Source organism: Tursiops truncatus, chromosome 1 (assembly GCF_011762595.2).
Source record: "Tursiops truncatus isolate mTurTru1 chromosome 1, mTurTru1.mat.Y, whole genome shotgun sequence".
NCBI lineage: Eukaryota > Metazoa > Chordata > Mammalia > Artiodactyla > Delphinidae > Tursiops > Tursiops truncatus.
The window spans coordinates 68,381,010-68,625,171 of NC_047034.1; the positions used below are offsets into that span (position 1 = coordinate 68,381,010).

The window sequence follows — 244,162 nt, forward strand, 5'->3', positions numbered from 1 at the left end:
CCATGGAGCCTGGTCTCCTCAGGAGACATGTTTTTTGGTTTTGTAATTTCTTTTTTGGGGGGGAGGGGGAGGTAGGGGTAGCATGGAAGGCGGAAGACAAGCTGGTGCTGAAGATTCCTCCCCAGGAGGAGAGCGGAGGACAGAAAACCCTACATCCTGTACCCTTCTCTTGCCCACCCCATCCACTGATTTTGCCTAACTCTCTGCTTCCCTGTTCAGCGCTCTCACTGGTTCTCAGCCACTTCCTCGCTTCCAGAAGCTGCCAGCAGGATGAGGGAGCTTAGCGCTCTGTCCACTGGGAGACCTGTTGGCCGAGGGAGGCATGGAGTGGGCCCAGGCGATGGTGGCAGCTGTGCTCAACTCCCGCCAGCACAGTGCACAGCTTCTCCAGCTCAAACTGGGAGGGGTGTGGTGGAGGGGAAGCAGCGGGGTATAGTTCCACACCCCAGAATCCCAAACATGCCCCCTGAGGGAACTTGGAGAGAAACCTCGAGAAAAATCACCTCCTCTCAGCAGGATTTGAAAAGGTAGTCTAATCAGGAAACTAAGAGGAGTGCTTGGGACTCTGAAAATGGCCAGTTCTTTTCCACCTCTGCTGTCTTCAGGCACGTTGCAGACAGGCCCTTGGCCAGCAGCTAGCGGAGAAGGCTGGCTTCAGGCGCCACTCCCACCGGTTCGCGTCCCCCCTCAGTTGACTCAGCCCCTACCCATCATCTAGCAGTTCTGCTATCCTCCAGAATCCTGCCTCTGTGAAGACCCAGGGAATGAGAGTATCTCCAAAGAGCAGAGATTCCCTTTCTAGAAGGGTCCAAAACTACCCGTTTTGGTCTACAAAACGCCCACTGACAGCACAAACCACTTAGCGTGCCACCCAAGGGCCTTTGTGACCTGGCCCCAGCCTGCCTGCGGATCCTCACGGCTCGGGAACACTGAACAACCTACCATTCTCAAGCGTGAGCCACGCCTTTTCTTGGCTCGATGCTTCCACACCTGGTGAGCTCTAAATCACCACCCAAGTGCCTCCTCCTCTCTGCAGCCTTTCTAAATGCCACCCCCACTGCCCTGAACCCCTCCATGTGCTACCAAAGCACTCTGGAGAGGCTGCAATTTCTCCATTTACTACACCTAGTTGTGAGTGTATGTTTCTCCCTTTAGCCCAAATGTGAGCTACTCAAGGGTCAAGGCTGCTGTATCCCCTTCATCTCTGGACCCCAGCCCGGGCCTCAGGTAAGGAGAGAAATGTCTGTCGAATACAAAGTGGGAAGAAACCGTGCTAACGTTGCTCTTGTAGAGGGAAACCGGGATTCCAGGGCTCCGCAAGGAACCCTTCTGCCAGAACTTCCACTGTTGTTGACAGAGCCTTACTACTCGGGCTCTCTGGGGACTCAGAAGAGAGCATGTGAGGTTACGATTCCACGACTCCAATCTGGGATCACTGAACAAGGGGGCTCAGGAAGAGTAACAGGTAATGGTACAGGACATGTGGGAGAGTCTGTTTTAATGAGACTCGTTATTTATATATTTGTATACATGTACACGTACACACACAAAAAGAAAAAAGAAAACAAAAATAGATATTACAGCTTAATAAAAATTACAACTGAGCACTGTGGGCTGGAGGTGGGATACCCACCCAGCAGCACACCCACCCTGACGTGCCATCTAAGGGCCTTGAGACGGGACAGCAGGAGGGAGACAGGAGGCTCAGCCCACAGATGGCTCCTGTCCTCCTCAGGGCTTCCTTGCACTTTGTTCCTGGCATTCACCCCTTCATGTCCTTCCTGGTCAGGAAGGGGGCGAGGGGCGGGGAGCAGAAGGAGGTATAAGGTGGGACGGAAAAAGAAGAGGGATCCTGAAGAAGGGAAAGTTAGGGTAGGTAGCTAGGAGTCAAAACAGGAGCAAGAAGCTTCTATTTGTCATCCCAGGATTTGGCAGGGGTGAGGAAGAAGACACAGGGAAGGGGAGATGGGAAGGGGAAGATGGGGGCGGCAGGTAACTCGTTTCTCTCTCACTGTCTCTTTTGGGCAGTTCCACTTTATGTTAATGTCAGTCCGAGCCAGGCCCAGAGAGGTTCCAGTGACAAACTAGTGGTTTATGTCCCAGTGGGATAGATGATCTAGGAAGTGAACTGCAGAGCTGGCAGGAAAAGCTGGGGTCCTCTTCAGTAAGACACAGATCCTGGTTCCCGGGGAGCAATGAAAAGGACATCGGCTTTGGCATTGATGCAGTAGGTGACGACAAGAGAGAAGACGAGGACGCCGAAGCCCACCATCAGGGTGATAAACTGCAGGAGGGGGTGGGCAGGGAAGGAGAAAGGTGCTCTCAGAACTCAGTGTAGTTGTGGGTAACTGCTCGGGGCTGGGAGCCAGGGCACTGGAATTCCAGAGCTGGCTCCAAGCACCAAGTACTGAGCAATCATAGGCAACGTCTCCCCATTTGAAAAGAGGAGTAAAGTACCTCTGTCCTTGCTTCTGCCTTTTTCACTTAGATTTTAAGCACCCAGAAGGTAGGGCCCACGACTTTGATTCTCTTGTGGCCAATTACGTGACTGACTCACTTGTGACAGGTGCTCAGTAAGTTATTAGATTGACTCGTCCTAGCGATGGCTCGTGGACATACCGGATGGGAGTGGAGCTGCGGAAGGGCTACATAGGGTCCACAGGGGAAGGCATATCTCTTTGGGTCTCCATGGGAACATATGTCCAGAATGAACACATACGTAAACTATCAGTGAAGACAAGCTTCCTAATGGCGCATGCTGGCTGACCAGGGACAGATTTGCAGCAGGTTTTTGTGGCAAATCTGGGGCAAATGGGAGATGGAAGGGGGTAAGAGACAAGAGGCAATATAAAGAGGTCAAATAGACCTCTGCCACCTCCCCCACGCCCCACCCTCCCCAACCCGTGTCTCACCTCCAGCTCTTTGCTGGCTATCAGAAATATCCGGGCGCGGATGTCTTTCCAGCGGCTCTCAGTCCATGTAGAGTATTCAGTAGAGCCCCACTGCTTCAATTCAAAGGCAGGGGACAAGGCCCTGGCGAGTCGTGCCGTGGAACGCACACACCGGGGACGCCGGTCTGTCTCATTGGAATTCAGAGGGCCCTGAACCCAAGCGTACTCGTACAGCTGCACAGAAGACAGGCCACAGCAAACGGGCTGACAGGATCCTCTCCCTCTCACTCCCTTTACCCTCTAGATGGTCCGTTTTTACCCAGGTTACTGCCTCTTCAATACTCAAGTTCAAAGGGCTACAACCCTCCACCTCTCCTTCCCAATCTCTTGGGTCCAATTGGGCCTAGGAGATCCACCAACTTTCCCAAGGGAAGGGGACCCTTGGGGCGCCTCCAATGTCCACTACCACTCACATCCTTGTTTTCAGTGGGGACTTTACTCGGATCCTGGCACTGCTCTCGGGTAAGGTCGATCACCTTGCCAGTCAAATTTGCCAAGGCATACTGTACAACGTAAGTGGTGTTGGTGGGGCTGGAGACGGCGATGTAATGCTGAAGAGGCCCGTCACCTGACCAGATACCACAAGGGAAGGGAGGATTTGGTGGGTGGAAGGTGGGGTGCAGATGGGCAGGGATAGGAAGAGCCCAGGGACAGGCAGGAGCCAGAGAAGAGAAAGTTAAGAGAAAACGATCCAACAGATATCAGGAGGAAGAAAGGAAAACAGGGGGTAAAGAAAATAGGAAAAAGGAGAAAGGAAAGATTAAATCAAAATGATGACTTTTTCTCTATCCCTTCCCTTCGTTAAGGGTCCCATCACACACCAGGTGCTTACCCAAGTAGGACCTGAGGTCCGGCCTGAGGATAGACTGGAACCACGAGTTGTTGGCTCTAACCAGGAACCCATAGAGCAGGCGGGTAACCTAGGATTGAGACAGGGAGAAGAGAGACCCCTGTGACTTGGAGCCCAAGGAAAGAACTATTAGTGGAGATCCAGTCATGGGGTAGGAACCAGACTGGCCAGACACTGGGGTTGGGGAGACGGTGGCTGGTCACAGGATGCAGATGAGGCTCACCCGAGAGCTCTCTGGGGCATCAGTGATCCTCACCTGCACATCCAGGGCCGCTGAATGCCAAGGTTTGGGAAACTAGGCAAGGGACCAGGATAAAGGATGGGGTAGCCTGCTGTGTAAACAGACGGAAAGGAGCCAGGGCCCACTTGCTCTTACCGTTTGGGGATCGGCCTGAATGGTGTCGCTGAAGTTGGTTCCTCCTGCGAGCTGGTACAGTGCACGTCCCAGCACCGTGGCCACACCTGCCAGAGCCTGTAGTAGGTGAGGAGGTGGCTGAATGGCCCAGGTTCTCTGACCTCCAACACGAACATGCTAGCCGTCTGCACTGTGTTCCCCACGCTCCCACCCAGCCCGGGTGGGTGCTACCTTGGCAGTATCTGTCACAAAGTTCAGGTCCTCTTCAGGGCTCTGTCCTTCAGGGTAGGTCACATTAATGTTCTCAGCAGTGTCGTAAATGCTCTGGTAATAGCTGCCAGGAAAGCCAGCATGAGCCTTGGCTGCACTCAGCCAGGGCCCTGCCCTTTCCTCCCTCAACTGTCCCTTCTGCAGGAACTTGGGATCTCAGTTTTCCTCATACAGGGAGGAGGGAAGAGAGAAAATCAGGATTCCACATTGAAAAGGCGTAGAGAATGGCGAAGTAGGAGTGAGCATGGGAGTGCTTAAATACAAAGACTCGCCTGACCGACAAGATAGAAAAGGTAAATAAGATCACAATGCAGGAACCGTTCCTTCCTGGGAGATCTTTAAACGTAAGAGACACTTCTGTGTCATTTGGGTCGGAGATACAGGAGGGTGGCTAAGACGACTCTCAGAGAACCCTGCCATACGTTATCAGAGCAATCATATGATTGTTTCAATGTACATTCATACTGAAGGTGGCTGGGAGTAGAGGGGGACGAGCAGGTCTGTCCACAAATATGTAATACTACACTGGGTCAAGCCACCCTGATGCTCCTTGGGAAGCCCCAAGACAGATCTTAGAAGAGAAGCTAAGAGGAGAGCGCTCCCAGCCTCTACCATCACTGAATGCCTGCCCCCCACAGAATCAGGTCAGCCTCACGGCCAAGTCCAACATATGTTCAAATGATGAATCACCCCTCACCACAAAGTGATACAGAAGACAGGTTTGGAGAAGAGAGCTGACCCTATGTATCAGAACCGTCACCGCCCTAAATAAATGAGAAGGTGCTACTGGGTGGGGGCTGGAGAACCAGAGCTTATGCATTTTTACTCAGAAACTCACTTGGCCTGTTTTGAGAAGGGAAGGAAGGCTGGGGGCTTAGCAATCCAGCCTGAGTCAAGTCCCCTGCTACCCTAGGCCTCAAGTTAGGGGCAGTTTAGAGGTGCCTAGGACCAGGAGAGGGGTGATTACCAGGGCCTCATCCTTTATTGCTGGAGCCCCCTCAGCTGTAGGGACATTTTTACACCGACACTGAACCACGCGCACTTACCACATGGCAAGAACATGTTACATTTCACAGAGTATGAGTACTGTCTGCGGCACCCTTGGGCGGGCCATAGGCACCCTTGGGCGGGTCATAGAGAGCAGGGACAGCTCTCTGTGCTCCAGCCAAAGAACCTCCAACATCATTCCGCCGTGCGTTTGCGATGATGCCCTCTGCTGGCAGCCCTGGGGAACTCAGGCCCCTGGAGAGCTTTGGAGAGGTGGAACCACAAATGAGGAGGATTGTGCTAGGAAAGGGCTCAGGGTGAGGACTGTTTTCTAAGATGAAATGTCAAGTCAAACGCGGGGACCAGGTTAGATGTGAAAAAGACACTGAGCAAAGAACACAGATTGACCTGAGATTTTGGTGAGGGTCGTGTGGGGACAGGGGCGAGCAGTGATCTCTCTTGACACAGAGACATTTCTCTCTATGGACCTCTGGCTGCAGAACAGATTCTCTTTGGGAACAAAGAGGATGCAGGCTAGGTGACTCTTACTGGTTTTGGAAGACAGCAGAGTGGTCAGCAAGAACAACGCCAGAGATGTTTTGAGCTCGAAGAAATCGCTGCAGAGAAGATGGTGGGAGAGGCTGGGACCGATTCAGCCTCCTGAGGACTACAGTAGGGACGCCAGCACCACTCTTCTCCAGGGTGGTCAGGAGCTCCTCCACCTGGGGGATGAGGGGCATTAGCTGATGGGATGCACTGGGGAGAGGAAGCAGGAAGGGTCTCTCTTAGACCTGAAACACTCTCTACTTCAAGTCCCCAATCTGTTGAGCAGCCTTAAATTCTCCTAGATCTAAATCCTTCAAGCCTTTTGGGATCAAGGCTCTCTGAATTTTCCTGCAGCTCCCACCATCCTGTTTAACTTACGGCACAGAGAAGTAAGAGGCCTGTGGGTTCTTTTTTTTCATATTTACAGGTAAACCCCACTGTCCTCAGGACACTGTCTTATTCTCAGCTGATGTTTTACTTATTATTTGCTGTGTAGAACTGGAGGAGCAAAAACTAATACAAAACAATGCTGAATGCCACACCAGTAGTCCACTCTGTAAGGGCTGTAAGAAGCCAGAGCAGGGATGACACTGAAGCTGGCATGGCAGGAAGAGGACCTCAGGGAAAAAAACAGACCTATTTTGAGGGAGAGAGGGTCTTGAACAAGGAGTGAGGAAAGTGGAAGACAGTTTGGGTAGGGAGTCTTACACAGCCAGGATGAGGAAGGGCAGCCAGGACAGCTGGGTCCCTGCGGCAGCAGGAGAGAAAGGAGCCACTCACATCCTGTCCTTAATGGGCAGTGATAGTTCACTAGGCACCGAATGATCAGAGGACCATCCATCCCAGGGAACCAGTGACAGAAGCTGAACTCATGGTTTTTCCCGGGGAGCTGTAGCAGCCGGGTGTTCACCCTTTGGCCAACACCCAACCTAAGGTCCTGTTTCACAGGCCCTGGAGGCTGGTGCGGATAGGGCCAGGGCGAGAGGGTGCCCATATTCTGAGCTGTTGAAAGGGGAAGTGAGGGGAAGAGATGCTCAGATTACCTGGTTCTGTACAGTTTCATTTTTCTGAGACATGGGGTCTGTGTGCATCCAAAGCTCTAGTGAATTTCTTAAGGCCACCTGAGGGGAAGATGAAGAAGCAACATTTATAATTAGTCTCCCATTCTGGCCCATATCGGGGAGAAAAGAGTGGGATCAGAAGTCAAGGGAAGAGGTGGTGGCACCTGCAGTGGGTACAAGAGAACAGCAGAGGTGAAGCTTTAGGAGGTAGGAAGGAAGGGGTGGAGGATACATGCTGCACACCTGTCCCAGCTCCACGAATGAGTCAATGTTCTCTAACTGCACAGGAAACTTGCCATTTTTCATATCGTAGACCATTCTTGAGCTGCCAATGTAGTCAAAAGTTTCCTGAGGGATGGAGATGGGTGGGAAAGGGAACAGAGACTCCAAAGTGTTAGGGCAGTCTCAGTGCCTTGGGGCCAGATCATCAAAGCTGTAGCTACAAAGGTTACTGTCTGTGTCATCTCAACTGCTGTCCAGCTTAGTCATGTGACTCTGCCCTCCTCCCTAGCCCAGCTCCCAGCTGTGGCTATGCCTCACATGTATGTGTCACAGGACTTCTCGAGCCCAGACGTGGGGAGAGCAGCCTAAGTGGAGGCCCAAGGCAAACATCAGCTGCTAACCGTCTGCTTTTTGCTTCTCCCCCACCTCGGCCGACTGAGCCACGGCTGCTGTTCCTTTACCCTAGGGCCAGTCTGTGGTGGCAGTGGGGAGAGGCAGGAGCCTCAGGGCTCCTGGGTGGAGGTGGCAGGGAAAGGGTCCAGAGAATGTAAAAGAATGTTTCAAATAGACCGTATCCGTGGGGGAGTGAGGGAGTTGGCAGTATACCAATTCCAGGTCAGGGTGCAAAGGCTTCCTACAGTGGGGGAATCTGAAAGGGAGACACACATAGACACATCTAGAAGCTCTCTGGTGAATAACCATTAAGTCAAGTGCTGAGATCTTCCCCAAACAATGGCCACTCCCATCTTTACCACCCGCTCCTTCCCAGCCATCCCACCCCAGCCAAAGAGCCCTCACCCCTTGGAAGAAGACAAACATGACATTGCGGGGCAGGGTGGTCACATCGGGCGCCTTCTGCAGAGCTTCAGCTGCAGCCAGCTGAGTGACGAAGGAGGCAACAGCACTTTCAGCCCCTGGGGCCACATTCCAGAAAAAGGAACGACTGTCCAGCTGGGCATGGCAGACAAGGCAGGGGAGGTACACTTTGAAAATGGAAATTCGGGGCACTGCCCCAATCCCCCTCTCCTGTTCTGGCCAAGAAAATATTCATGTCCTGCGGCAATGGCTAGAACCCCAGAGTCCCACAGCCCAGATCCCTCTCTGTCTGAGGCTCCCCACTGTAGCAACTCAGACACCTCATATGCCCAGAACAGGCCTGCCTGCCCTTTCTGTGCCAGCCCCGCTCACCCTGATCAGGGGCCAACACTCACCCGGGTGGCAGCCACCACAACCTTGTCATCAGGCTCCAACGTCTCAGAGGTATTTACAGGCTTAAGCATGCTCCATACGTTGTAGTCGGACAGGGGGTCACAGACGATTTCTGAGCAGGACACAGACAGTGAGAGATCAACAGGTAAGGGAGAAGGTAGCTACAGAGAAGGCCCAGAAGACCTCTCTGTAAGTCATTTTCTGTCTCCACTCTTCCACGTTGGTTTCTTTGCCACCGTCCACTTCTGGGACAAGCTGCCTCGATTGTGTAGAACTGTTTCCACTTCTCCCACCCAGTGCTCCCTACCTCTGCCCACTCTATCTCGATAGTGGTCTCACCCACATTCCCTGGCCTGACCCCTCCTCCCCACCCCAGGGCACCCAGCTCGCCTCGGACCTGTCCTACCTGGGTTGATGCTGAAGGAGCTCTGGATGAAGCTGCGTCGCATGCAGGTGACGGTACTGATGACGGCGTGCATGTGTGAAAAGAGCTGCATGGCGCACAGTGGGAAGGCCGGTGCTGAGCCGTTCTGACTCAGGTTGTGATCGCGGTAGCACTACAAGGGGAGATGAACCCTGATGAGGCAGCTAGCTGTGGAGTCCATCCCATAACTCCCAGAAGGAGGAGGGCCCAGCTCCATTCCCACATCTGTCCCTGAGCTAAGTTGTCCTGGTACAACCACAGGAGCTATGAGGTCAAAGAGAAAAACTCACCAAGAGGTGCCAAGGGGCACAGAGTCAATGACTTAGTTGGGGCAGATGAAATTACCCTATACCAACAGCCTGCCCCAATTCGGAGCTTCAGCCACTGTTCCTAATGTGATTTGCTGTAAAGAGCACCAAATTGAGAGATGAAAAATGAAATTCAAGATGTTTGCACATCAACTCACCATGTAACTTTGGACAAATTTCTTAACTGCTCTATGTATCAAAATCAGAGAACATTAGATTAGAATTAGAGAACATTAGAGCTAAAAAGAATTTCAGAAATTACTGAATTGAATCTCTCAATTTCTAGTCCAATGCTCTTTCTTACCACACTAAGGGTTCTTAACCAGGACTCTATACCTTATCTCATATTAAGTATTCTTTATGTTTTCTTCCAGTCTAAATGTTATATTTAATGCTATTAATTTCAGGCAGGAGAGAAGACAGGGGAATGTGAGAAAAATAAACCTCTTGGCTCTTCCTGGAGCAACTGTTTTTCAGAGGGTGTACTAGCAGAATAAGACTCTCTCTAAACAGGAGAAGAGCCTAAAAAATCATTCTCTTTCTAAGTGGAATTGCTAGGAGCTGGCAGAGTCATTACCTGCTTAATGACATTGGTTTCATTTTCATCTTCAAGAAGGAAGATGGGGAAACTGAAGTCTTCATAAGCCAAGCCATCGCCCAGGGGGTTCCATGCTATCTCTCTGCAGTGAGCAAACTCTGGCCCATAGGAGTTGGAGTAAACACCTGAAAGGGAGGACAGGGGATAGGATGTTGGGACACCAAGGACTCAGGGACCAGGTAAGGAAGGTGGGCTAGGATATCATAGGATTGGGACTAAGAGTTCTGAAGGAGGCGGTGACTCAAAGCAAGTATCAACCTATCACCACGTACAGTAAAACAGACACTGGTATCAGGGAGCCCTAAGCTGGGCAGTCAGGGATCTGAGCATGTGACAAAAAGGGAGGATGGAAGGTAAGCAGAAGAAAGGTGAGCAAGAGAGAGAAGGGATGAGTGGTAAAGACAAAGAAACGAATCTTCTGTTTGAGTCAGTTGCTCACACTATACACAGACAGACGCACACCTCTTCCCAAGCCCTCCAAGATGTGAGAATGAAGCAACAATGAGCTTTGGGTGACAGCAGGCTCCCCTGATCCCTTGGGGCTCTTACCAAACCCATCATTGGGACACTGCACACTAGGAGAGAAGCCTGAGGCAGGACTGGGCTTGGCTAAAGACACTGCAAGACCAGCAATTCGGCTGGTTCTCCCCTTCAGCTTCTCCATCAGATTCCTGGAATAGGGTGACAATGCCATGAACAAAGGCAGGAAGGTTATCAGGCAGCCCGACACCCTGCCCCCTAGGATGGAAACAAATGGGGAGTTAGGGGAATCAACACTGTCGACTCATTTCTTGTCTTTTAGGTCTCTTAGCTTCTGAGTGAGAACCATGACCTGATCTGAACTCAGGGCTTAATCTCACCTACGCTGTCTCTGTGCACCCCTTCTTCCTCCCTGGGGTCCGTATTCAACTAGAGCTCTACTTACAAGGTCACCGAGACGATTCCTTTTAATGGCCCATCTTTTCTTCAGAGGATCACTCCACCCCCTGCCCTGATCGGACCAGGGCAGCCAAGGGAAGTTTTCACTCACAAGTGTGAGGACTGTTCACTGACACTTCCGCTCTCTGGATGCATTTCCTCAGCAGGAACACAGAGTTCTTACCTGGTAAAGAGCGTGCCCTCCAGCAGGACCACATAAGGGGGGTTAGGGCCATCGGTCAACACCCACTGTAGGTCTTCTTCCTTCTGTACTACGTGGATAACCCCTGTGTCCCCACTAACGGAAGCTGCCAGAACAGAATGGGACAAATTAAAGCACCCACAGCTGACCATTCTGACTTTGCTTCACTGACTCTGCAGATCATTTATGCCCCCCACAAAATGTCACAAGACATTGCGTAATGCAGCCAACTCTGGACTGTAACTGAAAGGCTGAATTGCCCTGGCTCCATTTGAAGGCTACTAGGAGGGAATGGAGGACAAAAGAGGCCCGAAGTCTACTGATTAGAGGCCTTGTTTGTTAAATGTCAGAAAGGCTCGACGATCTTCATTTTCTTGCCCTCTTCCCTCAACCTCATTTAGCCACATATACAAGATTCTGTAACAGCAGACACCAAAGTCTTTACACATGCATTTTCTCCATGAAATGGCAGGATCTAGATCTCAAGCTTAGAGTTCTAGCACTGAATCTTCCTTTGTGAAAACATATGTGTAGATTTCCTTGACCTCATAGCCTCCTTGGATCTCCATTCCTTTGCCCTATTTGGAAATGACTTTACTTGCTTTTGGCCAGTTTTGGGAAAGGTTAATCAAGAAGTTCAAGGAGTTCTGTAGAATAGTTTCCCAAACGATGGGCCTTGAATAGATTAGGTGTGCTGATATCGAGTCCTCTCATTGCTGGGGACCGAGGGTTTCCAAAAACCCTACACTGGTCACCCCAGGCCAGGAGCAGACTCATCCATTACCCCAGGATGCTCCACAAATATCATTTTCTTTTATTTTAAACATTTGTTTATTTATTTGGTTGCACCTGGTCTCAGTTGTGGCAGGCAGGCTTGTTAGTTGCGGCATGCACGTGGGATCTAGTTCCCTGACCAGGAATCGAAACTGGGCCCCCTACATTGGGAGCTCAGAGTCTTAACCACTGCACCGCCAGGGAAGTCCCAAATAACATTTTCTGTATGTTTCATGACAAAGACTGGAAGGCACTGCTCTAGAGGATGGACAATCCAGTCCAGAATGACTTGAGTTCTATGTAGCAATACCCTCAAGTCCCTAGTGATCCATGTAGACATCCTAGGGTCTCCCCACAAGTTTTCTCCCCACTCAAAACTGGATGTGTTACTCATAAATTGTTTTAGAGCAGTACTTCTCAACCCTGGCCACATATCAGAATCACTTTGGAGTTTTAAAAAATAGAGATGCTTGTGCTTTACCTCAGATCTACTCAATTTAAATCTCTAAAGGTGAGACCCAAGCATGTGTAATTTCAAAACACATCACATGGTCCTTTAGTAGGCATGAGAATTATGGCTCTAAACCAAGACACTGGAATACTTGTAACTTGCAAGAGACAAAAACCACAGATACTTTTCAGACTGCCAACTACGAAGAATTTTTCTCCCATGGGATCTGGTAAAACCTAGATATAGAAGCAGGTCCCCAACATTCAACTAAGTCATATATAGCAAATACTTCAGAAGTTCATGTTGATAGTGATAAAACATAGAGGAAAATCAGAATCTGGAATAACTCTGGTAAAGATTTAGCTACCAAATGGCAGTTCTAAGTAAAACAGCAGACAACAGTGCGTGCCACAGCATTTAAAACACAAGAAAAGGAAAAGCTCATCTGGCAGATAAAAAATATGTAACTTCAGCTCCAAGGAGGACAGGAAGAAGACAAGCTATAACACAGGCCTGAAAAAACCTGGATTGGACACTGGGTTCCCACTGGTGACTGTGTAGTCTTAAATAACTTATTTACTTTCTCTGGTCCTTCAATGAGGAGGAGATTTTCCACCCCTATTCATCTCATACTGTAGGAAAAGAGTAAAAAAGGAAAGAAAGGAAGGAAAGTAAAGAAAGCTACAGGTAGCCCCTTATGAACACTTTTAAAAGGGTCCAACAGAAATAGAGCATCAGAATCAGAAAATCAAATCTAGGTCTTTCTCTCCAAATTTAAGCGGGTGTAGCTTGCTCAGGATGGACAGATATGAAGTAAGACTGAGAAATAAGTATGTTGAAAAGGAACCAAGATCTTAATGAGGAAGTGTCCAGAGTCCAGCCCCACTGTGTTGGCACCAGGCTTTATCTCTAGAGGCTACTGCTTTGCTTCCCACAGGGCTGCTCTAAGAACATGCAGCAGAATGACTCATTCCCAAAGGGGATATCTTAGAGCTCAGCTTCAGGAGGATGTGGGCCTAGCCTTTTGCACTAGACTGGGGTTCCAGCAAGACCAGCAGTCTGATCTCAGCCCACACTGGACCTGGCTCCCTTCTACTCACAAATCTAGTTTAAGAACAAAGTCCAGGGACCTCCCTGGTGGTCCAGTGGTGAAGAATCCGCCTTCCAATGCAGGGGACGCGGGGTCGATACCTGCTCAGGGAACTAAGATCCCACATGCCGCGGGGCAACTAAGCCCATGCGCCACAACTACTGAGCTCACACACCTCAACAAGAGAGCCCACGTGCCTCAAACTACCGAGCCCACGTGCTCTGGAGCCCACATGCCTTGGAGGCTGCACGCCACAACTAGAGAAGAAAAAACCCGCAGGCCACAACTAGAGAGAAGCCTGTGCACCACAACAAAGACCTGACATGGCCAAAAAAATAAATAAAATACATAAATAAAATAAATAAATATTAAAAAACAAAACAAAACAAGGTCCAACAAAAATTTAATTTGGGGGCTTCCCTGGTGGTGCAGTGGTTGAGAGTCCACCTGCTGATGCAGTGGACACGGGCTCGTGCCCCGGTCCGGGAAGATCCCACATGCCGCGAAGTGGCTGGGCCTGTGAGCCATGGCCGCTGAGCCCGCACGTCCGGAGCCTGTGCTCCGCAACGGGAGAGGCCACAACAGTGAGAGGCCCGCGTACCGCAAAAAAAAAAAAAATTAATTTGGGACTGTTTGGAACCAGTTAACCTACTCCCAGTATTTCCTGTAGTAAGGATATGGACAATTAATGTAGAGTATAGCTAGGGGAAGGATGGCTAGAAAACTAGTAATTGCCACCTTGAGCAAGTCCTTCACTTCCCACTGTCTACTTTTCTCCAACCAAACTGGAAGGTTTCAGACAATCACACAGTCCTGCTGAGACCACACTCAGCATCATCAATAAACACCTATTAAAGGCAGTCTGACTTTCAGTTTTGTGCACTTATATTCTAACCATTTTTACAGGAGTAAATAAATTCGGAGGTAACCAATTTGATGACGAAGAAGTCAAGATCTGACTCTAAGTTTCCTGCATCCCTGCAAAACTACATTCTGACAAAGCTGCTATCCACAGAACAAAATCTGAAGATAAGGTTAAGCAGCAAAGGAACTAGGGATTCAGCCTTCAGATTACAACTTTTTTCCCTCTCATAGTTTTATAACCGTACCACATTGACAGGGTAGCCTGTCTTGGAACACATTTACAAAACATAAAGACAAATCTAAATCCTTTACTATTTCCTTTTGTAACTATTTGGTTTCTCGATGCCTTCTTCTTCAAAGAGTTCACTGCCTTAAGGAAGCCCATTTTGGTTCCAAAAAGAGCATTCAGAGTGCAGGTGATGAGTGGACTTCACAGAATAAGAGGCTTTTACTCCTTACAAAAGACTATAACTTTCTATCTAACCAACTGGGTGGTTAAGAGTCCTGGTTTAGAACTTAGACCACTGGGGCTCAAAGCCAAGCTTCATCACTTAATAGCAGAATGATCTTGGAAAAGTTATTCAACTTCACTAAGACTCAGTTTCATCATTTGTAAAATGGGGGTAATAACAGGACCTACTTATGGGGTTGCTGTGATGGTTAAATGAGATGTACATGTAAGAACTTTGTATGTAGCATTTCCTAAATGTTTGCTCTTATTAACTATCTCACCTGGTTTGACAAATGGTTCTCTATCACCTACTACCCACACCGCCTAATTTGTGTGCTACGACTCCCAAGCAGGACTTGGATTATTATACCTAGGGCACAGACTGAAATATCAATGGCCACGAACACAAATCCCAACCTCAACTCACACTGGCAGCCAATCTGATGAGTAGCGTTGAGCAGACGGACACAAGGAGCTGTTTTATTTAAGGGGATGTAGATCTTCTTCTCCACTGAGTTTCCTTCACACAAACCTGATCAGAAGATAAAAAGTATAAGAAGAAATTGAGAGACAATGGTACTAGCCTTCATCATGTCACAAGTTTGTTGTATGGCTTGAGTATATCATACTTTCTAAAATGGGACTAATGTCTATTCTTCTCACCTCCTGGGCACATTATTGGAACAAATAAATGCACCCAGCTATGTACCACAAAGAGTTACTACAAATCATAAAGCAACTGACATTGAAGCTAAAAGACAAAAAACTTGATTTGTCAAAGGAAAGGTATTTAACCTCAGGTGTACCTGCTTCTGGTTGCATGGACAACCACACTTCTGCTTTTCTCTTCTGTATGTACATGACTAATTAGTTAATAAATGGGTGCCAGTCTAAGAATATAGATCACAACAGCAAAAAAATCTTCTTGAGACGTTTTTCCAGGGGTCTGAATGGAACTGGGAGAGAAAACTTATGCCAAACACACTGTCAGTTAATCTAACATCAGTAAGTCATTTCTGTGTGCCCACAGTGTGAGGCAGCTAGTTTCTCCTTTGGGGATTTTTAAAACAAACAATCTCAATTTGGGGGAAGATATCGTCGTGGTTATAAATAGGCATGTTTGTATTTTAGGGCTTGACCAACTAGAAAGCCATATACCAGAAAATAAATGGGTGTAAGCAAACACCTGTGCACATTATAAATGGCTAAAGTTTCTTGAGTCATTATTTCACGGCATAGACAGTAAAGAGAACTAATATCTTACCTTAGTTTCACTTTATTGATGGGACAAACTGAGGTGAAGGACAGGGACGCGGGTTTACAGTGGAATAACAGAGAAAGAAATAAGGCATTTACCTTCCTAAGCGCCGCAATGCACCCACAGAACCAAGCGCGTTTATCTTAAAAGTCTAAACGCACTGGGAAGAAAGCTGAACGCTAACTAACACCTGTCCTTTCTGATTGTGCGTGGGGTGGCTGGGGCCGTGGGGGAAACGAGATACCCGGACGAAGTAAGAGAAAGTGAGGCTGGAAGTCCAGGAAGAGGCCTGGAGGAGGAAATTGGTCTACACGACGTGCCGCGGGGGAGAAGGGACTTTCAGGTCCAGGCAAAGGGGGAACTTCTGTCGTGGGAACGAAAGAGAAAGAGGATTTACAGGGTGGGGGGACGGAGGGGCGGCGGGGACCAGAAGGGAGACGGCAGCGCTCGGGCCGGCCAGATCCGGAGGATTCTTCTTACAAAGTGGAGCTCACGGGCGGGGTAGGTCTCACCTGCCAGTAGGACGCAGAAAGACACAAGGCGAAGGAGACTCCGACTTCCCAGGTCGGCCACATAGCCGCCGCCATCTGTGGCCATCTTGCGTCTCGGTTGAGCGGAAGCCTTGGTTCCCTCCTTGTCCGGCAGTGGCCTCTCTAGGCCAACAATGGCGCCGTCTCTGTGGCCCGGAGCTCCTGGGGCCGGAAGTTCGTGTCTGGGGAACTTCCGGGAGTCGCGGCTGGGGGACGCTGACGTGGAGGCAACCAAAGGACAGCAGGGAGTGTCAGGGCTCGGATTAACAGGTCGAAGCCGGAGATCTGAAGGATGCTAACCAAATTCGAGACCAAGAGTGCGCGGGTCAAAGGTAATGGAGATTAAAAGGGGAGAACGGAGGCTGGATGTCAGGGGCGGGCGCTGTCACCGGGGAAGAGAGAGAAGGTAGACTTAACGGGCTGAATTGGGCCCACCGTGCGAACCAGAGGAAGATGGGACCGAGGGAGGTTAGGCCTGGCGGGCGGTTCACCTGCAGTCCTGTCTTCTTTGGCGTGCCCTCGGGATTTGATTTTCCTGTAGTGGTTAACGAACCGCAGGAGGTTCCTTAGCTTCGCTTCTCTTCCCCTCCTCTCCTGGGGCCTGTGCCGCGACTTTTATTCTGCTCCCAAGGCCCTGTGACCTGTTGGTTTTTTGATGATTGTGTTGTAGAGAGTGGCCCTGGGGATCGAGTCTCGACCTCTGCTATTCGTGTCCAACTCTAGGTTTTTCAGAGACGAGCACTGGCTACCTCTCTTAAGGAGGCCTTGGGCTGCACCGTATCAACATCCAGTGCCTCCATTGGGCTCTGTTGCCTACCTGGAAACAGGACATTGTTAAGTCTCAGTTTGCACAGGTTGCCGGATAAAATAGAGGATGCCTAATTGGATTTGAATTTCAGATAAAAAGCGAATAACTTTTTAGTATTGTTCACTTTTTATCTGAAATTCAAATTTAACTTTTTATCTGAAATTCAAATTTAATTTAAATTTAAATTCAAATTTAACTTTAAATTTAATTTTATTTCCTGAATATGACAACTCTAAAACTTGTGCATCAGTGGATGGAGGTGGAGGACAAACAACTGAAATTGCAATAGTAGTCTCTTAGAATGTTAGAATGAGAAAGGCAGAGACTTGGGGAAAAGATTTGTATCTTGAATATTTAGTAATATAAAATAAAAAATTTTTTAAATGTAGCATAGTAAAGTGGTTAGAAATTTGCTGTTTGGAGTCAGGTGGGCTTGCTTTGGAATCCTGAAACATTCGGTAACGAACTGCACGACCTTGGGCAACTTAACATTTCTAAATCTATTTCCTCATCTGTAATATGTGAATAATTAACATTCTTTTATAAAGAGAATTGAAATGAGAAACTATATGAAAGGTGACTGGCGTAGACTCAATAGCTCAGAAACAGGATGCCATTATTAATGTAAGAATAGATTCTGAGCAAATTCTAAGTCTCTTGGGAATCTTGGTTATGAAGAAGAGTACCATTAAGAATTCCTGGATGGTTGAAATGGGTCTTTATAATCCTCGAGTTTCTCTTCTGCTCCTAATTTCTTATCGGGCAGTAGGGAAGGAAAGTCGGGGTGGGGGGGAGGATATCAAAATATTTGAGAGTAAATATCCATTAATGAGTGTTCCTGTATATAACGGGGGGGGGGGAATGAACAACCTAATGGAAAGTTTAGAAGAATAAATTAAAATGTTCAATAAATAAATGAAAATACTCTTTATCTCACTAATAATGAAAGAAGTGGTCTTAGATTAGTAAAGCAAGCAAAACAACAAATAGGTGATAACATCCCATGTTGACCAATGTGTGCAAAATGGGTACCTTCAGAAACTTGGTGAGACTGTATGTTGATACAGTCTTTTTGCAATCAGATAGTATCTACCAAAATGTTAAATACACATACCCTATTCCTGAACAATCTCATTTCCAGTCTTTAGCCTAAATCAGTAATAATGCAAATAGGCTAGATTATGTGTGGAAGCATCTTCATTAGGTCCTATTTTCTGGTAGATAAAAGTTAGGAGAAAAAACTTAAATGCCCATGAGTAGAATAATTTTAAAATGTGGTGCATTTATACCTTGCAGTTATTAAAAAGAATGAGTCTACATTTATATGTACTTAAATGTAGTGAGATCCATTGTATATAGTTAAGTGAGGAAAGAAGTTTGCAGAACATTATAATGGTATCTCCATTTTCATAAAATGATATGGATTGCATTAAAAACCTGAAAGACTACAGTCCAAACTGTTAGCAGTTGTTACTTCTGTGGACTTCCATTTCCAGTCATGATGGAGTAAGAGAGACCAGGTTTATCTTCCCACCTTAAATACCTGCATAACTGAACAAAATGTGTGAAACAAAGGTTTTCAGACATTGGACAACAGGCAGTGCGAGAGTGATTCTTGAGAGAAGGGAAATAAACAAGATGAGTCCTATGATTGTTTTAGCTTACTACCTGGAGAGAGTTTCCAGGCTGCAGTACAGGGAGGGGGGAAGAGCCCCGTGGTCTCACTGAGGAGACAGAGTTTAGAGTTCAGGGAAGTCAAGACAGCTAGAAGTTGCTGGGCAAAATACTAGAGAAGAGGGAGCTGCACAGAGAACCGTAGAGTTCTGCAGGGGATCCTGTCAGGACTTTGAGTACTAATCTGCACATGCATGTGAAGAAATGACCCAAAGCCTGGGAAAGAACCACTAGAGAGGAGAAGGCAGAACAATCCCATATTGAGCTCACATACTGGCCAATACAGACCTCCTGATACTACAGGGCATGATATAGAGATTTCAAATGGGTATTGCTTTAATAGTGGTGCCAAATTAGACCTAAGCTAAAGGCTGCTATGGACCCATCCTAACAAAACTTAAAAAGCAAGCCTCAGAAGGACCAACTAATTCCAAGTAACTGCATCCTAAACCAAAGCCCAACGGTATCTAAAGAAATATAACAAAAAATCCAGCATGTTAATACCATAAAATTCACAATGTGTGGCATCCAGTCAATGAATGTATGAACCCAGGGTCAACCTAGCTGTCCTGTTTTCTTATCAGAGTTGGCAGGAGGTGACATCGTGGGGCTTATTTAGCTCATTGGATCATTGTCTGTTTTTTTTCCCCCAGGACTCAGTTTTCACCCCAAAAGACCCTGGATCCTGACCAGTTTACACAATGGGGTCATTCAGTTATGGGACTATCGGATGTGTACCCTCATTGACAAGTTTGATGAACATGATGGTAAGATAACAGTTTCTAGGAGGAAGCTAAAAGAGATATAAATACTTATTGTCTTCTGGAGTAGTTTCAACTTTCTTTAGGATTATAGAGCATGGGAGGGATAGAACTGGAAAATTCTGAATAAGAATCACCTTAGAGACTAGGAAGCATAACTCTCTTTAACGTGTGTTGCCTGCCTTCTTCCCCAGGTCCAGTACGAGGCATTGACTTCCATAAGCAGCAGCCACTGTTTGTCTCTGGAGGAGATGACTATAAGATTAAGGTATAGAGGGTCTGTCATGACTGGGAGTAAAAGACAGGCAATGTGAAGTTTGGGAATTATGGAAGGGACTAAAAACCCAGACATCTCATTCATACAGAGCTCAGGCTTTTGACATTATCCAGAGCACTTATCCAGCAGACATTTATTGAATGCTTACTGTGTAGCAGGCACTGTTTTATATTTTTGGAATTCAAAAATAAATAAGAAATGGTTTCTGCTCTGAAGAGCTTTTGTTCTAATGGAGGAGTTAAATATATAGCCAAATAATAGCGTGTACAGTTTAGTGAGTAATACAATAGAGAGATAACCAAAGTGAAATAGGGAAGGACAATGTCGGTACAAAGACAAAAAGATATGACATAGCTGGATACATTGAGAAACTATAATTAGTTTTGTGTGGATAAAATCTGGACAAAAGGTGAGAGAAGGAGCAGAAGATGAGAAGGGCCAGATTATGGAGTATCTCTTTGTAGTGCTCAGAAGTTTAGATGTTATCATACAAAAAACAATGAGTCATTAAAGGCGTTTAAGTAGAGGAGTGACATCAGATTCACATTTTTTTGAAAAGGTTACTTGAGTGGCAGTATAGAGAAAAGAGGCAGATACCAGTTAGGAGACTCTTACAAAAGTCCATGTGGGAAATGAACAGAGCATGAGCTTAGGCAGTAACATTAAAAATGGAGAGGAGATGGGGGACTTCCCTGGTGGCACAGTGGTTAAAACTCCACGTTCCCGATGCAGGGGGCCTGGGTTCCATCTCTGGTCAGGGAAGTAGATCCCACATGCATGCCACAACTAAGGAGCCCGTGTGCTACAACTAAGGAGCTGGTTAGCCACAACTAAGGAGCCTGTGAGCTGCAACTAAGGAGCCCGTGAGCTGTAACTAAGAAGCCTGCCGGTCGCAACTAAGGAGCCCACGTGCCGCAACTAAGACATGACACAACCAAATAAATAAATAAATAGGACTTCCCTGGTGGTGCAGTGGTTAAGAATCCGCCTGCCAATGCAGGGGACACAGGTTCGAGCCCTGGTCTGGGAAGATCCCACATGCCGCGGAGCAGCTAAACTCGTGTGCCACAACTACTGAGCCTGCGCTCTAGAGCCCACGAGCCACAATTACTGAGCCCGCGTGCCTAGAGCCTGTGCTCCACAACAAGAGAAGCCACTGCAATGAGAAGCCCATGCACCGCAACGAAGAGTAGCCCCCGCTCACCACAACTAGAGGAAGCCCGCACGCAGCAGTGAAGACCCAACGCAGCCATAAAGAAATAAATGAATAAACAAACAAATAAATGGGAGAGGAGATGGTTGCATCTAACTGAACCAGAAAAATTTACTTCATGAAAAAAATAGTCTTCATAAGCTACCTCAGGGAGTTATAAATTATACAGAAGAACTTAGGTGACAGGCATGAAAAGTGACAGCTGCCTGTAGAGAAAAGAGGCATTAGAATTATAGGAAGGACAATTCTTTCTGGTTTCTAGGTTTTAGGCACTGATCCCGGGGGCAGTTAGTGGAAGCTCAAATCACCTGGTAGGCCTCAAAAGCTCCTAAGGGTATCACTTCCTTGTAATATTTCTAGTAGAGTGATGACCATTAAGTATTAATAATGGTTAACTTGGGTTCCTTATGATCTGTTTAAGAGAAAGACTGAGTGACATTGAAGAAAAAATTGTTTTTCCCCAAATCATTAAATTTTTGAAAAGGAGTTATCTTTCATTTGTACAAAATATCCAGATCAGTAGAGCAAATCAGTAGAGACAGAAAGTTGATTAATGGTTGTCTGGAGTTTGGTGGGGGGTTGGGAGAAAATGAGGACTACTAATGGGTATAGTTTTCTTTTGGGGGTGATGAAATGTTCTAAAATTTATTGTGCTGATGGTTGAACAACTATGAATGTATTAAAAAAAACACTGAATTCTATACTTTAAATGGGTGAATTAGATGGGATTTGAGTTATATCTTAGAGCTGTTATTAAATGAAGAAATTAGCTAGCTGTTGGGTGTGTACTGCTATTATGCTGTGGTTTAAATTTATGTTTCTCTAATGAAAGTGGGATTGTCTCGAAAAGTTATGTTTATGGACCATAATATTGTTTGCTATACTCAGATAAATGTAATATTAGTGTAATCTTGATTTACAAAGAGAAAGACAGGAATTACAAATGGCCAAGGTCTAAAAACCCTATAGGTCTTTCAGAATTCACAGTGCTGGAATTTGATAGAGGACTATAAAGGAGTCAAGACAGTTTGAAGCTAGAAATATGAAAGTTTAAAATACTGAACTCTATAAGAGGAAAAAAAGCTAGTTACAGGGCTTCCCTGGTGGCGCAGTGGTTGAGAGTCTGCCTGCCAATGCAGGGGACACAGGTTTGTGCCCCGGTCCAGGAAGATCCCACATGCCGCGGAGCGGCTGGGCCCGTGAGCCATGGCCGCTGAGCCTGCGCGTCCGGAGCCTGTGCTCCGCAACGGGAGAGGCCACAACAGTGAGAGGCCCACATACCGCAAAAAAAAAAAAAAAAAAGCTAGTTACAGAATAGTATTTATGGTATGATCTAATTTTTGTGTGAAACTCAAACTCCACTGTGTACATGTATATTTATTTATAGATGACTCAACAGATGAAGGTGAAGGTACTGGAATATTTTCACTTTTCATGTTATTTACCTTTTCTCATTTCTGCTGCACATACCTTTTGAGCATGTACTAAGTGTTAGCTGCTATGTTAGGTGCTAGGGGTATAGTGTTGAGCATGATGGACAAGGACTCCACCTTTAGGGAGCTTACATTCTTTTTTGGACAATCAGACGTAAGGGTTATTCAAATTTGTTACAGGAAATGGGATTACCTTTTGTGATTTATGAAAGAAAATTTAACAGTTTTTAAGTAAAAATAGGAAAGAATAGTAACAAGCTGGCCTAGATAGATTATAAACAAGCGTTAAATGTTATAGAAGGAAAAAAAGGCATCTGACCTCTTATTTTTACATTTTTGGGAGTTTTTCTGGATGGGAAGTGTGAGCTGTTGTACACTTATGGTCCTGGTTTCAGCGTCTTCCTCAATTGTGTCCATTGATGCCTGATACTTTGGTAGTTGGCTTAATTTCTTATCTGAATATGATGTTTTTCTGCTTAGCTCAGCCTAACTGAGCAATGCAGTATTTTCCATAGTGATGAGTTAAAATATGTTTGCATGATAGATGAGTACAGACCATGAATATATGGGCATCATTTGCCATCAAGTTAGGAGTCTAACAAAAGATGATGCTATATATTATATCATTGTTTCCTTTGCAGTCATATCCATCCTACTTTGTCTTATCCTGAGCTAAGGTGATAGGTAAGCACTAAGTAAGGGATCTGTATTCAAGCGAAGAACACAATAATGCAGTAGAAAGAAGAATTTCAAGTTGAGCCTTAGATAAGCATCTTGTCTTACGTTATCAAATACAGATGGTTTCTTACCAGAAAAAAAGAAAAACCTTTCCATAATTTTATCTTTAGGTTTCCCTAGCCTTGCCCTTTTTCCCTCCCCACATTTTGTTTAGCTGACTTATATTTTCATTCATGGTCTTTTCCCCTCAAACCTTAAACAAGATTCCCTATCAAGATTCTTACCTATTTAAAAATGACAAAATATAAATCCAAACTTGTTTATTGAGAAACCTGGGCCTTATAGAGGTGCAAGACCTTATGTCCTATTCCTTAGTTGAATTTTTCTCTTCGCAGGTTTGGAATTACAAGCTTCGGCGCTGTCTCTTCACATTGCTTGGGCACTTAGACTACATCCGCACTACGTTTTTTCATCATGTAAGTAGCCATTGTGGCTCTTGTTTTAGAGCATTCTTCAGTTTCCCTGTAGGAATCTTCTACTTGCTCCTCAAGCATCCATGCTTTGATAACAGAATTATGTTATTTGTTCTTCTAGGATCTGTGAGGTGTTGACCTTTCTGCTTTGTTTCCTTCTTCAAGAGGAAGCACTCAGGGTTATATTTGAATTTAATTTAATTGGATTCAGTGGGCTTTATGAGGAAGGCATTGATTCTATGTAGGGAAAAGCAGAGATTTGATTTTAGGTTTGCTGAGCTAGCACACAAAAGTTTGCAGGCTAATCACATGTAGGGTATTATTAAATAGTGTGTCTAGAGGAAGGTCAAGGTAAGATGCCATTTTGATGAGTTAACAAATGTTTTGAAACATTAACAATCCTGCGCTTTTATCCTAGGATTTTAGGGTCTGGTAGAGGCTATTCCTTTAGCCAAGCTTACTACCTTTCTTGATCTGTTAGGTATCACAGTAGACAGATACTGAGTTACAGATTAGAGACTCCCAACCTTTTAATCTAGTCCCAACCTGACTGGATTTCTCTATAATTATATGCTATTAGAATTCTACTATTCCTTGACTCTGAGTAAACTAAGTCTCTTGAATTAAGTAAGAAAGAATATAATGAAATAAGCAATAAATTCCTGGCTAATAATACTTTATTTCCTTTTTTAAAATTAAAAAAATTTTAGGATAGAATAGGAGACGATGAATGCTAAAATTATAGCTGAAACATTTGAGAATGAGGGCCATTCAATAAGATAATTTACTCAGAAGGAACTAATCGTCATTGCCATTCAGGGCTTGCTGAAGGCTCTTGCCTAGAACAAGTTGCCATTCAGCTGGAAAGTTATGAAAAGCTTATTTCCTTTTATTTTTTCAGTGTAATAAGTATATGTGTACCTTGTGCTTATTAAGTTCGTTGCTGAACACTGGAGATACAACTGTGACTAAGAAATACTTCCTTTTCTTAAAAAGCTTGAAGACTCTAAAAGGGCTGAATTGTTTTTACACGTTACTTTCTGCTTTGTTTACTGAGACTTGGGAATTTTTTGAGACTGGATGGTCTGACAGGGAGAAGTCAGACTTTAAAGCAGTATTCCAGGGGCTTCCCTGGTGGTGCAGTGGTTAAGAATCTGCCTGCCAATACAGGGGATACGGGTTTGAGCCCTGGTCCGGGAAGATCCCACATGCCGTGGAGCAACTAAAGCCCATGTGCCACAACTACTGAGCCTGTGCTCTAGAGCCCGAGAGCCACAGCTACTGAAGCCTGCGTGCCTGGAGTCCATGCCCCGCAACAAGAGAAGCCACCATAATGAGAAGCCCGCGCACCACAAGGAAGACCCAACACAGCCAAAAATTTTTTAAAATAATAATAAATAAATAAATTTATTAAAAAACAAACAATATTATAATCTTAGGGTTAAAGAGAAGAAATCCTTTCACAAGATCTTAATTTACAAGATTATTTATAAATATAAATCATATATACATATGCACATATGTAAAAGTAAATGTAAATATGTTTTACACTATTTGCCTCTGAGAACCTATTATGTCTGGCTTCCACTCTTAAACCTTATAGCTGAAAGTGCCGAAGCTGGGAAAAGCTGGTAGAATGGTAAGGAGGAATAGATAACTAGCCTGATAAGTCAAAATCGCTTAGAAACTAGCTGAGACGTTAGGCAACGGAATATTTCCTCCAAAGAGATAAATGGGTTACAGCAGCCTGGAAGAACACATTTGTTTCATGTTCAAACCCTTTGTCTGGAATATTTTTCAGGAATATCCTTGGATTCTGAGTGCTTCAGATGATCAGACCATCCGAGTGTGGAACTGGCAATCTAGGACCTGTGTCTGGTAAAGCAGGAGACAGCTCAAAAAACTTTCATTTCCTAGTATTTTCATAATCAGCTTCTCTTCAGAATAATCATCTCCCTTCACTAATGGGTTATGTCCGCTGATTAATTACTGATTATATTTGTAAGACACTCTTGTGTATAAAATGATAAATACAGAAGCAATCTCATTAGTAATATATGAACCTGGATTTACTGGTCATTTCTTACCAGGCAAAGGAGGTCATATAGCTAGGCTTTTAGAACAAAATTTTTGGCTGGTTTTCAGTTCTGTTCCCGTGAAACCTGAGTCAAGATCTAGACTTCTGTCCTGCTTTGTATTTGGGTGTAGAGCTTTCCTTAAGTATGTAAGGACCATTTAAAGTTATGGCCTTTAAGAGGGATACCCCACTAAAATCTAACATAGCTTCCAGTATGAATTACTAAGATTTCATTTATTTTAGTATTTTAATGCATCTTTAATCTGAGAGGAAAGCTGTACAGTCTCAGTTCTCCTGAAGTTAGTAATATGTAGATACTAAAACATTACAGGCAAGAAGAGAGCCACTCTTGGAACAGCTGACCTTGCTTATTATTATTAGTTCAGAATTGTTAGGATGACTTGCCTTTGCCTTCAAAAAAGTATAATTGGACCTGCATCTGCTCAATATGGAACATGGTATTTAGCATGTAGGAATCTGTAGATTCCTGCCTCTAATTTGGTATTGTCTTTCTTTTTTCCTCTTGCAGTGTGTTAACGGGGCACAATCATTATGTAATGTGTGCTCAGTTCCACCCCTCAGAAGACCTGGTTGTATCAGCCAGCCTGGACCAGACTGTGCGCGTTTGGGATATTTCTGGTGAGCTGCCCAAGTTCAGGGGACAACCTAGTGGTGTCTGGCGCAAAACTGCAATTGCTTAAAATAGTGAGGGTAGTTGGCTTAGAACAGGAAAACTTAGAATATTCTGTTCTCATGTAATAGTGTCTTTGATTTTGAGGGTATTAAATCTGCTTTGACGGTTCTTCGTGTTAGAGGTATTCTAAGAAAAGTGGCTGCTCTAGAAAATCCATTTTACGTTGAAGAAAATTTCACCTTTTAGTTCAGTTTTAGGGAGTATTTGATTAAGAATCGAGCTTTCCACTAAAATAAAAAAAATCTTTGACAAAAATAAATTTTGGGAGTAGATTAGTGCAGGGAAGCAGGGCTCTTGGATCCTGTGGCTTCATTTAGAAATAGGAAAATCCTTCTATTATATATCTTCTAGTGTAAGGAGCATGAGGGTTGGACAAGGGATTTTCACGTCCAGAAAACCTTTTAACTGGCAGACTTCTAGGATGAAAAATAACTTGTAGATTTTGGAGTGTTGTCATAATCCCTCCTTTCACAGTTTGTATACAGTGTCTTGATTTTGAGATAAGGATTTAAATTTTTAGTGCTTTATAGAGGAGAACTGAGAATTTAAATGCAGAGGAAGGACTGTACCTATGAGATTGACATGCTGGAAAAATGGAAGTGCTTTGTTGAGAAATGGAATAGGGAAATGAAATTCTAAACGCTATGGTTCTCTGCCCAGTTAAATTTACTTATCACTTCCTGAATTGTTTCTAGTTGTTTGTTGCCTTAGAAATTCTTAGAGATTGGGTTCTCTGAAAGGTCCATGACTAGACCACAGAACACTGTTTTCATTCTGTAAAAGGAAGGACTCCTCATAGGTCCTTGCCTGGTTCTTTGTGGTAATAAAGAAAGTTGATAACTTTTCCCAACTCCCTTGTGGCATGATGGGCTGGGGCAGTATAATACTTGCTGTTTTAACAAGCAAGATAGACAATTTGGATTCCTGGGTGTAGCATTTGAAATGTTATAATAGTAGGTGTTTAAGATTCATGTAGTATAGAGACAAGCCAAGGGGAAGATGAGGACAGTTGGAAGTAGAACCTCTGCATCATGCTGTGTTTGCAGTTTCAAAGGTTCAGAATTAGAAGGGAGTGGTATAAACAAGACTGTCTTGGAGATAGGGCAGTTGTCCTCTCTTCTGCTAGGGCTTTTGCCATTGCAGTTTTTCGTCAGACTGGCTAGGCTTTTTGAAGTACACCCAGATGTGACCAGCCATGCCAGCAGAAGGTGTTAGGTACAGGCACTGTGAGCCTGTGTCCTCTCCTCACTGCTAGTACCAGGGAGCTTACTCTTCACTCCCGCAGTAACCTAGCTATGGCTTTCCATGGTTTTTCACTGTGCACGCATTCAAAGCACCCTCTCTGTCTCAGGATATGGGAGCCTGATGGGGTTGGATCCCGGGTCATGCTGTTCCAGCTGATCAGGGGCAATTACTTAGAATAGCCTTTCCCAACTGGGGATCTGTGGGAGAATTATGTGCTACTCAAACACTTTGAGTGACTGTTTTCTCAGTTCTTCTAAGAATGGTATACAGGTAATGCCATTCTAGATCATAGAGAAGTTCATTTGTTACATGCATAGACTGGTGGTTTGGCCACTGGGGCTTAATTCTTTCATAGTGCATCGGGTTGGAGGGGCCTTATACTGCTCCACTCTTAAGAGTACTGTTTATGCCACCTGATTCTGGCAGAGCAGGTTCCCTGTGGCCTAGCTAAAGCAATTTGGGGCACTTAGGTGAATGGATTCTCTTTGGTCATCATGAAATGCCCAAGGCAAGAAATCCTTTTCTTCACTTTTGTAGGAAAACATATTTGCATCAGAATCAAAGGCCCTAAAATCAGAGAAGAGAGGGAGAGGGTCTGACCCCATTGGGTTTATGCTTGCTCTTGAATGTGTGAAGTGCATGGATTACTATATAATAACATTACAATTGCTATACCTAGCATATGTGATACTGAAATTTTATGCTAATGTTACTAATGTTAATTCTCTCTTTACCATTCTAAGTGTTTTTCTGTATTCACAACTCTCTTGATTTCCAGTAACCCTTTAACCAGAGTGGAAGGAGATGCTTTGGTATTTAACCAAGTGGAAGGAGCTTTTGGTTAGACTTACGCATTCTTTCCTTTTCTGGAAGTCAGCATACTCTTTTTAGCAGAGTTATTTTGCCTGGGTTCAAATAAATCTGAACACAGGAAGAGAAATTAGCAGTCAGCTCTGTTAGGAACCAGAGTTAATATTTCCAGTGTTTCCAGGAGGGAAAAAGTTAGTTCTGAGTCAGAGAACAAAAACCCTCAAATTTAGAGGACTGGTGAAAATTCTAATCTTTCTGAGTGACTCTCTTTGAAGGGGGACACTCTCTGAACTAAGTAAATAATAAGAAAACAGAGGTCTTAAAGGAAAACCTGTCTTCTTGATACCCCTCCCATTAGGATTAACCCACAGGGCTTAGCTTAACTTGATCTTTTGTATTAGCCTGGCAAAAAATATTTGCTTAAAAGGGAATATATTTACAACCTAGATTTAAAAGATAGGTTACTTTTTTAGCTTGAGCTTCCAGGTAAACTGACAGTGAAATTATTTTAATGTGCTTATACTTTTGCATGTCAAGCCCATATAATTCAGCCTTAATCTTTGAAATGACTACTAAAAAAGTATTAATTTGCTGCCAAATCCTGTCCTCATCCCTCTCTTTTTACTACTTCCCCTGGTTCCGACTGGGAAGTGTGCGTCAAACTGGTCCATTCTGAGTGTGTCCTCCCCTCCCTCTGGATCTGAGTAGCTGCTGTAGAAATTTTCCATCTGTCGTTCAGTCCTAGTGAGTAGCTTGTCGAAGGCTCAAATATTTCTTCTCTAAGTATCTTCACTGCCTGTCACTATTCATCTCTCTGTTTTTGCTCTTCCCCTTTTCCTGGATCATTACAAGCAAGTGCAACAAAGGCTTCCATTCTGTCATACAGCTTTCCATTTAATGTGTTTGTTGAAGCTTATTGGAGGTGAAGTTCCTCGCAGCTGTCTGTCTTTGTATCTTCCTTTGAATCTGTTTCCTGCACCAGACTCATTAAAAAGTTGACAGATCCCATTAAAGGGATAAATGAAATAAGTGAAAGGAGACATCCCTATGATGATGTATTTTTGAAACCTTAGGAGAATGAATTTTTTTTAAAGCATTGGTTTTATTTCTTTCTACCTGTTGGCTAAATGCTTATCATGGACAGAGTACAAGATAATTAAAACTGTCATGTCCTTTTAGGCACTTGCTTCTCTAATGCTGATGTTTAGGTGCCATTGTACTAGAAGAGATACATTGTAATTTTAAAACAATGGAGATAAATACAATCATTGAACTTAAGTTTTTGTATTTTCTTACAGGTGCCAAAATTTAGGCTTAAAACTATGTAGGTTTTATTTTAAGTGATAGCTTTTATTTCCCCCCATTACAGATATTTGTTCTTTTTACTTTATAAGTGCCAGGTAGTTTCATCTTCCTCTCCCCCCACCCCCAAATACTCCAAAAGATAGGATTTTAGTCCCAATCCTATTTTCTCTCTGTAAGCTGGTATAATTATCCCTGCTTGCCTACCTCGAAGCGTCATTACCCAGATCAGCTTTGAAAACACAAAGTGCTTTTCACCTGTAAGGTAGTAGTGTTACTGTAATTTTGGTTCTGACTATAGCACAAAATATCAAATTTTAAAGACAGGTTGTGGTTGAGCCATAAATGTGGGCCCTATACAAATAAGACTCTCCTTATCTTGGTGTCTTTTTTGTTTTGTTTCGTCTGGTTTCTTCCTATCCTTCTATCTATCTATTTATTTTTGGCTGCGTTGGGTCTTTGTTGCTGTGTGTGGGCTTTCTCTAGTTGCAGCAAGTGGGAGCTACTCTTCGTTGCAGTGCACGGGCTTCTCATTGCAGTGGCTTCTCATTGCAGGGCACGGGCTCTAGGCGCACGGGCTTCAGTAGTTGTGGCACACGGGCTCAGTAGTTGTGGCACATGGGCTTAGTTGCTCCGCAGCATGTGGGATCCTCCTGGACCAGGGATCAAACCTGTGTCCCCTGCATTGGCAGGCGGATTCTTTTTTTTACTTTTAATTTTCTTTTAACATCTTTATGGAGTATAATTACTTTACAATGTTGTGTTAGTTTCTACTGTATAACAAAGTGAATCTGTTATATGTATACATATAGGCAGACGGATTCTTAACTACTACGCCACCAGGGAAGTCCTTATCTGTTGTTTTTGAATTATGGGCTGATTTCTCCCTTTAGTCTCCAAAAGTTTTAATAGCAAGATACATATATTCAGATCTATAACCAGTCTTTTGAGCAAGTGTTTAAAGGGATATGACAGTTTTAATAATTTTTGTCCCACGCTCAAGAGTCAAGAAGAAGATATGAGTACACTTTTTGCACAATTTGTAGTTTTACAATATCATCCACCAAATAAGCTGTTTTATATTTGATAGTTTTAGTTTCCTTAACTCCTTTGGAACTTCCTCATGAGTTGCCTAGAAGCTTCTAGTTTGAGAGAGCTGCGTCCTCCCCAAATGACTTTTCTTTTAAAATTTTTTGAGATGATAGAAGAAAAGTTGCTATAGATTTCATGAAGTTGAAAGTAGAAATTGAATGTTTACCATTTGAGACCAAATTTCAAGAATATTGAAGAATGGAAATGGGTGTTATCTCAAGTAGACAGCTCTTGAGATGAGGTTTGTTGAAGAAATTAGCTATGTCAGAAGTTTGGATTGTCCTCCTCTGGGAAGAAGTCCTAGTAATGGGTCTGTTAAGGGAGGAGAAGAGAAGATAGTGAATGTACTTCACTATTTTGAACAGGTTTTTTTTTGTTTGTTTTTTGTTTGTTTGTTTTGGCTGCACCGCACGGCACGTAGGATCTTAGTTCCCCAATCAGGGATTGAACCCGTGCCCCCTGCAGTGGGAATGTGGAGTCTTAACCACTGGACCTCCAGGGAAGTCCCTCGAACGGTTTTAGAAAGAGATAGAGAGAAGCTCCTGCATCTTTCTTTAGTCTCTCTAAATTTCTTTTTCCCTTCTTTTTCCTTAATGTTAGTCTATCACTGTACCTTTCTGCATTTCTGTCACTGTGCTCTTTTTGGTAACATTATGTTTACATTTTTCATCCCACTCCTTACCCCTTCAAAGGTCTAAGGAAAAAAAACTTGTCTCCTGGTGCAGTGGAGTCGGATGTGAGAGGAATAACTGGGGTTGATCTGTTTGGAACTACGGATGCAGTGGTGAAGCATGTACTGGAGGTACTTATCTCTCAGGGAAACAGTGACAATATGCCGTTCATTTATTCATTCCTTCAACAAAGACTTATGCAGGGTTTACTGAGTGCCAGGCACTATTTGAGGCACTGAAAATAGAATAGTGGGTGAGCCAACAGAGAAATGAAGCTTATGTGCTACCTGAGGGAGAGTCATGTTACCTTATAAACATGAAAGCTGGCATGAGCTCCATCACCATCCCAAAGCAGAGCCCATTGTCAAGCCTCTTGAAGGGGAAGGGGAGGATAGTTCATCAAAGTTATTGAGAACCAACCATGTGTAAATAACTTGCATGCATGGTGGGAAAATAGAAAAGCATAAGGGAAACAAACTAGATTTTAAAAAATAATCCTTACAGCTATCTACTGGTAGAGATATTATTAACCTCATTTTGCAGATGAAAAAATTGAGATTTACGGAAATTAAGTGGTTTACCAAAGTCTACACAAGTCTACTAAGTTGAAGAACTAGGCTTTGAACTTGGATCTATCTGACTCCAAACCAAGCTGCTTTTCACCGCAGAATGGTACCTCTCAAAAATACTGCTAATTCGAAACTACCTTATCTGTGATTCTGTTATGATACAGAGTATAAACTTACAAATAGGGTAAAAGATATCTTAAAATCAGCAGTTCTTAAACTTTTTGGTCTGAGGACCTTTTTATACACTTAAAAGTTATTTAGGACCCCGGAGAGTTTTTGTTTATGTGCATATCTCAATTTTTATCATATTTGAAATTAAAACCAAGAACTCTTAAAACATGGACTATATAAGGATAAAGTCTTTTAGCCACCAAAGCAGTGACATCATCACATGTCATGTAACCTCTGGAAAACTCTGCAGTCATGAGAGAATAAGAGTGAAAGGGGCAAATAATGTTTTGGTGTTATTACGAAAATCGTTTTAGACCCTGCAGATTTCCTGAAAGGTTCTTGGAACTCATCTAAGAGTTTCTTGAGCACACTTTGAGAATTTCTTCATTAAGTTATAAAATTGGCTTTATTCTTGAGATGCTAATAACTAGTTGGAGAAATAAAATATAAGTAGACAAGTAACAAAACAAGGTAGCATATCCCAAATGCAAATGAAGCTGAATTTGGGAGTAGAAGGATTTGGGAATTCCCATGAGAATTTGGGAATAATATTAGATAGATTGATATAGTAATTCTCATGGTCAGATCTTAGAGCAGCAGTCCCTTGAGTCTTTTCACATGAAGAGTAAAAATCAGAGACATCGTTTATAACCACTAGCATGGTCCATTGGTTTGCTTTGAGTAACAGATATAAAGAAGAACGACTTTTTTAGTTTAGAAGAACCACCTTTTTTGTACAGGGTCATGATCGTGGAGTTAACTGGGCTGCCTTCCACCCCACTATGCCCCTCATTGTATCTGGGGCAGATGACCGTCAAGTGAAGATCTGGCGCATGAACGGTGAGTGAACCAGTGACAGTATCACCATACCTAAAATATTGGCTGCTGGCCAGCAAGGTGAAGTAGCCAGGTTTTCCAGACTTAGTGACCCATTTTCCTACCTTAGGTTGTTAAGCTAATCCTGGGAGCATGACAATTGCCTTATTCCCTTTTTTTCCTTTGATGGCATCCTGATTTTGAGGAGTGTGAACATAATTAAAAATAAGAATTCATTTATTCAACAAATATTTATTGAGTACCTACTTTGTACTAACCATTGTTCAGGGTTCTGAAGATAACAGTGATGACTGAACCAGATAACATTCCTGCCCCATGAAGAGTCCATTTATTCTATAGTGGCAGCTAGTGACAGAGCAGGGTAAGGAGATAAAGAATGACAGAGAAGAGGTGTTATAATTGATAAGAGGGTGAGAATGAAATAACAAAGAAATATGTAAAGATTCAGAGTCTTAAATGAAGAAAATTGCCCTATTAGAAAGGAGTTGGTAACTTAACATTTTGTAGTAATACCTAGCATTTGGTTAGAGGATGTCATAATTTGAAATCCCAAACTTAAAGTAGTAGGGAGTTGTAGTGACCTAATTCTTCTTTGTCCTTCAGAATCAAAGGCATGGGAAGTTGATACCTGCCGGGGCCATTACAACAATGTATCTTGTGCTGTCTTCCACCCTCGCCAAGAGTTGATCCTCAGCAATTCTGAAGACAAGAGTATCAGAGTCTGGGACATGTCTAAGCGGTAAGGGGGTTACAATGGTGTGTGACCAAACCCAGGGGAAAGCTCCTTTCTCTCTCTTACTCTCTCTTTTTAAAAATTAGATTAGAATACTTTTTGTTTCTCATCATCCTCAGCATGTAGAAAAATCAAATAACATATTATGAAAACGTGAAGGGACCTAGTGTTAGCCAACATTTACAAATCTTCCATGAAATAGAAATTTCTGTGTATGTTCTTTTTCTCCTCTAAATTTAAGCAGGTTCTTCTGTAGCTACAGAAATAAGAAATATTAAATGAAAACAGTACAGTAGAAAATTATGATGAGTGGGGCGAGTTGTAATATCAAAATAGTAGAGTCAGTTTGAAGTCCTCTTTTGTTTTTTGTTTTTTGTTTTTTTCTTTGGTCATGCTGCACGTGGCATGTGGGATCTTAATTCCCAGACCAGGAATCAAACCCAAATCCCCTGCACTGGAAGTTTGGAATCTTAACCACTGGACCACCAGGGAAGTCCCTGAAGTCCTCTTTCTGTTCCTTGGTAGAATTTATCATGACTGTCTTTATTTAGAATATGCAGTTCACTGTCCTTGATTTAGCTTTTTAATCAGTGTGCTGGCCTACCACTTAATACTCTTGTATGTGATAGGCTGAAGTTTCCTTGGAAATTAATATTTTTCTTTGTGTACCTTTTACTTTCCTAGGACTGGGGTTCAGACCTTCCGCAGGGACCATGATCGTTTCTGGGTCCTAGCTGCCCACCCTAACCTTAACCTCTTTGCAGCAGGTAAAGGCCATTTCTTCTTTTTTCCTTTGGTTCAAAGTTTATAAGACTTGAGAGTGATTCTCCATTAGCTTTGTCTCCAGCAAGTACATAGTAGGATGACAAGGAAAAATAGAAGTCTCAGAGCCACCTAGTTGAAGCTTTTCTCCTTTTTAACTCCCTTACCTTCTTGGTATAGTGTTCTTTATCCACCAAAATTCATTTAATAATAAAGCCCATTCTCTCCCTTTTTTTTTTTTCTTTTGGCCATGCCGCATGGCTTGTGGGATCTTAGTTCCCCAGCCAGGGATTGAACCTGGGCCCTTGGCGGTGAGAGCACTGAGTCCTAACCACTGGACCTCCAGGGAATTCACCTAAAGCCCATTCTCTTTGATTAGTTCCTAGGAGACTTAGAGGCTAATACTGGACACTTGAGGTTCCTAGACTGAGGAGCTAGAAGCTGAGTTTTATTCATTCGTTTAGCAAATACATACTGAGTATCAGCCCTAGTCTGGGTGCTGGTATTCTAGCAGTGCATAAAACAATGTCTCTTACTTTATAGAACTTAATTTTGAGTTATAATTAACTTAAAATATTTTATTAGTTTCACAACATAGTGATTTGATTTTTTTTTCTTAATTTTATTTTTTTGTCTTTGGCTGTGTTGGGTCTTCGTTGCTGCACACAGGCTTTCTCTAGTTGCGACAAGTGGGGGCTGCTCTTCATCATGGTGCGTGGGCTTCTCATTGCAGTGGCATCTCTTGTCGCGGAGCACAGGCTGTAGGCGCATGGACTTCAATAGTTGTGGCTAACGGACTCTAGAGTACGGGCTCAGTAGTTGGGGCTCACGGGCTTAGTTGCTCCACGATATGTGGGATCTTCCCGGACCAGGGCTCGAACCCGTGTCCCCTGCATTGGCAGGCAGATTCTTAACACTGTGCCACCAGGAAAGCCTGATTTGATATTTTTATACATAATGATCACTACAATAAGACCAGGCCACAACGGTGAGAGGCCCGCGTACCACCAAAAAAAAAAAAAAAGTCTGTTTCTATTTTGTTTTGTTTGTACATTTGTTTTTGTGTTTTTTTGGCGGTACACGGGCCTCTCACCGTTGTGGCCTCTCCCGTTGCGGAGCACAGGCTCCGGACGACGCGCAGGCTCAGCGGCCATGGCTCATGGGCCCAGCCGCTCTGCGGCATGTAGGATCTTCCCGGACCGGGGCACGAACCCATGTTCCCTGCATCAGCAGGCGGACTCTCAACCACTGCGCCACCAGGGAAGCCCTGTACATTTGTTTTTCAAATTCCACATATAAGTGAAATCATACAGTAATTATTTTTCTCTGACTTATTTTGCTTAGCATAATACCCTCCATGTCCATCCATGCTGTTGCAAATGCAAGATTTCATTCTTTTTTATGGCTGAGTAATATTTCATTGTATATGTATACCACATCTTCTCTATCCATTCATCTATTGATGGACACTTAGGTTACTTCCATATCTTGGCTGTTGTAAGTAGTGCTTCAAAGAACATTGGGGTACATATATCTTTTTTTTTTTTTTTTTGTGGTACGCGGGCCTCTCACTGTTGTGGCCTCTCCCGTTGTAGAGCACAGGCTCCCGACGCGCAGGCTCAGCGGCCATGGCTCACGGCCCTAGCTGCACCGTGGCATGTGGGATCTTCCCAGACCGGGGCACGAACCCGTGTCCCCTGCATCGGCAGGCGGACTCTCAACCACTGCGCCACCAGGGAAGCCCCATATATCTTTTTGAATTAGTGTTTTTGTTTTCTTTTGATAAATACCCAGGAGTGGAATTGCTGGATCATATATGGTAGTTCTATTTTTAATTTTTTTGAAGAACCTCCATATTGTTTTCCATAGTGGCTACAACAATTTAAATTCCCACTAACGGTGCACAAGGGTTCCCTTTTCTCCAAAGCCATGTCAACACTTGTTTCTTGTCTTTTTTTTTGTGGTACGTGGGCCTCTCACTGTTGTGGCCTCTCCCGTTGCAGAGCGCAGGCTCAGCAGCCATGGCTCAGGGGCCCAGCCGCTCCGCGGCATGTGGGATCTTCCCGGACCAGGGCACGAACCCGTGTCCCCTGCATCGGCAGGCGGACTCTCAACCACTGCGCCACCAGGGAAGCCCTGTTTCTTGTCTTTTTGATAATAGCCATTCTGTTAGATGTGAGGTGGTATCTCATGGTTTTGATTTGCATTACTCTGATGATTAGTGATGAGAACCTTTTCATGTGCCTGTTGGCTATCTATATGTCTTCTTTGAAAAAATATCTATTCAGGTATTCTGCTTATTTTTAAATTGGCTTATTTGATTTTTGATATTGAGTTGTATGAGTTCTTTATGATTGTTTTTTTTTTTTTTTGGCCACACCACACTGCATGTGGGATCTTAGTTCTCTGACCAGGGATCGAACCTGGGCCCCCTGCAGTGGAAGTGTGGAGTCTTAACCACTGGACTGCCAGAGAAGTCCCAGTTGTATGAGTTCTTCACATTTTGGATATCAACCCCTTATCAGATATATTGTTTGCAAATATCTTCTCTCATTCAGTAGGTTGCCTTTTTGTTTTGTTGGTGGTTTCCTTTGCTGTACAAAAGCTTTTTAGCTTGATGTAGTCCCATGTGTTTATTTTCGTTTCCCTTGCCTGAGGAGACATATCCAAAAAAATGCTGCTAAGACTGATGTCAAAGAGGTTACTGCCTACACTTTCTTCTAGGAGTTTTATGGTTTTAGGTCTTACATTTAAGTCTTTAATCCATTTTGCATTTATTTTTGTACATGGTTTAAGAAAGTGGTTCAGTTTGATTCTTTTATATGTAGCTATCCAGTTTTCCCAGCACCATTTATTGAAGAGACTGCCTTTTCCCTATTGTATATTTTTGCCTCTTTTGTCATAGATTAATTGACCATGTGAGCATGAATTTATTTCTGGGCTCTCCATTCTGTTCCATTGATCTATGTGTCTGTTTTCGTGCCAGTATCATACTGTTTTGATTACTATAGATTTCTAATATAGTTTCCAGTCTGAGAGCATGATACCTCCAGTTTTGTTCTTCTTTCTAAAGAATGCCATGGTGATTTGGCAACTTTTGTGGTTCCATACAAATCTTAGGAGTATTTGTCTCGTTCTATGAAAAATACCATTGGTATTTTGATAGGGATTGCACTGAATCTGTAGGTTGCTTTGAGTAATATGGACATTTTAACAATATTGATTCTTCCAATCCATGAGCATGGTATATCTTTCCATTTATTTGTGTCATCTTCAATTTCTTTCATCAGTGTCTTATAGTTTTCAGAATACAGGTCTTTTACCTTCCTTGGTTAAATTTATTCCTAGATTTTTTATTCTTTTTTGATGCAATTGTAAATGGGATTTTTTTCTTCATTTCTCTTTCTGATATTCCAATAGATTTCTGTATATTAATTTTGTTTCCTCCAATTTTACTGAATTAATTTATTAGTTCTAATAGTTTTTTTGTGGAATCTTTTGGGCTTTCTATATAGTATTGTCATCTGCAAATAGTGACAGTTTTATTTCTTCCTTTGCAATTTAGATACCTTTTCATTTTCTTGCCTAATTACTGTGGCTAGGACTTCCAATACTATGTTGAATAGAAGTGACGAGAGTGGGTATCATTTTCTTTTTCCTGATCCTAGTGGAAAAACTTTCAGCTTTTCACCATTGAGTATGATGTTAGCTGTGTGTTTGTCACGCAGGGCCTTTATTATGTTGAGGTATTTTCCCTCTATACCCACTTTGCTGAGAGTTTTTATCATAAATGGATGTTAAATTTTGTCAAATGCTTTTTCTACATCTATCGACATGATCATATGATTTTTACCCTTCATTTTGTTAATGTGGTGTATCACATTGATTTATGGATGTTAAACCATCCTTGCATCCCTGGAATGAATTGTGCTTGACCGTGGTGTATTATCCTTTTAATGTATCATTGTACTTGGTTTGCTAATATTTTGTTAAGGATTTTTGCATCTATGCTTATCAGGGATATTGGCCTATAATTTTTGGTTTCTTATGATCTTTGCCTGGTTTTGGTATCAAGGTAGTGCTGTCCTCATTAAATGAGTTTGGAAGTGTTTTTTCCTCTTCAATTTTTGGAATAATTCAAAAAGGATAGATATTAACCCTTCTTTAAATGTTGATAGAATTTACCTTTGAAGCCATCTGGACCTGGAGTTTTGTTCTTTGGGAGTTTGCTGATTACTGATTCAGTTTTGTTAGTAATTGCTCTATTCAGGTTTTCTGTTTCTACATGACTCAGTCTTGGAAGATTGTATGTTTCTAGGAATTTATCCATTTAGGTTGTCTAATTTGTTGGCATATCATTGTTTGTAGTATTCTCTTACAATCAGTCCTTTGTATATCTGTGCTGTCAGTTGTAATTTCTCCTCTTTCATTTCTGATTTTATTAGAGCTCTCTTTTTTTTTTTAATGAGTCTGGCTAAAAGTTTGTAGATTTTATCTTTCAAAGAACCAACTCTTAGTTTCATTGTATTTTCTATTGTTTTTTTAGTCTCTATTTCATTTATTTCTGCTCTAATCTTTATCATTTCTTCCTTATACTCACTGAGCTTTGCTTGTTCTTCATTTTTTCTTTTTTTTTTTTAATGCGGTACACGGGCCTCTCACTGTTGTGGCCTCTCCCGTTGTGGAGCACAGGCTCCGGACGCGCAGGCTCAGCGGCCATGGCTCACGGGCCCAGCTGCTCCACGGCATGTGGGATCTTCCCGGACCGGGGCACGAACCCGTGTCCCCTGCATCGGCAGGCGGACTCTCAACCACTGCACCACCAGGGAAGCCCTGTTTTTTTTTTACATCTACTTTTAGATTGCTTGAGATTTTTCTTGTTTCTTGGGGTAGGGCTGTATCACTATGAACTTCCTCTTAGAACTGCTTTTGCTATGTCCCATAGATGTTGAACACTTGTGTTTCCATTTTCATTTGTCTTCAGGTATTTTTGATTTCCTCTTTGATTTCTTTGTTGACTCATTTGTTGTTTAGTAGCATGTTGTTTAGTCTCCACATGTTTGTGTTTTTTCTAGTTTTCTTGTAGTTGATTTCTAGTTTCATACTGTTTTGGTGAAAAAAGCACTTGAAATTATTTCAGTCTTAAATTTATCAAGCCATGTTTTGTAGCCTAGCATAAGATCTGTCCTGGAGTATGTTCAATATGCACTTGAAAATAATGTATTTTGCCGCTTTTGGATGGACTGTTCTCTCTCTATTAATTCTATCTGGTCTAATGTGTCGTTTAAGGCCAGTGTTTCCTTGTTGATATGATCTGTCCATTGATGTAAGTAGGGTGTAATGTCCCCTAGTATTATTGTGTTATTGTCAATTTTTCCCTTTATTTCTATTAATATTTGCTTTATATATTTAGGTACTCCTATGTTGGGTGTATAAATGTTTGCAAATGTTATATTCTCTTGTTGGATTGACCCCTTTATCATTATGTAATGCCCTTCTTTGCCTTTTGATATGATCTTTGTTTTAAAGTTTATTTTGTCTGATATGAGTAATGTCCTAGCTTTCTTTTCTTTCACATTTGCATGAAATATCTTTTTCCATCCCTTCACTTTCAGTCTATGTGTATCTTTAGATCTGACTTGAGTCTCTTGTAGGCAGCATATAGATAGGTCTTATTTTTTTTATCCATTCAGCCACTGTAAGTCTTTTGGTTGGTGCATTTAGTCCATTTACCTTTAAAGTAATTTTTGATAGGTATGTGCTTTTTGACATTTTGTTAATTTTTTTCTGGTTGTTTTTGTAGTTATTCTCTGTTCCTGTCTTGTTCTCTTGGTTTCTTCCCTTGTGGTTTGATGGATTCCTTTAGTGTTACATTTGGATTTGTTTCTCTTTATTTGTTGTCTATCCATTGTAAGTTTTTGTTTGTGGTTCCCATGAATTTCATAAATATTGAACTGTGTATATATATTTGTCTATTTTAAGCTGATAGTCACTTAAGTTCAAAGGCATTGTAAAAGCACTACATTTTTACATGTACCCCATTTTATGTATTTTATTTCATAGTTTATATCTCTATTTTGTGTATACCTTAACTATTTTTTGTAATTATAGTTGATTATACTGCACTTGACCCTTTAACAACATGGAAGTTAGGGACACTGACCCTCTGTGCAGTCTAAAATGTGCATATAAGTTTACAGTTGACTCTCTGTACCTGTGGTTCCATATCTGCAGATTCAACCAGCAGTGGACTGTGTAGTATTATTGTACATATTTAGTGAAAGAGAACTGTAAGTGGACCAGTGCAGTTAAGATCCATGTTGTTTAAGGGTCAACTGTTCTCTGGTCTTTTAACTTTCATACTAGCTTTTTAAGTGGCTGATCCACTGCCTTTACTATGTATTTGCTTTTATCAGTGAGATTTTTCCTTTGATGTATTTTCTTTTTTTTTTTATCTTTTAAAATTTTTTTTTAATTTATTTTTTGCTGTGTTGAGTCTTCATTGCTGCACATGGGCTTTGTCTAGTTGCGGTGAGTGGGGGCTACTCTTCGTTGCGGTACATGGGCTGCTCATTTCGGTGGCTTCTCGTTGTGAAGCATGGGCTCTAGGTGTGCGGGCTTCAGTAGTTGTGGCACATGGGCTCAGTGATTGTGGCTCGCTGGCTCTAGAGCGTGGGCTCAGTAGTTGTGGCACACGGGCTTAGTTGCTCTGCAGCATGTGGGATCTTCCTGGACCAGGGCTTGAACCCGTGTCCCCTGCATTGGCAGGCGGATTCTTAACCACTGCACTACCAGGGAAGTCCCTCATATATTTTCTTATTTCTAGTTGTTGCCTTTTCTTTTCTGCTTAAAGGGGACCTTGACATTTCATGTAAGGCTGGTTTAGTAGTGAACTCTTTTAGTTTATGCTTGTCGGAGAGACTCTTTCTCCTTCAATTCTGAATGATAACCTTGCTGGATAGATGCTAAGTGGTAAGTCTTTTCCTCTCAGCATTTTAATGTATCCTGCCATTCCTTTCTGACCTGTAAAGTTTCTGCTGAAAAATCAGCTGAGAGTCTTATGGGGTTTTCCTTGTATGTGATTAGTTGTTTTTCTCTTGCTGCCTTTAACACATTATTGACCAGAGATGTATTAATACATCTTTCGTTACCTGAATGTTATTGACTGGAGACGTATCAATACGTTTTTAGAGAGTGATACAATTAACATCACCATGCAAAGTTGTTAGAGCTTAAAATTGATCAAGCGTTCATTATACAACTTGTCGATACCATTTGCATTTTGCTCCATTAGGTTTTTGTTCCAACCTTGTGTATATTATAAACACAAGTTTGTTACCATAAAATTTTCAAAAATGATGCATCGCAAGATTTTGAGTGAAGAAGAATTTTTCGGTGAATTTTACGCAGATACTTTCTCTGATTGTCCAAGTGACATATATACTAGTGTCTCAGAAGATGATGGTTCTTCAGAATATAGTTCTGATTCAGACAATGTGAATGTTAGACCAACAAAAAGACAAAAAAACTTAGTGATTGATTCTGATATGGAAAGTGAAAATGAAACTCATGGTGCTGGAGAATGCTCCCTTGCTTCTGCAGAAGAGTGGATTGCAGACAACATTTCATAAAAATTAGAAGACTTTACAGGTGTGTCAGGTGTAACTATTGAATGTAATAATTTGCAAAGTGTTAGTGAAATAACAGAATTAATTTTTGGTAACAACTTTTTTGAGTTGGTTGCTTCTCAAACAAACTGATATCACCAACAGAATGAAAAAGCATATAAAAAGTATGATAAGGCTTTAAAATGGACTGATGTAACCAATAGTGACATGAAGAAGTTTCTTGGATTAATAATTTTTTAAGAGGTATGAAGCTTCCTTTATTTATTTTTTGAATTTTATTTTATTTTATTTTTTTATACAGCTGGTTCTTATTAGTTATATATTTTATACATATTAGTGTATATATGTCAATCCCAATCTCCCAATTCATCCCACCACCGCTCCATCCAGCCACTTTCCCCCATTGGTGTCCATACGTTTGTTCTCTACATCTGTGTCTCTATTTCTGCCTTGCAAACCGGTTCATCTGTACTATTTTTCTAGATTCCACATATATGCGTTCATGTATGATATTTTTCTCCTTCTGACCTATTTCACTCTGTATGACAGTCTCTAGGTCCATCCACGTCTCTACAAATGACCCAATTTCATTCCTTTTTATGGCTGAGTAATATTCCATTGTGTATATGTACCACATCTTCTTTATCCACTCGTCTGTCAATGGGCGTTTAGGTTGCTTCCATGGATTAATAATTTTGATGGGACAAACAAGAAAGTCATACTGGAAAGAATATTGGCCGACTGATCCCTTACTTGAAACACCTATCTTGCCAAAGATTATGACGAGAAGAAGGTTCGAAAAAATAATGATGTTTCTTCACTTTAACAATAACTCAGAAACTCCACTTCCTGCAGACAGAGGTTCAAAAGTTAAACCTCTTTTGGATTATTTTCTACAAAAATTTCCATCGATCTGTATACCCAAACAAGAGCTATCGCTTGATGAGGCAGTGATAAAGTGGAGAGGACGACTCAGATTCAAAACCTATAATCCCAGAAAACTTACAAAATAAGTTTGGTCAGGATGGTTAACAAAAGTGAAACTGGGTATATATGCAACCTTGAGATTTACATGGGTGAAGGATAGAAACTACAAGAAACAATCTTATAACAGCCTTATCTTGGTTCGTGGCACCGTATTTACCAAGACAATTGTTACAACAGTGTGTCCACATCTGAAATATTGTTGAAAAATAAAATCAGAGTTTGTGGGACTATAAGAGAGAATCATGGTCTACCAAACCAATTAAGAGAAACGTAAAAATCTACAGAGGGAAGAAATGACATTCTTATGGACGGGAAAAGTGATTTTTCTTATATGGAAAGACAAAAGGCTAGTCTGCATGGTGACAACTATTCATTATGCCTCCATAGCATCTACAGGAAAAGAAGACAGGAGGACTGACCATCAGATGACTAAGCCCACTTGTATATTAGAGTATAATAAATCTATGAAAGGAGTTGATTGATCCAGTCAATACCTGGCAAACTGCAATATCCTCTGGAAAACTTGAAAATGGTTTAAGAAAGTGGGTTGCTATTTCAGTATTGCAGTTTATTCAATGCGTTTAAAATTTATTGTAGCCTTAATGCACAGAATAAAATGACTTACAAGCAATTTTTGTTAGCAGTAGCTAGAGAATGGGTAATTGACCATTCTGGTGAATATAGTGGTAGTCCCGCACCTGGTCCTTCTTGTGGTGTTTCTAAAAGAGCCCTCCACAAAGATCCACCTTGTCAACTATCAGGTAAAATAAAAGAACATATTCTAGAGGAAATAATACCCACATGACTAAAAAAAAATGCTGCGGGGCTTCCCTGGTGGCACAGTGGTTAAGAATCTGCCTGCCAGTGCAGGGGATACAGATTCAAGCCCTGGTCTGGGAAGATCCCACATGCCGCAGAGCAGCTAAGCCCATGCACCACAACTACTGAGCCTGCGCTCTAGAGCCCTCAAGTCACAACTACTGAACCTGCGTGCCATAACTACTGAAGCCCAAGCACCTAGAGCCTGTACTCTGCAACGAGAAGCCACCTCAATGAGAAGCCTGCACACTGCAACAAAGAGTAGCCCCCACTTGCCGCATCTAGAGAAAGCCCGTGTGCAGCAATGAAGACCCAATGCAGCCAAAAATAAATAAAATTTAAAAAAACAATGCCGCCAGAAAATGTAGAGTCTGCTCTTCCAGGGGAAAGCACAGTGAAACAGGATATATTTGTAATAGATGTTCTGTTCCCCTGCACAGAGGTGCCTGCTGTACTGCCTATCACACTCTAATGAAATATTAGAATGCTTTAGTAAGACATGTACAAAGTTTCAAAAAAATACATTAAGTGCAAAAACAGTTGTTGATAATTATACTCAAACGTGGATGTTTCAGTATTCACTTACGTAACAAATCGCTGGCCACAGGCACCAGTTTCTGCAAAAATCCCCCGGCCAATAATGGGTTAAGATTCTCTCCTTATCTTTAACTCTTGCCATTTTAATTATAATATGTCACGGTGAGGATCTCTTTGGGTTCATCTTATTTGGGAATCTCTGTGCTTCTTGGACCTGGATATCTACTTCCTTCCTCAGGTTAGGAAACTTTTCAGCCATTATTTATTCAAATACGGTTTCTGTCCCTTTCTCTCTTCTCCTTTGGGAATCCTATAATGTGAAAGTTAGTATGCTTGATGTTGTCCCAGAAGTCCCTTAACTCTCCTCATTTAAAAAAAAAATTCTTTCTTTTTGCTGTTACAATTGGGTGATTTCCACTGTTCTGTCTTACAGATTGCTCATCTGTTCTTCCATATAATCTAATCTGCTGTTGATTCCCTCTAGCATATTTTTTCTGTTTTTGTATTCTTCACTTTTGATTGGTTCTTTCTTACATTTTCTAAGTCTTTGTTGAAGTTGTCACTGAATTCTTCCATTCTTCAACCAAGTTTGGTTAGCATCCTTATGACTGTTTCTTTGAACTCTTTATCAGATAAATTACTTATCTCTGTTTCATTAGGGTTTTTTTCTGGGGCTTTATTTTGTTGTTTCTTTTGGAACATATTCCTCTGTCTCCCTTTTGTTTGACTTTTTGTTTCTATGAATTTAAGCAAAACAGCTACCTCTCCTGGTCTTTTAAGGAGTGGCCCTAACGGGTGAAAGCATTCCTGTGTAGATTGTTTGCACCTGGCAGCTTTGGCAGGCTTGCTGGGGCTGGAGTGCATCTGGGCAGGCATAGTCCCTGGGGAGTGTGGTCTCTTGGTGGAGTGCCTGGAGCTGGAGTGGGCGTGGGGCAGTCCCTGGAAAGCACTACACCTGAGGCCATGGAACTTTTATTTGTAGTGAAGGGAGGTAGACCCATAAAACAATAAATATATAAAACAATGTATGGTGAAAACTGCTTTAAAAGAAAGTTAAGCAAAAGTAAGTGGGATAGAGAGGGAAGAGTGTAGGGACTGCTGCTTTATATTGGGTGTTCAGGAAAGTGAAGGAGAATGATAAATACATTGACAGTGGGAACAGCAAATGCAAAGACCGTGATATGAGAAATGTTTAACATGTTTGAGGAACATCAGAGTGGCCAGCTGGAGCACAGTAAGGGGCTAAGTAATAGGAGGTAAGACCAAGCCAGATTGGGCATTGCCTTGTAGGCCATTAGAATTTAAGACTTTATTCTGAAAGAATGGAAAGCCATTGGAAGGTGTTGGGTAGGGAAGTGACATGATCTGATTTATGTGTGGAGTGTATACTAGGAGGACAAAGACTGAAAGTTTTTCTGAGTGATTGATAATGTTAGTAGGGAAAAGCAAAACATTTTTAAAAAACAGAACCAGAAAGGCTTTTTAAACTAGCATCCATTTGTTCAGCACTTACTTTTTATGTTTGTTATTTGATAGTGACTGGGGAAGGATGGAAATTATTGTAATTTCTCTTTTCAGGGAACTCAGTGTATACTGGGGATGATATACCTAAACAATTACAGTGCAGAATGGTACGTGCTGTGACGGAGGTTTGTACAAAGCAGTTAGGAGAACATAGAGGAGGTTTTGTCTAATGTGGCAGTATGATAGAGTGAGTATTGGTAAATGATTTACAGGTGTTTACTTGAATAAAGATTCCAAGAATTGTGAGAATTTAGGCAAATAAAGAATGCATTTAGGTGTCTTAACTTTGTTTTTAGCATACATATACAGTAGTCATCTTTGTGTATCTCCTGTTTCCAGTTTTCTTTCTTGCCTACAGCTAATTCTTCCTCCCTTTTCCCTGTGGCCCAGGCCATGATGGTGGCATGATTGTATTTAAACTGGAACGGGAACGGCCAGCCTATGCTGTTCATGGCAATATGCTTCATTATGTCAAGGACCGATTCTTACGTCAGTTGGATTTCAACAGCTCCAAAGATGTAGCTGTGATGCAGTTGCGGAGGTAAATCAGACTTGTTTCTTCCCTCCAAAGTGTCTCATCTGTTACCATGAAACAATACTCACAAACTGGAGTCTGTTCTTTTAACAACGTTTTGGATCTCATCTCCTGTCACAGATAGAATCCCCAGGAGCGTGGTGGTGGCCATGAGGCCAATGGGGGCTTCCCTGCTGACAATGCTAGAGACCCTGTGGAAAGGAAATCATATTGCCAAGCTTGCCAGGTGTCTTGAAAACCAGGGAAAGTTTCCTGGTTGAGAGTAGCCCAACTTGGTGACAGGCCTCTTTGCCTTTATTTAGCATTTTTTTTCTATACCTCTCCCTTTGCTTTTCAGCAAAATGCATGCAACTCTAAACCAGAATATATGTCTCTGGAAACTCTTAACTCTGAAGATATGATAATATCTAGGGTGCCTGGCAAAAGGAACTATCCTCTTGGAAAGCCAGATGTATCAGCATGCTGAAACATTCATGGTGGCAGGCTTTGGCATAAGGGTTTGATAACCACCCTCCAGCGTTACTACAATAAAAGAATCGGTTTGTGTTATCACTCCAAGGGACAGGAGAAACTAGCCAGAGACAAATCACATCATGTTACTCTGTGGTATCCACTGCAATTATGTGTAGGAATTTGTACCCAAGAAGAATCAATCCCACTCACTACAGTGAGTGCTAGCCATACCTTCTGTTGAATAAGTAGACTTGTACTAGGTGTGCTTTTTTAAAACTCTATGCTCAAAGCTGAAATAGGGGAGTCCCTAAGCCTTAAAGGAAGGAAGAAATAGATGCAACATTCATTTATTTTTATTTCTGATTATAAAAATGATAAGTATATCTGTAAAGATGAGGTAAGTAGGAGGTGTAGGAGTAATTCCTTTTTTCCTATTGTTATTATATCTTTTTACTAATTTCTCTGTTTTTTGTATATATATATCTCTAGTGGTTCCAAGTTTCCAGTGTTCAACATGTCGTACAATCCAGCAGAAAATGCAGTCCTACTGTGTACAGTGAGTAAACCTCCTAGGATCTCCTCATTTCCCATAGGTCTCTTTCTCATGCCCTTAGAGGATCTCTAATGGCTTCTTTGAAACCATTTAATGGTCATTTTGAGAGAGCTGAAACAGTAAACAGAGGCTCAAACCAGGTAGGCTTCAGCTGTCATAAACATGTTAAGGGTTTGTGTACTTACATCTTTCATATGGCTAACAACTTCTAAACTTAATGGAGCGTTGGGATGAATCACCCAAATCACTGAAAGTAATTTGAAAGAATGTTTGGGACTATATCCTATTCAAAGGAGATGCTTATCTTGATTCCCTCCATTTGGGTGAAAATAGTAGAGCTGATTTTGAGAAGAGTTCCTTTCAGTGGTGTTACCTTTGGGGGTCATCAAGTAGCCCTCCACATTTCTTGCCATACAATTAAAAAAAAAAAAAAGAAAGAAATGGCATTCTAATTTTAGTGCCTTCATTGCCAAGTCAGAAGAATGAAAACCTGTCTTTCCCGATATGACGTCTAGTGTCTGATCCCAGTTCTTCTTCAATATCTAACAGCCCCATATTTTCCTCCTGGCACTTTTCTTTAATGTTTTTTCTTTGATGTCTTTTTTTTTACCTTCAAACAGACTTTTAAGTTGATGAATAAACTCAGGTGGGGCACTGGAATATTGGGGTCTTAGTCTGTTAATTTGTGGAATAGAGAGCAGTCCTTGCTTTCATTCAAAAGATATCTACATCTTTGGAAGATAAAAGAAAAATAAGGTGACATGAATGCTGAATTCTTTGGCAACGAGCCCTATAATTTTTAGCTGTAGAAACGTTCAAATGCCTTCTGAGTGAAAGGTGTGAAAAGTATAGTTTCAGGTTGCTGTCTGTATAATGGTGCTGTTTTCTATGTCAGAGTAAACTGGTATCTTGGGTGCTCTCTTACTAACAATTCCTCCCTTTCCTCTACAGAGAGCCAGTAATTTAGAGAATAGTACCTATGACTTGTACACCATCCCCAAGGATGCCGACTCCCAGAATCCTGATGGTAGGCATTCTCTTTGTATACCCGACTCTGCTCCTAGCTTTCCTCACCCATATCATCACTCCTCTTCAAGTTTTTCACATTCTGTCCCCAGGCCATGGCCACATCACTCATGTCTGTTGGCAGGTGCTGCTGACAGTTGCATCAGAGGCAACTGTGGTGTGAAATATTCATGTTCCTTCTCCATTTTATTACTCCAGCTAGATATATATATTTTATAATTTGGTTATTAGAAACTCTCCATTTTCTCTTTCAGCACAGCATGTTATCCTAGTTTATTGTCAGCTGATGTGACTTTCACCCTGGTAGTTTCATTTATTTAAAAACATGGTTCCAATCTTGCAGTGTCTCATCCTGGGACTAGGGATTTATGCTCTCCCATCCATATCCAGATCCGATTTGCTTCCTTTTGCATGTCAGAAAGATGAGGCTGTTAACAGCCTCTCACCGCACCAGGGATCCCGGATCCAGCTGAGACCCCTGCCTACCTCTTCCATCACCACCATCCCTTTTTAGTCCTTTCTGCTAGAACTTGCTGACAAAACATTCTCAGAATAGATTTGAGTCTCACTTATGCTCCTTTTAGTGTACTCCCTCCAGTTGGTTTGTAGGTCAGAGGTTTGTTCCTCAGGTCCCCACTTTTAGTACCATACTTTCATGATATTTTAGACCGAATCAACAGATTCTGAGAAATATTTTGCTAGCTCTGTCCTATTGTGGGTGCCACTGTGTCATTGCTGCTAATATCATCACTCTCCTATAAGTGTGGTCATGGTGGAAAGAGAGAAAACCTGTATGTCTTTGATATCCATAAATCAAAGTCTCCCCTATAAATTAATCAGTCAAGCCATTTCTGACCAATTTTTTTTGTTTGGTCCTGCTTACCCATCCCCTTCTTTTCCCCATCTGTTTACAATTAATAGAGTCTAAAATATTTTTGTTTTGTCTTATAACCACTTTTATTTTATCTTCTCCATTTTTTTGAGGGAGATAATAATTATTAAAGGAATAAAGGTACAGCACAGAGGAAGAGAAAGAGGAAAGGCTTGAATAGTGTGGTTCTTCGGCCCCTGGAAAATGGGAGTGTTGGTTATGATAATAATTAATTTTGTAAATTGCCTGACACCCCTGGTTGTCAAGGGGTGGCCTGGCAAGGCTGGCCAGCACGTATTGTCCAGTTTCCTGCTGATACTAATAGATAAAATAGTATTTCCACGCATCCTTCTGTGTATCTCCTTTGAAGTTTCCCAGAGTGTGGAGTACCCATTCGGAATTCTAATCATCCAGTGAAATGTTTGGGAACTGAGAAACATGTTGTAACTTTGTTGAGTGAATGATTGACATTTATGGAGCATCAGCTTGGTGCTAAATACTGCCCAGCATAGAGCTGCCTGGATTTAGTTAGGAGCACTCTGCCCCATCCTACTCTACTAGGAGGTCTGCATTTGCATGTTAAAAGCAGCAGAGCAGCTGCGTCCTGGAGAGGGGGCTCTGTCTCTACTCCAGCTTGTTGAGATAGGAGGTCCAAGACACTCACAGGCTGCTTGCTTTGTGCCGCAGCTTGGCCAGCGAGGCCCTGCTCGTTAGCTTGATGGAATGTGCTGTCTCCCAAGATGGGGGTGGTCCTTCTGCCAGTATATGGTGTTGGCTGAAATGCAGTCACTTGGCCTAGAGAAAAGAGGCTTGGCAGGGGTGGAGGTTGGAGTTTGGAGGGAACTGGTGGGGAAAAGTCACTGACAATAGCCTCAGGTTATGGCTGAATAAGTTAGGAAGCAGCTGAACTGGCAAAGCCAACATGGCAGCCAGCAAGACTGGCAGCTTCATGGCACCTGACTCTGTCACCTGGCAGTAGCTTACTACATGTTCCTGCCCTTTGGTTTTGCTCTTCTCAGCTCCTGAAGGGAAACGGTCCTCAGGCCTGACAGCTGTTTGGGTTGCTCGCAATCGGTTTGCTGTCCTAGATCGGATGCATTCGGTGAGTTAAGACTAAAAAGGGAAATTAATTTGGAGAGTGTGGTGGCAGTGGCCTGTGTATTGCAGAATAAAGAGCATTTTTTTTTCCCTTACTCTGCCCTGGGCAGCTGTGGTCCTCGTGTATTGGCTGCTTTCTCCTTAACTCTACCCCAAACCCCTTGGGAAAAAAAAGGCCTTAAAATTGATTTGATTGGGTGGATTATCACTGTGGCTCTGGGCTTAAGAACCAAGCTAAAGTCACTCTTGATGACACAGGAGCCAAAAAACATCAAATTTGAAATAGGTGAGCTGGGAAGTCCCTGACGGTCCAGTGGTTAGGACTTGGCACTTTCACTGCTGGGGCCCGGGTTCGATCCCTGGTCTGGGACCTAAGATCCTGCAAGCCACGTGGCAAGTCCCCACCCCCTCAACACCAAAAAAATGAAATAGGTGAGCTAGATAAGAAGTAGATCCTCTTATCCTACTACCTCTGATGGTACTTAAAATGTAATGGGTCCTAAAAAAGTTAAGCAAAGCTGTCTCAAGAAAATATTTAACAAAAATTTAAGCCTCAGAAGTGCTGTATTCTGTCCCTGGTTGGTTGAGGAATTTAGATTTTAGTTGGACTTCTCAGGATATTTCAATTGAAAAAAAAAAAAGCTATTAAGACCCTTGGAGAGGATCTTAGTTGGAGTGGTCTACGTAGAGTGGTGATTGAACTGGACAGACAGAAAAAAAAATACTTTGTTTATTGAAGCTAAGGAATAATTGCTGAGGGACATTGTCAGCTGGCATCATCTTACATGTATTTCTCTTAACCCCACCTTATGTACTCATTTCAGCTTCTGATCAAGAATCTGAAGAATGAGATCACCAAAAAGGTACAGGTGCCCAACTGTGATGAGATTTTTTACGCTGGCACAGGCAACCTCCTGCTTCGAGACGCAGAATCCATCACGCTCTTTGACGTACAGCAGAAGCGGTAACATGTCAGATGCCCCTAAGCAGACAGGCATATTGTGGGGGAGAGTGGAAATCTTTAGTGGGAGCTTTTCTTCCCCCAAGTGAGTTTGACCTGGGCTTAGCCACTTCTTGTGCTGTAACTCCAAGACTCTTGCTAACCACTTTTTTTCCTCTGTGATCACTCTCCATCCTGTACATACACACTAGCATTACAACAAGGGTCTTATTTGTTTTCAGAGCATTTATCTGAACAAAGAATGCTCTTGCGACTTAGAATCATAGGGACACAGAAATGAATAACATAGTTCCTGTACTTAAAGGAGCTTACAGTCCATTGGTGAAAACAGACATACACAAGTCCCTAATAATACATGGGAATGAGGGGCAGGGAGTTGAGGAAGAGGGAAGTATACAATGTGAGCCAAATGTGTAAGTCACTGAACTGTAATACAGAAAATGTTTATTTGGTATTATTTTAAGAAATTTCGGTTTACATTAATTTGGAGATGAAAAGGAGTTTAGGTCATAACCTGGAATAAGGGAATCAGGTTCACTCATATTTGCCCTTCTCTCTCTATCCCAGGACTCTGGCATCTGTGAAGATTTCCAAGGTGAAATATGTTATCTGGTCAGCAGACATGTCCCATGTAGCACTACTGGCCAAACATGGTAAGTCTTCATTATGTCCACCCTGATTTAGAGACCAGTCCCTCCCTCCCCATCCCTGCCAGTCTACTTCACTCACCCTGTCCAGCAGAGCACTCATGTCCTTTGCCTCTTACAGCCATTGTGATCTGTAACCGCAAACTGGAGGCTCTATGTAACATTCATGAGAACATTCGTGTCAAGAGTGGGGCCTGGGATGAGAGTGGGGTATTTATCTATACCACAAGCAACCACATCAAATATGCTGTCACCACTGGGTAAGTTGATTATCTGAGATACAGAATGGGAGAAAGTGGCTTCTTAAAATCACTGTCGTGTCTCAGGAGACATACTGAAGTCCTCCTTGAACTGTCTTCATGGAAAAGCTTTGTCTGGCGTATATGTGCTAGGAGCATCAAAACATTCTTTTTTCAACTCTTTTAAAATTATGAAATATGACACAAATATAGAAAATTACATAGGTTATAAATATATGAAATAGCAAATAGTTACATAATGAACATCTGTGTAACTGCTACCCAAGTCAAGAAATAGAACATTTCTGGCACCCCAGAAGCCCTTTGCCATGTGGTCCCTATTGATCACATCCCTCTCTCTTCCTCAAAGATAACATTCTGACTTTTATGATAATTTCTTTCTTGCTTTTCTTTGCAATTTTACCACCCAGTGTGTGTCTTAAAATAATGGTTTAATTTTGCCTGGTTTTGAACTTCATGTAAATTAAATCATGCTGAATGTATTATTTCATATTTTGCTTATTTTGCTCAATATATTGTTTGTAAGATTCATCCATGTTGTAGCTCTAGATTATTTGTTTCTGCTGTTGTATAGTATTCTATTATATAAATATGCTACAGTTTATCAGTTCTATTCTAGAGGGATAGTTGGGTGATTTCTAGGTTTTGTCTATTATAAATGATGTTCTTTTAAACATTCTTCCATGAATTCTGGTTCATATGCACATACATTTCTCTCTAGGGCAGAATTGCTAGGTCATAGAGCGTGCTTATCTTCACATTTGCTAGGTAATGTGAGAGTGGTTTTACCAATTTGCATGCCAACCAGTGTTGTATAAAAGTTTCTTTGCTTGTCACGCTAGCCAGCACTTGGCCTTTGTCAGACTCATTTTTGTCTGGTGGATGTGCAATGTATCTTGTAATTTTACTTTGCTATTCTCTGATTCCCCAGGAGATTGGACAACTTTTTATTTAGCCATCCATCAGGATTTCCTCTTCTATGAATTCTGTTCAAGTCTTTTATCCTTTATTTAAATGAGTTATCCTTGTTCTTTTGTTATAGGAGTTCTTTATATATTTGAATATCAGTCCTTTATCAGGGCTATGTGTTGCAAATATTAATATCTCCTCCCATTCTATAGTATGTCTTTTGATTCTCTTTTGATATCCGTTAATGAACAGAAGTTCTTAGTTTAATGTAGTTGAGTTTATGAATCTTATTCTTTATGGATATCAGGTTTTGTGTCCTATTTAAGAAATCTTTGTTGACTCCAAGATAATAAAGGCATTCTTTTATATTTTCTTATGAAAACTTTATAGTTTTACCTTTTATATCTAGGTCTATAATCTACCTGAAGTTGATTTTTTTGTATGGTGTGAGGTGTCGTGAGCTCAGCTTTACTTTTTCCATAAGGACACTCAGTTTTGTACCAACATCATGTATCGAAAAAACCAGCCTTTCCCCATAGTTCTGCAGAGCCATCTTTGTGATATATGAATCACGTTTAAAAAAATGTAAGGATCTGTTTTTTGTTTTTGTTTTTTTATTTTTGGCTGCATTGGGTCTTTGTTGCTGCACGTGGGCTTTCTCTAGTTGCGGCGAGCGGGGGCTACTCTTCGTTGCAGTGCGCGGGCTTCTCATTGCAGTGGCTTCTCTTGTTGCGGAGCACAGGCTCTAGGCACGCGGGCTTCAGTTGTTGTGGCACGTGGGCTCTAGAGTGCAGGCTCAGTAGTTGTGGCACATGGGCTTAGTTGCTCTGCAGCATGTGGGATCTTCCTGGACCAGGGATTGAACCCGTGTCCCCTGCATTGGCAGGCGGATTCTTAAATACTGTGCCACCAGTGAAGTCCCAAGAATCTGTTTTTTGTGGTCTGTCTCTGATTGAATTCTACACTGTCTTAAGTATTATAGTCTTGTAAGTCTTTACAACTGGTAAAGCAGTTCCACAAATCTTACCCACTTTGTTTTACTTTTTTTTAAGTTATTAGGCTATTTTCAAATTAGTTTTGCCTTGAAAAGGCATATTTTCAAGTAATTTTTTGTCTTGAAAAAGTATAAATTTTAGATTAGCTTGTGAAATTCCATGCCAAAAACAAAAAAAGACAAACGAGAGTTCCTGGGCCCTGGTCGAGGAACTAAGATCATTTTTTTTTTTTTAAAAAGTTGATTTTTCTCTCTCTCTTTTGTTTTTAATTAATTAATTTATTTTTGGCTGCGTTGGGTCTTCGTTGCTGCATGCAGGCTTTCTCTAATTGCAGTGAGGGGGGCACTACTCTTCGTTGCAGTGCATGGGCTTCTCATTGCAGTGGCTTCTCTTGTTGAGGAACATGGGCTCTAGGCGCACGGGCTTCACTAGTTGTGGCACACAGGCTCAGTAGTTGTGGCGCACGGGCTTAGTTGCTCCATGGCACGTGGGATCTTCCCAGACCAGGGTCGAACCTGTGTCCCCTTCATTGGCAGGGGGATTCTTAACCACTGCGCCACGAGCGAAGCCCCGGGAGCTAAGATCTTGCAAGCCTCACGGCATGGCAAAAAAACCCCAAAAAAACAGAAAGCAAAAAACCCTATTGTGATTTCAGTTGGAATTGTGAATCTGTATGTGATTTGGGGATTTTGGGTGTAATTGTTATCTTTACAATATTAAGTTTCCTAATTTGTGAACATGATATAGTAGTTCTTCATTTATTTAGGGCTTCTGAAACATCTTTAAATAAAGCTTTATAATTTTATCCATAGAGATTTTGCATTTTCTTTGGTTAGATTTATTCTTAGGCACTTGATAGTTTTTAATGCTATTTATAAATGTATAGTATCCATTTAAAAATTCAATTTTATAATTTTTCCTGATATTTAGAAATACAACTAAGTTGTTTTGGGGGTTTTTTGTTTTGTTTTGTTTTGTTTTGTTTTTTGCGGTACACAGGCCTCTCACTGCTGTGGCCTCTCCCGTTGCGGAGCACAGGCTCTGGACACGCAGGCTCAGCGGCCATGGCCCACGGGCCTAGCCGCTCCGCAGCATGTGGGATCCTCCCGAACCGGGGCATGAACCCGTGTCTCCTGCATTGGCAGGCGGACTCTCAACCACTGCGCCACCAGGGAAGCCCCATAACTAAGTTTTAAATTAATTTTATCTCAGAGACCTTGCTAGACTCTTATTAATTCTATTAATTTATTTATATTTTCTTTTCAAATACTCATAGCATCTGTAGGTAATGACACTTTTGTTTCTTCTTTCCAGCACTTCTTCTTTTTTTTTTTAGCGCTTATTCTTTTATGTATTTTTCTTGTCTTACAGCACTGACCAAGATCTCCAGCACAGTGCTGAATAAACACGGTGATAGCAAACTTTCTTGTCTTGTTCCCAATTTACAGTGTCACTTTTCAGTGTATTGGCATTATGTAAGCTTGCTGTAGATTTTTTTATAGATACTTTTTATCTACTGAGGAATTTCTTCGCTATATCTCAAATGAATATTGAATTTTTTTAAACCCCTTTTCTGCATATATTGAGGTAGTCATGCAGTTTTTCTCCTTTTGTTGATTAATGTAGTGAATTAAATTGATTTTTTTTTAAATGTTAGACCAACATTGTATTCCTTATACAAATCTGACTTGGTCATGATGTTTTACCCTCTTCAAATATTGCTTGTTTCAGTCTGCTAATATTTTGTTTAGGATTTTGCATCTTTGTATATATATGTGTGTGAGATTGCCCTGTGATTTCCCTTTTCCTTTCTGTCCTTGTCAGGCTTTGGTATTGAGGTAGTGCTAATTTCATAAAATAAGCAAAATAATATACTTTATTCATCTGTTCTCTCATTGAGTTTGTATAAGATTGGAATTAATTCTTCCTTGAATGGTAGGTAGAATTTGCCAGTGTAGTCATTCAGGCCTGGTACTTATAGGAGGATTTAAAAATATGATTCAATTAATTTTATGTAATAATTACAGGACTGTAGGAGTTTTCTGTTTCTTTTTAGTCAATTTTGGTAAATTTTACTCTTCTGGGAATTTGATCATTTAAAAACATTTATGCATATCCTCATTCTGCAAGATCTATAGTGATATCCCTTTTTGCATCCCTATTATTGCCATTTCATCCTCTTTTTCTTTTTTTTTTAAAGAAACTTATTTATTTTGTTTATTTATTTTTCGCTGTGTTGGATCTTCGTTGCTGCACGCAGGCTTTCTCTAGTTGCAGCAAGTGGGGACTACTCTTTGTTGCAGTGCATGGGCTTCTCATTGCAGTAGCTTCTCTTGTTGCAGAACACGGGCTCTAGGCACACGGGCTTCAGTAGTCGCAGTGTGTGGGCTCAGTAGTTGTGGCTCGCGGGCTCTAGAGCGCAGGCTCAGTAGTCGTGGTACACGGGCTTAGTTGCTCCGCAGCATGTGGGATCTTCCTGGACCAGGGCTCAAACCCGTGTCCCCTGCATTGGCAGGCGGATTCTTAACCACTCTACCACCAGGGAAGTTCCCATCCTTTTTTTCTTAATTAGCTTCATGAGAGGTTTATCAGTTTTACCCAGCTTTTGCCTTTATTGAACTTCTCTATTGTACTTTTGTTTTCTATTTCTTAATTTGTACTATTGACTTTATTTTTTGCTTCTAAGTACACTCTTTGTTTTAACTTTAGAAAGAACCATAAGGGCTTCCCTGGTGGCGCAGTGGTTGAGAGTCTGCCTGCCAATGCAGGGGACACGGGTTTGTGCACTGGTCTGGGAAGATCCCATGTGCCGCAGAGCAGCTGGGCCCGTGAGCCATGGCCGCCGAGCCTGCGCGTCCAGAGCCTGTGCTCCACAACAGGAGAGGCCACAACAGTGAGAGGCCCACGTACCACAAAAAAAAAAAAAAAAAAAGAACCATACAGTTTTTGAGTTGGATGCTTACTAATTTTTAGTCTTTCTCCTAATATTAAGCATGTAGACCTCATTAATTTTCAGTCTTTCTTCTAATATAGTATATGCACTTAACACTATAAATTGTCCATCAAGTATTGTGTTAGCTATAGCCACAAGTTTTAATCTGTAAACTTTTAATTTTTATTCAGTTTAAAATATTATGTGCTGGGCTTCCCTGGTGGCACAGTGGATGGGAGTCCGCGGGTTCGTGCCCCGGTCCGGGGGGATCCCATGTGCCGCGGAGTGGCTGGGCCCGTGAGCCATGGCCACTGGGCCTGCGCCTCTGGAGCCTGTGCTCTGCAGTGGGAGGGAACACAGCAGTGAGAGGCCCGTGTACCGCAAAAAAATATATATATATTATGTGCTTTGCATCATTTCTTTGTACATCAGAAGTCTTCACATCTACCTCTCTTCCACTTTCACTTATAACTTATAAGGAAGGATTTAACTGTTTATAGTGGCCTAGTGATTATATATCAGAACTTAAGATTTAACTTTTAGGTCTGGTTCTGATACCTGTGTCTGTTAGATCCTAGAGTACTAGCTTATAAAGAGAAATCATACCATCTGCCCCATCTTTTCCCACTTCATACAAGAGAATAAAATAAATTAATTTGGTTCTGCTCTTTTTTGAATCACTTCCTATCTATACTATTGTTTAAATGGCACTTGACAAAAGGGTAATGAGAAGATAAAAGGCTGGGTCCTAGGCTTGTTTTATTTCTTTACAGGCTGGATTTACTCTTACACTGACTTAAAGCTGTGCTCTCTAACTCTTATTCTTAGGGACTATGGGATCATCCGAACTCTGGATTTACCTATCTATGTTACACGGGTGAAGGGCAACAATGTATATTGCCTAGACAGAGAGTGTCGTCCTCGGGTGCTCACCATTGATCCAACTGAGTTCAAGTTCAAGCTGGCCCTGATCAACAGAAAATATGATGAGGTATGAAATGAGGAAGCATATTAGGAGTATTGAGAAGGGCAGCACTCCTTTTTTCCTATAAGTGATCTCTATTTCCTGCCCTAACCCTCCCCAAATGTCTAGGTACTACACATGGTAAGGAACGCCAAACTTGTAGGCCAGTCTATCATTGCGTATCTCCAGAAGAAGGGATATCCTGAAGTGGCACTGCATTTCGTCAAAGATGAGAAAACTCGCTTTAGTCTTGCACTGGAGTGTGGAAACATTGAGGTGAGAGAAGTATGGTTATAAGCCCCATATTGTTGTAGAGGAGGTGAGAGGGTTAGGGTGGCATTGGGAAGACATTATTCTGGGCTTGCTTCTTCAGCCAATATAATGGAATTAAGAATTTTTTTAGTTGTTAGATTGAGCTATCTTCCTGTTGCTGTTTGCCCATCTTTGCTTCTGCCCCAGCATTTCTATTGTTGTTGTCGCTCTGAGTTAGTCTGAATTCAGTAACTTTTAGAACAGAACCAAGATAGCATAGAATTTGGAAAATTTCATTATTTCCTTGACATTTGACTTGCTAACTGGCGGCTTAGATGAAGGAGTACTTATTAAATGTTGAGGCCTAGAGTCTATAGGCATTATTTTTAAATGGGGAGAAGCCTAAGGAAAATTGACTTTCTTACTTCTAAACTTCCTTCTTATTTCTTCTGAGGAGCCCCTGTGGATCTTCAAACCTGGCAAATGGGAAATATGATAGCTAAGCAAGAATTGGCCTTATGGAATCAGCAACTGCTAGAAGATGATTTTGTTGTAAAAGTAAATTTCTGAGGAGGAGGATAATGTGATGTGATTCTTCTATCCATGGATCCTAAGGGATCTTATTTGTTGATTGAATTTTCAGTACTATTAGATTGAAAACAAAGCTAGGAGGATTGAAAGTGTAAAGAGTTCCTTGGGAGATTTACTTAGAGACAGACGTTTTGACTGTAGTCCCTGGTTTTGAGTCACAATAACCTCCAACCTGTTAACTCTAACTCTGGGGATTCTTTAGATTGCTCTGGAAGCAGCCAAAGCACTGGATGACAAGAATTGCTGGGAAAAGCTGGGAGAAGTGGCCTTACTACAGGGGAACCACCAGATTGTGGAAATGTGTTATCAGCGCACCAAAAACTTTGACAAACTTTCCTTCTTGTACCTTATCACTGGCAATCTAGAGAAACTTCGCAAGATGATGAAAATTGGTGAGACCCCAGAAACTAAGGATGGGAAAAGGGGTCCTTGGGGGAAGGAAGAAGGCAAATAGAGGCAAGAGAGAACTTGAGAGAGAAGACCTAACTTGGTGTCTCTTATTGACTTGGTGCAGCTGAGATCCGAAAGGACATGAGTGGCCATTATCAGAATGCCCTCTACCTGGGAGACGTGTCAGAGCGGGTACGGATCCTGAAGAACTGTGGGCAAAGTAAGTATCCAGGACTCACTTCCTTTGGGGCCTTAGGAAGTATTTTCTCTTTATGGTGAGTTATTCATATGTAGTAGTGAGGGATTTCCCTTCATTGCACATTTTTTCAAGACTGCATGCTCCTACCATGCTCAGAGACTTTCTTCAAAGCCAAATGGAGGGACAGCCAGAAAATATAGTTTGGCTAGGCACTCTTAGGAAAATAGTTAATATCTTGGGGGAAATGGGTTTTAAAAGGTCCTGGAGCAGATACCGTAGTAAATGTGGTTGGTTGAATGCCATTAGAGTTTTATCGTTTTACTTCAAATCTGGAGGTTTCGCCCATTTATTTATTCATTTTATATTTAAGGGGTATTTTTTGAGAACCCACTGTATACCAAGCATTATACTAGCACTTGAGATACCTTAGGGAATAAGACAGGTGAAAGATGTGGTGTGGACCAAGGTGCTAGCTGTGAATGGGTGAGCAATGGTCAGATTCGGCATATATTTTAAAGGTAGAACCAACGTGATTTGTCGAAGGGGACTGGTTGGGGGGATGTGAGAGAGAGCAGACTGGGATGAGTCCAAGGTTCTTGTTAACACTGATGATAGATCTTAAGGATAAGCAACTGTTTTAGTTATTTATTGCTATATAAAAAATTACCCAAAACTTAGTAGTTTAAAACAACAAATGTTGATTATCTCAGTTTGCAGCATGACTTAGCTGGGTGCCTCTGGCTCAGTGTCTCTCATGAGGCTGCAGTCAAGGTGTTGGCCAAGGCTGCAGACATTTCAAGGCTCAAGTAGGGGAGGATCCACTCCCACATTCGCTCTGTGGCTGTGGGCAGTCCTCAGGTCCTCACTGGCTATTGGCTGGGAGACCTCAGTTTTCTGCTCTGTAGTCTTTTCCATAGGGCAGTTCACAGTATGGCAGTTGGTTTCCCTTAGAGCAAATGAGGGCACCCAAGATGGAAGCCATAGTCTTTGTATCCTAATCTCAGAAGTGACATCCCATCATTTCTCCCACATACTGTTCATTAGAAGCGAGTCAATAGATCCAGCCCACACTGAAGGGAAGGACTTACGCAGGGACTTGACCAGGAGGCAGACATCAGGACACCAGTATTCACTTGGAAATGTACCTATACCACAAAGTCTGTTTTCTTAACAGAGTCACTGGCCTATCTCACAGCTGCTACCCATGGTTTAGATGAAGAAGCTGAGAGCCTGAAGGAGACATTTGACCCAGAGAAGGAGGCAGTGAGTCTTTATTTACATAAGTATCTCTGATTACAGGATTAACTCTGAGATCTTGGGACTATTTAAACCTACGAATGTTACTCCCCACCTGGTTACCAGGAGAGGCAGAGAAACAAATGAGATCAAAGGAGGCTCCATAACCTTCCCTAGATGGTTCCTGAGAGCTGTTTGCTTTTAACCTTCTATCTTTCAGATCCCAGACATTGACCCTAATGCCAAGCTGCTTCAGCCACCTGCACCTATCATGCCATTGGATACCAATTGGCCCTTATTGACTGTATCTAAAGGGTTCTTTGAAGGCTCCATTGCCAGCAAGGGTAAGTGCCCACTTCTTCCATAGCATTTTTGTTGTGTGCTTGTTTTCTGAAAAGCTGTCCTAGAGAGTACCATTAACTATTCTATCCTTTTCCTCTCTCCTTTTTTCTGTGTGATGCCTCATGCAACACTGAGATGCCAATTAAAGTTAAAGTCTTTTAAAAACTAAATAAAAGCATTATGGCATCATTAAAATTTGGAAGATAGGAGGGAAAAAGAGAGATGTTTCTTAGTCCATGGCTCTAACAACCACTGTTAACATTTTGGTGTATTTTCTTAGATTTTACCATATATGTAGTCATACTCTCCGTTCTGTGTTTTATCATTCATGACATACAATCTTAAGGTATAACTCAGCTACCTCAATTCTGTCACGTGGGTATACCCACTACCACTCCCACCCTTACACTCCTGTTTTCTCGGCTATGTCTACTAGTTTGTTTCTCCCAGCTGAGAGCCTAACTAGACCCTTGGGCATTTCGTGCCCAGTCCTGCTCTTTCTTCCATATCCTCTCATCTAGCCTTTGTCCTCATGCCCTGTACACACCGTAGTGGTGGTAACTTAGCAAAGATCTCAGCAAGAAATGCCAAGAGTTGGCACCAAAGGCTGGTTAGTAAGAAATTGTTTGAGGCAGTTTTTGGTAGCAGGAAGGCCAGTTGTTTTCATCTCTCTTCTATTCCCTCTCTCTGTGAAACCTATGCTAACCAGGTTAGCATAATATAGATATCACAAAAATAAACAAAAACAGTAAGTGGACACAACATTGGCACCTGCTTCTGTAAGGATGCAACAGTTTGCCTGCAGAGGAGGCCATATCTTAGACTTAGCTGGCTGTAACCAGCTCCTCCTTTCTGTTCCTTCCCTCTGTAGGGAAGGGAGGAGCACTGGCTGCTGACATTGACATTGACACCGTTGGTACTGAGGGCTGGGGAGAGGATGCGGAGCTGCAGCTGGACGAAGGTATGCATGTTCTTCTAGGAGTGTTCTGGGCAGATGGGCTCCCTGGAGTGGGACTGGGTTGTGGGGCAGTTCTGCGGGGTGCTGGACCATAGGACCAACAAGGATCCCAGTGTTTTTCTTTCCTTTGGCTAAAATTGTGTCACTTTGAGAATCTATGTTGAGCCTGGATTTTCCTTACAGATGGGTTTGTGGAGGCTACAGAAGGTTTGGGGGATGATGCTCTTGGCAAGGGACAGGAAGAAGGAGGTGGCTGGGACGTGGAAGAAGATCTGGAGCTTCCTCCTGAGCTGGTATGTGGAATTTTCACCCTTGTAAGGTTCTCTCCATTTCTCCCTGTGGAGGCCGGTGGCCTTATCACCCCCCCAACACCTGTCCTGAGGTCCCTGAACGGGAGGGGGTCTGGATCCTCCTAGTCTGATGCTTAACTCCCATTTGAAAGAAAGAATAATAAGATTAACTAGGGTAGTGCCAGTGTCATCTTATGAAAAGGCAGCAAGCTTTTTTGCCTGATTGGCGCTTTTGGTGTATCGTTTTGTTACTCGGAAAGCTTCTCCTATTTTGAGAGTCATCTTCCACAACCACCACCCCTCTTCCCCAACAGAGGCTGGGAATAAGGTAGAGTTGTGTTTAGATTTATCAAGGCAAATTGCTTGAATGGCTTAAAAAATGACTCACTCTTTATTTTTCCCCTAGGATATACCCCCTGGTGTAGCTGGTGGGGCTGAGGATGGGTTCTTTGTGCCCCCCACTAAGGGAACCAGCCCAACTCAGGTAAGCAGGGAAACAGTCCTGTAGGGATAAGTGTTTCTGAGCTGGCTATACTTGATTAATGTGTAAAGAATATCGACACTCTTCTATTACAGATATAGAGTAGGACTGTTGGGAAGAGAAAGACCAAAATTTCACTTATCTTGGGTTTTCTGTTTCTTGTTAGATCTGGTGCAATAACTCTCAGCTTCCAGTTGATCACATCCTGGCAGGCTCTTTTGAAACAGCCATGCGGGTAAGTCTTAAAGCTACCTTGGCTTTTGTTGAGTGTGCCTTGCCTACGGTCCCAGGGGGATGATTGATTCATCTTAACCAAATGGAAATTATTATACCCACAAGGGCAGAGGTGTATATTTAACGTGGAAGTCTTTGGTCTTGCCTAAGGAAACTTGCCTCATAAGGCCTTCCTCTTACGTGCTTTCAGTCTGGCTTAGTAATCTCGTAAGGTGGATTCTTCCAGCCATCTTCCACCCATTTATAGCGTGCTTTCTGGCTCACATCAGTGAAGTGAGCACCCCTTAATGAACAGGTGTAGTTTTTGAACACTAAGCCATCTGCTATCGTAGCAGTAACAAAAACAACCACAACTGCAACAGCCACTAACATTCAATGTTGACTGTGTGCCAGGCATTATCATAAATGCTTTATGGGTATTATTAAATGAGGTAGATCCTATAATTAAATATAATTTACTGATGAGGAAACAAGTACAGAGAAGTTAAGTACCTTGCCCACTGTCAACTAGTTTTTAAGTAGCAGAGCCCAAATCTTATGTTTCTTTCCTCTTGTATTCCAGCTCCTTCATGACCAAGTAGGGGTAACCCAGTTTGGCCCCTACAAGCAACTGTTCCTGCAGACCTATGCCCGAGGCCGTACCACCTATCAGGCTCTGCCCTGCCTGCCCTCCATGTATGGCTACCCTAATCGCAATTGGTAAGGTCCCTTGCTGCTGGCTTCTCTCTGTTCCAACTTAGGGTAGATATTTCAGATGGTAACCTCAGAGACAGAATTGTCCCAGAGCAGAGGTTTCCTAGTAGGAAAAGATCTTTGGCTTGGCACTCTGTCAGGTTTGGTTTACACCTGCTGCATCCATTTCCCTAGTTTCTTTCTCAGTAGGGTGTTGTGATCATGTTGCCAGAAGAAGAGGTTAAGTCCTAGTGGGCCCCTGATCATCCTGTCTTCTTTCCCTTTCAGGAAGGATGCAGGGCTGAAGAATGGTGTACCAGCTGTGGGTCTGAAGCTTAATGACCTCATCCAACGGTTGCAACTGTGCTACCAGCTCACCACAGTGGGCAAGTTTGAGGAGGCTGTGGAAAAATTCCGTTCCATTTTACTCAGTGTGCCACTTCTTGTTGTGGACAATAAACAGGAGACTGCAGAGGTAAGAGCAGTCATAGTGTCATAGTTATACTTGTCATAGTGCTGGGCACCCCCACCTTCTTGCCTCTGTACCATGACCTTCTTTTGCCCCCTCTCCAGGCTCAGCAGCTCATCACCATTTGCCGTGAGTACATTGTGGGTTTGTCCATGGAGATAGAAAGGAAGAAGCTGCCCAAAGAGTCTCTAGAACAGCAGAAGCGCATCTGTGAGGTAAGACCTCTGGGCCTCTAAGCAGTACAGAGGCGTCTTCCCTTTTACCCACTATTAGGTCTGAATTCTTTAGGTCACAATATGGGGAGTAAGAGAAATTTGGGCCCATTTCTGTGAGGAAAGGATATATTTCTCCACCTGTCTTCCTCATCTCATCAGTCCTCCATAACTAGGAGGCAGAAGATTTCTCTGCTTTATAGCCAGTCCTGTTTTTATTTGGTTGTTTTGCTGTGTTTCTAATGCATATGTGACCCCTTATAAATGACCTATCCCAGCTTTAGCATCAGCATGGCATGTGTTCCTCCTTCTGTCCACCAGATGGCAGCCTATTTCACCCACTCAAACCTGCAGCCAGTGCACATGATCCTGGTGCTGCGTACAGCCCTCAACCTCTTCTTCAAGCTCAAGAACTTTAAGACTGCTGCCACCTTTGCTCGGCGCCTGTTGGAACTCGGGCCCAAGCCAGAGGTGGCTCAACAGGTATATGGGAACTCCTTTAGTGAGCGTAGGGGAACTAGATCTGCTCTTACGTGGAGGGAGTCGAAGACCAAGGTCCTTGTCTCTGAAACAAAGTGCTGTATAACAGCATTCAACAAAAAGAGCCAACAAAATACCATCCTCTACTTACTGGCATGGGGACCTCCTTTTGTTCCTGGAAACTGAACTAATATCTTACTCAGACATGGCACCACTGTGAGAGTGTGACCTGCAATATGGAACAGGTCCTCTGTACCTGAAAATCAACCCAGTCCTGTCCTTAAGTTCTAGATTTCCCCTCACCACCACCACTAGCCTCCATATACATGTCCCATTACTTGTGTTTTCCAAAAGTTTTCTATTTGTGCAGTGAAAGCCAGTTTTAACCCTTTCAGGGCTAACCCTGAGAATTCTCAGACTTAGTGGAGGAGTATGGGTCTAGATCCATGGAACCACTTTGGGATAGAGAAGGAGAAAGCCTGATACAACAGGAATGGCAACTGTTACCCCTTCACATATGACCTATACAGAGGACGTGTTCTGTATTCATTCAGTACAATTGCATCTACATCAAAGAAACTACTAAACTATGGTGATGAGATCATTTGAGTTGTGGTGTGCAGCTTTCAGTCCTTGTAAATAAAATATTCCTTCACTCTTTTAGACCCGCAAAATCCTGTCTGCCTGTGAGAAGAACCCCACAGATGCCTACCAGCTCAATTATGACATGCACAACCCTTTTGACATCTGTGCTGCATCTTATCGGCCCATCTACCGTGGAAAGCCAGTGGAGAAATGTCCACTCAGTGGGGCCTGCTATTCGCCTGAGTTCAAGGGTCAGATCTGCAGGGTCACTACAGTAAGTACTGTCCTTGAGAAATACATCTAGAATTCTGTCTTGAGGGAAGGACCAACTAGCATGTTGGTCCTTTTTGTCTCCTGTATTTCCCCCTCACACCTTGAGGCAGTGACACTGGAGGAGGGTAGAACTTCCCACTGCTCCTTCCAGTCAGTAACAATAACAAACCACTCTACTGTGCTCATTGAGGTGTGGAGGGAGTAGGCTTTCTAGGCTTCTCACCTTCACAAATCCCTAACTTTCTTCTATTTCTTCTTCCATAGGTGACAGAGATTGGCAAAGATGTGATTGGTTTAAGGATCAGCCCTCTGCAGTTTCGCTAAGGCCTGCTTCATGTGTGTAGGGTTAAGCACCGTGTTTTCCCGCAGACAGTTAGTCTTTATATCCTTCTAACTCCTTCTTCCTCAACTACCCTTCATATTATTGATGTTTAGCTCTCTCTACCCTAAAACCTAATGTCCTTTTCTCTTCTTCTATGGCTAATCAAAATGTCTAAACCTGACCTTTTTTTTTTTTTGCCTCTGAGGACCTCTCATCTCAAGGTAACTACAGTTGTGGTCACGATTGGCCTTGCCTTCCCAGCTTAGATCTTTCAAAGAACATTTGTGATGAACATTTGTGAAATAAATTCCTGCTATATTTATTCCTTCCCTCCCCACCACCTTTGTGTACTTTTTGTTAGAAAGGAATGAGATGTAATAAATAAGATAGCATCTTTTACTCAGTCATAACAAGCTGTCAGCCATCCCCGTTTTCCTTGGGCATTTAAACTCCGAGGCAGATATCCTCTGTGTGGCCAGAAACTTAAAATCTGAGAAGAAACTATTTGATTTTCCAGAAATGGACATCACTTTTTGTTGACTTGTTCTTTACAAAGATTGTTCTTGTATTTTGTTTCTCACACTAAATAAATAAATTTCTACAAGAGTTTTGTGGCTTGCCATTTGTTTCCTGGATACTGTCATATTCCTACTTACTCCATGTAGCTGCCCCATCAAAGCAGATACCTTTCCTTCAATAATTATTTTTAATTACAAAGGTAATAAATACCTATATGTTTTTTAAAGTACATATTTTTCATAGGATATAGTGAATTGCTGTGAGAATGGTAGAAAGCAAGTAGTTCCCCTATTCCATTATTGACTGCAACCTTCCATCTATTGCTAATTATAGAGTGTATACATTGAGCACCTGCCATGTACTTGGTACTGTTCTAGATGTTTTATGTGATATATATGTGATTAATTAGTAATACATTGTATATAGTACAGCAATTACAATGGCAATACAGAATTTTGCTTGTCATGTACTAAGATTAATTCCATAGAGTGATGTACTGTGCCTTTGATTAAAATATATACTTTTTTTCATTTTAAATTCATGTTTTCAATAAACAATACATTCATATAGTTCAGAAATCAGTAAATGTAAAAAGCTATTCTGTAACATCTTCCTCCCACCTTTTTCGTCAGCCACCTAGTTCCTATCGCCTTCCCCAAAACAGGTAACTGCCATTGTTAACTTCCTTATATCCTGCCAGAGATTTTTTGATGTATAAACAAGCAGTTATGAATATGTTCTTCCCTATCCCCCTGTTATACCTAAATGGAAGCATACTAATGATTTTAAGTTGCCTTGTTATTCATGGATATGTGAGTTATTTCCATTCTTTGGATATTATATACAGTGCTGCAATGAGCAACTTGAACATACATTGGACGGATGTGGAAAGTGAATCTGAGGATAAACTATAAGTGTAATTCCTGCTGTCAAAGAGGGCAGGGCTTTGTATCTTTTTAGCTTTAAAAGATACTTTCTTAAACAGAATCCCCAAATTAAGCCTGCCCTCTCAAAAATTTGCACGCTATTTTCATAACACTTTCTCAAGTTATAAACATTATTTCTGTAACCATAGGCAAGTTGATGAAAAATTTGGCAAAATGGCAAAAATTTTCTGTAAATTTAAAATAAATTATAAAATTAATTTTGCATACCAACATAAACATTCTGAACTGAGGGATATGAAAAAAGTGGACAGTCATCATGAAGCTTATGTAATTGGGGAAACAAAATGGATACATGTGAAATAATTAAATACCAGGAAAGAATTTGAAGTTGGTTAATAAACAGTGGACAGCCATTAAGTCCTTACTTGAGAGAGTGATATAAAGAAAATGTTGTAAAATACTGTTTTGCAACAGTGTTCACTATACGTGAAAGGTGGGAGGTGAGTAAATACTGAGATGAGGTGTTAGGCTTATCAATAGTAAAGCAAGTTTAAGAAATAGTGCAAAGGAAGAATCGTGCTTATTTTCAACTCCATCTTAATTCTTTTATTTACCATCTGATGTTTTCCTTATTAACATACTGATATTACCATATTAATGTAAAGCCAATATAAATACCTGTAATGTGTGCTTGATACAGTCATATTAGAGATTACACATGTAAGCAGTTTGGAGTTGAATGAGAAAGTTAACCTGGAATAGATGTTACAGATGTTTGGGAGAAAGAGATTAATCAGGGAAGGACCTTAGAGTCCCAAATGTAATGTTACATATTTGTAATATGAGTCCTAGAGTGGTGAAGGGTTTTGAACAAAGCAATTTAAGAGTTGGGACTGGAATTTAGGTCTTCTGACTCCAGAGTGTTTTCTCCCAAATCACAGTACTTGTGCCTGGAAGAACACAGTAGGTTTTGCACAGGTATTTTAAAAGTCTGTGCCCTGTATGTCAAGGAAAGAGTAAGTACCTAAACTGGTGCTTGACACAAGTACTCAAGTGTGTGTTTTGGAAGCTAAGGATGAAAGTCATGACATAACTTTTTTCATTTAGTGTGATTTCTCCCTTTTAAACTTTATGGTACTTTATCCTTACTTCTTACAAGACACTTAACCTTGTGCCATACTTACTGTGTGTATGTCTAATCCTACCTCCAGCCTAATCCCCAGTCAACTACCTTACAGCAAGGGCTGGTCCTGATTTCTCTCTCTGCCCTCCACTGTGCCCAGCATAGGATATTAAACAACAGCAGATGCCTTCCAAGGGCTGAGATAGGTTTGTCAGGCAGTTGATGCATTCTCACAGATCTGAATAGCACAATTCCAGAGGAGGGAAGGGATGTCTGGAGTTGTCTATCTGAGTGTCCTCCAACTACACTCGACTGAGTTCTGCGAAGAGAAAAGGAGATAGGTCAGGGAAGGCAGGTCTATTACCACTACATTCCAATTGCCTCCTTGCTTAGTCCAAGGTCCAAGAGTCGCTTTTTCTGCCTGATTTAATTAACCAACATTGAGTTCTAAGTTATTGGCACTGTGACAGTTTTAATGAGGTGCAGGGAAATCAGAGATATCCACTAGATTCTGCAGAGAAACATGCCTCATCAGGGCCTGGGAAAGCAAAGAGCAGCCAATGAGTGCCCAAGTTTTAGTCCCTAGCCTAGGAGCTGGGGATGCAGCAGTGAACACGACAGATGAAAATCCTTGCTATCATGGTGCTTAAATTCCAAGGGGCTTGAGAGGAGATAACGATAAATAAATAAAATATATAGTATGTCAGATAGTGGTAAGTGTTGAGAAAAATAAAGAGGAAAAGTGGATAGGAAGTGTATATGTGTGTGTGGGAGGGGTTGCAATTGTACTTAGTGAGGCCAAATAAGGCATTTCAGAGAAGATGACGTTTGAGTAAAATACAGAGGGAAGTGAGAGGAAACTAGCATGTTGGGTATGCCGTTAACTATCGTTATTGATTACACATGCACAGCTTCTGGTTGTTCGTAGGCAGTTTGTCCCAATTTGGCCTACCCACAGTTCAGGAAGAAATAATAAGCCAGGTAATGCGGGCAGTTGAAAGAAAGGAGGCCAAGCCAGTAAGAAACCTGGCAGAAGGTAACAGTAAATTCCCCTCTGTTGGTTCTACGTCCCTAGAGAAAGAGTGGAAGAAAAAAAAAAAAAAAAGAACCGAAGCTTCCTGTCCCTTTAAAAATGGCGGCCCGGCACGGGCCAACAATGCCATTGGCTGCACGAGGCAGAGGGGGAGGGCGCGGGGGGTGGGGTGCAGAGTTCTGCCTCCTACGGCACGGCGGAGGTGGCAAGATGGCCGCGGCCGAGGAGGATGGTGGTGTTGGGGCTGAAGCCGACCGGGAATTGGAAGAGCTTCTGGAAAGTAAGAACCCGTAATGGGAAAGGCCTGAAGGGGGCGGGTGTAAGGATCCCTTCAGGGGGTTAGGTGAACCTGAGGTATTTGGGGCGGAGCAGGAGAGGTTCTCCAAAGGTTGGTCGGCGGCGGAGAGTCTGCGACCCCCGAGATAATCTCTGGGTCACCCTCTCCTTCGCGGCGGGAGCTGAGGAGCTCGCTTTGGGTCCCTGAGCGGCCCAGACTGTTGATTTCCTTGCTGGAGGGGAAACTAACCCAGAGGACGATGTTTCACGATCCCACTCCAAACTCCCCTTACTTTTTAGATTAGTAAGTTCTTAAAGTCTGACTTTCTCCCCGCCGGCAGCAGCCTTCGGTCCTCGGTGGGCCGCGAACCGGACATCCACGGATCGCTTCCATTAACTCTTAGCGAGCCCGAAGTGCGTCCTTCTGTGCACTGTCCTGTTCTCCTTAACACAGAAGACACGCCTTTCCTTCTCCCAGTCCTTTCACCTTTCTCTCACCAGGCCCCTTTCCAGTTCTTTCATCATGTCAGAGCTCAAACACACTCCCTTCCCATTATTTTGAAAAACAGGGTGAGACGGCCTCTGGGGAAGACAATTCACCCTCTTAAAAGAGGGTGGCTGTACTTTTCCTCCTTAGCCCTGTTTCTTGCCCAGAGTGGGGCCGCTGCCCTCCCCTTACACTTAGAGTCTGGCAAGCAGAATGGTGGTGAGGACAGAGGCTTTTCGGGGAAGAGGTGAATATTTTTTTGTTTCTTGCTCAGTCACAGAGTGGGCAGGCGGAAAGATGAACAGAAATTGTGATAAGTGCTAAGTGACTGTGTGAGTCTGCAGAGAGGAGGCCAGAGGGAGCTCTAAGAGCTTTGGGGAGGGAGAGTGAAACTGGAAGATAAGGGAGTTCAGTGCCCTCCCATGGAGTGTAATATGGAGTCCCTCAGTTCATTACTAGTACCAGGACCCATGGGGAGCTAGGTGAAACATCTTGTGGCTTCAGCTTTCTTGCCAAAGATTATTCCCTTTAGGGCTCCAGAATGAGTTCAGGGGGTTAAGGACATCTGTGTTCTCTGCTCCCCTTGGATATCTGTATGGGATTTCTAGGAGTCATTAAAGAATGGCAAGGAAGGCACTGTATAGATGGAGATGTCTCTGCAGAAGTTTTAACTCTCTTCTCCCAGCTCTGAGAGAGATGCTTGTTCCACCTTAAGAGATTTCTTCCCCTTTGATGACAATAAATTAGGTAATGGGGTGGGAAGTGGGAGGCTTATTGAGGGGTGGGTCAGGAAAGGGAGACTCAAAAAAAGGAGAAAATTTAGGAAAGTTGACAGTTTGAAAGATTGTCCTCTTAATGCTTTGCCCAGAAACTCCCCAGCCTTGCATCCTCATCCATCCCCGAATACACGCCGTGTTTCTTGTTTCTGAAGGTGCTCTTGATGATTTTGATAAGGCCAAACCCTCTCCAGCACCCCCTCCTACCGCCACAGCCCCTGATGCTTCGGGGTCCCAGAAGAGATCGCCGGGAGACACTGCCAAAGTATACGTTCCACCCACTTAAGGGATGGGGGGGCGGGCAGTGGGCATGCAGCTCTGAGCAGAGGTTGGGCAGGCCCCTGTAGGCCAGAGGGGAGGTGGGGGAGGTGCCTTGGCCTCACATTGCTGAGTGCTCTTGCAGGCCTCAGTCCTTGTGAAACAGGGACTTCAGATTGAGTAGAGGGATCTCAAGGAAGTTCTTTAAGAAAAGAGCAGATTTAAATGGTTGGATTGGGAGTGACACTCCATACCATTCCCTCAGTGGCCAGATACCTTTTTGCTGCTCTTAGTAAGAGAGGTAGTCAGAATGTCCAGTGGAGGTGGGTAGGAGGGAAGCACTGCATTTCCCAGAGCCACTGCCTGTGACTTTTGTCAGAGGCCATGTGCAGCGGAGTGCCAAGTAAGAGATGCACTTAGGCCACGTTCTCCCCTGCAGGATGCCCTCTTCGCCTCCCAAGAGAAGTTTTTCCAGGAACTGTTTGACAGCGAGCTGGCTTCCCAAGCCACTGCAGAGTTCGAGAAAGCAATGAAGGAGTTGGCTGAGGAAGAGCCCCACCTGGTAGAGCAGTTCCAAAAGCTCTCAGAGGCTGCTGGGAGAGTAGGTGAGGAGGGGACCCCAGACAACTGAAAATGTCTGAGCAAACCTCCTAGGTCATTGTTGCTTGAGGACACCAAACTTTGTAAAGTTGACAGCAATTATGATACCACTGCCATGGGATGGGGGAGGAGATGGGAGGAGGCATGAGACCCTGTTTAATGAAAAGCATGAGATAAGTTGGAAAGTAACAGAAAAGATTATTAAAAAGTGACCATTTTAAAGGTCACAGTGTTAATGTGGGTGTCATTGTGGAGAACAAACTGACACACAGTTCATGTAGTTTTATGAAAATAACTATGAAGATAACCATAGAGTATTCAAAGATGTGGAGTGCTAGTGATTCACTAATAAATGCTCCATATCCAAGCTGGTAACCAGGTCAGTCCAGGCAAGCAAACAGTTAAAATCCTAAATGAACTTGGCTCTTTTCATCTCTCCTAGGCAGTGATGCGACTTCCCAACAAGAATTCACTTCTTGCCTAAAGGAGACATTAAGTGGACTAGCCAAGAATGCCACTGACCTTCAGGTGAGGGGGAAGAGATAGGGAACCACAGGGGGCCCACTCCTAGACACTTCACCAGCAGAGTCTCAAAAGGCAGACTCTTGGGTATCATCTCAAGTTTGTCCCTGCCTGACTACTTTGCTACAGGCAAGTTTAAATAGTTCTTTCCCACCTGAAAGGTTGGTGAGCATCCCAAGAAGGTAGTATACTTGCTCACCTCCCTCCTGTCCTTTCTAGAACTCTGGCATGTCAGAAGAGGAGCTGACCAAGGCCATGGAAGGGCTGGGCATGGATGAAGGAGATGGGGAAGGGACCATCCTCCCCATCATGCAGAGTATCATGCAGAACCTCCTGTCCAAGGATGTGCTGTACCCGTCACTGAAGGAGATCACAGAAAAGGTTTGTGAACTTCTAATTATGCTTTTCCTCTTTGTTCCCCATTGTATCAGCTCCTGTGAGCTGCTTTGTCTATTTAGAGCCTGCAGAGATAGAGTAACTCAAGTGTACAGGTTCATCTATTTTTTTCTCCTTTATTTATTTGGAGAGGGAGAGTTAGGGAGGAGTTGCATCTCCAAGAGAATAAAGCTACCATAAAGTTGCATCTCCAAGAGAATAAAGCTGCCATACTAATAAATATTCTGACTAATAAATATGTTTAAGGTAGAAGGGGAAATCCTTCAGCTCTAGTTTTCTGTAAATTGGTCTAAGTCTCTGTTGTCGTCTGATAAACCTTTCTTGCATTTCCAACTTCATTAATTTCTCCAATAAGGTTTCACTGAGGATTTACTGGCTTTATGCTGTTAACAATTTTTAAGAGTAGTTTAAATGATGGTCTCTGCCATCACAGAGCTTATAGTGTCACTGAAGAGATTTTTAAAGGTTGTTAAAACAAACAAAAAAGAAGGGATATGTGACAGAGATCATATGTGGCCCTTAAAGCCTCAAATATTTACTATCTGGCTCTTCACAGAAATGTTTACTGTCCTCTGGTGACCGTAAATGCTAGCACAGCCAGGTGATCTGATTGAAGTGAGTGCTACTTCTCATGCTGAACTCGCTGATTTAGCTTTTCCTTCTCCTATGTTCCCGTCCCCTTCATGTTTTACTCTTCCTCATATTTTATTGCCCTTACTTATTCATTGTTCACTTCCTCCCCACCCATTCTCTCTTTGCTTAGTATCCAGAATGGTTGCAGACTCACCGAGAATCTCTACCTCCAGAGCAGTTTGAAAAATATCAGGAACAACACAGTGTCATGGGCAAAATATGTGAGCAGTTTGAGGCAGAAACCCCCACAGATAGTGAGGCCACTCAAAAGGCTCGTTTTGAGGTGGTGCTGGATCTCATGCAGCAGGTAAGGCCTCCTCTTGCCGTCTGCCCGCTGCTGCTATCTGCTTGCGTGTTCAGTGGAGGAGGCGTCCTGGAAGGAGGCCTCCCTGCCCAGCCAAGGTGGAGGAGGGAGCACAGGAGAGGCCACATAGCATGGTCTTATCTCTTGTTCCTCTTTCCTTATTTTCCAGCTACAGGATTTGGGCCATCCTCCAAAAGAGCTTGCTGGGGAGATGGTGAGTATACCTTCTCATATACTTTAATCTTAGCCCCGGTTTCCAGTATTTTGTAACCTTTAATGATTTCACCTAAGGTGATAATTGTGGCTGCTGGGGATGGACCTTCAAAAGCTCTAACTTTCTGAAATAGGAGGAGTTATCTGAGTCCCTTCATCTCTTCTCCAGCCTCCTGGCCTCAACTTTGACCTGGATGCCCTCAATCTCTCGGGCCCACCAGGTGCCAATGGCGAACAGTGTCTGATCATGTGAAACACAACATGCTTTCTTCCCTGATTCCCAGCCGTGGGGGAACGTCTGGAGTCAGCAGAACCACTGGGAGCTGAGGCAGGAGTGTCGTCTACAGGAGTGGTCTGCCCACTGCCATCTGTCATCCCACCCAAGATTGTGCCATACCAGTGTCTTTCTAGGAATAAGGCCTGTTCTGCAGATCATTTCTGTGAACCCTTTCCATTGTGGTTTCTGCTGCTAGCAAAGGCCCAGCTACCTACCAGGTGAAGGAAGGTGTCCCTTTTGGGGCATGCACCTTCTTTCCTCTCGCAAAATAATGTTATACAGGGCCACACTGAGTTACTTTTGTACCCAGGGTCTTCGTGCCTTGTGTCTACTCCCTGTCTTGGACCTGGGGAGCAGGGACAGAGTCCTAGGACTCTATATTTCTATAGTTCTCTTGGGCAGCACCTGTGGGAATGAATGGGGAGAAACTTAGCCTAGGCTGGGGGTTTAGGTCTGTCACCACACCCTCTTGCCTTCAGACTGTCCTGAATTCTCTGAAGGGAAAGTAAGTGGGGGGGGGCTTTTGCATCTAAAAATGCTACTCTTTCACAGTAGGTTGAAAGAGAAGCCCTGGGATTCTCCTCTCTCCAGGTACAGAGTCCTCAATTGCCTGTTCCAGCCTGAGAACTCAAGTAGCTGCCCTGTTCTTTCTATAATGCTATGTGATCTGGGTGAACTCAGCCCTTGACCTTCCTTTATCCCCTGCCTCTCCTCTCATCTCTCTATTTTAAATACCTCTTTATTCCAACCCTTCTCTGAGCCCAAACTGTGACAAAGAAGGGCCCATCCTGTTTCCCCTCATCTAGTCCATCCACCACCCTCACTGGCCCCCCTATCTCCCTGGCAAATGTATATAATTATAGTGTCAGGTCTAGGAAATGAATTACTGTTCTTCCCCAGATACATTTTGGCTTATTTGAGACATCTGATTCCTTTGAATCCTGTTCATTGATTCAGGGAGGTAGCTTGGGAAAGGCGGGGTGGGATGCAGCCTGGGTCCTTTTTCCTGACTAATAAATATTCTGAGTGAGGGATTGAGCCTGTTTTTCATCCAAGTCTTTTCCTAATCTTCCTCAGCTTCTCTAAGCTGCCGTGTGAGGAATGTTAGCATAACATTGCATTACTGGGTTCTACCACCACTTCCCTTCCCCAGCTCAGTCTGCACCTCAGTTGGCAAAGGAGACTGAATGGCCATCTTTCCTCATTTTCTCTGAATATTTCAATTTGGGAAGCCCTTCGATTGGTATTGTATTTTAACATTTCACAGTATTATTATTAATGTTAGTAATATATTGTTAACATGTTTACTAAATTATTTTTCTTTGAGCTGACCTTGCTTTTCTCTGTGGGAACCAGTGAATCTGTAGACCTTGGCTGCCACATATTGGTGGATACTCTGGTCAGACCAGCTGGCTGTCCTGGTTCAGCACTGAGAAAATAACTTCCAGAGCAAATTTGTACTTACCATTTGTGGCACTTTGAGCTCCTGACATGTCACTTTCCCTTGGATTAAGACTTTTCACCCCTTAATATCCCACACATTCTGTGGTATTGGCGAGGAAGGAAATGTTCTTAAGGCCTGAGGTTGTTTGGGAAGATCCAGCTACTGTACCTTAAAGTACAGAAGAGCCCGGGTCTGAATCTGAGACTCCTCTCCTCTGCAAGAGATGGGAAAGTGCAGGCAGAGTTGTGATGATGGTCACAGGACGTGAATGGCCAAAATTCTCTCCTTATAACTAGCAAAAACTGGATGAGGAAAGAGAAAAAGGAGGGAAGAACGAAAGGGCCTTGCACCTTGAGCTATGTGCCAGTTTTCCTTTACACATTCTCACTTCTGCTGGCCTGGCCAGGGCTTACGCCAGGAACCTAAACAGATGCCACCTTAATTTTGTTCCCAGGCCATTCATTTTCATTTTGATTTTGATTGAACATGAACAAATTGACCTCAGGTTACTCTCTGTTCCAAAAATACTATTTGAATTATTCTAGGACTTGTGGAAAGATGGAGCGGTCCTTCTCAAACTGTGATAAAGGACCAGGTTTTTTGTTTTATAAGTATCCTGTCCTTTGTCCACCAATATGTGTTCCATATGTGCAGTTCACACTGTGGGCTACCCACCACACAAGTTTGACAACACCAAACTGACAGACCTCTTCCGCAGGATAAGGCCACTGATGATGCATTTGGATATTATAGCAGTCAAAATGCTAGGGACTTCCCTGGCAATCCAGTGTTTAGGACTCCGAGCTTCCACTGCAGGGGTCATGGATGGGTTCGATCCCTGGTTGGGGAACTAAGATCCCGCATGCCCCATGACGCGGCCAAATAAATAAATAAATAAAAATAAAAAACGAAATGCTAAAAGGTTTCTGAACACATTTAATTTCTAACTCATTCTTGTCGCAGACTGGTGAAAAACTGTTCACAGACCAGTACAAATTTCCAACCACCGGAGTAGCACTGCTCTAGGGCCCTCCTCAGTCTCTCCACAGTTGCATCAGCCGAAGGGATACATTTCTATACTTGTTCCATGTGAGGGTTGCTTCTACTGAACCTTTTCTTCAGCAAGAATGTGTCGCTATAAGGACGTTTCTAGTATTTTTCTAGCCTTCCTTTGCTGCTTAAAATAACCATCACAAAGCTTAGGTTTAAGCTGTAAAGTGTTTATGCTGCTCTCAAACTTTAAAGGAAGTGCCCCTTTGTTCCAAAATTCTGTACATTAGAAAACAAATTTGTAATTGTTTGGATGGTTTAATTAAGAATCAAGTTAGTACTGTGATAATCATGTTCCTATGATTCTGGAACATCCTGGCAGGGGCCCCATGAGGTGCTTATAATGTGCTGTTGAGATGGCTTTTTGGGAGCTTGGGAGAAACGACGGCCCACAGTAAATGAAGTAGAGATGACAGACCATATGAAAAATGATCAAAAGGCTTAGAGGAAGTGTGCATGCAAGAATGAATGTATATTTCACTGGAAAACCCACCTGCTGACTATGTTTCTCAGGAAGGCCTCAGGAAAATTTTGTATAAAAGAAAGGCACTAATGAAGGGGTCACCAGCATGTTTGAGAAGTTAAGAAGTGGTTGTCTCTGTGGGTGGAGGCTGATGGAAGAGGATATTTAAGAACTGGTTTCCTTGGTAGTGGTGGGGCTAATAGGATCCTAGCATTTGGCCCTGACAGCAGAGGCCAAATGGCAACACTTAACTCTCAGAAGCAGGGTGGGTGAATTTCCATAAGGGCAGCACGGTCAAGGTGGAGGTGGCTAATGGAACGTGGGTGGTCTTAGGGACCATATAGATGGACAGTCAAGTAAGGTATTGATTTACATATAATTAAGAGTGACCAAGAATGGTTGAACAGAAGGCTGAGGTCAGTAACTTCAATGAAAAGTCACAATTCCTTGCCTAGTTTATAGGCCTGAGACAGTTGTCGGACTCAATCTATCAATTGAATGCACAATTTACTTAGTTAATCATACACTAGGGAAAGAAGACTACCCAAAATTTTTGAGTTGGAAAACCAGGGATACGGGGTCTGCGTTACACTGATACCAGGGACCCAGAGCACCATCACAGTACCTCCCATTCCTGCATTCCCCCCGCCCCACCTCACCCCAATTACAGTAGGAAAATATAGGGTCAGATAATAAATGGAGTGCTTGCCTAGGTCTGTCTCACAGTGGGTCCCAAAATCCACTTTATGGTCATTTTTCCAGTTTCCCTAGATAATCAGAATGGACATATTTGGTAGTTGGCAGAGACCCCAAGTAGAAGTCCCTGAAACTGCACCCGCACCTCTGCCAAAATAGTAAATAAAAAGTAATATTGCATTCTGGGGGAAATGGCAGCAATTCGTTACACTCTTAAAAACTTAAAAGGGTGCAGGGATGTTGGTCCCCATCATATCCTCATTTAGTTTCACCATTCTGGTCCTTGCAAACATTGGGTGGGATGTAATGGACTACAATGGACTGCTGTAAACTTAAGCAGTTAGTAGTCCTGATTGTAGTACTGTGATGGATGTATTGTCTTTTTTTCTTTCTTTTTTTTTTTGCATTGTAACTTCATAATATGATTTTGTACATTTATTCTGAGAAATAGAATAGAAAAGCAGCCACTGTCAAGCAGGAGCTGTTCTGGCCCTTACAAGTAGGTCTTGATATTTTTCTGTTGAATACAACCAATTTTACATCAGACAAGCTTCATCTCTGGCCTGTGTAGTTAACGAGACACTTCACCTGCAAACACATGTTGAGTCCACACTCAGTCTGAGAAAACATCAGCTCTCTTTCCTGGTGTCAGGACTTAAGGAAGCTCAAGTTCTTGATGTCTCATCACAGAAAGAATTCAGTGAGAGACAAAGTGATAGGTAAAAAGTGGATATATTTAGAGAAACACACTTCACAGACAGGAGTGTGGGCCATCTCAGAAGGCAAGAGGCCAGATGTATTTTCTTTACTGGAGAGTGACGCAGCCTCTGATACATTATGTGGCTATTAATATGTACCATCTGGCCTTTTTTACAGAAAGTTTCCTGATCTAGTGAATATATTCTTTCAATACTAATAAGGAAGAATCAGAAGCAGTTGGAATCGCAAGTGATGGCCAACAGTATATGTTCACCGTTCTTTTTTTAAAAATATTTTATTTATTTATTTGGTTGTGCTAGGTCTTAGTTGTGGCAGGCGGGCTCCTTAGTTGTGGCTTGCCAGCTCCTTAGTTGCGGCATGCATGCGGGATCTAGTTCCCCGACCAGGGATCAAACCCGGGCCCCCTGCATTGGGAGCTCGGAGTCTTAACCACTGTGCCACCAGGGAAGTCCCTATGTTCATGGTTTTGATCTAGAGCTATGTTAATTTTTCTCTCTTTCACAGTATAGTCCAAAAGGACCTGGATATTCTGTAGAATATCACATTTGTTTGCTTTATTAAGCTTATGCTACTCAGGTATTAAGGATATGCTAATCAGATCTGAGGAACAAGCAGTGTCAAGTATTCTGGATTCCTTGGTGAGACACATACACTCCAGAGGGTGAGAGAGAAATTCTTCAAAAGATGCAGGGCCCTGCCATGTTGGTTAGGTTTTTAGGTGTCCAGTGATCTGGAGCATTCTGGGACATCCTCTCTAGTAAAGGTAAGTTATTGTATCTTGTGTCTTTTACCATAAGAAAGTAGCAAAATACCTTGGTAGCATATTCCAGTTTTGGAGGCAGCATATTTTTGAACTTGGGAATGCAAGAAAGGCCTCTACAGCAGGTCCAGCCTATGATGCAAGCAGTCCTGCTGCTTGGGCCATAAGACCCAGAAAATTCCATGGTACTAGAGGTATCTGTGGTAGGAAAATATGTGTGTGGATTCTCTGGCAATCCACAGTAGGAGAGTTCCAGCACAGACCTCTTGGGTTCTGGAGTAAGGTGATGCTTCCTGCAGTAGAGAAAGTTTTAGAGAAACTTTCTTTAAGATGCTTTAGAGAAACTTTCTTTAAGATGCTTTAGAGAAGATGCTTTAGAGAAAGCATCTCCTGGCATACTGTTAGGTCCTGATAGAGATTCAGTGCCTAACCACGAAATATCAAGTGACTATGTGACCAGTTGCCCATATAAACAGCCTGTTATTGTCAGATGTTTCAAATCATAAGATTGGGTGGATACAATAGCAATACATATTAAAATGGAAATTGTACAGTTTGGAAGAAGCCCAAGCAAATTTGGCACAAGTAAGTTAAATTGAACAAAGGGCCCCGGGCCTCCATATTACCTGCGTCTGTTGCACTAATACCTTTCTCTTAGCTCATGCCTATGGCAACATAAGAATTCCTTCAACCATTTGACAGAGGAGGAAAAAATCCAGGTCTGGTTTGTGGATGCTTTGTCTTGATCATGTTAGGGCAAGCCAAGTATGGACTACTGCTTCTCAACCGCCTCTTCCTGAGTGGTCCTGAAAGACAATGATGAGGGGAAATTCTCTCAATGAGTAGGGCTTTAGGCAATTTACTTGACCATCCGCTTTGGAGAGAGTAGTGGCTGGAGGCAAGTATATACATGAACTCACAGTCAGTGGGCTGGTTGGTCAGAGGCCCAGAAGGAGCAAGATAGGAAAATGGGGTCTGGTGAAGAGCATTTGGGTGGATTTATGAGAGGGGGACTTACGAAAGTATTCACCAGAAGGGTGCTAAATTATAACTATGGATAGGATAATTTAGTTAGGAAACTTTCAGCTATCCCAGTTCTTGCACAGTGTGTTTATAAATAGAATCACCACGGTGGCAGAGGTGGAGGCTGTTTTTTGGCCTATTAACATGGACTCTTCTCTTAGCCGAGGCTGACTTAGCTCTGCTATTTCTAAATGTCCATCTTGTCAGTATCAAAGAACAATGCTGATCCCCTTGTTAAGTACCACTACTCAAGGAGAACAGCCTGCCATTTGGTGGCAAGTTGGTTACATCAAACCTTTTCCATTCTGGAAAAGACAACAGTGTATTCTGATCAGGACTGATATATATTTTGCTTTGCTTATAAGTGCCTGAGCCAGTACTACCATCCAAGGACTCAGAGATGTTTGATTTACCAGCACTGGGTCCTACATAATAATGCCTTGGAACAAGGTACCCACTTAATGGCAAAGCAGGTACAGCAACAGGCACATGACAGTGGGATCCACTGTTCCTACCAAATACTTTATCACCCAGAAGCCTCTGACCTGGTACAGTAGTGAGATGGCCTTTTGAAGGTGCATTTGTGGTGCCAGCAGGGATGGAGTGCTGTCCTTCACAATACAGTATAAACCTATATGACCATAATAGGGTGCTTTATCCCCAAGAGGTAGAATTCATGGGCTCTGCAACGAAGGGGTGGAAATAGGAGTGACCCTATTCAACATCACTTCCAGTGATCCACTTGAGGAATTTGTACTTCCTAGGAGTCCCTGCAACTTTAAATTCTGTGGGTCTGGAGGTCCTGTTTCTCAGAGTGGGGATGCTTCTACCAGGCACCGCATAAGAATCTCAATAAACTTAAAGGTATGGCTGTCATCTGGTCACTCTGGGCTCCTAATGTCAGCAAACTATCAGGCAAAGAAAGAAGTTGCCATACTGTCTGGGATAATTAACTCTGTTATGAGGAGGTAGGATTGCTGCTACATTATGAATGCAAGGAGGAAAGTGTTTGATGCACATGTGATCCCTGGGTTGTCTTTTGGTCCTACTATACTCAGTTTTAACTGCGAATAAGTAAACAATTATGGCCTGATAGGGCATGATCTCCAGGGGCTCAGAACCCTCAGGGATGAAGGTCTGGATCAGCCCATTAGGTAAGCCATCTAGACTAACAGAAGTTGTAGTCAAGAGGGAGATGAATCCGGAATGGGTGGCATAGAAGGAAGATGGTGAATATCATTTGCAGTTTCTGGACCAACTGCAGCAACTCGTCTTGTGTTTCCAGAAATTGTGACTAACTTGATTGCTGGAGAAACTGCGTAGAGAGAGTGAACTTAATGTACAAAGCAAATGGATCTGAGCGGTGCTAGAGGTGAACTGTAGTAGACATTGTTGGTACCCTGTCCAGATCCCCTTTACCAGGAAGTGAGTGTCAGCTGCTAATAGCTCACTGCTGCGTTTTCTTTAGAATCACCCTCTGCCAACAGGACCAACTTCTGGAAACTCCTGGAAGGTTGTGCCTTCCCAGGGATAACACCACAGCCAATGGAATGATGTCAGTTTCTGCAAAGAAGTCAGATGGGATTCTGATAGGGATTGCATTATCAGTGATGATATGTAATCAGTAATTGTGTTATCAGCAAATGATACTGGGGTACAGAATTCCTTCTTGCTTTCCTCAAGGTGGGACAAATGTGCCATTTATGTGCAAAGAGTTCCCAGTGGAGGCTAAACTTATCTGCTGAACCCATATCTTTGCCTAACTTGCCCCCTCTCCTATCTTGCTTCACTCACTTTATTCCAGCTTTTACTTGAGAGCACTCCCTCAATAGACCACTTCAGACCACAGAATTCCTTTCTTGGACTCTGCTTCTAGGGAATCCAGCCTAAGACAGGAGAATAGTGGCGGCAACTAAGAGATTTGAGTTTGACAGAAGGTAGAGCAAAGAGCAAAGGTGAGTTCAATTTAGGAATGTTAAGGTGCCATTGGCTGGAACAGAAGGGAATATCCTCAGCCTGATAAAGTGCAACTACAAAAGATCTACAGCTAACAGCATACTTAAAGATCAGGAACAATACAAGGATATCAGCTCTTCTAGTGAACATTATGCCAGAGGTTTTGGCCAGGACAATTAGGCAAGAAAAAGAAATAAAAGACATGGCGATTGGAAAGGGAAAAAAAAATGAAACTGTATTTGCAGATGTCATGATATAGGAAATCCTAAGGAAGCCACTAAAAAGCTATTAGAACTAATGAGTTCAGCGAGGTTGCAGGACTTAAGTTCAATATACAGAAATTAATTATATTCCTATGCATTTGCAGTGAACAATCCAAAAGTGAGATTAAGAAAACGTCCATTCACAAAAGCATCAAAAAGAGTACTTGGGGGAGGGGACTTCCCTGGTGATCCAGTGGGTAAGACTCCACGCTCCCAATGCAGGGGGCCCTGGTTCAATCCCTGGTCAGGGAACTAGATCCCATACGCGTGCTGCAACGAAACGTTCGCATGCTGTAACAAAGAGTTCACGTGCCACAACTAATAATCCCGCATGCCACAAGGAAGATCCCACGTGCCGCAACTAAGACCCGGCGCAGCCAAAATAAACTAATTTATTAATTTTTTTAAAAAAATGGAATACTTGGGAGAGGGGGAGAATAGGAATACATTTAACAAAAGAAGTGCAAAACTATACTGTTAAAACTACAAAACATTGTTGGAAGAAGGAAGATGTAAATAAATGGAAAAACACCCCATGTTCATGGAGCACAAGACTTGCCATTGTTAAAATGTCCATACAGGTCTTCCTCGACTTATAATGGGATTACATCCTGATAAACCCATCATAAATTGAAAATATCTTAAGCCAATACATTTAATACGCTTAACCTACCAAACATTATAGCTTAGCCTAGTCTACTTTAAACATGCTAAGAATACTTACATTAGCCTGCAGTTGGGCAAAACCAGCTAACACAAAGCCTGTTTTATAATAAGGTGCTGAATATCTCATGTAACTTATTGAATACTGTACTGACAGTGAAAAAGAATGGTTGCAAGTGTATTGGTTGTTTACCCTCGTGATCGCCTGGCTGACTGGGAGCTGTGGTCCACTGCTGCTGCCCTGCGTCATGAGAGAGGATCATACTGCTAACCCAGGAAAAGATCAAAAGTCAAAATACAGTTTTTACTGAATGTTTAACACTTACACACCACCATAAAGTAAAAAAATTGTAAGTCAAACCATTGTCAGTTGGGGACTGTCTGTACTCCCTATCTCCATACTCAATGCAACCCTTATCAGAACCCCAGCTGAATTCTTTGTGGAAATTGACTAGCTAATCCTAAAATTCATATGGAATCACAGTGGACTCAGGATAAGAAAATAATCCTGAAAAAAGCAATGGTAATCAAAACAATGTGGTGATGGCACATAGCTAGAATAGACATAGATACCAGTGGAGTATAATTCAGAGTCCAGAAATAAACCCATACATCTATGGTCAACTGAGTTTTCACAAAGGTGCCAAAACCATCCAATGAGGAAAGAATATTCTTTTCAACAATTGTGCTGGGACAGCTAGGTAACCACATGGAAAAGAATGAGTTCAATCCTTCACACCACAGGCAAAAATTAACTCAAAATAATTTAAACACCTAAAAGTAATAACTAAAACCATAAAGATCTTAGAATAACACATAGGGATAAAGCCTTCATAATTCTGGATTTGGCTAAGAATTATTAGGACACCAAAAGCATGAGCAACAAAAGAAAAAAATAAATAAATTGGACCTCATCGAAATTAAAAAGTTTGTGCTTCAAAGGACACCATCAAAAAATTGCAAAGACAACCACAGAATGGGACAAAATATTTGCAAATCATGTAACTGATAAAGGATTTGTATCTAGAATATGTACTCTTATAACTCCATAATAAAAAGACAAATAACCCAATTTAAAAATGAGTAAAGGATTTGAATAGACATTTCTCCAAAGAAGACAAAAACGTCCAATAAACACATGAAAAGATGCTTGACATTGATAGTCATCAGGAAAGTGCAAATCAAAACCACAGTGAGATACCGCTTCACACCCATTAGGATGTCTAGAGTCAAAAACTTAAAAAACATTGGCAAAGATGGGGAGAAACTGGAACCTTTATACACTGCTGGTGTGAATGTAAAATGGTAAAACTGCTTTGAAAAGCAGTCTGTCAGTTCCTCAAGTGATTAAACATAGAGTTAACCATATGACCCAGCAATTTCATTCCTAAGTATATACCCAGGAGAAATGAAATGAAACTTATGTCCACACAGAAACTTATACATAAACGTTTACAGCAGCATTTTTCATAATAGCCGAAAGGCAGAAACAACCCTAAGGTCCATCAACAGACAAACGGATGAACACATACAATGGAATAATATTTGGCTCTGAAAAAGAATGAAGTACTGATACATGCTGCAAAATGGATGAACTTCGAAAGCATGCTAAGTGAAATAAGCCCATCACAAAAGGCCACATACTATATGATTCCATTCATATGAAAGTCCAGAATAAGGAGATCCATAGAGACAAAGTAGATTACTAGTTTCTTAGGGCTGGTGGGGGATGGGAAAATGGGGGGGGGGGGGTGATACCTAAAGGGGACTGGGTTTCTTTTTGAGGAGATGAAAATGATTGAAAATTGACTGTGGTGATGGTTGCACATATCTGTGAATGTACCAAAAGCCATTCAATTGTACACTTTAAATGGATGAATTGTATGGTATGTGAATTTCATCTCAACAAAGCTGTTTTTTATTTATTTTATTTTATTTTTTTCGGCTGCGTTGGGTCTTCGTTGCTGCGCACTGGCTTTCTCTAGTTGTGGTGAGTGGGGGCTACTCTTCCTTGCGGTGCACGTTTCTCATTGCATATTGCGGTGGCTTCTCTTGTTGCAGAGTACAGGCTCTAGGCGTGCGGGCTTCAGTAGTTGTGGCACGCAGGCTCAGTAGTTGTGGCTCACGGGCTCTAGAGCGCAGGCTCGGTAGTTGTGGCGCATGGGCTTAGTTGCTCCGCAGCATGTGGGATCTTCCTGGGCCAGGGATCAAACCCGTGTCCCCTGCACAGGCTCCGGACGCGCAGGCTCAGCGGCCATGGCTCACGGGCCCAGCCGCTCCACGGCATGTGGGATCTTCCCCGACCGGGGCACGAACCCGTGTCCCCTGGATCGGCAGGTGGACTCTCAACCACTGCGCCACCAGGGAAGCCCGGCAGGCGGATTCTTAACCACTGCGCCACCAGGGGAGTCCCCCAAAGCTGTTTTTTTAAAAGTGCCATTGGCTATCAGGTATGCCAGTCTAAAGCTTGAAGGAGAATCCTGATTTGGAAATAAAGGCGTAGGAGTCATCATTATGTGGATAGTAGTTTGGACTGTAAGAATGGATAAGATCACTTTGGAAAAAAATGTAGAATGAAGAGGAAGAGAATCTCATGAAATAAATGGTCAGAGAGATATACATAGAAGTATGGAATGTAGTGTCACAGAAATCAGTGGGATTGAATATCTAGAAGGGGTAATGATTATCACAACCTCAAACGCAATAGGAAAGCCCAAAATAAGAAAAAGAAGAGTTGGTAATAGCAATTGATTTAATGGTAATAGCAATGGTGCCTATCAAAGCAGTGAGCGCAGAAAGCACACCACAGAGGGGGAGTCTTTTATCTCCATAGCTCCACTTTAGTCCCTCTTGTCAAGGTCTTAAATAATCTCCATGTTTCCAAATCCAGTGGTCGATTTTCAGTCATCTTAGCCTCAAATTCTCAAACAGGAATGACAGTTTATAGTGCCCTTCTTGAAACATTTAAAAATTTTGTTTTCTAAGATCCCTTGTTCTCTTGGTTTTTAAATTCTATTTCCTTGCTGCTCCTTTTAAATAAATTTTGCTGGGTTTTCTGTCTGACCCCTACTAGTTGGAGTGCCTCAGGATTAGAGGGCTTAGTCTCTAGACTGCTTCTCTTTTCTTCCACATTAACTAAGTGAATGTTCCCCATCTAGTGCTTATCTATGCCATTTATACCTTAATAGCTCCCCAATTTATACCACCAATTGTCTCTTTTCCTATGAGCTTCAGATTCATATTTCAATTGTTTACTCAGTAGCTCCATTTGGAAATCTAATAGGCATCTCCAGTTTAACCAGTTTAAGATAGAACTGGACATTTTCCCAAAAAAACTCTCCTTCTGAACCCCCACCCCCACCCTGAGCTCTATGTCAGTAAATGGCATTACTATTTGTCCTGTTGCTTAAGTCAAAAAACCTGAGATACCTCGACTCTTTCTCTTGTACCCCATATTCAATCTATTAGCAAATCACCTCTGCCACCTTCAAAGTACATCCTGAATCCAACCACTTCCTACCACTTCAACTGCAGCAGTAGTCTTGCAGGTCTTCTGCAATAGCTTCCTAACTGGTCTTTCAGCTTCTATTTTGCCTCCCTGCCGGTAGTTCTCAAAGAATCAACCAGAATGAATCTCTTCATTTATAAATCAGATCATGTCACTCTTACTCAAAACCCTCCATGGCTTTCTAGTACTCTTAGGATAAAATCCAAAGTCCCCTTCTCGGCCTATAACTCCGTAAGTGATCTGGCTCCCATTGTGTTTCTCCAAACTAATTTCCTACCTGCTCTTTTGCCACATTAGCTTTCTTGCTGTTCTTTGAATACACCATACACTCAAGCTTCAAGTCTTTTTACCTTACTGTTTCCTCTACCTGGAAGATTCTTTCCCTAGTGTGTATGACTTATTCTCTCACTTCAAATCTCCATTTAAATGTCACCTCAGCAGAGGGGCCTTCCCTGAACCCCGTATATAAAAGAGCACACCTACTCAGGTTACCCACTTTTACCCTGCTTTATTTTCCTTTACAGTACTCTTCGTAATTTAATATTGTCTGTGTGCCCCTCTCCTCCCCCTACACTCCCAACCCTTGTGCAAATAAATAAGTTCCATGAATGCAGGAATCTTGGTTTGTTTTGTTCACTGCTGCAGCCTGAGTACCTAGAAGAGGGCCTTACACGTAGCAGGAGTCCAATAGTTGTTGATGGAGTAAATGAAAGAATGAATAGAATGGTAGGGCAATAGATAGTTTGTGTCCTAGCCCTCCTAGGTGCTGGGGTTAAAAAGATGAAAAAAGACATAGCCCCTGCCCTTATAGAGCTTATATTCTAATAGTATTGTCAGATTACAAATATATTATAGGTTAAGTGTTATAGGTAAAAAATGGTATGAAAAAATGCAGAGTGAGAGAACAGAGGAAGATGGTAGTGTACAATTTTAGTTGGAATAGTTAAGAGCTGTGTCTCTGAGGAAGTAGCATTTGGGTAGATATCTGATTAAGTGGACAGAACAAGTCTAGTAAAGATATGGTAGATGAACATTTTAAGAAGAGGGAACAAGTGCAAAAGCCCTGGGGCTGTCCATGCTTTGGTTGGAGTGACAACAAGAAGGCCAAAAGGGCTAGAGCAGAGCTAGGTAGTATGGGAGAAAATGAAATCAGAGAAATAGGTGCCACATCATGTAGGGCCTTCCTTGGAGGCCCTTTTGATCATTTTGATTTTTACTGTGTGATGGGAAGCTTTTGGAGGTTTTGAGCGGGCAATAATATGACCTGGCTTACATTTTAAAAGGTCACTCTGGCTGCCTTTATTTAACTAGCAGGGCAATAATGGAAGTACACAAACCAGCTAGGTGTCTATTGCAATAGTCTAGGTAATATATAATGACTTATAATAGGATGGTAGCGGTAGAAGAGGTGACAAGGAGCCTTTCACCCTGGCCTACTGGTTAGAAACCCCCTGGCCTGGCAGCTGGGAGTAACCGTTTCAGGGGCCTTCTGCACTCTTCCTTCAGGTGTCAGAACGGGGCAGAGTGTACATACCCCGTCCAATTCTTGGACAACTTCAACACACTACCCCCCTTCAGAGGAAAGAACCTCCTGAACAGCTTAGCTACACCTCAGGCTTCTGAATCCCTTATTAAAAAATGGGAAAAGGGGCTTCTCTGGTGGCGCAGTGGTCGAGAACCTCCCTGCCAATGCAGGGAACTCGGGTTCGGGCCCCGGTCCGGGAAGATCCCACATGCCGCTGGGCCCGTGAGCCATGGCCGCTGAGCCTGCGCGTCCGGAGACTGTGCTCCGCAACGGGAGAGGCCACAACAGTGAGGCCCGCGTACCGCAAAAAAAAAAAAAAAAAAAAAAAAAGGAAAACGGAGGTCTCGGGGGTAAATGGTTCTCGTGGGTATAGAAACCACTTAACAAGGTCAACCCCAAAGGAAATGGGGTTTTCAGAAGAAATCTTTTGGAGAGAACTGCTTGTTCTCAGTATAAAAAAACAGGGCAAAAATGGAGGTCGCCCAGGAGGTTGCCTGCCAGCCTGTTAGAAATGAAGCTGATTTCCACCACAATTCCGGGAGACGTCTAATTCGTATTTCTTTTCAGCATCAAAGTCAGCCGCCCGAAACACTGCAAAAACAACTTCTTTGCCTCCTCAGTATTGCGCACGCGCCCCTCGCTCCGTTTTCCCTTGGTCTTAAGCCCCGCCCCCTGTGCGTCCTTCGAGGAGGGTTGGGAGCGGAGAGCTCGCGCGACCGCTCTTCCCCCAGTCTTCTCCAGCACATCGTCGCAAACGGGGCCGGAAAGCGTGGCGGCGCAGGCGCAAGCGCAGAGAGCGGAGGCGGTGGTGGTGGCGGCCGCTGGCCAGTGTAAGATGGCGGCGGCGGTGGTGGCGGCAGTGGACGGGGCGGCTGGGCGTGGAAGAGTCGGAGCAGCCTCTGGCAGAAGGATGACCCAAGACAGGAAGCAGGCTGCTGAGCCTCGCCGGCTCCCGTGCTTGTAACTGCCCCAGCCGGACACCCCCCCCTTGACCTACCCGGTCCGTGTCTCGTTCCGGCTTGGCCTGCCCCCCTCTCCCCTGGCCCACTCTTCTTCAAGATAGGTTTGACTCCTTTCCCAAGCTCCCAGGGCTCAGGGCTTCTTCCCCTGACCTGAGTCACCGCCGGGAGGATTGGCTGCCTTTCCCTCAGGTCAGCCCCAGGGTTGACCTCAGGAGCCTGCCCCGCAATCTACAGGGACGTCTTGCCTCGTCGGGTGACCCATTTGTGTGCGCTTTTCTCCCCTTTAGATTGGGGGACGCGGCTCCCCCTGCGTTTCCCCGTCACCTCAGGACCACCGCGCAGTGTGCCCCCTCCCCCATCCCGAGTTCTCGGGCCCAGCACCTTGTACGGAAGGCCGAGGTCCAAGATTACCCCGCAGTCAGTTGTTGCTGTCTGTTCCTGTACCTTTTGTAATGTAATTCTCGTAGCCTGCTTCCCCTCACCCCTAAATCTTTCAGGACACCGTAGAACGGTCCCATTTGGTCCCTGTTAGTTGGAAAGCATCTGGTGGCTTGAGTTTCTGACTCATATGATTGTTGCTGGAGTCTCTGTAAACAAACCGGCATTAGCGCTATCACGTTCTCCCCGGGATTTCCCCCCTGCTCTGTGGCTTCTTGTTGAGAGGTTTGGTTAGGGGTTAGCGTTGAAAAGATTCAGGTTTTCCTTTTAAATGACTTATACGTTTTAGTGGAGCTGGGAGATTACTTGCCTGGTTCCTTTAATTTCTGTAACTGTAAGTTATTTGTTCAGTAGTCAGAATTAGATAAATTACGGTGGTTCTGAATAGTTCTGAGGAGGTCTAAAAAATACTAACACGTATTCATACATATTTTTTATTATGTTTAGTAGAAGAGACACCTTTGCCATTTAAACTTTAACTTTTCTCAGTCCTTCAGTGAATCTACAGACCTATTTTCTCAGGAGCTCAGCCTGGCCCTACTTCAGTGATAAAGGAGGAAAGGTGAGTAGGAGTTGAAGGCATTTAAATTCCTGAGTGCAAGACAGACCCTACCCTGGTGCTCAAGTGCTGACCACTAGTCATAAAATTCCTACCACAGTTTCCCAAAGAGTCGGGTATTGTTCTTGGCTTTGTTCCAGCTCTGGTTAAATTACTTTTACAAGTTTAATTGGCTCTGCGCCTCTTGACTTTCTGTCCTAAACTATTGCTGTATATCTTCACATGACTACAGTTAAGCCTAGAAGTGAATGTATCTCCCTCTTTCTTTATTCATTTGCCTTGTGTTTTGCCTTTGTGCGGATCGTGTTTCTTACACTGTTAAAAGCTGGGAACTAGTTTGCCTGAGTTCTGTTTAGCTTTTTGTCAAATCAAGTCTCTTTGCCTCTCAGGACTTTAGATTGTCATTTCTTGCTATGGACAATATTTAGCTGCTTTTAACTAAAAACTAGTGAGTGATGAGTGGTGCTGCCTTTAGTTGGTGACTGTGTCCAGTCCACCTCAGAATTCCAACTTTTCAGGACACAGTGATAAATTTTGGGTAAAAAAAAAGAAGTAGTGGTGCTCTTTTATATCTGGTCTGAAGAATTCTTGGTTAGCAGAGGAATCATCCTGTGCATTCAGCAGCATGGGCCAGTGCCACAGAGGGAGTTAGGACATACTTGTAAACGTAATTTTTGTAAGGGTGTTGGATTTCTGGTAGCAGAGAATAGTGCTGTGGTTGAGTTTCATAGGCTGTGACGGGAGAGCTGAGTGGCTCTGGGAGGTAGGCCTGGCTGATTCTTAATATCTTCATGATTTGTAGTAGGAAGAGCTTGAGTGTGACATTGGTGAGTTTTATTCCACACAGTGTTCTGACTAGAAATTGCTCATTATGAACTAGAATAAGATTATTATTGGCAGTATGTGTGTGTATCAATAAGATAAAAAGGGGAAAATACAGTCTTTAGAACTGGGTAGGTCTGGGTTTAAATACTGTACTAAGATTTATTAGCCATGTGACGTTGGGCAAGTTACTTAAACTTTTCTGAGTCTTAATTTCCACATCTGTAAAAGTGGGATAATACTGCTTATGTCCTAGTGTCATTGTCAGTATTGTATGAGGAAGCTTATATAAAGGTCTTAAATTATGCCTAGCCCAAGATGGACACTAAAAAAAATACTTTTTCTTTTCTTTGCACATCATTGATATAGCTTTGAATAAGTTATACGTTAGTTTACACTTCTTTGCATTTTGCTTTTGAACACGTTTTTCTGGTTAATTTTTCAGATTCATTTTTTTTAAATTGATTTTTATTTTTGGCTGCGTTGGGTCTTTGTCGCTGTGTGTGGGCTTTCTTTAGTTGTGGCGAGCGGGGGCTACTCTTTGTTGTGGTGCACGGGCTTCTCATTGCAGTGGCTTCTCTTGTTGCGGAGCATGGGCTCAAGGTGCGCTGGCTTCAGTAGTTGTGGCACGCGGGCTCTAGTGCACAGGCTCAGTAGTTGTGGCACACGGGCTTAGTTGCTCCGCGGGATTTGAGATCTTCCCGGACCAGGGATCTTCTTAACCACTGCGCCACCAGGGGAGCCCTTCAGATTCATTTTTAATTGGTCAGCTTAGATGTGTTCTTTGTAGGTGCCCACCTAGGGTTGTCTTCTGAACATGATTCAGTTTAGTCTGGTGGGAGTTCAAGACCAGAGGACAGGAATATTAGATGTTGATGTATGTATATTTCTAAATGCATTCTTAAATTAAACATCAATAAGTTTCCTTTGTTCTTTGCTCCTGCCTCTTGGTCTCTCTTTTAGCTCACCTAATCAGAATTGACCTAAGTATTGTAATTCCTTTCCTTCCAGCTGCAGTGTTGTTCACCACCTCAGCTCCAGCTACCTCTTATGCCTTTTCCTTTTTGCCATAGAAGGAATACATTTTTTTTTTTTTTTTTTTGCAGTACGCGGGCCTCCCACTGCCGTGACCTCTCCCGCTGCGGAGCACAGGCTCCGGACGCGCAGGCCCAGCGGCCATGGCTCACGGGCCCAGCCGCTCCGCGGCACGCGGGATCCTCCCAGACCGGGGCACGAACCCATGTCCCCCGCATCGGCAGGCGGACTCTCAACCACTGCGCCACCAGGGAAGCCCAGGAATACATTTTTTTTCCAAGCTGTTGGGCTCTGCAGTGGTCCTCATCAATAGCTAATCAAAGAACTAGACCATGAAAAGGTCTCCTTTCTTTCTGAAATAAATCTGGGCTAGGGAGTTAGGAATGCAGAGTTTTTTATTTCATCTCCCCAGCTGGACCATCTTAATAATATGACAGCACAGATAAAAAGTTTTTAACCTCTTGTTGGTTTTTCTTTCACATCTTTTTGAGGGAGGTAAGGGCACATGAAAATTAAGAAAGTTGTTGATAATAACATTGCTATGAAAGCAACTGTGTTCATTCAGGCCAGTGATCAACTTAGAGTTGACCAACTTTCATTACCACCATCTAGGGTCTAAATTCTCTCTGTTCAAAGGTAAAGACTCTTGGGGTGGAGGGTAGTGAGGTGCATTTTATTATTTGTGTTATTTATGAGGTCTAGAGTTCTGTGTTCAGCAGGGCGAGAGTGGGTGTGGGAGGAGAAAAGGCAGTATGTTCAAAGAGGCATAATTTTGACTGTTCCTTATTACTGTATGTGCTGGGTAAGAACCCACTCCCACCATCACCACTCCCAAGAAGGGCTTCACATTTTATGCTCCAGGTGACACCTGTGTATACAGTGAATCAATATTTTTAGTCTTTAGACCACAACTGTAAAATTCTTATATTTCTGAAGATATTTTATATTTCAGGGTGTTGCATAAGAATTGTTGCACCTTACTAAGAAGTATTTCCTACCGTGGCTGCAGTGGGAGGCTAGGTATGCTTATGACCTTAGTTCCCACCACCAACCTGACAGGGCATTTTATTCAGCAGCCTGTTAAATGTATAAGAATCAGCCTCAGTGCTATGATCCTTAGTTTTGACTAGGATCAACCTAAGACAGAAGCTTGTCTTCAGAGAAAGCTAAAAGAAATGTCTTTTTGTTGCCAGTTTAAAACAATACTGGCATTTCAAAAGCAAACGGACTCCAATAGAAGACGTTCTATAGAAGTATGCCCTGTTGTGGGAGACTGAGATCTTCAGAGTTTCATGGTCTAGGTCCTGTATTCTATCAGGTGAGTTACAGGCTTTAAAAATCATGAAGTGACGGGTTGACCTTTGTTTTCAGTAGATAGATTTATTTCTGGATTATTTCTACTGTAGAAAAGTTATTCTAAACATGTCTAGGAAGTGTCCAGATTATAAAAGACAGAGTTATCCAAACAGCTTTTTATTGCATCACATTGGTGCTAGTTTTTAAGATTGAATTAGTTTTTTTGTTTTAAAGCAGATTATCAGTGAACCAAGGTAATCTGTTATTTACCCTCAGCCATTTGGAACCCAGGCAACTGAAAGAATTGAATCAGCAACAGTCATGGAAGTAGTGACTATGTATATCTTAGTTTCAGAGCCAAATGCTGGTGATTTTAGATTAGCTTTACAGTAATATTGAAAGCTTTTCATCTTTCATTTTTGTGAGTATATCCAAGAAACTTCATCACTGTTAAAATTGGTCAGAAAAAGGGGCTACCTGTTCTTGTTTACTGATTCAGTTATTCTTGGAGTGAGAAGAAAGTCCTTGAAAGGTCTTTAAAAATTAGAGTGTGATACATTTTATGAATTGGTCACTTCTTTATAGCAGTCTTTATCTCTACCTCTACAGGACGTAGTTTCTGGGCCAGAAGCCCAGTTTCTCAAGTACTGCCTTAACCCAAGGAATGTGTATGCCAAAGATAAACTAATGAATTAAGGCTGCCCTGAGTTTGCAAACAGGGCATGGTGAATGATTAATTTGACAAAGATGGCATCTTATTAATGAATCGTAGTGTGTCTAAATGGATTGGGTTATTGCAAAAATTTTCTTCATTGTATCTGAGAGGTTAGATATTTGCTCTTATCCTCTGAGGATACTATTTAAGGAGGTCTGGGCAAGTTCTAATGTGAAGCATCCATGCTTGCCTGACATCTTTTTTTGTTGTTGTTGTTGTTAGCCATCTTGAAAGCTATTATAGGATTTACCTCTAGTGGTAGCCAAGAGGCTATATTCCTCTGGTGCACTTTAAGCATTGCCACATTATCAGGTATGTTTTTAACCTTACTTAGGACCCACATTATACTCTGTTCTCTAGTCTCGTGCAGATAGGAGGGCACTTCTTGATGTTTTTAGCCTCTCTTTATTGTTTTATCATAAGTGTACCCTTTCATCTCTGTAGTGTCCTTTCAGACAATTTAAGAAAAATTTGAAATGTGAATGGCAAAAACTGGTAATGGGGACTGGATTCTGATGTAAATATAAATCATTTCATAGTGGAAACACAATGAAATTTCCTAAGAAATGGGTTTTCCTTAAAATGATTTAAATTGAGATGAATGTGCTTAAATGTTATTATAAAACATTCCTTAGCTCTGTTGCTAGAGATAGCACTTAGTGCATTCCTAACATACTCTGAAATACTGTTAGTAGAATTAAAGCCAATAAACTATAAACACAGGGCATTTGGTGTTACCGACAGGGAGAGAAGGCATTCATCCAATGGAGGAACAGAGCTCCTTGTTTGTAGTATAGTTGATGTAGAAATTCTTACCTTCCTTATCATCATTTGTGACGATAGCTTTGAAGTTCTCATCTTGGCTATCTTCTGAACCTTAGAAAGGGAGAAGACTTAAAGAGACTTATGCTGTGGGCTCCTGTGTATATTGCTTTACCCCAGTTCATAGAATATGAATGTGCTCAAAAGAAGGTATTAACGGAGTTCTCTGAATTCTTTGAAAGGCCAGTGAGAGTAGGTAAGCAGATTTTATAGACTTGGAGCTGTGTGTTGATTTGTGTACAATGTTTGGAGGATCATTGTTGAGTGGTGAAGAAGCCCAGGCTTCTCTAGGAAATGCAGTCTGAAATCAGAGATGAGAAGCTAGAAAAGTAATATAGATGCCTACCACGTACAGACAGCCAGTTGCAAATGTTGTGTTTAATCCTCTAAACCAGCTCCTTCAGGGTAATGATATTGTCCCATTTTACAAAAGAAGAAACAAACTCAAGGGTAGATGGTTGAAGTAGAATTCAAACTGAGGTCTGACGGACACCAAAGCTCTTTTCTTTCCATTATACCATATACTGTCTTTAAAAACCAGGGCTAGGGCTTCCCTGGTGGCGCAGTGGTTGAGAGTCCGCCTGCCGATGCAGGGGACGCGGGTTCGTGCCCCGGTCTGGGAGGATCCCACATGCCGCGGAGTGGCTGGGCCCGTGAGCCATGGCCACTGAGCCTGTGTGTCCAGAGCCTGTGCTCCACAACGGGAGAGGCCACAGCAGTGAGAGGATCGCATACCGCCAAAAAAAAAAAACAAAAAAAAAAAACCAGGGCTCTTCAGTGCCAAGTGATGAAGCAAATTGAGCTGAAAGGTAGATCAGTACTTTTATTTTAATTAATTTATTGTTTATTTTTGGCTGTGTTGGGTGTTCGTTGCTGCGCATGGGCTTTCTCTAGTTGCGGCGAGCGGGGGCTTCTCTTCGTTGCGGTGCACAGGCTTCTCATTGCAGTGGCTTCTCTTGTTGCAGAGCGTGGGCTTTAGGCACACAGGCTTCAGTAGTTGTGGCATACGGGCTCAGTAGTTGTGGCGCACGGGCTTAGTTGCGGCATGTGGGATCTTCCTGGACCGGGGCTCAAACCCGTGTTCCCTGCATTGGCAGGCGGATTCTTAACCACTGTGCCACCAGGGAAGTCCATCAGTACTTCTTATAAAAGTGTATTTAAAGTATAAAAGGTCTGTCCAAATGACAATATGAATGAACACATTTTTGAATTGTTTAAACATGGGTCTCAGGTTATGATTAATTGGTAGCCTAATAAGTTTTTTATGGAAATAATTTTAATGGACTTAACTGAAGAGATAGCTGAATCCTTTTATTTTATGATACTTGAATAGGGAGAAAACCAGCATCCATTCCTGAGGTAATTCCATGGAAAAGCAGTTCTGAGTCTTACAGCCTTTTCTCAGTTTGCACCTTTCTGTACTCTGTAGCATTTGAAACAAGAACCATCCCCACTTTCTTGAAACCTTTTCCTCTCTTGACTTCCAAGTCATTTAAAACTGTTACTCTTTCAACTTCCCTGAGCATTTCTCTCCCTCTTTCTTTTTTTGAAGGATAGGTATTCCCCAAGATTTTTTTCCTTTCTTGAGTCCTTAATTTATTTTTGCTTTTTAGTGAGGTATAATTTACAAGGGATTTGATTTTGAAGCTTATCTGTACAAATAATTCTCAAGCCTGTATCTCTGGCCCTAATTTATTTCTCAGATTTCAGACATACATTGATTTTCCACTTACTTTCCTGACATGTCAACTTGGATTTTAAACGTAATCAAAATCAAATTCCTCTCTTCCCCCACATGCCAGTCTCTCGTTTATGGCACTAGATTTCCTCTGTGCACCCAGACTCAAACTTGTCTTTTTTATTTTTTGAGCTTTGTTACTGCTTATTGAGCCAAATTCTATCAATTCTGCCTCTACAGTGTTTCACACGTTGACCCCATTCTTTTAATTTCCTCTGCCATCAGCCTAAGACAGGATCTCATTGCTTCTTAACTTTGGCAACTGTACATTTCAGTCCATCTTATTATCCTTAACAAAATCTTCCTGATGACACACACACACACACACACACACACACACACACACACACACACACACACACACACACACACACACACACACACACACACACACACACACACCCCCCCCCCCCCTTCTACTATACTTCACACACACACACCCCCCTTCTGCTGTACTTCTTAACTAATGAACTGTACCCCAGCATCTAGCCAAGCCAGACTACCCATGTATTTTGTTGAACATAATCAGGTTTTTCATCTTCCATGTCTTTTCTCATGGTGGTCCTGATGGGATAGCTTCCTCAGTTCTACCCATTGAAATCCTCTCCTTCCTTCAAAGTCCAGTTTAAAAGCTAATTTCTCCATAGAAGCTTTTCCTTTCTCCCTGACTAAACATAATCCTTTACTCTGTTGAACTACAACAACATTCTGTTTATATTTTCTTTTTTTTTTTTTCCTTTTTTGGCTATGCCACTCGGCTTGCAGTATCTTAGCTCCCTGACTAGGGATTGAACCCGGGCCATGGGAGTGAAAGAGCTGAGTCCTAACCACTGGACTGCTAGGAGATTCCTTTTTTTTTTTAAGATGGTACTGACACTTGTGTCTCTTGTATCATAGTTGTATACCTGTTTTCCTAATTGCTTATTGGCTACAAAAGGTATTATGACTGCCTTATTTATATTTGTAGATCCTGTATTGCCTTGTACATTGTTGCATTACTAGCATGTCTCTGTACAAATGGGCCACTGGGTGGTGCCAGAGGCCTATAATTTAGAGAAAAAAGGGAGGCTGGAGCTGCTATACAGTTGGGCTACCCAGTGCTGTTACATCTTCTGCAAGATAGGAATAGAGATTAATTTCCCTGATCCAGAAACGTTTATAGTTTCTGCTCCTCTGTCCCGTTTACCAGAGGAGACAGTGTAGTATATTTAACTCCTCCGAGTACTTTAATAGAGAGTAGCCCAGAACTAAAGGCCTGCCCCCCTGTAAACATGTTTATACAGTATGAGTTTCAGCTTCCTTGGGGTCATCCTTTGAATTCAGTGTCTGAAGTTCTCTGATTAATAAACACTGTACTATTAGAGTGGGGCTGGCAGCAGGAGTTGAGAAAGTTGGCTTGGAGAAGTGTTTATTGTGAAGTAGAAAAGCAGTAAGGTAAGGAGAATGAATTTAAATTGAGCCATTTCAGCTTAAAAGCAAAAACTGGGGATGGAGAAAATAGGACTGGTTGATTCCAGATGGACTGTGGGACCTAAGACTGAAAAGCAAATTTGTACTTTGGATGGAGATCAACCCTGAACAGCTGTTCAGTCATGAGTGGTGTGGGACATCTGTCCTCCCAAGAGGAACCAGGGATTGTGTGGCTCTCAGATATGTCTTACTAATAATTGAAGTAGTTTCTACCATCACCTTTCACTTTAAGAGGAAATTCTGAAACCTTGTCTCATTTAAACATGGGTGTCTGTGTAAGAGAGTTGGGCACTTCAGTTGCAGAATGAGACATGCCAAACGAGGCAGCTGGACTGACCCAGCTGGACTGACCCAAGAGAATGCTGAGATTATGTAACTCAAGGGAACTCACTGAGCATGAGTTCAGGTCTTAGTAAAGGGATCAAGGACAGAAATATTATTTACAAGTTGATGTTTCCATTGAACCTGAGGTAAGGTAGAGTTATCAGACCAGTTTCCATAGACCCTAGAGTCCAAAGGAGTTAAAGTGAACTTGAGAGAAATTTAAAAAATAAAAATAAAAAGCGTATGTATACAAATTAATAGTACAACCGTTAGAACTACTTTGGACTACTTTAAGCTTCTGATATTCTTAGTTGTCACCTAGACAGTAGGGTTGAAGACTTTTTATGAGTTTACGATTCATCTTGCCTTTAATGTGGTTCTGATAAGGCAGCTTTGTTTGCAGCAAAAATTCTTCCACATTTTAATTTTCAAGCAAGAAGACCAGACATTTTGCTCTCTTTTATTGTGGCCTATTGACCAGTGTTAGCTAACTTCTATTAATAGTCACAGGCTTGAGAATCTAGTAATTTTAATTGTTGGGTTGTATCTGTCATTTAACACTTTGCATGATTCTCTCCCCCCCTCCCCCCACTCTCTCATTCTCTTTTCTGGCCAGATTGATGGATTGATTGATAATTTACATACAGTAAAATTTACCTTTTGTTTCACTGACCCATTCTTTGGATTCTAACAAATGCATAGTCATGTAACACCACCGTGATGGAGGCATAGAACATTTTAATCATTCCAGCAGGTTTTCTCATGACTGTTTGAGTTAGTTCCTTTCCCCCAAATCCCAGAAATGACTGATTTGCTCTCTGTCCCTATAGTTTATCTTTTCTGGAACGTTCTACAAATGGAGTCATGTTATGTAGCTGTTAGAGTCTTGCTTCTTTCACTTAGCATAACACATTTGAGATCCATTCATGTTGCTGTATATGTCAGTAGTTCATTGTGTGATGGACCACAATTTTTATCCATGACCTGGCTGAAAACCACTTGCTTTTAGTTTTTGATGCATCTAAGTAAAGCCACTAAAACACTTACATTTAGATTTTTAGGTGGATATGTAGTTTCATTTTTCTTGAGTACATACCTGGGTAGGATTCCTGGGTTGTATGGTAAGTGTATGTTTAACTTTATTTAAAAAAAACTGCCGAACGGTTTTCCAAAGTGACTACGTACCATTTTACCTTTCTCTGAGCAGTGTGTGAGACATTAGTTGCTCTACTCCTTGTAAGCACTTAATAAAGTAAACTTTCATTATTATTATTTAAAAATTTTTAACTTCTAATAGGTGTGTAGAGGATTCTCATTGTGGTTTTAATTTGTATTTTCCTAATGACTAATAATGTTGATCATCTTTTTCAAGTGATTGTTATTTAGTTGTGAGAGAAATTAAATATATTCCGATTGCTGTCAAATACGTCTTTTTTTTTTTTTTGCGGTACGCGGGCCTCTCACTGTTGTGGCCTCTCCCGTTGCGGAGCACAGGCTCCGGACGCGCAGGCTCAGCGGCCATGGCTCACGGGCCCAGCCGCTCCGCGGCGTGTGGGATCTTCCCGGACCAGGGCATGAACCCGTGTTCCCTGCATCGGCAGGCGGACTCTTCAACCACTGCGCCACCAGGGAAGCCCTCAAATATGTCTTTTGCAGATATTTTCCTCTAGTTCATTGCTTGTCTTTTCGTTTTTTTATGTGTCTCTTGAAGACTAGATTTTTAATTTTGATATGTCCAGTTAATTAATTGTTTCTTTCATGGTTTGTGCTTTTTTGCATTCTATCTTAAGAAATATTTTCCTAGGGGACTTTCCTGGCGATCCAGTGGTTAAGACTGTACTTCCAGTGCAGGGGGCGCGTGTTCGTTTCCTGGTCAGGAGACTTAAGCTCCCACATTCCTCACGGTGTGGCCAAAAAAAAAGAAATATTTGCCTAACCTGATGTCACAAAGATTATCTATTTTGTTTTTCTTCTGGAAGTTGTATTATTTTAGCTTTTACATTTAGGTCTATGATCCATTTTGAGTTAGTTACTTTTTGTATATTGTACAATGTCCAAGTCGAGTTTCTTTTTTTTAAATTTGGATGTCCTGTTGTTCTAGTATACCCGGTTTCTTGTATAAATCTTTCATCAATATTAGGATAAGAAAGCAGCCCCGTTGGTTTTAAACAAGAGATGTTTGGTGCCTCTTCCACAAAGTACTCTTACATCCTGTTTTAACTCCCCCTCTGCTTGATTTTTAGTTAATATTTTGTCATGTATTTGGTTTAAAATTTAAGGCCTTTTTCTTATTAAGACAGGAGGAATGTAGGTCACTGGAATTTCTTAGGTAGAAATTAAAATGACACCTGGGTCTTTTTTCCCCATCCTCCAATAGTTTACTCTTTAACCTTCACTTTGGCAGGGGTTATGGTTATTTTTAGAGTACAGGCAGTAGAGCTAATCTAATTAAACTCCCCCAGCTACCTGGGGCAGTGAGCTCATCAGCTCTTCCAAGCTCAGATTGGTTTGCTCTGGACTGGATTTTACATGGAAATTGATCAAGGTAAAAACAGTGGATTTGTTGGGAATGGAGTGCATTAAAGAGTGAAGAAGGTAATTTAAGTTTGGGATCAGATATGGTCCCTACCTCAGATTTATAAGGTTGTATTCTTTGGTGATGGAAGAAATTCTAGAGTGACTCCTGTACTTAAGACCTAGGGCACAGTCATAGCACCTTAGCCTGCTTTAATTTGGGCACTTACTCTAATTTCTACCCCAGAATTGAGATGGTTTTAAGTTTCTTCATTTTGACAGACATTTATATGATAACAACTCATCCCCAAAGTAATTGTATTTTATCAGTGTCATCGAAGTTTCTTGGCTTCTTAGAGACGTGATCCCCCAAAATGGGAATGTATGTACTCCAAGGGATATGGAAGATGATCCAGTGGTGTATAGGGAGGGAATGTTGAAATTTTAAGTTTTTTCTAGAAAAATCAAGCTTAATATTTAATGTGAATTGATTAAATGTGGGTTCATGCTCAGAGTTTTCACTGATAGAAGTTCATAATCAGTTTTGAGATCACTGCTCTAAGAGTGTCCTTCTGCAGAAGTTTTAACATATAATTTTGTTTAACTGTACCATCTCTGGAATTACTAATACTGTTTTACAAAAGAAGAAAATGAAGCCCAGAGAAGATTAAGCAGCACATCCAAGGTCACATCACAAAGTTTGTTAATAACTTAGCTAGTACTAGAACCCTGGACTTCCAATTTTCAGCCTAGGACTACTTATACTAAACTCTGTGGCCCCTAAAATGTGACTTTTAGAAGCTCTCTGCCTATCAGCTTGGTGATGAAACAGAGTTGACATAAGCATTCATAGGTTTTGTTCTGTTTCTGAATTTAGGAATAAATTCTGTGAACTTTTTTCCTCAAAGAAAAGATCGCTTCTTGCAAGAACCTTAAACCAGTGTCCCAGAAGATGAGCTTTACAACCTCTGGGTATAGGTTCAACCTCATGGCTCTCCTTTTCTGAGAAGTGGTTCTCAGAGCTAGGTAAGCATTAGGCATTTGGCACCTCCTGCCTAGCAAATGTGTTTTCTAGAGCCACTATGAGTCTAAAGTTCAGGCAGTCTGGGCTTCTGTAGAAGTTGATGAGATTCAGTTTTGAGAAAGGGTCTCTGGAGCTGCTCAATACTTCTCTAGGAGTGGATAACAGTGAGATGGGAAGTATGGTGTGGTTGACAGTCTTGATTCTGGAGGTGAGAAGGCATCAGTTCTCTTCTCAGTTGACCATAAGGTATGCCTATGACCTTAGTTTTAAATCTTAAAGTAGTACAGTTGTTTTCCCTGCTTCATAGAACTTTTGCAATTAATGTAATTAATTTAAACCCTAGGTGAGGAAGAAGATATTGCTGAGCTACTGAAGAATATAAACAGGGACTACTGAGAGGAAAAAAACAAGTGTTGTGTGAGCAGTGCTGTACAAAAATACATCATTGAAGTAGGAGGAGGGAAACAGCCTGCTCTGCAAACAGCTCTTCACTGTTTTTCTTTATGTGGCTTCACAAATCTGTTTTTTGTTGGCATTGTCTTTCATCATCACCCTTCCAGGTGTCCCTCCCTCAAATTCAGCCTCAGTCCTGCTCTTGCATTATTTCTACTCCCCCACCCTGGCCTAATGTGAGCAAGCTTTGGGCAGCTGTCTCTTGGCAGAGGACACTTTAAAAAAATTTTTTGAAGCAACTTGGATTTTTGTAGAGGAGAGAAGCGGGTAAAGATAAGGATGGGGCTGCTTCTGGGATAATTGTTATGGGAATGAAAGGACTGTTGAAAGATTAGAGGCCAGTGTGCCTGGGTACAAGGACTGGAGTCATAATCATACTTTGTCTTTTCAGTGCCTTTTGTCCAAGGCACTGAAAGGGCTTAACAAAATTCTGGTCTGAATAATATTATTCTTTGCTCTTTGGACTTTGCTTGAGGTGGGAGTGAGGCCCTGAAAAAATAATGACTGTATTATAGTGGTATAAAAGGAATAAAGCTAGGTACCCCGACTCCTAGTTAGGGCTTTGCTAAACAGACAAACCTGGTGAAAGTTGGTGGAACTAGGTGAAATAGTGCTTGCCATTTTATGAAATGGACTGAGATGGTTTTAATGGAAATGTTGCACTTTCTTTTCCAGCTTTGCACTTGGTGACTGACTTACTAGTCATAAAAGGGAAGAAAAAACGTTTTAGGTTCTTTTTTAGGGGTAGGATACTCCTGAGTTCTAATTTGCTCTGCTTCTTATAATCCTTAGTTAATATCTGTGCCTGTATGTTTGAAGCTAGGCATCTGAATGACCATAAAGCTCAGGCTGTTACCCCAAGAGCTCAGTTTCTTCTATCTCTGCTGTTCTGTGTGTGAAATGATATTCAGAGTCTGACCTTCCTCTTCATGTTGTGAAGGCAAGTGTTTCATAGAGTTTGTGGATACATACGATGATTATTTACAACAGAAAGTTTTTGCCTTAGAGGGTAGTGCTGAAGCTAGCTTTTTGAATTAAGACTCTGCTTGCTTGCAATACATGTCACTTGATATAGACCTGCTGTTCCAGGATTTATTTCAGTTCCTTCTTTCCCATCTGAAAAATCACTGCCAATTACTCAGTGAGAAGAAATGGCAGTTAGCCTCCCAAAGATATGTCTCTTTATGGAATTTAGACATGGGGGGATAATATCTGGCATAATTTTCAGCAGCTGAGAAGCCCTGCTGAGAACACACAAAAAAATCAATTTTGTAAAAATGACAAAGGCTGTACATTGTTAAATCTCCTGGTGCCTTTTATCATCTTTCCCAGATTGTTTCCTAATTGTTTCATTTTCTTACTCTTCTCGATCCAGGCTGGCTGCAGTAAACATCATTCAAGATGTCCAGCAAAGGGAGCAGCACAGATGGCAAAACAGACTTAGCTAATGGTAAGGGGCCATAATGAAGGTGAAGCTATTTTTGCTATCGACTGAGGTTCTCCTCCTCCCGCAAAGAGAGTGGAGACTTGGATTTTAGCGGAGGGAAGGAAATCTTTCCTAAGAATGAACTCTTGGAGGGAGACGCAAGAGGGAAGAGATACGGGAACATATGTATATGTATAACTGATTCACTTTGTTATAAAGCAGAAACTAACACACCATTGTAAAGCAATTATACTCCAATAAAGATGTAAAAAAAAAAAAAAAAAAAAAAGAATGAACTCTTCCTGTGTTGTTTTGAGTGTAGGAAACTACACAGGAAACACCTTGGACTACCTGGTACTTTTGCTCCTTCAGCTTTTATCTGATTGTTTTCAGAAGATCAATAATAGAGTTGTCCCTCTAAGAGGTCAAGTGGTTTGGAATTTTGTAAGGGTGGACAAAACCTAGGAGATGCTGTTAATAAAGGAGAAAAAGAAGATCCAATTGGTGGTGGAACCAAGGGAGTTGTTGGGAAGGCAAGGCTCCCCAGTTATAAGGAGAGGTCTCTTTTCACAGTAGATCATAGTTCAGTAGAGATAATTAGATAAGAGATGAAGTTATAAATAGCTGCAGTTGGGGCTTTTTTCTTTCTTTTTCTTTTCTTCTCTTTCTTCCTTTTTTTCCTTTCCTTCCTTCCTTTCTTTCTTTCCCTCCCTCCTTCCCTCCCTTCCTCCTTCCCTCCCTCCCTCCCTGCTTCCTTTCCTTCCTTCCACCAGTGCTACCAAGTATTAAATCACTGGGTCTACTGCAGATTTGAAGGCAGAATATCATGATTCTGGTAGAGTATAGCTACTACCTGGGTTATTTGACCAGTGCATCCACTCTGGGCCAACTTCCAAACTAGAGAAGGTCCTTCAAATGGATATAGTTGGGCAGTATAGTGTTCAGCATTCCTCAGCACCTTGTAGTTTTAAGATTATCGTCTAAATTCTAGTTGACGTGTTTGGTAGAGCAATGAAGTGAGTAAGGGAAAGGGAGATTTTCAGCATGATGTTTTATTGCCCCTTTGTTCTTTTCTTACCACTGGTGTTCATTTATCTTCTCTAAAGGAGAGTGATTCAGATTTTTCACTAGGCTTAGTTGAAAGGCACAGGATTCTAGAGGGGTTGGAGGTATACAATTGATTTGGAGTTTGGCCATTAGCTAGATCAGGGATTGGCAAATTATGGCCTGCAGGCTAAATCCACAGGCCTGCAGGCTGCTGTTTTTGTAGTTTACTGGAACTCAGTCATGCTGCATTTATTTACATAGTGTTTATGGTTACTTTTGTGCTACAGCAGTGGAGTTGAGTAGTTGTGCCATACACCCATATGGTCCAAAGTTTAGAAGCCTAAACTTTTTATTATCTGGCCCTTTACAGAAAAAATTTGCCAACCCCTAGCTATTATCTTGGTCATTGACTGTTAGTGTCCTCTTGCTGAGCTTACGATATGCTCTGGCCCTTATCTTAATGTGGTAGGGCCCCCAAAGTCATCTTAATTTTAACAATAAATGCTAGGAGTTTTGATGTTTCATTTCTTTTTCTTCTTCTCAGAAGTGATGGGTGTGATATTTTATCCCTTCTCACCACTCCCAATCTCAAACTCAATTTCATTTCAAAAACCACAATTATTAATCTTTCTCAGCATATACAGCAGCCTCAGCAAATGTAGTTCCTGGGAGCAAATTGCTGCACTTTTCCCCTTTTTCTTCCAGTTCCTAGTCGTTTTCACACTGTGCTCTTAGTTGAGGTGCTATTTGAAAAGAGCTGTTTGTGTGTGTCTCCCAACCTTCTGTCACTACTTGAACCAAAAAGTGTGTGTATTGTTTATCTGTTTTCTTTATTGGGCTTTGCCTAAGAGTTCATTGAAAAGAGGTTCCATTGCTTCAAAGATCTTCAGAAATTATTGCTCTAATCCAGATGACTAAGCAAGAAGATATTCCCATTTTGAATCCTTAAACATCAATGTGGTATTGGAGTTGAATAGCTTATACCAGTCACACATAGCTGGTCAGCCTTTCCTACCTAATAGCCTTTACTTCTGGCAAGATAAAATTTATTGTCACCTGAGGAAAGGAGGCCATGAGCAGGTTTAAAATCCTCATTCACCCCCTTCCTTTCTTTACATCTTGACCTTAGTTTGGAAGTTGTGGTCCTTTTGGCCCTAGATAATTGCCAAAGTGCTCACTAGAATATGATTTGGCTGTTAGATAGGAGAATTCAGTATCTAATTTTGGGGATTATATTGCTCAAAGTGACCCAGTTATTTTATAACTACCAATATGGCAGACCTAGAATATGAACTTTTCTTTTCAGGTCCTGCTGTAGTAGCCCTGCTTTTTATCAATTTTATTTATGCTTCCTGATAAAACTTTGTCTCACTAGAATTCCTATATCTAAAACTAGTAATACGATTATTAAATTAATGGAAGTAAGGCAGAATACATTTATCAGCAAAAAAGAGAGCAAGAAGCCACTCAAATGGTCACAATTTCCACTTGTCCCTTGCACTTCCTTCTGGATCCTTGGGGGAAGAAACTGTAGGGTTTAAGAGGTGGGAGGTAGTGGTGCTTTCTCGAAGTGGTAAATAGTCCAACTCTTGCTGGGGATGGCTGTTCTTTTTTAATTTATTTATTTTTATTTATGGCTGCGTTGGGTATTTGTTGCTGCGTGCGGGCTTTTCTCCAGGTGTGGCGAGCGGGGGCTGCTGTTCGTTGCGGCACACGGGCTTCTCATTGGGTGGCTTCTCTTGTTGCGGAGCATGGGCTCTAGGCGCACGGGCTTCAGTAGTTGCAATGTGCGGGCTTGGTAGTTGTGGCTCGCGGGCTCTGGAGCGCAGGCTCAGTCGTTGCGGCACAAGGGCTTAGTTGCTACGCGGCATGTGGGATCTTCCTGGACCAGGGCTTGAACCCGTGTCCCCTGCATTCTCAAGCGGATTCTTAACCACTGTGCCACCAGGGAAGCTCAGGGATGGCTGTTCTTTTTTCTTACGTTCAGCTTAGTTATGTGCTATAACTAATGGATGCCCATCTAGCAAAATAGAGCCTAAGGTAGTTGTATCAGGCATACTTTTATAAAATCTGCCAGTGCTTTGCTTCTTGAGAATTTATTATAATCTTTGGTTGTCCTGCAGTTCTTTATTTGTGTGTGACTTTGGTTTTAATCTTTTCAAGATTCCCTCTCAGAAGGTACTGTTTATAAGCATATGTAATGAAAACATTTTGACCAAAGTTGGTTTCTGGGTCTTTTGGTGTGATGATTTTTTAGACTAAGGAGTGGGAATCCTTCTGGTCACTATCTTACTTCCTTATTTTTCCCCCTCACCTACCCATTCCTCACTAACATGCAGGAAGCCTGTCTAGCAGTCCAGAGGAGATGTCTGGTGCTGAGGAGGGGAGGGAGACATCCTCAGGCATTGAAGTGGAGGCCTCAGACCTGAGCTTGAGCTTGACCGGGGATGATGGTGGCCCCAACCGCACCAGCACAGAAAGTCGAGGCACAGATACAGAGAGCTCAGGTGAAGACAAGGACTCTGACAGCATGGAGGACACTGGCCATTACTCCATCAATGATGAAAACCAAGTCCATGACCGCTCAGAGGAAGAAGAGGATGAAGAAGAGGAGGAAGAAGAGCATCCTCGTCGTCGTGTACAGCGCAAGCGGGCAAACCGTGACCAGGACTCATCAGATGATGAGCGGGCCCTGGAGGACTGGGTGTCCTCGGAGACCTCAGTCCTGCCCCGACCTCGCTGGCAAGCCCTTCCTGCCCTTCGGGAACGGGAGCTGGGTTCAAGTGCCCGCTTTGTGTATGAGGCTTGTGGGGCAAGAGTCTTTGTGCAGCGTTTCCGCCTGCAGCATGGGCTTGAGGGCCATACTGGTTGTGTTAATACCCTGCACTTTAACCAGCGCGGCACCTGGCTGGCCAGTGGCAGCGATGACCTGAAAGTGGTGGTTTGGGACTGGGTACGGCGACAGCCAGTATTGGACTTTGAGAGCGGCCACAAAAGCAATGTCTTCCAGGTGAGGCGAGGGAGCAGATTGGCAACTGAGAAAATCAGGCACGAGTTAGACAAACCTGAGCTGCTGCCTGGAGTAGGAGTGATAGTGAGTTGTGGTAGGAATTAGATATCAGGACTCGGTCCTTCCTTGGCTCCCATAATGACTTAGAGGAGTTAAATACACTGAAAGACTCATGGCACCCTTTTGTTTCCTTGAGCACAGAGACTGTTAGAAGCCTCATTATAATAGAAAGGGTGCTTGGAAATCATCAGGAAGGCACTAAGTGCCATGCTAGGAGGCGTTACAATACAAGAGCAGAGGCTCTTGAACCAATCTAGTTGAGTTTAAATCTTGGTCCAACCCCTTAACTAGCTACGTGATCTTGGGCAAGTTTATTTAACCTCTGTCTTCAGTTTATTTACCTATAGTATAGGGCTAATAACATACAGGATTATGAGGATTAAATAACAGTAGAAGCTAAGCAGTTAGAACCGTGCCTGGTACTTAATAAACGTTTGATAAATATTGTTAATATTGTTATTCTCTGGAAGTTTTACTTGCCAGCCCCATCCATCATATGGTACTAGCCATTTATCCCTAAGCATGTTCTCTTTCCTTCCCCAATATCCCCTCTAGTTTCCTTTTTCTTTGTAGCAAGTTTATGTTTACTTCCTGAGTCAAGGAAGATTTTCTCCTTTTTCCCTTACCTTTCTTTCTTACTGGGTATAGTCCTAGTTCACCTGAGCACTCATACCAGTTCAGCCTTCTAGAAGCAACAGAAATCCTCTCATATCAGAAATTTTTTCTTTTCCTCTCCTTTAACCCTTGGAAGAAATTGGACTTGAGCCAACTGTATAAGAGCAGGAGGTCTAAGTTTCCAGCTGTTGTGTAGCAAAAGTGGATGATTTGGGGTTGTCATCATGTTTTTCCCTCTCAAATTCACCTCTTCAATTTCTCTTGTCCCTTTTTTTTATTCTTAACATCCCAGGCCAAGTTCCTTCCTAACAGTGGTGATTCCACCCTGGCCATGTGTGCCCGTGATGGGCAGGTTCGGGTAGCAGAGTTGTCTGCTACACAGTGCTGCAAGAATACAAAGCGTGTGGCCCAGCACAAGGGAGCATCCCACAAGGTAAGTAAGCCCTTGCCCCAAAGGTGGTGCAGTTCAACTCCTCTGTGGATCTCAGCCAAAGCCCTCCAGTATCTCTGTCCACTGTGTCCCCTTTGTTGTGGTCACCTCCATCACTTCTTTCAGTCCTAGGATTTGTAGGTAAGATGGGAGAAAAAGCAGCCACACTAAACTTCTCAGAAGGCAAGTATTTGAGAGGTCTCTAGATCTTGCACATGGAACATTCACCTGATAATACTTAACTCCTAAGCTGAGCCATGGTTGGTTTGGAGATCCTTGAGGTCTCCTGTGCCTTCCAAACCTTTAAAATTTACTCCTATTGTATTTAGAACATTTTAACAGCTCTAAGGTGCTAGCTGTTGGCTTCTCATATGTGAGAGCTCCAGCTTTTCTGCTCACAACTCTCAGTGCATAAACAGTACTATTTCTGGAAGCCCTATTTAGAGCTGGGAATATAGGCCAAATAATCATGATGGCAGCCAGTGAGGAGCCAAGAGCTGCCTAGTCTCAGAGTAGGCACTGTTTTCTTCCATGCCGTGGAAGGAGGATGGTCCTTTTTTTTTTTTTTTTTTTTACAAACCCTAAGCAAATATGTAGGTGGACCTGGAGTATGCTTTCCTCCCCCATGGCTCAAGAAATATGAAAATTACCTATTTCTTTGATTCTTAAGACTACCCCCAACCCACTAGATAACTAACTTTTAGAACTAAGCTGTAGGGAATGAAACTTGGGTGCCATTTCTCTCCCCACCTGAGAGTGTGGAATTGATTTTGAGGATGAGCCCTAATGGCGGTGTTTTCCTTTGGTATCACTGTTCAGATCCCTTGGAGACTTAATTAAAATAGCAAATCACCTGTCCTTTTGACTTGTATAGAATAAACAAGCTGTGAATAATTCACACAGAGCAAGAGAGAATGGGCTTATTAAATTATCTTCTTTCCTGGGATTTTACAACAAAAAAGGCAGATGTTTCTCTTGCTGAGACATTTTAAATGCAGCCCTTTGTAAAGATAAAGGAATGAGTTAGACAACCTCTAATTTTAATCTTTAGAAACCTCATGCTTTCCCTTTTTTCTCCTTCAGTTGGCCCTGGAACCAGACTCTCCCTGTACGTTCCTATCTGCAGGTGAAGATGCAGTTGTCTTCACCATTGACCTCAGACAAGACCGGCCAGCTTCGTAAGTATAGCAATAGTATTTTTACAGAACTGGATTTCTTGGCTTTGAAAATATTGCATGTGTCCTAGGTAATGCTCAACTCTCTGGTCCATCAGAATGGTTCCTTTGTATTTATGATAAGAAACAGATGAGTTTAGGGCAATTCCTTATTTCTTGGTTGTTGTCTCTTTCTCAGCAGTAAAATACTATTCGCCTGGGGCTTCCCTGGTGGCGCAGTGGTTGAGAGTCCGCCTGCCGATGCAGGGGACACGGGTTCGTGCCCCAGTCCGGGAAGATCCCACATGCCGCGGAGCGGCTGGGCCCGTGGGCCGTGGCCGCTGAGCCTGCGCGTCCGGGGCCTGTGCTCCGCAACGGGAGAGGCCACAACAGTGAGAGGCTCGCGTACCGCAAAAAAAAAAAAAAAAAAAAATACTATTCGCCTGTCTTCATTTCTAAAGCAGGGTTCAGTTATCTTATTATATGTGGGCTTTAATAACTGGATGATCTTCCACTCTCCATTCACTTGGGTGCCACTCAGCTTCCCCACAAGAAGCATGTTCCTAGCAACTTAGAGATATGCTCCTATGTAGTTTTCACTTCAATTTTGTGTAGAAATGTAAAAATTAAATGATAATTCTTGAACAAAAATATTGGTAGTTGTAGTAGAACTCTATCATATCACAGCTCATTTTTACTTGAATCAGAGATTCATAGGTAAATTATATCCCCTTTTAGCTATGTGATATCATAGAAAGAGCATAGCATCTTATTTGGATCCAGGCAGACCTAGATCAAATCTCAACTTGGGCACTACTAGTAATGACCTATATAATCTTTCTGAACTTCAGTTTCTTCAGCCTCACTATGGGTATAATCAGTCAGTCTTATTCTCTCTTTTTCTCGTTTCTGTGAGGATTATTGATAAATGTGTTTGATACCTCAGCATAGTGTCTGGCACCATGGTTGGAACTTATTGAATTGTAGCTACTAATTATTTCAGTTTTCTTTTTTCATTTTTATTGCTCTTATAATAAACAAATATATCTTGTTTTAAAAACTCAAATAATGAAGTATATGGACAAAATGTAAATGCTCCCTCATGTATACCTCCCCTGCCCACCACTTTTCTAGCTATTGATAACCATTGTTAAAAATTTTGAATACCTTTTCAATCCTTTTTGTATACATTTATGTATCTTACTATATACATGTACACTCTTCCCTCCAACATGGGATAATTGTACGTGTATATAAACTTACATACACATATGTTCCTGCAATTTACTTTTTTCACATTATGATGTATTTTGGAGAGCTTTCTACATCAGACCAAAAAGGCCTACCTAATTTTTTCTTTGTAAACATTTTATTTATTTTTATGTGGACCATTTTTAAAGTCTTTATTGAATTTGTTGCAGTGTTGCTTCTGTTTTATGTTTTGGTTTTTTGGCCAAGAGGCATGTGGGATCTTAACTCCCTGACCAGGGATTGAACCCATGCCCCCTGCGTTGGAAGGCAAAGTCTTAATTAACCATGGACCGCCAGGGAAGTCCCTATGGCCTACCTCAATTTTAACCATGACATCTGTGTCATAGCATTGGTGTACCACAGTTTGTTTAACGACTGCCTAGTTGATAGATTATCTACATTATTTATTGTATTGTTAGTCTTAAAAACTATCTTTTTTTTTTTTAATATGCCATTCTGGAAGATTATTCTAGGATCACAAAGTGAGGAAGAACTCAAGATTTCAACTTTTCAGAACTCTCCCCCCTTAAAAATTATCTTAAATCTTACATGTCAATACCAATATTGAGTAAGGGGTGTCCCTAATTTACATAGCATACAAGTAAAATATAAGTTAATATAGGGAATATAATCTTAAGGCTGATTATTATTAGACTTTTATTTTTAGAGAGATAAGTATACAAAAAGTTGTCTAGAAAGTGAAGAATTTAAAATAGTGGTTAAAGGATGGAAATGTTTTTGGCTTGTGGAAAGGATACACTGGTTATTTATATAAAACTTAAGAGGATGAAGATTGAGAGATAATGAATGGATTTCTCCTGGAAAGCAAACAGGCCTGGGTGACAAGGGATCTGCCTTCTAGTACTAGCCTGCAGTTATATAGCTTTGAGAAAATCATTTAATCTCTTAAACTGAATGATGTTTGTTATTTTCAGTTCTCCAGTTCCATGATTCTGTGCTGATAATGGAACATCAGCAAGTTTTCCAGAGTGGAGTGGAAGGGCAAAGATGGAAAAAATGATATGAGTTTGTTTGGTCTGCTCTGGTACAGTGTTGTGAAGCTGAATGAGATCCTATGGATGAGGTTCAGAGGAAAACTACTGTTAGGCCACAAGAAATTGGGAATCTGGTTCAAGTAATGGGCAGAGTACATGACTGGCAGATTATTGAATGTGTAATGAAAAGGTGTAAGCAGAAAATCTGGCTGAGAGTTGATCAGTGGATCTAGGTGCAAGCAGTAATAGGTGGGATAGAAACTAAAAGGGGGAACATAGGAGAAACTTAGAGTAGGAGGAGGTCCAGATCCTGGCCTTAAGAAAGTTTTTGCTTTAGGGGTTGAATTAGTGGAAGGCTAGAATGAGGACTGAATGTGAAGGTCATGGCTAGAATGTGTATCCGTATGTGTTAAGCTGGTGCCTGAACATCTGCTTATATCAGAGACACTTTTTTGTGTGAAGTTGGCATAGGGGAATTTTTCTTTTGTATGTACATAATAGCTGAGATTCTGGAATCTGGTGATATTGGCTAACATCATAGGAGGAGTTGGATTTGGAGCTGTGGGTGGGATATTCATTTAGCCAGCGGAAGCTAGTTTGAGATATTCTTCAGAGGAATCCGTTGGTTTGATCTGTAATTGTTGTTCCCTTTTTCCTGGAACATACCAGCCCGCTAAAGACTGCAAATTTTAAGGCAGAATTTGGTAAATTTGTTTCATATGGCTTTGTGTGCTGCCTTGCTCTGGTGTCAAAACTTTTTTTTTCCTGCTGCCATTATCAATCTTTTTTTTTTTTTTTTTTTTTTTTTTTTTTGTGGTACGCAGGCCTCTCACTGTTGTGGCCTCTCCCGTTGTGGGGCACAGGTTCCGGACGCGCAGGCTCAGCGGCCATGGCTCACGGGCCCAGCCGCTCTGCGGCATGTGGGATCTTCCCGGACCGGGGCACGTACCCGTGTCCCCTGCATCAGCAGACGGACTCTCAACCACTGTGCCACCAGGGAAGCCCTATCAATCATTTTTATAGCACCTCTGCATTTTCCCCACAGGGCTCAAGGTGCTCTGTGCATTTATGCATTAGGAGAGAGAATTGTTTGTTTTAGGTGAATAAATGGAGGCATAGAAAATTGAGTTCTTTGTCAGGATTAGATGACAGTGGAGCCAGTACTTCATAATCTATCCCCTCACTTTCTTCATTTTGCTTCTGCATGGTAACTGTTATGTTTGTCTGACCCTCTCCTAAAAATCCAAATTGCTGAGGAAATGAGATGTTTCTCTGAAAAAGAGCAGCAGCTGCTCCTATTCCTCTTCTATATCTAAAGCCCAAATTAGAGCTGCCTCTTCTCCATTGCTAGTTTTGTTCCTGAAACTTTTTTTTGACTTGTTTTCTGCCTTGTGTTTTGGGTATGTGTGTATTTGTGTTTTCCCTAATGACATTTATTTTTAATGACCCTTGTACACTATTCTTTTAACGGAAGGCTGCAGAGATTTTAAAATTAAATTTCTCCTTTGCGTAGAGCAGTCTAGGATGGAGTGACTTTGACCATTCAGAGAGGATGCTAACATCATTTACAAAGAAACTTATTGTCATAGTTATAGTTCTTTTCATTTTCTGTAAGCACCAGAAATGAGCAAAAGCTTAGAATTAAAAATGAAAGCTGTTATTCATAATCGCCAAAACTTGGAAGCAACCAAGATGTACTTCAGTAGGTGAATGGATATACTGTGGTATATCCAGATAATGGAATATTATTCAGCAGTTAAAAAAAAAAAAAAAAGCAAGCAAGCTAAAGCCCAGTCCCTTCCTTTCCTGTCTTCCTTTTTCTATAAATTTACTAATCTTTATGATGTCATATTTGACAGGATGAACGCTTCAATCTGGGAGGAGTATTAATAGGGCCACCCTTAAGGTGGGACAAAATTATGGCTCTTTGGCCAAAATCTTCTGGCTAAAACTCTGAAATTTTAAAGGTTTCCTCGGGGTCCCATGCCCTCCTAAGAATCACCCTTTTTTGTGGTACAACCAGAAGAATACTTTAGAAATAATTTTTCAGCATTAAAAACAGCTGTCTTGACAAGAACCTCTGCTCCTAATATGCTTCAAATAAGGGAAGACTAATACTGTTTTCCTTTGTATTAACCGTTGCTTGTTGTTTTTCATCGTGCATTTTTAAAGCTGGGTTTTAAATGACACTTCTCTGGAATCTGGGAGATAGATTCTGACCTTAAGGTCTTTTCCTTTTTTTTTTTTAATGTTTAATTTTTATTTATTTTGGCTGCGTGGGGTCTTAGTTGCAGCACGTGGGATCTTTGTTGCAGCGTTTGGACTTTTTAGTTGTGGCATGCTGACTCCTTAGTTGTGGCATGCTGACTCCTTAGTTGTGGCATGCCTGCGGGATCTAGTTCCCTGACCAGGGATCGAACCCAGGTCCCCTGAATTGGGAGCACAGAGTCTTACCCACTGGACTACCAGGGAAGTCCCCCTTAAGGTCTTTTCTATCCACTGTTTCTGTGATTCATCCTTCCCTCACTCCCTGCTCCCAGATGATTGGGAAGATGTACTTACAAGTAAAGGATAGGAAGATGTGGGTAGTATTGTCTCTTTAATGATTGGTTGTCATCATATTAGACTCAAGCTAAGGCTAATGAGGAGCAATACTTACATACACCTTTAATTTATACTTCTTGAGGAACACCAGAAAATTACTACATGTTTTTTCCATCTCCAAAGTAGCATTTAGTAAATATATATGGTGGTGGGTTTTGTTTTTTTTCTTGTTCCAATGTACGAACAAACAAAACCACTTCTTTCTTTCTTTCCAAGTGAGAATCTGTTTGGTTTCTTATTAGCTGTGTGTGCGTTACTGTCTTTATTCTCACTTGCCATGACTATCTGGATCTTTTGGAGAATATAACTTTTATACTTTTCTACTCTTGAAGGAAACTGGTGGTGACAAAAGAAAAGGAGAAGAAGGTGGGGCTGTATACAATCTATGTGAATCCTGCCAATACCCACCAGTTTGCAGTGGGTGGACGAGATCAGTTTGTAAGGTGAGTCTGTGGCTCTTTTGTGTCTTTGAGAGTTTGAGACTGTGATGTATTGTGTACTACCAGCTTGTGTACTACTACCTTATGGAAAGCTATGAATTGCCTAGGAGTTCATTAACCACCATCTTTAATTTTTTGCCATCTTCCAAAGACTTTAAACTTCCTCTGACATATTCTGTTCCCTAACGTAGCAATCTCTGAGGGATGGCTTAACATGTTATAGATATTATCAAGTTCTAAAGAAGTTTGATGAATTGACCAAGTTCTCCACATAGCAGCTAGGCATAAACCCAGGTTTACTAGCAAGTGCTCTCTTAGTAAATATTTTCCACCATTTTTCATATGTAAATTAACACGTACTAGAAATTTTGAATGCTGGTTTCAGATACAGAAATAATTTGACTTGGGAGTACTCATTGTGAACTTCAGGTTTTTGGCTCCCAGTATCCTGAACCACTTTTCTTTATCTTTAGTGATATCTTTGTTACTATGAACATCTTGGTTCATAGTATATCTTTGTTACTATGAACATTTCTTGTAACACTGTCTATTGAGATATATCCTGAGGAAAACAGAGTTCATGGATTCAGTTAGTTTCCTTCTGGCCCTTTGTCACAATTATATCCCATCCCTATCCAATTGGGCTATTTTTTTTTTAACATCTTTATTGGAGTATAATTGCTTTACAGTGTTGTGTTAGTTTCTGCTGTATAACAAAGTGAATCAGCTATATGCATACATATATCCCCATATCCCCTCCCTCTTGCATCTCCCTCCCCTGCCCCATCCCACCCCTCTAGGTGGTTACAAAGCACCAAGCCGATCTCCCTGTGCTATGCGGCTGCTTCCCACTAGCTGTTTTACATTTGGTAGTGTGTATATGTCAGTGCCACTCTCTCACTTCGTCCCAGCTTACCCTTCCCCCTCCTCCCGGTGTCCTCAAGTCCATTCTCTACGTCTACATCTTTATTCCTGTCCTGCCCCTAGGTTCATCAGAACCACTTTTTTTTTTTTTAGATTCCATATGTATGTGTAAGCATACGGTATTTGTTTTTCTCTTCCTGACTTACTTCACTCTGTATGACAGACTCTAGGTCCATCCACCTCACTACAAATAACTCAGTTTCGTTTCTTTTTATGGCTGAAAAATATTCCATTGTATATATGTGCCACATCTTCTTTATCCATTAATCTGTTGATGGACACAGGTTGATTCCATGTCCTGGCTATTGTAAATAGTGCTGCAGTGAACACTGTGGTACATGACTTTTTGAATTATGGTTTTCTCGGGGTATATGCCCAGTAGTGGGATTGCTGGGTCGTATGGTAGTTCTATTTGTAGTTTTTTAAGGAACCTCCATACTGTTCTCCATAGTGGCTGTATCAATTTACATTCCCACCAACAGTGCAAGAGGGTTCCCTTTTCTCCATGCCCTCTCCAGCATTTATTGTTTGTAGATTTTTTGATGGTGCAATTGGCCTATTTTTAAGTATCTTTCTTTGGTTGCCAACAGATCATCAGTTTGAAAGGGAGGAAGGAAAGCATCACTAGAAGAATGAATGACTTTATGCTTTCCTGGTGGTGGATGAAAAGCATTATCTTCCTTTTTATTTATTTATTTATAATTTTATTTATTTATTTCTGGTTGTGTTGGGTCTTTGTTGCTGCACGCAGGCTTTCTCTAGTTGCAGAGAGCAGGGGCTACTCTTTGTTTTGGTGCGTGTGCTTCTCATTGCAGTGGCTTCTCTTGTTGGGGAGGACAGGCTCTAGGCATGCAGGCTTCAGTAGTTGTGGCTTGCGGGCTCTAGAGCACAGGTTCAGTAGTCGTGGCGCACGGGCTTAGTTGCTCTGCAGCATGTGGGATCTTCCCAGACCAGGGCTCGAACCCGTGTCCCCTGCATTGGCAGGCGGATTCTTAACCACTGTGCCACCAGGGAAGTCCCATCTTCCTTTTTAAATAAGAGGATATTTTTATAACTGTATTCTGTAATTAATTTTATTAATAATCACAGGGATGGGACTAAATTTTTAGAAATACCTGAGAGATGATCTTAACTTGTTGAAGAATCCTGCCACAAGAGAACTGGGCAACTTTGTTGCTCTCTTCTTCTTCCCCTGTTTCCCTTGCCTTCTAAATTCCTTTCCTCTATTGATCAATAGCAAATGTTTAGCAGTAGTTTTTTTTTTAAGATAAGCTGTTGATCTAAAAAGGGGTAGTAGTTGTCAGAACTTTCAGGTGCTACCTCCTCCAAATCAAGCATTTACTGAATTTTTAAATTTGCATTTCCTGCTTAGAGCTCTGGATTCATGGAAAAGTCTGTGTCTCTAGATAATTCAAGCACTAGGACCTTGATGTTTGGAGGAGAGTGGCGGCATTGGCTGTATTGAGAACTGCAATTGATAATGTTTTTATCCAGAGCTAATACTTTCTCAGGGTGAGAGTGGGGCTGGAAATTAGTTTTAGCATTTCATCACAAGGAGAAATACTCAGATCTTCTATTTATTATCAGCCTCAATATCCTTTATCCCTTTGTACATGCCAAATTCTCAGCACGTAATAGGCTGTTTACACGACAAAAGCATGTGTATATTTTGAGGCACACTGATCGCCTATGAGCAGATGGCCCTTCCACACCCTAGCTCTTCTCTGATCATCCTCAATTTCTCTGGCACCTCTTCAGTTCAGCCAGTTGAATGTTTTGGAATTCCTCTTTTCTGTTTCTTTCTTTGAAAGAACTTTAGGCTCACCTGCCAGTACAAATTTGAAAATACTTTTGCTGAATATTTTATATCATAACACCATTAGCTTTCACTAGCTTGAAGGAATTCCTTTAGGGGAATACAGAGAAATAGCTTACTCATCCTCAAGACTTTCACATCATAAATACTGAATTTTAGTTTAGGATTGTGAAGGAGCATTTAAGAGAGTCATGCTTTTTTGAATATGACCAAAATGGGGGGATGGGCAGGGAGAAAGAAAAAAGGTAGGCAAATGGAGGGTGGTATAGATTTGAGTTTCTGCCACTAAATCCTTTTTAGGTTAGTTTAAGAATTTACAGGAGTGAAGAAAAAGAGAATGTATCAGGTGAATGAATCCTGTGATAGATTTGGCAGTGTGATTGGTTGACATGTAAATTTATTGCTAAAGGATTTGGTATAGGCCCTGGTTTATAAAACACAGTCAATAAATAGTCAGTTTGCTCCCCTATCTTTATCAGCAACATTGAGAGAACACTAGATTAAAGGCAAGTTGGGGGAAGAGGAGGTGAGGAGGGAAGAGAGAGGCTTAAGGTAACAAATTCGTGGGCACCTGGAGGCCTGTGGAGAGGAATGCAGTAAGGGTGTTCAGACAGTGCTGAAACCATTCTTTATTTGATTTAAAATGTCCAGGGTATAGGAAGACTCAATAATGTGGAGATGTCAGTTCTTCCCAACTTGATCTGTTGAGTCAGTGCAATCCCAATCAAAATTCCAGCAAGTTATTTTATGGATATCGACAAACTGCTTCTTAAAGTTTGTGTGGAGAGACAGAAGATCCAGGATATCCAACACAGTATTGAGAGAGAAGAACAAAGCTGGAAGCCTGATACTACCCAACTTCAAGACCTATCAATACTCTAAAGCTACAGTAATTCAGACAGCATTGTATTGGTGAAATAGACAAATAGATCAAAAGAACAGAATAGAGAGCCCAGAAATAGACCCCCATAAATACAGTCAAGTTATCTTTGACAAGGAAGCAAAGGCAACAAATGGAGAAAAGATAGTCTCTTCAATATATGGTGCTGAAAGAACTGGACATCCACATGTAAAAACTGAATCTAGACATAGACCTTACACAGTTCACAAAAGTTAACTTAAAATGGATCATAGACCTGAAAGTAAAGCCCAAAACTATAAAACTCTGGAAGATAACATCGGAGAAAACCTAGAAGACCTTGGGTATGGTGATGCCTTTTTATTTTTTTATTATTATTATTTTTAAAGTTTATTTTATTTATTTATTTTTGGCTGTGTTGGGTCTTCGTTGTGGTGCATGGGCTTCTCATAGCAGTGACTTCTCTTGTTGTGGAGCACGGGCTCTAGGCGTGTGGGCTTCAGTAGTCGTGGCATGCAGGCTCAGTAGTTGTGACTCGTGTGCTCTAGAGCACAGGCTCAGTAGTTGGGGCACACGGGCTTAGTTGCTCCATGGGATGTGGGATCTTCCCGGACCAGGGATTGAACCCATGTCCCCTGCATTGGCAGGCAGATTCTTAACCCCTGGGCCACCAGGAAAGTCCCTCGGTGATGCCTTTTTAGATACAACATCAAAGGCATCCATGAAAGAAGTAATTGATAGGTTAGACTTCATTAAAATTAAAAACTTCTGCTCTGTGAAAGACACTGTCTTTCAAGAGAATTAGAAGATAAGCCACAGACTGGGAGAAAATGCTTGCAAAAGGCACATCTGATGAGGGACTGTTATGCAAAATATACAAAGAACTGTTAAAACTCAACAACAAGAAAACAACCCAATTAAAAAGTGAGCCAAAGACCTTAACAGACACCTCACTGAAGAAGATACACAGATGACAAGTGTATGAAAAGATGATCCACATTATATGTCATCAGGAAAATGCATATTAAAACAACAGTGAGATACCACTACACATCTATTAGAGTGGCTAAAATCCAGGACACTGACAGCACGAAATGCTGGTGAGTACTGTGAAGCAACAGGAACTCTTATACATTGCTAGTGGGAGTGCAAAGTGATACAGCCGCTTTAGAAGACAGTTTGACGGTTTCTCCAAAACTAAACACACTGGTACCATACAATCCAGCAGTCAGGCTCCTTGGTATTTACCCAAAGGAGTTGAAAAGTTATGTCCACACAGAAACCTGTACGTGGATGTTTATAGCAGCTTTATTCATAACTGCCAAAACTCGGAAGCAACCAAGGTGTTCTTCAGTATGTGAATGGATAAATAAATGGTGGTATATCCAGACAATGGAATATTATTCAGCACTAAAAAGAAAAGAGCTATCAAGTCATGAATAGACATGGAGGAACCTTAAATGCATATTACTAAGTGAAAAAAAAGGCCAATCAGCCAATCTGAAAAGGCTACATACTGTATGATTCCAACAGTATGACATTCTGGAAAAGGCAAAACTGTGGAAATAAGAAAAAGGTCAGTGGTAGCCAGGGGTGGGGTGGGGCAAGAGAGATGAATAGGCAGAGGACAGAGGATTTTTAGGGCAATGAAAGTACTCTATGATATTATAATGATGGATATACGTCATTATACATTTGTCCAAACCCGTAGAATGTACACGAGTGAACCCTCAGGTGAACTATAGACTTTGAGTGATTATCATGTCAGTGTAGGTTCATCCTTGGTTTAAAAAAAAAAAACTACCGTTTTGATGAATGATTTTGATAATGGGAGGGGCTATACATGTGTGGGGGTAGGGAGTATATGAAAAACCTCTATACTGCCCTCTCAGTTTTGTTGTAAACCTAAAACTGCTTTAAGAAAATAGTCTTAAAAATTAAAAAAAAAAAAATTTTTTTTAATGTCAAGGTCCTGTCCTATGTGCAGATAATAGGGGAATTGTTTTTGTATTTGTATCACCACTGTCTAGCACAGGGCTTGGCAGTCTACACTGTGTTTGTAAATAAAGTTTTATTAGAACACAGCCATAGCCATTTGTTCACATATATCCATGACATGCTACAGTGGCAGAGTTTGGAAACTGTGACAGAGACTGGATGGCCTGCCAGCTTAAAATATTTACAGCCTTGCCATTTAAGAAAAAGTTTGGGGCTTCCCTGGTGGCACAGTGGTTAAGAATCCACCTGCCATTGCAGGGGACACGGGTTCAAGCCCTAGTCCAGGAAGATCCCACATGCCAAAGAGCAGCTAAGCCTGTGCACCACAACTACTGAAGCCTGTGTGCCTAGAGCCCATGCTCCCCAACAAGAGAGGCCACCACAATGAGAAGCCCACGCACCGCAACGAAGAGTAGCCCCCACTCGTCACAACTAGAGAAAGCCCACGCGCAGCAGCGAAGACCCAACGCAGCCAAAAATTAAATAAAATAAATAAATTTTTAAAAAAAGTTTGCCAATCTCTAGTCTCAAACATCATATCTAGAATATAGTAGGTTCTTAATAAATACTTATGGAAGAAAGGGGAGGAGGGTAGGTAAAGATTTCCTCATAAAGAAGAGCATTGGATACAGAGGAACATGGAATGGTCCATACAACAAGCTACTGAATATTTAAAATTTTTTACTAATTTGATGACTTGGGAAGATAATGATGTCTTAGTGACATTTGAGAGCTGTTGATTTAGACTTAGTTTAGAGGGAAAATAATCTGATTATCAGCTGCTATATTTGCTGAAGAGTAGTAATTGGTAGTACAGCAGTCTCCTGTTTGTCTTATTTTTTTATTGGTTCATTTAAAAAACATTTCCTGGATAGTCTATTTATGCAAGATATTAGTGGATTATGGAGAATACTTAATTCGTTCATTTATTCATCCAGCATTTACTGAGCATCTGTTGTGTGCTAGGTACACACTTGACTAGACATAGTTTCTGCCTTCAAGGAGGATTCGGGAGAAGCAGATATATATAGGGATTGAAAATATTAAGTAACTTACCCAGTATTGCTCATCTAGTAAGTAGCATAGTATCTGAACTCAGTTCACATGCCTTAAATATGGTGGAAACCATTTCACTATGCTGTTCTTTCTCACAGAGGAAATATTAAAGGCAAATGGGAAGTATTTCAGGTAGAGGGAACAATATGTGTAGAATTAGGATAACAAGATGTGACATGGTATGTTCAAGGAAGCATAGTTTTTTTGTTTTCTGTATAATGCATAGGATCTTGGAGAAGTGATAGGCAGCCATACTAAGTAGTCTGGACTTTATTTAGTAGAAAGTACAAAATCACTGAAGAGATTTAAGCAGGGAATTTACATTAAATTTTTCATTTTAGACATAATTCTGGTGACAGTATGAGCAAAGAGATCAGAAGGTTACTATAAATAATGTAGGCAAAAAATGCCTAAGGGTGGAGAAAGCAGATATAGTCAAGAAATATACCCAGGAAGTCAAATCGACAGGAAAGAAACTAGATACATCGAGAAAGGACCTGATTTCTGGTTTGGCCACCTGAATTTAGGATGGTGCCATTAACAAAGATTTGGGGGAAAGGGTAGGTCTAGAATGATCTTAGCTTAAAAAGGAGAATGATTTTACTTTTGGGCATTCCATTACAACATTCATTTGGCGTGTGGATATAAATCTAGAGCTCACTCAGAACAAGTGTGGGCTGGAGACACAGATTTAAGAGACATATCCACATATAGGTGGTAAAGTGTTAATGGAATTTGATTACCAAAAGAAAGTATAGAGCAGAATTCTTCCTCCCTTTTGAGTCTCTGGCCTCTTTGAGAATATAAGGAGAACCATGATCCCTTCTCCCAGGAAAAATACACATAAGCACAGTTTCTGGGCATTCACATATACTTGAACTCTAGGTTTTAAAATTTCCTTATGTAGAATCAGAGGAGTACTTAAGACCAGACCTTTGAGGAACATCAGCATTTAAGGGGTAGACAAAAGACAAGCCTATGAACAACATTAAAGGGTGGTTGGAAATCAAGGGAAAAAAGTGTTTCAGGGAAGGAGTAATGAACAATGTCAAGATGAGAGAAAGACCTAAAAAAGTATCTTGTTGGTATTGGCAGTTAGGTTACTGATGACTTTAGCCAGAGAAGCTTCAGTAGTGAGTTGAAGGCCAAAGCTAGATTAGAATGGAATGAGAAATGAATAGGAGGTGAGGGAGTGAAAATGTTGAATGCAGATTGCTCTTTTCAGTAATTCTACTACAGGGGGGAAGGACAGGAAAAGCCAGAGTAGGAAAGGTCAGTGGAAGGATTTTTAGAAATGGGACAATGGTGAGGAAGAGGACTAATCAGTGAGAAATGGACTAATCAATCAAACAAGGTCCTTGGAGGGATGAGATTAAGAGCAGCTGTGGAGGGATGAGACTCTGAGATTGGAGGAGACTGACGGGTGAAGACAGAGACTAGATCTGTCTTGTTCCTCACTATATTTCTAGCACCTGGCATAATACTTGGCGCCTAATCCATGTGTCATAAATAGTTGCACAAATGATTAAAGTTTGGATTGGAAAGATGAGGAAGGTGACGGTAGTTTGATGCTTGATGAGAATGAAGGAAGGAGAGAGTGAGTCTTGAGATATAGGTGTTGGTTTGTAATAGTTTTGGGAAGAACTAGCCAAATAAAATTTCAAAAAGGGATTCAAGACCCACTGACTTACATAAAGCATGGTCTCTGCCCAAGAGTAATAAACCGTATTGGGGAGGCAACATGCATGCAAAAGGCTCTATAATAATGTTATTTCAGTGCAGATAAACAGTAAATGATATAAAAGCTGAGAGAAGAGATAAGCCACTTCAAAATAATATAATTTAGAATTACTACTTGAAATGAGAAGTACCTGGATAAGAGTTTTGGTTTGGAAGAGGGGTGGGAGAAGATTTTTGAGGAAGAACCTGAGCCAGAAGCCTAATTGGGGAATGTCCTTTATCTGTCCTGACATCCAGCTGACTAGTGTTCCTGCCACTACATCAAATTGCAACTCTTCAAGGGATGTTTGTAAATTTTGACATTTTCATTGCTTCTTCCACCGTAGGATTTATGACCAGAGGAAAATTGATGAGAATGAAAACAATGGAGTACTCAAGAAATTCTGCCCTCATCACCTGGTAAGATTCATGAAGGGCCAGTGGCTCCAGGCTTCCCTGACTCAACCCCAAGCCTGCCCCCAAACTTGTTGGTATGGTGGGAAGAGCTTGGACTTTGGAGTCAGACACCTGGATTTGAATCCTGGCTCTACCACTTACCAGTTTTGTGATCTTGGGCAGTCACCTTACCTCTGTTAGCCTCAGTTTTCTTATTGACAAAATAGAGATACAGATAACTGCCTTGTACCATGATGGTAAGGCCTAATGAGATAATGTATATATGAAATGGCTAGCACACAGAAGACAACCAGTAGAAAGACCTCTCCCCCCGAGGTGGTCAAGTTTCATCAGTTGTTCTCCTGTCTCTATCTCTCTGTCTGTCTTCTTCTCTCTCCCTGTCTCTCTCTTTTTCTCTTTCTCTGTCTCTATCTCTATCTGTCTATCTCTGGGAGAGGATATAGGGGAGTTTGAAGGAAAACCTGTTTCCTGAAGGTGGTATAACAAATGGGGGGGTGGGGCATCAGTCAGTATCTGCTCCTTATTGCAGGTGAACAGTGAGTCCAAAGCAAACATCACCTGTCTTGTGTACAGCCACGACGGCACAGGTACGTGAGCAGGGCCCAGCTCCTAGGCTGGCATGCCCCCTCTGTCTAGGGAGCTGCTGAGCCAGTGAGGCATGTGCCCTCCAGTGCTCACCACTGTGCTATAGCTCCGAGTGGAGCAGCTGGGGAGTAGTTGCTGATGGTGAGCACACAGCGGGAGGATGCAGCAGATGACCCTTGGAGATGCCAGGCACTTGCAGAATGCTGCAGATGATATTTGGCAGGGCTTGTCCTAAAGCCCACGCTATTTGGTTGAGCAGGTTCTTATGCCTTTGACTCATTCCTGAATTAATGGGTATGATCTTCCTGGGCATTCTGCTACCCCTGGGTTGGCAGCATGTTCCTAGTCTACCCTAGACACCTGAAGTGCCTGCTGTTCCAACTGAGTAAGATGGGTGCTATACCTGGGTATTAGGAGGGGGCACTACTGGCAAGAAGCCCCACCCCAACCCCCAACTCCTGATCCTAGCTTTTTTCAGCCTTTGCCTTCACTGCTGTGTGCTTGTTCTTGGCAGAGCTCCTGGCCAGTTACAATGATGAAGACATTTACCTCTTCAACTCCTCTCACAGTGATGGGGCCCAGTATATTAAGAGATATAAGGGCCACAGAAATAACGCCACAGGTGAGACTGTCTTTCTAGGTTTCTGTACCCCAAGTCTGTTGGTTTGAAGAACCACAGTATCTCATGCAGGTTGTGCAAATAAGAACTACCTAAAGGAGTAGGCCATCTGTCACCAAGTGACAACAAGCCTAATTGGGCTGGAGTTTTCATAGTCCCTCCTGTGCTAGAGGAGAGAGGGCTCGGGAGCATCTCTCACCACTACAGGGATGTTACTTGGTCTGGATGTAAGGAGACTCGACTGACTATATTTTTCTTATGATTTCAGGTAACTTCAGGATTAAAAGACTTATTAGGGAGTTTGGGAAAGCCCTCCTTAGTTAGTGGTACTGAATTGCCTAAAATAGGGGGGTGAGCTTGTACTTAAAGGGAAGAGGAGGGAATAATTCTTCTGAATGAGGCAGAAGAGGAGAAATGGTGATAGCACCTCACCCAAGTTTGCAGTGACGATTGGCCCTTTTTGTTCTGTCTGTGGTTCCCCAACTTTGATGTGCAATGAAGTCACCTGACAATCTTTTAAAGATACTGAAGCCTGGCTTCCATACCCATCCATTCTGACTTAATTGGTATGGGGTGCACGTTGATTAGGATTTTTAAAAAGCTCCCTTTGATTCTAATGTACAGAAAAGTTGGAATCACTGCTCTTTGTTGTTATTAGTGCTCCTGTCAGATGTCTGTCATAATGTTGACTGGGGAGAGCAGTTAGTTTTCCTTTTTTCTCTTGAGCTGGTGAGAGGAGAGGGAAAAACCCGTACTTGGATCTTAGTCCTTGGGCATACAGAAGGAAGTATTCCAGTCTCATGATTGGTATGGAACTGGATGTAGCAGTTGGGACTCCTGGTTTCTCTTACTAATTTCAGGGGGAACCCTGTTGTTCAGTCTTGGTAACACGCACAGTTCAGGTGCTTCTTATAGGCAGTTGTGGCATATACCTTCATCAGTCTTAGGTCACCTAATGACCCAGGAAGCATTGACAAGGTACCAGTGAAGCACACATACCAAGGATAATCCTAGGGCATAGGACAGTGCTGCCTAGGAGTGGGCAGAGCTGGGGCCATTCAGGTTGGGACAGGTGCGGCATTAGTGAGGCCTATGGCTGCTCCGTAGGGTGCAAACTAATGAGACTGAGGCTGTTGCTAAGGGCTGCAAACTCCTCAGCTCTATGGACCTCTTTAGGAGAATATAAATAGTCTCTGGAACTGGTGTGATTTTTATTCTGTCTATTATACATGCATAATCCCTTGATTTGTTTTGTGAAAGTGAAAGAAATTCTTTGGCTCTTAGCTGATTTAGATTTGTGAATAACTAAATTTCCTGTGAGGTAAATATATGTCGGCCTGATGCCAACTCTCATGTGGTTTATTCCTTCATTTGTCATTTCAGTAAAAGGCGTCAATTTCTATGGCCCCAAGAGTGAGTTTGTGGTGAGCGGTAGTGACTGCGGGCACATCTTCCTCTGGGAGAAATCATCCTGCCAGATCATTCAGTTCATGGAGGGGGACAAGGGAGGCGTGGTGAGTATGGTGTGCTGGGCTGGCTGGCTCTCTGCTCTCTCCAGTCATTAAGGTAGGCTTTAGCAGGGCCACTGAATTCTCACTCTGACAATGTAATACCACGTCTTAGAGGTCTAGCCAGCTAAATAAAAAGACAGTATAGTCTGGGGGTGCTGAGGTTTTAATGGAATATTTTCTTCCCTTTCCTGTCTTCTGCCCCTCTACAGCACGGTTTATTAAGAGGAGAAAGGGATTTTAGGGAAGAACCTCTGGCCTGAGTGAGGTATCTTTAGGCATGGACCTTTTCCAAAACAAAAGCATTAGCGTTCAGGGCACACACTGTAGTAGGTAGCTAAGTAGTGATCTTGAATAGATCCTGGATTAGCGGATACAAGCTAGAAGGAGCATTTTTTCTGACAGTTGGGAAAATCAGAATATGGTCTGTATATTGATACAAACACACATAATATATATGTATATATAGGGAGAGAGAAACGTGCTCACCCCCGCGACCATTTTTCTTGTTGTTGTTGTTTGACTGCTATACAACCCATGATCATATCATAGTCTGCCTGTCCTCTGAGTTCTGCAGACAGCCTCCATAGAGATAGGGCAAAAAGGAAGCCTGAGGATCGTGAGTTGGGGAGTGAAAGGTGGTCAGCTCTTAGGATGTATCTAGCTAACCATAAATTTTTTTGTTTTTTCTTTTTTGAGACCTAGTGTCAAGAAGGATTCAGTAGCTTTCTATTACAAGGTTTTCAGACTGCAGAAGATAAGAAAGAGGCAGTTTGGGCAACTGCATTTTACTGACTACCCAAGACAGTCTTGTTAAGAGCTTCTAAGGGATGGCTGAGATGCTTATTCTTTCTTCCTTTTCATTCCTCTTAAGCTGTGGGGAGCTACAAAGAACCCAGCCATCTCTTGATGAGGTTTATCCAGAGTGGTTTTAGAGTTTAGAATGGTTCATTGCAGTTGGGATCCCATTTCTTCTTGTGTGTCTCTTATCCTGGTGTGAGGCTATTTCAGACTTTCTTCTGGTTTCCTCTAAATTTGGGGGACCTGGGACCAGTATAGACCCAAAGCTTCTATGGCTTGAATATAAGTGGAGAAGAGTCTAGAACTTGAAGGTGTGTCTCACTGTTGCCTGCTTCATTTCCTACTTTTCCATAGGTCGTCTTCTATCATCTGTAGTGAACAAACCCAAAACACTGGAGTCTTAATGAGAATTCGGCAGTAGGCATGTAGTCATGAGAAAGTCAAAAGGGGCCAGTGAATCTTTTATTGATCATAAACTATTGTCTTTCATTCCATTCTAGAGAGATGCAGGGCTGAATGCCCTCCCCCAGGCCAGCACTTGTCTGTGGTCCAGAATCACTCTACAGGCCAATCTCCTTTCAGCTTAGCCAGTGTCAGGGTTTGATGATTAATCCAGGTGCTCAGGTTGGGAGGGCATTTGCGCAGGATGGGTGGGCCCCAGGCCTGAGTTTTAGTGGGCATAAGAGTGAGGTACTAGAACAAGAGGTATAAAGACTGCACCCTGCAGCGAGATTCCTGGCTTGTTCTTGCCTCTGTGTAAGCTGAATGATCTATGTGGTCCTCACTTGGCTCCTTCTGATTTTTTGTGCTAACCTCCCAGCAGTGGGGTCACCAGCGCCAGCCTGAATGCAGACTATATCATTAAGTAGACTATTAGAACCAGAAGGGATCTTTGAAATTCTCATCCACCTTGCCCAGGTATCTCAATTCTGTTTTTGGCTCAAACCCTAGTCCTTCCGTTGTTTGCATTCGGGGCAAGGGTGGGGGATGATGTCAAAGGACAATCCTTCGTCTCCCGAAAGCACTTTGCTCCTTTATCCCATCACCTTCATCCCTCAGCCCAGTCATCTAAGGCCAGAGCTCTTTTCTCTGCTCAGGCATTACTGACAGGATAAGTCCTGGCATGCAGACAGGTCGGGTGAAGTGACCAGGTATTCTGGCCCAGAAGCTCTCTGTTGGCTTCCCCTGCAAGCTCCATCTCAGGTACTATATGTAACTTACTCTCTTGCCATTGGCTTTGTCCTTAGTCTTAAGTTCCAAGGAATTTCTCCCTTGTGCCTTTTTATTTTGCTGACTTGTCAAGCATAGCTAGGTCAGAGTTTAGAAGGGTAGCAAGGGCTTGAGATGGATGAACGAGTTCAAGTTTGTATGTGTTAAGTTGTCACATATCTTTTGATAATATTTTCTGGCAATGGAGTTTTTCTCTCTAGTGCCACCTCTGCTCCAGATGCTGGAACCTCTTCCACATTGCCTAAAAGAGCCCAAATATAAACTTTGTAATGAGCTGATATGTGGAATAAAAGAAGAAAGAAGGGAAATGTGGTTTCTGCTTTACTCTTAGACTCAGACTTAGCTTCAGTGTTTTCTGAGAATTTATTTGTAAAATGGAAGACAAAGAAGATTGGAAGTCTGTATGTCAGTTTTATTTTCCATGCTGACCCTGGCTTCCCATCAGCTGCTCTCCGCATGTGCAGGCAAGGCAGAGAAGGTTGGTCCAGAGAGAACTAAGAGGCTGTTTGCCAGGGGTTGTTTCCTTGGACTGTACTGCAGCTGCAAGACAGGGTGGGGTGAGGTGAGGAGTGGCTAGGACCACACCTTCTTCCTTCTGGATGCTTTTGCCATCTATTCCTCATCTGACTAAAAGCCCAAAAATGCTTTAGCAGCTAGATCTGAGACCAGCTCCTCCGGTGGCATGGTAGCTGCCCTGCTCTGCCAGGAAGGCTGATGTTTCCAAGTCAGACAGCAGGGGGCATGGGTGCCTTTGGAAAGAAGGAGGCTGCCTAAGCCAGAAGGCCTTTGCCTCGGCTGCTGTAGTTCATTCCTCCTGGTCAGTGAATATATCCAGAGGGTGGCTGAGCTTGAGGCTGTGGGTGCCCAAGGAAGCTGCCTCACTGTACCGTGCTGTCCTATAGCTGAGCCTGTTGTGCTGTCATGGCAGGCAGCAGAATGCTGTCTCCTGGGGTGTGCAGGGTTCTCAAGCAGATATGTGTCTCCACTACCCTACTGTGTTTCAGGCTCAGCCTCTTCCCAGCCTATGCCTTCTTCCAGTTCTTATAAACAGTGGAATGTAATTGTTCTCTGAGTCTTCTCTGGGGGCTCAGCAGCAGCTGCTGCTTTCTTCATTTTTAAAAATGTATTTGCCACTTGGTGAAAGCCACTGAGATGTTTTTTTCCAGACTGGGGCAAGTTGGAGCTTTGGAAGCTGGAGAGAATGAGGTCATCTGAACCTCACTGCCTTTTTGTGAAGCCAGCAGTATGCTTGGCCAGTCACCCGCCCACCCCTAGAGCTATATCTCAGGATGAGGCCACCCCTACCTAAACCTAGGAAGTGAGAGATAGGCCTGGTCTTATATCCAGTCTGTGTCCAGTGTTTCTTTCACCCCGAGGGCCCTTTAGCCTAGGCTTATGATGGGTGGGCCTGTCTTCCCAGCAGCTGTCTTAACTTTTATCAAGGACAGTTGTTTGTTTCAAGGTGAGTAGTGGTTTTTAAACCGTATTGCCACATACCCCTGAGCCTATGTTTTCCTTTACTCCTGACCAGGTAAACTGTCTTGAGCCCCACCCTCACCTGCCTGTGCTGGCAACCAGTGGCCTAGACCATGATGTCAAGATCTGGGCACCCACAGCTGAAACTTCCACTGAACTTACAGGGTTAAAGGATGTAAGTAGCTGACTATAGATTTCTTCTTTCTGCTTATCCACATACTGTTAGGAGTTTTCATTGTCATAGGAAGGAATAACTTGCTGTACAGTTCTTTAAAGGCACTGCTCTAACACCCTCCCCCACATTCCTGTCATTGCCTCTCTAGGAACAGTCCCAGTCCGGGGGTCCAGGGTGCAGCTTTGAAGTGCATCTAGTTCATGGTAGAGGGGACATCTTTAGGAAGAATCATCCATCTTCTCAGTGGATGAACCTGGGGCATCCTTTCTTAGTCGAATCTAGCTATACTCCAGCTCAGTAGTTTCTAAGGGAAGATTTTACTGGGCTAGAACACCAGCCTTTTCTGATCAGGTCCAGGGTTCCTATTCATTACCCACTTCCCCAACCCTTTTTGGTTCCAGGTGATTAAGAAGAACAAGCGGGAACGGGATGAAGATAGCTTACACCACACCGACCTATTTGATAGCCACATGCTCTGGTTCCTCATGCATCACCTGAGACAAAGACGCCATCACCGGGTAAGCTGGAGTGGGAAGTGAGCTCCCAAGGGCAGTGACCCTCTCAAGAGGGTAAAATGTTCCAGGGCATACTTCTCGCTGCTTTAGGAGGAATCAAGTGGAGTTAGTTGGGTTTCCTATCCATTATTCCCCATCCCCATCAGAGCTTTGATGTAGCCTTGGAAGAGCCACTAGCAGAAATAGCTGGTGTCTGCTTAGTGTTCTCCATCACCACGCATGCACAGGGTTGTCTTCAAAAAGGCAAAGGCATGAGGGTGGGGAAGGAGTTGAGAAGAAATAAGTCATCTCAGGTGTCTTCTGTCTTTTCTCTTGTGACACAAGAGGCCTAGGGCAGGGGTTAGCAAACTGTGGCAGTTTGGGCAAGTGCCTGCTTTTTGTAAATAAAGTTTTATTAGACTACAGCCACACCCATTCATTTATGTGTTGTCTGGCTGCTTTCATGCTACAACAGCAGAGTTGAATAGTTGTGACAGAGATACGGCCCATGAGTCTAAAATATTTACTGTCTGGCCCTTTAAGAAAAATTCTGCCGACCCCTGGCCTAGAGCATGTAAATTATAGCTAAGACCTAACAGGCTTGTCCTTGTTCCAGGGAAATTACTAATAAGCCTTTCCCATCCTACAGCGCTGGCGAGAACCTGGGGTTGGGGCCACAGACGCAGACTCGGATGAGTCTCCCAGCTCCTCAGATACATCGGACGAGGAGGAGGGCCCTGACCGGGTGCAGTGCATGCCATCCTGAGGCCTCGTACCCAGGAGGGGCAGGCTGGGGCTGCCAACCCGATCCTGCCTGGGCAGCCCTTTCCTGTCCCAGGCTCTAACATTCAGCAGAAACGCACTTTGGACTTTTTTGCTTTAGATTTAAAAAAAAAAAAAGAAAAGAAAAGAAAAAAAAGAAAAAAAAAAGACATCCCAGGAGGACAAGCCAGAGGGGAGCAAACCTACAGAGCATCTAGAAGTGGGAATTGAGCCCTGGAATGGGGTTCCATGGAGAGGTGCATAGGACTTGGCAGAAATGGCCTCTCCCCAAAGCCTTTTTTTTTGGGAGGGGGGAGCCTATTTTGTTAACTGGTTTGGGGTAGGGAATGGGGTTTCCTTTTCTTTGATCTCCCTTGTTTCTTGGGTGGGGGGTGGGGGGATAACTGGCTGTTGAGTACCAAGGGGCCAGACTGGGGGTGGTAGAAATGCCACTCTCTCTTTGGTTTAGGTTTTTGACTTTATTTTCTTTATTTTTTAAAATTCTATGACAGTTGCATTGTTTTTTCTTCCCCCTGAGCAAGCAACCCCATCCCAGGATCCTGTTTTTCTGGGGAGTCCTTAGAGCCCCTAACCATCCCACACTCTTCACTTTCTTTTCCACCCCATTCATTCTCTGTACTTATCACAGTGTTTTGCACTTGATTATGTATCCTTCACTCTCTTCTCTTCATCCCATCACCCCCTCAGTAGGTCTGGTGAGGGAGGTTGGGGGGAGGTGGGAGGAGGGACAGAAGTGGAAGAATAGGAAGGTGGTTACCTCTTCTGTTACTTAAAAAAAAAAAAAGTTGTTTGGTGGCAGCAATCTCCCTGTCCCTATCACTGTTAGAGGCCTAATTTTATATCTATAAATATATTAAAAAGCAAGTCAAAATTGGATGTATCATGTTAAAATTATTGTTGAAGTTTAAATACCTATATATTCTCTATGACTGCAATAAAGGGACTTACAGGAGAGAGTGAGTGAGAGTAATGATGTGGAGGTATCACCTGGGGTCAGCCTACCCTCTGTGCACGGCTACTGGAGATTAGGGCTTAACCCTTATGTTTTAGGAGGCTCAAGAATGGAAGGATCCTGAATTCTGCCCTTTCCTGCTTTCCTGCCATGGTTTCAGGGTTGGGAAGCCCCTTTCATCTCTTTGCTCCAGATATCCTACCTCTGCTTAAGTCTTGTGGGGGTTCCCAGGATGGCTCTGCTAACCAGAGACTGGCTCATCTTCAAAACTTGACTGAACTGTGACTTCAGGAAGGGTTCTGCCACTGCACACCGTCTCTCCTAATACTGTGTGTGACAGAAGACACACTCACTCTTAGCTTTAGCTGCTTGATTCTTTAAACTATCCAACTCCACACCAACTCCCTTCCTAATGGAAGAGTATAGGGAAAGACCTCCTGGGTTTGACTTTATACCTTGTCCACCTTTTCCTATCTTGGGATTGAAGGACAAGTCATTAATCTAAGGATTGAGTAAGGTGGCTGGGGCTCAGACACCTATTGTATCACTGGTCACTAATTATCAAAGTCCCAGTTGCATTCTTGCCCTTAAATGCTTTTGTTGCTATTTCTTTGCCCCCAACCAGGAATTCTGCATCCTGGGACAGTCAGATTCTACTAGAACAGGCCAGGAAGGAAGGGAGGAGTGAAAGGGTGGAATTCCCAGATACTCCTTCCTCCTGCCCCTTTTCCTAGCAGCTCTCAGACCAGATGTTAGCTGCTGTACTTCCTCCCTGAGGTAGTGAATGTGTGGTGACTGTGAGTGGTCTGTGTTCTTATCGCTGGTGGGGTGATGGAGTGGGCTGAAACCATGCACTCTGGAATTTGTTGTGTATTTTCTCTCAGTAAAGCTTTTTTTTTTTCCCCCCCCGACTGCTGCTGTGTGTGTGATATGTGAGCCATTCATTCATGATGGGCTATTTTTGTTCCTTTCAGTATAGGTGCCTGGCCCTGGTCTTATTACAATTTTAGGAAGTCCAGTCTGGGATATCCATGTTTCCAGTGGTTGGGCTCCAGTGGGAGACTGTGGAAGTGGAATAGGCCCCACAGTTCAGTGATACTTAGAAAATGAGAGAGGGCAGAGATCCTACTAGGGGTATTTTCCTGGCCTCTTCCAGGCTGCAGTTAAGGATTTGGGGGTAAATTTTGCTCTCCCTCCCCAGTCATCCAAAGGCTTAAAAACCCCGGTCATTCACACAAATTTAGAATCAGTTAGGTACAGTACAATCACCTTTATTCCAGGGTTAGAACAAGGCCGTGCACACTGCAGACAGAGGAGCACAGGATAGGGGCAATCTCACAGCAGTATAGGGGGCAGGAGGGCAGGTTAGTCGTTTTAGATTATTTTGCCTTACAGAGAAATTGCTAGACTCCGCTGAAAATGACCCTGTCTCCCTTCTCCCATCTCATCCTCTTCTCTCTTCAAAGGAAGGCTCTTTATAATATATTCCCTCCCTCCACCTCCTTTCTCTCTCAGACTTGTTCTCACATAACATATCCTGGCTTGGAAGGATAATTCCTGCTCTTTATCCCCCTCCCAATTCTACAAGTATCTCTCTCTCCTTGTGGGAGAAGCCAGACAGGACTGGGGAAACTTGGGAAGGTCCTTTAAGGCAAAACTGTGGAGTACTCGAGGTGTATGTGTTAAGGCAGGTGTCCGCAGCAGTGGCCAGAGGGGACAGGCAGGTTGGGCTGGGCTAGGCTAGGATTAGAGGGTGCTCTCCAACCAGTCTGGCTTCTTCCCTCTTCCAGTAGCCAGCTCTCCCCTCCACTAAAGTTTTGCTCCCACATCCTAGAAGCTCCTAGCTTAAACTTTCTCTAAATAGCCTCTTGAGATTGCATGTGAATTGAAAGTTTAAAAAAGTTTTTTTTGTTTTGACTATGTAGCAATTTGACTCTGCCACTCCCTTCACTGTGGCATTCCCCTTCCACCCCCGTCCTGGCCTAGACAATAAGTTAATGCCAGACACCACAAAAAAGGGCAGACATGGCAGTGCGGGTTTAATATACATATATGTAGAATATATATGTACACACAGTTAGCACGGTCAGGGTGGGGATGGCTATCTTGGGACAGGCAGGAGGCTGGGGTCACTGTACTCTAGTGATTTGGCTAGGAGGGGTTCATAAGCCCAAGGTGCCAGGATATTGAGGGAGAGGGGTTACCGAGTCCCCTCCTGGACTGAATTGGGGATCAGTGCAACGGAAAACACTGTAGTTAGCTTCTTCCCTTCTTTCTGGCTTGGGGGAGAGGGGGTTCTAGATCATGGAGAGAGGGAAGGTTGCCTGCAATAACCACGTAGGGACTCTGTAAGTGGGAGCAGGATTGGAGTTAAAACCTAAGGATCTCGATTCCCCAACCTCCCTAGGTTCAGGGGACTCCTGTGCAACAGTCTGAGTAGGAATAAAGGAGTGGAACAGGGAACTCCTCTCTGCCTTCATCCCCACTCAGGCTCAGTGATGGGGTGTGTTCCCAGCACAGTCTCTCCAGAGCAGAGGTGGGTGGGGGGTATCTAATGCTGGGTTCTCCATGGGGTTTGAACTTTGGGGCCAGGGAAGGATCCAGTGATCCTCTCTCTTTAGGTCCCTGGCTCATACCCACCGTAGGCCCATGAGAGGGGAGCAAAAAGGGACCTGCTGGTGCCCAGGCCCTCCAACCTGAGGAACTACTGGAAACTGGACTCCTGAGCCAGTCCAGCTTTGGGGTACAAACACAAACTCTGGCTTTTCTTTGCCCCTTCCAGGTGGGGGTTGGGTAGCCTCTTCTTCTTCCCTCTCACTGCTTTTCATTCGATTCACCCACCTCTCCCATGCCTCACTTCTACCTCGCCGCCTCATTGTAGGAAAATACAGGCCCTTTTCTGCTCCCACACTTTAGAGAGGTGGGGGAAGAGTGGAGGAAAGGGAAGTAGGAGGAATGTGCCCATTTCTATTTGCATAGAAATAGCCCCCAACTCCCCCTAGAGTGGGGAAACTGAGCTCCCCCACCCCCAGCCCCTGACCCCCATCCCCTCACAAGGAGGAGGAACTAGATGAGCTAGACATATAGACAGACAGCCAGAGCGTGCGCACACGCACACACACGCGCACAGTAGGGGGGTTAGGACCAGGTTAGTAAGTGGGTAGATGGGGGGGGATGCCCTTGCCCCCTCCCCTGGAGGATGGGGGAAGAGAATGGTCTGATGAAGGTCCAACCTTCCTCCTCTTCCTCCCCCTTGCTCAGGCTTTCTTCGGTGGAGGAGCCAATTTGATGATCTCTTCCTCAGAGGGCTGCCGGATAATGTCTGGGGGCACAAAAGGGATGTGTCCAGGGACAGAAGTCACGGGAGGCAGGAGGCAGGCTAACTGATCATAAGCCTCTGTTCTCCCAGAATTCAAGTATTCCACAGATAATCCATGGGAGGGGCAGAGGTACATATTAAAGGCATGGCCTCTTACCTTTGTACTTCTTGGCACTGGGGATACGGGTTAGCTTGGTGTCCAGCTCATCTTCCTCAGAGATCTTCAGAACACGGGTTCTGTAGTCAACCACCATAGTGAGTAGGTCAGGACGGCGGGAGATCTCAAAGATGTGCTCGATATAAGAGAGGTTGTCTGGAGGAAGGCAGGAGACTGAGGATCAGAGCTGCTGTAGAGGTCAGCTTCCCCTACACTGCTGGATTAGGCTTCAGGAACCAAGCCTGAGTTGCTCACATTGGTTACTGGAGGAGGCAACACTGGAAGAAGAGGGGCAGCTAAGCCAGGAAAAGAAAGCTAAAGCACCAGAAGACAGTAGAGCACTCTTCTCAGGAAGGGCAGATCATTGATGAGTGAAGTTTCTAGATTACAGATTTAGAATGAGGGATTTAGGTTAAATACCAGGTTCCACACTGAGTGGAGGGGAGAAGAGAAAAATTAACCGGGCTTCCAAATACCCAACATCCACCCTGTCCCTCTTCCACTTTTCCTCCAAGCAAGCATCAGAATTTCCCAGCAGCACATGTAGGACCAGAAGGGTGGGATCTGTAGACAACCCAGGAGAGATTCTGGGCCTGGTGAGAAGGGTAATTCTGAATGAGAAGGCACAGATATGACCAGAGGGATGATGTCCATGGGTCGGCCAGTTCTAGGAGATTGCAGATGCCTTCTTGCCTGGCTCCTCCCCTCTACTGCAGTAGTCCCCTAAGTCAGCGGTCCCCAACCTTTTTAGCACCAGGGACCGGTTCCGTGGAAGACAATTTTTCCATGGACAGGGTGGGCGGGGGTGGGATGGTTCAAGCTGTAATTCGAGCAATGGGGAGCGAGCGGTAGATGAAGCTTCGCTCACTCGCGCCCACTCCTCACCTCTTGCTGTGCGGCCCGGGTCCTAACAGGACCGCTAGGGACCCCTGTCCTAAGTGTAGCATGTCCTCCTTCAGCCTCCCTCCCTTCATTCCATGCTACAGATTAGTATCTCTGAAGCACCCTCAGGGCACTCACCTCACCTATCAAATACCCTGTCACTCAAGGCCCTCCACAACACAGTCTTAACTTACCTTTCCAGCCACTTCTAAACATGCTATGTTCCTCTGCCTAGCATGTCCTCCTTTGGATCCTGCCTTTGAAATCCCACTTGCCCTTCAGGGCCATCTTAAATACCAGTTCCTCCCCAAAGCCCTTTCCAGAGCAATGGTCTCTAAAAGTGAATAAGAAAATGTTAGAACTTGTGGTTTTAAGTTTTATCACCTTTAAGTCCTATTTTAATGTTTTATTATATATATGATAATAGCACAGTAGGATCTGAGTAACATTTTTTGCTGAATAATATTTTTACTGAAGAATGTAATGCACCATGAAGAATGTAAAGACCACTGCCCTAGAGCCCCTCTACTCTCTTAGAGCACCCCTCTTATCCTGCCTTGTCAAAAAGGAGTGCACTTTGTATAGGAGCTCTGAGCTCATTTCTATTTGCTGAATGAACTGAGCCTGAACGGCTGATGGTAGGATGCCTGTGTCCCCCTCCCCCACCTTTGTCCAGCTTGTTGTGGCTCTCCAGGAAGCTAAACCAGGCACTGCCAGTAGTGATCTCCTCGCTCTTCTCACTGGGGATGTCCTCCTTGCAGGCTGACTTGAGCTGTTCCAGATCTTCAAGGGTGATGTTGTTGGTCAGGTCCTGGAGGAGGGTCCCGTACTCGGCCATGACTGGGGTTGGGGGGAACAAAGGGAGAGGAGGCTGAGCTTGAGGTTCACGGTTTGGTTCACTCACTGGCACTACCCACCTCTCCTCTACCCTACCAGGCAAGTGCCTGGAACACAGAGGTTGGGGAGGCTAGGACTGGAGGAAGAAAAGGAAGACCTAAGGGAGGTAGGAGTAGACAGGAAGAAACTGGGAAGCTAGGGGCCAGGCTGGAGTCTAGAGTGAAAAGTCACACTTCCTTCTCCCCACCATCTTTTTTCTTCCTTTTCCCCCCTCTAACAGTAACCCTGGCAACAGCTCCCCGACTGAGGAGGCGGTTACCATAGCAACCTGCTCCCGACTTTCTCACCCGCTGTCTCCAAGTCCCCCCCCAGAATCGCCCCACCCACCTGCAACCCCTCCCCCTGTCAAACAAAACAAAACACACCAAAACGACCAGGGAGAGGCTTGCTGTGGCAGTGAGAAGCTAAAAGGAAGGGGCTGGGGGAGGTTGATTGGAGCTCATGTTCTAGCTTCCATTCTTTCCCAGAAGCAAAGGGGGTCCCTCACTTCAACTCCCCACCACCCCACTAATGACTCATTTTGGATAGATGCCTAGTTGCCTGGCCCCTCCATGCTCAGCCCTGTATTCAGTCATTGGGTCTCGGGATGGGGGTGGGGAGGGTGAAGCAATGGGCTACCCCCACCTTTGCGGAGCCCATTTTCTCCCTTGATTGCTGCTGGGCCTCTACACAGCCCTTTCTCCTAGCCTTTGTGCTATGCCTACAGCCCCCGCACCCAAGAATACCAAGCGGCTGGCTCTGGCCCCCTGCCCAGTTCCCAGGCTGGCTGGGTGGCAGGGAGAAGGGGTTCAGACGCAGCTTTGGGAAAGTCTGGCAGGAAGGGGGCTGCCACTTCTGCTTGCATCAACATCCCGCTGGCACTACCTTCAGCGTGACCTCCCACAGGGGGCTGGGGAAGGCTGGATCTCATCTAGGCCTTCACCCCATCCCTCTTCTATGAAGATTTTTAGGTGAAAAAGGAGAGGACATTCAAGGCCCTCCTTCCACTAAGATAGGGACTGTGGCTAAGACAGGAAGAAAGAAGGTCAGACCTTAGAATGAACTTTCTGGATTTGATAAAATGTGAAACTCCAGTGGTGAGTTTTAAAAAGGGGCTTTTTTCCCCCACAATGACTATATATTTCTTTTATAATTAAAAAGTAAAGCATTTTAAAAAGTAAATTATGGCATAAACACTCTGTGGCTAGACTAAGGGGTGGGGCAAGGAGCTAGATGACCTTGTACTTGACTGAGACTGCCCACAAATCACCCCAACAATGGGCCGGGAATATAGCAGAAAGGGACTCGTTGACACACCCCATATTCCTTATTTCCACCTACATGCAGGGAAACTGAGGGAGAGAAGCATGCACCCAGGAGGCCCCATTCCCAGCCCCCTACTTGGACCGGAACAAACAAGCCTCCCTTGGTGGCAGGCACTGTGACACAAACACACAAGAAGCCAGGCAGCAGGGCCAGCAGGAGCCCCACGAGAAACAGGCACTTATACACATGCTCACTTGCACACCCAGGTGCAACCAGACAGAGGGCCCAGCGGTGGCCCTGCCAGGCTGGGCCAGAAACAATGCTCTCTGACTGTCAGCACCAGGAACCGTCTCGCCTTGAAATCTAGGTCACAGCAGCAGGCTCTGGAGCTCAGCCCCCACCCCCCTCCACTGATAATCCAAGGACAGAAAAGGGGATGTAGACAAGGGGAGTGATGGGGACAGGGTTCAGAGATGGGGATAATAATGGAGGTGGGGTGTGAAGAGAGCTGAAGAAAAAAGGGCAGCATGGGAAGGAGGCAAGATGCGCTCAAGAAGGCTGCCCCAGTCGAGGAGACCCTGCGACCAAGCCCTTAGCTGGAAAATGGGACAGACTTTAGGACCATAGTGCCCTGCTTTCACATAGAAGAAGAGTTTGTAAATACAGAGATCCTGTGGGAGGAGGGGGGGGGGAGAGAGAGAGAGAGAGAGAGAGAGTGAGAGAGAGAGAGAGAGAGAGAGAGAGAGAATATCTCCTGGGAGGAGTTAAGATTTAGGACTCTGAATTGAAAACACAGACTTACAGGGGAGGTGGGCGGGAAGGGATTAATGTGTATTAGACACCCACCCACAAAGGCTGGGGGCGGTGAGTAGGAGCTTTCTGTGAGAGTGAAACAGATACAAGGAGGCCCCTGAGAGAAATGGGGGTGGGAATGTGTGTGTGCCAGAACCCTCTGTATGGATGCTGATCCTGGGTGTGGGCACAGGTACAGGGAGGAGGCAGTGCTGGTATCTGTGGGTGTGTTTGGATGTTCTGGTAATGGATGTGTACGTGCCAGCACTGGATGTGTGGCTTTGAGTGTATGTGGTCTGTGTGTATGTGTCTGACCAGCTAAGAGTATGTGTAAGAAGGCAGATAATCACAGGCTCACATCCAGAGAAAAGAGGAAGGGTAAGGGGAGCCTAGAGAATGGAGGAAGAGAACTGGTGTTGGGAGAGGGAAAGAGACTGAGCCTGCAAATGAGGAATCCTTGGGGCGGGGGAGGGGCACAGGGAGCTCACAGAGTCCACGAAGAGAAGGCTGCAGCCTCAGCTCAGTGGTTACCATGGCAACCTCAGTTCTGGGTGCCCACCCCCCATTCAGTTGTCAGGACAATGACACCACTGGATAGGAGGGATGTGGGGAGTGGGGAGTAAGAACAGAGAGAAGGGATAGGAGAAGGGCCCGGTAAGGGTGCAGGGAAAGGCAGCCTAGTGTCCTGCCTCCCTGGAGAGATCCCATTTGCCCAGGCCTGGGTGTGGCAGCAGGGGCAAGGGCAGGGGAGTTTGGGGGAAATTTCCTTACTTGGTTCTCAAGCTTTCCTGGTCAACCATTGTCCAGTTGTAGTCTGGCCATGGTAGGTGGGGCTTGGCAGAAGCTTGGCTCCTTCACCCTCCATGTTGCTTTTCTTACCCAAGATTTAGAATTCCATAGGGCCTATAGAGAAGTCTCCTGCCCTCATAGCTCTGAAGAGTCCTCCTGACCTCTGGAACAGTGCAGAGGCTGCCCAGGGAACACCAGGCAGCCTGGGCGGAGGCCACTCTTGGGACAGGATACTTGGGCAGGAACCGGGAACCGGGGCTGAGGCTGCCAGGAAGTCAGTCCCCTTCCCTCCCAGATCATTCTGTGCTCTGCTCACCGCTTCCTCACACCTTCCTTCCTTCCTTCCTCACTCTCTTTCTGAGCTGGCCCCAGGTGGGGCTCTGACAAAAGTCAAACCAACTGAGGATGCTGAGGAAGAGGGGCAGGAGGTAAGGATTATATTCTGACCTTCTAGGGGAGTAGTTGGGAGCATGACAGGTGGGTGCTCCATGGGCACCGGGGGAGGAAGGGGCGGGCCCTGGGAACACTTTGAGAGCCTAGCAAAATGGGATGACCACCTGTGGAGGAGGTGGTAGCACCAAAAGAATTTCTGTGCATTTGGACATTAATTTATGATTATCCTCTCCCTAGCATTTGGTTCCAAATCCTCAGTAAATTTAAGAAGCCTGAGGATTAGGAGGTGCTATTGCTCCCTCCCTCACATCGGCTGCAGCTGCCTAAGGCTGAGGGGAACTGCAAGGACCTGGAGATCCTGCAGTGGGCAGGAGGCGGCCTGTAGGCACTCAAGTCTGTCAGTCTTGTTGCCTGGGGTTTGGGGTGGGAGGGTGGTGATCACAGCAAAGCAGAGGGCTGGGAAGGGAGAGAGCAGGGTTCCTACTTTAAATTTTATCTGGGCCCCAAATTCAAGCAGTCCTATAGTTTGTCCCTAATTATTTCTTTACTGTCATACTCAACTGACTTCTTCCCATAGCTTCTATTCAGCTTTTTGGGGGGAGGGTGGGGGGAGGATGCCTTTATTTCTGTAAAGTAGGAAGAAGAGGGTTCTAAGGCTCCAGAGTCAGCCTGGGAATGAGGGGGTGGGATAGGACACCTGGACCTCAAAACGTTCAGTCCAAGAAGCAAAATGGGTTACCCCTGGCTACAAAGACAGGGTTAAGCTTTTGCCCTTAGTCAAGAGAAGAAGGATTGGACCCAGGATGAGAGCATCAGAAGATACCTGGCATTGGATCAGGCCGGGCAGAGGAGAGGGAATGGGGCCTCTACTGCTCTCTACTCATCTGATTCTCTCTCTTCCTCCTTCTGTTTCTCCCCCATCTCTCTATCTCTTCCTCATCTATTACCTCTCTCTCTAGTCTTTCAGTCTCTCTTTTCCTCCTTTCCTTTCAATGGGCTTTCATCCCATCCCACCTGGTGGTAGCCAAGAATACTTAGGGCTCCTGGGTTCTGTGACTTGGTGTCCCTATTTCAGGACTCAGAGCTACTATACTAGCTATACTAGGAAGGAGTGAGTGTCCCTGCTATAAAGAGATAGAGTAAGTTTAGCGGGGAGGGGCCTGGATTGGTTGGCTGTGTACAGGTTGGTGATGTCCACCATTGCACTGTGGTGGAGGCTCTGTGTGAAAGAGTGAGGGGATGGCATAGCAGGGTGCGACTCTGGTCCTCTTCTTCATGCATGACAACACACGCACACATGATGGGCACAGGTGTCAGGGAAGTGAGGAAGTAGGCAACCAGGGCAGCTGGCAGCCTAGGGCATCTCTGGCAATTTCCCCAATGGAGTGTTTAACCACAAAGGGAAGAGCAATTAAAGCTAATCGCTCTGACAGCCTGGAGGCCAGACACATAGGGAAACAAAACACACATATTCAGCATGTTTCCCCTAACTCCCAGTGGTCTCACCACCATCCTGCTTTCATCCTCCCTAATTTCTGAGCCTCTGTCGTCCATTCCCCAGCACTCTGCCCACTCATTTGACCATCTCTGACTCTCACTTCCTTCCCCTCCCCATTCCCTGACTGTATCTCTGTCCCTCTGTGTCCCTCTCTTGATGTCTGTCTGCCTCTCACACACATTCCCCTCATTCTCTCTCTCTGACTTGGGCCTCCATCCTTGGCTGACTCATACTCATTCTTTCTTTTTCTCTCTCTCCCTTTCTTCCATCCCCCCTCCATCCCTTGGCCACTCAGATGCCCAGAAGCCAGCCACTCCTAGCACCCTAAGCTCCAACTGGACCCAGCAAGAGAGGCCACCAGCAGCCCCTACCCTCACTACTCACCCGGATTCAAAGCACCAGGCTCACTCGCCCTCAAGATCCTGTCTCCCGGTCCTGGATTGAGACCAGGATTTTCTACCATGTTTTCTCACGGTTTTAAAGAGGGGCGATCTGAAGCCCAGGGCTGGGAGAAGAGGTCCAGAAAATTAGGGTGGACTTGGGGACGGTGGCCCCCACTCAGCTGTCCTGTTAGACTGATATTCTGCCAGGAGACTTGCACATGGGAGACAGTGGGAGTGAGGTGGGAGCTTGGATGCGTAGCGCAGGGCCCTTTGTGATTTGCTGTGTGCAGTCGATGTGTGTAAGAGTCACATGGGTGTGTGTCACCGTGTGTGCTGGCGTGTCTCTTGTAGGTGTGTGTGTCCCTGTCAGTTTTGATACAGATTATATGAAATTAATTAGGGGCTTTACGTTAGCTACTTCTCTCCTGTACACCCCCCAGCTCCCGACTCCTTCCCTCCGGACAAGCCTTCGACAATCCCACCTCTACCCCAGGTGCAGAGGACTGGGTGAGGGCACGTGGTGCCAGCTGCCGGGTTTGAGCCCTCGGAGCAGGGGCGGCTGCCGGCGGAACTGAGGCAGGGCTGGGCCGGGAGACCGCCAGCCGAGGCGAGTCCGAAGCCAGAGAACGGGAGGGAGGGGCGGGAGCTGGCCCGGCCGAGCCGGCTGGGCGGGAAGCAGGCTCCATCCTAATCCCCAGGCCCCGGTCCGACTCCCAAACTGCTGGTCAGAGTGGAACGGGCGGCCGGAGCCACGCCGCTTCCAGCACACACCGCGCTCGGAGCGCACCGACAGAGACGGAGCCCGTGGGGCCTGACACGGAGCGGACCCCTCCGGGGCCCCCACGCTCCGCATCTGTCCCCAGGCGTCCCGGATCGACGCCCCTCCAAGCCCAGATCCTCAAATCTGCCCCTCCCCGCGACACTTCCCCTCTCGGCCCTCTCACCGCCTCCGGGGCTGAGCGCTCGGGGAGCGGGCACTCCGGCGTCCCCGGTTCCTGAGCAGCGTCCGGAACCTCCTCCTCGGCTCCCGCCGCCGCCGCCGCCGCCGCTTCTGCTGCCGCCGCCGCCTCTTCCGCCCGCGGAGCCGGAGCCCGAGCCCAGCGCCGCCTCACCCCACCCGGCTGGCCCGTGATGTCAGAGCCGGGGAGGGGCGGGGGGCGGGGAGCGGCGGGAGAGGGGGTGGGGAGGCAGCAGGGGGCTGGGGTTCTGGAAGACTCCTGGGACGGGGGCAGAAGTGCGGGAGGGCTGGAGTAGCGACGCCGCCTCCTCCCCTAAACAGCGAGCCCCAATTCTCAGATTTAATTCTTCCCAAAGGGACACACTCCTTCCCTTACGACCTTTTCGGTGACCACAGTGGCTGGGACCCTGGGAGGCAAAGAGTAAGTTAGGGTTTAAGGGTTTGGAAGTCCTTTGGCCTCTGGATCCTCTTAGATGCTTGACTCAGTATTTGTAAAAACCTTTTCCCCTTATGGGTCAGGGGAGCCGTAGTAAAAGACAGCTCAGATTTATCCACCTTGGAAGGTGGGGGAGGAGGAAGGAGTAGGGGCAAGAAGCAAAATGGGGGCCCCCTTCGCCCGCTCTGGAGCCACAGATCTTCCTTCTCCAGGATGATGCCAGCTGGCCTCTTGTGTTCCTCTCACCTTTCCCAAATATACCACCCTCCCGCCTTCCCCCCACCATGATGTAATTGTATTTCTGGGGAGAAAAAGAGCAGCAGTGAGCTCAGCATGCAAATATAGACAACTTGCAGAGCCACGCTCGGCTCTGTCTCCTAGCTCTGCCCCTCTGCCCAGGCCCAGCATGGCAGCTCTCACTTCCCTTCTACCCCAGGGACTTTCCTCCCCCAGATCCTTAGCCATACTGAAAGAGGGAAGGAAGAAGATGATCTGTTATCATCTCCAGCCTAGGAGGTCTCTCCTCAACTCCGGCAGAGCCTGGCCCGGGGACAAGGTCTGAGCCCCATCAGCTCCAGGAGCGCCCCGGCTTCACTTCAGTTCCAGCCTGGCAGAGACCCCTCAGGAAGCCTCAGGTGAGCCCATCCTTTCTTGAGTCTACACTGCCCCTAGAAGAGGCTCAGGCTGCTGCTGCTTTGGATTTCACAGCCCTTCTCTTTGCTTTCGCCATCCTCTTCCCCCAGTGTGCCATGTCACTGCCCCTTTGATAGCAACACACCCTCATAATTTGCCTTTGCATATATCTCATTTGTTCTGAGTTGTAGGGCCAAAACTCATTTTGTTGACCCATCTTTGAGACTCAGGGAAGCTGAATGACTTAGCTACAGTCAGTGAAAGGTCCAGGTCTTTCAGGTACAGGGGATTTGGGCTTCATGCTGACTCTGCTCCTTTCTTAGGTAGGTTATGCCTCTGAGCCTCATTAAGGGCAAGACGGGGACACTGATGCCTATCTCACAGTGTTCTTCTGAGTTTTAGAAATTGTAAGTCTCTAGTGACTGGCACAGATGGGTGGTTAAAACATGGGAGCTATTATTTAGTCCGGGGCCTTCCACTGACCTATGCTAGAGAGTTAAGTTCCATAATATTTTTGTATTGGCCCAGTGCCCGTACTATGTATTAAACATTTATTAAATGGGTGCAAGTTGGATGAATACGTGGTTTCTACTCTATACTCCCGCCACCAATTCCAGGAAGACTTTCTGGATTTGTCTGTGGAGGGTGAAAACTCCTCTCACCTCAGGTCTCATTCTTCCATACTCAGAGATCCTCTAAGTTGTCCAGCAACACTTTTATACCCAGTCCATGAAAGCTGTAACATCTGTTAGTTATGGGCTTGTTCAGTTGTTTGGTTCCTCCCCCCCTACTCCTTACTCCTTTACACTTACCCCAGCCTGGGCCTGTGCTGGAGAGAATGTGGGTCCTTCCTGCCAAGATCGCCAGCAGGCTCAGGTCTGGGGGATGCCCTTTGAACAAAGCTCAGCGTCTCCTCTGCACTCCCATAACCACCACTCTGATCCGTGTTCTCCTACCTCCATCAGATTATTATAACTGTCTGATAAGAGTTGGACTCCCTGCCTCTGGTATCTCCATCGGCTTCCTTCCCTCTATCTATCCTGCTCATCACTGCCAGATTAAATGTTGCCCTTCCTCCCCAGCTCACAGGACTAAATCCAAACACCTCTGCGACCTAGCCCCGGATGCCCACCCAACCTCGTGGCCACCACTTGAACCTCTCTTCTTGTCTCCTTGGTCTCCTCTGTGCCCCAACATGGCACACGCATTCTGGCAGTGCTTTTGATGTTTTCACTACTTGAAATGTCTCCTCCCCAACTCCTTTGCCCTAATCAAATCCCACTATTCATTTAAGGCCTAGAAAATGCTCACTTCCTTTATGAAGCCGTCAAAGCCCACTCTCATCTCTCTCTTCTGAGGCCATTGTATTCATTTGTTCCTTCTTTTAACAAACATTTATTAGGGACTACTTTTGGTGTGCCAGGCCCTGTGGACACAGAGAAAAAGCCTGGGGTCCTGCCTTCAAGGGGCTCACAGTCTGGTGGGGAAGACAGACATGTAAATGAAGAGCTAGTACTAGAATAGAGGTGGACAGAGAGAGTGCAGTGGGAGCCCAGAGGAGGGAGCTGCAGGAGGGGCCACCTTTGGGAAGGCCGCACCGAGGAAGTGTTTTTTGGGCTCAGTCTTGCCATTCAAATAAGAGCGGCAAGGGGGGGTGCTATCAAGCAGCACATAATCGCTTAATTACATATTGCTTTGTATTTTTCTTCAGTTCTTTAGTGTGCTTGTCTTGACTTCCCAGTGAGGCTAATCAGCTCGAGAGCAGGGACAGGCCCAGCACTCTCTGTTCTCCCAAAGCCTGACAGCAGTGCTGGACAAACACCATGTGTTCAGAAAAGCCTTTTTGACTTGCAGCAGATAAATAATCCAAGCTTCTCTGGGATAACTGCCTAGAGGGAGGAGCCCCACCCCCCTGCTATCACAGTCCCCTAACAAGGTACCCACACCTTAAATCCCCATCCTCTGGCTGCCTCCCTCCTGCCATAGGGGTGAGACCTCATCAGCAGACACTTGTTCATGTTGCCCCAGGTCGTTTATTGAGGTCTCTCATTTGACCCAAGTACATTAACAAGAGATTGCTAAGATATAGCTCCAAACACAGTACCCTCCCGTCCCCCTGGCCAGGGATAGGACAGTCAGAAGGATAGAGGACTTGAGAGAGTGGGGGAAGAGTGTGCCCAGCTGGAGGGAGCAGAAGAGAGATAGGGGCCCATAGATACGGCAAGAGGGAAGTCACAAGAAAGCATGTAGGGAGTGATGGAAGAAACAAATAATCGATACAGGGACATGGTGGGACTGGAAACAGAAGTCAGATGGGATAGCTGGGCTGGTGTGTAGGGAAAAGTAGCTCCTTGAATCTCAGCATGCAGCATAGAGACCCCAGTGGGCCCCATGGCAGAGAATGACCTAGTGTCCCTGGAGGAGCTCAGGGAAGGACAGGGAAGGAGGAGGGGGCAGGAGGACAGCAGGTGGGGCTAGGAGATGGCTGCCACAGCAACTAGTCATCATCGTCGTCGTCATCGTCATCATCATCCTCTGTGTTGATCTCGCCCTCCAGTACATCCTCCAGCCAGTCCTCCAGCTCCTCAGCAGAAGGCAGGTCCTCTTCATCATCCATCTCCATCCATACGCTGTCCGCCTAGGACATGGCACAGACAAGGCGTCAGAACTAAGCCCGATTCAGGTCTTTAGACCTGTCCTCCCACTCACTGGACTCTGTACATCCTCTGTCCCTTCTCTTCATCTTGTCAGTGGGCAGGAAAACTGTCCAGGTGGGGGTCTAGGGTGGAATAGTGACAGTGGGAGTAGAAAGAATGGCTGGATCAGCAAATAGACCTTCTCCCTTCAGTCTTTCTTACAAGCTCTTGCCATGCTGAGCTTCCTAAAACAGACCTCTCTATCATGCCCTTAATGCAAAACCACTGGTGGTTCTTCATGGCCTGGAGAATAAAGTCAGCAACTCTTTAGCTTTCAAGACTTTCCAATACCTGCTTTTCTAGCACCATCCTCAGAGATCTCTAGACTCTCAAGCCATAAGAAACGACTTGCCTTTTCCCAAATCTGATATTCATTTTCCTACTTTTTGACCTTTTGCACTAACTTTTTCCATCAGTTCGGAAATGACTCATATAATTTGCACTTGTAGAACTCTTATACATGGTACAATCTCCAGTGTGTTTTAATTTTTTTAATTGTTTAGATTTAATTAATTTTTTATATTTTAAAATTGAGGTATAGTTGATTTACAACAATCTCCACTTTAAACTCTACTCCTTTTAAACCCTCTCTGATTCTCAAGCAGAAGTCACTTTGATTTCTCTGTCTTCCTGGTGTTTTCTTCGTATCTCTATTATAGAGTTTATCAGATTTGGCCTGGTAGTTAACGGAATACCTACCTCCTCAGTTAGACTGAGAATTATATGAAAGCAGGCTGTGACTTATTCAACTCAACAAATATCTTTGAAGCATCTACCTGTGTGTGAATGAGAAGATTTCTGCTCTCAAAAAGCTCAAAGTCTACTGGAAGAGACAGACATGATACATGAATAGCCATATAAAAGTCATGTTCTCAATGCCAAATGGGCTCTGGGAGTGCCAAGGAGGGAACAATTCCAAATGGGAGATCTGGAAAGACTTCATGGAGAAGAGAGGATTTGAACTGGGCCTTGAAGGACGAGCAGTCAGTTCCAACAGGTAGAGGCAGGGGTGTGTTCAGGGCAGGAATCTCTCCCTCTTCCCAGCCATTAGACTGGGCATGTCTAACTCCTCTGGGGAGGGCTCAATTCCTAGTTAGCAGAGCAGAGGAGGACTAGCTATGTTGGGAAGGAGAGTTGGGGGTCAACCGGGGATGAGGGAAGGAAACTCACATCAGTAACATTGACGACTCCTATCTGTGGGGCTGACAGGTCGATGTTAAACGTCTTCTCCCAGTATGGAACCAGCTGTGGAGAGAGCACATATGGCAACTTAATGGAGGCTAGGAACACCTGAGTCCAGGAGGGTGAGTGTGAGTGTGAGGGTCAGCCATGGGTAGAGAGAGGACAGTGAACCCACGGTAGATTGGTGGATAGGTCCAGCTATAGTGCCTGAAGGGAATGGGTAGAACTAAGCAGTTAAAGGGTAGATATCCCCAAAGGAAAGTATCAAGAGGGTCAGCTGGGGACATTGGTCCCTCCTTTCCGCGGAAAACTTGATAGGAAACCTTGTTCTGCTCCTGGATCTGCTACTGATTGGCCTTGTGACTTTGGGCAATCACTTCTCCCTGGACCTCAGTTTCTGTATCTCTAAACTAAAGTAGTTCTAGTCTGTAATTGCCAACGGTCCTCACATTTCTGTGTGTTCATCTAGTTCCTCTTTCAACGAAGAGTGTTAGGTGTTGGGGATTCAGCTGGGAACAGAGCCGTGCCCTGAGACATGGAATCTCTGTGCTTTGATTCTGTGGTTGTGGACACCCACATGCAGGGTTAATGCGCCCTTCTGCTCCCCCAAACTCTGGATTTCTCTAGAAGGAGCCTGGGCACATGAGCTCTCTGCTCAGCCTCTGCTCTGGGAATCCTGTTGTTCCCACACTTCGCGTCATCCTGGTTCCCCTTTCTCAGGATGCGCTCGGTGCCCCTGAGCATGCGACAGGATCCTCCACTAGGAGATGGGGAGAGGAACTCTGAAACAGGCTCCCCCTTGAGATGTGCCCTGCCTTGAATAGCAGTGCCTGAGTGATATCTCTTACCAGGGGGAAGTCATCAGGGTCAATCCAGATGATGCTCAGGTCAGGATTTTCAGTGTTATCTTGGGCCACAGCCTTGAGAATCTCTAAGAACTCATAGCCATCTTGGAGGGAACACAGGTGATAAGTGCACGGTGGGGCACAGAGGAAACAGGAGTCCAGCTCTCTTTTCCCGCCTCCCACAACTCCGCATGTCTAGCCCCAGGCTGCTTGTAAACTGTGCTCTAAAAAAACCTGTCTTATGTGTTAAAAGCCTATGCTCTGATAAATACCCCATCTCCCTCTCTCACCAGTGCCCCCGCCCCCGCCCCAAATCCAATCCAGTATTCCTCCCTCACCAGGATCAGTTTCCTCTGCAAAGGCCACAATATGGATTCCATCCAGATCGTCCTCCTGTGGGGGGCAGGGAGGGGAGACCTTAGCTATACTCACTGAAGTTAGAGAGCCCAGAACAGGCCCTAGATCTACCTTGGACCTAACTTTTGTGGAAATCCAGCTTCTGGAGCAGGTGTATTCTTGTGGTGGTGAGCCTTTTCCAAGTACGCTGCCCCCTTCCACCCCAGGGTCCCCACACCTCCGCTGGCAAACCCTTCAGCCCCAGAGCTTAGAGCTCCTCCCTTGTCATCGTCATCAAGTTATGTGTGTCCCCCAACTCCTGACATGTTCTCAGAACAGAAACCCTCCACCTTTGCTGGTACACTGTCTTTCCTATAAGCAAGACATGAGGAGCAGCAGGGTTGGATGTTTCTAGGACTTGAGTTTTCCCATGCTCCTGCGAGGGCCTGGGCCCCATCCGGGGCACTCACCCAGGTCTCATACATACTCTCAGGCTTCAGTTTCCTCAGGGTTGATCTAGAAGAGAAAGAAAGTCACTACTCAGTGGGCAAGAAGGACACCCTTGGCTCCAGAGGGTCCCCACAGCAGAGGCTGCCACAGGGTCATGCCTAGGGCATAGACAGCTTGCAGCCCTGAACAAAGCCATCTGTCAGAGTCTAAGCTCTGGGCACCAGGCCCAGATAACTGCATGGTTAAAGCAGGTAGGAGAGAGGAGGGTGGGCAAGGGGACTGGAAGAGAGACTTTCGGGAGAAAGAACTGGACATCTGGGTGTTCATTCACTCATTCATTCATTCAATAACACTGAGTGTTGCAGACGTTCTAAATGCTGTGCTAGGTGCTGTGTAGACAGAGTTGGACGAGGCAGACATATTCCTGCCCTGATGAAGCGGACCATAATCGGGTGGGAGAGAGTGAGAGAAGTAGTGTTTACACTGATGAACGGGTATTTCCAGTTGTGGAGTACTGTGAAGGAAGAGAATCATGTGTGAATGTAGGCCGGGGTTTCTCAACCTCAGCACTAGTGACATTTGGGGCCAGATAATTCTTCATTGCGGGAGGGCTGTCCTGGGCACTGTAGGCTGTTTAGCAGCATCCCCGGCCTCTCCCCACTAAATACCAGTAGCTCTCTCTCCAACCACAGTGTCTCCAGCCATTGCCAAATACCCGCTGGAAGACAACATCCTCCCCCTACCTCGCCACTCCCTCCACCCCTGTTGAGAACCACTGGTGTAGGTAATGTATGAGAAAGAACACAGGCCAGATCTGGATGAGAATCCAGTTCTGACACTACTCGTGGACTTTTTTTTTTTTTTTTTTTTTTTTTTTTTTTTGCGGTACGCGGGCCTCTCCCGTTGCGGAGCACAGGCTCCGGACGCGCAGGCTCAGCGGCCATGGCTCACGAGCCCAGCCGCTCCGCGGCATGTGGGATCTTCCCAGACCGCGGCACGAACCCGTGTCCCCTTCATCGGCAGGTGGACTCGCAACCACCGCGCCACCAGGGAAGCCCTCGTGGACTCTTTTTAACTGAGGTTGTTAAAAGGATTAAGTACAATAAGAGAGAGAGCACCTGGGAGTTCCTGGCAGACCACAGGCCCTCAACCCTGGTCTCAGTCAACATCACAATGAACCGTACACACTTATGGAGCACCTTCTGTGTGTGCTCCGGGCTCTGGGCTAAGTGCTGGGGTGCAAAATATTGTGCAAAATGGTCAGTGTATCAATAAGAACTGATACCAGAAGTGTATTCATCTCTAGGAGAGACCTGCCTCCTGGCTGGCTGAGATCCCCCTAGCCCATCTCACAGACCCGTGTTCTAGCCTGGGGAGGAGCCTACCCTGCTCAGAGGGTTGCCCCTGCTCCCCACCTCCTGTGCTCCTCCACGAAGCTGACAATCTCCTCTTCGCTATTGGGCTTGTCCGGGATGGTCACAGGCTCTTCCATGAAGGCCTCGTAGAAATCGATCTCGTTCAGCTTCAGGGTCAGCTTCTTTGCCACCTTTTGGGGGAGGGGATGGGGGAGTGGGGCAGGGGACACGGGGTCATGGTGAGAGGAAGTATTATGGGGGAGCAGATGTCAGGCAGGGAGTGAGACAACCTGGGCCCTTGTCACTGCCTCTGTGACACTGGACACGTGTCTTAACTTCTCTGGGCTTTGGTTGAAGATGAGAGAGGGGTGGGTTAGATAATTTAAAATCTGTGGGATGGGGGAGGCCCGAGGTGGGGTGGAGTTGGGGAGTACTGGTGTGTAGTGGGGGAGGAGGTCCCCCATTGATTCTGGGAGAGGGGGCTGGAGGGCAGCTGAGGGGAGTGAGGGAGACCCAATGCAGCAGCAGGGGGGAGAACCTTGCTGTCGAAGGTGGCGAAGAAGGGGATGTAGGGATGAAACTCCTCCGCTGCGTCCTCGTAGGCTTTGTAATCTGAGGGGGGAATGCAGAGTCAGTCTCTGGGGGAGCCAGGGTCTGCCAGGGAACCATCCCCCCTCTGTCTCTCCCCAATTCTTCTTCGGCAGGTGGGGTTCATTCTGAGACCCACCCCCTCTAGACCTCTGAGAGTGGTTACATACAGTGGTGGGGTGGGGGGAAGGGGAATGCCTTGGTGCCTGTCTGTGAAACCCGCAGAGTGCAGGGAGATCAGAGCAGTCAATCGATGGACCCACCATGGCAAGAGCCAGTGCTGGGTGAAGTGGGGATGTAGGAGGACAGGTGAAGTTGGGGACCAGCGGAGGGGACCGTGGAGTCTGAGGGTTACCCACGCTCTGAGTCTTTGCTCTTGAAGTAGCCAATGAGTTTGTTCTCATCTTCGATATTCTCAAATGCCTGCAGCTCTCGTTCACCCTCAATAAATTCCACAGGGTCCTCTAGGACCTGGAAGAACAAGGACATTGAAGGAAGAGAGTGAGTTTCTGAACTCAGTGGTAGAGGCAAGGAGAGGGATCAGGGAAAAGTGGGCTGGGAAACGGGGAGGAAGGGGCTCTGTTGCGTGTGTGTGTGTGTGTGTGTGTGTGTGTGTGTGTGTGTGTGTGTGAGGCTGCAGTTGGTCGGAAGGGCGTGAGGTCTTAAAGCAAGGCCATTAGGTCCAGCGGAGTCCTCACATCAAGCAGAAACTCCACCAGGGTGTCAGCAGAAAACTCGCCGTCATACTCAATGACTTCATCTCCCTTGAATACGTAAATGCTGTCCTCTTCAGTTAGTCCTAGGGAGTGAGCCAGAGGTGTGCCATGATTGCAACCTTCCCACAGGTCCAAGGGTCCAAATCCAGGGTTGCAGCCCATTCCGTAATCCCACTAGACCACACATCCTTCACCTGCCCAGCGCACCTCCACTGCCTCTCAGCCCCTCCATCCCCGGTGTCTGTGCCCCTGGATTTAGCCTAGGTGGCTAGTCTGGCCCCAGGGGCTCTCCAGGGGGAAGCTGGGGTCAGGTGGGAACGCTAGGGGAGGACGCAGGGAGATATAGGTCCTAGCAAGATGTCTCCCCCCTTTCTCTGCCTGCCATAAGCAGAGACAGATCTTCCTCTTACCTCCTCTGAGGACTCTAGTTGCTGATTCCCAGTCCAGCACTTTAACCTTCAGCTATTACTGACCAGATGACTTCACTACTGGCCACCCCTCCCCCATCCACATCCGGAGTCCAGTCTCAGGCCTGTGCTGCCCCCTGGTGGCTGGTGCTGCAATACCCAGCCCGCGGCTCTGGAGGGGGAGGGGTTGGAAGAGGAGTTTGCAGAGGTCTCTCCAGCCCCACTTGTGTTCCCTGATTTCCCCTTTCCTCCAGAACTTAGCCCCTATTTTTAGGTAGGTATAAATAAGGCCATCTTCACCTCTTTCTGGGATTTGAGCATGGGTCTCTATAAGGAATAAAGGAGAGGCTGGAACCCCCAGCCATAACCCTCCAAATTTCAGTATTTTCTCACTGGTCACCTTCCCCTCCCTGCTCCTCCCACCTCTCCCTTACCTAGTTTCTTGGCTACAGCCGTGTCCTTCTCGGAGTCCACCATCCCGAAGCCAACACCCTTGTCTTCTAGGACTTGGGCTGCTAACTGAAGGGAGAGTTAGGGTTAAAATCAGCCTCTGGAATTCTTAGTAACCACTATTCCCGATCTCATGCTTGCGAGCTGGGTCATTTGGGATGCAGGGAATATGAGTTCACCTTGACACTGTGCTAGGATGCAGGACATCTCCACTTTCCCTACCACGCCCCCCTCCACCCTTTTGGTCTGTGGTCCAATTTTAACTCCTGAGCAGCTATTGCTCATTTACAGCGTGCTTATTCTGTTGACCTTTAAGGCACTGCGCATGTACTTCCAGGTTCCTTAGGGATGCTGAGGGGTCTAGCTTCAGGATGACTGAGGCTCTTTCCTCCTTCGGAGCTGAGCCCTGTACTCCATACTGATCAAAGACCACGCTCAGCGTGGGGGTGATGTTACACGTCCCTGGGATTCTTCTGAGTGAGTCCCAGTGGGGAGAATTTTGGAGGGCAAGAGGGTGGGGGGCGTGGGGCTCTGGTCACCCTCGAGGCAGAGAGACTGACAAAGAGATTAGAGATGAAATAGGCCCTGTTTTCCTCAATGGGGTGGGACTTTCCCTTTCGCTCTCTACTTCAAGCTGTCCTTAGGCTGTGGAGAGTCACACCCTAGGTCCCTGTCCTCATGGGTCTCCCAGCGGGGCTCTCAACCCTGATGCACTCTGCCTTGGGCGTGGTTTGCAGCTCTACCCCACCTAACACAGACTCGGGGCGCTCGGACTCTCAGGAGGCTGGGACAGGTGGATGGCCAGGGATGCTCGGCACTGAGGATAAAAATACTCCGCTCGTTAATCAGGCGGCGGGTTCCGGCACCCGGCAGGGGCACACAGAAATGAGAACCTACCGTCCTGGTGTCTTGCCCTGAAATACTCCAAGCTCTGGGCAAGCTGGGGCCTCTCCGTCCTGCCAGACTAGAGGAGGGGCTGCAGCAGCTTGGACAAGGAGACTGCAGCACAGCCCGGCTCCTGGAGGGCTGTGTGACCACATTTCCCGGTCATCCCCAAACATGGGCTTTTTTCTTGTCACCATAGGCTCTCTCTCTCCTTTGCGCCCCAGGTCAGCTTGGGGGTGAGGAGAATCTTCCCACGAAGACGAGTTGGGGAAGGCATGGTGAAGCCTCCTCCAAACACAAGAATTTTCCAATCGGGGTGCCCAGCTTGATCCAGTAGGGGCAGATGGCAGGGGGAGGGGACTGAGAGGCCAGTGGGAGGCACGGTGGGCTCTATTAAACCTTTAGCCATTAAATCAATGACATGCAAGCAAAATGTCAATAACGTTTAAATTTATACTCAGTTTGGATCTCTTTGGGGTGCAGCCCCTAAAGTGTATGGAGAGAGGGTACGTTTTGGTTAGGAAAGTAGATTTGGGGGTGTACTGCAGTTCTTCACCTTCCCCTGAAGAACCTCTTTTCCTTTTTTGCCCCCCTTCCAGGGTCACCTCAGTCTTAGCCAAACCTGGTACTACCACCCTCCTCTAGCATGGAGGAGAGATTCCCCCCTACAGCACCCCCCTCCCTCCTAAAATTGCCTGGCTACGGTGGTACTTTGGGGGTTCCTGAATCTCTGTTTCTCTCTGGCTAAGGTCATACGCCGCTTGGGTCCTGTTGGTCCTGTTGGTCGAGACAGGGTCCTGCTGCCCTGCCCCTCACGCCCAGATCCCACTCTTAAAGATCTACGTGGAGTTGCAGGATAGAGGGGTGCAGAGAGGGACTGGGCTGCTCTGCAGGCCTGCGGAGCCCGCCACTCACCTCCAGGATCAGCTCCTCCATTTCAAACTGTCTTTGTGAGGCCTTGTCGTCCTCGGGGGGTTCGTGGTAGAGCAGTGCCAGCACCTCGTACTTCTTGAACACATTCTTGTAGTTCTTTGCGTTGACATTGACCACACGGTCCACACCATCATACTCGGGGAAGTCCAGCCCGTCTTGCCTCTGCACCCCTGACTCGAGTGTCCCTAGCACCAGCAGTAACAGCAGTGCCAGCCGCAGGCCGGGCACAGCTCTGGCCCCCATCCTGTCTGCAGCACTCATGGAGGTAGTGGGATCTGGGTCGGCTCTCCTGGTCCAGAAGAGGTTAGCTGGGGTAGGGAGGGGCCCCTGGGTCCCAAATCCTGAGTTAGGGGCTCACGGTGGGGGTGGGGTGGGGAAAGGCCCAGAGCAGTGGACGGAGGACACTGCTATAGGTCCTGGAGAAACTGCCGACAGAGCCAAGAGAAACAGGGTCAGGGGGAGGGCGAGGAGCAGGGGGCGGGGAGGGAACCGGAGCTGCCCTTGAGGTTGGCACCCCTCGGCCCCCACCTGGTCCCGTCTAAATATGTCTCCAGGATTGGCAGGAGAGACGGATAACCTCCTGAGGCCAGGACGGCCCCGTGAGGGCCGGGATCCTCCTACTTCCAACACCTCTCACCCAGGCTCCCAGAGCCTCCTCCCCTGCCCCTCCCCCCCAACGTCCAGGGCTCCTCGGCCCCTGTCCCCACACCAGCCTAGGAGCTCATCGCCATATTAAGAAAGGAAAAAGCTGGAGCTAAAAATAAGACCAGATGAGTCGGAGGTAAATGAAACTGGGGCTGGGGGAGGGGAGGCTTGGGGGTAATCAGGGAGAGTGGAGTGAGGGCAAGGGTACTCAGAGAGAGGGAAATGGGGCCCGCAGAGGCGGAGGTATTCTGGGTCAGAGGTTAAATTTGTCGTCCATTTGTAAAAAGGGGGGCAAATGTGGTATTGCCTCTAAGTCCTAAAACCTGGGACTCTCCTCTAGGTCAAGTCTGTTTCTTTGATCCCGTGGAGGAAGCCGGGTGGAGGGGGGGGGAGTACAAATGCAATCCAGGCTGCAGGAAAGAGACCCCCTGCACTTCCCTTTAAAGAACCAAGACCAAGGATGAGGTCATTCTCTGAATAAAAGATGGAGCCGAGTCCAGGACTGGCGCCCTGGCTCAGCTCCAGCCAGTTTCCTTTGCTTCACTCAACACTCCTGACTGGAGTATGCAGAGGAAGGACGGGGCGTGGGGCGTGAAGTGCTGGCCCTTGGAGTCCTTGGAGATGCGGATCTGGGGCTTCTCTGCCCACAGACACGAGAGGAGAAGGAGAAAGTCGTTCGGCTGCTGCCTCCTGCTTGTACTCTCTACTCTGATCCTACGGGACTGGTTTTCTAGGGCACAGTGGGAAGGAGGATTCCCCTGGCTGAATGATTCCAAGGAGAGCGAACTGTGACTATTCATTCCTACGTCTTTGACAAGACAAAAAGGATCAGGTATCAACGGTAGGGAAAAAAAATAACACTGGGAAACATGAAGAGGTGGGGCCCTGTGCCCTGAACCAAGGATGCTGCTTAATTCTGTGCAAAGCAGAGCTGGTGCAGAGGGGCTCTAAATTCCCGGATCCCAGCTTGGGGGTGAGGGCGGAGTGGATGGGCTTAGCTCTGGGTACCTTCAAGGACCCTCTTCACGGCCCTCCAGGGCTCATGCACAGGTAAGCAGGGGCACGAGGGAGACCAGAGAGAGGCTAGATCAAAGCCCCCACGCCCACCCTGAGGTGTCTCCGATGTTGGAGGCACAGCGGGTGTTTTGCACCATGAAGTTATGTTAGAGGAGTGACCTTTCCGCACTCCCACAGGGCAGAACTTACACGGCTAAGCAAGGAAGGCCAGGGAAAATCTCAAGAACGTGGCGGGAGTGGGTCCAAGAGAGACAGCTGTCGTTGGCACAGGAGAGGCCAGAGGTAGCTAGGCGGGGCATGGTGGAGCTGGAGAGACCTCAGAACCCATCTCAAGAGAGCGACCAACGTGCCCACAGCCCCGTGACCAGAGCAAAGACAGCAGGAGAGACAGGTGGACCCGCCCGGACGTATGTGACCTAGATGACGTCCAGCCCCAACTTCTCCTTCTGCTGCGCTCTGGAGGAGGGGGAACCACTGGGACAGAGACATTGGGACCTTAGACTCGTTCCATCCTGAATCTGACCTCTCGTACCCCCAGGGTGTGAGATGGGACGAAATGGTGACCCAGGCCTGCCCCATTCCCTCTCTGCTTCTGCAGCTACCAGGCTGTTTCATCCCATCCTCCTTCCTCTCCTTGGCCCTGGCTCTCCAGAGCCACCCGGATCCCTTCCAGCAGCTGCACCCCTCCCCTCCTCCCTGTCCTCCTCTCCCATACTTTGCTCTATACTTTCTATTCAAATCCTTCCCTCTAGGCCCCTGCCTTGAGGCTCAGCCACCGATATCAAATGACCCTAATTTGGGGCCTCTGTATTTTTAACCCACCAGACACCCAAAGCTCCTGCTACTGAAACTCGAGGAGCTGGCCCCTCCATGCTCCCCCACCCCACCTCACTCACACACAGCCTGGCCCCTCCGTCTTCTGGGCTCTGGTTCAGCCCTGTCAGCATCGGGGAAGGACCCCAGACTGATACAGCCCTGTCCCTAGGAGACCTTGTGTTGGAGGAGGGAGGGGAGCAGGTGGGAGTGAGACCTCTGAGGAGGGCCCGATGTAGGGGGAGAGGGGCTGGTGTACCTTACGACAGCCTTCCCTTTGCTAGTCCATGGCCTCTCATCCTCCAGACTCGTCCACGGCCCTTCCTCTATCACTATCCTGTTTTTCTTTTGCATTGGTATATTTTTGGCCCCGCCTTCATCATAAGACTAGCCTGAAAAGTGGTTGAGGGCACAAGCTCTGCAATCAGACAGACCTTGGTGTCCTCATCTATAAAACCGGGCGGGGTGGTAAGAATGTATTTGTTGTATGGACTAATGGATGGTGTGAGTAAGGCCTTTGTCTACCGCCAGACAGAATGTGCGGTCACTTAACACATGTGCTTTGTTTTTGGTGACAGTCTACGACTGCCACCAGCTTTTCTCAGCATTTCTGTCTCTCTGTATGCTGTTCGGCACAGCCAACCCTCTCCTCTAAAAGAAGCCTGAGAGTGAACCGATCCACAGGGTAAAGTGGACCAGCTCACAGAGCAAAAGCCAGCGAGTGGGTGAAGAGGAAGGAAGAGCTGCCGCCAAGGGTGGGCAGGAGAGAAAGGCTCGCGGGGACTCCTCACGTGCCTGAGACACAGCGAGTGCTGGGCCCAGGCTTGGAGGCCAGGCTTTGGGGAACGTCTCTCACCTGTGTGGAGCTGGGGCATGAGGGGGCAGGTGCTTTGCCTAGAGTAAAGGCTACAGGGATCCATTCAGCGTTGTTCCAGCCTCTATTTCAAGGTTAGGCCAGAGAAAACAGCTGAGGGCTGGGATGGGGTCGAGATGCCCTAATGACTGGGGCTACGGGAACACCAGTCCCTTCCTCGGAGGCAGGGCAGCGGCCCCACATTCACCACTCACCACGTGGCCCCTTCCAAGTCATTTAACCTCTCTGGAGCTCAGGTTCTTCATGATAAAATAAGGTCTAGCACGAAAAGTCTATGAGTCTGTGAGTTGATCTGAGGAACTGAGTGGGCACTGTGGTCCCTCTGTAACGTGTGGCTCCCCCGCTCCTCTCTCACCTCCTCTGTTTCTCTGATCCCAGGACTTGTCCTGTCCTTGCTCTCTGTCGGGTTGGAGAGTGACTTTGAGGGGGTAGCCCTCAAGGGGCAAGGACGCTTGATTCTGATCCCTTCCCAGCCTCGACTCTGGTCCCTGAAAGACCTCCCCTGCCTGGCTCCCATGAAGATCTAGGGAGAGAGCATCACAGTAACCCCCAATCTCCAAAAATCAGATGCGACACATCCAGGAGCTAAGGGCTGTTGCAAACATTTACTCTTTTTTGTGTGTGTGTGTGTTACGCGGGCGTCTCACTGTTGTGGCCTCTCCCGTTGTGCAGCACAGCCTCCAGAGGCGCAGGCTCAGCGGCCATGGCTCACGGACCCAGCCGCTCCGCGGCATGTGGGATCTTCCCGGACCGGGGCACGAACCCGTGTCCCCTGCATCGGCAGGCAGACTCCCAACCACTGCGCCACCAGGGAAGCCCAACATTTACTCTCTTGACTGGCTACTGAGCCCCCTGCTGGACTCCAGTCAGATGCAGGCTGGGCTCCCCTCAAGCCACCTCGTCTCCTATCCATGGTGCCCTCAACCCAGCCCTAGGATCACCTGTCTCTCTCATCCAAAGTTCTTCCTCCTGGCATCTCCCTGTCCCAACTGATGTGCACTCTCAGTTTTCCCAAACTCATTACCGCAACCCTCCCCCACCTGGCGCTCAGGACACCCTGATGTCATGTGAAGATCTTCCTCTGTTGAGTTTAGTAGTAGGTCTCCTTCTCCAGCCAGCCTGTGGAAGAGAAGAGACCAGAGTGAACTGGGGAAGGCCTCAAGGGGAGACAAACAGAAGGGTGAGCCAGGACAAGGTGGGAGGCTTGACGGTGGAAGGCAGGGCCCTGAGGGTTGGAAGGAGCCGCGTGCTGGGGTCAAGGACTAGAGGGCAGGGTCCAGGCACAGCACAGGCTGGGCAGTGAGCTGGGGAGAAGGGCAGTGGGCCTGGAGGAACCAGGGGGAGTGGGGCAGCTGCTCAGGACGCTGGCAGACTCTCAGGCCAGGGTGCAGGGGAGCCTCACCGCCAGGGTGACGATAGATGATGAGTTTTCTGATTTCATCATAGACAAAGATGAAGACGCTGTAGGGAGTGGCACAGAGCCACCAGGTTATCCTGAAGAGAGCAAAAGCTGGTCAGCAGGGGCGGAGATAGAGGGGCCAGTGAAAGGCAGGTGCAGAGAACAGTGCCTGGGAATCGAGTATTTCATTTGTTGTGTGGGAGGTTGATCCCTATCTTTGAGGAGGTCAGAGCCTGGGGAGTGAGGGTGGAGGGGCCCAAGACGGCAGCATAAAAAGCCAGTGAGAACAGAAAGGGATAAATGCCATATTAGAGGTACATGCAGTGTTCACAGAGATTGTCTACCAGCTTTTGTGGAGTCGCTGAGGGAGACTTCCTTTGCTTTCTGGGTTCTCTAGACCTTGCAGACACAAACTCCAAGCAGGATGGGTCTGAGACTAGATGTGGGGTAGATCTTGCCAGGGAATATATACACTCTTCCATATTGCAAAGATGGTGAAATCTTTTTCTTCCTGAATCTCTTCTATAGACCAGGAAGATGGACTCTGGGGAGGGGTTGAATCAGGACCACATTTGTCCCTTGGATGATAGAGAGATGGCTTAGAGCAGCATTGTCCGACAGAAATATACTGTGAGGGCTTCCCTGGTGGCTCAGTGGTTAAGAATCCACCTGCCAATGCAGGGGACACGGGTTCGAGCCCTGGTCCGGGAGGGTCCCACATGCCGTGGAGCAACTAAGCCCGTGCGCCACAACTACTGAGCCTGCGCTCTAGAGCCCGCGTGCCACAACTACTGAGCCCACGTGCCACAACTGCTGAAGCCCACGTGCCTAGAGCCTGTGCTCCGCAACAAGAGAAGCCACCGCAATGAGAAGCCCATGCACCGCAACGGAGAGTAGCCCCCGCTCACTGCAACTAGAGAAAGCCCGCGCCCAGCAACGAAGACCCAACACAGCCAAAAATAAATAAATAAAATAAATACATTTCTAAAAAAAAAAAAGAAATATACTGTGAGCCACATATGATAGTTAATATTTTCTATTAGCTACATGAAAATAAGTAAAAAGAAACAAGTGCAATTAATTTTAATGTTTTATTTAACCCCAAATATCCAAAATATTATTGCTTCAACATGTAATCAATATAAACATAATTAATGAGTTATTTTACATTCTTCTTTTTATCCCGAGTCCTCGAAATCCAGTGAGCATTTTACACTGACAGTGTATCTCAAGTCAGACACTAAATTTTCAGTGGTTAAAGGAAAATGTAGTCTAACCAAAACCATAAAGTTGTATTTAATTGAAAAATATTTGACATTGGCTTAGTTTTTAACATTCAGTTAACTAAAATGATAAATTCAGTGTCTCAGTCTCACTAGCCATATTTCAAGAGCTCAGTAGTTGCGTAAGGATGGTGGCTACCATATTGGACAGGGCAGGCCTAGGCCATGGTTCATTACACACACGCACAGACACCCCTCAACCAATATAAACAGTTACACACATACAGTCATGCATTCATTCAACAACAATTATCATGTCTACTCTGTGTATGTGCTAGGTCCTGGGGAAATAAAAATGATGACGTGATGGTCTTTGATCTCAAGAAGCTCAAGCAATCAGGGAAAAGAGGTTGGATAAACACACAAATAATCACAGTATTAGGTGATGAGTTTTATGGTCAAGGTATGTACAAGAGTGTTTGGGAGCACAGTTAATGCTCAGCCATGTTTACTCTCATATGTTGACATTAATAGCGGCAACAACTGAGCTACTATTAACAAAGTGCCCGCCGGGACCCAAATGCCAGGCTTCATGTATTATATGCATTTCTACCTGTAATAATCAGAACAGTCTGCCAGGTGTGTGTTATCGAGACTTTGCAGTTGAAGCTGAGGCTCAGAGAGGTTACCAGCTTGTCCAAGGTCATAGAATAATACACAGTACAGCCAAAATTCAAACCTGAATTGTCAGTATCTAAGGGCAGTGCCAATGTCTTTTATTAAACATTAATTGAGCAGCTACAGAATACAAAGCATTGTGTAAAACACTCCAAGGGACAGAAAGGTGAGCAAAGTGTGTAAACACATAGAAAATCAGTTGGAAGACTACACACTAAATTATTAATAGAGGTTACCAATGCAGGGTTGGGGAGGAGTGGGAATGAAATGGGAGTTTTGCTTTCTTCTTTATAAAAATGTTACATGGAAAAGTTTCACAAGCATATACTAATGTAAAAAACAAAGAAACAAAAACTTGGGACTTGAACCAAACAAGGTACCAGACAGTAAGAATTTCAGTATGCCCACCCACCTATATGCACATTAAAACGGATTTACAGAAGTACAGCAGAGTTAGCCATGCATAGATGAGGCTGTTTTATGATTACACCAGCTCCAAGCAGTGTGTAGCCTGGGACAGCTATACCACACATTATCATAGAAAAGGTACCACTCTGTTAAGCACTGGCAAATCTGCTAAGTTTGCATGTCTAGTGGGTTGCGATCATTTGGTACAGTCCCTAATTCCTCCCCAGATAGGATGCGCTGTGGGAGCACAGACAGTTCTCTCTACATCACTGAGTGGAGCCTGCTCCCCTCTTGACTTCCCCGCTCAAACACGCCTCCTCGCATGTGCTCTCCCTGTGCCCAGAGACGCCCCGCCTTGCACCCCTCCCCTTACTCACTTGAGTGGGTACATTCACAGGGCCACGTCCATGCCTGGAGTGTAGGACAGAAAAGCAGCCAGGAACGTCTCCTCCAGGATCCCAAATATTAGGATCTTGTTTCTGAGAGGAAATGTTTAAGGGTGTGTTGGAGGTCGGGAGGGAGAGTTAGGGGTGCAGTTCGGGGGAGTGTTGGGGCCGGTGGACGGTGCTCACATCATGCCCTGCGGGAAGACAGAGTTTCTGCAGGTCTTGCAGCTGAGGTCAGCCCACTGCACGACCACGGTGCTGGCAAAGAAGGCCGTGTGGCACGTGAACTCCAACACCTTGCGCTGTTCATAGGTCTGGGGGAGGGTGGGCAGAGGGGAGCCGTCAGTGTCAGGAGGGATTCAAATATGCCTCAAAGGCCTCTTCCTTTTCCTGCCTCCCCGGACCCCAAGGCTGACATAGGTCCCCTATTTAGATTCCTGCAGCCCTTCACGTGTATCTCTGTCTTAGCACTTTCCATGTTGTAATTGTGAGTTGTTTATATGTTTGTCTTCCCTGTCTGAGAGCCCCTCAAGGGCAAGCACCTTGTCTTACTTATCTCTGTGTCTCCTCTCCCCATGCTTCGTTCAGTGAGTGGCAGGTACTATGGCTCAATAAATATTTACTAAGAAGAAGGGTGGTGTAAGAGAAGAAGCTGGACTTCAAGAGGAAAACAGGGTCAGAGGAAAAAGGTAAGGAAGATGGGGCCAGAGGGGAATCTGCATGCAGAGGGGAACGGGATACCCGAAGAGTGGTACCAGATGGGGAGGCATTCACTCATCCATTTGTTCATTCTTTCATTCACATTTTACACAGAAGGAACTTAGAGTCCAGTGGGGAAGATAAATATGCTATGTCAGCACAGTAGGTAGGTTACAAGAGGGAGATCACAGAAGGCTATGGAAACACAGGAGAGGAGCATCTAAATTCGACTGGAGAAAAAGCCCATTTAAAAAGAAATAAAACAGCATGTTTATAAATAACTTGTAGGTCGAATAAAGAATTTGAAAATATGTAGGACTAAACAATAATGAGATACTACAGATAGAACCTCATGGGATGTGGTCAATGTTGTACTTGGAGGGAAATATAGAGCCCTAAACAATTAGAAAACAAAGGCTGGAAATCGATGAGCCAAGCATTGAAGTTAGAATGAGACCTGTCAGCACATTTCTGTGCATCAGATCATACCACCACTATCCCCTGCAGCCAGCTACCAAAACTGAGCCACTCCCATCATCACTTGAAAATTTTAGCTCCTGACTCACCATCACTCTAACTGCTGTGTCCTCGGATTTGGAGATTTAAATATCCATGTTGATGATCCTTCCCGTACCATGGTCTCACAGTCTTAATCTTCTCCTCCAACTGTATCCTCTACTCCCCACCCGGCTGCTTACTTCCATGGTTAAACTCCAGACATTGTCTTTTCCAATAGCCACAATTTTTCTGTGATTTTAATTTCAAGCACCTCTTTTCTCTCTGATCACTGTCTTTATCTTTCCATCTCACCTACTCTAGTATCCCAATTCCAACACTTCTTGGACTTGGACTTAAAATCCATGGACCCAGTATGTTATATATTTGGCTATTATCTTTCTCCCCTCCCACGCTGTGCCCCTAACTAGAATATAAGCTCCATGAGAGCAGTAACTTGGCCATTTTTGTTCACTACTATATTCCAGGGGCAAAATAGTACCTGGTGCATAGAAGATGCTCAACAAATACTTGCTGAATGAATGAATGAAAGAATGGTGATCAATGGAATTACTGCTAGAGGTATTTAGAAGATAAGGAGCTATCTAGCAGTATGTAGGGTACTCCCTGGGTGGGCAGCTCTATACGCGATTATCTGAAGATTACAGCAATGGAAGAGGCAGAGACCTTGCCTTTATGGCATTTATTCCGCAGGTCAATTGTTCTCAACCCGTTTTGCAATATCTCAAGACGTCACTGATGTAATTTGACGTTAATTCAAATTAATTATCTTTAACTTATTGTAAATAAACATGTGTCAAACTTCATCTTGGTAGCAGGGAGATGGTATCAAGATATAAAACTAACAAGGGGCTTGATCTGAGGACTGAGGAGATGTTGACAAGGTACATAGCAATGAGGACTCTAGGCATCTTTGGACCCTGGAGCAGTGTTGGTAGCTGGGAACATCGACATCTGTTGGTCTCATGAGGCTCAGATAGTGGAAGCCTACTGTGTATGAGGGGCAATGTTCCAACAGGCCCGATTTTAACATACCTTTGAGAGACCTGCAGTTAGCTTGGTTTGGAGACATCATGGTGAAGTGGGAAAGTGCCGGCCAGGAATCAGTCCAGATTTCTAGTCCAACTGTTATAGGGATTCATTGTGGGACTTTAAGCAAGTCACTAAATCTTTCCAGTAGACCATAATGTCCTCTGTAGACTGTGTGAACTCTGTGGTCCTATGATTCTAGCAAAAATTGGTGTCACATCTCCCACTGTCTTAGAAATTGGGATGGGAGTGTTCACAGATGCAAACAGGCATACTCACTAAAATTCTTAAGCAAATATTGTTGGTTGGAGGGCTTCAGTTTGGACCTTATTCATCTTGGGTGTTAGGAATGACTAATACAGAGACGCATCCTCTAAGTTTAAAAAGTTTAGAAGAACAAGGAAGAGATATACAAAGAAAATACATTTTCAGATTTAAAATCATACCCTTTGACTACCCTTGGAAAAGGAGCATAACAGGAGGAAGTGGAAGCACTCATTTCTGGGACAATGATGATTAGAACCTGGAAAACCAGAAATCAGCCCCCAAAAGTTGATTGACAAAGTAGACTTCCAGGTCCGAGGAAGCCAAAAAGACCCAGGAAGATAAGGACAGACAACAGACAGTAGGAATTAATGGAAATGAAGTCATCGTAAACAAAGAGAAGAATATTTGCTGATGCGATTGGAGATTGAGGACAAATGTTAGAAAGCTCCTGTAGGACTGGAGATGAGGACCATCTCTGTCTGCCTGGTGCCTCCATTCTCCTACTCTGCAAAAACTTGCTACACTCGCTCTTTCTCATTACTTCTTCACTCTTACCGGTCACAATCTACTACCCTACCTTTTACTCACCCACTGTTGTCCGTAGCTGTCCTCCAGGTCATTGAGGTATCGATTTTCCCAGCTGATGCGGATGCCCAGCAGATCAGTAGGTTTAGAACCATTCTCAGCCAAGATCACAAAGTAGGTGAAGAATCCTGCCAGAGCCTGGATCATCCCTGTGAGTGATAGAGTCACAGGTCAGGGGAACCTGATTCAGAGAAGGAGCTCAGAAGGCAGATCATGGAAGGGGTGCTGCCTGGGGCTTGCTTCTAGCAGGGTTGATGTGTGTCTGAGGTGTATTGCTGAAGATTCATGCCATTAATGATCTGATCCCACAATCTCTGTAGGACTTGTCTCCAAACTCTGACATTTCTTTCTAAGCTGTAATCTAGAGTCATCTTTTTATCATATAAGCTTAAAACTGGAAAGGACCTTAGAGGGGATATGTTCCCTCTCCCAGCTGAGTGAGTGCTGGACTCCACCCTGTCCCTTCTCTCTGACACCAGGACACTCATCAAGTCCTCTCATCCCCTCGCATCTCTCCCATCTGCCCCTTGCCTCTCCCTTGGTCAAAACCTCCATCCCCTCATGCCTGGACCACGGCTATGGCTGACGTTAATGTTTGCCTACTGACCACAGATCTGTGCACTGTGTAGGTACTGGTGGACATTGATTCTTACAACAATTCTGAACTATCATTTACATTTCATAAGTAGGAAAACTGAAGTACGAAAAAGACTCAGTCATTGTCTAGGGTCATACAGGTCGTGAAATTGGGATTCAAACATAGGTATGGCTCCTAAATCTGTGCTTTTTTTCTATGTGTTTCCATCTTTAGATATTAGGATTGTCTCCTCTGTCCCCATCTCTTTCCTGTACCCCTATTGTATCTAGCAACTCAAGAACAAAGACCTCTAATGGCTCTCAAATGTCTTTCAAGGCTGGCCCCGCTATAAATGCTACCTGTGTCCACAGCCTCATTTTCCACTACTTCTTTATCAGGAATAAGCGCTCCACCGAACTGGTTTATTCACTCTTCAACAATCAGGTATCCTCTGGTCCCCCACACCGGACCATCCATTTACTAGTCTAAGCCCTATCTTCCAGCACCAAGTTTAAGTCCTGTTTCCTCCATAAGGCCTCTCCAACTGTCCTCAAGATTGGTGAGTCCTCTTGCTTTGTACTCCTGCAGTATGTCCTATCTATACTCATTTGGCACTTGGAGAACAACTTGCCATCATTTTATGTACTTTTGCTCCTTTTTGACTAGACTCTTAAGTCAAGGGCAGATCAGAGATCAATGTTCTTTTGTGTCCCAGGGCCCAGCACAGTTTGTTGTTAAGAAAATATCTCCCTGACTTCCAAGCCAAGATTGGTCCAGTGGCCACGCCGTTGCAGCCGCTCCCCGCTCCCTTCACCCCTCATTCCTCTGGCCGCACCAATCTGTCCGTAGGCCACACCAGTGAGACGGTCATTCACCAGCTTATCAGTCTTTGGATTCCGTGCAGCCCTCTTCATGATGTCACTTTAGGCCGACTTATAAGCCAAGGAGATAGCAGGGACCTGGAGGATGGAGGGTGGAAGTGACAGGGAACACACAGTTCAGAAGGAAACTCAGAAGTAACTCGAGCTCTGCCCCTCTCCCTGGACATAGATTTTTCCTACTCCTCAGTCTGTTTCACAGGAGTTCCACGAGCTGGATTCCAGCTTAGTCCTCACCATGTCAGTGCCCAGGTCAATGCAGAGGATGGTTATGGTGCCCAGAGGCAGGGGGATACCAAGGATGATGAACAGCAGGAAGGGGGTGATCTCGGGGATGTTGCTGGTCAGGGTGTAGGCGATGGATTTCTTCAGGTTGTCAAAGATTAGGCGGCCTGGGGAGGATGGTCAACCTTCTGTGAGAAGCACAGAGAGTTCACACCTCCCACAAATCAGCTCCTGGACAGAGAGACCACTACAAAGCAGTGTCACAGTCCACGAAAGGGTCCGAAGGTCTTAGGCCTTGGCAGCCCCAGTGTTGTTTCTAAATTGTGTGACTAGTAACTAGAGCCGTGATTTATTAACGAGCCATATCTGTATACTCTTTGTTCTTGGGTTCAACATGGCTACGATCATCTGATCTCTGAAAATTAAGCAGGGTGGGGCCTGTTAATACTTAGAGATGTGTGAGAATGCCGATATAAAAGCCATTAGAAGATGAAGGCTGATTCACAGTAACATGGATGGACCTAGAGGTTATCATACTACGTGAAGTAAGTCAGACAGAGAAAGACAAATATCATATGATATTGCTTATATGTGGAATCTAAAATATGACACAAATAAACTTATTTACAAAACAGAAACAGACTCACAGACATAGAAAACAAATTTAGGGTTACCAAAGGGGAAAAGGGGGAGGCAGGGAAGAGATAAATTAGGAGGTTGGGATTAGCAGTTACAAACTACTGTATGTAAAATAGATAAACAACAAGGTCCTACTGTATAGCAAAGAAAACTATATTCAATATCTTGTAATACTATAATGTGAAAAGAATATGAAAAAGAATATATATGTATATATATGTGCATATATATATACGTATGTATCTATCTATCTGTATCTGAATCACTTTGTTATACACCAGAAACCAACACAACATTGTAAATCAACTATACTTCAATTTAAATAAAAGTCCGAAGTGGAAAGAGCCTGGGCTTGGGTTCCAATTCCATTTTCTGCCATAACCAGCTTGTGATCCTGGGCACCCCTCACCTTCATTCCTCCTGCCTTGCAAGATGGCTTGAGTCCTTCCCTGACAACCTTTTCTAATATTGTCGTCCCTCCCTCCACTCCCTGCTTTACTTATTATTTTCCATTGCACTTGTCTTCTTTTATTATACTGTTCAGTTTACTTTATGTCTGTCTGTCTCCACTGGAAATTAAATTACACGAGGGCAGGGATGTGTGTTTTGATTTCCAATTATAGTATCCCCAGCATCAAGAATAATGCCTGGTACCTAGTCGATACTCAGAAAGTTTATTGAATTGAGTGGGTATGAAATACTGAGGATCATACAAGGTCTAAATAAAATGTTAACTATTACTATTATGTGGATTGTCATAGATTTTAATAACATAGCTCCTGGAAGAAATCAGAAAGCAGGGAGCCTGGGAAGCAGAATTCTGGGGTTCTCCTGCACGCCAGTGGGTATTGTCTCTGGGAAAGAGGGGCTTAATTTAGCTCATGCAGTCAATGCATAGATCAGGTTCCCGCTGATCTTGATATGTCAACATCATTCAGACAACAGGTTGCTAGAAAGTCCTCCTGAGGTTGTGGAGTACAGAGTAGCCTCACGGTATAGCTACACCCTGAAACTTCCTGTAGACCCACTTGAATCCCCGTGGGAGAAGAAAAACACTGCTATGCTGCATTGGAGCCCCACGCTCCCTAGAAAATCTGGACTTTCCTCCAGTCTCATAAGGGCTCCAGAGAGTGATGTGCTAAGTACCAGCTGAATCTAATTTGCAAAATTTTGACTTACAGTGATTTCTCCCAGTCTGTACAGGAGGTTGGAGGATGGGCAAAGGGAATGAGAATAATGTATACCAACTCTCACCTGAGTCTGAGCAGGTGAAGGTTGGTACCTACCAACCTGGGCACCCTGCTTCCTCACCCTCCTCCATTCCTGTGACGATGGAGGCAAAGTTGTCGTCCAGCAGGATCATGTCAGCTGCCTGCTTAGACACATCAGAGCCAGCCAGCGCTGCCCATGGCAATGCCGATGTCCGCCTTCTTCAGCGTGGGGGAGTCATTCACCCCGTCCCCTGTCACCGCCACAATGGCTCCCTGGGTGGAGCACAGAGGGAGTGAAATAATTCTTGTGTCAGATTCAGGGCCCATCCCAAAGGTCAGTTTGATTCCATCATCCCTTGTTTCTTGATGTAATCATGCTTGGTTTAGGCCTCTTGGCCCTTCCTTCTCCTGCACCTCCTGAGATAGCAAAACTCACAGGGAGCCCCCAAATGGATGCCTGTCTCAGGGGTTCACGATGGGATGCTCTCTGGAGCCTCCTCTAGCCCAGCCCACACATTCCTATGCTTGGTTTGGGGCTGGGCTGTGCCACGTGATTCCCTCCAGATTCTCCAAGCCTCCTTGGTCTCCCTTACCAGCCTCTGACATCCCTCTACAAGGATGAGCTTCTGCTGGGGGGAGGTCCGAGCAAACACGGTCTCAGTGTGGTTTTGGAGGATCTCATCAAGCTGCTCTGAGTTCATATTTTTTAGTTCTGAGCCGTGCACCACGATGGCTTTGACATCCCTGAGGGAGAGGAATTTCAAAAGGCTAGTTCAGAGTGTTGAGAATTCCCCAGGTGTCCTGGTGCCCTCTAAGCCATCTTTGCTATAACCTCCTTGTTTCTCCTTTCAACCCCATCTCCTCACTTGTCCCCAGCCACGCACTGTCCCCAGATTGGCACATTGCATTCCTTCCCTCCTCTCCCACCTCCTCCTCCCTCTTCTCTACCTCCTTCTTTGTCCCACCTTCATCGGAAAACCCACTGACATAGTTGCTTGGTCATTTTCCTATTACGTTTTACTTTGCAGTAAGTAAACTCTGTACATCCTACCTATAGAAAGAACCTCTGAAAATGTTGGTGGGTGGGGCAGGCTAAGGATGGAGGGGAAAAATGGCAGATCTGAGTTCTTTCAGGGATCTCACCTGACATTGACCTGGCTGACAGGGACCTTGAGCCGGGCAGCAATGTCCTCTGCTGTCTCGGTGCCTTCTGAGATGATGCCCACACCCTTGGCAATGGCCTTGGCTGTAATGGGATGATCCCGTGTTACCATAATCACCTGGGTTGGAAGGGGAAGGAAAAGGAGCAGAATCATGTTCAGGGAGGTCCTGGCTCCTTCACCTCTCTCACTAAGAACTAACAGATCACTGCTATCATTCCACAGGGGTTTAAGCAGCTCATTCCCAAGAACTTGTGCTGTCAATCAAAACTCTTGCTACGGCTGGTGGCTTCAACCCATGGGAGTGGGTCAGGGCCATCAGACCATAAAACATAGGACAATCTGAGCTCTAGTTTTCCCAAGAATAAATCAGGGATTTGGGTGTATTTAACTGTATTCAGAATTGCATTTAATTGCTCCAGAGGATAATCTGCTTCTTTAAGTTCAAAGACAGAAACACCTACCCGCAGAACAGTGGTAATAAAGGAACGTCTGGAATAATCCATCTGCCTAGCAAAATTTCATCTAGGCCCTCATTCATTTCGATCCTCAGTCTGCCTCTCTTCTTCCCACTGCCTCCTCGTGCCCCTGGATTCCACCCCTTTTCTGGATACCTGGGGCCAGCCCTAGTCCTGTCCCCTTCCTCCCCAAAGATCAGGTGCTTGTGCTCTGTGCTCTTCTAGCCTTCTGTTCTGTGAGTCCTCCTCACATCTCTGTGTGATGGCTTGTCTGTCTCTCTCCCCTGCTGGAGAGAGTGGGGCCGTGCCTATGATTCCCTGTTAAGTTTCCAGCCCTAGCATAATTCCTAGCGCATCGTAATCCATCAACAAGCAATTACAGAATGAAGGAAGGATCGCTTCCTGGGAAACACTGCCCACGGTTCCCAAGTGCCCTCCCAGCACATAATTCTCAGGCTCTGGTGGGAGGGAGAAGGGAGCTATCTGACTATGACTGAACTAAGAACAGAGGTCCTGGAAAGGTCAGTCTGTATACTTCCAGAGCGTGGAAATAAGCCTTGAAGGAGTTTTCCCATGAGCCCTCCTCATTCCACACTGGCACAGCGGGCTTGCTGGAAGGAATGCTAACTAATCTGGGATTACCAGAGACTCAGGAAAGGTGTGCTGTGAGCAGTTATGCACACCACAGTGCCCTGGCTTGGGTGTGGGGCACTGGGGCCTCACCAAGTTCGGCCTGGGGGGGGCACGAGGTAACTGGTGAGGATCTGAGAGGGAACTGCACAGAAGATTAGAAGATTCCAGAGGTGGTTCAGATTGAGCCCTCAGTGATGCCCTTCCAGGCTTACAGTGCCCTGAACGTTTCCTATTGGTTCATCAATAATGACCTGTAGGACATGTGTGGTAGCTAGCCCAGCTTGACCACTCAGATGGGCCGATCTGCAGTAGTTTCTGGAAGTATCACCTCCATGCCAGGCCGGAGAAATAAAAACAAAGTCAGTCACCCCAAGAGTGAGTTCCTAGGACACAATTTCACAGAACATTGAGATGCATACATACAATAGAAGCGCAGTTCTACAAAGAATGGCTCCCTTTGAAGTAAAGAGCATCTAGTGGTTTCTGGAATTTGTCAAGTACTAAAGGAATTTCATTTCCAACTTCTCGGTGCTGACTGTACCTCTGGTGTTCCCACGCAGTCTTGCCAGCTGCCTTCTTGTGCCCTTGGACTCTCTTCCCCCAGATCAGACCCATCTGAGAGAAACGGTCCAGTGTTGGTGACCATTCTGTAGGCCCTCACGGCTCAGCTGCAGCTCTTAGAGGGGGCTGCGTTCATAGCAGGGGCCAAGTGTCTTCGTACTACTAAGGGCCTCAGGTGGTGGCAAATAGGATGGCATCATTTTATTTTAGATTTTTTGTTCTTTATTTTTTTTTTTTTGGCCATGCCAGGCAGCATGTGGGCTGTTACTTCCCCAAACAGGGATCAAACCTGCACCCCTTGCACTGGAAGGGCAGTCTTAACCCCTGGACTGCCAGGGAAGTCCCTTATTTTAGTTTTTTAAAATTAAGTTTATTCCAAAAGTCTGAACACGTGGCTCTGAAAAATACCAGTCCCACAGTCAATTGTAAAAACTTTGCTGCCATGCAGCCGTTAACCAGCCTCTTTCAGCAGCCTCATCATATCCATTAGCTTGGCATCAACACCATTTTGGAGTTGACCTTGGAAGGGTCTCCCCTATGGGACAACCCCCTGTATAACCATTACATTTTGTCTTCCTTGAAGGATGGCCTCCTGTGTACGTCTTACATTTTCTTAGAGGGAAAAAGGGTGTGATTCAAAATTCCTCACCAAGTCTGCCAAATTTCTGTCAGCTTCAGATCCAGAAGAAGTAAGAAATTAAAATGTAAACCTGTGCCCAGAACAAGGACTGGCCCAGAAAGCACCAGGCCTCCTGCTTCAGGTGTCAGCTCCAGGCCAGCCGGAATCCTATTCAGACTCTTACCTATCACAGCTCGCTCTGCCTCAGGCCGTGACCGTGTCCTGCTCTGGCAGGCCACCTGGCTCAAATCGCCTCTTTGTCTCCTGGTTGGGCCTCCCCCCCACAGTAGGCACAACTGTAACTCTCCTTCTGGCTAAAGAGATCCGTAAATTCCCAGGTGAGGTAAATTTTAGACCGTGTTATTATGTGCACAGAAATAACACAAAGCACAATAATAACCACAATGTTATTCCTCATGCTGGCAGCCCACCTCGAAGCTGAGAAAATGCAAATGAACCCCTTCTCCATTTATCTCCCACAGTATGTATGACGTGGTAACTTATAGAACCACGGAGGAGTGTTAAGATATGTGGCTGTCCTATGCAGACGCGTTACAATCATGCTGTCTCCTCACAGAACCGTACCACCCCAAACATCTTGTAGTAATTAGGGAATTCACTCAGAATAATTTCCTATATCCATCCCTTGGTTCCCACTGTAGTGACCAATCATTGTACTCAGTGCAGCCCAGGCTGCCCCGAGACAAACTGCCAACAGTCAAAGGTCAAGATGAAGCCTTCTCGAACAGATAGCATCCAGTTCTCCTTAAATACTTCTAGCCCCACTCCCTCCAACCTGCCCTCCCAGATACTCCCAGAATATCAAGTATGAGCAGGGAAGGTGACAATACCTAATCTAGGAAGATGTATAGGAGTCTTAGAATTTGAAATGTGGGATACAGAGCATCTCAGGATTAGAGGAATTTTACTGCTGCTATCCCGTGAAGTCCATAGAGGAATTCCCATCTCTGGGTTTGTTCTGCAGCTGCATTTTACTCTCAGACCACTTCAAGTGGTCCAAACCAGAAGTTTTGGTTTCTAGCTTTTACTCCTGGACGTACACCTGTTAGGGCAGCTGCTCACCCTGAGTCAGGTCCGTTGAGGGCCCCCAGCTCTCAGTCTCTCATTCTCACTAGTGTCTGCTCCAGGCCCCCAGCCCTCTTGGCCTCACCCTTTTTACAACCCATCCAGCAGTACATTTATATGACACCTTCTACCACTTTGTTACTCCTAGTGCGGCCTGCAGACCAGCAGCAATGGCATCAGCTGGGAGCGTGTTACAAATGCAGAATCTTGGGGTGTGCTAGTCCTACTGAATTAGGATTTGCATTCCAACAAAACCCCCAGGCGATTCACATGCACATTAGTTTGAGAAGCGCTGTCCTAGGGTGATGCTTCTCAAATTTGTCTGCACATCAGAATCTCTAGGAAAGTTTTAAAAAATACAGATGCCTGGGTCCCACCCTGAACGTTGCTAATTGAATGGGTCTGGAGTATGGCCAAGGCATCCGATTTTTAAAGCTCCCCTGGTGATCCCATTTTATTTTTTAATTTTATTGAAGTATAGTTGATCTACGATGTTGTGTTCGTCCCCTGGTGATTCTAATGTTCGATGCAAGGCAGGATTCTAACGACAGAGGACACTTATTATTAAGTTCTCTCTTAAGACTGCAACTCATAAGCTCAGGAGGCAGAAATCAGTTCAGTTAAACCAAGAACCTACTCTGTCTGAAGTTTTCTACTGTTGATCCAGTTTATGATAAGTGAGGGGCATCTGGAATGCTCCAGGGTTTACCTTAATCCCGGCACTCCGACACTTGCCCACGGCATCAGGCACTGCAGCTCGGGGAGGGTCAATCATGGAGATGAGCCCCACAAAACAGAGGTTATCCATGGGAAAATTGATTTCATCGGTGTTAAACTTGAATCCCTTGGAGTAAGTGTTCGGCAGACTCAAGAAGCAGAACCCTAGAGAGAGACAGAAGAAAGGACCAGTAGTCATTCCACTGTCTATGTCTCTATCCTGCTCGCCCCAACCTCCTAGATTTTTCAACCCACAACTAATGACTGTTTTTTTTTTTTTTTTTGCGGTATGCGGGCCTCTCACTGTGGTGGCCTCTCCCGTTGCGGAGCACAGGCTCCGGACGCGCAGGCTCAGCGGCCATGGCTCACGGGCCCAGCCGCTCCGCGGCATGTGGGATCTTCCCAGAGCGGGGCACGAACCCGTGTCCCCTGCATCGGCAGGCGGACTCTCAACCACTGCGCCACCAGGGAAGCCCTAATGACTGTTTTGATGCCACTCTTCAAAGCCTTCTCCCACGGCCCCCTCACCTAGCACGCGTTCCCCCAGACCGCCCAGTTCCAAGTAGGCATTCTGGAAGGCTTCCTTTATTTCATCATCCGTTGGGTACTCCTGCCCTTTCAGAAGGTAAGTAGAGCAAAACTCCAAGATCCTCTCAGGCGCCCCCTTCATGATTGGTACGTGGGTCTGGGAGCCGTCCTCCCAAAGGTGGATGGACACCTAGGGAGAGGAGAGGAACAGGAGGAGAGAGCGAGGGTTGGGGCAAAAAAGCAAGGGTAAGGTTTTTGAGGGCAAAGCCGACAGGCAAGCTGCGTCACACCTCCATTTCCTTTGTCCCCTAAACCAGCGCAGCCCCCCTCCCTCCAGCCAAATCCGACCTTTGGTTGAGCCCCTCCTCCCTTGCAGGAACCCCCAGCCTGGTATTATCTGCACAGGAATCTGTTATCTTCTCAGCCAGACTGGACGTGAAGGGCAGCCCAGGCACTCTCCCCTCCCTGCTTCCTCTCTGCCTGGGTGGCTAGAAGCAGAAGTCACGGGGCCACAGAGACAGCAGAGTAGACAGGAAAGAAAACTTAGAGTCAAACACCTGTGCTCTAGGGCCAGCAGGAATGCTTCTTAGCTGTATGACCTCAGGTCAGTCCACTTAACCTCTCCAAACCTTGGCTCCTTTGATAAAATGTAAAAGGTTCTGCGTTGCCCACCTCATTGGGTTTTTATAAAAGAAAGATAATATTTGTAAAGAATATATTGAAAAACACTGACAGTTCTTTACCGTGGTTGTTTGAGCCTGAAGGACGGGATTAGGACGAATAGTAATAACAACATTTATTGAGCACTTATTATGTGCCAGCCACTGTTCCAAGTACTTTACATGAGTTGTCATTTAATCCTCTCAGCTACTACCCTGTAGTAGTACTATCAATTTCTTTATTTTATAGATGACAAAACTAAGGTTAAGCTGTGTCCAGAATCACACAGCTAGAAAGTAGGGGCTGTCAAGGAAAGAACCCAAATTAACTCACTTTAGAACATGCTCTCTTAACCAACCTATGCTCTAAGTTCTTCGTTAACTCTGTCATCACACATTTAGTGGTGAAGTCTACTTAAAACTTATGATTGTTGCTTTGTTTTTATTAATACTGTCTTTTATTTTTTCCCAAAAAATAAAGTTACCTATTCACTTTGAGTTACCAAACTCTTTAGGCATTCTGACTTGTTTAGTTTGACACTGAATCGTGGTTGCTTCTTACGTTTTTATGTTCATTTTGGGGACTGATGAATAAACTGTTTTCCAAGTGTTGCCAGTAGAATTTGTATAATCACATCTTTCATAATTTTGTTTATATGTTGAATGTACTGTTATTTTGTGTTCGTGAATTTTTTTTTTTTTACCAATAAACAGAACACGTCTCAAAACCAAAAAGAAGAAAAAAAAGAATATATCGAAAACTGTGAAGCACAATGCAAAAACTGTTAGCCATTCTAGCCCCATGTCTCCTGGAAACATGGCACGGCCCCTGAGAGGGGCTCGACGGTACGAGTTGGGGGTCCCTGTGGCTCAGCTGGGGAGGGGAGAGCGTAGTCAGGAAGGGAACCTGAGGAGACAACTTGAGGACAGAGAAATAAGATCAGTTTCATTTTTCATTTTCCTGTGATCTCTGATCTGGGAAAAGGAACTGTCTCTGGGTTTCCTCTTATGATCGACAGGAAATTCCTGCTACGTAGCCTGTTGGGTAACAAAATCAGCACACTGAGAGGAATTGAGCTTGTGGTACCGAGGGGACCAGACTGTACTGGCCCAAGGAGAAGCTGGGTGGGAAACCTGCATGTAAAATGTGGTTAAAACGGCTTCTTTGGAAACTTTCCCAAAACTGTTATATTCAACATATACTTAAGCAGTTAAGAGGGGAAACCTAAACTCATGTAAGGAGAAAGCTGTAAAAAAATTTTTAAAAATTTTTCTGAGTGCTTAAAAGCTATTTGTTGACTATCAGAGATTATCAGAGACGGCAGCAAGACCTGCTTAAGCTAGTAATTTGAGCACAGAAGCATCACATCTTGATAGAAAATTACAGGTGAAAAAGATGGGAGAAATCTTGAAATATCAGAACAGAGAAACTTCTTCCTTTCATTTTGATCTCAGAGACGGAAAGAGACCAGGCCTTGCAAACGACCGCCAGGCTAAGATGTCCCTTGCGGGCCAGAGCCTCTGACTGTCCCAAGAACAAGCTGATTAAGGCAGGTTGTTCTTGGGTACGGAGCAAAAGGAGCCAGAGGGGTTTCCTTGGACCCCCCAAGCAAGCCCCGCCAGAGCTGGGTAGCCTGCAGGCTGGCCGAGCACACTTGGTGCAGAGAAGGATTTTGCTGTTTGAATTTGATATTCGGTAGCTCAGAAAAGGCACTAACGTTGTCATTTGGGGGAAAGGTTGCTATTTTGTTTCATGTCCCATCAAATGTCATGGGTATGTTTTACTTTTATTTTGAATCTTGTGGAAGGAGAGGTACCTAATTCTTTCCAGTCGAAGGCTTTAATCGGGTCCTGCCAAGCACAAAATTCCTGTCTGGTTAGTGAGGTCACTAAACGTCAGGAAAAAGTGGAAATAAGTTTGCAGTTTGGGCTTAGGGGACCTATCTCATTACACGGATGAAAAGTCAGATGAGACAAAAAACTATGAATCTGTTTCTTTAACTTTTACTCATTCAGCATTCAGGGTGAAAATATAGGTAATTTGGTTTAGAAAGATCTATATAGCTTTTGTTATGGCTTTTTTTTTTTTTTTTTTTTTCCGGTACGCGGGCCTCTCACTGCTGCGGCCTCTCCCGTTGCGGAGCACAGGCTCAGCGGCCATGGCTCACGGGCCCAGCCACTCCACGGCATGTGGTATCTTCCCGGACCAGGGCACAAACCCACGTTCCCTGCATCAGCAGGCGGACTCTCAACCACTGCGCCACCAGGGAAGCCCTGTTATGGCTTGTTTTTTAGTTACAAAAATTGTTTTTTCTTGTGACAAAAGCTTTTAAGATCTATTCTCTTAAGCAACTTTCAAATATAAAAGTATGGAACGCCTCTTGAATTTGCCTGTCATGACGGGGCAATGCTGATCTTCTCTGTATTGTTCTAGTCTTAGTGTATGTGCTGCTGGAGTGAGCACTATTACGTGTTTTTTAAGACACAAAAGCAAAACTGACTTTTGGGAGTTGAATTTCTTCTCTGTTACCCACACCTGTTGTCTGACCTTTACGGTAGTACATAAATTTGGAGAATTCCACTCCCCTAAGTAAATCACGATTGCCCCATATGAGTCAAAGCTTAGCTGCTAGAGCCCCCATCATGGTGATGCCACCGTTCCCTCCTTTCCACACTTTCCTCAAAGCGTGCCAGGGTTCTCACGTGGGAGGGAAGTACTGGGTTTCTTGTCCCTCACATGCATTTTACTGTCAGGGCCACCACTGTCCCTCCCTCAGCATTTCTCCTTCCCTTCAGTCCTCCTTCCCTTGTCAGTCCTCCCTGGATCATGGACAAAACAGCCCTGGGAAAACAGCTTCGCAAACACTCTGAAAAGCCCTGACCGCCTACCTGATGGCAGCTGCGAGAACTGCAGGCACGGAATGAAAAGAAATATTTGATGACTAGTGAGATAAGATGCCTCAGGGAAGTGACTGGCAAATCCAACATATTCTGCAGCAGCGAATTTCACAGTTGCCACAGAGACGCCTCTAACGTGACTTTCTCCAGCCAGCCTTTGCTGCCTACGGACATTTCAGCACTTTATGACCTGCTCTCTGCACAAGTGGCGTAGCCTCAAGTCTGCTTATGACTGAATGCCTCTTCCTTTATCATCTATGCCTGCATGTACCTGTTTGCCACTTTCCCTTAAGGTGACCCTTCCTCCTACCTGGGGTGCTGAGTATCGACCGTATCTGTTCTACAGCTCAGTCATAAAGGCAAAGGCAAAGCTCCCGTTTCCCCAGATGACAAGCCCATCCCCCACTGCTATCTTCCTACCTTTGTCGGTTCTGTACCTGGTACTTATTGGTAGAATTAAAGGGAATTTCTGCCACCTTGGGGCTTTTCTCTCGCATCTCCTTCACAGAGCCGTAAGACTGCTCGATGAACTTGAGGAGGGCTGACTCAGAAGCATCCCCTGCTGTTGCCCGCTGCCGGGATGGGGTGGGTATAATGAGCCCGAGAGGCAAGGCACCTGGGCTGGCCAGTGGTGTCAAGGAGAGGAACAGAATGGGGAGGGGTGCTGGGGGCATCACCGAGGGCCAGAAAAGAGATAATGAGGGGAGAGGGCAGGTTATACCCTGGACACTGAGGTACCCTTTACTCCCTTGGGCCTGACACCTTAGCTATGGGAAGGTACTCCGGATTAGCCTTAAAATCAGCCCGGTTGCAGAGGCCAGCGATTCGGGCCAGGATAAACCAGGTATCAGAGCCCTTGGCAAATGAATTCCCTAGGGAGAGAGAACAGAACTGTCAGCAGGGATAGGAGAGCTTAAAGCAGGAGTTTATTCACACCCCTTCTGCGCCCAGATGCTTCTCAGAGACAACATTTCATCTCCTCCACACCTCCCTGCTCTCCTCTCACTTTGCAGCTACCTTCTTGCTGTCTGGACTCACCACGCCCTGTCAGCTACTCATCACATTCCCCACATCCTTCCACTCTCTGACCGCCAACGCCACTAGTCACCAGTCTGTTCTTCGCTGGTGTCAGCCTCATAGATGGTCCTGTCGAACCACAGGTGGGCGACGGTCATGCGGTTCTGGGTGAGGGTGCCCGTCTTGTCGGAACAGGTGGTGGAAGTGGAGCCCAGTGTCTCCACCGCCTCCAGGTTCTTCACCAGGCAGTTCTTCCGAGCCATGCACTTGGCTGTCAGGGTCAGACACATCTAAGGCCGTGAACAGGGGAGAGGGGAAACGGAGAGGAGAGCTTGGCTGCTCACAGCGCTTTGTGTTTTTGGAAATCTGATCGTTTTCACTGCTCTTTTAATTTTTTATATTTATTTCCCTTTTGTTACCACCTAGTCTTTAGAAACCCCATCTGTGGCTATGGGAAAGGAAATTAGGAAAGTGATTTCGGTTTGTACTTTATGGCAGAGTTTCAAAAGAAGAGTGCTTTCTTTTACCGGGGTATCATAGAGAATGATCTATTCCTCCTGGAATATTCCTCTCCCCCTCGATCCTTTCATCTTTTCTATTCTGCAGCCTCTACTCCATTCAAGTTCAAGCTACACTTCTTTCTCAAGTCCAGTCTTTCCAGGGACCACGGTGAGAGCTAACCTTTGATTGTGGCATAAGATGCTGTGTGTGGAGGAGGGTTGTACCACTAGTTTAAAAAAGGAGTGGGGAGGAGAGAATGATGAAACTGAGAAGGACTGTTGCAGCGCTGAGAATGACTTGAGAAGTCACTTAAACCAAAAGGTTTTTGTTGACCATAAATCCAGTGAAAGTCAGGTGTGGGGCAAGGTTATTTTAAAAACGAATGAATTCTTAGGCTGCGGTTATGTACAGAATTCTAATCATGGAGTTGTTATTTATTTACACAATATCATGAGTACTGATGTTTTTGTGCTGGTCTAACCACACCCTGGGTATTATTCTCATTTCCATTTTAAGAAGGGTATTGATAAAGGAGAGCATACCCCAAACAGGTGATCAGCAAGACGAGGGGTCTGAAGATGTGTCACAGGAAAAAGGGCTAAGGGAAAAGGGATTATACGACCTCTCCCCTGGAGAGTTTGAGGGGACATAATGGCTATTGTCAAAGATCTAAAGGGTTGGGCTTCCCTGGTGGCGCAGTGGTTGAGAGTCCGCCTGCCGATGCAGGGGACACGGGTTCGTGCCCCGGTCCGGGAAGATCCCACGTGCCGCGGAGCCGCTGGGCCCGTGAGCCATGACCGCTGAGCCTGCGCGTCCGGAGCCTGTGCTCCGCAACGGGAGAGGCCGCAACAGTGAGAGGCCCGCGTACCGCAAAAAAAAAAAAAAAAAAAAAAAAAAGATCCAAAGGGTAGGTTTGTAGAAGAGAGAGAATTGACTTATTTTGTATTTCTTCAGATGGGAAAACTGGGACCAAACAGGGAACCGTATGTCTGCTCAATATAATGAAATCTAACTAGAGCAATCCAACAATGAAATGAGGTCAGATAAAAAGGGGTGGGCTTCCCATGACTAGAAATCATCATCATCTCCTACAGATTTTATGCAGGGTATTTGGCATTGGTTGAAAGGTTGAATTTATATGGGCTTTGAAGTCCTTTCCAGTAAGATTCTATAATCCTAAATTAATCTTCTTCTATGAACTGATGAATAAATTGAGGCCCGGAGTGCAGTGAGTTGGCCAGGTTCACCAGCCAGTACACCCAGGACTGGAACTCACTCCCGGTGATCGATAATCTACGCTTTCTGCATCGTAACTCACTTCTTTTCTCATTAAAGAGAGAAGGCTCTGGAAAATAGGGGTGAAGGAAGTCAGTGGCATTTGGGAGCTCAATGATTTGACATCTGTATACGCCTGAGAGTACTCTGCCCTGGAGAGGTTCAGCCGCGAAAGAGATACTAGTGATTTCATTTCCTTGGGGTTGTTTGTCTGCCCTGGGGCCACATTCCACCTTAGCTACTCACAGTGATGGTGGCCAGCAGCCCCTCAGGCACGTTGGCCACAATGATGCCAATAAGAAAAATAACAGCCTCCAGCCAGATGTAGCCCAAGATAAGTGAGAGCCCAAAGAAAGCGACACCGAGGAAGACGGCCACGGCTGTGATCAGATGGATGAAGTGTTTGATCTCCATAGCCACGGGGGTCTGGCCCACTGCCAGGTCAGAGGTCAGCGAGGCAATTCGGCCCATCACTGTGGAGTCTCCTGTGGCAATCACGATGCCCCGGGCTGTGCCTGTGGATGAAGGGGGAAGTCTGAATTGGAAAGGCTGTTGGGTTTGGTTCCTACAAAGAGAAAACTGTCAACAGTCAAAAACAAGGTGGAAACTCAAGGTCCTCTGAGAGGTTATAATGTTCTACTGTCTTTACAGTTCGCTTATGCAAGTGAAGTCCTCCTCATCTGAAGAATCTCTGAAGAGGTTTCACAGTTCTCCAGAGATACCCAATTTTATTGCCTAATTGCCTTCACTGTCAAGAAGGTCTTTGTTACACTTAGTCTAAATCTCTTCCATTGCCTATATGTTCCTTATTTTGTTCTCAGCAGCTGAAGAGCTTCTCCAGCCCCAGGAATAGTGGTTACCCTTCTGCTAGAATCCTGTGTTCCAGTATCTCCCCATCCTCTAACCCAGGGCTATTCAATTTGCCGCCCCCATCCCCAGGAGACATTTGTCAAGGTCTGGAGGCACATTTAGTTGTCACGACTGAGGTTGCTACTGGCACCTAGTGGGCAGAGAGCAGGGATACTGCCAGGCATCGTGCAGCTCACAGGACAGCCCTCCTCTCCCGCTACCACGAAGAACAGCGCGGCACAATTGTCAGCAGTGTCGAGGTTGAGAAACTCTGCTCTGACCGAGCCTCTTCCCTGTTTTGCTGGCTGGAGCCAGTCTGCCCCCTGCTGGGTGGCATAGGCCATAACATGGCCCCTGAATCAGACGGGGAACTTGACATACCCAGGATGTAGCTTGAAATGAGGGGCCCCATAAGGTTCTTTGCTCAAAATAATTCTTCCTGCTTTACCATGATGGCTGAAATTCCTACCATTAAAGTTACAGTCAGAATCACCCAGAAAAGCAACATATTATAGAAATAGCACTTATTTTCGAATCAGAAGGACTCAGGGCTAGAAGTTCAACTTCCAATGTACTAGCTGTTCACCCTAGAGTAAGTTACTTAACCTCTCTGAGACTCAGGTTCTCTCATCTTTAAAATGGGGTAAAAGCATCTACAAAGCTGTGAGAATTAAATGTTTTTAAAAGAGCCTAGAACAGGGTTGGGCACATGGCACTCAAATATTTGTTTCTTTTTTTCTCCATTTAGATGAATTTATGGTCTCCAGAAGGATGGCTAGAGAATCGCACATACGCCTTGCAGGGTAGCTCTAACCTGGCAGCTCCCACGAACACCATAGCATGGAGCGGCCAGTCCATTTTCAAGGTCACCTTCAGCATTATGAGTCTGAGAGCAGGTTCTGCTCCGACCGACAGCAGACGAGTGAGGTCACTGCTATGTGAAGAGTGGTTCTGGAACGCCTCACAGTATGAGGCACTCTGCAGGTGAGCAGGAAGATACTGAGATAATTGAGAGGTGCTGAGAGGGTTTATTTTGGCAGGGGGTAGGGGTGGCTAGGGTATGGTGTCACTTATAGTCATTTTGTGCCGTGGTTTAATCTAGTTCTTCATTTTTCTTCCTTCTGCTATGGTTTTCCCCATGCTTGGAGAGACAGGATTTAATAACTAATCCCAATGTGTTTAGAGAGGGGGAAGGTTGATGTCAACCTTGGGGAAGGTTAAGAAGGCCAAGCCTCCCATATTCCAGGCTAGACTGACTTCTTCCTACGCCTTCTATACAATGCCAGAGAAATAGCTTACCATCTCCCCCCTACCCTCTATGAAGATGCATGAGAACCCAAAGAGAGATGTTTGTACCAGCAGCCCCGTCAAGGGCCACCGTGATGAAAGCAGAGAGGCAAGGGCCTAGGATAAATGTTAAAGTGATGCTACCTGTTTGCAGATTGCATAGGGATTCCTCAGTTTAACAGTCAAGAGCTCCTTCAACCTAACTCCACCCTCTTGGTCACATCTTGGGTCCCTCTAGCCTCCTATTAAAGCCTTCTCTATTCTAGTCAGATCCCTGTTTCTTAGATGGAATTCCATCATCCACTTTCCCTGTTATTTGAAGCATATAATTTGTTGATGAAAAGCCTACTTTGGAAGGACAAATCTGAGCAAATTTCTTCCTAAAATTTAATAATAAGAATCTCATGTTTTTGGAGGAAGCTTGCTAACTTGCATCTTTCTGTTCAATCAAGTTAAAAAATTTTTTTAATATATATTTTATTTTCTAGTTAGATTCTTCTTCAGTCTTAATGGTACTCTACTCCTTTAAGCTATTTCCAAATTAAATAATTTTATTACCAGAGGGGTCATTAGCAAGCTTTATTCCAGGGGAGGTTCTGTGGAAAGAGCATGGGCTTTGGAGACAGACCTTCATTAGAATCCTTGATCCTCCTCTTTTTTGTTGAGTTGTGCTCTCGGGTGCTGCATTTAATTTCTTTGAACCTTGGGCTTTCATGTGTAAAATAGGAATAATATCTGTTGTATAGTCTTGTTAGAATCAGATTTCTGTGGCACTTGACACGTGCTAGGCATTCAATCAAAGAATAGCTATTTCTTAGACACCCAAACATTTATTCTTAAGCATAAATGATGGTTTTCACGTGTGTTCCAGAGAGTTTTGCAGGCCTTCTTAAGCAGAAAGGATGAAGGAGAGGTTGACATAATGATATTGAGCCCATTGGTACCACTTTGGCCAGAGCTGTCTCCCAGTTCAAGGATGCCCTAGATGCTAAGAACAAAGCCAAAGGTGTGAGTGGCACCTCTGGTAACTCAGATTTCCAATGTCAGTACCCTCTCTTGGGATAGTGAGAAGTTAGGGCTTACTTCAGGAGAAGAGTGACTTAGCAGAGCTGAATAATTTTCCTCCCTTCTGTGCTATTTTCAGCTCATAGAGCATAGTCCATTCACTAGATAGAGTAAAAATAGCTACAATTACAGGGCACTTAGAGTGTGTTAGGTCTTGTGCTAGGCATTTTATTGTGTATTATCTCCTTTAACCCACATAAAAATCTATGGAGTAGTGACTTTTAGTATCATCAGTGCACAGATGTGGAAATGATGGCTTTGACCTTTCATCAAAGTTTGTATAGCTCATGAGGGATGGAGAACGTAGACTATTTACTGGCTGTTACCTTCCCTACTGCCCTTAGAAGATAGAGAGGTCTGGAAATCTTTGTTTCAATCTTTGCTTTTGAATGTAGGCTACTTATGATGCGATATTCACCTTCCACACAGTTGGTGGAGAAGAAGCAGATATTTTGGGTCTCCAGAGGGTTCTCATTGGTGAAATCAGAGGAGTGGGATTGGGGCTCTGACTCTCCTGTCAAGGATGAGTTGTCCACCTGGGATGGGAGAGAGGACAGGTCATGGAAAAAAAACACCAACATCATCATTATTGACATGCAGAGAGAAGCATAAACTTACACACCACTGTAACCTCAAATCTGCACTTGTGACTTCTCAAGGTTCTGAACAATAAGATCATATTTTTTTGAACTGAGTCCAGGTCACTGCAGTGCTCTAAGATCATACTTGGCCCCCTTCCATAGCGTTTCACATCCCCTCACCTTACATCCTTGTGAAGAGATAAGCCAGATGTCAGCAGGGATCCGGTCTCCCCGCTTCACTTCTACCAGGTCTCCTACCACCACGTCTTATACAGGGATCTGAATCTTCTCTCCACCTCGGATTACCAGAGCTTGCTGTGGGAAGATAGTGTAGGGTCATTTCCAAAGCTTTTTGCTCCCCTCATCCAGTTCCTGCTCTCTTTCCCTCTGATTCCCTTTTCTTACACTGTCACTCACCACATCATTCTCGAAGGTCTCTTGGGTAGATTGCAAATTCTTACCATCGCTGTCTGCAGGGCCCTTTGATGCTCCTCTCACTAAACTGTGAGGTCTATCTTCCCATTCCTACACTTAGGCTTGGCTGTATGGCTTGCTTTGGCCCATAGGACATTAGCAAATGTAGTGCAAGCAGGCACATAGAAAGTGCTTGCACACTGGGGCTTGCCCTCTGCCACCATATTGAATGTGCTCAAGCTACCCTCCTGGAGGGAGAAAGATGATAAGGAGAGAGGCCCCAGCTGTCCATGACATCTCAGCTGAGGCCCCAGACACCTGAATGAAGCCTTCCAAGGCCACCCAGCACCAGCCAAGGTCAGCCCAGATCAGAAGAGCAGCCCAGCCACAGAATTGTGAGAAATACTATGTTCATTGTTTTGAGCCACTGTGTTTTGGGGTGGCTTGTTTAGCAGCAAAAACTGATAGTCTCCAAACTCCTACTTCATTCTACCGAAACGTTTCCCACTGAACTCTTACCCAAGGAAGGAATTAAGTTATGCTGACACCAAAGGCAGAAGAAGCTCCTGGGCTATAATGCTAGAACGTGATCGTGTCATTGGGAAACTTTGCAGCCTGTTCCTTTCCAAGTTTTCAAGCCCTGTGCCTAGGAACCCCCTTCTACTGTCATATTATTTCCAGGTTCTTTAGAAAAGTTTTATTTGAAAATAATATAAACTTTCAAAAGAGTTGCAAGAATAAAAATTGTACCAAGAACACCCATATAACCTGTACCCAGATTCATCTGTGAGCATTTTACCCCATTTGCTTTGTCATTTGTTCCCTGTCTCTATATATGTGTGTATGTAAATACTTTTTTTCCTGAACTATTTGAGGGCAAGTTACATACATCATGATCTTTTATTGTACATACTTCAATGTGCATTTCCCAAGAATTAGGATATTAAATAACCGTAATACAGTTATCAAATTCAGGAAATTTCACATTGCCACAATACTTTCACCTGCTGTCTGCATTCCAGTTTTGTCAATGGACCCAATATACCCTTTACAGCATTATTTTCTGCTCCAGCACAGGATTTGGTCTAGGGTCAGGTATTACATTTAGCTGTCATGTCTCTTTAGCCTCCTTTAATCTGGATCACTTCCATCGCTGTTCTTTGTCTTTAAGGCCATCGACATTTGAAGAATCCACCCTCCCTTTGCCCCACCCCCCCTTTTTGGAATAGAACCCCCAAAGATTTGGGGTTTCAGATTATGCTCATTGGATTCAGCTCATGCATTCCAGACCAGACCACTTCATGGATGTTATTGTGTTTTTCTCAGGGTACTTTTTTTAAAGTCTTTTTTTTTTTTTTTTTTGTGGTACGCGGGCCTCTCACTGTTGTGGCCTCTCCCGTTGTGGAGCACAGTCTCTGGACGCGCAGGCTCAGCGGCCATGGCTCACGGGCCCAGCCTCTCCGCGGCATGTGGGATCTTCCCGGACCGGGGCACAAACCCATGTCCCCTGCATCGGCAGGCGGACTCTCAACCACTGCGCCACCAGGGAAGCCCAAATTTTTTTAAAGTCTTTTTTTTTTTTTTTGTGGTATTTTCTCAGGGTACTTTTAAGGCCTGATAGAATAAAACCTAAGTGAATGTCACCCTCATTACCAGCCTCACTCAGTTCACTCACGGTAGGAAATAATTCTTCAGGGGACATACAAATCATGCATTTGGCTGCATTCTACGCATCCTCCCACTATATCCTTCCACATGAATCCTACCTGAGGTACCATGATCTTAAAAGACTCCATGATCTTGGAGCTCTTGGCCTCCTGATAATAGGAGAAGCAGCTGGTGATGATGTCCACAACTGTTAGTACAATGCCGAGGTACAGCTGGGGGTTGGGAAACAAAGGGCTCATCAGTAGGTCCTTTTCTTCCTCTTCATCCTCAGGAAGTCAGCTTGCAAGGGTAACAGTCATTTTTCCAGGTGGAAGAAACCATGGGACTTGGTGGGAGAGCACAGGGGCTGAGCACAGGCCCGGTTCTCTGGGCTTCCTTGTGAAGGAACCCAGAGCTACAGTGAGGGGCCAGCAAAATCCCAGGCCCGAGAAAGCCTATATCTTCCTCTCCAGGAAGGCTATTCATGGGGTAGAGTGAGGCTATTGAGGGAGATGGAGAGGAAGGATAGGAAGAGATTAAAATTCTATGAAAGAGAATGGATAGCAAAGTGCTTTGATGACCAGTTGGGAAGATAATCACAGGACAGCAGGTTTCTGGGGGGAACGTTGTATCTCAGGGAGCTGAATCAGGAGCTATCTAGATAAGAGGGAAACCAGGAAGGACCAAAGCTTCCTTAGAAAATCCTGGGAGTATAGGGATTTGGGCCAGAGGACTTCAGGAGTGCTAGGTGCTGAGCAGAAGAGTATCGAGGGCTAAGCAGACACTGGGCTTGGTAGTAGTAGTTGAACAGACTCACATTATCTTTGGTAGGGTCCTCATGGAAGTATAACTGGATGCCATAGGCCACGAAGCAGAGACCGGCACCAGTCCACAGTAGGAGGGAAAAGCCACCAAACGGTTGTTTTCAGAATTTAACCCATTCTGGAGCAGTAGGGGGTGGGCTAAGTGTATTGGGTCCATCTCGAGCCAGGGTTTCCTGTGCCTCTTCGGGGCTGTGGCCCTGTGTGGAAAAGAAATAGGAATGGACGGAGAACCATGAAACCGGACCAGTCTCCCATGTTCCTCCTTGGTTACCAGATGGCCATCCCAAGCCCCTCCAGTGAAGAAATTCTAGAGTTAGGGGAACTTACATTTTGAGGGCTTTTATTTAAGTTTATTTGTGGTCGTTGTATTAGTCGTTATAGCAGCAGCAGCAGCAGTAATAGTGATAATAGCAGAAATAAATGATTTTGTTGTTGAACCAGCAGTTCTCAAAGTGTGGTCTGGGGACCCATGGGGTCCTGAGACCCTTTCAGGCGGGGTCCACAAGGTCAAACAATTTTCAGAATAATACTAAATTGTTTGTCTTTTTCACGTTCATTCTCTTAAGTATACTGTAGAATTTTCCTAAGGCTACAGGGCACATGATAGCACAATAGCGTTAATGCTGAAAATATATGAGAATCTAGCTGTCTTCTATTAAAAAGCTAGACATGAAAGAGATTTGCAAAAATGTAAAATGCCACTAATTTTTTTTGTTTTGAAAAACAGAGTTATTTGCCATAAAAATATTATCTGTACTAATATATAATGGTTGTTTATAAATGAGTTAGGAAATACTTTTTAATTTTCTCAATTTTAATTTCTAATATGATAAATCTAAGTAGATGTAATCCACATAAGCAAAAGCTCTTTGGGGTCCTTGATGGGTCCCGAGGACAAAGGTTTGAGAGGTGCTGCCCTAACCCATCCTCATTCTCTCATCGAATCCTGAACTCTCTTTGCGTAGTTACCATTTCACCTTTTTCTGAGTGTGTGTCCTTGGCTGGGCGCAGGTTAAGGGTAAGAACATTGACCTTGAACCTAGGGGCTAGATTTCTAGCCCTGCTTTTGTCCTGGCAGCCTCAAGGTCGGGAATGGAGACCCTCTGCCTCCCTCAGGGAGTTCCTTCACTCACCTTGGTTAGGTCCACAGAATATTTGGTGCTCAGCTCGTCCAAGGTTAATTTGTGATCATCCTGAGGGGGCAGTAGAGTCATTGAGGGACAGGGGGTGATGCATGATTTCTAGGGGAAACATTTCAGGGAAGAGAGGTGGCACTGGTTGAGGGACAGGGGGTGATGCATCATTTCTAGGGGAAACATTTTGGGGAAGGGAGGTGGCACTGGCCTGTGTGATCAGTTTTCAAGGTGAGACATTAGAAGCCTGAGGGTTGAGAGGGGTTTTTGGAGGGCAATTTGTCAGCACCCATTTCGGGTGTTCTTACCATGACCACTTCCTTCTTCAGGTCCTCCATCTCTCTCTTTTTTGTCCTCTTCATCTTTCTTTTACTCATTTTAGGACCCTTAGGTCTTGGGCTTGGATTCTGCTCATGAGGTGTCACGGTCCCTTTTCTCCCTCCAAGCCCCATGGCTTTCCCTGGATATGGCTGCCCCAGATCAACTGGTGGGAAGAAAGCAAAGAGAGTGAGGGGTGTGAGGAAATCAGGAGGAAGGAGGGGGAGAGGGGTGAGAGGAAGAATGGCTGAGCCGGGGGAGGACTGAAGGAGAGAGAGAGGGAGGGTGGTTGGGCGGCAGCGGTGAAGCCCTAGATGGAGGAGGAGGAGGTGTCAGGAAGGAGGGCACAGGAGGGATGAGAGGAGCCTGAGGCCTGAGGTACAGGAAGGAGAGGGGTGAAGAGAAGGAGTCGAGGAAATGAAGTGTGGAGAGTACTATGTGCCTAAGTGATGAAGATGCTGCAGGGCCCTGAGCAGGTGGGAAGTGCAGTGGGCTTCAGGGCACGCTGGGAGCTCCCCCCAGCACCGAGGCAACAACCAGGCCTGTTGTCACATAGACCTCAGGAAAGTTCTAACTGAGAATCCACAAGTCTCAGTCTCTGGGTTTGAGAATGATTGGAGAAGTTTCTGCCACAGAGAGAACTGCAGTCTGCTGGCAAGGCTAGAACAAAGTCCCAGTCTGGTCCTGCTGACCTCTGAGACTCAGAGGTACCCTGGATAGCTGACTCAAAAAATAAAGCAGGCAGTCTGTGTGTGTGTGTGTGTGTGTGTGTGTGTGTGTGTGTGTTTTTGCTGAGGTGCCCTGCCCACAGACATTGACTTTGAGCTTTTGGTTGTAGGAGATCAGATAGCAGAATAGGTCAGATCTTGGACTTTTGAATCTGTCCTGGGTTTGGGTCCTGACTCCGCTGCTTACTGGCTGTGTGGCTTTGGGCAAGTTACCTAACCTCTCTGTGCCTCTCTTTCTTCATTGGTAAAGGGGGCTACCATCTGCATTGTAAGGTGGCAAAGTAAGGATTAAAGCAGGGTGCTCCGTGTAAAACACGACGTGTGACTTATATAGTATGTGCTCAATATACAGCTTGAATTAAATATTATAAGTCTTACCTGCAGCTTAATGTGCAGCTCTTCTCAGTGAGACTAAAAATACGCTTTTCATGTAATAACCCTGAATTTCCTCACTTCAGTACGACATATTTCTCTCTTCCATTCACCTTCTTTGACATCTCAGTAAGTGGTTTGACTGTATTAACTTTATATGTTTTAAGTGTAAATTATACTCTCCCCCCCTTCTGAAAAAGGATCTGAAGCAGCTGTATATTTCTATAATGTACACATTGTTTTTTCAGTTATGCATGTCAACATACATTTTCCCTTTCTATTTTTGGGTATTTATTTAATTGCATTTTGGCTTGGCATGCTTTCAAAAAATATGACTGGATCAGAAAACATCCATCTTGGTGCTGATGTAACCTTCCTTCAGTATTCAGAAATAGAAATTTTCCCTTCCCAGCTGGGACAAATAATAGTCTGTTTCTTTAATAGATTGGATAAGATTTTTCTTCTCTATTAAAAGTGTACCAAATAAAAACAGAAAGTCCCACTTTCTCTCCCCCCAGACTCAGATTCCCCACGACTGATGTTACTGCTGTTGGCAATGTGCTGGGTGTCCTTCCAGTCTTTTTTCTACATTTATACCAATAGTATCTATAAGGAGGTAGAGTCTTACCTTTTATAGCATCATTCAGCTCCCCTTTCATTTATGTAAAGATTTGCTTTTTAATGGCCACAGGCATGCCATATTCTGTATTGACGGTGGTCTATTCAATTATTCTCACTACGGATGGATTTACAGGATATTTTCCTTTTCTTTTTTTTAACCACTGAAAGCACTGCTGCAGTGGCATCCTTATATATAGTACTTTCGGCCCTTGAGCTTCAATTTATGTAGAATCGATTCCTGTTGCTGAATCATAAGATACTCTTATTTAAAACCTTAAAATGTTCTACCAGATTGCTCTTCAAAAGAGCTCTTCTTATCCATATCCCAGCAACAAGATGCAAAAATGTCCACTCTCCACACCTTTGATTATATTAGATGACCTTGACCGTTTTCATTTTTCCTATTATAATTGGTGAAATTTGGTATCTTACAGTTTTAATTTGCATTTCTTTATTGTCTATGTAGCATCTTTTTCTTATATTTATTGGCTTTCTGGACTTCATTTTCCTTTTTCTGAATTGTTGTTCTTACCATTTGCCCAATTTTCCATTGTTTTCTTTTCCTTATTGATGTGTTTGAAGGGGTTCCAATGCCTTTTCATATACATTACAAATATTTTCTCCCAGCCTTTGTATTTAATGTAGATCATAAAATCCCTAAGAGCAAGGTTAGAATTAAAGTTAAAATTGTTAAGTTAATCTATGCATCATCTATGTGACAACAGCATTTAGCCCAGCCTTGAACATAGGAGATCCCTCAAGGCAACTTTATTGACATAAAATCAAGTGAAATTAGTTTTGGAAACCCCGTTCTGTTCCACAGTTCTTAGCTCAAAAGTCTACCTCTTCAGAGAGGCCTTCTCTAATTGCTAAATCCAAAATAGCCACTCTCACACGCAGCCCTCAATCCATCACTTGTGGGCTTCACTGCACTTTTTGCCCTCTGAAATTATCCTGCCCATTTATCTGTTGACTTCTTGTCTGTTTCTCCACGACAGTGGGGACCTTTTCAGGCTTATTCACGGCTTTACACCCAGCCCTTAGAATAGCACAGAGTGGTTCATCCACAAATAGTTCCTAAAAATAAGTTGAACGATGAATTTTCAGGTATTATCTTAATGTTATAAGGTTTGATACCCATCATTTTGGTCTGCTATGTTCTAAAACCTATTAGGGTAAATATGCTAGCTTCACAGTTATCTACTCATTTGCTTCAAAATCACTCATTAAAAACTCTGATATTCTTGCCTGATCACACTTGCTGCAGAATGTCACAACCAACATGTCATGTTTTATAAAAATACAATGAGGCTTTTAATTGATACTGGATTGGCTCTTTATAGCAACTTATTTTTATCTTTACTACATTCTGTCTTCCCAAACAGCAGTCAAGTTTAGCACTCCATGTATTTTTTTTTTTTTTTTTGCGGCACGCGGGCCTTTCACTGTTGTGGCCTCTCCCGTTGCGGAGCACAGGCTCCGGACGCGCAGGCTCAGTGGCCATGGCTCACGGGCCCAGCCGCTCTGCGGCATGTGGGATCTTCCCGGACCAGAGCACAAACCCGTGTCCCCTGCATCGGCAGGCGGACTCTCAACCACTGCGCCACCAGGGAAGCCCTCCATATATATATATTTTTTTTTAGTACTCTCATTGTACTTTTTTTTTCTAATATTTTAATTTTATTTATTTATTTAGCTGCTCCGGGTCTTAGTTGCAGCATTCGGGATCTTTCTTAGTTGTGGCATGCGGGATCTTTAGTTGCGGCACGTGGGATCTTCGTTGCCTCGTGCGGGATCTACCTTGCAGCACATGGGATCTTTAATTGTGGCCTGCGGGATCTAGTTTCCTGACCAGGGATCGAACCCGTGCCCCCTGCATGGGGACTGCAGAGTCTTAACCACTGGACAACCAGGGAAGTCCCTCATTGTGCTTTTAATCTTCTTTAATAAGTACCATATGTCACACACACTAAATCTTGAGTATATTTCGTTCTGGTTCTGTTGTAAAGAAAAGCTCTTTGTACTGTATTTTCTAATATTTAGGGATAAATTTGATTTTTAAAAAATCGATATCTTGTACCCTGTAACTTTGAACTCATTACTTCTAGGACTTTTTTTTGTTGTTGCTGCTGTTGCTTTGTTTTGGTTGACTTCCATGGGTTTTTTTAGGTATTTAATCATGTCCTGTACCAAAAAAAAAATGTTTTTATTTCTTCCACTTTGTTTCTTTATTTAGACCATATAAATACAAACTTCTTATCCAAGATTTCAAATGTTGCTGCTATTGCTTTTGTTATAGTTGTTGTTATTATTGTTTTCTAGACTTATGCATCCCTTCCTTGCTTCTCTGAACATGGTTACAGTTTCCTATATGCTTTTTCCTCCAACATTTTAATCAGAAATAAATGTTAAATTTTACTGCTAACCTTCTAACAACTTTTGAAATGATTATTTAATCATTTTTCTAGTGAATATTCGTGGTTAGTTTTCTGTATAATACACCGTCCTTGAATTTCACTATTTGGTAATAAAGTTATATATATATATTATATATATATATATATGTTAACAAATGTATATATAAGTATATATATAAGTTATATATATATTATATATATATAATAATTTGTTATATATAACAAATCACAAATATATAACAAATGTATATATAAGTATATATATGTTATATATATATATTATATATATATATGTTAACAAATGTATATATAAGCAAATATATATATTTGTTTTTATTTTATTAAATTCTATCAAAACTGTATTTGTCTCATTAAATAGGTTGGGCCATACAAAATTTTCTTCTACATTGTAGTACAGTTGAAATAATATAAGAATGTTCTTTGAGGTATTTGGAAAAAATTTTCCACTGAATTCACTGGAGCTGAGGATGTCTTTGAAAGACTCATTTTATTTTAAATGTCTTCCTTGAATATTGATCTAATCATTTTTTCTATTTCATCCTGCATTCTTAGCATTATGAATATTTAGCTTGTTGCCTGTCTCTGATGAATCATCATATTTCCTATTCTGTAGGTAAAAAGGAAATGGCATGGAAAGCATGTCTGCCTGGGTCAGAGGTGGGCCTTAACCTCTAACATTATATCCCATAGTAAGATTCTCTCACCTTTCAGTAAGATCCTCTAAGATGGTTGACTCTTAATCCCCTACTGCATCCTTAAGGTCATGCCCTCTCCCTTTGGTTCTAATCACTTGGGTGTGCCCACCCGCTCTGGTCAAATGTTCATTGCCCACAGATTCCTGGTTCTCCTTGCAGCCTCCCCAGTTCACTAAACCATTGTGCTAATCAGGCTCACTCCGTGCCCACAGGTCTACTCTTCCCACAGTTGCCGCTAAGTATGGCATGGTGGTGAAGAGGGCTGCCCTGTAGCCAGACTGGCCTTGGGTTTGAAACCTGATTATGATGCTTACCACCTTTGAAGCTGAATGCATACTTTTGCCTTTCCAAGCCCTAGTTTTCTCATCTGTAAATTAAAGATAACAATAGTCTCCCTCTTACTGGATTAAGAGGATTCTTTCAGTCATCCAACCAACATTTATTAATTGCCCAATACACGTCAGGCATCGTTTTAGGTGGCGAATAAAGGTGGTGAAGAGAAAAAAATCCCTGTGTACGTGGAACTTATTCTGGAGAAGGAGTCAGGCAAATGAAGTATAAGCAAAATACTATATGTATATATTTGTATACATATGAATTATATATATATTAAATTAAAATAAAATATATTAAAATTATATTCAATAAATATAAAATATAATAAAAATTTAATAAAACATATTAAAATATATTAAAATTTAAAAATATATATTTTAATATATTATCTATATCTACTTATCTATCTAAATTTGAGGAAGTTAGTGTTTATGACTAGAAACAAAGAGAATGGTGAAAGAGATGCCAGAAGTGCTATTTTATTTGGTGAGGTCTGTGAGGGCCTTGCTGAGGAGGTAATGTTTAAGGAGTGATCTGTGTAAAGCGAGGAAGCCAGGCATGTGAGTCACTAGGGAAACTAGGTCCCTCCCGATAGAGGGACCGTCAAGAATAAAGGTCCTGAGGTGGGATTAAATGAGACTATACAACTAAAGGTCTGACGTAGTTATGGTACAGAGTGAGCTGCAGTTAATTCTCCTAAAACTCCTATTACAATCACCATCACCACCACTGCTAGACTTGTAATAAAGGGGCCAAGAACTGACTCCTGACGGGTATTCCAAGATCCTGGCACAGGGCTGTAAGTTTGGTGTCTTCCTTTCTCCAGTTATTAGGGAGAAACGCACACCACCCGGCCCCCCCTCCATGCCCAGCATAGAAGCATTCCTCCTTACTGCCCATCACACCCTGTCCGTGAAGGTTTTAGATGTCTGCTACTTAGATGAATTTCAAGGATTGCATCTACTTTTCCCTCCATCCCCCGCTAAAGACAGCACCCAGAACAGTATAGACTGTTAATTGCTGTTGGCCATCGGGGCCCCCTCAGCCCACCATCTCCTTCCCCTACCTGCTCATATCGAGAGTGGCCTGATTTTGGTCTGGGACAGAGAAAAGCAGAAGTGGCCCTGAGGGTTGGGGCCCATAGATTCATGGGCTCTTCCCTGTGCTAGAAAAACCTTTGTGGTTTTTAGGGTGGGTTCACCTGCGAGGAAGGAAGGCCCCACTGTATTTTCATGTAGGTTGTTTTGCAACCTAATTTCTTCCCCTCTCTCTTGCTCCACTGACATCGTCTGTTCCCAGATTGTTTCCCTCCTGTCCTTATCTCCTGCCCTCTCTTTATTGCTTCCTCTGCAAGCCAAATCTTGCCACAGCACACATTTCAATACCACAGTTTGGGAGGGAGGCAAGTATTAAGGACAGAAATCTGAATTATGGAAGGGATTTCTTCTTTCATAAAGAAATGCAACTTTATTATTTTCAAGTACATACGTAGTGCCTCAAACTAATGTCTTACAAAAGGTCACCAAGTAAAGGTCTTGTAGAACGTTTCTTAACAAATACATAAGAACTGATGACAATTGGCCCATGCATTCACTATTTCTAAATGGATATTCCTAAAGTGCCCCAAAAGTATTGTTTTAGGAGACTACATATGCCACCCTAGCAATATTGTCTATGCTCTTAATTTACTAAGCAAATGCCATTTTATTGATTGTGCAAAGATAAACTTTTGTCCATGGTCAATAAATCTCAAATTAATCAGGCCCAAATTAATATGGTTTCCCATTGAGTTTTCCAAGCCCAAGGCAATGACTCATTATTTCAAGGTACCTCTGATAAAGTAAAGTTCCAGTGTAATGAAGTAATAGCCCTTGGGACGTTGTCTACGGGCCTGAGGTTTGTCTCTTTTGCTTCCTTCCTTTCTGCCTTAGGTCTTCCATTTTCCTTAGGTGTCTCTCACACTTGCTTGGTTCATCTAGGATTCTCTCTACAGGACATTCCCTAAGCCCTCTAAGCCAGGCTTAGAGAATGGGCAGAGCTGCCTGCAGAGCAAAGTGGAGGTGGGGAGGGGGTTAGGGAGGGAAAAGCATCTTCCTGTAGGAACCTGAAACCAACTCCTCATCTCAGAGGAAATTGGGCACAATGATCATCAGCGTGAAGGGCGAGGGGCGTTGGTCTGGGAGGAGCAGCCCTGCTGTTTAAGGTCAAAGGCAGGTCTCCTAATGCCCTCTCTTGCTGTCCAGAGGTCCTAACCACACCCATGACCTAAGCTGATTCTGCATGTCCCTGGAAGAGAGGACTTTTCTGGAAACTTCTCAACCCCAATTCCAGCTTATGGCCAGGGACCTCCTTTTCCAGGGCTGGCTTGGCAGTGCCTGGGAGTGACGCAGGTTCATCCAGATGGGCATGAAGGGGAAGTAGGGAGGGGCAGGGAATGAGCTGGCAGCTCCCCCTCTCAGCACCACATGGAACTTCCGAGGACTTAGCATTCTAAAGGGCGAGGTGTTACCAAGCACACACGGTGGAGAGAACCGGAGCATCTGTGACACCTAGGTCTCGGGGACCAACAGACCACAAACCAAGGGTCAGTGGGGAACACCATGGGGACACGGGTGTGGAATCTCAGTGAAGCCCCTCAGATTGCCTCCTGGTCCTGCCTCTGCTGCTACTCTGGTGACACTGGAATTGGTTCTACTGGTGGGGTGCTCTAAAGCAGGGGTCCCCAACACCCGGGCCTCCGACCGATACAGGTCCGCAGCCTGTTAGGAACTGGGCCACGTAGCAGGAGGTGAGTGGTTGTGAGCGAGCAAAGCTTCATCCGCAGCCCCCCATCGCCCCCCATCGCTGGCATTACCTCCTGAACCATTCCCCTGCACCACCCCTCCCCATTTGTGGAAAAATCGTCTTCCACGGAGCCAGCCCCTGGTGCCAAAAAGGTTGGGGACCGCTGCTCTGAAGGGCAGGTCACAGAGCTGGAGCCCAGAGGTCTATGTCAGACATCCTGAACTGACATTCTTTCTCCTTTCCTGTCCCCCGGCTCCTCCATAACCCCCTCTCCCACCTGTCCGCCCAGCTCTCCTCTGGCGCTTCCTAAATGGCTTTGACTGGGAGACATGCCAGCTTCTCCAACCGGCTGGCTTCCCTTTCTGGCCTCAGGCCCTAGCACTCACCAGGAGGCACCATTTGTGATTTCCAGGTCTGAGGGGGAAGCAGGGGACAGAGTTGGGCAGGAAGCAAATGAGGGGTGAAGGTGGGGAGTGGGGTGAGGTTGGAGAGATAAAGGGACACTGGTGATCTGAGACAGTTCCCCTCCTGGTCTAGACAGACCCTTGCCTTTCGGTGTTGATGTGTCCTAGTGGGAGGTGGGGGTGAAGGAACAGGGACCGGGGAGGGTTGGGGTACCCCTCAGGTCCTCAGGTGAGATAGACAGCAAGTGGAGTGCAGCAGAGCAGGACCTGGGGAGGGACCCCTGACACGTAGTGTCTGGGCTGATTGCTCCTAGACAGGCCTCTGGGACAATCACCCCAAGCTGAATTACCCACTCCCTGCAACTCGGCCTGCTGAGTTGCCTCATTCTCTCGCCCCAAGTCTCCTCCCCAAATGCCACCCCACTGTTTCCCACCCCTCCCCAACGCCATCCCTGCGACACCTTCAGGGCCCCACCCCCACCCCCCGTCTTTCCCATGCTTGGCTCTTCTTTCCAACGGGCTCAGTAGTACGTCTCCTTCTCCACCCAGCCTGTTAGAGAGATTAGGCACGGGGATTGCAGGGTGAGCTTAGAGGAGACAAGAGATAAATGCCCTAGGGGCTCGGTGGTTGAGGCCAGGCAGAAGGGAAGCCTGGGGAAGGGGAGTGGGGGAGGGGACTCCATGAGGCCATGGACTAGGGGAAAGGAGAGACTTGCATTTAGTACAGGGGACGGTGGGCCCGGAGTGCTTTGGCTGGGGGTGAAAATACAAATGACAACAGGGGCTGTTCAGGTAACAAGTGAGTCTCTAAAGGGCAGCCGTCCATTGTTGCTGTCCGGAAACGGGGCCTTGGGAGCGACAGCGCCTGTGATTTTTCAGGGGAAGCCAGAAAATTGGATTTTACGTGAAAGCCCCTACGTTTTAGATATTAGGCCAATTGAAAAACAAAAAACAAAAAACACCCGCGCAAGAAAGGGCAGCCAAACCCAACAATATCCACGGACCCTATTCGGCTTGTGGGCCACCCATTGTCAACCTCCAGTAAGTGATCGAAAATGCTTGTTGGGAAAAAAAAAAAAATACATGGTTGATGCCTGGGAATTAGGAGGGCTGGGTTGTAGCGCCACTTCTGCTGCTTCTGGCTTCATGACCCTGAACGAATAAATTCACCTCTGCCCCTCTCTTTGTCTGTAAGATGTGGAGGTGGGACTAGATGACCTCGGAGGGCCCTTCTAGTTCTGACGTTCTGTGATTTCAGGTGGAAGGCGGAGGGCCTCAGGGACCAGTTGTGTGTTGGGTGGGACGGGAATCTGGGAGGAAGAGTTTCCACAGAGTCAGGGCTTCTAGGACCCCGGACCCGAGGATCCGAGGGCACTGAGGAAAAGGGGCGAGGATCCGTAGTAGGAATGGAGTTCGGGTTTGGAGCCCTGCAGGGGTAGGGTAGCCACAGTGGGGAGCTGCACTTTGCTGGGGTTGGGGCGCAGCACTGAGGTGCTTACCACCTGGATATCGCCGCAGGATCAGCTTTCGGACCTCATCGTAGATGAAGATGAGGAGACTGTAGGGGAAGGCGCAGAACCACCAGGTGACCCTGAGGAAACAGAGGAGAGTGTCAAGGGCATCAGAGGTTGCTTCAAAGGGACCAGAACTTGGATCCTAGCAGGGGGCCCGTCTAAAGAGACACTCACTTGAGCGGGTACATGCGCAGGGCCACACCCATGCCCGGGCAGTAGGACAGAAAGGCCGCCAGCGCTGTCTCCTCCAGGAGCCCAAAAATCAGAATCTTGTTCCTGGAAAGGCAATGAAAAGAGGGTAGGTAGCATTGGAGGGGAGGGCAAGGAGGGGCAGAGATCCAGGGTGACCCCTGGTGGTGGAAGGGAAAGAGGAGGGAAGAAACGCTGGGGAAAGGCTATACATGACGTCTTCCCATGCCTTCTTCAAATGCTTCTTCTCATGTTAAATGTAACCAAAGAAAGATTGTCTTTAATTTTTCTGCTTACTGATTTTACCTCCGATTATTGTCTATAACACATACTTTCATTCATCAAATACATGTTTCCTGTGTGTTGGGTGATACGCTCTGTGCTGGAGATGCTGTGGTCAATGCAAGCTTCCTTCTGGAGACCCGGGAACCTGCCCTCACGCGGCTTATGTTCTTGTTACTGCTCCAGGCACGTGGCCTTTGAAAGTGTCGTCTCCCCAGCAAGATGCTTGTTCCTGCACTTCAGGACCCAATGATGTCTTCTACCCTCTCAGTGTCTCCTACAGCCCCAGGTAGTTGTTGGTCACAGATATTCAATAAAGAAGGGAATGTTTGTAAAGTACTCAGAAAGGGAAAGCTCACTGGATAAAAAGTGCTGAATATATATTCACCACATCAGAGCTGAAGAGTAGGAGAGAATAAGGCTCTGAGGACAGTGTCTGGAGTCGGACAGGTGGGGTCTAGTCCCAGCCGGGCCACTTACTAGCTTCTGGTTGTAAGCAATGTTGCTTAACTTCTCTGAGTCTCGTGCTCCTTCTGTGGAGGAGATAGTACCTTTATATCCTACGACTGCTGGGAAGATTATGGGAGGTAATGCGTGGAGAGCTCTTGAACGTGGAACGTTCTTAGCTGTATTTTATAATCTCACGCACTGCACCTCTTCATGGCTTAAGCCAGTGGTTCCCAAACTTTTCACTCATTAAGGATCCCTCTTATTTTTCTTCTAAAAAGGCCGCATTTTAATTGATTTTTTTCTCTCCAGCTGCATGTGTTCATAAGTAATGGATATAGGGAATTCCCTGGCAGTCCAGTGGTTGGGGCCCTGCGCTTCCACCGCGGGGGGCACGGGTTGGATCCCTGGTTGGGGAACTAAGATCCCGCATGCTCCACAGCGAGGCCCCAAAAAAAGTAATGAATATATTTTCCCAATTAGAAAATTAATTAGCAATACACACGGCTTCCAAAGAGAATTGCGCATTAGCATGTGATCGCTATAGTTCATACTTAGGCTTCTGCCTGACAATGACACTTTGGTAAGCTTGGGACTCTTCTTAGAGGAAGTGCTTAATTTCCATAAAGCTGTTTGAATAATGCATAGAGCATCTCTGAGGACCCCTGAGGGTCCGGACAGCCCAGGGTGGGGCATAAGTTGCTAAGGCTGCCTCGGGCCAGGTTACTTGTTGGTATTAGTACTCCTTCCCCGTCCCAGTCTGAATTTTGTTTAGTTTCTTTTCCACTTGCCTCTCAGATGGGCAGGATTTAGCCGGTCTGGTCATGTCCCCTGCTTGCTCTCTCACCCATGCCCTGCACAGTCGGTCACCCAGTGTCTTGGACCCTCTGCTCCTTGTTCTCTGCTCACTGCCTTGTCCCCGTTAGTGTTTTTAGCTCAGTGGAATCTCCTTCCTTCATCTAACAGATTTTCCCTTTCCTCTCCCTAGGATCTCAAACGCTATTAACTTCACTGGAGTTTTGGTATATATATATATTTTTTTCTCAAACTAAGAAATTGTGACAAAACTCACGTGGGGACTTGTGCCCATTGTTTGCAGTAGAAGAAAAGAAAGATAATGGGAGTGATACCTTCGGCACCGACCACCATCCAGGCTGAGCTGCAGAGGAATCACTGGTACCCCCCAGGTGCCAGGCTCTGTGACAGGTGAGCCACCCAGGGTAGTAGTCACGAGCTTGGGCTTCAGAAAGAGCGCTGGCTGAGCTATTTCCAGCTGGGTGACCCCAGGCACACCATTTAACTTTTTGCGGGGGTCTCTTATCCAGAGAATGAAAATAATACCTCCCTCACAGAGCTACTGTGAGGTTGGACGATGTCTGTGAATCACTTAGCACAGTGACTGGCAAGTGTAACTCACACTATAAGAACTTGACCCTGAGCAGCTCACAGCTCCCACAAGGACAACATCACCACCGCAAGGCAAGTGCTGTGAACTAGAGCTACCTGCCGAGTGGAGGGGAGCACAGGGGACCCTGTATTTAGGGCTGGGCCAAGGGGCGGGGGTGAGTATAGAGTATAAGATAGAGGAAGGAAGGGAGGAAGGAAGAAGGGAGGGAGGGGAGAGGTAAGGGGAAAAGATGAAAAGGAAAGATGATGGAAGGAGACCATAATGAAGGAGATCTGGGGAGCAAATTAAAACTCATCAGAAAGAGTCATAACCCTCCTTCCTCTTCGCTCATCTGTTTCCAAAAAGGCTACGGATTTACAGCCGGGCAACCACAGTCAGAGGCCCCAGCCGATGGGGGTGGGTGAGCGTGCCCTGAATGCGCTCTGCCTGGTGGGCGGGGCCGGTGGGCGGCGCTCACTTCATGCCCTGCTGGAAGACCGAGTTCGGGGGAGTGTTGGGGCCGGTGGGCGGGGCTCACTTCATGCCCTGCTGGAAGACCGAGTTGCGGCGGGTCTTGCAGATGATGAGGTCAGCCCACTGCACGACCACGATGCTGGCAAAGAAGGCCGTGTGGCACGTGAACTCCACCACCTTCCGTTGCTCATAGGTCTGGGGGAGGGCGGGCAGAGAGAGGTGAGGGTGTGAGGGGAAAGGGTAGGAACAGGGTGCAGCGTGGTCCAGGGCAGATGTTAAACCCTGGGCACCTACTCCACCCTTAGCCCCCAATCCCATTGGCCACGACTGACCACTCCTGCCAGACGTTCAGCTCTCATATGTGTGCATCTGCACTTACACAGCCCCACTTACCCACTCCTGTCCGTAGCTGTCCTCCAGGTCGTTCATGGACCGGTCGTCCCAGTCGAGGCGGATTCCCAGCAGCCGTGAAGGCAGGAAACCATTCTCTGCCAGGATCACGAAGTAGGTGAAGAAGCCACCCAGCGCCTGGATCATCCCTGTGGGTAGTGGGCAAAGGAAAAAGGGCAGGGCCTGGGTCATAGAAGGTAACAGGATGGGACCAGCCCCTACGGGCCAGAGAATGACGGACATCCCTGACCCTCGGGGAGTTGGCCCCTGTCCTGGAATTTTGCAGGGGGATCATCCCTCCAAAGGCTGGGAAAAGCATCTTCTTGGGGTTCCCTCCTGAGCCCCAGGCCCGGCCGCACCGATCTGTCCATAGGCCATGCTGATCAGCCTCTCGTTCACCAGCTTGTCTGTCTGCGGGTTTCTCGGCTGCCGCTTCATGATGTCACTCTCAGCTGCCTCGTAGGCCAAGGAGATGGCAGGGACCTGTGCAAGGGGGCAGTTGGGGAGAGGACGACATTTGAAGGGAGAGGGTGGGAGCAGAGGATGATCAAGAGTGAAGAATCTTTAACACAATTCAAACACTTATAAAGACCCAAGACCCTGGACTTCCCTGGTGGCGCAGTGGTTAAGAATCCACCTGCCAATGCAGGGGACGCCGATTCGATCCTTGGTCCGGGAAGATCCCACATGCTGTGGAGCAACTAAGCCCGTGCGCCACAATTACTGAGCCTGCGCTCTGGAACCCACAAGCCACAACTACTGAAGCCCGTGCGCCTAGAGCCTGTGCTCTGCAACAAGAGAAGCCACTGCAATGAGAAGCCCGTGCACCGCAATGAAGAGTAGCCCCCGCTCGCCGCAACTAGAGAAAGCCCGTGCGCAGCAACGAAGACCCAACGCAGCCAAAAAAAAAAGAGACCCAAGACTCTATCATCTTCCAGGCTTTGTGCTCATCTTCTCTGCAACCCTCACAGCCTGCTCAGCTGTCCCTGATGCACCTTTCCTTCCATCTGTGGCCCACCCCTACCCACTGCACCCCCACGACGGCCTTGCCTGTCCCCTCCTCCAACCCATGGCCTCACCATGTCAGTGCCCAAGTCAATGCAGAGGATGGTCACAGTGCCCAGAGGCAGGGGGATGTTGGCGATGATGAACAGCAGGAAGGGGGTGATCTCTGGGATGTTGCTGGTCAGGGTGTAGGCGATGGATTTCTTCAGGTTGTCAAAGATCAGGCGGCCTGTGGGGAGGTTCTGAGGGCATCAGGGAGATCAGAGGGACCCTCCCCACCCCTAGCCCCTGAAGCATGGGCCGCTCGTCTACCCAACAAAGGGAGATTTTGTGTTAGAGGGAAGCTAAAGCAGGCGGTTGGATGCCTGAGATCCTGAGTTGAGTCTGTAATTGGGGTAAAAGCAGGGAAGCAGATGTGCCGGCTCAGACATCCTGGATGGCGTCCCAGCCCGTGGAGCCCCTCACCCTCCTCCACACCCGTGACGATGGAGGCAAAGTTGTCGTCCAGCAGGATCATGTCGGCTGCCTGCTTAGACACGTCAGAGCCAGCGATGCCCATGGCGATGCCGATGTCCGCCTTCTTCAGCGCGGGAGAGTCGTTCACCCCGTCCCCTGTCACCGCCACAATGGCTCCCTGGGGAGAAGGTACAGCCAGGCTGGGGGTGCAGCCCCTGCATGTGCCTGGCCCTGGCCCCGACCTTGACCCTTACCCCCTTGCGCACCTGCCTCTGACAGCCCTCCACGATGATGAGCTTCTGCTGAGGAGACGTCCGGGCAAAGACAATCTCCGTGTGGTTCTTGAGGATCTCGTCCAGCTGCTCTGACGTCATGTCCTTCAGGTCAGAGCCGTGCACCACACACGCCTTGGCCTCTCTGGAGCCAGAGGCAGAGCTGGTTGATTCCCTGGTACCCCACCACCCCTCCTCACCACTGCCGGGTCTTCCCCAGCAGCTTCATTCTTCCTCTCCCTGACACTCAGTGACCTGTCTTTCCCATTTCTCTCTTTGAGGGGGTGGTGCTCAGTCCTCACCCCGCGGCAGCCTCCCAGTCGTCAGTACAGGGTGCTGGGCCGGGCGCTACTTCCTTTCTACGTATCTCGCTCTATAGAAACCAGCAGCGTGTATACTGCCCTAATTTTGAAGTTGAGAGAATGGAGGCTCGGGAAGGTAAAGTGACAGGTCCGAGGTTACACAACTGATCAGTGGCACAGTCTGGCCACAGGCTCGGGACCAGGGAACGGCAGTTAGGACCAGATACCCTCAGGGGCCGCTCAAGTGTCCAGTGGGAGAGGCTGAGTTGATGGGGGAGGGGTCCTACGGAGCCTCACCTGGGGTTGACTTGGCTGACGGGAATGTTGAGCCGGGCTGCAATGTCCTCCACCGTCTCGTTGCCCTCTGATATGATACCCACACCTTTGGCAATGGCCTTGGCTGTGATAGGGTGGTCCCCGGTCACCATGATCACCTGGCAGCAAGGAGAAAAGAGAAAAGGAAAGCAGCATGAAGGGTTTTTTTTTCTCTTTTTATTCCTTTCCCAAAGTCAGAAGAGCTAGACCACTAGATGGTGGGACTGGAAGATCCCAGCCAAAATAATGGAACTCTGTGTGTGTGTGTGTGTGTGTGTGTGTGTGTGTGTGTGAGAGAGAGAGAGAGAGAGAGAGAGAGAGAGTGGGTGAGGGGAAGAGACAACAACAAGCTGTGTTCAGGAGATCAGAGGTAGTTTGCCTAACTGGAGGAAAGTCTCTCTGATAGAGTAACAAGTTAATGAGGGTCCCTTGGAAGAGCAGCCTCAGGATTGTTTAGGAGTTTGAATTTCATGGGGTATGAGGTTGTCACAGCTGGAAGGACCCCTAACATCTCCTTCATTTTACCAATGAGGAAACAAAGGCTTAGCAAGGGACCCATGATTTGCTCCGGGTCCCAGGGAACCAGAACGGACATGGTTTTCCTAGTGCCCAGTGTGATGTCTGCCGACATCCTAATCAGACAGGGCGGGGACGGGAGGGAGACATTCCCTCCCATCCCTCCCTGCTGCCTTCCACCACCTGTCCTCTGCCTCTGGCATCCCTTCACAGTGTGGGAAGAAGGTGATTCCTGACTGAACCGTGATATTCATTGCTGCTGTTGCAGAATGGATGGAGCTGGATGGGGAAGGTGGTTAGCATCTGAGAGGCTGGTAAAGAGGATGTTGCAAGCATCAGGAGGTCAGAGCTGGCTTAGGAGACCATTTGCATGTGGGGGTTTGTGGGGCAAATCCCACACATACTGAGAAGGAAGCCTCTTCATGCCCCGCTGCCTTCTCTTCCACCCCCAAAAGCCACATGGGTCTCCCAGCTGAAAGACAAAAGCATCTTTGCAGTCCTCACCCTACTCAACCCTCTGAGGGGTTTGGCACTGTCTACCCCCCCCTCCTTGAAGCCCTGTCCTCCCTTGGCCCCCATGGACTCCTTCATTCCCAGCTGCCCTCCATCCCTCTTCAGGTGGTCTTTCCCACCTGAGTGAGGAAGCAGCTTTGGTGTCGCCTAGGAGACCTAAGGTGAAACACTGACCTTCCCCAAGTGCCTTCAGTAAATCTCAGCAGAACGGAGATGATGAGTCTTTCCTTCAGGGTCGTCTTGAGGAGATAGTGGTCTTAGGTGGACACTCACTGAGGGTTACCTGTCACCACCTTCCCCCTCATCGCTGGTTCCTCCTCCACTTGCCCTTCCTGTTGGTGTGGCCCGGGGTTTCCTTCCCCTCCCCTCTCTTCACTCCTGCTCTTGTCCTCAGCAGCAGAATCAAGCATACCAGCGTGTCTTTAATCTGTACTCACATGGGAACGAGACTGAACTCTCCTGTCCTGGCCCGCTTTCTTGAGCTCTCAGCCATATTCCTGCTTTCCCTGAAACATCTCCCCCTGAGCATCTTACAGACCTTCCGATCTCAGGGTGAAGGGAACTCCTTATCTCCACTCCCCACCCCCACGGAGCCTTCTCCTCTGCTCCCCACCTGAGATACCATCCATTCGCTTCATTCAGTCCCTTTATCTCCTGGGTCTTCTCACCTCCCCATTTGAGTTTGGTCACCAAGTTCTCAAAACAGCTCTCAAAAGTAACTACTCCACTCCTTTTGTCACTTCCCTCATTTGGGTCATCATCTTGGTATTGCAGTAGCCCCTTATGCTGTCTCCCCAACCCCAGTTCTTCTCCAAATCCAGCCCCTCCTCCATCCAGGGAGCCTCCTAAGGGCTAGCTCTGCCCTGTGACACCTGCGGCTCTCAGGATAAAGCCCAAGTCTGGCATTTAAGCAAAATCCTTCCAACTGGCCCTGGCCCTGATTGCAGTCTCCATCTCCGGTGCTCCTCGGCCACCTCCCACTGCCACGCGCACATGCCCCGTGCAGTCCAGCCACCGCTGGGTACACACTGTTCCCTGCTCTTGACACGCCTTCCGCTCCCTCCCCGCCTTACAAAATGCTCTTCACCCTTCGGGGCCCAGATCAAATATCATGCCCTTTGTAAAACATTGTCCAGTTCTCCGAGGTGGACTTAACAGCTCCCTGCTGCTCTGAGTTCCCTGGACATGCTTTCCCCAGGCCTCGGTGACTGTTCTGATCATGGTAACAGGCTGCCTGGCGAGAAGGGGAGCACGGGCTTTCCGGATGAGCTGGCCAAGCTTCCTATAGCCAGTCTCCCTCTTACCAGCAGTTTTATTTTGGGAAAGCTACTTACCCACTCTGAGTCTCAGCTTGTTTTATTTTTAAATGGGGATCATGATGCCTACCTTAGAGACAGAGTGGTTGCAGGGTTCAGAAATCACATATATGTGCATATATACATATAAGCCCTCTAGTGTGATGGTTAAAAAATAGCGGAGAGCTTCCCTGGTGGCGCAGTGGTTGGGAGTTCGTCCCCCGATGCAGGGGACGCGGGGTCGTGCCCCGGTCCGGGAAGATCCCACATGCCGCGGAGCGGCTGGGCCCGTGAGCCATGGCCGCTGAGCCTGCGCGTCCGGAGCCTGCGCTCCGCAACGGGAGAGGCCACGGCAGTGAGAGGCCCGCGTACCGCAAAAAAAAAAAAAAAAAAAAAAAAAGCAGATACCTCAGTTCAAATCCTGGCTCTACCTCCTACTAGCTCTGTGGCCTTGGGCATGTCACTTTGCGTCTCAGTTTTTGTCTCTGTAACTAAGGGAAAATACTAGTGCCTACTTGCAGGGTCGTTGTGAAAATCAAATGAGATCATACAGGTTTGGTGCTTAGAATAGTGCCTGATGTGTATAAAGCCTCACAAAACAATGGGCTCTTTTTATTATTAGAATATCTGGCCCTTAGCGGGTGCTCGAAGACCCTATCTGTTAAAATTGTTCTGTGATTAACTTAAAGACGTTTGTTTCCCCTGAGGGATCATGAGCTCCGGAGGCCAGGCACTGTATCTTATTTGTCTTTTGTATCCCCAGTGCCTGGTGCAGTCCCTGGCCCTCAGTAGACAGGTTGAGGTGAACTGATTTGGAAGGTGAGAAGTTGCAAAAGGAGGAACAAGCGACGGCATCAGAATTGGTAACTGGACAGGTTAAGAGTGGTAAAGGGCTGTATCTTGGAGACAGGAAAGTAACCAAGATGGAAGGGATTTTTGTTTGTTCGTTGGACTCCAGCACCTTGAACGGTGCTCAGTAAACAATAAATATTTGTTGAAGGAAGCACAAATGTCGTACAGAGAAGGGAGTGGTCATTGAGAAGCAATTGCAGTTGGAGAAGAGAACGTGGGAGAGGTATGCTTGGTGGAATGAGGACTGGAGCTAGTCTACGGGGTTATGGGGTGGAGGTGAGTGGCCGCAGGCGAGAGCCTACTAATCTCATCCTAAACGGCTAGAGAGAGTGGGCGCTAGCTGGGAAGGGGAAGACAACCAGATCTCCAAGATAAAGGTGATTGATAGGCTTGAAACCAGAATGGAAGGAGCCGTGCCCCAGAGAGAGAGGATTGGGTGTGGGAGACTGGTCACTTTGAGCAAAAGGGACAAGGGTGAGAGCTCCAAAGCAGGGACCGACCTTTCCTTGCAGATGGACGGCTTCTCCTCTCAGTCAGCAGGAAGGAGGCCAACAGTGGCCCAGCCTCTGCGGCCCCTGGAATTTTGGTGTTTGGGAGGAGGGACGAAGTGAGGCTAGTACCTTGATGCCTGCACTCCGGCACTTGCCCACAGCGTCCGGCACGGCAGCCCGTGGAGGGTCAATCATGGACATGAGCCCCACGAAGCAGAGCTTCTCCGTGGGAAAGTTCAGCTCATCTGTGTCGAATTTGAAGCCCCGAGGAAACTTTCCAGAAGGCAGATTCAGTTGACAGAAGCCTGAAGGGGACAGAAGGGAGGAGTGAGAGCAGCAAGGTGGCTGCCGGGTTGCCCGCAGAGCCCCTCATCCCAGGGAAGCCTTTCTCAGCCCTGCTCCCTGCTTCTGGCCCCTCACCTAGCACTCGCTCCCCAAGTCCTCCCAGCTCCAGGTAGGCATTCTGGAAGGCATCTTGCATCTCCTTGTCTAGAGGGACCTCCTTGCCCTGCACCAAGATGGAGGAGCACCGGTCCAGGATGCGCTCGGGGGCCCCCTTCATCACCAGCACGTAGCTCTGGGGGCTGTCTTCTCTCTCGTGGATGGACAGCTGGACAGAGGAAAGGCAGTTACAGAGGGGCCACACTTGTCTTGAAGCTCCAGTGCCCAGCACAGGGCCTGGGACAGAGCAGAGGCTGGTAAGGAAAACTCCCTTAATAAAATACCCCCTGATCCATCAACCATTGTCAACATAGGGAGAGTCTCCGTGTGTGGATGGGTGTTTGGACCTCATAGTCCTAACCCTGTAACCTGAGAGTCACCTTCCCATAGGACATTCATTCACTCAGCAAATATTTACTCCAATCAGTTAGGACAGGCATTGTGTTAGGGGCGAGGTGGCTTTGTCATCAGCACGCCCCATCACCACACTGGCCTTAGGGGGCCTTTACCCCTGTGGCCTTTACAGGACATAGCTGAGACTGCATTCTTGGCATTTAACAGATGTCCACAGGCTGAGGGATACCCTAAGGAAATTTCCAATGTATGGTTCAACTGAATGGGATGGAAGGGTTGAGGGACTGAAGCCAGAGGATGTGGAGCCCTGGGAACAAGAGTTGAAAAAGTGACAGGTTGTAGTAAAGGAATGAAGATTTGGGAGCTGGGTGTGGGGTTGGTCGTTGCAACCAGACATCTGGTCACCCACGTTGCCCCGGGGGATGATGCAGGGGTGAGAGGGTGCTCAGATGCTCTCTTTCCTGCTGTTGATTCACCTTTGACTCTGTGTGCCCCTCACTTCCATCTCTCCCTCTTCCCTTGACCTGGCACCCAAACCAGACCTGGTACTTATTGGTTGAGTTGAAAGGGATCTCCGCCACCTTGGGGTTTCTATCCCTCATCTTCCTCACGGAGCCGCAGGATAGCTCGATGCACTTGAGCAGAGCTGACTCTGAGGCATCACCAGCTGTGTCCCGCTGCCAACAAGGAGAATTCAGTGTCACAGTGGAGGACCAAGGAGGGAGGGCACTGACGTCCCCGAGGCAGCCACAGGGTGCAAGAGGGGAAGCTGGGCGTCAGCAGAGTGGGCGGGCTGTGGCGATCCCCCGACCCCCTACCTTAGATACAGAGATGTTCTCCTGCCCTGCCTTGAAGACAGCACGGTTGCAGAGACCAGCAATCCGGGACAGGGCGGTCCACGTGGGGGATCGTTTGTCGAAAGTGGCCCCTGGGAGGAAAGGAGAGAGAAGCAGGAGCTTGGCTCTCCTTTAGACCTCTTATCTCACCCCACCTGCCCCGCCACTCCAGTGCCCTGAACACCCTCCAGTCCCCTCCACCCACTCTGGGTAGAGCACTCAATCACCAGACTGATCTTCTGTGGTGTCAGCCTCATGGATCTGGTTGTCAAACCACATGTGGGCAACAGTCATGCGGTTCTGGGTGAGGGTGCCCGTCTTGTCGGAGCAGATGGTGGAGGTGGAGCCCAGCGTCTCCACCGCCTCCAGGTTCTTCACCAGGCAGTTCTTCCGAGCCATGCGCTTGGCTGTCAGGGTCAGACACACCTGGTGGAGAGAGAGGGCAATAAAAAGGGCTCAGCCTGAAGCTGGAGATACCCATGTCCTTACCCCAGACCATGGCTCTGTCCCTCCTCCCTTGATCCTACTCCACGAACACTGAGAGAGACCTAGGTGTAAGTCATGAATGTGTTCCATTTTAGACGCGTTGAGCTGAGATCATGAGTGTATATTTAGGTGAAATGTCCAGTAGGGAGTTGAAGATATTTGGCCAGAGCTCCAGAGTGGGCCAGAGTAGAACAGGGTGTAGGTATGTGTGAGTCATCAACACCAAACAGGCACCAGAAACTGGGAGGAGATGAGCTTACTCAGGGGCATCAGGAGGAAAGAAGAGCACTGAGGACTGAGGATCGGTGGAGGTGGGGAAGAGGAGACAGTGCAGGGGACTGGGGAGAGGAGAACCAGGGTAGTGATGAGTCACAGTCATCAACGAAGGAGAGAATGCTAGGAGGGTGGACAGCAGTATCCATTTCAGCAGCAGAGTTAAAGATGGGAGCTGAGGAAATGTCACTGGATTTGCTAATTAGTCACTGGTGACAGCGACCTTGGAGAGAGCCTTGATGGGAGGGTTAGCCAGGATGAGCTCCAGAGGGCAGTGGGGAGATGACTAGTACAAGGGTTGTGAGAAAAGGCGACCAGGACGAGTTCTGGGAGAGAAACTGAGAGTGAAGGCACAGCCCAACCTAAAACCTTTCAGACTCAAACTCTGAGCAATGTATTAAATGATCTTTTTCAGACTCACATTGTAAGCCATGTCTTAAAGGAGAATCGAATATGTGATTTCAGGGGCTGGAAGTAAAAGAACTGCAGAGAAGCCATAGCGCCTCTTGCTTTTGAGGCAGGGTAGCAAAGCCCTCCCCTGGAGGCCCCTTGGCCTGACCCACTCACAGTGACAGTGGCCAGCAGCCCCTCAGGCACGTTGGCCACGATGATGCCGATGAGGAAGATGACTGCCTCCAGCCAGCTGTAGCCCAGGATGAGGGACAGCACGAAGAAGGATACCCCCAGGAACACAGCCACCCCCGTGATCAGCTGGATGAAATGCTCAATCTCCATGGCTATGGGTGTCCGTCCGACCTCCAGGCCTGAGGCCAGAGTGGCTATGCGGCCCATCACGGTCCGGTCACCTGTGGCAATCACGATGCCCCTGGCAGTGCCTACAACACAGGAAGGGACACGAGGTTGGGTGCCTTGGGGTCGCAGGAACTGAAGTCTCATCCTACTTCCTGGGAGAGGAAAACCATCACAGAGTAGAGAAGCCAAAGACTGTGGGTCACTGTCATTAGATTGTACCTCCCTTGGCTTCCTCTCCCAGCATAGATGGCCAATCCCAGACTCCATACAACAGCCAATTATCTTCTCTTATACCTGGGCCTGGGGAGAAACCTTGCAAATAAACTCAAGGTTCAAACTGAGGAGATTCAGTAAATGAAATAAAAGCATTGCCTGTGGTATTTCAGTAAAATCAACCTCATACTTGTTATCGTCCAAAAATATATTACAAACACAAAGTAAAGCACTTATGGATTTTCCCTGTAGTCTTAAGTTTTTCTTTCTCAACACTAGGCACGAATCTCTACAGAAGAAGCTAGGCAACCTCTAGCCCTTGTGTAGACATTCCAGGGGTCTTCAGGGGAGGAAGTGTGCTGGAGTGGAAAGAGCGTGCATCGGAGCCAGCCAGGCCTGGGTTTGCATCCATCTTTGAATTCCTACCTAGGGATTGTTTTAATAATGAAATGAGACAGTGTGGTCATACACCTAGAGCAGGGCCTGGCACACAGTAGGCACTCAACAAATGTTAGTTCCCTTCATTTCCTCTCCTCTCTTCCAAGCCAGTTCAGAGTAAGCCATGGACATGTTTTACTAGGCATTTTTATCAATTGTGGGAAATGTAGAGCAAATTTCAGAATCTCAGCACAGTAAGAATTTAGGAAACAATGTGTGGTGATTTTCACTATGATCCTAACTTGCTGAAGGAGGGGGAAAGCCCAGAGAAACAATACACACTGAAGAGAAATGAGAAACGGGAAAGGAAAGGTATGTGTGAGGAGCGGGGTGCAAGGCCTCCTCTGACCCATTTTCTGAGGCCCATGGTCTAGTCAGGTTCTTCCTCCCACCAGCTCTGGCCCCGGCCTCCCTCTCCGAGTCAGCCCGACTCTGCTCACTGGCACAACCAAAGAGGGCAGGGCTTTCGGTGGTGCTTGGACTCTGGCCACTCAGTGGCGGCAGCTCTGGGAGCTCCTCCTGGCCTTTGGTCATCTCTAGAACCCAGAGCAGTGGTGGGGCACACCGGGCAGCCTGTGCATGACCAACAGTTTCTTTTGGTGAAGCGCAGGCCAGGATGCAGCCTGAAGGAAGGCCTGAATGTTCACCTGGACTGAAAGCTTTCCTGTCCCTTCCCCAGCCCGGGCCCTGGTCAAAGCAAGGGTCAGAGAATGAAGCAACTAGTCCCAGAAGCAGGAGAGATGGAAGCCATCAGTCAAACCAGAGACTTCTAGGAATCAAGGATGGTTTGGGGCGTGTGCGTGTGTGTGTGCATGAGCGTGTGTGCATATGTGTATGTGTGTACGGGTCTTGGCCCATATCTGAAGGCTTGGGAATCTGCGCCGTCCTGGGGTGGACAGAACAGAGATCTTTCTGTGGGGAGGTGACTTTTCCCTGGAGTCATGCCGCCCCAGCCAATTCCCTGCTCTCTGGAGGGGGCTACTTCTGTAATACTCAGGGCTCTCTGCCCCTTCAATTCCCTCCTCCATAGCCGGGCTTTTGACAAGTAAGTACAGCCATAGCCCCCAGTCCTGCCTGGAGGCTCAGGATGCAGTCTCCTCCCTCAGCCGATGCTGGGACCCGGGGTTCCCCACCAGGCTAGCCTCTCACCTTCCACGCAGTTGGTAGAGAAGAAACAGATATTGCGGGTCTCCAGGGGGTTCTCGTGGGTGAACTCGGGGGAGCGGGTCTGGGGCTCCGACTCGCCTGTTAGGGATGAGTTATCCACCTGAGGAGGAAGGCAGTGTGGAGTCATCAGATGGGCAGACGCCTTCAGGCACGCACAGCTGTGTCCTGACTCCGGCCACACTCAGTCTCCGTGACACCCAAGACAGAATTACACTCGCCCTCATCACATATTTATAGCATTACTCAGCTATTGTCCCTGCTCTGGTTCGGAATCTGGGCTCTCACTGACTTCTTCCGTGACCTTGGGCAAGTTATTGAACCAACATTGCCTCCCTTTACTCATCTATGAAATGGAGAATGGAAGTAGAATCTCTGCATTGCACAACTACAGGGGGTGCTATTCACACCGTCGCCAATGAAGATGGCACCGTCTAGGGTTGTGCGTGGCATGACTTATGTGGCCACGTGCAACCACCCGGCACGATTATACCGTTCTTGCAGAGTTCAGTTAGGTAGCCTATATGAATGCATATAAAGCATGGGACACATAATAATACTCAATACATGATCGCTATAAAGTGGATATCAAAGAAACACCGGGGTGCAGAGCATTCACGACACAGATACAAGGATGCACACGTGTCATATGTGAAGCAAGGTGTGGCCGGGCAGTGTGGGGCAGGTGTTGACATCTGGACCTGGGCCTCCCAAACTTCAAACGGGCCCCTCTCAGCTTTACCCAGCTTGCTTTGTGGACTCAGCCGGTGGCTCTGGCCTGGCCCCCTCACCTTACAGCCATGAGAAGAGATGATCCGGAGGTCGGCAGGCACTCGGTCTCCACCCTTCACCTCCACCAGGTCTCCCACCACCACCTCCTCCGCATTGATCTGCATCTTCTCTCCTTCCCGTACCACGAGGGCTTGCTGTGGGGAGGCCCCGGGGATCTCAGGAGATGCTCATCTGTACCCCTACCTTCCTCTTTTGCTGGTGTCCCACCTCACCACCAACCCCACCAAGGAGGACAGACCTTGCACCCTTAGCAACAAAATAGGTCCTGGAGTGAAGAGCTGGGGGGTCTTTTTTGCCCAAGCCTCCATCTCAGAGCCCAAGGAGTTGAAGAGATGAGTCTTCCAGAAACCTTATGCCCCAGCCTGGAGCCCAGCTCCGCCATCTACCTGAGGCACCATGTTCTTGAAGGAATCCATGATCTTGGAGCTCTTGGCCTCCTGGTAGTAGGAGAAGCAGCCAGTGACGATGACCACAGCTGCCAGCACCACGCCCAGATACAGCTGGTAAGGAGAAAGGTTTTGAGGGACCTGCCCTTTTCCCAACCCGAGAGGGGCAGCTGCCACTCAGGATGAGCATTCAGTGCCCCCCTTTGTCTGAATCTGGGAGTGAGAACAGTGGAAGAAAGTCCTTCTCTCCAACCTCTCCTTCAACCTTCTAACCCCAGCCTCCTAAGACTGGAGGGGGTGGGGAAAATCATAGGGAGTTCCCAGGACTAGGACCTCTCTAGGGGGTGAAGACCCAGGGATGGAGACAAGCCCACTCAAGTGTGAAGGAACAGGGAGGGGGGCTGTCTCAATCGTGAATGATTGTGTATGTTTGTGTTGGAGGAGGAGTGTCTGTAGATACGTATAGAAGTCTCACCCCCTTTCAGCCTAAAGAGCAGAGGGGCTGTCAGACTGTACAGGAAGGTCTTGCTCCCTGACCCGCACCCACTGTACTGGAGATTCAGGGCAGAATCATGGGCTGGTCCAGGGGTCAGGCGTGCTGGCTCACATTGTCATTGGACGGTTCATCCTCCATGGCAGCCTGGATGCCGTAGGCCAGGAAGCAGAGGATGGCCCCAATCCACAGCAGGATGGAGAAGCCCCCGAAAAGCTGGCGACAGAACTTGACCCACTCAGGGGTGGTCGGGGGTGGGGTGAGGGCATTGGGTCCATCCCGAGCCAGAATGTCCTGGGCCCGCTGGTTGGTGAGGCCCTGAGGGAGGCAAGGAGAGATGTGGGAGCTGAGCTCGCATCTGGAACCAGCCAGGCCCCTCATCACTTCCCACCAGCTCCCTGGCAGCAGAATAATGTCCAGGTGGAGAGAAAAATCCCACCTGGTCGGAAGGGGTAGGGGACCATCAGGAGAGGCCACACGGAGGAGGTGGCATTTGCAATGAGTGTTGGAGGACTTGAAGGCTGAGTAGGATTTTGGCTGTGGTCCCCCCACCTCTGGTCAGCCTTGAGTTGAGACATATTTTGGTTAGGGCCACAATAATCTCCTCTGGAGGCAGCCTTGATAAGACTCCCTGGAAAGACATCTCAATCGATCTCCACCCCCCACCCCAACTCTCTGCCTTCAGATTCCCCCCCTTCACCAAGGATTCAAGAAGAGTCCTACATTACTGATCGTGAATGTCACACAGCTTTGGTCACCATCCATCTCTTTCCCCAGAAAGCTTTGCCTGACCCTGTTGCCCTAGCCCCAGGCTGGCTCACATGCCCCGTCTCTGGGTCCCATTGTATCCCAGGCATGATTCTAGAGCTGTACTCACTATATGGCTTTGGAATTCTGTTTGCCCTCTTTTCCGCTGCTGGACTTGGAGCCCCTTGAATGCAGAGGCCACTTCTCATTTCTCTTTCTATCTGTCCCCTCATTTATTTAATAAATGTGTATTGAGCACCTACTACATGCCAGGCAATGTGGTCAGTGCTGGGGATCCAGAGATACCCAAGACCCACGAGTTCCTGCCTTGCACAGCTTATGATCTCGTGAGGTAACACACTATAAATAGACATTACTGCCACATAGTGAAAAGTGTTACTTAAAAAAATAAAGGAAGGTAAAGGAAGGGGGTGTAGAATTTTCAAAAAGGCAGTCAAGGAAGGCCTACAGGAGGAGGTATACACCCATTACATTTCTGATGAACGATTTTTGTACTTTTCACAATGATGGGCTTGGCAATGTGACTGTGCCACTAACTATTGATATGAACGTGGGAAGCTACTCTCTCTCCGAGTCTCCTTGTTTTAATGAACAGGTCTCCACACCTGGCTTGTTGTAAGGATCAGAGGAAAGTACGTAAAGCATCTATCCCAGCGCTACGTGCATAGCAGCGCCCAACGCATTACTCTGCTAATAGTCATGGGTTCCCCCACTATTGCATGTATGTCAGTTCCACGAGAGAAGGTGTGTCACTGAAGCTGCTTGGGATACAGCCCTGCCCAGAGGCCCTCCAGGGCCTGGGTTTTAAGGAGTTCTGGCTTCCAGGCACCCAGGAAAGGAGCTGTAGACCGGGAAGCAGGGGATCTGTGTTCTAGCTTTGGCCCTGCCACCAACTAGTCCCTTGTCTCTGGGCCTCGGTTTCCTTAACTGTAAAGACGGTTGGCTTGAGTTTTAAGGCCCCTTCTATCCTGAGGCTGCGTGGTTCTCTCACCTCTTTGGTGCCCTCCCTAGAAGCCCCTTCACTGACCTTGGACAGATCCACTTGGTACTTGCGGCCCAGCTCGTCCAAGGACAGCTTGTGGTCGTCCTGGAGAAGGGAAAGCAAGTTTGCTTTGGGGAAGGAGGCAGACTGCGTGTGTCTAGAATGCATCTGTGGGCACTGAGAGCACAGCAGTGAGGCAAGGAGCATGGGGCGGGGGGGTGGGCACGAGCTTTTCCCTGAGGGGCAGCTGTCCCAGCGTGGGAGCCCTTCTCCATGTCCTGGCTGGGGGCTCACCATGGCCACCTCCTTCTTCAGCTCATCCAGCTCCTTCTCTTTCTGTTTTTTCTTGCCGCCCCCATTTTCCGCAGTGGTGGCTGCAGGTGAGTACTCGCGGCCGGCCTGCAAGAGGAAGGGAGAGCCCAGGGAGTCAGGGAGGACAGAGGCCGGAGCCTCTATTCCCACTGGATAGCCGGGGACCTCAGGCATTGGGAGTGGGGGGGCCAGTGGATTCAAAGTCAGTGGTCACCCCAGGGGAGGAAAGGGGGTTGCAGGTTGGCGGGGACCCCAGGCCCTCAGTTTGAAAATGATCAGCAGAGCCCCAGGGCTCTACATTTGAACTTCGGGAAAGGCTGAGGGGCTCAGGACTCAGGACCCCACTCTTAGCTTTTGAGTAGTCAGGCTCATGCTAAGATTTTGTTTGTTGAAAGAACCCTGCTCTTAAAGCAAAGTAAACAAAAACCTTAAAAACCACCATCCTACACTATTTAGAATTGTAGAAGGGACTGGACAGGGCTGGGGATTCGTGGAGGGAGCAGCACCCTGTAGGGATGTCTTTGTTCCAACACCGTGGCTGCTTTACTCAGAGAGGAGTAGAGACAGGAATGGGGGTGCAGTTAAGAGTCTTGGGGGAGTCAGGGGTCAGGGCAGGGAAGTGTCTGGAGGAGGAGGGGAACCACAGGGTCTGGTGGTGGAGTGTGGAAATGGGATGAGCAGGGCTCACGGGCTGAGAAATCAGTAGTCGGAGGACAAGTGCGTCCAGGAAATGGGCGCGCAGAGTGCCCTGGGAACCCTCTCCATCCTGCCGCCACCTCCCACCAGAATGCAGGATTTGGGGTTGGGGTGAGTCATGGCCTCTTGCTGGCAAAGGTTTCTGGGGGAGTACCCCCAAGCCCCCCTCGCCTCCAGCCTGGAATGTGAAGTGACTCCCCAACCCCTTTGGCCATGACACTTTTGGGACTAGGCTGCCGCTGCTTGGGCAGGATAAAAGGTGCTGGGAAGATCATGTGTCTGCAAGTCCTGTCAGCCAAGAAATAAAAGTTGACCTCAGAGCTGAAAAAAAAAATTGCCACCGGGCAAGAGGCAATTCACAGGACTTGAAGCCCCAGAGCACAATGGGGTGAGGAGGGAACTGGGCCCTGTTTGTCTAAAAATATAAGAAATTGTCTCTGAGCGTAGAGAATGGACTTGAGGACACGGGGAGGGGGAAGGGTAAGCCGAGACGAAGTAAGAGAGTGGCATGGACATATATACACTAGCAAACGTAAAATAGATAGCTAGTGGGAAGCAGCTGCATAGCACAGGGAGATCAGCTCAGTGCTCTGTGACCACCTAGAGGGGTGGGATAGGGAGGGTGGGAGGGAGACGCAAGAGGGAGGAGTAATGGGGATATATGTATATGTATAGCTGATTCACTTTGTTATAAAGCAGAAACTAACACCATTGTAAAGCAATTATACTCCAATAAAGATGATAAAAAAAAAAGTGAAATTGTCTCTGAGGATAAATCTAAAACTGAAAATGCATGGAACTCTTAGGTCCAGGCATTCCTGGGTCCTTTAGTGAAGTCAGGTGAGCATTTTAACCGGAGCCTCGTGAGGCAACATCTCCCCCTCCTCTTGCTGGCCTGTGGTCTCCTCGCTGCCACCAGGCTTCCAGGGTCTCACAGGGGTCTTCTGGGGGAGAAGGTGGGGAATTTATCCTTCCAAGGGGTCTTGGGTGATAGGATAGGAAGTGGCTGGGGAGGCCTGGGATGGCGTGACAAGTGCCTTCTCGCCCCCTCTACCTCCCCAGGCTCCTCTCCTCCCACCTCCCTCGGGATGTTGTGTCCTTGTCACAGAGGCACTGCTCAGTTCCTGTCCTGTGCCTCCACTCTTCCACTGGACCCTAAGGGCCATGCCAGGGTTTCACAAATGAGCTTTTCTATACTATGATGAAATTCTTTTTTTTTTTTTACTGTAAAGAGGGAACACCTGGGTGGAATCTACAGTCAAGGTGCTTGCCCCCCCTCCTTCTTTTTTTTTGCAGGATAATTCATTTTTTAAAAACAGACTTTTTCTTTCAGAGCAGTTTTAAGTTCACAGCAAAAGTGAGCAAACATTACAGGCTCCCATATACCTTCTACCCGCCCCTGCACGGCCTCCCCACCACCAACATCTGGCACCAGAGTGGTACATGTGTTACAATGGCTGAACCTACGTTGACGCATCGTTATCACTCAAAGTCCATAGTTTACATCAGGGTTCATTCTTGGTGTTGCATGTTCTGTGGATTTGGATGAATGCATAGTAACATATACCCATTATTATAGTGTACGGAGTAGTTTCACTGCCCTAAAACTCCACTGTGCTTGGGGACGATACATTTTTTTTCCATCAAACAGGAGCCATCCAAGGAATGTGGCAGCTGCCCTGATCGCAAGAGATCACGAATCTAGCACCTGGAGATACAGAAGTCTGGCCAGTGAAATCAGGAACTGGGGTGGGGGAGGTGCAGAGAGAGGCGGACACCGCCGTCACCCAGACGCTAATGATCTAGAAGGAGATGAGCTCTTTGCAGGCTGTGCTGCTCAGAAGTGCTCTTCTCAGCAAAGGTGATCAGTAAATCTTGTGTTTGTTTCCACGTGAAGCATCTACGGATCAAGGCTCTCTTTGGCTTCCTGAACACTGATCTTCCTGGGGAGACTGAAGCAGCCCAACAGGAGTAGGGAAGGGCTGTGAGTAGTGTTACCTCTCGCTTCCCCAGGTGACTCAGGGGGGCTCATTTAATTGAATGGATTGAAACGTCCTGGATTCACAAATCTAATGCTTTGGATTCTGTCCTTGGTGAAAGCACTGAGAAATGGATGAAAAGCAGCGAAGAGACAAGAGGCCAGAGACCGGGGTGGATAAGCTTCAATGTGACCCTCTGGGCATTCACAGAGGAGGGGGCTGTGCCTGGGGGCTAAGGAGCAGAGCCCAGAGAATTTCTGTACATACAGGCATGAAGTTCATGAAAATTAGAATCAAAGGCATGGTTTAAAACATTTCCCAGCCCACATATGTACGTCTGGCATGTACAGATGGTGGCTAAGCAAAGAAGCTCTCTGCAGCAGCCCCTTTCCCTAAGTGCCCATCCTGCTTTCCTGCCGGCAGGCACAGAGCTGGGGACACACGGCCCCGTCCCCCCTCCTGTCCTGGCAGGGATCTCAGGCTCTGCAGCCAGGAGCCTGCAGAGATTCGGGGCCAGCGGGCTGCCCAGGCAAGAAAGAAAGAGAGGAAGCAGGACCACTCCCCTCCCCTCCTCCCTCCCCCATCCACAAGTCCACAAGTCCCCCTCTCTGGGCCTTGAGTGCTGAAGGAGAACAGAGAGTTCTTTCTGAGAAAGCCCAGGGCTGGGACAGAGTCGGGGCAGCTGGAAATCAGCCAACTTTCCCCCCCACCGCTGCCCTTCGGTGGCAGCTGGAGCAGGCCGGGCTCCCTCCCACCGGGGTTGTCCCTTCCCCCAACTCCCATGCTGCCCTTCACAGTCACAGGGTGGTGAGGTGACAGTGAGCCCTTGCTCTGCAGGGAAAAGGAGGATTTGGATGGGGGCGTGCCTTCCCTCTTCAGGGGTCTCCTGGCTGGGTGAACTCCAAGCTCCCCCCTTAAGTCCCCCCACTCTCCCCAGCCTCAGTCTGGATAGAACAAGACCTGCTCTCTGACTCGCTACTGGGAGTGGATGGGAAGGGAATTCAGGGATGCTGGGGGAGAAGCACAGACCCCTGAAGAAGTCAAGGTCAAATCACTTCTCAAGCAGGACCTCTTGAGCTGGGTCCACCCTGTGCTAAAGTGAAGGAGGGGAGAGGTTCGAGGTCCTGCGCCTCAGGTGGGGACTCCCGTTCCCTGGGGGAACAAAAGATGTCAAGGTGCAGCTGAAGGTCCCCAGACAGTATCTTCCCATGGTTGTGAGCTCTTCCTCTGTGAAGCCCACACGTCAGACACAGCTCTTCACAGACCTCACGCGCCCTCACACTGTGACATCTATGCTCACTCATGCTTGAAGGTCTGCACGTTTGCAAATTTGTCTCCTGAGACACAAACACAGGTGCTCACCCATGAATGTCTGTATCAACTGCAGCCTATGGAGAACACATGAAAACACACACACACACACACACACACTCACACACACACACACTCACACACACACTCACACACACGCACACACTCACACACACACACACGCACACACTCACACACACACACACACACACACACTCACACACCAGTTCTATTTATAGCTCCCACCCTAGCTCAGGAACCCTGGTGTCCAAGCTCCGAGTTTTCTCAGCTGCTAAACTCAGTGTGATACCATGTCCTTGCCTGACCCCCCCTAGGCCCAAAGAGCCCTACAGCTCCCCACAGGCACCTTCTTTCCTCAGCACTCTCCCGTTGCTCCCCAGGCCCTTTCCCTCCCTGCTCTCTTCTGCCAGCATTCCACAAAAGGAAAGCCGCCAGGGCGCAGGATGTAAAGGGATTGGGTCACTTTTCTCCATATGGAAATTTCATTTCCAAGCATTCAGAGCCCTGGCCCTGTCCCCCACCCCCCTTCTCTGGTAGTTGTTAATCTTCCCCTTGGCATACCCAGTGCTGCAGAATGCCACAGGCTGGGGTGGACTGAGGGGGGTGCCTGCGGCTCTCACCAGCCTCTGGGAAAGTCCTCAAAGCACATGGCTTGCAGCCAGAGGACAATGCTGCCCGGGACAACCGGGGGCGCTGGACGGGGGGCTGGGGCACATCACTCTTCCTCCACACCCTCTGCCCAGCTGTCCCTGGAGCTCAGGGCCCCTGGAGCTGGTGTCCGGAACTGCTTGGTGACTCTGCAGTGGATGGGCCCTGCCCCTCTCTCCAACCTCAGATTGGACCCCCATCCTCTCAGGCTGGGACTCCCAGAGGAATGGATACTTTCAGAGGGTGGCGAAGGTGGGGAGGATTAACAAACAGTACCAAACGTCCCTTCAGCTGGGAGGCTGGGAGATGCGGTGAGAGAGGAGGAACGGTGGAGATGTGGCTGGAGGAGCAGGGACAGAGGCGAGGGAGGGGGTGGAGGAGGGAGGGTCGGAGGGGATGCGAGTGGTGGGCTGCGGGGCTCGTGCTGGGGGTGCTGGTGGAGAGGACAGCGCTTGGGCGGCTGAGCTCTATGGGTCTGTGCCCTGTGGGTCTGTGCCGTGGGGCTGTGCACACAGTCGTAGCCGGGACACTCTCAGTTCCAAGTTCAAACCAGTCCACTGCTCCTCCCTCCGTATCCCATCTCCACCTCATCCTTTCCCTCCAGCCTCCCTCACCGTCCAGAGCGCCCTACTGCTCCCCCCAGAGAGGCCCCTGTTCTTTGGGGATACTCACCCCACGGCCCATCTTGGGGCAGAGTGGCTGAGGGATCTAGATGGGGGAGGTCACCGGGAGGATCCCAAGCTCACACCACCAGCCTGGGGTGGCCAGAGACCCCAGCAGACAGACAGTGAGCACCAGGGTAGCTTTAAATAGGTCCCTCTCCCCCTCCCCCCCCTTCCCCTTCTCGGGAAAGAAACGTTTGTTGAAACAGGATCTCTGAGGACTCCTCCCCTCCCGCCCCTTAAGCAACAGGCCTGTGGAAGGTCCGTTTGTCCCTGCTGAGTGCCCCCCCTGGGCTCCCCTCACCCTCCAAGCCCTGGCCTGGGGCCACCACTGCTGAGAGCAGGGAGAGGCTGTGCCGGGCTGGGAACATGCCCCTTAGGGACAGGCCGAGGGGGAGCAGTCCCCTCAGCAGCCCAGAGGCCAGATGCCATGAGATCTGACCCTTCTTCTTGTTTTCCTGATGGGGAAACTGAGGCTCAGGGAGATTGAACTATTTGACCTGATAAAACAGAGTCAGAATCTGGGTCTCCTGAGTCTACATCCAATCTCCCAGAGAAAGAAGCAGAGACTGTTCCTTCCAACTGTAGAGGTGGTGGGGACACTGAAGCCAGGAAAAGGTAGTGTTGGAACCCAGGCCAGCCCTTGTGTATGAAGGGGGCCCCGGTGAGAGTCAAAGGCAGCTCAAGAAGCAGCATGTAGTCTGCTTGGAGATGGAGGGGAGAGGGTCTCCCAAGCCCTCCAGATGTAGCCTTTCCAAAGTTTGAGAATCAAGACTCCTGGGGCCTGGGAGGTGGCTGGCGGAGGGACAGGCTGGGCACAGAGGAGACAGCCCAGCAGGCTTCCCAGATAATATCTCTGGGTTTCGTTCACCTTTCTTACAGGCAGGACACGCCACTCCCTTAGTTGAGGAGCTCTAGGCTGAAATTATGCCTGGGGTTTGTGGGTGCGTGGGGAGAAGCCCAAAAAGAGGCAAATTCAGAGCTTCTAAGAGATACATGGAGATCAATACCAAGTACCAGACCTGTGAACTAGAAAGGAGGGCTACAAGCTTCCTTCTTCTGGTGGGGAAGGGAAGGCAAGTCTGCAGCCGGCAGGATGGAGGGTAGGAGACAAGGGGCCGCTCTTCAGGGAAGCACAGGAGAAACTGAGGCAGTGCCTGGGGAGAGAGGTGGGCCCTCACCTCTGGCAGGAAGGGGGTCTGGAACCTGACACCAGCCAGAAACAGTGGTAGAGGAGATGGCCAGGAAAGGACCCTCTGGTCTAGAGGTGGTGGTGCTGCTTGTTTGTTAAAAGAGCCAAAGAATCGGGACAAAGGGAGGAAGCAGGGAAACAGAAGGGGCAGAGAATGAAGAAAAAATCCAGTGCCTGCTTTCTCGTGGGAGCAGTCAGCAGACAGCGTTCTCCTGGTGGAGGGAAGCCAGCCGATAGGGGGCAGGTCTGAGCCCTGGCTGGGAAGCTTGAAAGGAAGTTAGGAGGAGAGGAGGGTGGGCTTGGGGCCCTTGGGCCAGAGGCCTGAGGTTTCTGCTGGCTGGGCTGGTCCCTCTCTGACCCCAGAGGGAACTCCCCACAGAGGGATATCAACCTCTCCTCAGCAAGTCCACTCTCAGGGCACAAGGCTCTGAACTCCCCAAATAACTGGCCCCCTGCGGGCCTGCAGTTGGGATTTTCCATTACAGGGATCCGGTAGGTCACACCCTGCATCTGTCCTCCTTCTCCTCCTGGGTTGCAGCAGGAAGGGTGGGTGGAATGGGGTAGACACCTTCTCCACATGGGCCCCTCGACTGACCTTGAATTTGGACCTGGGGAGAACAGGTAGTGGGAGGAAACAACGAGGAGAAAATAGATCCCAGTTCAAGCCCAGGTGTGCAGAGGGGAGAGCGAGAGAAGTAGCTGAAGATGTAACGAGAAGGCTGGTGGTTAGACGTCAGGAGAGACCGCCTGAAGAAGAGTGACCCACGTGTGGGGGGCTCCACACAGAGGGCAGCCTTGCCCTGGGGTAGGGGTGGATGACTTGGGATTTAGGAAGCACCTGTTCCTCGGGTCCTAAGTTGAAGTATCTGGGTTATCTTCTGCCTTGCCCTCTGCAGGACACAAGGTGAGGTAGAACATGGCCCCCGGAACTTGAGGGTCTGTAGACTTCTGGAACCGGGCTCTCCTAGTTTTCACTCCCCACCCTCACCCCCCGGCACCTCCCACTACTGCCCAGTCTTTCCAAGGCCCTGGCTCTGGTCCCCCTAGCCAGGCCCAACACTGGAAGGGGCTGTGCCCTTCCTCTGCCCACACAGCCTAGTGGGCGGTCCCCGCCTCGCCCTGCATTTGGGCTAGTGTGCAGCTCCGAGGGCACTGGTGCAGGCACATCTGGGGCTCGGACAAAGGAGAGGGTGGACAGGACACCTGGGGCCCATTCCTCACCCGTGTCGTGCATCGTTGACCACCCTCCCTGCCGGGGACATTGTGGAGGCTCTGGGAGTCTACCTTCTCCTCCACGGTGGACCTCAGACTCCAGGACATCAGCCAGTGTAGGCATCACCTGGTCCTTTGATCTGGGGGGCCTGGTCGGGCTCCTGCTTCCTTTGAACACAGCCGGTAGTGCCAGCTTGGATCAAAGCCCTGGGGGTAAGAAGAGCAAAGCAGAGAGTGAGAAAGACTTAAAAGTAGGGGGTGGAAAGGCCAGGGGGACTGGGCTGGGGGGTGGGTTTGAGAGAAACTCATAGATCAGATAGGGGGTCCACAAAGGGCAGGGTGGCCGGTTGTGAATCAGGTGTTTGGTTGGTATGGGAGGATCTGGGAGGGAGGGGTGTGTGTGTGTGTGTGTGTGTGTGTGTGTGTGTGTGTGAGAGAGAGAGAGAGAGACAGAGAGAGACAGAGAGAGACAGAGAGACAGAGAGAGACAGAGAGAGACCGGGAGAGGGTCAGAGAGAGGCAGAGGAGGGCATATTCTGGCGTGTGTGTGTGCACGCCCATGCACCTGTGTGCTCGTCATTGACTGAGGGGGGCGTGACTGTGTGGGGTCCTGTGTGTGGGGAAGAGACCGTGGGAAGGAACCAAGGTAACTCCAGAGGGGGATGTGTGGTCAGTGTAGTAAAAATCAGTTCTTTGTGTACCAGTGCATGTCAGTACCCCGGTGTGTGTGTGCGTGTGTGCGTGAGTGCGTGCGTGTGCACGTGCGGCCGGTGGGGAGGACGTGTGGAGTCGGGTGGGTGTACGTGAGAGGCCATGGGAGAATGTGTCTGTGCGCAGGGAGGGGGTGGGGACGCCGCTCAGCTGCGATGGGCTTTCAAGGTCTCCAAGAAACAGTTTTGTTTCCTAAGTGACTGGTCTCCTGGGGCCTCCAGCCCAGACTTGAAGGTTGTTTCAAGATCATGAAAGAGAGCGAGGGAGGGAGAATGGGAGGGCAGGAAGCACTGCCGCCCCTCTGGCCCTCTGCCTGCCCGTCACCCCACTTCTCTGCCCCAGTCCCCGATCGGGGCCCAGCTCCCCGGTCCTGCTCCGGTTCTTCCTCCTTTCCTGCTGCCAGCCCGCTCAGGGCGGCCTCGCTTCTCCCCCCTGTCATTCCCTCTGAATCCCTTTTCCTCTTCTTCTTCAGGGCCTGTGGTCTTGTCACCACTGCCAGGCCCCCAGGGCCTTCTGGGGGAGTGAGTGGAAAAGTGTCTCCTTCCATGAGGAGGCTGTCTTGAGGTGATATGGGGAGGCTGGGAAGGCCTGGAGTGGCCATGACACGTGTCCCAGAAAAGGTACCTCTTCCTCCCTCTTCCTCTCCAGCCCTCTCTCCTTGTACTTCCCGCAGGTTGCAGTGACCCTGTGGTGGGCAGAGTGGCTGTCTAGGTCCTACTGCTGCCTCAGTTTCACCACTGGACCGCAAGGACCATGTTGGATTTTCTCTCTCACTTGCTCTCCCCCCTTTACATCTGCGCCTGTTTTCTTTCTGGTCTTCCCTTTCAATCTACACAAAATGTGTTCTAAAAACCTGTCATCTTTAATTTTTCCTCCAGATTATTCTTATTATCTTTTTTATTGTTAAAACCACATTATAAAGAGTTCAGGGGTGTGGGCCTAGAGAAATGGGAGGCCGGTGTTCTGTTGTACTTTGGTTTCCTGTGGCTGGTGTGAAGGCTTATGTTTGTATGTCAATGGTAGTTATCTGGTAGAGAAGAAGAAACTGATAATTCAGAAGAGACAGAGATAAATTCAGGAATTAAGTCCTTCCGAGTGAGGATACATGTCTGATTGTAACAAGGAAACAAAAATAACTAAGTGTCAAGGAAACAAAAATAACTAAGTGTCTCTCTTCCTTTTGATTCAATATAAAATTACGCTTCCTGATTGAATTTACTTTTTTCATTAAGTTTGTCATATTAAAGTAACTAAACAAGGAGACCATTAGATTGAGGTGACAGCCTATGTAAGCAAACCAAAATCCAAACCCAAACATGTAAATGCTTCAAGATCATGAAATCAAAATGCTAAGGACAACCAATTCTAGGCTTTAAACTACGGTCATTAAATAATTTCCTTCCTCTTCTTCCACAGCTTCTTTATGTAAGTCTTTCTCCTAGCTTCTTTTAGCAAAACACTCCTAACCACTTCCAATTTGGTGGATTGGAATGGACTTTTGCTCAAATAAACTCTTGAAATTAAAAAAAAAAAGAAAAGAATTCAGAAAATAGAGAAAAGAGCACCCTGAAGAATTTTCCTGCATCTCTCTGTCTCTGCTCCATGCCCACCTCTTTTGGCCCTCTTTACCGCTCTCTGGCTTTCCTCCGGGGGAGGAAAAGGAAAGGACCTGGGTGTGGCCCAGGGGGAGCGTGTCAATCCTCCTCCTTGACCACGATGGCCCAGAGCTGCACAGTGGGAAGACAGGCACGGAGCAGCTCTGGGCCATCGTGGTCAAGGAGGAGGATTGACACGCTCCCCCTGGGCCACACCCAGGTCCTTTCCTTTTCCTCCCCCGGACTTCCACTGTGCGTCTAGGACACAAGCATGGAGCTAACCATGCCCACACCATGGTCCAATGCAAAAGGCACATGTCTGCAAGACAGGCCGGCGAGGTTGGTCTCAGTGGGAGAACTCATGTGGCCTTGGGCAAGAGGCATCCCCACTCTGCCTTTGCTTCTTCATCTGAATAACGAGGAGTAGAGCTAGAAAATCTCTGAGGTCCTTTTGCAGCTCTGATGATCCCCAAATTCCAGGCTACTTCCTCCTCAGTTCACGGCTCAGCTCAGGTAAACGGGAAAATTTACCTATGGTTCTATCACCAACCACCCGTTGGAGACCAGGGTTCAGAAGGAGATATAAGGGGGCAGGCACTCCTATTTTGTTTATTAGTGTGACCCCCAGAAATGGGTCTGATCCCTTCAACTCTTGGCATAGAAGCAAGGAAGGGCTCAGGGTTTGGGCAAAGTCTACCCTGGTTTCTTACTGAGAGCCTGTGTGAGAGGGGGAAGGGTCTGGCTGTCTTTTGGGAGAAGGGCAGGGCTAGGAGTGAGGTTGGAGAAACTTGACATTTCTTGGCTGGCATTTGATCCACAAACAACAGATGAGTCTGTTTCCAGAGATTCTTCAGGCTGGGAAAATTCTGTTAGGGGTAATGGGGAGGATGGGGTTAATGGGCCCCGCTGAGTGTGGGGGGCAGGGGTCACAGCTGGGCCCTCTAGGGTTCCTGTTTGCCTTTGATTCCATCTGGGCCGGGAGGGAGCGGCCCCCAGCCCCCTGAGGCAGGTTTGCTTTGGCCCGAGATCTGACCCAGCCACCGGCCCAGAGCTCCCCGCCTCCCTGCTCCCCCTATCAAGAGGCAGCCCGGTTCCCCCTTAGCCTCCTCCTTTCTACCTCCTTCTTCCCTAACCAGGCCCCCTCCATTTGGCCCAGAATACAGCTCTGCTTGTCTGCCTGTCCCCTTTGGTGTTCCAGACACCCGGCTGGGACAGGATGCCCTGCAAACACCTGGCACACAGGGCCGACATCTCACGCCACACAGCGAGCTCTCCTTGGGACCTTGTGGAGCTCGGCCTCCACTGTGCCTCAGTTTCTCTGCAAGTCCAGGATCCTTTCACTCTTGCGCTCCTGTCTGGATGTTCTCAGCCTTGTCCCTTGGGGAACCCGAGTGCCCCCACGGATAATTCAGTCAATGATGTGGGCTCACGGTCAGTCCACTGCATCCTTCAGACTCTCTCCCAGTATTTCTGGAGCACTTACTGTGTGCCAGGTTCTGTGCAAGGTACTGGAGAGACTGTTACAATCAAGGCAAATAAGGTTCCCACCCTCATGGTCCTGTTGTCAGAATCTCATGGCCTTTTAGTCACCAAATCCCTTTACCCCACCCCTTGATCTGGTCTTCCCAAGGGCAGCTCTGAGCCCTCGGGGATGCCTCAGTTCCTCTAGCTCCCCTCACTTCTTTACTTTCATTTATGCTAAGTGAGATTGGGTGGGCCTGGGCTCTGCTTCGCACCTGGGCGATTCTCCCATCCCGAAGATGCAGGAGCAAAGGCTGGGCCATGGAGTACTAGACATCACCCTGTGCTGGACCAGAGGGAGAGCAGAAGCTTGCCAGATAGGACTCACTCCACCATGAACTAGACGTGTGAACCTGAATAAGTCCTTTACCTCCCATCAATAGAGTGAGGGGGTGTACTGGGTAGTACACAGCTCACCTCTAGCTGTATACTAATAACCCATGCCTGGGCCTCACCCCAGGGATCACGTTTTTGCTGGTCTGAGGTGGGACTCGGCCATCAGTAACTTTCAAAAGCTCCCAGATGATTCGATGTGCAAGCAGAGTTGGAACCAATCATGTCTAAGAGCTCTAGCTCATCAGAGCTAACAGTTAATGAGGCACCATGCTAGCACTTTAGCACTTCCCATGAGTTACTTCATTTAATTCTCACAACAACTCTTTGATAGATGGGGAAACTGAGACATGAAGATCCCAAGATGCTTACCCAAGTAAGGCAGCTGGGATTCAAACCCAAGCAGTTTGGTTCTAGAACCTGCACATATAACTTCTGGGTTATAAGGATGCAGAGAAGGAGCTGCTCTATCCCCAGGAGCACACGTGCAGAATCCTCCAGGCTGCAATGGCGAGAGAGAGGAATGCCCCAGAAGATACAGGGAAGGAACGGTACAGCTGGCTGCTGGCTGCACACTGTTGTGTTTAGAGGGTGATGGGAGCTCAGAGAAGGAAGAGATGGTTCTCAGCTGGAAGAATTAGGAGGCCTGCAGGGAGGAGGTGGCATTCTAGTTGGGTCTTGATGGATAGGTAGGATCCACCTCTGGCTCAGAGAACCAAAGAGAGCGTGTTCTGGGTAGAGGAGACACAATAGGCACAGGCACAGAAGCCTGAAGCACCCAGTGTGCAAAGAAACAAGGGAGCTGATACTGGGAATGGGTGTGGGAGCTGTTTCATGGGGGGGCCTTGAACACCAGACTAAGTGCCATTCTAAACGCCAGTATTTCCTAAAAGGCTCTGATGATACTAACCACTTCAGGGGCTTATTGCAAATACAGGAGAGCAAGCCCATCTCTTAGAAATTCCGATCCATAAGGGCAGGGGTGGAGAGTGGGAATCTGTATTTTTACCGCCAAGCAACTTTGAAAAATATTGTTATAAGCAACATGGAGCCGCTTCAGATTTTTGAGCAGGGGAGTGATGCTCTCGGAAGGTTCACTGATTGCAAGGGGTGTGTGTACGTGGACCGAGGTGTTGGGCTGGAAGGGAGAGACAGGTAGGAGGTTATGGCAAAAATTTAGCCAAGAGGTGACAAGGGTCTGGAGCAAGAGAGTGGCCATGGCAATGAGGAGAAAGGGATTTTGGGAGGTAGAATTTCAGGATTTGTCAATTGATTGTACGTCAGGATGAGAGAGGAAGGCGCTGGAGATGGGGGAGGATACTGGTGCAGAGGGAACTAAGAGAAGGGTATGGAAGAAAGGAGGTTGTGTGAGAGAAGACGCACATTTGCCCCGGGGCATATTCAGTTTGAGGTGTTACTGGCAGGGTCTCCAGGTGGCGCTGGAACTTGGGAGAGAGGGCAGGCTGTGGAAGTCACCTGCACAGAGGTGGTCACTGAACCAGGAACATCAACTATCTTGGACAGATAGTTGGGTAACACCCGGTGTAGAGAAGGAGGATCCAGAAGATGGAGAAGTAGACAAGCCAGAGAGATGGGGGAACTAGACCAAGTAGGAGGCCTGGAAACCGAAAGAGGAAAAAGTTTTAAGGGGCAAGGAACTAACAGCTTCAGATGCTATAGGAGGCCAAGGGGAAATGAAAGCTGCTCACTTTGGGGGCAACTCAGAAGTTACTGGTGTGACTTTTGAGAAAACCATTTCCATAGAGGGTGGAGTTTGGAGATAAAATTGTGAAGGGATAAGGAGTGTATGGAAACTGAAGCAGGCGTGGAGATTACCCTCTTCCAAGAGGAATACAGGAAGTGGAGGGAAAAAGAGTGGGAAACAGAGAGCAGAGGGGTGGGAACCAGGGGACAGACACGGCTCACTTAGAAGAATCTCCCCGCCTCTATTTGCTGCAGGTCCTCCTCCGCCACGCGCCCTAGCTTTGATCATAGCCAGGCACCGTGATAGCTATATTCTCATTTTATCTTCACGATAGTCCTCAAAAAACATAAGGTCAACACTGTGCTAATTCTCACATTCCACACGGTGAAACCAAGGCTAGAGGAAGTCAGTAACAGGATGGAGGCAACACAGCCAGTAAAACTAGGTTCAGCCAGACCTATGTTGTCTGATTCTCGAATCACAGCCACAAAGATTTTTTTTTAAATAAATTTATTTATTTATTTATTTTTGGCTGCATTAGGTCTTTGTTGCTGCACATGGGCTTTCTCTAGTTACAGTGAGCAGCGGCTACTCTTCGTTGCTGTGCGCGGTCTTCTCACTGCAGGGGCTTCTCTTGTCGTGGAGCATGGGCTCTAGGCGCGTGGGCTTCAGTAGTTGTGGCACAAGGGCTCAGTAGTTGCGGCTTGCGGGTTCTAGAGCGCAGGCTCAGTAGTTGTGGCGCACGGGCTTAGTTGCTCCGCCGCATGTGGGATCTTCCTGGACCAGGGCTCGAACTCGTGTCCCCTGCATTGGCAGGCGGATTCTTAACCACTGCGCCACCAGAGAAGTCCAGCCCCGAAGGTTTTTTTTTGCGGTACGCGGGCCTCTCACTGTTGTGGCCTCTCCCATTGCGGAGCACAGGCTCCGGACGCGCAGGCTCAGCGGCCATGGCTCACGGGCCCAGCCGCTCCGTGGTATGTGAGATTTTCCCGGACCGGGGCACGAACCCGTGTCCCCTGCATCGGCAGGCAGACTCTCAACCACTGCGCCACCAGGGAAGCCCCCAGAGTTTTTGACTAAGATGAGAACACAGAAGTTTTACTTCATATGCCTGAGCTCCTAAAGCTAACCGGCTTCGTCCCCCAACGTGGGGGTCTGCTCTGTCTAGTCACCTGCCCCCAGGGACATCTAGCTCAGAAGCTGGCATTGTCAGCACCAGCGCTCAGTGCCTCAGTGCCCTCTGGAGCAGGCAGCCCTGCCCACCTGGATTCCCATCACCCTGTCCTGCCAGCTGGCTGGGCCCACACCCTTGTCGTTCCCCCAGACACTGGCTCTTCGGGACTGCCGTCTGTCCTATGCAGAAGCTGCGTGGCAACGTAGTCAGGAACTACTGTGGAGTCAGAATGCCTGGATAAGAAACCCTAATCTACCACTCACTGGACAAAAGTTGAGCTTCTCTGAGCTTCAGTTTCCTTATCAGCTCTAATTCACAGGGTTATTTTGAGAACTCAGATGCTCGATGCATGTTCGCTACTATATTTTCTGCCCTTGCTTTTCCATGTCCTGGTCTTGGGACCGCAGTTTCTTCCTTAGGTGAGTCCAGTCTCCAGCACACTTCCTCCCCAGAGGACAGAGCTCGGCCCTTCCCAGGCTGCCCAGGAAGCCGGGCTGGGTTGTCTGCTGAGGGATGGAAGGTTAGGGCTCTGAAATAAGAGGAGAAGCTTTCTGTCAGCTGTGGATGGTCTGTTTGTCTGTGGAGTGTCAGACAAACTCCAGAGGGGGCAGCAGTGCCCACCATGGAGGCGATCTGGCCACGAGAGAAAGGACCCAGATTCCCTCTCTCTCCGTCACCCATTTGCTCCCGCGCTTCCTCAATTGCTTGGCACTTATCTGTGGTGCTTCTCCTCCTTGCCAAGCACTGCGCTAGGCATGGGGGCAGAGCAAAGAAGAGCCAACAGTGGCCTTGAGCAGCTCGCAGCCAGGATGGAGAGGCAAATATAAAGCAGGCTTGGGACAACAATGCAGAGTGGAAAACACCATCAAAGGGCTGAGGACAGGTGCTGTGGGAGCAGGGGAGGGCACGTCAGCATCAGGACCCCAGGCCCGCTCCACCCCCCCGGGGTGAGCTCCTTCACCCTCACCATCCACTCTGTTTCTTTGTTTTTGTAGTCTTTATTTCTGGCTTTGTTTTCCCTTCTCTTTTCCAACAGAGAGCCTTTGGAAAAATTCCACCCTTGTTTCAGTTGGACTAGGGAAAAGGGCATTTGTCTACTCTTTGGCCAGGAGAACCAAGGGGTGCCAGGTTCCTGGAGAGTCCAGGTGTGGACATTGGGGTGCCAGGGCTGTGGGGAGGGGGGCTTGGAGAGCACGCAGCACCGGGGCAGGGAATGGTGACAAGCAGGGACTGCATGCTCCCATACCCTCTTCCCAGAGCTTGCCTCATATCCCCCGTCCTCTGTTCTGATTGGAAGGGAGAGTTAAGGCCCCCGTCCATCTCAGGGAGCCCTGTGAACCCCGCTTTCAGTCCTTTTTCCCCACCCAGGGTGCTTGGAAGGGCTGGGACCCCAGAGGGAGAAGTGAGCCTTTGACATCGGCAGCTCTAGAGGGCTGTGTATGTGTGCGTGTGTGCACGTGTGTGAAATTCCTCTCGCCCATTTCTCCCCACACCCCACCCTCCATACCACACACACACACACACACACACACACACACACACACACTCCTCTTATTGATTCCTCTTTTCCTGAGCCTCAGCACTGCATTCATTCATCGAACAAATATTTATTAAACACCCATTATGTGCCAGGAGCTGGAGATACGCTCGTGGGAAAAGACTGTTATTTCAAGAGGTTGTATAGACACCAGGAGTGCGTGCGCGCGCGCGCGCGTGTGTGTGTGTGTGTGTGTGTGCGTGCACATGTGCGTATATGAGCAAGTGTGTGAGGGTGACGGTAGCAGGAGGGAGAAGAATGTTAGCAGCTTAAGTTCAGGAGACAAACGGCTTGCACCTGCATCCGGATGCTACCATGTGCTAGCCCGGCGGCCTTGGGTAGGGGATATACCCTCTCCAGGCCTCCTGCTCCCATCTGCAAAACAGGTGGCAACAGGACCCAGCCCTCGTAGTTTTTGTGAGGACCGGGCCGAGGGAGGGAGTGCGTGTGTGCAGGGTGCACAGAGCAGTGCCTGGCGCACAGCAGGTGTTCAGGAAGCATTAGCAATCGCCGGTGCCGCCCCCTCACCTTGCTCAGAGCTGGGTGTGGGCAAACTTGGAACGACCTGTTCTCTAAACCTGTCTCCCGCTCACTGACTCAGAGGCAGTCACCAGGCGCTTACCACCTCCTGCCCCCGGAGTCTCATCTACAACACGCAGCCCACAGACCTCTGTCTAGCCATACCGCTGCCATCTTCTGCCCACTGCCCCACCCCAGCTGCTTGTGATGGGGAAGAAGTGACGTCACACAATGGGAGCTGCCTCAGCCCCATTGCCACTCTCCAGACATATAGGTCTGCACTGGCAGCTCCCTCTCAGCTGGCTGGGAATGGAGGAGAGAGATGCGGGAGCACCTGCGGTGGAGCCCAGGCACACAGCCTTATGGGACCGGGGACCAAAGGACTTGTGGGGGGGGGAGGGGCTTCCAGCGGAGAGGGATCCATCCACAGCCTTCCAAAGTGGGCGGCCGCTGGCACTAATCCTGGCTTTAGAAACGGCAGGGCTTCCTCCGGAGTCATGGCTAGGCCAGCAATGGCGTTGTGGGTTCTCTGTTCTTTTTCTTCTTCTTCTTCATCTTTTCCTCTTTTTGGCCACGCCATGTGGCATGCAGGATCTTAGTTTCCTGACCAGGGACCAAATCTGCACCCCCTGCAGTGGAAGCTCAGAGTCTTCAACACTGTACCGCCAGGGAAGTCCGTGGTTTCCCTGCTCCTGAAGAGATGTGCCGCCCCCTTGGTATAGGCTTTGAGAACTGGGGGGAGTGTGGGCTCAGCCAGGGCTAAAGGAGGGTTCAGGGAGTAGATACACACACACACACACACACACACACACGCACACACACACGATCCCCCAGGAGGGTGCAGATGCCTGGCTAGGAAGGAAGGAGGGAGAGGGTCTGGTGTGAACGTGTGTGGGTGTGGGAGGTAGCTTTGTGGTTGTGTGAGTGGTTCTGGGTGTGCACGCTGCCTGTGTGTTTCTCTTTTGGTGCACCCAGGTCCCTGTGTCTGCAGCTCTGTTTCAGTGTGTCTCTGCATGAGTTGGATGTCAGGGTAAAGGTAGGTTTTTTGCTCCATCCCTGTCTTGTCTCTTTACTTGAGCCTCTCAGCAAGTCAGCAGAGGGAATTTCCCCCTTTGGGAGGGTGGGAAAATATAGCTCATCGGGGCGGTATGGGTCAAGGCTTTCCTAAACACACACAAATCACAGGACATTCTTGTGTGTGATCCTTAGCTCCCACCAAACTGGGATTTATACACATTTAAGAGAAAGAAAGCCGAAGACTGCGCGTGTGTTCGTGGCTCTGCTGTATGTCTACTGTCTGGTGGGTATGTGTGCTCGCTTCTTGGATGTGTTTGTCACTCTGTCCCCAAGGCACTGTCCGTATCCATAGAGGGGTGTGTGTCTGCACACACATGCTGGTCCACGTTTGCCTCTAAGAAGCCGTTTAACAGAAGGAGCACCGGCTCCTCAGTCAACCCGAGGTTCAAATCTGAGTTTGGACAGTAACTAATCCATTAACTTTGGACACGTTCCTAAACTCCCGTAAGCCTCAGTCTCCCCACAGGGGTGATAATAGCACTCCCCTCACGAGGTGCTGGGAGGATTAAATGAGATCATGTTACACACCTGGCACACGTGAGACTAGGTCAACAGCCCCATCTGTGAATGTGCCTCTCTGAGAAAAATGTCTCCATGGTTGTGACTCGTAAAGTGTGACACTCAGCCAGGTTATCCGTTCCTTTAGGGCACAGCGTGGGTCTTATGTTTAAGGACTCAGGACACCTCAGTGCCTTGTATATATTTCATCTTAGGGGAAGTGAGTTAAATAAGCCTGGGAAACATAGGCCCGGTGTCTGATGTATGCCCACCCCTGGTGGCACAAGGAGGGCGAGTTGGCTGGTGATGGCATGGTGACAACAGCCCCCCATGATCACTACCACCCGCTTCACTCCCATCTCTGCAACCCCAGGCTCCCTCCCTTATGGCTGATGAGGCTGGCCCAAGACTCATGGAAAGGCCGCCTTCCTCCTTTCTCTGCTCACCCCACCGCAGGCATCAGCCTCGGTGCTGGGTAAGCCTGGGTGGAGTTTTTAGGGACCAGATCGGGAGGGTACGGGAGACCTCTGCACTCCCGATGATATATCCCTCCTCTGCAGCATGTGGGTGTGCTGTGTGTCTGTGCATCGCTCTGTTGGGGGTGTGACATCTTTGCGTATGAAGCTTCTCTGTGTTATTGTAGGTACGTGCGTGTGCTACTGTGTGACGCGCCTCTGCCTGGGGTTTGCTCTCCTCCCCCAGTTTTCCCAGTTACATAAGCATCTGAGGGGCTACTCAGGCCTGGGCAATGGGCTCCCCCTGCTGGCAGCCTCTGGAACTCACAACCTGGGGAGGGGCACGTGCAAGAGCGGGTCTCCCAGGGCCTCATTCCCACCGGAGAGGCCAGCCCAGCCCTCAACAGCTGCCTGCCCTCGGCTCCCTCCCAGCCCCAAGCCCTAGGGTGTTCTCTGCTCCTTGAGAGTCCCTCTCATGACCCTCATTCTGGGGGTTGGTTATTACTTGCTTATGGTACAACCCTCTGGCACGACTGTATGTTCCCTGAAGGAAACATTTCTGCCTGTTTACCACTGCATCTCTAGTGCCCTGCATGAGGTGTGGCCCAATCGGTATTTTTGTGTGTGCGTGTGTGCTTCCACAGCACGTCCATTTTTTGGAAAAATTTTTATTGGAGTATAATTGATTTTAAACGTTGTGTTAGTTTCTGCTGCACAGCAAAGTGAATCAGTTATACACATACATATATCTACTCTTTTTAAGATTCTTTTCCCATATAGGTCATTACAGAGTATTGAGTAGCGTTTCCTGTGCTATACAGTAGGTCCTCATTAGTCATCTATTTCCAGTCGGTATTTATTCAATGAAAAGGTTATAGGGTGAAGAGACTTGGGAAGAGAGACAGTGAGGTGAGGGGAGATTTAGAGTTTGGGGGACAGATAGGCCTGAGCTCATCATACCTTGGCCACTTAAAAGCTGTGTGGCCTTGGGCAAAATGCTTAACCCCTCTGAACCTCAAGTTTCTCATCTGTTAAATGACACCATCTGGCACAATATGCTGTAAAGACTGGAAGTAATGTCCAAAAAGGCCTTATTGTACAGGCATCTGTGAAATTGAACAAAGGAAACCTAAATCAAAATGGAGTCAGGAAGCCATGAAGGGAGGTCTCTCATGCACTCATTGCTCACCACAGCTTACAGATCCCAGCAGGAAGAAGGAAGTCTTCCTTTTGACCCAGCAACAAGCTGCCTGCCACTTTCAGCCAATGAAAATTCCCTGCCACGGCCTGCCCTCTTCTCCTCCCATTTCTTCTTAAAACCTAGTAAAACTTGACCTTCCCTTTGTCTCCTTGGACTTGCCTGTGGTTCACCATAGTTTGCTTGTCCCGAATTGCAATTCCTGTGCTATTCACGGATAAACTTATTTTGGTTAGTTTAAGACCTTGTTTCATTTTTATTTTGTTTTATTTTTTAACATCTTTATTGGAGTATAATTGCTTTGCAATGGTGTGTTAGTTTCTGCTTTATAACAAAGTGAATCAGCTATATGTATACATATATCCCCATATCTCCTCCCTCTTGTATCTCTCTCTCACCCTCCCTATCCCACCCCTCTAGGTGGTCACAGAGCACTGAGCTGATCTCCCTGTGCTATGCGGCTGCTTCCCACTAGCTATCTATTTTACATTTGGTAGAGTATATATGTCCATGCCACTCTCTCACTTTGTCCCAGCTTACCCTTCTCCCTTCCCATGTCCTCAAGTCCATTTTCTACGTCTGCATTTTTATTCCTGTCCTGCCCCTAGGTTCTTCATAACCTTTTTTTTTTTTAGATTCCATATATATATGTGTTAGCATACGGTATTTGTCTTTCTCTTTCTGACTTACTTTACTCTGTATGACAGACTCTATGTCCACCTCACTACAAATAACTCAATTTCGTTTCTTTTTATGGCTGAGTAATATTCCATTGTATATATGTGCCACATCTTCTTTATCCATTCATCTGTCGATGAATACTTAGGTTGCTTCCATGTCCTGGTTTTTGTAAATACTGTTTCATCTTTAATGGTGACATTTCATGACAACCATTAAGGGATCTGAAGGCGATGAAGCCCCCTGGTACTGCATGCCCTCTGCTCCTGTGAGATGTCTTCTTAGCGGTTCACAAGCCTCCTCTCAGATTCGAGCTCCCTCTTTTTGGCTGAGCTCTCTGACTTTATTCAGGATCTGTTTTCCTGAAGGCATTGTCCTTTTAGTGAGTACTTGTTTGTTTTTCTGAACTTCTAAGTTAACATTATGGGATCCCACAAACACTCAGGATGGCCCTTCCTTTGGGACCCTGGCCCATTCTGTGTTTAAAAACTATGGTCCCGGGCTTCCCTGGTGGCGCAGTGGTTGAGAGTCCGCCTGCCGATGCAGGGGACGTGGGTTCGTGCCCTGGTCTGGGAAGATCCCACATGCCGCAGAGCGGCTGGGCCCGTGAGCCATGGCCGCTGAGCCTGCGCGTCCGGAGCCTGTGCTCCGCAACGGGAGAGGCCACAACAGTGAGAGGCCCGTGTACCGCAAAACAAACAAACAAACAAAAAAAACTATGGTCCCTCCTCACTTGCATTTTTAATGAAATGGACTGATCTAACCAAAGATAATTTAGAACTTCAGTGGCCATTATGGCGAAGCTTCAATCTCCCCAAATTTGTTTCTCTCAGAACCAAACTTGAGGACCAAAACTCTAAAATACAACAAATTGAATGGGATACGTATTTCAGTTGACATCTTGAGGCTTTACAAAAAAACCTTTCTAAATTGACAGGGGTGAATAAACCATTACAAGAAGATTAAAACGCATTGGAAGACTCTTCATCCTCTTCCCCTACTGCACTTACCCACCACATCCTCATTCCAACCCTTCCAGTGAATTTCCATTTTTCTCCAAACCTCTCCCTATTTTCTCTTCATCCGAACCTCTTAGAACCTGCTCCTTTAAAATCAGTCCCTCTGAGGATCCTATTGCTAAGCCCCCAGTTTCCTATGTCCTGTAGACTAAGGCCAAACTAAAAGACATAGTCAAGGATTTTCCTAGAGCTACTGAAGATCCTTATAGATTTTGCAGAGACGTTTAATACAGTTACCCAGATTTACCAGTCAGGTTCCTCAGATATATACCAGCTAGTTCACACGCTTGTTGGCAAAGGCCAAGCCCAGCATTGAATGAAAACAGCTACTTGGGATAATCCTGGAAAATCTCTAGAACTGCAAATGAGAGACCTACCCCCTGCCTTGTTATAGGATCAGGCTGGGCAGTTGCTAAATGACCACCTGGAAATCCCAAAACCCTGTGAACTGGAATAAGATCCAGGCTTACACTCAGAAACCCAGTGAACCTGTGCACAACTATGACAGTCAACTCCAAATGTTTTGGAGATTTCTGGTCTCCCTCTGGATGTCCAATCCAATTGGGTAGGCTTCAAATCTGTGTTCATGAATGGGCTAAACCAGGACTTTTCTCTCTTGGTTAAGAGAGCCAGAATAGAATGGGAAACCATGTCCACTGCAGACTTAGTTTGGCAAACTAATTAGCCTGCACCCTAGATGATTATACTAAGAAAAAGACCATTAAAATCCTGAATCTCTAGCTTCAGCAGATGGAGGCCTTTAAGCAAAATCTCCCCGGCCTGTTGTTACTGTAAGAAGTCAGGACACTGTTAAAAAAGGCTGCTATAAACTAAATGGTCCAGGAGTCTTCAGTCACCCAACCAATCTTTCCAATGTCCTTCCACATCCCAATGGTGGGACTCCGAGGAATCACAGGGGCTTTCCCCAACCCTTCTCCAGGCTGGGAATGACTTTCCACTGGGGCTACTATTAAAGAGACCCTGCTTCAGAATACTAAAATGATTCATATAGTGGGGATCTCTGATAAACTTCAACAAGTCAAGAGAAAAAAACCATTGCATCAAAAATGCTTAGTGCCCTTTGAACAAGACTGAACAGACTGGTGATGACAAAGTGAGAGAGCAGGTTGACACACTGTTGAAAGTGTTGCATATCGTGAATTTTAACACCAGTGTGCAGACTTTAAAGTTGCTTTCCCAAGTCATGAATTCTCAGCAGATGATAGCAGACCAATATTAGGCAGCATTGCCTAGGAAGATGTTGGATCCAGGGATGATGTTTATTCCTAAAATACAACCCAGAAAAATCTGTCCTCACTGCTTCTCGGCACTTTACGTTGCCTGATGGACCACGTGAGCCTTGGCAAATGGATTTCATACAGCTTCCCCCACCTCACGGGTGTAAATATGTCTCGGCAACGATTTGCATGTTTTCTTTCTGGACTGAAGCTTCTCCATGTAGACAGGCTACTGACTCCTCCGTGGCTAAGAACCTATTGGAAAAGATCATTCCTACCTGAGGGAACCGCCCCTAAACTTCATAGCGTTAGGGGAACCCACTTGACTCGTCAAGTGTGACAGGAAGTCTGTGCCATATGGCCAGTTCTACAACGTTTTCACCGCAGTTATCACCCCCAGTCTCCAGGACTAGTCGAATGTACCAATGGCATCATCAAAACCCAACAGGAAAAATCTGTAGAGACCCTTCAAATACCCTGGCCAAAAGCATTGCCATTGGTCCTTCTGAACCTCAGGGCCACTCCTTTAGGAACCCACAAACTATGCTTAACCGTATATTAGAACAATCTTTCCATGGCATGCTCCCAGGACATGAAGATCTTAAGCACCATACCCTACAACCTGGAGAGTTATCTATTGGAAAAGACATCACTCTCTTCAACCCCATTGGAAAGGTCACTATCAGGTACTGTTAACCAACCCTTGTGCCACGAAACTCCAAGGAATAGGCTCTTGGATCCATATATCACATCTAAAGAAAGCACCAAACCCAACTGGACCTACATCCCAACTGGTGACCTAAAAGTAAAGATTTGCAAGAATTGAAGCATACAGTAGCTTAAGGAAACAGCTTTCCCATGATGACCGGCCTGTATATCTTTTCCTTACTCTTACTTCTTGCCTTATCTTCTCCCTCTCTTTCTTGGAAAGACAATGCTCTTACCCATACTTCCTAATCCATTGCCAAAGGGGGAAACCTTCTGACTGTTGAATATGTTACTAGAAACCTCGATATGTCCATGACAGTGGTGACCCTCTGGTATTGAGTCTGCTTGATGTAATGAAATAACCCCTCTCTTTGCAGCCTTTAGGGACAAAATCCACAGAACAGAATGGTTTCTTCTTAAATATTCCCCAAACGTCATTGACTCTTGGCTCTAAAGGACCCACTGGCAAATTCCAGTTAGTGGCACTGTTAATAAGTCTTATGTGCACCACCTGGCTTTAGCCTTGTCTGTGGCAAATGAAACTCTCAATGAGCCTATGAATGTTTGGACAGCTGGTAAATGGGAGGCCAGTGTTTACTGGGATATTTAACCATCCCTGTTAATATCTATAATAAATCTGAAGCTTCCCACTGATCTTCCCCATTATATCTTCGTAAGCATCTTAAATGGGAACTACCTGGGGCATACATGACTCCGGGCTTGCCTCCATAGCGAGACGCTTTCCCCCTTGGGTCAAAGTTCCAATGAGAATATGAACATAAATCTCTCCCTAACGTTAGAAGAGCTAGCTGATTCTGCAGCCTAACAATGATCACTTGATTCCTTGGCTAAAGTAGTTGTAGACAAGCAATAGCCTTGATTTTGAACCAGGTGGCATTAGCATATACCACCTGTTGCATATGGGTAAACGCCTCTGGAGAAGTAGGAACTCAATTATACGAGAACAGGGAACAAGTGCACTTGCTAGTTGACTACTTTAGGATCATGACTTAAAGCCATCATACAAACAAAGTCATATTACTTTTAATTTGCTTTGTATAATCTTAAATTTTTGCACCTGTTGCCTGCCCAACCTCTGCAGAAACTATGCACCAAACAGAATGTTGACTCAACACGATGCTTTCAAGGAAAGATTTTGATCAAAAGGGGAAAATGTGAAAATGAACAAAGGAAACCTAAATCAAAATGGAGTCAGGAAGCCATGAAGAGAGGGCTCTCATACACAAATCACTCACTGCAGCTTACAGATCACAGCAGGAAGAAGGGTTTCCTTCTGACTCAGCAACAACAAGCTGCTCACCAGTTGCAGTTAACAAAAAAGAAAACTGCCACAGCCCTATCCAGTTTCCTCCTAAAACCTAATGAAAGCTGACCTTCCCTTTGTCTCCTCTGACATGCCTATGGTTCACCATAGTTTGTTCCTCTCAAATTGTAATTCCTCTGCTATTCCTGAATAAACTCATTTTGGCTAGCTTAAGACCTTGTTATTTTTAAGATCAACACGTCCCATAAACTGCATCTATGATGATGATGATGATGATGATGATGTTTGGCAACATCTCTCATCTCTCAAGCATCAGGAAGGTATCATGTTCACTCCTCTCCCCAATAAAGGGAGAGTGGCTTTCCTCCAAAAGCTTCCCTATACATTTCAGTTTTCACACAGCTCAATCTGGCCTGTGGATGAATTTAGATGGAATGAATCTGGAGATATCAGGCTGTGGATATGACAAAGTAGGAGGAAAAAGGCACCCTGCTGCCCTGTTCCTGGGCCAGAACTGGAAGTATTGAGAGGGGAGGGTTGGACCTCTGATTCCCTCAACTGTCCCCAGCGTTCTGTCTCAGAATTTCTCCAGTCTCTCCAGGGTTCCTGAATGCGGCTTCAA

The 244,162-nt window shown here is 46.0% G+C and overlaps 8 protein-coding genes, 1 long non-coding RNA gene and 1 pseudogene across 22 annotated transcripts; 4 read left to right on the forward strand and 6 right to left on the reverse strand.

Annotated features, from left to right (window-relative positions):
- Nucleotides 1-1,481: 1,481 nt before the first annotated feature.
- NCSTN (nicastrin) lies at nt 1,482-16,457 on the reverse strand. 2 transcript variants are annotated; one of them, XM_019932490.3, is made up of 17 exons: nt 16,302-16,457; nt 14,959-15,063; nt 10,884-11,007; nt 10,331-10,452; nt 9,761-9,906; nt 8,858-9,008; nt 8,454-8,563; nt 8,041-8,193; nt 7,264-7,368; nt 7,003-7,080; nt 5,963-6,135; nt 4,388-4,490; nt 4,178-4,273; nt 3,784-3,871; nt 3,365-3,519; nt 2,913-3,125; nt 1,482-2,284 (listed from the first exon to the last, which is right to left on the reverse strand). In XM_019932490.3, the coding sequence occupies exons 1-17, from the start codon at nt 16,384-16,386 to the stop codon at nt 2,162-2,164; spliced, it is 2,130 nt and encodes a 709-aa protein (XP_019788049.1). In that variant the 5' UTR covers nt 16,387-16,457; the 3' UTR covers nt 1,482-2,161. The 2 variants fall into 2 exon arrangements, with proteins under 2 accessions (XP_019788049.1, XP_033712297.1); XM_033856406.2 differs by lacking the exon at nt 1,482-2,284 and adding an exon at nt 2,325-2,802.
- A 41-nt stretch (nt 16,458-16,498) lies between these two features.
- COPA (COPI coat complex subunit alpha) lies at nt 16,499-66,890 on the forward strand. Of its 2 annotated transcripts, none has more exons than XM_033856396.2 (33): nt 16,499-16,651; nt 19,455-19,568; nt 19,757-19,830; nt 23,559-23,639; nt 25,438-25,514; nt 26,243-26,352; nt 31,549-31,658; nt 33,008-33,107; nt 33,708-33,843; nt 34,522-34,604; nt 46,485-46,635; nt 47,572-47,638; nt 48,587-48,662; nt 50,552-50,634; nt 51,455-51,594; nt 52,159-52,244; nt 52,333-52,498; nt 58,163-58,325; nt 58,428-58,574; nt 59,344-59,533; nt 59,656-59,751; nt 60,905-60,993; nt 61,187-61,310; nt 62,180-62,269; nt 62,450-62,559; nt 62,963-63,040; nt 63,204-63,272; nt 63,834-63,970; nt 64,232-64,418; nt 64,517-64,627; nt 64,946-65,107; nt 65,769-65,963; nt 66,227-66,890. In XM_033856396.2, the coding sequence occupies exons 1-33, from the start codon at nt 16,612-16,614 to the stop codon at nt 66,284-66,286; spliced, it is 3,702 nt and encodes a 1,233-aa protein (XP_033712287.1). In that variant the 5' UTR covers nt 16,499-16,611; the 3' UTR covers nt 66,287-66,890. The 2 variants fall into 2 exon arrangements, with proteins under 2 accessions (XP_033712287.1, XP_004312716.1); XM_004312668.4 differs by having other exon boundaries at nt 52,360-52,498.
- A 3,112-nt stretch (nt 66,891-70,002) lies between these two features.
- On the forward strand, nt 70,003-75,626 carry PEX19 (peroxisomal biogenesis factor 19). 3 transcript variants are annotated; one of them, XM_073805609.1, is made up of 8 exons: nt 70,003-70,126; nt 71,541-71,650; nt 72,083-72,248; nt 72,686-72,771; nt 72,985-73,146; nt 73,925-74,101; nt 74,268-74,312; nt 74,446-75,626. In XM_073805609.1, exons 1-8 carry the CDS (start codon nt 70,057-70,059, stop codon nt 74,554-74,556), a joined length of 927 nt encoding a protein of 308 aa, XP_073661710.1. In that variant the 5' UTR covers nt 70,003-70,056; the 3' UTR covers nt 74,557-75,626. The 3 variants fall into 3 exon arrangements, with proteins under 3 accessions (XP_073661710.1, XP_033712301.1, XP_073661717.1); XM_033856410.2 differs by having other exon boundaries at nt 74,481-75,626; XM_073805616.1 differs by lacking the exon at nt 70,003-70,126 and adding an exon at nt 70,782-70,856.
- Nucleotides 75,627-89,422: 13,796 nt separating this feature from the next.
- On the forward strand, nt 89,423-134,186 carry DCAF8 (DDB1 and CUL4 associated factor 8). 7 transcript variants are annotated; one of them, XM_004312656.4, is made up of 14 exons: nt 89,423-89,489; nt 90,549-90,621; nt 104,207-104,281; nt 107,644-108,314; nt 109,282-109,422; nt 110,503-110,597; nt 115,756-115,866; nt 124,583-124,655; nt 125,182-125,239; nt 125,752-125,859; nt 127,240-127,370; nt 130,927-131,046; nt 131,448-131,564; nt 132,190-134,186. In XM_004312656.4, the coding sequence occupies exons 3-14, from the start codon at nt 104,233-104,235 to the stop codon at nt 132,304-132,306; spliced, it is 1,791 nt and encodes a 596-aa protein (XP_004312704.1). In that variant the 5' UTR covers nt 89,423-89,489; nt 90,549-90,621; nt 104,207-104,232; the 3' UTR covers nt 132,307-134,186. The 7 variants fall into 7 exon arrangements, with proteins under 7 accessions (XP_004312704.1, XP_004312702.1, XP_004312708.1 ...); XM_004312654.4 differs by lacking the exon at nt 89,423-89,489 and adding an exon at nt 89,496-89,659; XM_019932538.3 differs by lacking the exon at nt 89,423-89,489 and adding an exon at nt 89,700-89,722.
- A 344-nt stretch (nt 134,187-134,530) lies between these two features.
- Nucleotides 134,531-144,712, reverse strand: PEA15 (proliferation and apoptosis adaptor protein 15). 2 transcript variants are annotated; one of them, XM_033856448.2, is made up of 4 exons: nt 144,575-144,712; nt 138,300-138,473; nt 136,752-136,907; nt 134,531-136,597 (listed from the first exon to the last, which is right to left on the reverse strand). In XM_033856448.2, exons 2-4 carry the CDS (start codon nt 138,469-138,471, stop codon nt 136,533-136,535), a joined length of 393 nt encoding a protein of 130 aa, XP_033712339.1. In that variant the 5' UTR covers nt 138,472-138,473; nt 144,575-144,712; the 3' UTR covers nt 134,531-136,532. The 2 variants fall into 2 exon arrangements, with proteins under 2 accessions (XP_033712339.1, XP_073661723.1); XM_073805622.1 differs by lacking the exon at nt 144,575-144,712 and adding an exon at nt 141,339-141,479.
- LOC141278836 (uncharacterized) lies at nt 141,639-203,997 on the forward strand. Its single transcript, XR_012332227.1, has 7 exons — nt 141,639-141,784; nt 143,543-145,659; nt 177,705-177,836; nt 184,279-184,514; nt 201,349-201,451; nt 202,598-202,815; nt 203,880-203,997. It is a non-coding gene; the product is annotated as an uncharacterized lncRNA (long non-coding RNA).
- On the reverse strand, nt 147,591-156,912 carry CASQ1 (calsequestrin 1). Its single transcript, XM_033856503.2, has 11 exons — nt 156,483-156,912; nt 154,667-154,751; nt 153,808-153,908; nt 153,469-153,580; nt 153,060-153,133; nt 152,582-152,712; nt 151,187-151,232; nt 150,719-150,773; nt 150,384-150,484; nt 149,524-149,598; nt 147,591-148,295 (listed from the first exon to the last, which is right to left on the reverse strand). Exons 1-11 carry the CDS (start codon nt 156,759-156,761, stop codon nt 148,155-148,157), a joined length of 1,200 nt encoding a protein of 399 aa, XP_033712394.1. The 5' UTR covers nt 156,762-156,912; the 3' UTR covers nt 147,591-148,154.
- ATP1A4 (ATPase Na+/K+ transporting subunit alpha 4) lies at nt 160,492-191,292 on the reverse strand. The gene is given in 23 exon segments (XM_073805631.1): nt 160,492-160,968; nt 161,252-161,343; nt 163,935-164,036; nt 164,130-164,257; nt 167,043-167,188; nt 168,452-168,575; nt 168,732-168,886; nt 170,670-170,757; nt 170,759-170,842; nt 171,163-171,313; nt 171,713-171,849; nt 175,796-175,968; nt 176,332-176,521; nt 180,326-180,460; nt 180,651-180,760; nt 180,997-181,195; nt 182,928-183,196; nt 186,301-186,418; nt 186,644-186,778; nt 188,644-188,757; nt 189,342-189,545; nt 190,482-190,541; nt 190,790-191,292. Coding segments are annotated over 23 exon segments (3,087 nt in total). The 5' UTR covers nt 190,934-191,292; the 3' UTR covers nt 160,492-160,939.
- LOC117309742 (U6 spliceosomal RNA) lies at nt 179,354-179,454 on the reverse strand (annotated as a pseudogene).
- ATP1A2 (ATPase Na+/K+ transporting subunit alpha 2) lies at nt 197,765-224,035 on the reverse strand. Of its 3 annotated transcripts, none has more exons than XM_073805581.1 (23): nt 223,896-224,035; nt 218,551-218,655; nt 218,302-218,361; nt 216,621-216,824; nt 216,014-216,127; nt 215,627-215,761; nt 214,821-214,938; nt 212,835-213,103; nt 211,736-211,934; nt 211,491-211,600; nt 211,215-211,349; nt 210,298-210,487; nt 210,007-210,182; nt 206,193-206,329; nt 205,588-205,738; nt 205,343-205,499; nt 204,940-205,094; nt 204,220-204,343; nt 203,864-204,009; nt 203,535-203,665; nt 200,866-200,967; nt 200,677-200,768; nt 197,765-199,727 (listed from the first exon to the last, which is right to left on the reverse strand). In XM_073805581.1, the coding sequence occupies exons 1-23, from the start codon at nt 223,905-223,907 to the stop codon at nt 199,699-199,701; spliced, it is 3,051 nt and encodes a 1,016-aa protein (XP_073661682.1). In that variant the 5' UTR covers nt 223,908-224,035; the 3' UTR covers nt 197,765-199,698. The 3 variants fall into 3 exon arrangements, 2 of the variants coding, with proteins under 2 accessions (XP_073661682.1, XP_073661679.1); XM_073805578.1 differs by having other exon boundaries at nt 205,331-205,499; XR_012332177.1 differs by lacking the exon at nt 197,765-199,727 and having other exon boundaries at nt 200,731-200,768; nt 203,475-203,665; nt 205,331-205,499.
- Nucleotides 224,036-244,162: the final 20,127 nt, after the last annotated feature.

What these genes read in the sequence shown, in the direction of transcription:
- DCAF8 (XM_004312656.4), top strand. Translation starts at nt 104,233, where the DNA reads ATGTCCAGCAAAGGGAGCAGCACAGATGGCAAAACAGACTTAGCTAAT. An exon ending in ACAAGGGAGCATCCCACAAG is followed by an intron (nt 109,423 to 110,502) that starts GTAAGTAAGCCC and finishes TTTCTCCTTCAG; the next exon opens with TTGGCCCTGGAACCAGACTC. An exon ending in AACTTACAGGGTTAAAGGAT is followed by an intron (nt 131,047 to 131,447) that starts GTAAGTAGCTGA and finishes TTTTGGTTCCAG; the next exon opens with GTGATTAAGAAGAACAAGCG.
- NCSTN (XM_019932490.3), bottom strand. Translation starts at nt 16,386, where the DNA reads ATGGCCACAGATGGCGGCGGCTATGTGGCCGACCTGGGAAGTCGGAGT. An exon ending in AAACCAATGTCATTAAGCAG is followed by an intron (nt 9,009 to 9,760) that starts GTAATGACTCTG and finishes CTCCCCTTGTAG; the next exon opens with TGCTACCGCGATCACAACCT. An exon ending in TGTTTGTCTTCTTCCAAGGG is followed by an intron (nt 7,369 to 8,040) that starts GTGAGGGCTCTT and finishes TCCATCCCTCAG; the next exon opens with GAAACTTTTGACTACATTGG.
- PEA15 (XM_033856448.2), bottom strand. Translation starts at nt 138,471, where the DNA reads ATGGCCGAGTACGGGACCCTCCTCCAGGACCTGACCAACAACATCACC. An exon ending in CCACAACAAGCTGGACAAAG is followed by an intron (nt 136,908 to 138,299) that starts GTGGGGGAGGGG and finishes GCCTTCCTCCAG; the next exon opens with ACAACCTCTCTTATATCGAG. An exon ending in CAGTGCCAAGAAGTACAAAG is followed by an intron (nt 136,598 to 136,751) that starts GTAAGAGGCCAT and finishes TTGTGCCCCCAG; the next exon opens with ACATTATCCGGCAGCCCTCT.
- ATP1A2 (XM_073805578.1), bottom strand. An exon ending in ATGAACCGTCCAATGACAAT is followed by an intron (nt 216,128 to 216,620) that starts GTGAGCCAGCAC and finishes TCTCCTTACCAG; the next exon opens with CTGTATCTGGGCGTGGTGCT. An exon ending in GGCTGCTGGCCACTGTCACT is followed by an intron (nt 211,935 to 212,834) that starts GTGAGTGGGTCA and finishes TCTCTCCACCAG; the next exon opens with GTGTGTCTGACCCTGACAGC.
- COPA (XM_033856396.2), top strand. Translation starts at nt 16,612, where the DNA reads ATGCTAACCAAATTCGAGACCAAGAGTGCGCGGGTCAAAG. An exon ending in CCTTAACCTCTTTGCAGCAG is followed by an intron (nt 34,605 to 46,484) that starts GTAAAGGCCATT and finishes CCTGTGGCCCAG; the next exon opens with GCCATGATGGTGGCATGATT. An exon ending in TGGAGTGTGGAAACATTGAG is followed by an intron (nt 58,575 to 59,343) that starts GTGAGAGAAGTA and finishes GGGATTCTTTAG; the next exon opens with ATTGCTCTGGAAGCAGCCAA.
- CASQ1 (XM_033856503.2), bottom strand. Translation starts at nt 156,761, where the DNA reads ATGAGTGCTGCAGACAGGATGGGGGCCAGAGCTGTGCCCGGCCTGCGG. An exon ending in GGCTGTAGCCAAGAAACTAG is followed by an intron (nt 153,909 to 154,666) that starts GTAAGGGAGAGG and finishes CTCACTCCCTAG; the next exon opens with GACTAACTGAAGAGGACAGC. An exon ending in TCGCCACCTTCGACAGCAAG is followed by an intron (nt 152,713 to 153,059) that starts GTTCTCCCCCCT and finishes CTCCCCCAAAAG; the next exon opens with GTGGCAAAGAAGCTGACCCT.
- PEX19 (XM_073805609.1), top strand. Translation starts at nt 70,057, where the DNA reads ATGGCCGCGGCCGAGGAGGATGGTGGTGTTGGGGCTGAAGCCGACCGG. An exon ending in AGAGGCTGCTGGGAGAGTAG is followed by an intron (nt 72,249 to 72,685) that starts GTGAGGAGGGGA and finishes CATCTCTCCTAG; the next exon opens with GCAGTGATGCGACTTCCCAA. An exon ending in TGCTGGATCTCATGCAGCAG is followed by an intron (nt 74,102 to 74,267) that starts GTAAGGCCTCCT and finishes CTTATTTTCCAG; the next exon opens with CTACAGGATTTGGGCCATCC.